Source organism: Cnephaeus nilssonii, assembly GCF_951640355.1.
Source record: "Cnephaeus nilssonii genome assembly, chromosome: 8".
In the NCBI taxonomy this organism is placed as follows: domain Eukaryota; kingdom Metazoa; phylum Chordata; class Mammalia; order Chiroptera; family Vespertilionidae; genus Cnephaeus; species Cnephaeus nilssonii.
The window spans coordinates 7,919,730-8,171,966 of record NC_137079.1 but is presented as its reverse complement, the minus strand read 5'-3'; the positions used below and the strand labels follow the sequence as shown (position 1 = coordinate 8,171,966).

The 252,237-nt window shown below is 50.0% G+C and overlaps 1 protein-coding gene across 5 annotated transcripts; it reads right to left on the bottom strand.

The window, feature by feature from the left end:
• Positions 1-48,153: 48,153 nt before the first annotated feature.
• STOX2 (storkhead box 2) lies at positions 48,154-249,789 on the bottom strand. 5 transcript variants are annotated; one of them, XM_079779216.1, is made up of 5 exons: positions 156,242-156,320; positions 154,331-156,195; positions 70,755-70,907; positions 60,295-62,563; positions 48,154-54,641 (listed from the first exon to the last, which is right to left on the bottom strand). In XM_079779216.1, exons 2-5 carry the CDS (start codon positions 154,494-154,496, stop codon positions 54,446-54,448), a joined length of 2,784 nt encoding a protein of 927 aa, XP_079635342.1. In that variant the 5' UTR covers positions 154,497-156,195; positions 156,242-156,320; the 3' UTR covers positions 48,154-54,445. The 5 variants fall into 5 exon arrangements, with proteins under 5 accessions (XP_079635342.1, XP_079635340.1, XP_079635344.1 ...); XM_079779215.1 differs by lacking the exons at positions 154,331-156,195; positions 156,242-156,320 and adding exons at positions 60,051-60,099; positions 248,538-249,789 and having other exon boundaries at positions 54,502-54,641; XM_079779214.1 differs by lacking the exons at positions 154,331-156,195; positions 156,242-156,320 and adding an exon at positions 248,538-249,789 and having other exon boundaries at positions 48,155-54,641.
• Positions 249,790-252,237: the final 2,448 nt, after the last annotated feature.

The window sequence follows — 252,237 nt, the reverse complement described above, 5'->3', positions numbered from 1 at the left end:
CACCATCAGTTTCAGAACCTTTTTATCAGCCCTCAAAGCAACGCCATGCCCATTAGCTGTCGTTCCCATGTCCTCCCACCACCACCCTGGGCAACCATTCAACTCTGCTCTGTGTCTACAGATTTGCCTCTTCGGGATATTTCATAAAAATGGAACCAAGCAATCTGGTCTTTTGTGGCTGGCATCTTTCACACAGCATAATGTCTTCAAGGTTTTAGCATGAATCAGTGTATTTTTTTATTTCCAAACTAGGGGCCCAGTGCACAAATTCGTGCACCTTGAAAGGAACTGTGGGCCAAGAGGCTGCGGTGGGCACAGGGGTAGGTCTCAGCCCATCCATGCTCCCACCTGACCCCTCCCTGCCATGGCCCCTGGTCCCCTGTCTGCTGGTAACCCCGCTCCCACTGCCACCACTCCCACGCACTGACAGTGCCGGCTCCACTCACGGCGCAGAGGGATTGGGGCTAGCGCCGTCAGCGGGTGCGAGCAGAGTCAGCGGGTGCAAACAGTAGCTGCTGCCCTGATTGCCCCTCAGGAGCAGGGAAAAGTGGAGAAGCCCTCAGGGATGATTGGGGCCAGCAGCCACCGCTCACACCCGTTGATGGTGCCGAGCAATTGGGACCGGTGCCAGGCACTGGCAGCAGGTGCGAGTGGCGGCTGTGGGTGCGAGCAAGGCTGGCACTGGCACGGTGGCTCCAGCGCCAGCAGAGAGTGAGAGTGGGGCCATCACTGGCAGTGGGTGTGAGAGGCAGCTGCTGGCCCCAATCACCCTCAGGAGCAGGGGGAGGTGGAGAAGCCCTAAAGGGTGATCAGGGCCGGCAGCCGCTGCTCGCACCCGCTGATGGCGCCAAGTTATTGGGGCCGGCACCAGGCAATGGCAACGGGTGCGAACAGGGGCTCCGGCATTGGGCGCTGGCAGCAGGTACGAGCGGGGCTGGCACCGGCAGCAGGTGTGAGTGCTGGGTGGGACCGTGGCGTGCAGGAGCAAAGAATTTTCAATAACCACCAGAGGCTTGCCCTGATGACAGCGACTGGCGCCACACCTTGATCTGGCACCCCTGCTCACCTGCTCTACCATCCCACTGTAGCCAATGCCCGCCATGTTCTGCGCTCTGACACCCACCATATTCTGCACTCTGCCGCCTGCCGCCAACGCCTGTTCCATGCACACCCCTGGTGGTCAGCGCACATCATAGTGCAGTTGTTCGGTTGTTCCGCAGCTCGGTCTATGTGCATATTAGGGTTTTATATACATAGATACTATTCCATTATGCAGATATCCTACATTTTATTTATCTCTTCATTAGTTGATAGACACACCTTTTTGGGTATTGTGAATACTGCTGCTCTGAACATTCATGGGTGAGTTTTTGTGGGTATACGCTTTCGTTTCTCTCGGGAATATGCCTGGAGTAGAATCGCTGGGTCTCATGGTAACTCGATGCTAAACTTTTGAGGAACTTGTCAGACTGTTTTCCAAATTGGCTGCCCCACTTTGGAATTTACCAGCAGGCTTCCAGATTTTGCGCATCCTCGCCAACACCTGGGTTTTACATGACAGCCACCCTGGGAGGTGTGATGCGATCTCTCGCTGTGGCTTTCTTTTGCGTTTCCCTCATGACCGATGACGCTGAGAATCTTTCCATGTGCCTGTTGGCCACATGTCTATCTTTGCTGGAGAAATGTACATTCAAGTCCTTTGTCCACATTTTTTACTCAAATGTCTTTTTGAGTTGTAACCGTTCTTTGTATGTTCTGTACACACGTCCTTCAGAGACATGGTTTGCCGATGCCTCTCTTCTCACCACGGGTCCTGCACCTGGAAGGGCTCCGCAGCCCACAGGAAGGGAGGCCACTGGTGCGAAGGGAGGCCACTGGTGCGCCACGTCGGGAGGTTCAAAGACGAACCCCCAGGAGTTTCCGATGCTGCATGCTGAATACCTGCGAGGGCGTTTCTTTCCTGAGCCACCCGGCACGCCCCCCGGGCCAGGACAAGCTCTTGAGGAGCATCACTGTGCTGGTTCCAGGGTCCCCAAGGTGACTTAGGAGGACCCGGCATGGCTTGGTCCACATGAGGCCACATGGGACCACCTATCATCTGGTCCTTGGAAAGGAGCCCCACACAGCTCACTTCCCTATGCCCCTCATCCCCCGCCCCCCCACCCCCGCACCCCTCTTCCTCCTCCAGCCTCCAGCCCTGCTGGCTGCCCTGGTCTCCCTGCTGAGCTCAGGTGCAGGGCACTCTAAATTGGGTTTCACACTTTTTGCCAGAAGCCCCATATATAAGGCGTAATCCTGTGAACTAACGTTCTCCTAATTATGAGTCTTATTTAACTCTAAGCAAAAGAATGATTCGTTTTCTTTCCTCTTAAAGGAAAGAAATTTGTCACGTAATTGCCAACAGTTTGTTATAGTCTCGTCGAGTTGAAAACACAGTCAAACAAATTTAATTGGATCAGGTCAGAGCCCAGGTCTGGCTTATTCATCTCTTTATACCCAGATCCTGGAACAGAGCTGGGCACACAGTAGGCCCTCAAATACTTGAAGTATGGATGCATCTAATTTTTTGAAAGAGCATGCTGACTGTGTGATACAATTATTTGACGTTATGGAGCTGCCTCTGGGGCAACCTGCCCATGTGGAATGAGTCTCTCCAGAGAAGGCTCAGACTGACAGGGAGGGAAGAATAGCACACGCCACACCCTTTGCTATGGGTTGAATGGTTCCTCCCAAAAAGATGTGTCCAGGTCCTGGTCCCTGGACCCTGGGAATGTGACCTTGTTTGGAAACAGAGTTTTGCAGATGTGATCAAGGTAAGATGAGGTCATGCTGTACTCGGGTGGACCCTACGCCAATGACTGGTGTTCTTACAAGGAGAGGGAAATTTGACCCGGAGACACAGGGAGGCAGGCCCCAGGGCGATGGGGGCAGAGCTTGGAGTGAGGCATCTGTAAGGACCTGCGGCAACCACCAGGAGATGAAGAGGTAAGGAGGAGCCTCCCCACAGCCTTCGGACGCCTTGATTTCAGAATCCTGGCTTCCGGGATGGTGGGAAAGCACCTTTCTATTGCTTCAAGCTCCCCGGTTTGTGGGAATTTGCTAGAGCAGCCACAGGACACTAACGCACCTTTCCCATTGCTTTCGCAGTCCGTCTCGTTCAGCCACGATTGCTTGAGCTCCTCCTCCACACCAGGTGCTGCGCTGTGTTCGGGGAACATAGAGAAAGGAAGACCCCGCACCTCCTCACAGAACGTGCTCATTCCATTTCTTCCATTTATGAGCAGAAGTGAACTCTCCTTTCTGTGCCATGAAATGTTCTGGTTGCTCCAGGCAACGCCTGGAGAGAGTTTCAGAAAACCCGAGTCACACGATGAGAGAGGGCGCCCCCTAGAGCAGAGGAGCTGGAGGCAGAAGCTCACCCGCTTGTGCTTCTGATGACACCTCGTCCACCGCCCACCGCCCACCGCCCACCGCCTCCTCTGGGATCTTGCTCTTGGCCATTGGATGCCCGCCCTCTGCTCTCTGCTCTTTTGTATAATTAATTATCTCGCAGTAAAAGCAAAAGTGGTCACGTTACTCTCCTGATTAAAAACCACCCTTGTCTCTCGTTCCTACAGAATTCAATTCCAAATCCTGCCGAGGCCCCTACATATGCCGTTCTCTGCTCTCACGTGGTCCCACGTCCGGGAGCCCCGCCCCACTCTGTCTAGCACACTTTTACTTTCCTGCATAGCCTGGATTCTCTGCGAACCCCTTCATATTCTTTTATTGTTTTGTTTGTTACAAACCAGGTCACAGTGCATTGTTTTTGTTTGTTTGTTTGTTTCATTTTCTTTTTATTGAATTTATTGGGTGACACTGGTTAACAAAATTATGCAGGTTTCAGGTAGGTGCACAATTCTATAACACATCATCTGTACACTGTATTGTGTGTTCCCCAAGTCAAATCTCCAAACTATCCCCCCCCATACTCTCCTCCCCTGCCCCCACCCCTCTCCCCCTGGCATTGCATTGCAATAATTTGTTTTCAAGGATCTCCAACTAGGCTATCAGCAAAACAAGATGCTGCGATTGTGTCTTCTCATTTTTGGAGTCTCCCAACAAAGTCTGGAACAGCAATGACATCTGCCACAAAACAGTTGATAATTATCTGGTGAACAAATGAATGAATGATTGAATGAATGAATGGATGGATGAGTAGATGAATGGATGAATAAAGTGAAAAGATCAGGACACTCTGATCAGAAGAGCTTCCCATGCTAGCGATGGGTTGGAAAACGCTGAAGCAGGAAGCGTTTTTGTGGAACGTAGCAGGATTTGACAAATGACTAGCTGTGTGACATGAGATTCAGGGGGCAAGGGTTTCTCTTCCAGAATTTCAGCAGGCCCCCTCTCCAGCCACGAACCAGAGGAAGTGGAGCAGATGGGCAGACAGGAAGAAAAGATAAATGAGCTCTGTCTTCACCATGTTTAACGTGACTTCCAACAGGCCTTCGCTACCAGCTCGTGCTGTCATTTCCCTGTGGCTTGGAGGAGTTTGGAATCACAGCCGCTGAGTCCGATTTGCCGTTGACCCGGGGAGTTGGTGGCAGGGGGAGGTGGAGAGGAGCTTTTAGCGGGAGGAGTCGCCCTCCTGGAAAAGCCTTGTCTAGCCCCTCCTCTCTCCTCTGCCTTCCTACTACTTCAGAACGTCTGGCCTCAGTGGTGTTGGGGGGACAAGCAGGAACCGAACTTCACCAAAGCCACGCCCCTCCACTCCCACAGCTGGTGGTGAGGGCCATAGGGACGGGGCTGGGGGCGGGGGGCAAGAAGCAGGAGACAGGAGGTGGTTCTGCCTGCTCTTAGAGGAAACCAAACCAACAGAAGGGATTCTGGAAGCTCAGCACTGTCCAGACCACAGTTCAGCTCAACACAGCTAAGAGGGGCTTGGGGTCAATGAGCCACAAACATTCTTTCCCTGGGCACCTCTGGGAGCCTGCATGAAGGGTAGGCGGCTTGTGGAGGCGTTGGCATCCCGGACCCAAGCTGCTCTCTGTGCCTGAGGCCCAAAATTAGCACCGGCCTGGTGCCTGGTATCAGGAAATGCATTGGACACCAAGCGTCTCTTGTTGGTCTCGGGCAACTGAGCAGCCAGTAAATTAAGTGACTTGCCCAAGGTCACACAGCAAGGAACGAGAGGTCCTGGTGAGTGTGACCCTGGGCGTGAAGAGAGGGGTCACAGCCCTGGCTCAACCTGCCGAACCCATCAACCTCCATCAGCACTCCCTCACGCCCCCACCTCCAAAAACGAGCGAGCAAAGTCAAAGCAGGATCTTGCTCTGTGAACGGCTTCAGATATTCTCTTAGCACCCACCCTCCCAACCTGTCAATCACGCCATTTCTGGAGCTGCCGGTGATGACCCCAAAGCCCCATCATGTGATCTCTGTCAGCCGCTAACAAGAAGAAACACACGTATCTATGCACATTGTGTAATAATCTCAACAAATTCCGTTTTAGTTTGGGGCACTGGCTTCCACACCTGGCTGCCCCGAACTGAGTGAGGAAACTAATAGTATTGATGCCCCGGCTCCAACCCTGGGGGTTCTGATTCTAATGGTCTGGAGGGGGCCCGGGTGTTGGTATTTAAAAAAAAGTCTTCCCAGGTTATTCTAATGTTCAACCAGGAATGAAAAAAAAAATTAGTCAAAGAAGAAAAATCTCAGTAGAACCTGGGCCCTTGGAAGAATGCTCAGGGAGCATGCATGGCTTGCATAATTTTAATGTTAGAATTTGTCCAGATTAGGAAATGCGTTGTATTCTGCCATGTTGTGGAAAACACATCTGTCAGGCTGCGGGAAGGTCTTTAGTGCTTTATAATAAACAGCAAAGTAATCAAAAACCAGCCGGAAAAAAACGGTTTCTCTTCCAAATGGACCGCATTGGAGATACACTCACTGCGGTGAGTCACAGCAACTTCCAGCCGCCGCGGACCGCGCGCACGGAATCCCGCTCAGAAACATCTAGCGCCAGCCAGGACCAGCTCCCTCCCTGTGGCCGCAGCAAGCTGGGGGAGATACAGGCAGGAACGCAGCACACCTTGCTCTGGGCCTCAGACGGGAGAGGTCGTGGAGGATGGAATTTAATTTGTCTTTGTGGGAAGTGGTCTCATCTGGTTAACCGTCAGTTTGAACTGAGAAAACCAATCTAGCAATGAAATGAACACGGACGAGGTTAAGGCCGGCAGGGACCAGACAAGGTCCCACCGGGAGAGCCACTGAGAGTCAATAAACCGCTGAGCAAAGGCCCAGTGGACGGCTTTGCATCCGGACGGGTCAGCCCCACCCCTGTACTTACTAAGGAAAGGCCATCCTGGAGCAGCCCCACCGGTTCAGCACCCACAGGCAGCGGGGACCCCGAGGTGGGGGGGGGGGGGGCAGCGGAGCAGAGGACAGAGGTGTCAGATTGAGGAGATTCTTCCCGATTCATTCGCTTCTGAGGCTCACCTCACCCGCGTGCCTGCCCTGATGGGACGTAAGCATCGCGATTGCGATTTCTTTCCCGGCTGCACCATCCCAGCCCCAGGCTGCTACCCACGTGAGTGCAATAATGAAACCCGACTCATTAAACCCTCGGACTCTGATGTGGGTGGTGGGAGGGGAAAGGGGAACTTTTAAAGCTGAAGGACAGTGACGGCAACTATACAGGAAGCTTACAGTATTTGAACGTCTGTGTCAAAAGCTAAGCAAAACCAAGTTCCTTCCCAATCAACAAAAGAACACACTGAAAAGAATTACAGTAAATACGATAAATGGCGAATATCCTCAATCTTTAAAAAACCCATAGGACTCAATAACAAAATCATTTAGACTCCAATAAGCAAATGGATAAAAGGCACATATTGCTATATACTGTACAAATACTTAATGAACAGGTGAGATAATTCTGTAACTTCACAACAGCAGGGACTCTAAGTAGATTAGGAAGACTGCTTGACCCCCATCGCCTTCTACAGTTTAGAAAAGCTACTTTCAAAGAAAAATGTGAAAAGTACTGAAGTCAAATCCTCCACTAAGATACTGTTTTAAAGTGAAAATAAGGAGCAGAGTAACAGTTGGACAATCGATGAAAACCTGCCAGAAAAACACAGTCATGGAACTAATCAAAACCACAGGTGTTTCAAGACGAACTCAAGTACATTAGAGACAATATAAGAATGGAAAAAACATGAATCAAATGATAAAATCTCAGAAAGGGTTAAACTCAAGAAAGAATTAGAAATGAAGGAACAGTTCCAGAAATGAGTTCTCAACTAGATGGAATAAAGTTACTAATCACAACTGATAATGCTTTAGGGGAAATAGAAAGTAAAGTAAAAATAAAAAATCAATTAAGAGAAAGTGACGAATAGTGAAGAGAGGCTAAGAACATCTAACATAGAGTAACAGAAACCCAAGAAGAAGAAAACCAAAGCAAAGAAACAGGACCCATGTGAAAACTAGAATGCAAAGAAACTTTCCCAAAACGGAAAGGAAGAAAGCTGACGCGATGGGCTGAAGGAACGCTTCACATACCTGGGAATGCAAACCAGAACCGCTAATATCAAAGCGAAAATTTATTGGGTTTCATGACAAAGAAAACATCCTTCAGGCATAAGCAAAAAAGAAGTGATTTATCATGAAAAAGACTTTTCAAACACAGCACTTTATGGCAGAAGAAAATGTACTAACATATTTGAGGTCCTAATGGAAAGAAAATGTGAGCCAAGGATTTAATATCCAGCAAAACGGATTTTCAAGTATGAACAGTCCAAACTGTCATCGACATGAAAGAATTTAGGAAATATTGTGCCCAGAAAATATTCCTCTTTTCTGATGAATCTATTAGAGAACAAGCTTCAGACAACCAAACTGACCAGAGAAACACTGGCACACGGCCTAGCGCTGAACAGGAAATAAACAGCTTCGCAGAGCGAGGTGAGAGCGCAGCACGCAGGGGCCGTTAGCGTTGACAACAAACACCTGACATGGCTGGTTTTAAATGGGGGGCAGGGAGGTGGTGGGGGGAGGGAATGTGCCCCAAAATGAACTGTTGTGAGCAATCTGATCAGTGGTGGGAATATTTGTGATGCTATCACGTAACTAATGTGGAAGAAAGCGGATGAGCCGATATGAGCTATCCTATATAATAAAAGGCTAATATGCAAATCGATGGAACGGCGGAACGACCAATTGCTATGATGCGCACTGACCACCAGGGGGCAGACGCTCAACGCAGGAGCTGCCCCGTGGTGGTCAGTGGGCTCCCACAGGGGGAGCGCCCCTCAGCCAGAAGCCAGGCTCATGGCTAGGAGTGCAGCGGTGGTGGCGGCGGGAGCCTCTCCTGCCTCCACGGCAGCACTAAGGAACAGTGAGACGAGTGGTAAGGAGTGAGCAGGTGGGCAGTAAGGAGCGAGGGGTCCCAGACTGTGAGAGGGTGCAGGCCAGGCTGAGGGGACCCCCCCAAGTATACAAATTTCATGCACCGGGCCTCCAGTCCTATATAATAAAAGGCTAATATGCAAATCGACTGAATGGCAGAATGACCAATTGCTATGATGTGCACTGACCACCAGGGGGCAGACGCTCAATGCAGGAGCTACCCCTTAGTGGTCAGTGCACTTCCATAGGGGGAGCACCACTCAGCCAGAAGCCCTGAGCCGGGCTCATGGTTGGTGAGTGCAGCAGCTGTGGCGGGAGCCTCTCCTGCCTCCACAGCAGCATTAAGGATGTCCAACTGGATATCCCCTGAGGGCTCCTGGACTTTGAGAGGGCACAAGTGGGCTGAGGGACCCCCCCCCCCAGGTGCATGAATTTCGTGCACCTGGCCTCTAGTTTTAATTATATAACCCCTGTGCTATTGAGAGCCAGAGTTTCCAGTGTGGAAGAAAGGATATAGACTAGAAGAGGGTCAATAAGACCTCAGGTCCTGAATTTGAATTACAAGTATCAGTAAAAACTCCTAGGAATTTTATCTTTAAACTAGAGGCCCGGTACACGAATTCATGCATGGGTGGGGTCCCTCAGCCTGGCCAGCGATTGGGGCCATCGGGGCAATCCTGGGGGGAGGGACCGTGGGAGGTTGGCTGTGGGAGCACACTGACCACCAGGGGGCAGCTCCTGCATTGAGCGTTTGCCCCCTGGTGGTCAGTGTGCGTCAGAGCAACCAGTCGACCAGTCATTTGGTCAACCTGTCAACAGTTGCTTAGGCTTTTATATGCTAGTGTATAGACTAGACATATACTTTCTAGCTCTGTCCAGTAAAAAAGACTTAGAAACATCACATTCCCAGTAGCATTTCTAGTGTCTAGGTTGTGGTTTTTTAAACAGCAGTTCCCACTGAATGAAACCAGTACTTCTTAAAGAAAATGTTGATTTCATGTCATCTCCAATATGTACCAAAAAAAAGGGGGGGGGGGCAAGAAAAAACTTAAAGAAAATACACCAAAATATTAGCAGGTGTTTCTGGGAAATGTAGGTGTGACTTTAATTTTCTTCTTTATGCATTCAGTATTTTATAAATTTTCTCTATTGAACCTATACATAAAATAATTGACCTCTAAAATAAAAAACAGCGAACTTATGTTATGAAAACACACCTATAAAATAAATGTATTTTTAAAGATTGTTATTGATTTCAGAGAGGAAGGGAGAGGGAGAGATAGAATCACCAGTGATGAGGGAGAATCACTGATGGGCGGCCTCCTGTGCGCCCCCACACTGGGGATGGAGCCTGCAACCCAGGCTTGTGCCCTGACCAGGAACGGTGACCTCCTAGTTCCTAGGTCCATGCTCAACCACTGAGCCACACCAGCTGGGCTAAAGTAAATATATTAAAGTATATCTTTTGAAAGAGCATTACCAGCCAGAAGATAGGAACTGAAAATGGTTTTCAAAGGAGCCCTCCTCTGAGGTCCTTCACACCCGTTTGTCTTTCTTGACAGAAAGGTTCACGTCCGTGGGCGGGAAGGCCGTGGGAGCAGTTACGACACGTGCAGCCCGAGCTGCCTGTGTGAGCCTCAGGCTCTCCCAGGTGCCGCACCCCTGAATCAACAACGCTCTCCGCTGTCCTGGGGAGCGAGAGCGTGTGGACAGGGAGGCCGCCAGCTTTCTTTTCAGATGCTTACCGGTTGGTTCCCGGGAATCGGGGTCCCTGGAGAACTTCTTTCCCGAGACACAGTATTCCAAATAAATATGGAACGGAAGGACGTACCGCCCACCTGAAGCCCCGAGCAGAGGTACAAATACCCCATCTCTTCAGCCGGGCAGGGCAGGGCGTGGGCACACAGCAGCTTCGGTAAAATGTCCTACAGGAGTATGCCCTCGTGAGTTCCCTTTTCAGTGGCCAGAGGGTGGAGGCCAAAGGAGGAGGGATTTAACCGTGGATTTAGACCCGACTGTCTTCACAAACCAATCACCAAACGCCTCGATTTCCGTCCTGCAGAACGAAGGCAAGCTCAGGTGTCGTGCATTTTGCAGGGTGCGGGGACGATGAACGAGAGGCTGTGGGTAAAGGCCCACCGGCCGCTGGGGAAAGTGGTTGTAGAGGCAGAAGGTGCCCCACATGCCGGGCAATCTCGGCGCCCACGAAAGGAGAGGGAGAAGTCCGAAAGGAGAGTGTGAGTCTTAAACAGACACCACAGAGCGGTGTCTCGGTGGTGGGGTCCGAGCAGCCGCCTCTGAGCCTGCTCCGCGCCCTGGGGGAGGTGAGGTCTATGTCGCAGGAAGCCGAGCAAAGGCCCGAGGCAGTGAACCCAGGGTCCCCAGAGAAACCTCTGTGCGCTGCTGGAGGGCCTGTGGTCGTGTTCTCAGGCTTAGGGTGGTGAGGATCACCGGGTGATCCTGATAAAAGGCCGGTTTTCCGGCCTCACCTCCGGAAACTACCATCGGCTCAGCTGGAGCGCTGCCTGGGAATCTGCATTTCATTCGCTGATTCTTACGTGTCGCAAGCTTGGAGAATCCGAGTTCGAAACTTTACAATCTGAGCCGACACGTCCCTCTCCGAAGGCAGGCAGGGGCTGGGCGTATCCGCAGTCCAACCCCAGTTCCCAATGTGCTTCCGAGTGACAGTGGGGAGATCGGGGCAGCAACCCTTTCTGGGACAGAGTCCGCACCGGTCCCGATACAGTCGCTCGTGTGCCCAGAGCAGCTGACTGCCCGGCTAGGTCGGTAGCTGGAATAGGCAGCTAGCCCGTATTGTGCTGGCTGATACGTCACCCACGAGCCACACATGGCTGCTGAACACTTAAAATGTGGCTAGTGGGAACTGAGATTTAATGTAGGTGCAAACTAGATATCAGATCTCAAAGACTTGGTACGAAACAGAACATAGAATATTTAATTCATACCTTTATAGTGATTACATGTTGACATGATAGTATAGAAATAGTGTGTTAAATAAAATACATTATGAAAATTAATGTCACTGGCTTCTTTTTCCTTTTCTAGACGAAGTTACTGGAAAAATCTTAAGTTGCTTACGTCCCTCACATTATATTTCTATTGGACGGTGTTGTTCTAGATCGATTCCCTGCCTGGGTCTTCGTTTACAGGATTCCCCGGGCTTGGCGTGTCTCCTTCCAGATCACACTGGCGTGCCCAGAGCCGCTTCCCCATTTCCGTCTGAGCGGGGGTGGCCACGCTGTACTGGCCCCTCAAGAGAGAGAAGACGGGCCTGACCCAGCTCATTTGTTAGTCCCCAAAGCCTGGCAGACATAAATGCCCCCCCCCCCCCCAATACAGAGAGTCAAAGGGTTTCCATAGATGAGTAATGTAAAAGATAATAAAAAACCCCAACAGTGTCCAATGCTGGTGCCCACTTGAGTGATCTAGAGTAACTCTATCTCCCGGTGGCCGGGGCCTACCTGTTTCCACGGGGAAGGGGGAACTGGGGTGAGGGAGCAGGGTCCCCAGCTCCAGAGAGGGCAAGAGCGAACATGGGCCGTGTCACTTCCTCCAGGAGTCGGCCCTGTAAACGCCCAGCCAGTCCTCTCTGCAGTGACTTTCACATAGATGTTTGAAGAGCGTTTCTTTAACCCAAAGCAAGCCATTGCGCTCCTGTCCAGGCCCCTTCATCACTGGCCCAGATGCCAAGAAAGATACGATTCGAGCACCAGCAACATTCTTTGCCAACGGCAGGACAAGCAGAGATAGCTTTGTAGGTTGTTTGGGAGCAGGACAAGTTTTACGCGCAGAGGAAAGTGTAAGAACAGGAGATCCTCACCTTGTTCACTAAACCAGACGTGCTCTGGCTTCCGGGCTGCTCTGGGGGCGGAGGCACCCCCAAATTCTAAAAGCCTCACCTCTCCCAGCCTCCGCCTTTCGGGAGAGCTCGGACGAGTCCCTCTAGTACCTGTGCCTTCTGTCCCGAGCCGTGGGAGGCGCCCTCCTCGGCCTGGCCCTCTCTCTGCTTGAGTCCCAAGGTGGTGTGGTCCTTCATCCCCAGTCTGGAGTCAGGGGCCCCCCGCCGCTTCGCTGAGTTGCCCAAACCGTAGCTTCTTTATTGACAGGCAAGCGCTGCAATTCACGAGGGAAAACACAACCACAAAACAAAACAAAAACCCATGTTTCCAAATGCAAAGCGGATCGCATCTCGCCAGGCCGTGGGGTCAGGTGGGCTCTCATTGGCCCAGCAGCAGGAGCTGGACCAGGCTAGAAATCACATTAAATCGCAGAGAGGGAGATGGTACCTTTCCTGCCTGAGGCCACCACATGGCGGGATGGCGCGGGAGGGCCCTCGGCGTCCTAGCCTGCTTGCCTGCCTTATACCTTAGCCTGCTTGCCCACCTTATACCTTAGCCTGCTTGCCCGCCTTATACCTTAGCCCAGTGGTTGGCAAACTCATTAGTCGACAGAGCCAAATATCAACAGTACAACAATTGAAATTTCTTTTAAGAGCCAAATTTTTTAAACTTAAACTTCTTCTAATGCCACTTCTTCAAAATAGACTTGCCCAGGCCGTGGTATTTTGTGGAAGAGCCACACTCAAGGGGCCAAAGAGCCGCATGTGGCTTGCGAGCTGCAGTTTGCCGACCACTGTCTCAGCCTGCTTGCCCGCCTTATACCTTAGCCTGCTTGCCCTCGTTACCCTAAATTGAAGGTGGCAACATGCCCCGAGTGGCAATGCGTTACTCTTCAGCCACAGGGGTCAGAGGTCAAAGGCTCTCCCAACTCCACCATTTGTGTTTGACTTGTGGATTTTCTGACAGGAAATGGGAATTTGGTTGATAATTACCAGGCGTACAGATAAGGTTTCCTCATTAAAGTCTCATAAAACCATGAAAATAAATCATTGCAAGTGGAAAGAGAAAGAAAATCTTCTGTTTAGACTTTTCCATGACCATGGAGGCCAATTATTCCTCCTCTCCCAGCCCAGTGACTTGGTTTTCGGCTAGCGCGGGGCCTGCTAATCAGAGGAAAGAATTTCGTCCAGACCTCACAGAACTTTCCTGATTTTAAGTTAATGGCTTGGTATGTCAAGGACAGGCCAAGCCTGGCAGAATAAATTATGAGAGTGCAGCTGAGGAAACACAGTTGAGGAAACCCACGTAATATATGTCTGCAGATATGATAGAAACATAAATAAATACTACCATTTCAAGAAAATCGAAGGGTTCATTTGGCCCGTCTGGGAGATGAAAGCTGTCAGGAGTCACGGGAGCGGGGACAGTCCCAAAGGAGACGCCAGGAGAAATGAGAACAGACCCTCCCCCTCCCCCCATCCCCCTCTGAGGGCGTTCCTTCCTTTTCTGAGCTTCAACGCCAGGCAGGAGGGGCCTGATGCGGCTGAGTTTCTCTCAGGAACTCCGCTTCAGGAATTTCCCCACTCAGCCATAAGCCCAGGAGTTTTCCTTTTTCTGCCATCATCGCTCAGGTCCCAAGTCCCAGCTTTCCCAGCATTTTGCGTTCTCCTGACTTAGACTGGTCAGCCAGTCAGGACAAGGGCATCACTGGAGCCATGGGAGCCAGCCAGGGCCTCCAAGGTTTCACCAGGGTCCCTGAGAAACTCGGACCCTGCCATGGGCGGAGCTGGTGGCCTACAAGAGCGGGGAAAGAAACACCCTTTTGAAGTCAGTTAATAATTCCAGACTAAAAGTAATCCAGATTGTTTAGGCGTAAGTTACAGTAAAATGAAGCTATTCAGGGCCCATGGCTGGGTGGTGGGGTGACTGACCGTCTGGTTTGACAGGGACTGAGGTGGACATCCAGTGCTAGAACCGGACCAAGCTGGAGGCGCTGGTCACCCCACTGGGTGGACCAGAGGCAGAAATTGAACCCCCACACAGTGCTCATGTCGCCCTTCCCTAAGAGACTGCAACATTTCCTAGGCAGTGACGGCAAAGCGCCCCAATATAGGAAGGTTTTGATTGAAGTTGACGAGCCTATTTCCTCGCCTTCAGTGACAGGTACAGCACAGCATGAAGCTCCAGCCGGAGGCTCCATCGGCTCCATCAGTGATGGGAGTTATTGTCTCAGTCTGCTCAGCTGCCAGAAGAAAATACCAGGTTGGGGGACTTAACCAAAATATTTATTTTTTCACCGTTCTGGAGGCTGAAAGCCCAAGACCCAGGTCCCAGCTAATTCTGTTTCTGGTGAGAGCTCTCTTCCTGGCTTGCAGACAGCCACCTTCTTGTTGTGTCCTCATAGGGCTTTTCCTTGGTGAAAGATAAAGAGAGAGAGATAAAGGAAGCTCTCTGTGTCTCTTATTATAAGGACACTAATCCTATCAGTTCAGGGCCCCACCCATATGATCTATCTTGACTTTACTTCCTTAGAGATCACTTCTCCAAAGACAGCCAGCTTAGGGAACACAGGAATTTGGGAGAGACATAAGCATGCAGTCCGTAACAGTTAGGTCACTCCGTCGTAACTGACCAATTTTAAATCCTCATTTGTAAAGATCCATTGAGAACATGGACTTGGCAGCCCGTGGTGGACCAGAATGCCCTGTATGAGTTGATCATACTGTGATGACCAGGGTGCTAATTGGCCATCTGGATGGTGTTCTCTGTCTCCGACTGAAAACACCCACTTCTTCTTGCCCGCCTTTCTGAGTGTATTAACTGTTCAACGGCTTTTGTCTGCTGCTTGTCATTGGTGCCTTCAGATGAGCCCTAAAACTGCCTCCCCCAGACCCATTGCCACAGACACCCTCCCCCTGCCCCCACCGCCGCTGCCCTCCCTCCACCTTCTGGTGCTTTACCCAGAGGCATGGGTCAACGGAGAGAGAAAAGGCAACACTCTGGAGTCCAAAGTCATGACCACACTTCCCTGCTGCTACGTGGCAACACTGCCGCATGCTCCGTCCTGCACATTCGAAGTCCCCAGCGCAGAAAGTTACTTCCCGTATCATTGTATAAAGTCTCCAATTGGTCAGCTAACTTGACCCAATTCCTGCCCTGTCTCATCTGATAAGGAGGGGTGCCCATGTTCCTCTCTTTTCAGACCTTTGTATCAATGGCAAGTTCTATGCTCAAGGAGTTGTCACTGAAGATTCTGGAAGAACCACCGAGTATGGTGAAGGCGGCTGGGCACTGTCTCGCCATCATCTGAATCATTTTTGTGACCTTTTATCTTAAATTGAAAACATCTAAGCAAAAATTTATTCCTAAGTGTAAGTGCCAGGAGCCCAGAGTTAATCCCTCACTTACCCGGATTTTCACGGAGGTCGCAGTGCAACTATGTTCCTAGGTTTTGCAGCTGTTCCTTCTGGGCCTCCGTCACCCGCCGTGTATCGCAGAGGTTCCCTCCCTTGGTTGGGAGCCGTGCGTGACAGGGTGGAGGAGCCATGCTGAGTGTCACCGGCGCCTCATGATCTGGTTGGAGTGCCCTTGCGGGACGTCTGCCTGGGGTCGGGGATGTTTGTTGAATGGCTGCATGACGACTGGATCCTGCTCCCTGCTCCTGCATTCCTGCTCATGTTCATACTGGCTGTGATTTCATGGCGGATCAATCTGGGCATTATTCAATAAGAATTCAGAGAAGAACTGGTGACTGTCCCCAGGAATGCATCTGTCGTTCCAGCAGAACTTTGCTTCTCCTGTTGGGGCGGGGGGGGGTGCCCATTTCTGAGTACACACAGCCCCTGAATGTGTTCGCCTCTGTTTGGGTGCCACACTTCGGAACAAACAGCAAGGCCATTCAGACCCTCAAGGCCGTGTCTGCACAAAGCATCCACTTGGTTACATAAGCGGCTCACGTTAGTCATGGGAACAGATTTTTTTTTTGAAATTTACAAAAGCGTAACTCGGCAGTGGAGAACCCTGACAAACGCTGCTTAAGTGGGGTGACCAAGGTCAAGATCAACAGTCATAAATTATGTTGAAATGTGCCCTTGATATGACGTGATGAAATGGCAGTTTACTTCAGTGACCTTCCTTTCAAATGCCCATAACCCCCCGTCGGATCTTGAGAAAAACATCAGACAGATTCCATCCTACAAAAAACCGGGCCAGTTCTCCTCAAAACGTCAAGGTCATCGCAAACAAGGGCAGTCTGAAACTCAGCCACAGCCCAGGGGAGCCCAAGGACAAGGCATCTAAATGCAACATGGACCCTGGATGGGACCCTGGGACAGAAAAAGGACATGAGGGAAAACCAAGGAATCTGAATAAACCACGGACTTTAGTTAATACGAATGTATCGACATGGGTTCATTAATTGCGACAAAGGTACCATACTAATGTAAGAAGTCAATAAGTGAGAAAAATGTGTGAAGGCATTGGGAGTAGTATATTCCTATACTGGAGCTGTTTTGCAGCTGTTCCTTCTGGGCCTCTCTTAATCTCTGTACTATCTGCTTAATTTTCCAGTAAATCTAAAACTGTTCTACAAGTAAAGCCTATTAACCCTTTGCACTTGCTTGCTTTTTTCTCGATAATACTAATAAAACACATACAAGGCAATGGTACTTAGTAGGTTGCCGAGGTGAAGGGATGTGTCAAGAATAAAGACCATGTTGCCCTGGCCTGACGTTTTTCTCAGTGGTTAGAGCGTCGACCCACGGACTGAAGGGTTGTGGGTTCCATTCCCAGTCAAGGGCACGTCCCTCGGTTGCAGGCTCGATGCCTGGCTCCAGTCCGGGTGGGAACCAGAGGCAACCACTAGGTGAGTCTCTCGCACATCGATGTTTCTCTCTCTCCCACCCCCTCCCTTCTACCCTCTCTAAAAAAGTCAATGGAAAAAAAATCCTCAAGTGAGGATTTCTTAAAAGAAGAATAAATAAAAATGTTTATTTTTAAGTTTATTGAACCACATTGGACCTTCAGGACATGATGCTAAGAGAAATAAGTCAGACAGAGAAAGACAAATACTATATGATCTCACTTATATGTGGAAACTAAAGTCACACACAAGCTCATAGGTCCAGAGAGGAGTTGGGTGGCTGCCAGAGGCAGGGGTTGGGGGGAGGGATGGGCAGAATGGGGGGAGGGAGTCAAAAGGTACAAACTTTCAGTTATAAAATGATGCATACGTTCTGGGTTTTTGTTGTTGTTGTCTTTTAAGAAGAAGAAATAAAATCTCACCACACCCTTGAACATGGAAGTCAGCTAAGGAGAGAACACATAATAATCTTACTAAGTTTTAAGTTTTCTACTTTATCGCCTTCTTAATGGACAAAACATGCTTTGAAACCGTTAATGAAGAAATCAGACACAAAGCTCACATGTTATGTGATTCCAGTCATGGGAAATATCCAAAGTAGGGAAATCTATTGACACAGAAAGCAGGTTAGTGGCTGCCGGGGGCTGGAGGGAGGGAGGAAGGGGGGTGACTGGCAGTGGGGATGGGGTTTCCTTGGGGGTGATGAGAAGACTTTGGAACTAGACAGAGGTGATGATTGCACAACATGTGAATGTACTAAGTGCCACTGAATTGTTCCCTTTAAAAATGGCTTATTTTGTGTTAAGCAAATTTTACCTCCATCAAAAAGAATTCATGATATTAAAATAATTTAAAAATAAAATAATGTAATCCTATATAATAAAGGGCTAATATGCAAATCGACCAAATGGCGAACAACCAGTCACTATGACGTGCACTGACCACCAGGAGGCAGACGCTCAACACAAGAGTTGCCCCTTGGAGGTCAGTGGGCTCCCACAGGGGGAGCGCCACTCAGCCAGAAGCTGAGCTCATGGCTGGCGAGCACAGTGGTGGTGGTGGGAGCGGGCCTAAGCTGGCAGTCAGACATCCCCTGAGGGCTCCCAGACTGCGAGAGGGCACAGGCCGGGCTGAGGAAACCACCCCCGCTCCAGGGCATGAATTTTCATGCAACGGGCCTCTAGTAATGATAATAAAATAGTGATAATAAAAATAAGTAATACTATAAGTACCATGCTTTTGTCTGCCATTTTTTCTTTGTCAGACTTTGAATGTTAACGTAGTGTTATTGTAAAACTGTAAATGACCAAATAAAATAAAAGTCACTTTCATTTGGGAAAAGAAAAAAGTCAGGAAGCAGTTATAAGTCGATAGGGGATCTGACCACAGGACAGCATTTATGTGGCGGACGGCGTGGGCATAAAGGTGGGCGCAGTGGGGAGCCAGTCGGCCCAGAGTTCCCCGGTGTGGGGCTCTCAACTTGAACTCCGGGGTCCTCACTGTCTTTGTTCATAAACCGAGAGGCGGGGGCCAGGGTAAACATGAAAAGACCCTGCCAGGGAGAAATAGCCAAGGGTTTTCAGACAAACCGTTAGAGACTGGCGTGTGTGTGAGCAGCGGGGAGAGCGAGAACGGCCTTGCGCCCACAGCGGGATAACTGGTGGCAGCGCTGATTGCCTTCACGGAACTGGCCGACCGGTGGCCTAGGCCTCCTGTGACCCAGCAGGGGAGCCGGGCGGCAGTGTGTGAGCCTGGAGCTCTGTTTCACCAATCGCTTGAGGCACTTGGGCCATGACAACAGGGTCCAGGGATGTGGCAGATTTCAAAAGGGTGAGCTGGGAGCAGATCTCATCTCGTGCCTGGTTTGGGGGCTGCCTTCCCTCTCCCGCAGCCTCTCCAGACACTGGCAGAGATGAACGTGTGTGCCCTGGGGCTGGGACCCCGCTGTGGCCTGGCCCACACGTCCTGCCTCCGCACACCTGAAGACCAGTGCGCGAAGGGCCTAGGGGCGAGGTGCTGGACGCTCAGAGACGCTGCTGCACTCTCTGCATCTCAGGCCCGTTTCGGGGAGGGGATGCTGAGCGATGATGGCTCCACTTCCCCTCAGAAGGCAGCTTAGCCCTGGGGTGTTGGCTGTCGAATGCCGGCAGGAAGGAGCTCTGGGGTGCTGGTAAGGTCTCTTCACCACACACAGGGCCATGCCAGGGGCAGGAGCTAAGTACTGATACCTGCTCCCTCCTGGGTCCTTGGTCATCTCTCCTTAGGGTTTAAAGTGAGGCCGAGCTTCCCCCCTGATGGCTGGCTGTTCCCTAACTCAGAGCTCCCTCTTCTGTCACCCCAGCTAAGTACCAGATGTGGAATTGGGGTGAGAAAGCCAGCATGTTCAGGTTCAGGTCAAGAAGTTGACATTGAAAATCTTTACTGCCTTCAACAACAACTCAGCATCACAGAAATCATGGCAGAAACCAGGTACATGTTTCCAAAACCGAGCAAAAGGTATTTATAATTCAGCTTCTGAAATGTACCATCAGAAGGCTCCAAAAATAGGGCTAAACGAAACACTGCTGGATACTATTTCAGACTTAAAATGGCAGTAAGTTATGCTATATAATAATATGCCCCAATATGCAAATTGACTGAACAGCGGGACGACGGATCGCTGTGATGCATACTGACCACCAGGGGGCAGACGCTCAATACAGGAGCTGCCCCCTGGTGGTCAGTGCGCTCCCACAGGGGGAGCACTGCTAGCCAAAAGCCAGGCTCATGGAAGTGCTAAGGAGCAGCGAGCTGAGCAGTAAGGAACAGCAAGCAGACAGATGGTAAAGAGTGAGGGGTCCTAGACTGTGAGAGGAATCCCGGACTGCAGAAGGGATGTCCAACTGCCAGCTTAGGCCCGATCCCAAGAGGGATCGGGCCTAAGCTGGCAGGCGGACATCCCCCAAGGAGTCCCAGACTGCGAGAGGGCGCAGGTTGGGCTGAGGGACCCCTCTCCAGTGCACAATTTCTGTGCACCAGGCCTCTAGTAGCCAGATATAATGGAAATAGGAAAATGTCATCCCTTTAAGTTCACCATTAAAAAAACAAAAACAAACCTCAAACACTTAGCATACCTTTCTTCTAATGGAAGACAGTATTATAGGGTGGCATCTTTTATTTTTATTTTATTTTTTTAAATATATTTTTTTTTATTGATTTCAGAGAAGAAGGAAGAGGGAGAGAGAGAGAGAAACATCAATGGTGAGAGAGAATCATTGATTGGCTTCCTCCTGCATGGCCCCCACTGGGGATTGAGCCTGCCACCCGGGTATGTGCCCTTGACCGGAATCGAACCTGGGACCCTTCAGTCCGCAGGCCGACGCTCTATCCACTGAGCCAAACCGGCTAGGGCTAGGGTGGCATCTTTTAGATGTGACTGTTCAGACATTTGTTCATTCATTCATTCAACAAACATGTGTCAAAGGTTTCAGAGGTGCAGGTTAGGAGGGTAGTGGGTCTCCTCACTGCCCAGGCTGATGGGGGCTCTACCATATTGTAGCTGCACCTTCATGAACTAGGAGGAGAAGACTGGAGAGCCACATAAAGGCTCTTATGGCCAAGCCTAGAAGTGACAAACCTTATTTCTACCCACATATCTTTAGTCAGAACTCAGCCACCTAGGCTCAGTCTGACAGCGAGGAAGGCTGGGAAACACTGTTCAGGGGAGCAATGGATTTTCAGGAACACTGAATGTTTCTGCTCTACCTGGACCGTAATGTCGATCAGGTACATAAGGGCAAATGGCAAAGCATTTCACGTCCAGGGGAAAGTGTTAGCACACTACCCAGAGGCATCAGACAGGTGTGTTGCTTTAGGAAATTTAAACTAATCCCCGTATGAAGACAGGGTCGGAAGGAGAAGGCACTAGAGCCAGGGAGACCAGTTAAGAAGAGGTTGTAACAGTCTTGGCATTTGGCAGGAAGAGTGGCCTTCATGTGACAGAGGGGAGTGAAGAGTAGAGATGGACACTACATTTCCTGTAGAAGATTGATGGCATGCAACGTTGGAGTTGGAAATCCTGATTTTGGAGTCAAGAGGAGATACTTGAAACCATGAGAGCCTGCCAAGGGAGAGGGAAGGGAGGTCCACCCGGAGCTCTGCGGCCCCTTGGCCAGAGGGGGCGATGGAGAGCAGGAATCAGTGATCTTAGGATGGAAAATAAAAGGACTGGAAATGAAAGTTAAAGATTTTTTTCTTTCTGTATCAGTTTGGGACTTTCTGTATCCCCCAATTTATCTAAAAGGAAGATGTGTTTCCTTTCTAATCTATAATAATAAAAGCGTAATATGCTAATTAGACCAGACATCTTTCCGGACATCCTTCCAGATGACCTTCCAGACGAAGCTGGGGCTGTGAGGGAAGCCCAAGTCCCGGGTGCCAGAGGGAAGCTGGTGCCAGCAACCAGGGGAAGGAAGGCTTACTCTTGCACAAATTTCGTGCATCGGGACTCTAGTCTATATATATAAAAGTCTAAACGACTGAACGACTGGTCGACTGGTTGCTATGATGTGCACTGACCACCAGGGGGCAGATGCTCAATGCAGGAGCTTCACCCTGGTGGTCAGTGCACTTCCACAGCCAACTTCCCACGGCCGGCCAAACCTCCCATGGCCCCTCCCCCTGCCAGCCAGCTCCAATGACCCCAATCAGAATCTCCCACAGCCCTCCTCCCTCCCCCCGCCCAACCACCCGAGGCCCCAATCAGCCCTGATCGCCAGCCAGGCTGAGGGACCCCACCCATGCACAAATTTGTGCACAGGGCCTCTAGCAAGATTATAATGTTCTGAGTTTAAAAAAGAAGAAAAGAGAAATGTCAAATTAAAGGTAAGTTCCCTTCTCCACCAGCTCTAAAACCAACAATTCTTTCCTAAAAATTGTATGCATTTTAATCCTCCAATGCCTGTCCTGACACACATTTCCTAAGAAGCCAACCCCCAGGGGAACTGGGGTGATGGTTCTGTACGGATGACACAGCACATACGCACAGACAGCACACACAGCACTGTTTCGGGCAACTCAGTGATTCTCGGTCAGTCTTTTTTAAATTGGATTTACTGAGGTAACTTTGGTTAATAATAGTACAGGCAGTCCTCGGGTTACGTCCGACTCGACGTACCTCGTTTCGTGGTTACGTCGCCATCTCCCATTTATTTATAAAAAAAAGTTCCGTCATTTCCATGTATGTACATATGTGCTTTGTTTTTTATTACTTATTTACCACAAGTAAAGGTCAGGAATTGTTACCTTTCTTTTAAATTTTTTTACTGTTTCACTTCATTACTGCTGTGTATGTGCTCCATGTGAGTGACGTAGGTGCTTATGTAGGTGGGCTCCGACTTACGGCGAAAATCACATTATGTCGCCGTAGGAACAGATCTCTGACGTACCTGAGGACCTACTGTGTATCAATTTCAAGTGTACAACATTCATTAGACTGTTATACCTGGTGCTCAGTTGTGTGGTCACCACCAAAGGTCTAGTTTCCTCCCCTTACCATTCTCCGTCAGTCTTTATCAAATCATCCTGTGACCCATAAATGGATGAATAGAAAATATCAGTCACTTGACAATATGAGAAATTTTCCCTTTCTAGTCTTTCCAAACTTTCCCCTCAGGCCACCACCACCCATCTTTATTTAATGAAGCTACTCTTTCAATGCCGAGTATTGCAAAGCGTGAGCAGTTGGGCACAAGTGTAACTCATTCAGAACATAGACGAATAAGCACAATTCTCCTAGTGTCATGAGACTGGCAGAGGTAAGGGACTTGTCTTCATGCACGAAGGATGACACCCGATTAAAAACAGCGTTTTGCCTTCATGTTGGACATTCTCAATCCATGGGTGACTTAGTCGTCTCCTATATCAACACCCGGATATGCATAAGTGATAGAAGGAGACATCTGTAATAATTTCAACAATAAAGAGAACTTAAAAACACACACACACACAACATGCGTGATAGAAAAAGACACCAGAGTAGCCCAGCCAAGGGATAGAAACACTGGCTTTGGATTTAGTCAGAGGGGATGCAGGCCTTGGCTCTGTCACTTTGGGCAAATCACTGAGCCCCCTGTGCCTCTGCTGCCTCACCTGTGACATGCCGGCGACGGCCTCCACCACCCAGGGCTGCTGCAGCGACTGAAAGAGATACGCGTGGGAAGTGCTGTGCCTCCTACTCAGGGACCCCCCACGGATGAGGACCCTCCACGGAAAGCTACCTTACAGATAAGACGGTGAGCCCGGGAGGTTCAGTGGCGGAACAGCTCAGCACAGGCAAAGCCACCCTTCTCCGGCCGCATCCCGAAGCTCCTGGAACTTGCTGGAAGATCAGTTGCCTCGCGCTGTGAGGAGCGGAGCACCGCAGGTTCCCTGGGTCTCGGGAATTTGGGGTGCGGATGCACAGGGCACCAGACAGACCAGGACCCTGTCAGTGGCAGAGAGACAAGACAGCAGCACACGATGAGAGATGCCATCGTGGGGCCCCTGGTGGGTTTGGCCACTGCTCCCTAGACTAGGGCTCTGTCCTTCTGGAGACCCAGCCATTCCAAGGCCACAGCCGAATACCCAAACGCCTCCTCCCGCCTCTACTCACCCAAGGCCCCCACCGCCCGGAGGCTGGAGGCTCCGTCTCTGCCTTTGCTTCTCTGAGCGCCCAGAGGGCCTGTAGGGGCGGCCCAACGGCACCTTCTCTGTGTCTGAAGCTCACTCCTTATCTGAGCATTGCAGTCGTATGTCTCTGTTTACTGGTGGTGGTGTGAGGGCATGGCGAGAATGTTTCTCTTATTTTCTTAAATTTATCTTTATTGTTGAAAGTATTACAGATGTTCCCATTGGTTTTTGTGTGTTTTGTTTTTCTCCCCATTGACCCCCTCCACCCCACACTGGCCCCTCTAGCGGGAATGTTTCTGAAGCTACTGACTTTGAGGGAAGGCAGAGATATTCAGACCTGTACCACAGAAATGCAAAGGATTGTAAAAGACCACTATGAACAATTATATGGCAAAAAAAAGCGGCCAACCTAGAAAAAAAAATGAATTCCTAGAAACATACAAGACTGAATCCTAAAGAAAAACTGAACAGACCAATTCCTAGTGAGGAGATTGAATAAGGAATCAAAACTCTCCCAACAAACAAAAGCCCAGGACCAGATTGCTTCACTGGCGAATTCCATGCCACTTTTAAAAAATAGTATCAATCCTTCTTAAAACCTTCCAAAATATTTTAGAGGAGGGAACATTTGCAAACCCATTTCATATAAAAACCGGATAAGGACACTATGGAAAAAAGAGAAAATTATAGGCTAACATCCCTGATAAACACAGATGCAAAAATCCTCAAAAAAATATTTGCAAACTAAATTCAAAACTCATGGAAAAGGGTCAGTCTAAATTCCAAATGGGAAAGGGCTGGGGTCATGACCATTCTGACCCGTGGAAAGGGACACATTTGGGAAGTCCTGGGAAATGTTAACTGTGAAACAAGGCCAGATCAGGACCCAGAGATCCCCACCTCCCCATTGCCGCTTCTTCCCACACTCCATCCAGAACTGCTGCTGAGTCCGAAACCAGCTCTGAGCTTTGGGTAGCAATGTGTAGGACGACGAGCAACAACACAAAATCTGACTCCGCGTTCCAAACCCTTGTCCTTTGCGCATCCGAGTCCCCCCATAACACAATCTCTCTTAGTCCAATTTGAAAGCTTGGTTTCCATTCCCGTCGCTAGAGCTGTGTGAAATAACCTTTTCTGCTGACGGGGCTGTGTATTCGCTCTGGCTTCCCGGCTTTCTTGATAGAATCGCTCCATTGCCTCCCACCGTGTGGCCGTCTAACCAGCGTGTCCTTCGGGGGACCACCTTGGACAAATGCAGAGTCCCTGGGGGCGAAGGGTAACTCTTAGCAAGTCACTGCTCTGGCCCTAAAACAAAACGAGAATGTTAACTACCTGCTCCTGGCACGGAAAACCACTACAGTCACCCGCACACCGAGGATGTCCAACTGTCCTTTTAACCTGACACCTGCCCGGGAACCGCTCAGAATCCACCACGCTCACAATGAAATGCCTAAGATTGCTAAACGCAAGTTCAGACAGGGCGGATGTAGACATGACTGTCAAGATTCACCGAGGAACAGGCATCATTTGGGAGGGAAAAATAAGTTCAAAATAGCCAAAAGCCCCCCACAGGGACTATATATATACATGGTTTCCCCATTTAGAAACGAAACCGAGAGTCAAAGGCATTCGCTTTATTTAGACTAAAAGTCACAGAGGTGAAAAGATGTGTGATTGAGAAGAATCCGTGGTCGTGAGCTCTTTCCAGAGAAGAGATGCCATTTCTAGGAAGGAAAAGGAGGAAAATCTGAATACCGGACAGCCCTTCTCCCCTATGTTTTCCTAAAGAACGAAGAGTTCACCTCTGACTCGCATTTTGTGTTCAAGTTGACTTTTTGCTTGACACTCATGATGACATCCCCTCCTCAGACCGTAAAACTGAGAGGGAAGTAGTCAAAGACAAGAGTGTCCACCCCGAGAAACCAAGATCTACCCTCAGACATACTCAGACTCTCCAGTAGCCTCAAGTACATCCCAAGCCACCCTTAAAAAAAAGAGCAAAGAAAAGAAATCAGAGAAGCACTTTTTCTATCTTACAAATTGTGGGGCGGCATTTTCTCCTCCATACCTTACCTGGCCCCAGGAAAAACCTGTGCCCTGTTCCCAAGACATCGCCTGAGTCTATTTCCGATATGAGCGCCCAGAATAGAACCGGGGGGAGTATTTTTGAGCGAGGCGTAACCAGGGCGGGAGAAGGGAGACTAACGTGAGAACATGACGTGCAGCGAAATGACAGACTCAAACCTGGCTGAGATCCCGTACAGATCCTCAGGGGAAAAAGGTAAAAACAAACGCTGCGCATTAAACCACAAAGGCGAGCGTTCGGCTCCGTCGCTCCTGTGTGGACGGGGGCAGGCTCAGGCCCATTGGGAAGGTGGGCGCGGTGCCGAGGGAACACGGGCGGAGAGGGGATTAGAACGTGAAACCACTTGGCACCTGCCAGCTAATGACAGCTCCATAAAGACCCAGGGGAGCCGGCCAACGGGCCAGGGGGCCCGTGACAGGGGCGAGAGGCAGCCTCGTTTCCTGGAGTTTCACGCACAAAATCCCACCGCGAGAGAAAGACGGGCCTTCCCTTCAGAGGAGGGGGCCCTGACTCCGGACACAGGGACACACGAGGGCGGGGTCCCGGGAGCCAGGCTGCCTACTTCCTTCTGAAAAAACAAGAAACACAGTAAAATGGAGCTGCCACTTGTTTTCAACATTCCTGTGACCCCTTTAAAGACACCACCCCTCCGTTTCAGTCCTCGGATTACCAGCTCGAATGTCGTGGATGCCGGATGCCGGGCGCCCTGGGGCAGAATCGGCAGGCAGGCGGCCGGTTCTTGGGTGGCCCCAGCTGTCTCCGCCGGAGCTGTTTTCATGATGTGTCTTTCCTGCCCACTGCCCACTGTGCTGGGGTCTGCACGGGACCCCGCCATGGGGTGGGTGACCGCTGATGCCGCTCTGCTCCCTGGTGCTGATGCTGCACCTGTCCGAGCCCAGGCCCCTTCCTGCAGGTAAGGGCGGAGGGCCCGGCCATCCCGGAGGGAGCCCACCTCCCGCATCGGAGCCCGGGATTTGCAAGGAGCGCCTCAGAGAGGACGCTGGCTCTCTGGGCTCCGCTGATGCCCGAGTATGCTCTCCGAAGACAGTCCAGAGCTGGGACTCCAGAACCGGGCCAGGGGACCCGCCGGCGCCCGGTCTGGGAGCTGGACAGCGGGGCACTCAGCCTTGGAGGCCGGGCTGCCGCGCTCACGTGGGCTCTGCTCTCTTTTCCATCGGCTTTGCGATTTGGAACCGTGTTGGCAGGGCCCGGGGGTGTTAAGGGAGCGCGGAGAAGGCAAGGGCGTCTAGGCTCGGGCAAGCACTTCCAAGTATGTTCCACCCCCTCGGGGGGCTAGGGAGAGACGCAGAGCTCCCAGGGGTAAGAGCACCCCCCGCGGAAGGTGGGCCCCTGGGGAGGGAGCCCAGTGTGCCTGGAGGTGCTCCTTCGGCCTACGCGTGGAGTCTGGGTTCCGATTCTTGGTCCTGGATTTTGTTCTGTCTGGATGTTACACGCCAGGCTCTTTGCTGCCCAGGAAAGGAAGTCAGACCTTCTTAACCAGCAAACGTATCCAAGGCTCCCTGCGCACCGAGCTCCAGGAGGAGTTCCGGAGGCTACAACACGGGCTGCACCCCCACCCGGCCTCCCGCGCCTCAGCGCCACCTGCCCTCCCACCCAGCTCATCTCTGGCTGTGAATGGGAACGTTTTACCCGCCGTTGCGGGCCTATCCGATGTCACCAGCAGTGGGGGCCAGTGTTCTGGACCCTCCTCTCCTTGCCAGGCCGAGTGTGGGCACCGATCCCAGCTGACCGCGTTCTCTCTCATTATTCATGGCGGTTCGCTCCTCACCGAGTGACTCGGTCTGTTTGCCTGTGTAATTAACAGGCAGAAACTTGCTGTGCCCCGGCCGCCAGATTTGTAACTGCACTAAGTCAAATTTCCTAACAACTGTTTTAACAATATCTCGTCCACTAACAGATGTACATGGACGTAGAGTACCCCGACAACAGACTCGGGGTAATAAACCTTGTTCAATGACCAGGACTTTCCTAGCCTTTGGTAAGAGAAATATGCTAATCAAGCCTTTTTCTGAAAGGAGTGAAGTTCAAAAGGAATTGTTCCCAGCACTCCCTGGGAAAGGCAACGCCCAGACAGGAAGAGAGCAAAGAGGCAGAACTGGAAAAGAAAGAACACACAAAGGTATCATCACTGTGGGTACAACTTCAGAGACCAGGACGCCCCATCCTCCAGTGAGGAAAGTCCAGACTCCCACGCCTTCTGTTGAGGTGTCTCCACCTGTATCACACCTCCACTTCAGCCTGAGGCTCAGCGCCCAGGTGCTATCTATACTGGTATTTCAGTATTTCTAAAACGCTGAAAAACTCAAAGAAAAATTAACTGCCTTAGAAACACAAAAATAATAATACACAATTAAAATACATTTGGGTTCAATTATATATCTACTAGAGGCCCATTGCATGAAGATTCGTGCAAGAATAGGCCTTCCTTCCCATGGATTTGCTCCCAGCTGCCCGGAGCCTGCAAGTCTTTGCTCCCGACTGGAGCGCTGCTCCTGTAGCTCCCTCCACCCCCCGCCCTCTCCGTCATAGCAGGCGTCCCACCCCACCTGGCCGCTCTGCAACTGTGTATGCAAATTAACCCGCCATCTTTGTTGGGTTAATTTGCATACTCACTCCTGATTGGCTGGTGGGGCGTTGTGGAGGTATGGTCAATTTGCATATTTCCTTTTTATTAGTGTAGACTAGAGGCCCGATGAACAAAATTCATGCAAGAGTAGGCCTTCCTTCCCCCGCTACCGGCGTTGGCTTCCCTCTGGCACTTGGGACCCGCTTCCCTCACAGCCCCAGCCTCGTCCAGAAGGACATCCAGTCTAATTAGCATATTACCCTTTTATTACTATAGATTGCACTAGTTGCTAACACAGCTGGGGGGGAGGGGGAACTTAAACAATAGAAATGCATGTTCTTACAGTTCTGGGGGCTGGAAGTCCAAGATCAAGGTGTTGGCAGGGGTGGTTTCTTCTGAGACCTCCCTCCTTGTGGAAGGCCATCTTCTCCCTGTGTCTTTCCTGCGTGTGTGTCTGTCCTGATCTCTTCTTAGAAGGACAGCGGTTATACTGAATTAAGGCCTCCCATACACCCCCATTCTACCCTAATTACCGCCTTACAGGTTCTATCTCCAAAGAGTCACATTCAAGATACTGGGAGTTAGCACTTCAACAGTGAGTTTTGGGGAGACACAAGTGAGCTCATGCTATCTATAAACTATATTATGTCCACGTGATTCGATTTAGAATTCACAAATGTTTACTTGAAATAGTTTGTAGGTTCAGAGTTCTCACTTTATAAGAATTCCTGGCTGCTCCCAATGATTATTTCAAAAGGTATTCCCCGTCGTAAATGAGATAAATTGCTTGTGGACGGGCATTCACAGAAGCAGTCTCCATTTATGGCCCCACTTCTCTGCCCTGTGGAATCTAACTGCCTGTGTGACTGGGTATGGAAGGCACGGAAGGAACAAACCTCAGACCTGCTTCACCTGCAGTTCCCGCATCGTCCTGGTGGCGGCGCCATCAGTACTCCGGTCAAAAGCCAGGAGTCCCCTTCTGGATCCTGTGTTTCCTCTCAGCCCAAATCTGACATGTGAACAAGTCCCGCCGCTCCAACTTCAAAGGCGTTCGTATCTGCGCACTTCTCACCACCTCTGTCACCCTTATCTCACCTGGTGGCCCCCAAAGCCTCTCTGCTCCCACGCTTGTCCCTCCACGGCCTGCTCTCAACCCTGCAGCCAGAGCCATTCTTGTCAACATGCCAGACCATGGCCAACCCTGTAATTTTCCATTTCACTCCGAGTGAGAGTCAAAGCCCCAAACGGACCTTCAAAACCTGTAAGGGCTGCTGCCTGCTCCCTCTTAGAGCTCCTGCCCGCCCACTCTCCCTGCCCAGCTACATGGGCCTCCTGCTCTTGTCGTGGTAATTCCCTCTGCACAGAGCAGACTTCCTCAGATGGGACAGGTCTAACCCCCTAACCTCCTGCAAGTCTCAGCTCAAATCGAACCTTCTCTAAAAGGCTTATCCAACCTCCATATTGGACACTGTTTCTCCCCCCGCCCGCCCCCCCCCCCCCATCTCTCCTCCACCCTCCCAGGGTATTCCAAACCTCCTGACCTCTGCTCTGTCTGCTAGGCCTCCCTTCCCTGCATGTTGTTTAGTGTTCTCGCTGCCCCACCTGCCACTCCCCGCTCCCGGTGAGCTCAGGGTCTTTTTCACAAAGGTGCTAGCGGGCCCTCACTAGATGTTGTTCAATGAACGGGTAGATGAGTAAATGAAAGCACAGAATTCTTTTCAACACTTCCAACAGTGTATCAAAAAGTGGCATTTAGCCCTGGTTGCGTAGCTCAGTTGGTTGGATTGTCATCCTCACCAAAAAGGTTGTGGGTTCGATCCCACGTCAGGGCAGATATGGGAGGCAACCGGTCCATCTCTCTCTCTCTCTCTCTCTCTCTCTCTCTCTCTCTCTCTCTCTCTCTCTCTCTCCCCCCCCGCCCCCGCCCCAAGCATAGGAGAGATTACTTCAAAAGAGGACAAAAATCAAACTGAACTGAGATTTTTTTTGTATGTTATGTACCAAAATTTTTTAAATGATAATTATAGACATTTTCGATAATATAATTGCGGTATAATAGTTTCATCATCAGTTAGAAAGTTCTTTTTCTTTTGTGAAGGCATCAGAAAAACTACCTTGTACACTCAAGGACTCAGAAAATCTACCATCTCTATGTGTCCTTCTTAAAAATTTATCCAAAGATGCATTACAATAGACTGAAAGAGAATTATAATTCCAGCCCAGCACCAGTAAGTTGTTGGATAAAAGGACTGGCCACTTGTCATTAAAGCCAATTAACAGTGTTACATCTCAAACAATCATTGTCCATAAGAAAGTGCAAGTGAAATTTAGATTTCTCATAGCTGCAGAAGATACATAATGTAAAACAACGTAAGAAACAACAAACTGGGTTTTGTTTTCAGTAGAAAATAAAGTATTTATTAAGAAACTATACACTGAACGCTCCTATACTATACGTTTCTGTGGGAACACAATGCCCCATTGTCATAGCGCAAGGTGAGAACAATGGCAGAATAAAAGATGCTGGGAGGGATGGACCCTGGGAGGCTGGGAGTGAGGTAACGATTATAAAACTTAAAAACATCATCCTCGCCAAAACCGGTTTGGCTCAGTGGATAGAGTGTCGGCCTGTGGACTCAAGGGTCCCAGGTTCGATTCTGGTCAAGGGCATGTACCTTGGTTGCGGGCACATCCCCAGTAGGGGGTGTGCAAGAGGCAACTGATCGATGTTTCTCTCTCATCGATGTTTCTAACTCTCTATCCCTCTCTCTTCCTCTCTGTAAAAAATCAATAAAATATATTTTTAAAAAAATCATCCTCAAGCTTACTCCTTAAAGTCACATTCAGGAGGAGGCCCTGGCCCACGGGCGGGCAGGACACAGTGGGGAACAGCCTGACCTGGGGCAGTAGGAGCAGGATGTGGGGAGCAAGGAGGGGCCAGACAAGCACACACCTCCAGGCCCTGGGGAGACCCCGAATCCCTGTGAGATACTCCCCAGGGTGCCTGGGAGGCCGCCGCAGGTCCTGGGAGGATTTTTATTAACGGTGTCTGGGCAGCTGATGAAATGGTAGAACAGGAAATACAAGCTAATGTCCTCACTTTCTATTGAGGGAATCAGAAGCTCATGCATAATCTCAACTTCGCTAATTTGTGAAAAATAGTTGAAAAGCATAGAAAAACTTAAAGGTGAGCGAAATGAAAAGAGAACATACCTGGGGAGATGGACAGTCGCTGCCCTGAGTGAGACTTGGAGCCAGGAAAAGCTCTCCCGCTGACCAGGGTCCGGAGCTGTGGGTGCTGTTGCTAGAAGCTCATGACTCCGGAAACGCGACGGGGCTGAGAGGACAGGGCACGTCCAGAAGCTGTTCGGAGCCTGTAGAGCAGTGGCTCTCAACCTTCCTACTGCCGCGACCCTTCAATACAGTTCCTCATGTTGTGGTGACCCCCAACCATAAAATCATTTTCGTTGCTACTTCATAACTGTAATTTTGCTACTGTTATGAATTGTAATGTGAATATCTGTGTTTTCCGATGGTCTCAGGTGACCCCTGTGAAAGGGGTCGTGACCCATAGGTTGAGAACCGCTAGCTGGGTCGCCTAAGACCATCGGAAAACACAGATATTTACATTACGATTCATAACAGTAGCAAAATTACAGTTATGACGTAGCAACGAAAATAATTTTATGGTTGGGGGTCACCACAACATGAGGAACTGTATTAAAGGGCCGCGGCATTAGGAAGGTTGAGAACCACTGCAATAGAAGCTTGAAGGGAGCATCAAAAGTGAAGGATCTTAAGGTCTGAAGCGAGGCCTCCAACAAATGCCTCTTCTCCCTCTGTGGGTAACAGCTCCCGGCTTGCCACTGGGTCCTGGAGGAGACCACTGACCACGGCCACCAGGGGACCAGGCACTGCACGCTTGCCATTCATGAACTGGGTGTCGTCTGACCCGCGTGGCCATCAAACTGGAAATTCCACGAGGTGCTCAACCATCACGGAAAGATGATCCATACGGGTCAATGCCCGACACGTCCTGAAGGTCATGTCAGGCCCACAAGCATGTAGTGCACACGCTTCCCGTGGCCACACGGGCAGCCTTGCCTATACCCATGGCCTCATGGCAAATTCTCAATAACCCACTGACTGTAAGGGAAACCATCCAGCGGGTTTAGATGGCTCTGTGCCATATGCCAGTGCCAGCCCAAAGTGGACCACGGCGGTCAGTCATTATAGGCCAACTTCGGGGTAGCCCTGAACACTGGGGGAAGGAAGTCTTCCCAATGGGAAGCACTTAGCCTGAAAGAGAAGGTGGCCTGGGGTAAGGCCCTGCATTGATCCATGGGGTGGCTAACACATGGCCATATGGTCAGAGACAATGTCCTGGTTAAAAACCCTCAACTCTATATGTATGTTAGTCTGACTTTATTTAAAAAAAAATAAAAAAAAAAAATATATATATACAAACACACACACACACACACACACACACACACATATATATATATATACACACATATATATGTATATATATATACACACACACACATATATATAGTTATATACATATATACAGATAGATAGATAGATAGATAGATAGATAGATAGATAGATAGATAGATATATTTTATATGTACATAATTGTAAAATAAAAACTTTGTATGCCATAATGGTAACATTATAAGTCATTTTATTTTCTTTCTATTTTCTTAGATTTTTCCACTGTGTATTACTTTTATAAACAGGAAAAGAGTTAACTATTGTTTTGGAAAGGAACCTCCTTATGGCTCGGCACCGTAGAAACGCGTTCGGCATGCTCTGTGGAGTTCATTTTCCTCTGGAGTTTGTCTTCTGTAAGCAACCTTGTGGTTGGTGAGCCTGTGGACACGGCCCACCATGACCTTGTGTGAGCCTGGTTTGGAAGACAGTGGAATCACGGTCGTTATCACGGACTCGGTGTATAAATAGAATGCAAAATGAGAGGCTTTCTGTCCGTCCCAAATCCTCCAGGCAGCGTGGCATCCCTGAGCGGTCTAGGCTTTGGGGTGGGATTGGCTGATGCTTGATTTCTGACTCTGCTGTTTACCAGACTTTGGACAACACAACTGCCCTCCCAGTCCATGTTTCCCCTTCTGGAGAAATAGAGGATGCCAACCACCTCATCCCATGCTGTCAGATGGGAAACCACAGAATGGAAAGCCGTGTTTACAGGTTTGTAAGATCACAGAGCACGTCTACTCTGGTGAAGGCAGCAGACAAGCCCTCTAGCGTAGCTCTGGCTTTCCTCTCTGTTCTCCACGTTAGTTTGGGAAATGCCTTGACTTGAGAAAAACAGATTCTCACACATCCCAGTTGGATGGATTTGAGAGCAAGAAAAGAAAGCCCTGCCGTTAGGAAAGCATGCTCTGAACTCGGCAGCCATGAGAAAGGCCTGGCACTCATCTCTGTCCCTGTCCCTGTCCCTGTCCTTCCCCAACATCACGACGAGGCTGTGGGACCCGGTGCCACAGGGACACAGGCACGACAGCCCATGACTGAGCCCCCAAGAGCAATCGGGGACATCTCTTCCCAACGCCTCGGGTTCTGTGAATGTGCTGATGCCTGGAACCCGCCGGGCTGGGAGCACTCCGACCGCCAGCCGCCGCACACGTGCTTTGGAGTTAGACAGGTTTGGGTTTGCAGCCTTGGTCCCCAATTTTATTAGCTTTGTGCCATGAGTAAGGACCATGTGCTCTCATGACTCTTAGACCCTTCGTCTCTGAAACCAGGGTGATGAATTCATCTTAAGATCACCATCTCTAGCCTACTTAAGTGCCTAACATAGTAGTGGAGAAATAAGAGAGGCTCAATTATTATTATTATTACTAGAGGCCCGGTGCACGAATTCTTGCACCAGTGGGATCCCTCAGCCTGGCCTGCGGGATTGGGCTGAAACTGGCTCTCTGACATACTCAGAGGGGTCCTGGATTGTGAAAGGGTGCAGCCAGGCTGAGGGACCCCACCAGTGCATGATCAGGCCAGGGAGGGATGTGGGAGGTTGGCCAGCTGGGGAGGGACCGTGGGAGGGCTCCAGGGCATGTCTGGCCCATTTCGCTCAGTCCTGATCAGCCTAACCCCAGCAGCAAGCTAACCTACTGGTCAGAGCGTCTGTGCCCTGCCTGGGTTAGCGCCGTGCTCAGGCCGAGGCCTCGGGGAGGACCGGGCTCCCGGCCGCCTCCTCTCCTCCTGTAAGTAAAGGCCTTTTTCAGGGACAGTCGGCCCAGCTCTGCCTTAGGAGGGAGGTGGGTGTTCGATCTGGGTCTCCCCGGGTTTTTGGAGGTGATGTGATGTGGGAGGGAGACAGGCAGCTTTGGAGCCGGGCAGACCTGCGTTTCCAGCGTTGTCACGTCCCCGAGTTCACTTATAACACCGGGCGCTCACGCTTGCCTGGCAGGAGATCCGTGCTCTTAGAGATCCTGCGTGAGCCCTGGCCAGTTTGCTAAGTGGTTAGAGCATCAGCCCGCAGACCAAGGGGTCATGGGTTCCATTCCCGGTCAAGGGCATGGACCTCGGTGGCAGGTTCGATCCCCAGCCTCGGTCGGGCCACGTGGGAGGCAACCAATTGATGTGTCTCTCTCACATCAGTGCATGTCATAGTGAGCAGTTGAGCAGCCTTAGCATATCATTAGCATATTACACTTTGGTTGAACGGACAACTGGATGACCAGACACTTAGCATTATATAGGATTATATAGTGTTCTCGCTGCCCCACCTGCCACTCCCCGCTTTCATTATAAAGGATTAAGTTCACATTCCCTAAAGCAGCTGAAAACTTTCTGGAATTTTCTAGGGAGCTCTGCTAGCTTTCCCTGTGATTTCAACGCAGCAAGGGATAAAGTATGTAGGAAGGAATCAACCACAGCTCTTATCTCCAAAATAGAATCGCAAGGGGCTCAGCCGTGAGGAAGGCTAGAAATGGCCAGTGGGCCAATGCCCCGAGGTGCTATTCATCCCACAGTCCCCTCCACCTTCCGGTGTGATGTCCAAGTTTGTCACATCCGAAATATCTCCAACCAGCCAAATGCACCAGTGGTAGGGACTGAAGTGTGGGCAAGTTATTCCATAACATAAGGTTATTAGTCAACCTTCAAACCTCTTGAATGTATCAGAAAAGAAATAAAAAGGTGTGTGTGTGTGTGTGTGTGTGTGTGAGAGAGAGAGAGAGAGAGAGAGAGAGAGAGAGAGAGAGAGAGAGAGAGGAGGAGGAGGAGGAGGAGAAGGAGGAGGAGGAGATATGGGAGGAGGAAGAGAGGGGAGGAGGAGAAGGGGGAAGAAAAGAGAGAAGAGGAAAGGGAAGAAAGGGAGGGAGAAAAGAGAAGAGGGAGGGAAGGACGGGAGAAGGAGGAAGGAAAGTGCACAGCTCTTTATTTTGGACTTCCCGAGTAATCTATTATGTCTGGGACGACAGCCTTGGAGAAACATCTGGGACGCAGCCTCTGCCTTCTGCCACACCAGGGAGGCGCTGAGTTCTGGCTATGAATCTAACGCGGGGGCACGCGATAAGTCCGCCAGAGGGAACAGCAGGCTTTCCTCCTTCCTTGTGCCAGAGGAGAGAATTCAGGGGTCTGAGGGAACGTTTTCACTGCAGTGTCAGGCGGGAGTCCTTGGGACGCTCCCCCTCCAGATAAGCAGAAGCCCCAGCTGTTCCAGGGAGACTCGGACGGAAACCCAAGCGCACGCTCCTTCCTCTCTCTGTGCAAGCACTCCCACAGCCACAGGTCAAGGACTTCTGAGACACTGGTCAGCTAGCGGAAGGACACAGTCTCTTTGCCGCCGGGGTTCTCCTCCGTAGACCTGGAGGATTGCTAATCGTTTGAAAAGAGTCGCCCCCAGGGAAGGCTGGCGTTCAGGTCACCTCTCGTGGGGACACGGGGTTCAGCCAGAACACCACAGGCAGGAACCGGCAGGGCCTTGACTGCTGTCGTGGTTGCTCATTCAGAGTCCACTTCAGTCGCAACAGGTCTTGGGGGAACTCTGAAATGATTTCTGTGAGGCCTTGATTTCCTTTTATATGGAAGGAAGCGTCAAGCTCAGGCTGCCTCCAGGACTATGGGTCCTGCACAAGCAGATGGCTGAGAACCAGGACGGACATCAGCATGATCAGCAGGAAGAATAGTGTCTGTTGCCTGTGCACGTGGAAACGATGCGTGTAAGTCGAAAGGCAGCTGAAAGTAGAAGTTATTTCTTTTCTGATGACCTAAGCACATGACATATTTACAGGGTTTTTTAAAAAAGCAATCATTTGCTTGTTGCCAAGAAATTTATTTGCCTGTTATTTTAAATTAGGACAAAAAGGTCTCCAGCTTTTATGTGTTAAAAATTGTAACTGTTTATTATTGGGGGCATGGGACCAAAACCCCTCATTTTATTGAAGCTTTTGACATAGGCTCAGCTATTAACCTTTCACAGTGAAACGAGACCATTCCTTCTAAGTTCTGGAATTCAGTGAGCATCTAAACATTTCCCCCAATATTCTTTTATCACAGACAATGTCCGTTTCCGTGAAAGCGTACCGCATTACAAGGCCTTCCAAACACCAGGGAGAGTTTTTAAACTCTTTATCACCCGATGGGGTTTTGATCTTCTGCTGACTGTTATAACTTGAGAATAGGGGGCCTCCCTCGGGGGGAGGGGGGCCGTCTGCGAATAGTCTGTGACTTGGAGCAGCTGCTCTTCCCCGTAGATCATTCCTTTCTGATCAGCCCATTTGCACAGAAAGCTCCCACTACCGAGGGGTGCATGCCGGGCAAAGCTGCCTTGAGAGAGAGATGTCGAATACAAAGCTCCTCCAGCGCGAAGTATCCTTGAGCTTCTTCATTAAAGGAGCATAAGAGATCAGAAAACCTGTTGCATCTTGGGAGTCTCGTGTCACCAACAGAGAGGAACACCGTCAAGCAGTTTCTAGGCGGCTGTCCCCAGGGGCTGCGATGAAAAACATCTTAGGCGAGAGGCTGCATCCTCAAGCGAGTGAGAGATGCTTTTCTTCGACCCAGACACACCGGCGGACACCATGCGGCTTGTTCTGTGAATGTGTCCCTGCCGAGCGGAAGACCGCATCGTCCTTGCGCTGTGCTTGGGGACTTGAGAATGAGAAGCCGGAAATAAGTGTTTTACTGAATTTACTGGGAGGCGGGTTTCCAGTGTACAACTCAATAAAGCATCGTCTGCCAAAACCGGTTTGGCTCAGTGGATAGAGCGTCGGCCTGCAGACTGAAAGGTCCCAGGTTCAATTCCGGTCAGGGGCATGTACCTTGGTTGCGGGCACATCCCCATGGGGGGTGTGCAGGAGGCAGCTGATCGATGTTTCTCTCTCATCGATGTTTCTAGCTCTCTATCCCTCTCCCTTCCTCTCTGTAAAAAATCAATAAAATATATTTAAAATAAATAAATAAAGCATTGTCTGCGTAAACTCTGAATATGCTGCTCCTGGCCAGGCAGAGGAAAAGGACATAAAAGCGAAAGAGTTACTTTCTCTCGAAATATTGATGGTTAGAAATGGCCGGTTCAAATGGTATACTTCTAGAGGTGCCCTCGATCATAGATGTGTTTTGCTAAAACCGAGTGAGGAAATGTGTGGAACCTCCTCTGCTAAAGAATGTCATGGGTTACACACCAGAATCCGCCCCTTGGACACAGAGCCGAGGACTGGCCACAGTTGCAGAAGCACCAAAGTGAACGTGACCTCTAAACGTGTTAAGAAAGAAACTTCCGAATAACCGCTGGTGGAGTGTCAGTGGGCACCAGCGTTGTGAAGGGTAATTTGACCATCCATTTGAAAAGCCTTGAACACGCAAATAGCTTTTGACCTCAGGATTCTAGTTCCAGGAAACACTCAGATTCTGTAGGGTGGCTCATTGCAGCCCAGAGCGTCAATGTGAGGAAAACGTTTAAAGAAATGACCTACAACGAGGACCAGAAGGCAAACGATTGAAGGAGAGACTGGCCGTGCGGCCACTGAGAGGCACGTGGCAGACGGAGATTTAAAGACGTGACGAACGTTCGTGAGACGATGGGGAACAGGCAGGTGGCAAAAGAGTTGGGGCTGTATGGTCCCGGTTTTGTTTAAAAACTCACAGAAACATTCAAAGGAAAATACATATGTCAAAATAACACCTGTCTTGTTTGCAGGTGTGAACACATATGTGTGTGGTGGACTCTCTCAGGCTGTGAGCACACGGTGGCACACGGCTCAGTAATTCACAGGCGAGGCTAGCGATTGCTCAGGACAGGTTATTCTAACTTTACTCAAGTTATCTTCCAAATCTACAAATACATTCTATCTCAAATACTTTTCAAATATCAGTTGTTTTGTTTAAAATATATTGCTCATGATGCCGCCCTAGGAATACTGATAAAAACACCCCGAGAATCTATGAGTACCACCGCCACAGATTCCACGTAGAAGCTTCTTAAAAGAGGGGACCTCCATCTCATAGGCTCTTCATTTAGCTGTTCAAACTTTGAAACAAAACAGAATCAGCCCTGGCCGGTGTGGCTCAGTGGTAGAGCATCGGCCCGCACACCAAAGGATCGCCGATTCCATTTTCGGTCAAGAACACATACCTGGGTGGCAGATTTCGTCCCCGGCTCTGGTTGGGACACCTGCGGGCGGCAGCCCATCAATGTATCTCTCTCACATCGATGTTTCTCTCTCTCCCTTCCAATCTCTCTAAAAATTAATGGAAAAAATATCCTCAGATGAGGATCAACAGCAACAACACAACAGAATCAAAGGAATGCCAGGTGACCTTGACTGATCTGCGACGTTGTTGAAGGTCCCCCCCACCCCGGTGCCTACATCCCCCCGGCCGCTCTCACACACACATTTCTTCACGCATTTGTTCAGCCGTTCACTCAACGCAGATGCCTGTGTCAGAGCAGAAGACACAAAGATGACACAGCCCCTCCCCTCAACAGCCTCGTTACGGACACTGGGACGGAAAGACACCTCACAGACTCTTCGGAAATTACGCGGAAGGTGATGTCCACTGGCATCCTCCGACTGTAGGCTCTTCTATGAGACGAGCCCCTTTGGAAAAGGAAACTCTTCGAGACAGCGGCTGGCTCTCCTCCAGCGCATGAGAGAAGAGCGGAAGGACCGAGAAGGGAAAAGTGGCTCAAAGACAAACTTAGCTTCTTCCCATGTTCGCCAAGGGGCAGGCAGCCGTGGGGATGGCTCTCTCCTCCGCGGACGGACGTGTGTTTACAGGGTGAGGGGGACACTGCATTGAGAAGCAATGGCTCAGGGGTCGGTGTGGTGGAGAGGATATGCCTGGGGTCAGCATGCTGTGCATATGGAGCAGAGCCTTACCATCTCCATGGAGCCAGGAGAATACCTACGGAGGAGGCTTCCGGTGTAAAGAGGATTCTGTAATCGCAGGAAGGAATTTTTGAGGATGTCTTGTCCTTGGAAAATATGAGCGGTTGTGTACAGCGTCTCGGCTTGACAGTGGCATAACTTCGCGTTTGGCTTGTTAGACCTACGTCTGAGGAGGCAGGAAAGAAAAAGGTGAACATTTCCCGATTCCTGAAGGCCATTTGAAGAAACCACCAGCAAACTTCAAACTACTTCTTTTGAAGGAGGAGGAGGAGGAGGGAGATAGTGAAGGAAACAGGCTCAATCTTAGGGATTTTTTTCCCCAAAAATAGCTAAGCCTGGGCACCACCAGGCTCACCGAATCAGAATCCTGAGTGAGTAAGGTCTCAGTGGTTGAACGTCAACCTATGAACCAGGAGGTCACGGTTTGGTTCCCAGTCAGGGCACAGGCCCAGGTTGCAGGCTCAATCCCCAGTGTGGTGCGTGCAGGAGGCAGCCAATCAACGATTCTCTATCATCATTGGTGTTTCTCTCTCTCTCTCCCTCTCCCTTCTTCTCTGAAATCAATAAAAAAAATATTAAAAAAAAAAGAGTTGGATATGATTCACATATTTGGGCCCTTGAAAGGAGTTAAGCAGAAGAGTAACATGTGGATTTGTATTTTGAGTTCAGATTTGGTATTGAAACATTTCAAATCAAAAGGAAAATAGAGCAAGATCATGGCAACTCACATCAATGATTGCGGGTGGTGTGGTGACTCAGCACAAAACCACAGGTGTTTCCGGAGTCCTGAAGGCTTTTTCTGTAGAGCCGGGTGCAAGCGTATTATGGGTCCTGTTGTGAATGATGCCCTGACACCCCCAAGGGACCCCAAGTGGGTGTGACGGTCGGAATTCGGGGCATGTTAACACGAAGCAGGGAGAACAGCTCACCAGCACCTGCCTGGCCCTGGGAAGTGACGGTGGGGAAGCCTTCCCAACTTCAAGGGCTTCAGAATCCACTGGGGCCCACAGGACGTACCTGGGGAAAGGAAGAACAGCAAAGAACACCCCGGTGCTAAAATGACTGGAGGGGGATGGGCTACAACCGAGGACTTCCTGCTGAAAGTCAGGCTGAAGACAGTAAAGCAAGTGTGTGTGGGGGGTGGAGGGTGGGGGTAGCGGGGGCGGCGATTTGATGGCTCCATCCCCAGACACGGGCATCAGAATGACATGTGACAGTCTTCCAGTGTGTCACACTTTCCGATGACCAGTTTTGATGTTCTGTACCAAAACTGTGTTAGAAAATTTATATGTAATGTTAGCTCCCCTTATCCCCCACACGCACTCACGGCATCCATGAAAGTAAACATTACGTGTAAAGGGTGCATTATGCATGGTGCCTGTCTTCCAAAGGCATCTTTCTCCTGCTTTTAAATCTTTGTCATCAGGGGAGAGATCAACCAAAGGACTTGTATGCATGCATATAAGCCTAATCAATGGACACAGACAATAGGGGGGTGGGGGCATGAATAAGGAGGTGGGGGTAATGGGTGAATAAGGACACATATGTAATACCTTAATCAATAAAGAAATTTAAATAATAAATAAATCTTTGTCATCAATGCCTGGAGCACTCTGAGGCCCCTCGGTCCTTACCTGCTTTGAGGGTCCAGCCTCTGTCCCCGTCGCCTGTAAGAATGCCTCTGCCACAACAGAGCCATGATGGCGCACTGCCCTCTGTCGCCACAGCAGCACCTGCTGGTTCTGTCCCTTACCTGATAGAGCTCGTGCAACCCTCACAGACGTCCCTGTGAAGTAGGGGAGGCAGGACCCATCCCCATATTTGTAACAGGTCCGCATGCTGAGCCTCAGGGGTTGGATGAGTGGGCTGGCAGCCAGCTCCCTCCGTGGGGAGCAGGTGGGAGCGCTCTGGAACGGGGGCCGCACCAGGCAGGTGGCTGTCCCACGCTCTCCTCAGCGTTTCGCACCCTGGTTGCATCGCTACTGGTCCAGGCATGGGGTGACATTCCCTTCGGAAGCCCCTAGAAGACAGCGATTATGACTTTCACTCTGTGTCCCCGGAGCAGACCGGGCTGCCTAGCAGCCAGAAGGAAAGCACTGAGCATTCGCTGCTCAAAATACCCATTGCATCAAATGAATATTCAAATGATAGGACAATACACGCGGGTATATTTGTGTATAATCTTCCTATTGACTTTGGTTCCTTACTCAAACGGTGTTTTATTTATTTCTGAGTTTAGAAAAGCAGTATTCAGGGTACTATCAAATTTAAGCTTCATTTATCTACCTAGCTTTGCAAAACCCCAATCTACACTAACAAGGTCCTGGATTTTAAAAAAATCATCCCCTTTAATGGACTATCTTTTGGGGGTGATGTTTTTTCAAGTCTACGATTTAGATACACTGATTACAAATGATGATAAGGATGAATTAACCACAACATGAACTGACAAGCGTGGGTTCAGGGCCCAGCAGGAAGTATCTGGAGACTCTCCATTAGATTCCGAGGGGAGAGGGGCTGGTTGTGACGAATGGTTTGGGGAGAATGGTTAAGTGCTAAAGTGAAGAATAAGAACAAATCAAGCGCCCGCTTATCCTGGCCACACGTGGTGCATGTCTCCCAGCATGACGGCATTTTCTCGGGGCCTAAAGAAAGAGGCCGTCCTTACCTTCCCCCATGAGTCCCACCTCGTGTGACAAATCGGATTGCACGTCACGGAGTCCAGGAGGACATCTTTGCTCTGGAAAGCAGGGAGCACAGCGATCTGCAACTTCAAAAAATTAATAAGGCTTTTCATGCGCAAGAGAAATCGACGAGCTTTGGGGTTCAGCCCCCAACAGAGGCGAGGCGGCCAGAAGGTGCTCAGAGAAAGGAAGGGCTTAGCTAACCAGAGAGGATTAAAACAGAGGACACACCGAGTCATAATTTGTGGCCTTTCCTCTGTTTATTGTGATTCATAAACTTCCTTTATGAGCGGTGTTCTGAGTTTAAAATAACATCTGCTTCCTGTGACAAAAGGTGGGCACCTGCAGAAAGCTAAGATGAAGAGGGGTCTTTTCGTCGAGGCGAGGCTTTGAAGAGGCGGGAACCAGGAGCCTCTGGCCAGCGCACCTGCCACGCCACGTCCCCCTTTGGGAACTTGACCTTGCGGTCACTCAGTGCACCCTGACCCCCGTCACACCCAGGGCAGGAGTCCAGTCACGGTCTCTGCACCCTGTGCCTCAGAGAACAGCTTCATTCTAGTGCCATGGCTGAATGCCCAATGCCAACAGCACAGGTCAACCGGAGCTGCGAGGGCAACGTGGGGCCTGATGTCCATGGCAACCCGGAGCAAGGCTTTACGTTTTATTTTGTTTTGTTTATTTTGCTTTATTATTTTTAGCTAACCTGGGTATTTGGGAATCATAGCAAGTAGTTGGTTAGAACTCTCTGGTCACATGACAGCGACAAAATGAGTTAGCCACCGCTGGGGACATGGTTGTAGGAAGATATACAGAAAGATTACCACGAAATCAAAACCAAGAACTTGCTTTAAAAGCTTGGGATGGGGTGGGGGGGTGGGGAGGGGAATGAGAACATTAAAATGAAAAATTAGCTGTGGCGTAAATCTCGCAGATGCAAAAGGAGAAGGAGCAGGAGGGTGGGGAAGAAATGACAAGAAACAGAAAGAAAAACATGTGGCTACGGTGCGGGGGAAACTGAAATTGAGAGAGAGAGAGAGAGAAAGTAAAAGTTTTGTTCCACTTTTATGGAAAGTTTGCATAAATAACGGTCAGCTGTCTTTAGCTTTCAGATAAGGTTACAAGGAAACAGATTGTGGGCATGGTCCCAAGTACTAGTACTCCCGCGGCGCCTCGCCGGGTGCTTGGGAGGAACCTGCTCGCAGCCCTGCAGGGCGCCCGCACAGCGCTCTTCCCCGCAAATGAACTCTGCACTCCGCCCTCCAGCTGCCCCCACAGCCCACAGCTTCTCCTGCCGAAGTCTCTGGCTTCTGGCCACCTCCCTGCACCCCTCTTCCATGGAGACTGTCCCTCCGGAGCCCAGCCCAAGGGGCAAAGGCAGGCACTAAGGCTTCCCATCTGCTCTCCCTCTTCTAACAGTTTTGACTTTCCAAAGCCATACCCTGGTCCCTGGCTTCCTCTTGTGACCGGGAAGACACACTTCCAACAGCGCAGTGAGCGCACTTCTCGGCGACTTATGTTAGAAGCAGGCGTGGGCAGAGCTCGCCACCCTTTTGAAATCCCTCCGAAGGCCGCACACCGGGCCCTTTCTCGCACAGCAGGCCTCCGGAAGGTGTGCTGGAGCTTCAGAGCTCACGGGGTCACCGAGAAGCAGTGGCAAGAGGAAGTGCCCCCAGGGAACCCAGGAAATAGCGTAAACGTGGCGTGGATGGTTGAGCTGAGGTCATGGTCTTGGGCAGGAGTCTGAACTCCTGACTTTAAGACAGAAGTGGAGGGTCCCGGGTTGGAAATGATACATGTGAGGGAGGGAAAGAGACCCTGCTTGGCCAGGGCAGGAGAGTGGAAAGGGGTGCTCAGAAGAGCCCTCGGGGAAAGACAGGCATGTGGCTGGACCCTGAAACGTGATTAACATTTAGACATGTGCGATCGGGCCTGGGGGGGGGGGGGGAAGGACACGGGGCTTACCCAACATGAGGTAATTACTGTGATGTCCACACACCACTTTCCAAGCGCTGACAGGGCGACATCAGGGAAGACACACATGACGTAATATTAACATGGCCCCCTTTCCTCTGAACCTTACAGTTCTTTAGGTCAACCTTAGTAGGACGCAATACGTCCATTAATAAGTTTATGGTCTTCACTGTTCTGTCACGCTAGGTAGTCTATTTTTTGAGAAAATGTTCTATTTTTTCACTTCCGTGTTTATCCATATTTACCTCATCAGTTTTATAAAGTGCCATGGATGAAGTACCAAACTCATCTACTGCAAGTGAACAGCTAAGCAGAGCCGGGCCTCTCAGGCTGGAGCAGGGGGTCACAGATAAGCAGGGGACAAGGCTAGAGTGATCTCTGTAGTAACGGATCAGCCTTGGCTCCATCAGTATGAACTCACATGGAGCTCACTAGAGATACAGATGTTACCTGTGGAAGTATTTATGGACACGTACTCACATGTACGAGTATCTCCCTGCTCTATCTCCTTGCTGCCTCAGCCGAAGGGCCTAAAAATGTGGGCTCTCCAGCAGCGGGGGGCTTTCCTAGCACCTCGGTCTTGGTTTCTAATGCCGTCCTCCAAGGGAAGAAGCCAGGGCTCCTCAGAAAGGCGGCGGATCCTATCAGAAAATGCACACGTGAACCAGAGCATCTGAAAGTACCAGAGCCCTGGCTGGTGTGGCTCCGTGGGTGGAGGCATCATCCTGTGTGCCAACAGGCGGTCCGTTCAATTCCCTGACAGGGCACATACCCAGGTTCTGGGTTCGGTCCCCAGTCGGGGGCGTGTGCAGGAGGCAGGCAATCACTGTTTCTCTCCCACATTGATGTTTCTCTCTCTCTCTCCATCTCTCCCTTCCTCTCTCTAAAATAAAATTTTAAAAAACTAAATGAAAATTAAAAATAAAGTACCAGAAAGTTCGGAAGGGCTAAAAAACCAGCGAACACATACCTTCATCACTGTGGTTGGTTGGGAGCCACACTGAACTTTCTTGCACGTCTTTTTGTTTCATTGCTACTTACAGACGATATCAATACAGAGATCTCTGGTCTAATGCAAAAGCTATCTACCCATCCATCTATCTCTGAAAGTTGCCAGTGATTACTCAGGCTTTTGATAGATTTCTATATAAACGCTGAAGAACAAAAGGCTCTTAGCACAAAGATGAGAGAAAATGAGATTGTAGGAAAATAGTGGACTGTGGATACAAAGAGGGAAAGGCAATATAAATATGAAATTTAAAACACTAGCAATCAGTGGTATATATATAAATTATGTTACATATTCCTATGTTATTAATATATTACTATATTAATAAACATTATAGATAATTACATATATATAATGGTGATCAGGAATGAGTCCAAATATTAATAGACAAGATAGCATAACAACAAGCACAAATTATTGGTTTTACGTAGAGAAAAGAGTAAAGTAAAATACACCCTAGGTAACAGCAAAGAAAAATAATGCATGGAACTTTACAACAAAGAGAAGAAAGGAGGACATGAAGGCAGGTGACCTGGGAGGAGCGTGTTCGATGGAATTTGGGGTCACCCATGTAAGTGGTCACCCAGGCAAGCCCAATGCTGGCTCAAGGTGCAGGACGTTCCCTCCATTTGAGCGGCAGACACAGCCCCCAAGTCCTCGCTCTGACTGAGGAGGGAGACTGGCCCCTTCACTGAGCATCTGTTCCATGTCACCCCTTGCATCCCAGACCCACACTGCTGGCCTCTCCTGTCTCATCTAAGGTACCGAACCTCCCTTTCACGCCCAACGTCCTACTTCTAATGCAACTCTTTTAAGACTCACCAGAAACCCTCCCCAGCCTGTCTCGAGAGCAGGTGCCTTGATTTTTCTTGAAACTCCTGTGTGGTGCGTGCAAGGCGCTCTGTGAATATTCATCACACACATGTGTCCCATGATGAACTATTCACTTTACAGGAAAAGTCTGGAGCCATTGAGCTCGAATGTCATTGAATCCACGTATTCCCACAGTAGGGATAAGCTTTCACCATTAAATGAATGATTAAAGTTGGGTGAATGACTTTTTATTATTCAGTGGCTCTTGATTTCATAGCTGGAACAGGGTTGGGGCAAATATGGAGTACTCTGCTTGGGTTGTCTTTATGGGAGGGGAAAAAAATCCCACCACTCTGCATACTTAAAATTAGGTTAAAACCATACCACTTCCTTTGGAAAGAAAAGGTTCTTCTGTACTGTGACCATTCTCTCGAAGGGGTCCGAGTCCCGCCTTGCTTCTTCTCAGGAAGCCGCCACATTGCCTCCGCGTCCAGCTGACTAGCCGAGCTGAGAGACACCCCCGGCCCCGCAGCCCCTGGTCCCGGGTGAAACTCACAATGCGCTCTCAGTGTTCTTGCTCTTCCCAACTTCACTGGTGAAAAATGGAGTGTCTGCCCTGGGGCAGTTTGAAACACAGAGACAAACTCTTTCCACTAAAATAAGGCTTGTCCTTCCAAGTTGTAGCCTTGAGGTCTCACCACGTATCCCCACGACTGCCATTGTCCAAAGCAGTAAGCCTGCTTGGGCGTCGCCTTGACAAGAAAGTCAGGCTCCACTCTGCAGTGCCATCCTGTGTTTCATTAAGAATGCTGGTTCCCCCGGCTGGTGTGGCTCGGAGGTGGAGTGTCGACCCAGGAACCAAGAAGTCACCGGTTCGATTCCTGGTCAAGGCCCATGCCCAGGTTGTGGGCTCGATCCCCAATAGGGGGCGTGCAGCAGGCAGCTGACCGATGATGTGTCTCTCTTATGGATGTTTCTATCATCCCTCTCCCTGCCTCTCTCCCTAAAAATCAACATTAAAGAAAAGAATGTTATGTCCTAGCTTAATGGATTGAACAGATCACTTTTGGGTTGAGAAAAATGAAGTCCAGTCTCCCAGGACAAAGATTTGCCACCACTGCCGAGACCGGTTTGGCTCAGTGGATAGAGCGTCGGCCTGTGGACTCAAGGGTCCCAGGTTCGATTCCGGTCAAGGGCATGTACCTTGGTTGCGGGCACATCCCCAGTAGGGGGTGTGCAAGAGGCAGCTGATCGATGTTTCTCTCTCATCGATGTTTCTAACTCTCTATCCCTCTCTCTTCCTCTCTGTAAAAAATCAATAAAATATATTAAAAAAAAAAAAAGATTTGCCACCACTGAGCAGAGACAAAGGAGCACTGGGCAGATTCTGAAGGCAATCAAGCCTGGAGGCATTCCGAACTTGTGCAAGGACTCATCGGAGGATGCCAGTATCTTCGAATGCTTACTGGGGGTGGGGGGATGGGGGGGGTGTCACGTTTATTTGGGGATAGGAGTTGAGTGCTAACAAAACAACATCCACATCTCTTTATAATTTCCTATAGAAAACTTAATTATATGCATCTCTAAGCCTCCGTCTTTTACATTTGAATAGCTAGTCAAAAATGTGATGTTTTTCAACATTCCTGGAAAAGGATTTTGACCAGAAATTCCTATTTTCAGCTGTTTTACTTCAAAAGCTCTAATCATGATTGTGTAATAAAAACTTGTTATGAAATCATATTAACAGAGCAGGGAAATAAGTTGATCTCATCTATTCTTTCCTGGGTGCCAAAAAAAAATCCACTTAGACATATAACCAAATGTTATTTAATATCTTAAAAAGTAACACAATCCAAAATGGATATTCCACACAACACTACATAAACAACATGAACACAATATTACCATATGGAGGGACTTTCAAATATAGACTTACAAAAATCCCTGTGCTTTTTTTTTCTTTTAAGTTATTATACTAAGCATGACAAGTAATCATCATTTACAATATGGCACACTGACACGATAAAAACCATGTTACAAATGTGCTGTTATAAATCAGTAACATTAGGGAAGACATTTCATGAACTGTAATTATTTCATATGAAATACTATACAATATAAACAGAACATCCATCTTGGATGACCTTTACAGCAACCAGAGACCAAGTAATTTAAAATTTTTTTTTTCAGTGCAAACACATTTTATTCAAGGCAGTCTTGGCTGCAAAACTCCTTCCTAACATACAGTAAATCCCACTTGCACTTCTTAATTCATTTACCCCTAATGCAATAGTCACATTCAGTCACTCAGAGGAGGGTACCTGCAGAATTATGATCCCTTTAAACTGAACGTCGAAATTTAATTCTCTGCTAGGAAGTCGTATCTATGTCAACTACTCTAAGGACCTTAATCTGTAGCTGTCGATACTCACAGGAAGGTGACCTGGGGTTAGCTCCGGTGCTAACCATCATGTGTGCCAATGCCACACACGACTTCGCCCTTCCAATGTGGAAACCGAGGCGGTGTATGGGTATCTAGGTGGGGGGGGTGGGGCGGGCGCGGAGAGGAGGCAGGGAGGACCATGGAAGATAGGAAGGCGAGGAGCTGCTGCGTGTGTGGTTCATGATAAATGTCCTAGAACTGCAGAGGACTGAAATTGGAGATCCCAGATCTCAGATTTGGTACCTCTTTTTGGTGGGAGCAAGGGAATGGGGTGCCAAGGTCAACCTTCGGACAGGGAGGTAGGCAGCGATACGTGGACCAGCCAAGCTTCTAGCCTTCCGTGGGCTCCCAGGGATCACTGCCTCGCGTGGGAAACAGCCCCTTCCCTCGTGGGCAGGGTGTGTGCGTGTGCGTGTGCATGTGTGTGTTCGCATTTGAAGCCAACAGGAGCGATTTAAAGCCCGATAACAGATAATATACAATCATAAGGAGGAGGTTTAGTCCCCCTTGAGCCGTGTAGAATGCTGAACCTTGCAAACCAGCAACTGCAAGTCATAGAAAACACAACTGTGAACACACAGGAGGGTGTGTTAGGGGAGCCATCGCCGGGGAATCCTGGGATGCTGCTGCAAGACGCCGAGATGAGCTCAGCCAGGGAGATGCCGAGGTCTGTTTCAGACACACCAGGAAGTTTAACCATGAATAGTGTGTGTGTGTGTGTGTGTGTGTGTGTGTGTGTGTGTGTGTGTGTAACTTATGAAATGGGGAAATATTGGATGTCGCCTAAATACTGTCAACCCTACTGGGAGAGTGACGGAGTGACAGCTGATTCGGTTACCTGACGTGGCAAAGATCAGACCGATGGTAATCTCTTTCCTGCCCGTATTTTACTGACCCAAAGCAAAACGACGTTCTCCATGGCTGTTGCATTCATGTTTCCTGTGTCCTAGCTTCCCCGAGCCCTACACACGTGCGGGAGAGCCACTCAGGAACAGATGAGAACGGGCCGCCCAGACAACGGGCAGGACAGGCCGGGGGGCCCAGGGGTGGGGGTGCTGGGAGAGGGAAGGGAAGGGCCACTTCTGCGGGTCTGTCACCTGCCAGAACGCGGCCCACGGGTCCTGTGACCCGCCCGTGGCCACAGAGAAGGCCCTCATCAAGGATGTCCTATCTCCTAATTTGAGGGCACTCCCAACTGGACCAGCTCCCTGGTAAACCCAGACTCTCCCGAGCAGGGCTCGCTGAGGGCTGGCGGGCTGTTGCGCTACGAAGCACCGAGACCCTGATACAGCTCTTCATTGAAATTTCCGTCTCAGCACCTTCCACTGCCCGGAGCAGCCGTGCTCCTTGAGAGACGGCGTGTTAGCCCAGGAATCACAGAGCCGATAGGCACCTGGAAACACGGCGTACGCCTAGGTCTACTGCCGATCACAGAGGCTCTGAATGGACCGGACGGACGGCCCCCTTCACCAATCGCTCCCGGGAAGGTGCACGGAGGAGTGACATTCCAAGCGCCCTGGACTTTTTGAATGAAAATGGACAATGGTGGGGAGCTGTGTTCGTTTTCTTCGACTTTATTAGCACACATCAGAAAAAAAGCAGCATTGTGTTGGCTGATTGCTCAGGATGTCTCTCCGACCGATAGGACAAGAGACCACCGACAGCTGCCGCCGTGTCCTGGGTCATCGTGTCACTCCCTCCGTGTGTTCAAGTGCGGGCACGACGGAGGACCTGCGCGGGGAGCCGTCCGTGCGCCCGCGTGCTTTGGGAGCTCTGAGATCCCAAAACGAATGTGCAAAGTCGTTACAGGTCGGGGTGGGCTTTTACTCGAGCTCCAAACACTGCCCAGGGTATACACGGAGCCTCTTCAGAATATCGTCACAACTGAGTTGTGAGCGACAGGCCCACGCTTTGAACCAGAAACTTATTTTCAAGTACACTTTGTGGCGAGGAGTGGTTTTCCCGGGTGGAATCTGAGGAAGCGGTGCCAGCCCAACCCAGGAACGATGCTTCCGTTGTCATCGACGAGGGCTTTTTTCTCCCCGCGGTGACCGCAACAGAACTGGCATCTGCATTTTAGAAATGCTGGCTGGGCTGTGGGGAAGGGAGACTTGGGGACAGCTGGTGCTCGGCTTTGTTACCCCAGGTTCACTTGTTAAAAAATGTCTGCTTCCCGAAGTCAGAGAAGCGGGCATTTATTTTTATTATTTTTATTTTTTGTCATCTTTACCCAGCCAGTCGCCTTTCAGCTCTCCGATCCACTTTCTGTATTTGGTGCACCGCCCCCCCCCCACCTCAGTTAGGTCCCCTGAGATGTACAAATATATAAAATGGAACGCAGCCTATGTGACAGGGGTCCTGGGCACGCAGCACAGCCCTTTTCCTGGGAGGGACGCCGGGCTCCATACGCCAGCATGGGGTGGAGGCAGAGGACCGAAGGGCTCCCCAGTCGGGGTCCACGTGTCTCGTGTGTCTTCGGTTACTGAAAACCTAGAATTCACATCAGATTTTTATGGGAGTAAATCGCTTGCTATGTTATGTTTACCAATTGGCTCTTCGCCAGGGGGAACTTTTAGCAAGAATGGGGGGCGGGGGGAGGACGTGGACGAGGAGGGGAGACAAGAAATTTAAACTTCCTACCAAGGGCGCTTCGGTGGGGAGGAGAGGAGGGACAGGCTGACATCTGAAGGTGAAATAATGCCGTGAAAGAAAAGCATGGCGATGAGGAAGTCATGAGTCCACGGAGGCGATCGCCGAGACACACACACACACACACACACACACACACACACACACGCCATGGCCTCATGGCACGCGAGTTCTGAACTCCGATTTTTCTGACCGATACACATCAACGCACGGCTGCCGCTTCATCAAATTTATGGAGGTAGTTATATGCAAAAATAAAAATTACCATAAAGTAATATGCTGTATCATAATAATACATAAGTGTGCAAAATGCCAACAGATGGGTTGACCCTTGAACGTTGAACGCTACACAGAGATTCAACCGGATTCGATTCTGTAAACCTTTCGGGTGACAAGCTCTTTTTTTTAAAGTGAAGACTCGATAAGCAGCCGTGGGCACAAAGCTACCATTTCCCCGGAGGACACGGGTGTCCTCGAAGCTTGGTCCCCCAGAAGCTCGCCTGTGGACCATCCTGGGTCCCATCTGGAATGTGCTTCCTGCCACCCTCCCCCCCTCTTCAGGAGCCCGGAGAGATCAGACGGGCTGCTTCTACCTGGGACGTCTGCTTACACCGCATCACCTTTAAAGTCCATCATTTCTACGCTCATGGCTGCTGGTCTAAGGGAGGTTTTTTTTTGTTGTTGTTGTTATTGGTTGTTTTTTTTAATCATGTACCCCATCGCATCAGGCAGAAAGTGTACACATTTTATTGGAACAATGTCTTCTGTAAACCGATTTCTTGCAAAATAGTAATAAATTCCTATTTTAAAGCTTCTAAAGGTAGTGATTTCTTTTCCGGGTCATCCAGCATTTGATTCAGATGACGGTGACTTTCAGAGGATCAACCTGAGGCTGGTGGACTGTTTCAATGGTTACGTTATTTATGAACTGAGTGTATGATGAACACTTGAGAGCAGGATTTTTTGCGGGGGGAGTGGGGGTGGGGGAGGATGAATTTAGACAGGAGAATTTAGTAACTGTATGGTATACAACTCCCCAAGGAAACGGACTCGGAATGGAGTCTCTTAGAGACATTATCCTTCCTTCTGGACATAGTTAAGCAGTGAGACAGAGGGCCTCGCTGAGCCATCCGGGCATGCCTCGGAGGAAATAAGGCATGACACGGCACGCCAACTGACGGGAGCCTTTGAGGGGTGTGGGAGCTGAGACCTGTGCTTGGGTTTCACCCTAAGCACAGACAACCTCAGCACAGACAAGGAACCTCTACTGCCCCATGCGTCCGGTTCCCCACGCAACTTCCAAGTATCTGAAGAAGCACGAGGGAGCACCCCAATGTTGCAAGAATCAGTCCGGCCGCGCATGCGACTGCAGTCTCTAAACGGACCTCCAGCGATGAAGCCTGACCCCGGGGCCGGAGCCCTTCACGCACGCTGGGCCTTGGCTGGGTCTGAGACTGATTGCTGGGTATGTATTTTATGGCTCCAAACATCACATGCCCCTGAACTAAATAAACTCTTTTTTTTTTTTTTGTCAGACCGTTTACTTGTGTCATCTGTAACCCCTTTGCGAATGCTTTCCCAGGATCTACATTGATTCCATTGTTCCCATAAAATAAATCGCGGGGCCCCGGGAAGGCTCTTTCCTGGACAGCTGAAGCTTGGCCATTTGTCATCCCTCTGCTGCCGCCCGGCTTTCTCTGCACTCAACGCGGCATTGTAAACCAAAGCCAAATGTGAACAAGCCATCGTGAAACGCGCTGGGCCGATAGCCACGCACCCACCTAAACATGCCTCCTGGAACTGGTTACACAGTCTCTGTAAACATCACTCTGGCACAGTTCATGTATGCATAACGGTTATTCCGGTCAATTGTAAGGGGAGTACAAGTTAGAATTATACCACATTTGCAGAATGAGCACATTCTGTTGTTCATTACATGGGCACCTATATATTTCTGATCAAAAACTACTTTTAATGCTTTCTCTATAGATATCTTCCCAGGAATAAAAGGCCTGAAGTTCAACTCTCCCTAAACCTGCTCTTTTCCTAGAACCACTAAAAATTATCTCCCACAGCCTAATTTAGGCATTCTATTTAAAACTACATAAAATAGATTTATGTCCTTCCATTAGAAAGAATAACATCCCCAGGCCATACTCTTCATTTGTATCACAAAGAACATTTTGCTTTTAAACAAACTAATTATCGTATCTATGATCGTAAGACGGGATCATCATCCCTTTCCCGGACAGGAAATGATCTCCTCACCGATTCCGACTCACACCTTTCCTAAAAGTCCGCGTTACCTCTTCTAGCTGGAGTGCCGAGCCCAGCCAGGCTGGGGGCCCCTTCCCTTCTACCCACTTCAGATCCAAAGGCCTATATTCCTGTTTGTGATGGTGGAAGGTTAAAACTCAGACAAGCATCTTGGACTTAAAAAACAAAATCCTGACCACACACACTCCCAGGATCTCCACCCCGACCCCTTCGGACACACTCCCACGGGCTCCTGCGAAACCGCGCCACGGAAACTCACAGTGAGGACATGACGGTGCCTAAGCGATCCACACGCCGGGGGCCGGGGTCCCTTCTCGGCTGTTTGGCATGGACTCCCCTCCCCGCGGGCCCTGGCACGGGACCTTTTGTGGTGGCTTCGCTGTTTTTGTTTGTTTGTTTGGGAGTGTCGAGCATCAGTTCTGTGGCACCATCTGCCCACAGACTGGGAGCAACACGCACCTGTGGCATTGAAACATGGCGTTGGCAACTGCATGACATTGAAAATGCGTATTACACTTACAGTGTCTAGACTCTCCTATGTGTGCTCAGTTACAATTAGTGAAGCAAAAGTGTACATATCACCCCTACTGCTATTCTGTTGCTACAGAGCCATAAATGGGAAAAAGCAATACTCCGAAAGAAAGACTTGTGTGTCTTGCTCTAGCCTACTTAGCAGCACAGTTTAAGTAAACACCAAAACTGTGGTTGAGATGCTTGTCTTTCCGAAGATGTAAACATCAGTCCCAGTGTCGTAAACTTGGCTGTGTCGAACGAGGCGGAGATCTGAGGCCGGACGACGGTCACACACTCGTCACGGAAGCTTGCAAGCAGTTGGAAGGTTTCTGCAACTTCTCAGCTTCGTTTGTGGGGGGGTCCGTGCTTGCTCGGAAGTTGAAGGCCGGGCCGGCTCCGCCATGGGCCGGGCTCAAGGTAGGGTTCTGGCGACGGTTACTTTCCACAATGCTCGACGTGTTGGAGGCCAGGCTCTCCCGAGTGCTAAAAGAGTAAAAAGGGTTTGTTTTGTTTGGTTTGGAACATAAATGATTACATAGCGAGTTCCAGAGGAGGAGCACACGATGGAGTTAATGGATTTCCTCTGTGGGCTCATAATGTCATCGTCAGACCACCTCCCCCTCATCATTTACACACGCGCCTGCCTGCACGCCTCCGGCAGCGGCACACACGTGTGCAACCAGCAGCCCGAGGCCTGAAGGGTCTTCTACAGCTACGTGCACTTTAAATGCCTTCCCCTCCTGTCCCGTTCGAGGAAGCTCCTTCAAAATTCAATGTGATCTACAGCGATCGCATCGGGTTTTTTTTTAAATATTCATAAATATACACCTGTAATGATCTCATTTCAGGCCGGGAATTCACTGACACAACTGCTCCTCTACCAGCTCAGTAATTGTACCCTCAGGGTTCTGTTTTCATTCTCCACGGGCAGATTCTGACGGTCCTGGACCTCAAGCGTGCCATTGGCTAACCTGCGGCACTGGTGGAAATAAAATCCTTTGTAGACACCTTCACACCTCTGTGTCAAATGTTCACACGTTAGAGAAAATACATTATGTTTTCAGATGAGGCATCTCAGATGTTACTCACTTGTTTGTGAAGTTTACATTTATCCGCGCACCCCGCCCCCGCCCTCAACACACACCTGCACTTTTGGTAGGAGTATTTTATATTTTAAGAGATTCTTAGAGAATAGAGGTGACCTAAAGATGTTAGTATTCTGGTTTCTCTTCATTGTTCTGAGTTAGATACCAGAAGCTAGTTTATTGCTCCAAGAGATTTAGAACATTGGAAGATTTCAAATGTGTGGAGCAACAGCAGGAAAAAGGTTTATGGGCCTGACTGATGGGAACTGAACGGATGCTCAAGGTCCTCAAATGGCAACAAGAAACTTACCAGCTTACAGAGAGACCGAAGAAACCATCACGATGCTCAAAGCACCCATCCCACTGGACAGAGTCCAGGTTTATAAAACATTTGATGAGCGCTGGTCCCAGGACTGAGCGACGCCTGCGGAGGCTAGCCTGCAGGTCAAAGGGCGATGGTGGACAGCCACTCTCCCCGCCTCCTCCAATTTTGCCTGAACCCTAGACCTTGGCAGCCCTTACTAACAGGTCACTTTATCCTAGCCCCTTGTGGCCTTGAGTTTGCTTCTCACCAAGGAGCCAAGAGTTCACTGTTCGAAAGAAACTGTGTTTGTCGACTGCCGAAGAGACCGCTGGGCATTCCTTGACTGCCAAGGGTAGCGCCAGAAGGTTAAGACAGTTACAGAAGTTCTTCCATCGTGCCCTCGGCCACGCTGGGCCTGCCGAGAGGACACGCAACGCGTCCGGACGACAGGGACGGAAAGTGACGGGCTTCCCACTTACCTGGCCCCTTCCCTAGGAAAGCCCCTCGGAGGCTTGCCAGCCCTGCAGCCGAGGCACAGTCAGGGGGAGGGAGGGAGGGAGGGAATATGTCAGCCCCAGAGATTTTGTGGCAGGTTCCTTCAGTTTCATCCTTAATCACGATAATTTTTTCCCTCAGGTACTTAACTTCCTCATTTTTAACATGGGGAGAGTTATGTGATTTACCTACTCACAGAGCGGCCATGAAGAAACAGGCGTCGATGAAGAGTTTGTACGCTGCGAAGCTAGACACGTGGGAGTTATTTCTGTTCTGTATCTAGCATGTCATGCATAAAGTAGCTACCATGTGGGTTGGTGTGGGAATCCATGGGGGTCCTTTTCTATGAGAAAATACATTTAAAGTTCCCCCAAACTCACTTTTAAACCAGCTGTTAAGGCATGGGCTTAACATGTACCTGCTACAGGCCAGGCACTGCAAACACACCTCCCTGAGAGGGACTGCCTACCATCTTGGTAGCTGTCTCTGCTCCACGATGCCTCTCTGCCATGGCCAACACCTCCTCATCGTGATAAATACATACATACCTCCAGTGTGTGGCATTCCTATCGAGGGCTCAGGATACGATGATGAAAAAGTTCATGAAGATGGAGCGCTATCAGTAAAAATATCCCTCAAATTTAAACGTGTTTTTTTTTTGTTTTGTTTTGTTTTTTATAATAAGAGAATTAATGGAGTGCCGCCTTGAGGTCTCCGTGTCTTACAGGCAGAAGACCTGTCCCAGCCGCTCTGTCGTCCGCCCTCCTGGAACACGTGTTTCGTGCGGCCCCCAGCACACGGCACACGGTACATTAGACAGACACATCCCTGGCAGCCTCTGACTTTCATATTATGTTTATCCACCAGTTTGGGGCTCAGATTTGGAACAGCAGACTTTTCATGTCAAAAAATTTCCTTTTCAATATTAGATCTATGACATAGCTTAAGTTTCTATGTTGTTGTTTTTTTTCCTTCTCAATCCCCTTTACGTTTCTAAGAAAAGGGACTGAGGACTTCTGGGAATGTGGCTGAACTTGATTGAAAGCTGAATATGGCAATCACCATTTCTGTGGGGGTTTTTTTTATTTGTGTTTTGGTTTTTTTTTAGTTGAATCTTAGTTGCTTGGTGAATTATTTACTGAAAGACCCAAGTAAATGGCCCACTTAAGATTTCTGTATCTCACAACGCTGGGGAGGTGTCAGTATGATAATGCTATTTGGCTAAAATACTCCTCACGCTCGTGAGCAGAACGCCCTATAACTCAAATATTCTCGTTTGTAGACTCTCCTCACGCGTTCATTAGAAAGGCACCTCCGTGAATTTACCGAGGTGTACAGAAAATACAGTTTAAAAATGGGTACAGAAAGCCAGTTTGTCATCTAGCCTGTAACCAATGCGCATTAAATATGAAAGGGATACAAGAAGAAACCGCTATGGGCTAACTGCATGAAACTTATGGGTGAGCTACATATTCTTACAGAGAAAATTCTACCTAGTAACAGTGGACAGACACAGAGCTAATTTGTGAAGGTTGTCTCCTGTGAACAGCCTTTACCTTCTATCATGACAAAGCACTTAGAGAAATGCAAATAAACTTATTTCAAGACATAATCCCACTCATAAATTCTTGAGTTAGAACCATTAAGCTACCCTCAGCGTCTCCGTTAGTATCTCTGGAGGTCTAACGCTTTCCCTCCGTGGAGGTCCAGGGATCAAGGGGCAACGTGAAGGGTAGGTAACTCCTGTGTGAAAAGCATCAGGTGGGTAGAGTCTTAATAAGAAAGAGTAGAGCATAAGGTACAGGCAAGTAAAGCACACCTTCCATAGGTGATGGTCTTGAACTACCATCCATTACAGACCTTCAATCATGCCTGTATGGTATCCACTGCTAGAAATTCAAGAGGAGAAAAAGGAGTAGAAGAAAGAAATAGAAAGAAAAGGATGTGCAAAATAACTGGTAAATAAGATTTGATTTGGAAAATAGTGAGCAAAGGCTATGACTTAGAAAAGTCACTCAATAGGCCAGTAGTTTTCAGACTGAGTGCCAAGCTCCCTGAGGTCCCTTAGGGCTCTTCAAGGGACGGCAGCAGAGACCTGGGACCCCTGCTCTCTCACCACTTCAACCAGAGTGCCAGCTCTGTGGTCTGTTTAGACACTGGACTTCCACACGGGTTAACTTGGAAAGAAGGTTACATGACAATAATGATGATGATGATGGTGATGAAAGAAGATTACATGACAATGATGATGATGACGATGATGATAATAATCAAGAACTAGTCCTTTAAGAAAAAACAAAGGCTTAATCTGTGACAGATTAACGATTCCCAATTCTAATTTTGGGATGCTCTGTCCCCAAATTACCCAGAGATACAGTGAAATGATCACAACAGGACTAATTATAATTCTTAATAATGAAAATAACCATATCTGGATACTTGTTAAATTTATAAATATTATAAAATCTTGGGAATCACAGTTAGTGAGAAATGTCCATCTCTCATCGTATTTCTGCATCTCAGAGTCACCAATCTGGAGTAGAGTTTAGAAGGAGAATGAGGCCGCCAGTTTCTCTTTGAGGAGAAGGTAGAGTTAAGCAGAAATAAAGGGAAGGTGCGTAGACTCTCTTTTGCTTTCTGAACCCCTGAACCACTTCGATGCACTGGATGTGACCACTGAGCGTTACATACTCTCCACTGCCCAGCCTTCGCCGAGTCACCAGCACCCACTAAAAACAAGGACTGCGACTAGAGGACCCTGGTTGGTTCTGTCAGCTCTACAGGAGGAGGAAGAACCGTGCTGGCACGTGCTTAGATCTAAGAGAGCAGAGCCCCCCAATCTTTCTGCGGGAGGAACAAGGTCCATTTCTCTGTGGACACGTGAGTGGGGAGAGGAAGCTGCATGAGGAAGGTGGAGAGGGCCACCAGGAAGCTGGTTAACATGGCAACAAGCTTCTACATCCACTGGAAAGGTTTTGAGATCTGCTTTTACAGTTGACCCTTGAACAACACAGTGGTTAGGGGTGTTGACCCTCCCTGACCTGCACAGTCAAAAATATGTGTGTAGCTTTTGACTCCACCAAAACTTAACTACTAATAGCTTACTGTTAACTGTAAGCATTACTGGTAACAGTCAGTTAACTCTTATTGGTATGTTATATGTATTACGTGCTGTATTCTTACAATAAAGTCAGCTACAGCCCTGACCGGTTTGGCTCAGTGGATAGAGCATCAGCCTGCGGACTGAAAGGTCCCAGGTTCGATTCCGGTCAAGGGCATGTACCTTGGATGCGGGCACATCCCCAGTGGGAGGTGTGCAGGAGGCAGCTGATCAATGTTTCTCTCTCATCAATGTTTCTAACTCCCCATCCCTCTCCCTTCCTCTCTGTAAAAAAAATCAATAAAATATATTTTAAAAAATCAACTACAGAAAAAAAAATGTCGTCAAGGAAGTCATAAGGAAGAGAAAGTACATTTACGGTATTTATTGAAAAAAAAAATCTACCCTTGTCCAGCCAGTGTGGCTCAGTGGTTGAGCATCAAACCCATGAACCAGGAGGTCACAGTTTGATTCCCGGTCAGGGCACATGCCTGGGTTGCGGGCTCGATCCCCAGTAGGGGTATGTGCAGGAGGCAGCCAATCAATGATTCTCTTTCATCACTGATGTTTCTGTCTCTCTTGCCCTCTCCCTTTCTCTCTGAAATCAATAAAAATATATTTTAAAAAAGAAAAAAGCTGCCCCTAATTGACCCATGCAGTCCAAACCCAGGTTGTTCAAGAGTCAACTGTATATTCTCACTAGAGGGACTCTTGTCCTTGAGCCAATCAATTGATTCCCAGACCCCACTAAGTACTCATTCTGCTCAATCTCTGAAGCACTTAAAAAAACAAAACAAAACACCCTTTCTTTACCAGCATGGGGGCACTGTAAACACTGAAGAAAAAATACTGGGCAATGTTGGTCTTAGATTGGACTGAGGCAAGTGTGAGGGGGCCAGCCAACCCACCAGTCCAGATTGGCGCTCTCTACAGCTGCAGAAACATTGGTTTCAAGTCCTGCAAAAGAAGCCAGAGACAGGCGGTTACCAACACAGCGCACCCAACCCGCACCCTCGTCCACGAGCCGAGCCCGTGAAACCTGCCGCCTTTTTCCAGGTGTTTGCACCCGGCCCCAGGCCCCGGGCGGGTGTGTGTGTGTGTGTGTGTGTGTGTGTGTGTGTGTGTGTGTGTGTGCAGAGCGGCTCTCCCTACCGTGGGGAGTTGAATCCACTGTCCACAGTGATGCTGCTGCTGTCCATGCTGTCCAGGCGGGCCGAGTGGGTGGCTCTCTGGTGGCCGCTGCTGTCCGTGTCTTTGGGGGCGAGGAGGGTGAGGTTCTTCTCGAATTTCCTCTGCAAGTCCCGTTCCTTCTCCCTTTCCAGGAGCCACTGCATGGTGCCCACGTCGTCTCGGTTCTTCTCCTCCTCGGTGGTTTTGTTCGCCCCCTCCTCGGAGTCGTCGTCATCGGAGACGTTGTAATAGTCAAAAGAGGCTTCCTGGGTGCCCCCGGGCTCCTGCTGGCGCTGGAGGGCCGGCAGGACCTGGGCGGCCGCCGTGCCCAGGGACGGCTCCAGCTTCTCGCATCGGCCCGGCAGTGTGTCCGCGGGTGTCTTGGGGTGCGCTTTGAGGAGGGACAGGCTGGGTTTGTGGTAGCTGTTGACGGACAAGGTGCTGTGCAGAGGTTTGAACAGGGTGTCTTTGCTGAAGATCTCTTTCCTCTTGTCCAGGCTGCTGGGCTCGGCGCTGTGATGCTGCACGAGGCGTCCGTTGGCCATCCCTTCCGCCGCCGCGCCCGGAGCAGCCGGGCCCCCGCCGGGCCCTGCGGGCGGCTCCTCCTTGTGTCCTCCAGGCTCCCTGGAGGAAAGCGGGGTCTGCCTGTCTGACAGCGGCAGCTTTTTCACCCCTTCGGCCAGGGCCAGAGGGTCATGGTCCTCTTTATTCTTTCCCAGGGGCGATGGCGCCGTGAGCACCGTCTCGCTGGAGGTGTTGCACTGGAAATAGTCGTCCGTTGCCGTTTTCGCTGGACAGGAATTGAGGTCACCGAAGGACGGCAAACTCTCGGGGGGCTTGCCTGGCTCCAGGAGGCCGCACGCGCTGGACGGCTCCTTGCCGCCGCCGCCTATTTCTGGGATACACACCTCTTTATAGCTTGGGGACAAAAGGTGAGCCCTTTGATGACCGGCCGTCTGGGCAGGCCTTAGGGTGCTGTCGTCGATGTAGGACGACGGGATGGGGGTTTGGTCATCCTGGCTGCAGCCTTCGGCCAGGTCATCGGGCGTCCCCAGCGAGGACGCGCCCAGGGGGCCCTTGGAATTGTCCATGGACCTGGACCGCTCCTTGGCTTTGCTGGGCCTCTCGTTCCTGGACCGCCGGTCCTGGGTATGGCTGTGGCTTCGGTGCACTTTTGAGTGGGAGCTCCCCCGGGAGGGCTCGGGGAAAGGCATCTCAGTCCTCCTTTTGGCCAGCTCCCCCGACACGTCCCACTCGGGCGTCATGGGGAAGTGGGGCTCGAGCACGCTGGCGCTGCCGTGCATGATGAAGTTCTCGCCTTTGTGCTCGATGATGAAGCAGCCCTCCCTGGGCACCCTGGTCAGGGGGTCGCAGAAGTCGTACTCCCGCTCCCCGGGGGCGTCCAGGTGAGAGCCGTCGGACGGGTCTCCTTTGGACACGCGCGTCTTGCTGTGCGAGCGCGACTTGCCGTGAGACTTCCGGTGGGTCCGGCTCTTTTTGCTCCTCCCGCTGTGATGGGCCGAGGACCCCGCTTTGCTCCGGTGCGCCTTCTCCTCCTCGAGCTTCTTCATCAGCGCCGTGTGCCTCATGACGTTCTCCACGGTGAGGTCGGGGTTGATGCGCCGAATGATCTCCATCTCCACTTCCCGGGGGATGGTCGTGGGCGTGTCCTCGTCCCGCAGGGGCCACTCCTCGGGGGGGAACTGGGCGGAGAAGTTGGCCAGCTGCTTGGTCTTGTCCTTTTTGAAACTCAGCCGGAAGAGCTTGAGCCCGAACTTTTTGGACTGCTTTTCCCCGTCCTTGGGCTTGGAGAGCGTCTCCGCCTTGTACGAGAAGTTGACGGTACTCTTGCTCTTCTCGGTGGGGGGCGCCTGGCAGAGGGCCGGGGGGCAGTAGGGGTCTTTGCAGTCCTTGGCAGGCTTCCGCTGCAGGGTGGACGCGTGCGTGCTGTGCATGTCCTCCCGGCAGCAGTGGCAAGAGTCGCAGTGGTTCCTGGGCAATGTCCTCTCCCGGACGCAGCCCGAGGCAGAGGGCGTGATGGTTCCGGGCTGGGGAGAGGTGCACTGGGACCGGTCGGGGATCCTCTCGTCCAGGTGGTACCACTTGCTGTTAGTTCTTATGAGGGAAGGGGTGATGAAGTACGTCTGTGGGGTCACGATGAAGTAGCCGTCGGGGGTCGGGTAGATCTTCCTCTCGCGCACTAGCGTGTTCAGGGTGTGCCGCAGGATCTCTTGGCTGGGGGTGGGGACACCTGAGAGCGAGAGAACACACGCGTGAGAAGGGAGAGGAAACACGCTGTTGATGCCTGATTTTTTTTTTTTATTACTTATTTACTAGAGGCCCGGTGCACGAGATTCAATAAAAGCCCGACCCGCACCCTCTCCAATCCGGAAGCCCCTCAGGGGATGTCTGACTGCCGGTTTAGGCCCAATCCCGCACTGGCAGTCGGACATCCCTCTCGCAATCCAGGACCACTGGCTCCTAACCACTCACCTGCCTGCCTGCCTAATGCCCCTAACTGCTCCCCTGCCAGCCTGGTCGCCCCCAATGTGCATATGACTGGGGTCCCTCAGCCTGGCCTATGCCCTCTTGCAGTCTGGAAGTCCTCGGGGATGTCCTCGGGGGAGCAAGCCTAAGCCAGCAGTCAGACATCCTTAGCTCTGCTACGGAGGCGGGAGAGGCTCCTGCCACCGCTGCTGCGCTTGCCAGCCATGAGTCCAGCTCAGGGCTTCTGGCTGAGCTGCACTCCCCTTGTGGGAGTGCACTGACCACCAGGGGGCAGCTCCTGCATTGAGCGTCTGCCCCCTGGTGATCAGTGTGCGTCATAGCGATTGGTTGTTCCACCATTTGGTCGATTTGCATATTAGCCTTTTATTATATAGGATTTTAAAAATCGTTATTGTTGAAAGTATTACATGTGTTCCCTTTCTTCCCCCATTGACCTTGTCTAGCCCGACCCCACCCCATACCCCAGGCCTTCACCACATTATTGCCTGTGTCCATGGGTTATGCACACATGCATACAAGTTCTTTGGTTGATCTCTTCCCACCCACCCACCCACCCTCCCCACCTTCCCTCTGAGATTCCACAGTCTGTTTCATGCTTCTATGTCTCTGGATTCCGTTCATTAGATTCCCACATATGAGTGAGATCATGTGATACTTCTCTTTCTCTGACTGGCTTATTTCGCTTAGCATAATCCTCTCCAGGCCCATCCATGCTGTGGCAAATGTGATTCCTGATTTTTTTAGTTCTGCTGTGTCCCCCCATGATTCATAGCGTCAAGCCCCAAACCCCAACATGATGGTGTTAGGAGGTGGGGCCTGAGGTTTAGTGAGGTCATGAGCATGAGCCCTCAGGATGTGACATGAGGAGGAGAAGAGACCAGAGCCCTCTCTCTGAAGACGTTCCTCACTAGACAGCAGATGTGTGGGCGCCCTGAACGTGGACTTACTTCCCAGCCTCCAGGACCATGAGAAACAAGTGTCTGTTGTCAAAGCCCCCGAGTCTATGGTCTTTTGTTACAGCAGCCCAAACGGACTGAGACAAAATCCTATTGATTTGGCCACGCTTCAAAGGATCATCATATAGCAGGTAAACAGCTCTCAAAGGTGCTCACTAAGTTTAGTGGGAATCCGTGTTTTCTCTGATGACTCTCCTGAGTATTACCACCGACAGAATGGGAAAATACAAATGAGCTGGAGGGGGTGGGGGAGGAGGCGTTAGATGAGGTTAGGTTGCTCCTGTGGTTACAAAGCTTTATTGAACCGAGTTGTTAAAGGCAGAATATTTCTAAATGAGGGGAGACAAAAAAAATGTTTTACATGATATGATATAAATGAACAAAAGATTTTTTTCAACAAAAGCAACTAGGGGACAGGGATGAAGTAGCCATCTTGGTGTTGAAAAACAAATCTAAACTAGATAGAGGCTCCCCTATATATTTGGAGGTATTCTATACATTTTTCCAAGATTAAGTTTACTTAGTAAACTGAATTTTGTAAATTATATCAAAGGGCAAATGGACCTGACCATTGTTAATTCTGTAGTACTCTCCCATTTCCCAATCATCACCTTCAATCCGGGACGGGATGACAGCCGGGGGGAATTCAGGTCAGAGCCTGCTTCTTGGCATACGTCAGCAGGACGGAGGTGGGTTTCCTACTTCGTAACCAGAGAGCCCTAAGAAGTGCACTCGTGAAAGCTCAGACCTTCTACGTCTGTCTGGTCCCTGGTCCCACGCTGCCACATTTGTTAGAACAGAGATTTCAGAAGGAAAAGAAAGACACTCCTCTGTACAATAACGGATACTGTTTTCAAAGGGTTTTGTGTGCGTTTTTATGTCCAGTCTACCTTACGAGGCAGGATGAGGAGAATACGTACTTAAGAGAGCACACGTTCTCTAGGTTGTAGTGCATTTGCTTTATTTCTCGGCTGTTCTCCACTACGCACTGCCAGGCACACTGAGGGCGATGGTATTTCCAAGACCGACCTTAATGCTGAGCTGTCATGCGTCACTTGGCTACAGGGATACTTTCTGAGAAATGCATTCTCAGGCGGTTTCGCCGTCGTATGAACATCTCCGAGTGCACGTACACAAACCTAGGGGGTACGGCCTACTACACACCTGGGCTGCATGGAGTATGTGGCCTATCGCTCCTAGCTACAAGCCTGTGTAGCATGTTACTGCACTGAATGCTGCAGACAGCTGTAACGTAATGATAGTATGTGTCTATCTAAACACAGAGAAGGCACAGTAAAATGTGGTATAAAAGATTTTAAAAAATGGGGAGGGGGCTCGGAGACTGGGTGGAAGATGGGAGGAAGTTGGGAAAATGGTGAAAAAGGTGAAGGGATGGAGAAGGACGAATTGGGCGTTACAGAACAGCCATGGGGACGTAAAGCACAGCATAGGGCGCACAGTCAGTAACCCTGAAACAGAACTGTGTGTGGGGTCAGGTGGGTACTAAATTGATGGGGGTGGTCACGTCGTCAGTTATATAATGCCCAGTCACTGGGTTATACACCTGAAACTAATACGATATCGTATGTCCACTGTAACTGAGAAATAAAAGGTTCTTTTTTATAAAATGGTGCACCTGCACAGGGCACTTACCGTGAATGGAGCTGGCAGGATTGGACGCTGCTCGGGGTGAGTCAGTGGTGAGTGGATGTGAAGGCCTAGGACAGACTGGACACCACGGTAGCCTCTACAGCACTGTCCCGCGCGCCCTCCCCCTGCTTCCTTCAACAGGGTCAGAAATAGAACACTGACGCTGTTGATGTGCTCCATGCCCAGGGGGGTGGGCCGGGCTGATTGGAAACATGGAGGAGAAGCTGGCTGGGTAGGGCCCAGGTCCCCATAGTGACAGGCAGGAGGGACTGAAAGGTGGCCTGCGGATCAGTCGGAACAGAAATCAGGGACGGTCGTGGCCAGGTGGCTTGGCTAGTGCATGCTGGGGCCGTGGTCAGATTAAGAAACTGTGCGTGTTCGTAAAAAAAGAGGGTGTCTGACATGGAGAGGGCGCAGAACTGAGGACTCAATATGTGGACTCTGGGAATTCGTTTTTGGTTCCGCTGACCCCATCTGGCACAAGAGGCTCGCTCTGGCATTGAACTGATGGAGGAAAGACAACTTGCCTATGCTTTCTATCATTACAACCTGGAAATATTTCCCAAGTCTGGGCACAGGCTGGCCCCACACAACCACAGAGAGCTTTTATGAAGTGGCCGAGGCTCTTCATACCTGTGACGGTAGCCCCCGGGGACCCGTGTCCCTGTACGGGACCTCGGGTCCTTGACAAAGGATGTACAGCAACGTTCTCTGAGGACCGTCTGACTAGGAGTGGAGGGCAGCAGTCCTCTGAATACACGGGGCTCAGGGACCGGCTCCTCTTGCTGAAACAGGTCAGCGGCTCACAGACTGGGATGTAAGCTATGCCCTCAGCATTGAGGTGCTGTGAGCGAGAGGAAATCTGTTGCCAAGCCCCACAGATACTGATCCCGTCAGAGAGAAACATTCCTCCTGAACCACATGTCCTTCCGTTTCCTACAGGAAATTCAGCTCCATTGTAATCTTACGGGACCACCATCCTCTGTACGGTCTGTCGTTGACCAAATATCACATGAGGTACATGATGGTAATCTGGAAGCAGGTCAGGTTGAATCATACTGCCGATATTCAACCGTGTCTATGGGCTCACCGCTTGGGCTGCAGGGCCAGGCTGCTGGATAGAAATCCATCGCCATTCATTGATGCGACTGGTTGAATTATGCCCCCCCACCCTCTGCCATTCATATGCTGCAGTCCTAACTCCCAGGACCTCAGAATGCGACCTTACTTGCAGATGAGGGGGGGTGTCTTTCTAGAGATAATCAAGTTAAAATGAGGTCGCTAGGTGGGCCCTCAGCCAACATGACAGGTATCATCTTTAGAGGAGAAGTCTGGACACAGAGACATGCATAGAGAAGACAATGACAGGAGACCCCAGGAGAAGACAGCTGTCTACGAGCCAAGGACACAGCCCTGGAGCAGATTTGTCCCTCAGCCTTCGGAGGGAGCCAGCCAACTCTACCAACACCCGGGTGTCGGACTTCTAGCCTCCAGAAATGTAAGACAATACGTTTCTGCTGTCTAAGCCACCTGTACCATGTGGTAGCTGCTCTACAAAACCAATACAATTGGTATCTTCTTAGGCAGCTTAACCTCTCTGAGCCTCTATTTATTACCATCCAAATGTGGATCGTAATAGCACCTATGCTCACAGAGTTCACATGAGTTTCATGTATGTACAACAGTGCCCAACATATAGTGAATTCTCGATACATATTAGTTATGAGTAATCTCAACTTTGAGTCAAGTCTCATGGAAACCTAGATTACCTTCAAAGAACACCGTATAGCAACCTAGAACAGCTGGGGAAGGGTAGTCTCCCCCGATCCTTCCACACTGTGGAGGTGGGATACGAAAGCATTAGGTGGCGGCCTGCAGTTCTCAAGGGGAGAGAGGCCATGAACGTGATGTAGCACACACACCTGTTTCGTTACGGCCTTCAGAAGGCATGATGTCATCCTGAGCGAGCAGGTGGGAAAGGGAACAGTGCCTACGAAGAAGGTATTATTTCACAGAATTGTTTCGTTGTTGGCCCACATGCTTACTTTCAATCTAGGCTCTACTCTGGAGAAACGCACACTGGTTTTCACGCAAACGATTCCAAGGCCGGGAAAATCGCAATGTTTCCCCTAAATTTCACGCGTGTTTCTGCACAAAATAAAGACAAATGCCAGTTGAATTAGTGATAGAACCCAAACCTTATCTATGCAATTCTTGAGCGCCAGCATAAAACAAAAGCTGCCTGTACACGAGAAAGCAACTTCAAAGGAGCTGCCACGCCCCATTCTTCACGCAGAATTCAGCTCCTGAGATGAGACCCCACTTACACCGCAGCCTCATGAATGACACCCCAGGAGCTGTGCAGCACAGTCATCCAGACGACAAACCCACATGTAAAACAGAGGTCTCACACGGTAGCACCCACGCAGTAATAGTAAAACAGAAAGAAGTTGCCCTGGCTGGGTAGCTCAGGTGGTTAGAGCATCATCCCAATACTCCAAGGTTGTGGGTTCAATCACCCGTCAAGACACATACATTATCAACCAATGAATTCATTAATAAGTGGAACATCAAACCCTCCCCCCCCACACACACATCTCTCTCTCTCTCTCTCTTTCAAATCAATTAAAATAAAAAATTAAAAGAAAATACAAATAAGTTTTTTAAAAAAAATGGTAAGGTTCATTTTTAAGACTTCACGATTGAGTTTACTCTCCGGTTATATTAAAGGAAATGGCCTAATTCATAAAAATGGCTATTACTACAAAACAAAAATTTAACGTATTCTAGAATTTGCTGATTGAAGGCCTTCCAAGCGATGATCTCAGAACCCTTACAACGCTATACAGAATCGTGAGTACACCGTAATCATTCCTTACCAAGCGTTTCCATAGAGACGTTACATCTAAAGTGTTTATGTTTTGTATCTGGAAGTATATCGATCAAAGAATGTTTAATTAAAAAAAAAACCAAAAAAAAAAAAAACACAACCCTAGAAACATCCTCTGTTCAGTCATTTTCCAGGCTTCTACCTGTGCATTTTCCCTGAAAGCCACGGATATTGATGATGATGATTTTATTTGTAAGCCCCCCAAGTATAATGACTGACATTTTGAATTGCCTATATCCCTGGGGGGCACCTGTCACTGAGAGAGGTATGTCTGTGTTGGATACGGGGAACACCTGCTCGTCCCATCACTTTCCGATTCTACGCCCGAAGTTCATCAGGAATTCAGGTTTTGAGAGCCTCAACAACTAAGACCAGCTTTCCACCCAACCCAACCCCTCTCTCACCTTCCTACCGAAAGGAAACGGATTTGCCTGGAAGTTAACAAGGAGAGACCATCAGACAGGGAAGGACATGCAGAGATCGGAAAACGTTATAAAACTTAAGACAATTCATAGGTTCCAAGGGCGGGTTCCTGTTCGAGTTTTTAAACAATACACATCATTTTCACACACGTTAACGGAGACGCTGAAAGAGGAGAACACATCACCAGGAAAAGTGGGGAGACTCAGTCTGGTCAACCCCTACTTAGTTTGGAAGCAGTCTTTCTGCCCTCCCCCACAGCGATTTCCCACGCCTGGACTTTGAGTTTGGCCAATGACACGTGACTGGGTGTGACGTCACCAAAGGGCTGAAGAGCCCTTGTGCAACTGGCTGGGCTTTCTCGTGCATCTGCCACCCCAATAGACGGAACAGGGCTCTGCTTGAGAGGGTGGGGTGCAGGGGAAGAGGAGCCACCTGGCTGGGACCCGTCGGAACCATCTGACTCCTGGAGCTAAACAAATGTGTACTGCTGTATGCCACTGATGCTCTGTGATGGTTTGTTACCAGCTTTTCTGCAGCAAACACTAACTGATACAACCAACCGCTTATATAGGGTGTCCCCTCAAAAATGTATACACACGTTAACAGCTGACAACTCACTTAATTGTCACGCCTTTTCAGGTGTGATTGATTTGAAATAATGGGTGAAGGCAGACTAAGCTCTGAACAAAGAAAATGTATCCTAACGTGCCTCTAGACTTTATTTTATGGAGACACATAAAAGACCACGTTTATGGTACAAAACCAGCACAGCCGACGAACTGAGGGCACACAAATACCGAACGAAAGGATTCTTGACGCGTGCGATTCCCTTGCTTGGAGTTATCAGCAGTGCCTGGACCAGACGGTCATCAGTTTGAAAACAGGCGCTGACAAGAACATTCTTCATTTCTGTAGATTCTTTTAAATTTTGAAAATGAACTGCATGTTAATGAACACTGACTTTATGAGCATTCAAAGTGCGTATACGTTTCTTGGGGACACCCTGTATTTACTAAGGTCTCTGGTCAGCTGAATGGAAAATATGTGAAGCATCTGTGCTTAACGTCAGTAAGCTCTATTTCCATCGAGGGAGAGGTTGCACCCAAATCAAGCTGACAAACTGATGGCCCAATAATGTGTTTTACTTGGCTTGCGTGCCGTCGGCATACCCAGGGTAAAATCTACATGCACACAATTGCCAATACTTAGGGTGACGTAGAGATGCCACATAAAACTGAATTTCCAGATGCTCTTGAAGAAGGTGGAGATTTGGCAACTCTGGCAGGGCCTTACATTTTGGAGGAGAGGGGATAACACACTGGGGCCAAGAGTGGGCTGCCTCCTGGAGAGGGGGCCCGCCGTCTTTAGCTCCGCCCCATTCCTAAGACCTTCCAGCACGGGGGGCAGCCGAGGCCCTCCACACAGCAGCTGGGCTACTGTCTTCTTCTGATAACAGTTAAGAGAAAACATTTTTTCTTTCATAATGAGTTCTTAACCAATTTGCCAAATACCATATTCTTAAAACTCATCAGGCCATGACGTAAACATGCCAGATACATTTATCTTGACACCTCTCTCTCTCTCTCTCTCTCTCTCTCTCTCTCTCTCTCTCTCTCTCTCTTCTTTCTCTTTAGTTTAATCCCTTAGGACTAAAATTTTCAGTTGTTTCTGACTCACTCCCAGGACTCACGATGTTCATGTATTTAAAGAAGGTTGTGTTGCAAAGGTTGAATGGAATCTCGGGAGTTTTTGCCAGAATTCCTCACGGATCCCAATTTAATTTCTTTTGCTCAGTGCCAATTAAAAAAGTATTACAGCTGAAGAAGGCAAATTATTTTTGAAGTAACACAGGCGCCTTAATGTTTAATTAGAAAGCTAAGGAAAGTTTCTGGTCACTTTTGGCAACGATTTTTTTCCTGCGAGATTCAACCACGAGAGGCCGTGTCCACGCGCCGTCCGGGCGCAGCCAGAGCACGCACGTCCGCGGGGCAAGCGCCCCCTGCTCCTCCCGTTACCTGGGAAGCACGTGGTCAGGTGCTCCATCAGGGCTTCCTGGGTGACGGGTTTCCGTGCCGAGTTCATTGCTGAGATGGCCAAGCAGAGGATCTCCCCGAGTGGAATAAACTGAGACTGACTGATGGGAGACATACTGATGGGCGACACATCACCTGCAGGAAGACAAGGTTCAAGTGAGCAGATCATTGAAAGAGCCAGCCACCTGTCACACGCGCCCCTCACACACACGCCCCTCCCACGGCCACACCGGCCCCTGTGCCATGAGCACGGCCAACGCCAAACCCCGGCGCTGTTCACACACGCGCAGGCCGTCCGCTTGGGTGGAAAGACTCCCACAGAAGAGCGGGAGCTCCAGGCGCCGCCTTTAAACCCGGGCACCGAAAGGCTCGAGGCTCTGAGCAACGCTCTCCGCTTTTATTAACTTGGAGCCGACGTATTTACTAACTGGCATCTACAGCGGGCGATGCCTTTGTGGTAACGAGGACTCATTCATTCAAATGGTGAGTGCCTTTCCGGTCAGGCGTGCTGGGGGCTTGGGAACGTGAAGAAGGCCTCTCCCCCCCACACACCTCTGCCCTCAAGGAGTTTCCATTCAAGTGGAGGAGTCAGATACGTAGACCAAAGTTCAAGGTGCACCAGAGGAAGCTGAACCCCAGCTCTGGAGCAGGGAGGGGAGATGGGGGGTGAGGCTGAGAAGCGGGAAATGGGAGGTTTTATGGGGGACCTGTAGCCTGAACCCAGGGCTGAAGCAGGAGTGTGTCAGTGGCTGGGAGGCGGGGTGCGGAAGCGGGTGGGAGAACCCACCAGCAGGTGTTTCTGGGGAGTAGAGAAGGCCCCAGGGGTGTGGGCTCAGGCGCAGGAAAGAGGGGAGAGCCCAAGGCCTGCATCCTATGGGGGACGGTGAGCCAGAGAGGGAATGTAAGGAGTGACACCAGACGTGACTCAGAAAGATGACTGTTGGCCGGTACCGCACGGGCAGACTACACCCAGGAAGGGCTGTGGCCTCTGCACACGTTTGCTTTGCATCTAAGAGCGGCGGCGGGGAGGCCGACCCCGGGAGCCAGGGGCTACCTGGCCGGGCTCTGGAGGAGGTGACGACAGGCAATGCACGATGCACGCCTTCACTCCCGCATCCCTTCTCTGCGGCACAGGGTAGTCATTTCCCATTCCGCTCCGAGAACTCCTAGCCCCCAACACAGGGAGGGGCTGGGAGAGCGGGGAAGTCTGCTCCGATGCCCAGGCCTCCCATGTCAGACTTTGGATTCTGTAAGGCGTCACTTGAAAAAGGCCCTACAGAAAGAGGGGGGAAGCCATCGGCAGAGTGGAATGTCTGTGCGCTAAGTTTCTTTCCCACGTGCACTTACAGAGCCTCTCCTGTTTCCTAAGCACGCGTTCCCTCTTACTAAGCTCCACGGCCAGCCAGCACCGAGACCCGGGCCAGCCCGTGGCCTTCAGCAACACCCTCCAGGAAGGTGTCCGGGCACACTGCGGGGAGGCAGCCCCCTCGCTGTCAGGCACTGAGAGCTGTGCCCAGCACAACCCCGGGTTTGATGGAGTCCAGAGGCCCTTTGGGAAACAACTCGAACCCGGCTTTGATGGACTGAGTGGGAAAGGATGTGATGGATGACACCAGGCAGCAGGGCCTGGGCATGACAGCCACCAGATGAGGGGCACCAGACACAGCGGCAGGATCCCAGTGTCAAAGGCCTGAACGCCTCCCCGCCCTGCCACCCCCTTCCCCCCCCAGCTCACATCAATGCTCCCCTCTCTCTTGCATCCCTTGGAGCCCCGATCAGCTCTGCTGAGCTGCCATTCTCTGCCAGATGGGGATGAGGAGAGTGTGAGACATTTTCCCCCAAACCGGAGAGAGTGAGGAGAACTCAAATCCAAAACAGGGTCAGGCCAGCAGAGGTCAACACCAGCAGAAGCCAGGAACCCAACGACTTGGGGCCCCTGGGAGGTACGTGTCCCAAAGAGGAGGCCTCGGAGGGAGTCTTGCAAATGCTGGCTGGGGTGGCAGTGGGTGGGAGCTGGAACATGGAGCTCCGGGCTGTGCTGTGGGTGTGAGTGTCACCCGCTGGGTGGTGAGGCTCCGTTCCTATTGGGGATTCAGAAATGACGGAATCCTGTGGCTGGACCACCTCAGTGGGGAAGCGTGCTGCTCCCTCGATGAGTGGATTTAAATATTTAAGAACTTGTTTTACCATTCAATTTAAGCAAAATCTTACTCTACAGCAGGGGTGGGGGACATCTGGCCCACGGGCCGTTTAAGGCCCGCAAAGGCACTAGGGGTGAGTTAATGAAATGTGTGACCAGATACAGCAGGCTGATTTTTAATCTGAGAATTCTGTGTGGCTCGTGAATGATGTGTTAAATATCCAATGGCCCTTGGCAGAAAAAAGGCTCCCCACCCCGCTCTAAAGCCTCCTGGGTAAAAGATGAACTAGTGGCGGCGGCTGGCGCGGCAGATGGACAGGTGGGAGGGAGTTGGGAGCTACACCTGGACAGGTGGGAGGGAGTTGGGAGCTACACCTGTTCCACTCTCCCCTCCCCTCGGGGGCCTGCAGCTCAGCCGCAGCCATGTAGAGATCTCGTCTGGGCTTCCCTCTCTCCCTCCGCCTTGTCCAGGAGAGGACCAGACACCGAGGCCAGGTCGTCCCTTGATGAGTTGCTAGGATGGCCAGGTGGACCCAACGTCGCCTGGAATGACTTTGTGAGTTAGATGGAAGAGAGGCGAGGCCGGCAGGCAAAGGGGGAGATCAGAGCCCGCCCCAGGACCTTTGACCTATGTACCATTTGGAAGGTAACGCCTTCATAATTAAGGACGTCTTGGAAGATCACAAGTACAAATTTACTAAATATGGTTTTTAAAATGCAGGTCTATTTTCTGATTTTGTATAAGTTGCAGGGAACTTGGTCTCTCTGTAGAAAAGAAATAACTTCTAGCAAACTAAACTAGTTTAGGTCCCATTTGCCCTTATGCTTTTAGCTGAAATTATTTGTTTAGTTTAAATGCCATCTTCTACGCAAATGTCTTTGCACTCACTGCAGCCAAATAAATATAAGAGGCAGCATGCTCTAAGTGTCTGGCTTGCATTTGCTTTGAAAAAAACTCAGCCCCACTTTAATAAAGAATATGTGCAATGACTTTTAACTTGGACAAAATGGAATTTGGGGGCTCTAAGTGACTATCTCCACGTCATCTCATCTGTGCACTGCACTCAGATAAATGAATGTGCACTCCCTCCCCACCCCCAGCCCCATCGGCAATCCTCAGTCCCTTCCCTCTCCTCCATCCCTGCTCCAATCGCTGCGTCCCTCGCCCATCCTAACGTCCCTCGCCCATCCTAACGGCTGGTGACCAGCTCTCCCTCCTGCCCCGACGCTCTCTTCTTCACAGAACAACCAGGCCTTCTTAGAAAAGCATAGAGCACACGCCACTTCCCTGCACAAATCCCTACAGTGCCTGCTAACGGCCCCTATAAGACCGGAGCTCCTCGCCAGGCCTACAGAGCCCCCGCGGGCCTGAGCCCGCCAGCCCACCCCTGGGACCACCCCACCGCGCCCCACCTGGGGTCCGAGAATTGCTTGGCAGTGTGGAAAAACCACACACACTGAACTGGAACCAGACTGTTACCCAGCTGCTGTCTTCACTCCGAGCGTGAGTGTGAGTGTGAGTGTGAGTGTGAGTGTGTGTGAGTGTGTGTGAGTGTGTGTGAGTGTGTGTGTGTGAGTGTGAGTGTGTGTGTGTGTGTGAGCGTGTGTGTGTGTGTGTGTGTGTGTGTGTGTGTGTGTCCTGGTGTACTGACTGTCTCTCCCACGAGAACGTAAGCTCCTGGACAGCAGGAAACATGAGCCACGTTCCCACCACATTCCCAGAGCCTAGAATAATGCAGAGCTTACACCAGACACCCCATAAATGTTTGCTGAATGAATGAATATCCATTAATAACATTATAATCCAAGGACTTTCTCAGGATATTTTAAGGATCATGATTTTCTTAACGTATTTTGCTCAATAATTGAAAAACAAACAAAATTTAACAGGTCAAATATACCTAATTTATATGCAATTTCTATGACTCCCCCTATTAATAATACCTCCCCCACAAACAAAGCAGTTACCCCAGAAACATAATAACCCCCCCAAACAGAGCAGTTACCATAGAAACATAATTATATACTAAGTGATGCATTTAGATCTGTATTAAAGAAATCACAGGTATCTCTTAAACAACATAGCACATTATTCCAGTTTACCATGGGTCTTATAGCAGACCTGCTTCATGAGTCAACTAGTCATTGTTAAAATATACTACTAGAACATTCTTCCAACTGCGCCACACTTACGCTCAAAGAAAACAAGGGAATATAAATACATTGCTGAAACATTGTTGGCCACCACCATCTAAAGAAAACTACCATACTGTGCATAAACTATGAATTGCTGCTTGTCTATAACTTCCAGGATACATTTCCCCACGGCCACAATTAGTTCCAAACACGTTCATAAAGACAACTCCTCTAAAAACTCATAGCTACTTTGTGGGCTAACAAATTCTTTCTAAACCGCGATGATGCTGTCCTATTGTTCTAACAAGAAGGGGTAAATAGGTTTTATTCCAGCTTTATTTTCTTACAAACATCCATTTAGGTACCGTCCTCAGGGGACACTTGTCAAATCCGGGATGATTCAGATAAAGCCAAGCGCGGTGCCTTGGACGGAGTAAGCATTCAATAAATTTCATTTAAAATGTGAGAAGACGTGACAATGCTACCATTGAAAGAAAACGCCTTTGCTTGTAAGAGCACTGAACATCAGATTGATGGAACAGACCTCGGTGAGCACGTGGAGACTGCGTTCATCGAAGGTGCTATGAGACACACGGGGACCGGGGGAAATCTGCCCGGTGGTGATGACGGAGTGGAGGACGGAGACCAGAGGGAGGTGGGAGAGCCAAGCAGAGCACGCAGCATGCACAGCCCGGGGGTGCCAGGCGAACTCCGGCACCGCAGGGCAGGCTGGAGGTGAGTGAGAGGAAAGAGAAGCCAGGTCCTGGTTGACCAGAAGGCTTTGGTCTTATTGATGCTAATGAGGAACCGTGCATGCATTCGTACAGAGGAATGACACAACATGCTGTGTGAGAGAACCACGCTTGTGCAACGGTGGAGGACACACCGGTGACCATTACCATCACCCAGGCAACTGACAAGGAGGGTCCGGACGACGGGCACGAATCAGGCACAGGCTGACTTTCGCTGTCTGTGACCGTCTGCAGCTAGTTCCCGTCTCAAAAACAGCTTCCTCACATGCATACATTCTTACTACTTAAACCCCTCTACGCACTCTCCCATGCAACTTTTTGCCAGTTCCTTAGCTGGAATTCTTTTTAAAAAATTCTCTCTCACATAATTCATCCTCTGAAGAAATATATCTGAGTGCTTATCATCAACCCAATACCTTGAGGTACTAAGTTCCCAAACTGTTCCAATCTTGGTTCTATTTGGGGGGTGGGGGGCTCCACACACCATCCTGTAGTAAAGCTCTGTCTTTACGAACCCCATTTTCTCTTTCGGTCATTCATTTGGGTTCTCTGGACCGGACCTCCGCATATGAGGGAGAACAACACGACCCCTAAGGAGATGTGACTTCCAACTCTCATTCATCCCCTCCCGAGAGATGCCCACGCTTTCCAAAAGACCCTTAGTACAAGAGCAAACGTAACTCCATTTTCTTCCATCGAAAGTGACCATCTTCAGACTAATGCGTACGGAACGACGACAGAAGAAACGGCAACCTTCAAGTACTCCGACGTCCATCTTCCAGGTCAGCCTTCTTCAAGTAATCTGGTTTTCCAGGGCCCAGCATCCCCATTTCCCTGCTTATCGCTAAGTACTATTTTCCATCATAAATGCCAACGTGTTCCGGCCTCCGGATCGAACGGTGACCTGTGATCCTAATGAAGTTCATGCTTACCAGCACGGCTCTGAACCTGACCTGATTTGTAACCGGGAGGTTCGGGGGATACCGTGAAAGTGCCCAGTCTCTTAAAACCAAACACAGCGACCGCCCTGGGTCCGGCTCCTCGTCCGTGAGATGACAGTTTAGATGAAATGATTTTTAAAAAAATATATATTTTATTGATTTTTTTTTATAGAGAGGAAGGGAGAGGGATAGTTAGAAACATCGATCAGCTGCCTCCTGCACACCTCCTACTGGGGATGTTCCCGCAACCAAGGTACATGCCCCTTACTGGAATCGAACCTGGGACCCTTCAGTTCATAGGCCGACGCTCTATCCACGGAGCCAAACCGGTCAGGGCGAGATGAAATGATTTCAAACATTCCTTCGGGCTCAAGTGCTCAGGTTCCCCATCGAGGCAGCAGAACCCTGGCCTCAAAGCCCAACGCAGGACTCCCGTCTCCGTCTTGCAGGAGACACGGTGTTCGTGCCCATCCAATCTGAGGGCTTGGATTTTAAGAAGAATAGCAAAACAGAGGGCCGTTCATTTCCCCCTTCTGAGAAAGGCTCCATCACTTACTCTTTCTAATGCAGAGTCTTGCCCCGCCTGGTTCCTCAGGACCAACGTGAGCCTGTTTTTGTTCTCCGAGCTGCCAAAATTAACACTGAAGTCACAATTATAGATGCCCATAAAATTACCACATGGAGCAGATCCTGCGACCCATAAAAACGGTCCAACCTGCTTGTAAAATGTACAGGCGCACGGCGACAATACAACCCTATTCCTTTCAACAAACCAGTCATAGAGCGACTAATGGGCCAGGTTTTCCCTTCAATACCCACGGGCCTGGGAGCCCGTCAGCTCACCGAGGTTAAGCAAACAGCTTCTCTGATGCAAAGCATCGGACAGATCTCGTGTTTTACCACTTAGTTCAATTTATTAACCCCGATTTTACGTATAAATGTGGTTCGGTTTCCTTGAACAGACGGTCTGCGACGGTCATTTTTAGAAGTTGTCCTAAAGAAAACACACTTCCCCTTCCCAGGCCTCTGGCAGGCGGCCAGGCCCTTTTGGGGGGCAGAGCACACGGCGCCCAGGAGCCCAAGGCTGCTACCTCTCCTGTGAAACCAGAGGGCTGTGCCTGACTTCCAAATGTTTGTATTTGAAATTTCAAAGAAAACCGCCGCTGAAAGAAGGCACTTTGTATCACTTTATGGAATGTTTGGTTTAAATGCCACTGACTTCAGAAATCGAAGGCTGAGCCCCCACTGCAACAGTCAATGCAGGGGAAGTCGGCATGAAAAGGAACTTCAGGACATTTAGAAATTCTGTAAGAGCTTCTCTAAAGTTTGTGAATGTTGGATTTCAACATTTGATGGGTCTCTTTAAAGAAGGTCCCATTCCTAAGCTATTATTTGAGTAAATGATTTTAATTCAAAGGACAATGTACATAAGAAGCTCTTGTTAATAATAAGTCAATGGTGGCCATTGTTAGCTCTGACATACTAAGAAACTTCTAATGACAGTAGGGTTACACAAGAGCCAGCGAGGTGACATGCTCGCGTACACACACACACACACACACACACACACACACACACACACGCAAATGGGCTATGCTTTCTGTCTAATGCAGAGAGGTGTCTAATGCAGCCAGGTGAAATGACAAATCAATCAGCTCACTGGTTTACAAAAGAGAGTTTTCTTTAATAAGCAGAGACAGACAAGCCAGCAAAAGTGGAGGATCGGGGAAAGAAGGGCAGCCAATGGGCAGTGAAGGGTGAGACCTCCTGGCCGATCCACCATCCCTAGGATGATAACTGACATCTTCTCTGATACACAGCGCACACTTGGGACCATTCTGCTATTGCAATAGATCTGTAGCTTAAAGGTTACATGCCTCAGCCCTTGCTGGGTGGCTCAGCTGGCTGGAGCATCGTCCCATGCACCAAAAGGTTGCAGGTTGGATTTCCCGGTCAGGGCACATACCTAGGTGGAGGGTCCAATCCCTGGTCAGGACACATATGGGTGGCAACTGATTGATGTTTCCCTCTCACATCAATTTTATTTTCCCTCCCTCCCTCCCTCCCTCCCTCCCTCCCTCCCTCCCTAAATTCAATAAAAACATATCTTCGGCTGAGGATTGAAAAAAAAGGTTACATGCTTCAAACCGTTGCCAAGGTTGCACATTACAACCTGAGTGTGACCTGTGTCTGGCACTATGGAACAAAACCTAGCAGAGTACTAGGCACAGAGCAGGCACTCAAGTTTGTTGAATAAACAGGTACGACATATATAGACAAGGCGAGGCAAGACCTTGCTAACTACCAAGATGTTTTCCATCACCAGCTTCCACCTCGCTCTCTAGTCCTTCATCCAGGACTAAGTTAAACCCATTTACCACCAAGGATGACATCATGATGAAATGCCAGTCCTCGTGGACAACGCTGAACAAGATCTCTCAGATGCCATGCCATTCTGTAAAGCACTGGCTAACAAGTTCCTGTGGAACACAGTGTCTCCCTTTACTTTGTTAAAAGGACACCATGTAGAATGGGACCTCCATTCCTATTTTACTTCTCTTCCACCTCCACTGTATATCAGAACCCAGCCTAACACTAGCGACACAGTAGATGCTCCGATTCCCACGGATGGTGTTTCTCAACGCTCGTGAACAAATCCATCTCGAATCCAGGGTCACCCTTGTCCCCGCTTTATAAGTCAGAATCGCCATCCCCGTTTCTCAAAATTGTGTCCTTTGCCTCATCAGTTTAGGGATCACAATGTTACTATGACTGATTTCTGTAAAATACAATGGGAATAGCACACGAAGGCCTAATTAAATACAGTTCGAATATGTGTATGTTGATGGTCCCCAAATTCCAACAAAATTATACTGAATGGCTGCTGCTGACTCCTCAACAGCTGAACACCCCGCCAGCCCTTCCGACGGCCATGGAGGTTGTTAGGAAAGAACTACACTGTTGTACAGGGATGAACGAGTACAGAGAAAACTCCCAGCGCACTGTATCAAGAAGCAACTTTTCTCTCCAAAATTCAGCATCACGAGACTGCGGCAGAGGCCATGAACTTTGTCATCGAAACCTTAGGTTCAGAGCCCACTTCTGCTCCTCAGTTTGTGTGAGTTATGGCAAATGAATTTTTTGAGCCTTGATTTCTTCTTTTATAAAGTATACACAGTGATGTTTATTTCATAGAGTCATTGAGGGGATTCAATGACATAATGGCTGGGAATGCCTACACTGTCCTTGAGACCTAATAAATATTTCGTAAGTGGTAGTTAGTATTAAAACTGTCTTCCCCAAGCCTATCTGAATTTATTCAATATACTCTTATATGGTGTTTGAATTTCTACGAATAGGGAAACCATCTGGTCTTAAAAAAAGAACACCCTGTTGTTTTTTAAAAAGCAGACACTTCTGTGGGAAGGCTAAGAGGGCAATGGTCTTTCTTACACTAGAATTAATTCATTTAGTCAGATTGCTCACCTCTTGATTCTTATCTGTGAGCATGTGCACCGAGTGAATGGAATATTTTGACTGGGAGACAGAAAAGTTAATATTTATAATATATATAAACATACAGCATTTGGGATGTATTAATGGGTCGGGAGAAAATGGTCTTAAAGCAAATGAGAAACATTCATTGCATAGGGACTTTGGAGAGAGAAGGGCACTATGGGATGGGGAAAATATGAATAAAGAGTTATAAGAATATAAAAAAATATCAAAGAAAGTTGGTCTCTTTCAAAATTTTGGCTGGGCCAATCTTTTACCTAAAAATGAAAAAGGAAACTCAGCATTTAAGTAAGCACTCCAGACCAATGCACTAGGAATTAAGTAATTTCGGAAGCAACCTGAGATGCTAATAGTCACGTTGGTTCTCTCTTCTAAGGAAAATGTCTTGTAGGATTAAAGAAAACTCTCCCACACCAACTTTCAGAATTATGCATACTCCTTACTTCAGGGTGGCTTGTCCAGTGATATTATTCTTCCTAATTAAGGAAACCATAATCGACGTTCACAGGTCAGGGCTCACCTTTACCTTTTTCTTAAAATAGCAATCCTCAACGAGCAGCGTGAGGCACTGTCTGCACCCCCATCTCAGGAAGAACAAGCGTCCCTCCCACATCACATGCAGAACTCCCGAGGCCGACCCTGCACGCCTCTACGCCACCAGGACTCTTCGTGTGAACAAAACAGACCACTCCCACCCTCCGTGACAAATTAACTGCATCAGCTATTTACTGAGTGGTTTCCATGTGCAGGGAACTCTAGGAGATGTGAATTGTGGACAAAAGCATAAATCTCGATCCCTGCCTTCAATGAGCTTACCACTTAGGTGGGGAAACAGGATATAAATGTGTGAGAATATAAGCAATTGTAACGTGTTCCATATACTGTTTAAAACACCCTTAGAAGATAGATAACAAGAATAGACATGAATGACCAGTAAATCAATTGTCATATAAATTTATTAATATTTAACTATATATGTGTGTGTGTGTGTATATATATATATGGTCCCCAAAATGTATACACATATTTTGAATAATTATAAAGGCAGTGTTTATTAAAATACATTTCATTTTCAAAATTGAGCTATCAGCTGTTACAGTGTATATACATTTCTGGGGAAATAAATATGTATGTACACACACACACACACACACACACACACACACAGAAACACAGAAATGAATGCCATACGAAGACTGAAAAGAGACCTCCAGTTGGAGTAACCAAGGAGAGCTCTGTGTGGAAGAGACGGTCTACTATGATAATTTTTTCTAACGAAAACACACTTTTCCTTCCTATGCCTCTCACAGATAGCAAGGCCCTTTTGGGGGGCAGAGCATACAATTATGAGTAGAATCGATGCGTGTGGGGCCATTGCATAATCACTAGAGGCCCAGTGCACAGAATATGTGCACCTGCGGGGGGGAGGGGGGTCCCTCAGCCCGGCCACGCCCTCTTGCAGGAGCCCCAGGCTTCTGACTGAGCGGCGCTCCCCCTGTGGAGTGCACTGACCACCAGGGGGCAGCTCTTGCACTGAGTGTCTGCTCCCTGGCAGTCAGTGCGCATCATAGCGACCGGTCGCTATGCATATTAGCCTTTTATTATATAGGATATTCTCAACATATTATGCTTGTAATTTTCCTGACCAAACATCCTTTGAAACATCCAACATCCTCAGCATGCTTCAAAGATGCCCACAAGTGCTACCCAAAGAAGAGCCGTCATGGACCATGAGGGAGGACGGTGCTTCCCTGCCTCCCGGGAGAGGGTGAGTTATGGGATGGACATGAGAGCAAAGAGGAGAGCGGTATTCAAGGAGCCCAGCCAATACACAGCTTGCCTTCTTTTCCAATGTTATAAACTAGAGGCCTGGTGCGTGAATTCATGCATGGGGGGGGGGCATCCAGCCAACCCACCCCAATAGGGGCTGATTGGGCTGGGCTGGGGGGTGGGGGTGGGGGTGGTAGGGGAAGGAGACGTGGGAGGTTGGCCGGCCCCTCCCCTGATCAGGGTGGGGGGTGGGTGACGGGTGGGGGGGCTGGCCAAGAGGAGGGGCCGTGGGCAGTTGTCCGGCTGGCCCTGCCCCCTGGTCGAACGAACTCCCAGTCGAACTCCTGGGTAGAGGGGACAATCTGCATATTAGGCTTTTATTGTATAGGATTACATGAGGGATTTGACACTCTCAGAAACGTCTTTAATAAAAAAGTATTAACTGGATGGGGCGGTAAAGCCCATGCTTCTGGATGTGCGAGTTTCACTTTGGAAGTGGGGCCTGTCATCCACTTTTGAGGACCCAATCTCAGGGTCTCACTATTTGGAAAAAAAAAATTAAAAATGAAAAAGCCTGTGTGTGAAAAGCCCACGGATATTGTAAGAAAACAGCCTGCCGCAATCGGAGGAAGTCGCCTCCTTCCCTCCTGGGTAGCAGCAGCCTCCGTGAGATGGGAGTGAGGTCGGGTTTGTCTCCGCAGAGAGATCAGGCTCTCTGGGAGTTCAGTGCGATGGGAGTAGGTTAACAGGCCAACGGACGCATCGCAACTCAGAGGCCAGATTAATGGAGAAGAAAACATTTCAAATAACATTTCCTGAAGGCCTCCATCGGAGGAGTGCAGAGAGATGACGGCTGATGGGAATCCGAAGCAGTTTAATCATTTCCTGTGTGAATATCCCGGCGCTGCCCGACTCCCCGGTTCTGAGCTGATGCTCTGGAAACACCACGCTGGCGAGGTCACCCCTGGAGGGCAGCCTCCGGGGCATCGGGCATCGGGATGGCTGGAGACTGAGGCTGCGGGGACTGTGACAGCGAGTGAGACCGCTCCTCAGAGGACAGGGCGCCCGCCGCGAAGGGGCGGCAGGCAGGCATCTGACCGCATTTCTGCGCACACAGCCTCTCTCGGAAGAAAAGCAGGGCGACCCCCCTGGCCCTTTCTGGACTGGCTCCCTCCCCCGGCAGCGTTGGCGTTAACGCCGGGCGCATGCTAGGCTAGGGGTTTGCGTCCGGGCACAAGGAGGAGCCAGTGACAGAAACGGACGTCCTAGAATCTGGAATAAGAAGAAAGAGTGAACTTGCGAGTCACAACATCCACAATGAGCGTTTCAGCCTGGCTGCCGAGGGCACGGCGGGAGCGGGCACTTTACCTTCGCGGGTCTACGGTACAACACCTACACCACCGGCTCCAGACCTCGCAGCTCTTCGCAAGAGTCAGGGCTCGAGGTACGGGCACCCGTTCAGTTCAAAGCACCTGGCCAAGGCCTTGCCCACGGACTCGGCTGGTGACCACGTTAGGGGGCAATCCTCTGTCCTTTTATCCTATTTGCCTGGCCCGGCGGGAGGCTGCCCCGAGCCTGTGCCACAGGCCACGGCCACGCGCACGGAGCCAGCGTCCCCCTGCAGGGCCTCGGGAACCTGCAGTCACTCCTCTCCCGCCTGGTTCTCTGCAAAGTGAAGCCACAGGGATGGGTCAGCCAGCCTGCCTGCTCGCCGCCCGCCCAGAGTCCTTTGTGAGCCGTGGGAGTCAGCGCTCCGCTCCGAGAACAGGCCGGCCCTGTGTGCGGCTCCTTGGTCTGGGCACCGGGGACACGGGCTGGGGAAGGACCCCCGGCCAGGCTGCCGGGCACGGCCTCCTCTCCACGGGGCCCAGACGCCTCGCATGCATTAGCACCAACTCTTATTATTTTTTTTAATCATTAAAACAGGAAAAAGGGCACATACCTCCGGACGCTTGAAGGAAAACACACACATTAAAACTGATCTAGCGTCATATACTCACCAGTCTGTAATTATAAATCTGACACATTCTCTCTCCTCTCTCCTCTCTCTCTCCCTCTCCCCCTCTCCCTCTCTCTCTCTCTCTCCTGGCTTTTCATTGTCATGAAGGGCGGGTCTCCCTCCTGTGTGTGCCAGGCCATTCTCCTGTGCCCTGGATCAAAGTTTGGCTGCAGCGAGCCCTTTGCCATAAATTCCAGCTGCGTGCAAGTCCTTGCAAGCCTGGGTCTCACCGGCGGCCCAGCCGGCAGCCCCGCAGCAGAGGCCGCAGCCGCCGGAAGGCAGCGCCGGGAATGAGGTCACTGTGTCAGGGACTGGCTCTCAGCGTGAGGCTCTCCTGAGCTCACAACACAACGGAAATCCACGGTGGTGTGATTCATAGGATTTTTTTTTTACATCGCCGCTTCATCTGCCTTCAAAAAAGGTCTACGTCTGAGATCAGTAAGGCAAAAAATAAAAAAATAAAACCCATCACACATCTGAATAAAAACCTCCCTGGCTGCACTGCTTGCACCCCGCTCACTACTCGCTCCACGCTGAGTAACCCCCGCCCAGGCACGTGTACACATTGTATTGACACACACACACCTAGACACACGGGCACACAGAGGAACTTATGTCGGCAGAACCACGGAGAACACGGTCGGTCTCCATTCGGAGAACAAGAAATAACACAGACCTCTCGGAGGAGAAGGGGGGTGGGGGTCGGGGGAGAGGAGAGAATGATAGAGATGTTGGCAATCGCATCAAAACCAGAGAAAAATGGAGTCCGAGAGGAAAAGAGCGATCCAGACAGAAACGAGTTCCGTTGTGTCAGCAACAGCACGGCCCACACTCCCCCAAGCAGAACAGGCACCTCTCACAGTCTCCATTCCGGAACCAAAGAGAGGCGGCAAGCTAGCCCACCCTCAGAAACAAACAGACGTGGGGAGCAGATGATATTCGTACAGCAGGTTCTCCCACAGCCTCGCGGATACATCGCTAAGGTACGATGAAAACCAAGTGCAGGGCAGAATCCGAGCTGCTAGGAAGAGCAAAAATATAACAGGTTCTCGGCGAGACTCTCCCAAACCTCCCCCAGGCTAAAACCCCACCAGAAGCTTATCCTCTCTGAACCCCTGGGACTTAGCCCGTCTCCCGGCACCTCCTCCCAGCAGCCCTGGTCTCACCCGAGCCAGTGCACATCTCTGGTGTAACCCTACACGGTGGGCCCCACCCCATCCTTGGGAAGCCCAGAAAATGTAGAACCCCCCCCTCTGCCTGATAACTCACCCAATACCTACAAATAGCAGCCCAGTCCCCGTGTTCCCAGTCATCTCTTCCAGTTGCGCACACTCTGGGACATGGAGAAGGAAGCATGCGCTCTCTATGTTCACTCGTCGATCCTTTGGTACGCGTGGTCCCAGCATCATTCAGTAAAGCTTCGCCAGCTCCTGCAGCCCTCGGACACTTTCAGATCCTCTGCCCCCGTCCTTTCCAGGGACGGCTCCCCCTCTGGTGTCATCAACGTCCCTCTTGGAATGTTTGTATGAAGAAGCGGGTACACCCCAGCTGAGCCCCACCCATGGCCCTGTCCCCTTCCTGGTTCTGGACTCCAGAGCCACATGGTCTAAGACGCCAGCAGGTTATTGGCTGCTGTGTCAGATTTCTTCACATGAACTATGACCTCAGGTCCTATGCAGGCACTTAAGAAGAAAAACTTCATCCAGGATGCCTCGTCTGTTTTATCGGCAATGGTTTGTTCTTGAGGTTCCCTTCCAGGGTATGACGGTCTCTCATGTGCTCTGTCACCTAGGTCCCCATCCACTCGGCAGACGGAGCCGGTGGCCCAGCACCCGGGCCTCCTACCCGGGCGTCTCAGCTTTACTCAGCTGTCTGTGAGTTGGGTTGTGTCGTTAGTTATAAATCCACCTACATCCACCTCGCTCAGCCCATTCCTGCCAGGCACGGTGGGACAGCCATCAGGTCAGAAAGTGCGCCTGCCACACACCTGCACCTGAAGAATGCAGTGACGTAACTGCAGAACAGGTGGGTCCAAAGGAACATCTCAACAGGTATCTTTGGCTCTGGCAATGTAAGAGCCTGTGGGAGCACTTCTGGATCGCTAAAAACTCAAGTTTCCTCTACGATATAGGGAAGATTAAACAAGTAGATAAAGAAAAAACGAAGAAAACAAAATACTCAAAGAAAAGGGATGGAAAAATACAAAGAAAAATGGATCCAAACTTTCTAATATCCAAACATGTATGCTTCCGTCTATTTATAGGCCTACTATGCCCATATACAGAAAGTCATCTAAATTTTACAAGGTAAGAACCATTATCGTCCCCATTTTAAAAAGAGATTAGCCGCCTTCCTCAGCTCCCACAGCTGGTAGGTGGCTGAGGCAGGATTTGAACCTGGGGCAGGAGGTCCCGGAGTCTCTAATTTTAATCACCACACGTACTGCCTCTCAACTACTATAATAAAATAACCATGAGAAACCATTTTTAAAAACCCCACAGCTCATTTTTAAGTTTAAATGGAAGCCCATTCGCTTTGTTAGCACGGGAGGCCAGTGAGGTCAGGATCACGGGCTCTGGCCCCTTGGTGGCCATGTTTGCCCGGGTCTACAGCGCCCAATGGACTGACCTCCAGCCTCAATCCACAGACGACGACTACAGGACCAGGCAAATGAGCGTAATTGATCAGGCAAAACCATAACCATAAGCTCATGGTCTGGTCCTCCCAACAGCAAGATGGGTTTTATGAATGGACACCTATGAGCCTCCACACAGAAATAGAGGCAGGAAAGACTCCGATGTTTTAGATGGCAGTCTGCGACGGAGAGATAAGCTCGAGAATCAACTACAGACACAAGCAGCAGCCCTCCTCCTCGCCCTGGTGCCTCATGCTCCTTTTAATAACAGCGTCAGAGTTGCAGCGAAGATTTACGGACCTCATACAGCATGTCGCAGAGGTGGTGTGCTCAGTCGGGGAGGTGTGGGCAGAGGCTGTGCTTGGCACTGGACTGGTAACCGGGCAAAAGATCAAATAGTAGCACCACACAGTGACACGGTCATCCAGGCTCTTAGAAAATTGTTTTGAGGACTAATGCTGTAGCACTAATCTTAGAACTACTGTACCTGATAAAGCAGAAAGCAACAGATACCCTTGAACCAACTAAAAATATTCATTGGGTGCTTAATCGCCAATGTGTGAGACAGTTTAGACAACGAGGAGCATGTCTATGGGTACATGCAAACTTTTTCATTAGCCAATGCCATGGTCTCTCCTTTCATGAAGCTGATAATGCAATTGAGGAGATAAGATATTCACACATAAAAAGTACAAAGAATACAAGACAGTGTTTGTCAAAAGGGAGAAGAGGTACCGGCACACCTAAGAGCTCAGGAGAAAGAACCTGGGCTGAGCCCTAGCCGGTTTGGCTCAGTGGATAGAGCGTTGGCCTATGGACTGAAGGATCCCGGGTTCGATTCCGGTCAAGGGCACATGCCCCGGTTGTGGGCTCGATCCCCAGTAGGGAGCATGCAGGAGGCAACCGATCAATGGTTCTCTCTCATCATTGATGTTTCTATCTCTCCCCCTTTCCCTTCCTCTCTGAAATCAGTCAGTCAATGTGTACACATATGAACCTGGGCTGAAACAGTGACCTAGAACCTGGACAGCTGAGAGCAAAGAGAAAGGGCATCGCTGGTTAGAACGTGCGCTCCGTGAAGAGAGGGGTTTTTGTGTGCTTCGTGTTTATAGATGTATTCCAGAAAAGTGCCTCGTCACTGGGAGGTACTAGAGAAATCTGTACCGAATGAATTAATGAACGGATGGATGAATGATCTAGACAAAGAAACCAATTGAGGGTATTGATGGGAAGGAGGTGAGGAAACATGAGGTGGGTCTGCCTGGGGCTGAGGTTCCTACTGGGAAGTTGAGGGAGAGGAGGCAAGAAGGGTGGCCCAACAGCAGATGAAGACCAGCCTTGAATGGGTCAGAAAATGACCCGCCTTATATTTACCATGCACTTCACTTGGCATCAGTTATAGCCATTAGTAAGTCTCCTCCCTAAAAAGCACTACCCCTACAGGAACGCCGAGTTCTCAACAAACAAGTATTTCTAAGCTTATGCAGCCCATGCTGGCTGCATGCTCCGATGTTGCTTCTCCCAGGGACTTCTCTGCGTACCCCCATCGCCAGGCAGAAGTCTGCGATGCCAAGACTCTCTCCCCTTTGCAAAAAAGGTACCAATACTAGAGGAAAACACCCTAATCTGTTGCAGTATTATATTAAACCTCCCCGAGTTCAATGTGGTTCAAGTCAACACACATGTACTAACGACAACGTGTAAGACACGCTGCTTGTTGCTGAGGTGAGAATGAAGATGAGGCAGTTACAGCATCAAGCCTCAGTTTTGCATCAATATCTGAGTCATTCTGACTCATTCCGGGAAAGAGCACCATCAGAACAACAGCCACAAAAAAAGATGGTTATTTCTCATGGAAGAGAGAGATTGTGAGGAAACGTGGAGGAATGGCTGGCTCTTCGGGAAGGTCACGGCAGCTGAGGTGGGCTCCAAAGGTGAACAAGTAAAGGGGAGGGAGAGAAAAGGCAGGGATGTCTGTCCAGGCGGCGAAGCCGGGTGCACAGAGACCACGCGGGTTACAGAGCTCAGACGTCCTGGAGAACGGCGGGTGGTCACCGAGCGTGGCTAGCATGGAAGGACACATGAGGGAGACAGGTAGAGGGTAAGCCAAAGTGTCCGTCAGGCTGACTTAAGATTTTGAAGGTGAGATTGTAGGAGAAAGGCATTCAGAGTTTTTACAGGGGAGTGATGCTACTGAGGCGAAAAGTTTAGGCTCCTCTGGCAACGGGGTATAGGATGCATCCAAAGAGAGAAGACAATTATTGGGACAAGGAAAGAGCCTGTTGTGAGTCCCTAAACAAGATGCGGAGACCCTGAACGCTTCAACCAGGAGCGGAGAGGAGCACAGAGAGAGGAAGTCCGTTTCTGTTTCGCAGAGGAACTGTCCAAAATTTCCAGCATGCACTATTAGGATGCCAGCAGAAGTTCACTTCCAGAAGTACTTGCCCATACTCTACCCCAAGCCTGTCGGTGGTGCCAGGGGGAGAGTCTGGCATTCAGAGTAGTGCCCAGGGTAGAGTAGTAGTTCAGGGTGAGGAATAAGGGGAGGAGGAGAAATCCTCTGAACAGAACCCTGGGCACCAATAACAGATCAGACTTCCCTGGTTGCATGCGAGCTGATAAAAAGGCACACATTAAAAATTCAGCGAAAGTGGTTTTAATAAAAACAGAAAGTTCCAAAGTTCTCAAGGCCTTTATCGCCCAGGATTTACTCAGTTAAGTGCATTTCTGTTACGGAGGAAGAAATCATTGCAATTAAAGTTGAATTAGATGCAACAGGTATAGACGGGGAAACTAAGTATGTAAAGACCAACTACACTTGGTTTCCCTACAAGGATCGGAGAGCATCTGTATGAATACAGAGTGAAGAACAGGGCGGTTCTGGGTTACTCACTAAAATTCTCAAAAGTCTCCGGATCAGATCAATCCTCGTAGGACTGGGAACACAGAATAATGACATTTTAGAGCTGCAGGAGATACTGAAAGTCATCCTATAGAATAAAGAGCTAATATGTTAATTAGACCAGACAGCGGAATGACCTTCCGGAAAGACCAGTGGGCGGGGCCGCGAGGCAGCCGGTGCCGCGAGGGCCACGCCCCTCGCACGAATTTCGTACATGAGGCCTCTAGTCTAGTACATTATGATTTGACTGAGGGTAAGCCTAGGGGTCAATGGGGGAGCTGACTTGCCCAAGGTTGCAAGAGCTGGTCCCAGAGCCAGAACCAGCACCCAGGTGTCCTGATTCTCGGGGCAGACGTGGTCCCATTGCTCCACAAGGCCTTGCAGAACTCACTAGAAGAAAATTAAACTCTAACGCTTCTCTGGATGCACTTCGGGTCAGATATTACCAATGAAGCAGGCAGATGTCCACCCTTCTACACGGCACTCACTACGGTATAAACCACTTTTCTATCCTTCGTTCTTCTAATCAATGCCCACAGAAGACAAGGAAGAAAACGGGGAAAGTAAAGTGAGTAAAACTTGAGAACCTGTGAGTTTTCGGCTAAAAAGACAGATTTTAAATGTGAAGTTTTGATATTAAACTGCAAGGAAACTATGGGAAAGCATGGGAGAATGAGGCGTCACCCTTCTCCATTATAATTTCACCACAATAGCACTGGGATGTGTGGGCTCTTCATTTCTGACCTCCCGGGTAAAAACACAGCTGAGCGTATCTCAGACATTTGTACACAGTATTTCCACTATGTACATGGTATGTTCAAGGGAGCCCATGATATGCAGGGGGAAAGATCCTGTTTTCAAGTGTCCCTGAAATCCATGCAGCTATATATTATACTCTGTAATACGGTGCTTTTTGTCTTAATAGCAAAATTTAAAAAAAAACAAAAACCTGTTTCCATTGAACATCACTCAGCATTACTTTCCAAATTTTACACGTGAACCGACCCTCAGCAGACGGTCCACGGTGATTGCAAGGCTACATAAACCTGTGGTGTGAACCCCAGCCCCTAGAGGCAAATCTGCCCCCAATTTGAGAAGCAACAACGACAGCTGAAAACACCCCTGAAAGTGGCATTTCCCAATTAGTTTTGAAAGCTATCCTCAGCACTGCTGTGCTTCAGAGCTGTGCCATTACTGAGTCCGAAGAGCTCTTTTAGCGGGAATTAGTTAGAAGGTGAGAGCGGACAAACTGAACTACTTTGTCACCAGCTTATTTAATTACGGCCAAGGTATCCTCTCTGTGGGTTGCATTCCAACTCTGCAAGATGAGATCGGGGGGTTGGGGGGGGGAGGGGGAGAACTATGGAAGATGCCAAGGCTGCCATATTTTTAAAAAGGAGACATATCTATAGAACTAACCTCTGACCTCAAGGTGCTTCCAATTAACTGAGGAATGAAAAGTAAACACACATAAGAAGGCATCACAATATTTCCCCCAAAAACTATGAACAAGATGGGAAAACTTACTGCAAACTAAGTCCAGACAGAGTGTCAGGGTAAGAAATACTGGCCAGCCCGACCAGCACGGCTCAGTGGCTGAGCGTAGACCTATGAACCAGGTCTGGGTTTGATCCCTGCCAGGGCACATGCCCAGGTTGAGGTTGCAGGTTGGATCCCCAGTAGGGGGCGTGCAGGAGGCAGCCAATCAATGATTCTCTCCTATTGATGTTTCTATTTCTCATCCCTTCTCCCTTCCTCTCTGAAATCAATAAAAACGAAGAAGAGGGAGGAGGAGGGGGAGGAGGAGGCGGGGGAGAGGAGGAGGAGGAGAAGGAGGAGGAGGCGGCGGAGGAGGAAGACGAGGAGGAGGAGGAGGAGGAGGAGGAGGAGGAGGAGGAGGAGGAGGAAGACGAGGAGGAGGAGGAGGAGGAGGAGGAGGAGAAGAAAAAATAATACTGGCCAAACATTTCCAGCCCCGCTCTGCCCTCGGGGCACCTGGGCTGCCAGTGTTTCCCACAGGCTTCAGTGGAGCCCGTCAGGCAGGACAAGCCCCTCACCCAGCACACGCTCAGGGAAGTGGGGGGACCTTCTGTGGGCTGCTTCTCTGACATTTCAATAGGCCCTAGACCAAGCATGTCAAACTCGAGGCCCGTGGGCCGCATGCCTCGTTTACTTGGCCCGTGTTAGCCTTTGAGTTTGACACGCTTGCCCTAGACCCGTGGTCGGCAAACTGCGGCTCGCGAGCCACATGCGGCTCTTTGGCTCCTTCAGTGTGGCTCTTCCACAAAATACCACGGCCTGGGCGAGTCTATTTTGAAGAAGTGGCGTTAGAAGAAGTTTAAGTTTAAAAAATTTGGCTCTCAAAAGAAATTTCAATCATTGTACTGTTGGTATTTGGCTCTGTTGACTAATGAGTTTGCCGACCACTGGCCTAGACTGACTCCTCGTGTCTACTGTTTCCATTTCCGCTGACAAGCAAGTGAACAGGATTCAGGCTATATTTTCAGTACCCAAAAGAGGGGCTGGAAACAGTGGTTTCAGCACTTAAAACGGTCAAATAATTGTCCACGACAAAAATCACATGATTTGGGCTTTAATTTCCTTTACCCATTCCTTATCACCAACTTCATCCACTAACGTCAGGCCAATCCTCAGCGTCATCACCGTACATCATCTCATGGAAGTTAGATCATCTTATTAATAAAGTGTTTATAAAACTAGGGGGTGGGGATCATAATATCCTGATGTTAAAAAATACAAACCAGTCATATTCTCTTTTGTCTCTCTATAATGAATGGATGAAAAATGATCTTTCTTTGCTGTGTAGGATCACAATGATTATGCAACCACCTGTGTTTGCTCTGTCCAATACAGTAGCTATTAGCCATGCATGGCTACTTAACTTGAATCACTAAATCAAATTAAAAATTTAGTTCCTCTGTTTCAAGTGCTCAGTGGCTACATGGGTGTTTACCATATTGGGCACAGCATACATAGATAAGATATTCAACATATAGTATTCGCCAGTAGCTACATGGGCTCATATTCATTGGGCATAGCCTTTACAAGGTGGGGCAAAAGTAGGTTTGCAGTTGCTCATGTGGAAAATAATACAATAATCTACACTAATAAAAGAGTAACATGATAACTGACCATACCTTTGTGACGCCCACCAGCCAGTCAGGAGTGAGTATGCAAATTAACCCAACAAAGATGGAGGGTTAATTTGCATACACAGGCGCTGAGCAGCTGGGGGCAGGGCAGGACGCTTGCATCGTGGTGACAACGTAGGCGTTCCGCACCACCCCAGCCGCTCCGGGCCTCTGGGCAGTGTGGGAAGGTGGTGCCGGCAGCCAGGGGAAGGAAGGCCCATTCTTGCATGAATCTTCGTGCATCGGGCCTCTAGTTAATAAATAATAATACAAGAATAAACTGTTTCACTTACGACTGTAAAACCTACTTTTGTCCCACCTTGTATAGAACATTTCCATCCCCTCAGAAAGTTCTACTGGACAGAACCAACCTAGTTAATCAGTAAGCAAAGGCCTTTCTTGATGTACAAGTTCTATGAGTTTTAACACATGCAGATTTGTGCCACCACCATCCAATCAGGATGGAGTCAGATAGGACAGTTCCATCGCCCCCAAAACGCTTGATGCTCCTAACTTGCCCCTAATCCCTGGAAACAACTGATACGTTCCTTGTCCCTATTGTTTTGTTTTCTCCGGAATGTCATATAAATAGAATCAGACAGTATTTACCCTTCGGAGACTAGCTTCTTTCACTGAGCACAATGCTACTGAAACTCATCGTGGTGCACACACTTGGAGCAGGATTTCGGGGTCGTATGGTCAGGGTGGGTTTACCTTTATAAGAGACCACCAAACCCCTGTCCAGATTGGCTATACGATTTTTCAATTCAACCACCAATGTAGTTCTGGGAGCATTTTGGTTTATTTCTTGGGATTCTCTATGTAGTTAACCATGTTGTCTACAAATAGGGACAATTTATTCCAATTTGGAAGTCTTTTAGTTCTTTTTTAAGGAATTCCAATATGATGTTGAATAGGAATGGTAAAGTGGATGTCCTTGCCTTGTTCCTAATCAAGGAAAGAGTATTCAGTCTTATTAAGTACTAGAGGCCCATTGCATGAAGATTCATGCAATAGGCCTTCCTTCCCCTGGTTGCCGGCACTGGTTTTCTTCTGGCACCCGGGACCCAGGCCTTGGCTCTGGCCTCTGCTTCCGTCTTCTCTCCGGCTGGAGTCTTTGCTCCAGCCAGAGCCTTTAGTCTTCTCCACTCTGGCCGGAGCGCCGCTCCTGTAGTTCCCACAGCCCTCCGTCCCCACCCCCCCCGCCCCCACCCTCACATAGCAGGCATCCCGCCCCGCCCAGCCGCTCCATGCCTGCATATGCAAATTGACCTGCCATCCTTGTTGGGTTAATTTGCATACTCACTCCTAATTGGCCGGTGGGCATCTCGGAGGTATGTTCAATTTGCATATTTCTCTTTTATTAGTGTAGATGATGCTAGCTGTAGAGTTTTGTAGATGTTCTTTACCCTACAAGGGAGTGGTCTTCTATTCCTAGATAAAGAGGTGTGTGTATTTTTTTTTTTATTATAAATGTATGTTGAATTTTATCAATTGCTTTTTCTGAATCAATTGATATTATTCTGTGATTTTTCTTCTTTAGTATGTTAATATGGTGGATTCCATCAATTGATTCTCAAATGCTGAATTAGCTTTGCATTCCAGGCCCAATCCCCACTTGATCATGGTTTATTATTTTTTTATATATTGCTGGATTCAATTTGCTAATATTTTGGGGGAGATTTTTGCATCTACTAGTATGTTTATGAGGAACTTTGGTCTGTAGTTTTGTGTGTTTTTTTATTGTACTATCTGTCTGGTTTGGACATAGGGGTAATGCTGGTTTCATAAAATGAGTTGGGAAGTGTTGTCTCCTCTTCTAGTTTCTAGAAAAGATCATGTCGAATTGGTGGTATTTCTTCCTAAACATTTGGTAGAATTCTTCAGTGAAACTATCTAAACCTGGAGTTTTGGGGTTTGGGTTTCTTGGGGTAAAAAATTTTAACTATAAGTTAAATGTATTTAAAGGATATAGGACTCTTCAGGTAATCTATTGCTTCTTGAGGAGTTTTGATAGGATGTTCTTCCTAGGATTTGGTCCATTTCATCTAAATTGTTGGATTTATGTGCATAGAGCTATTTGTGGCATTCGCTTATTATATTTTCAACGTTTGTGGAGTCTGTAGTGGTATGCCCTCTTTCACACCTAATATTCCTACTTTTTATTTCTTATTTCCTTGTATGAATTTTCTTGCTCTTTTTAAAGGATCAGCTTTTAATTTCACTGGTTTTCTCCATTAATTTTGTTTTCAAATTCATTAATATCTACTCACTATTTCTTTCCTTCTGCTTGCTTTGGATTTATTTTGCTCTTCTTTTTTTAGTTTCTTTAGGTGAAGGCTTAGACTGTTCACTACAGATCTCTTTTTTTCTTCCCTAACAGAAGCATTTAATCTATGTATTTCTCTTTAAGCTGCTTTTTCTGCTTCATATGAATTGTGGTATGTTCTATTTTCATTTCTGTTCATCTCAAAATACTTTCTACTTTCCCTGAAACTTCCTCTTTGATCCATGGATTACTTAGAAGCATGCTGTTTAATTTCCTAGTATTTGGGGATTTATCTGTTATCTTTCTGTTGTTGACTTCTAGTTAAATTCCATTGTGGTAAGATAACATACTTTGAATTATTTCAATTCTTTTAACTGCTTTTAGGTTTGTTATATGTCTCAATAGCTCATCTATCTTTGTGAATGTTCTCTGAGAACTTAAATGTATATTCTGCTATTTTGAAGATGAATATTTTATAAAGGTCAATGTATACTATATGATCTTGGTGACCAATGTCACCCCAATAAATTTAATTAATAATAATAAATACATTTTTTAAAACTTTAAAAATAAAAGGTCAATTGGATCTAGTTGGTTGAGAATGTTGTTCAGTTTTCCCATATTTTTATGGTTTTCTACCTATTTGTTTTATCACTTACTTACTAAGACTTGTTGAAGTCCCCAACTATAATCACCCATTTCTCCTTTCAGTTCTATTTTGCCTCATACTTTGAAGCTTTGTTGTTAAGCACATATACTTTTAATATACTCTTTTTTGAAAATAATCTATAATAATAAAAGCACAATATGCTAATTAGACTGGACGTCCTTCGGGATGAAGCCGGGGCTGTGAGGGAAGCCCAGGTCCCGGGTGCCAGAAAGAAGCCAGTCCCAGTAGCGGGGGAAGGAAGGCCTACTCTTGCACGAATTTCATGCATCGGGCCTCTAGTTATTTTTATAAGAACACGTAACATGAGGTCTATCCTCTTAACAGATTTTTAAGTGTAGAATAAATACCGTATTGTTATCTACAGGTACAGTGTTGTATTATCAAAGCTCTGGAACTTATTCATCTTGTATGACTGAACGTTTATGCTTGTTGATTAGCAACTGATTTCCCCACCCCACAGTCCCTGGCAACCACCATTCTATTCTTTGCCTCTATGAGTTTGACCTTTTACATATCTCAAAGGTGGAATCCTGCAGTATTCCTCCTTGTGTGACTGGCTTATTTCACTTAGCAGAATATCCTCAAGATTCATTCACATTGTTGCATATTGCAAGATTTCTTTCTTTTTTAAGGCTCACTGTATTTCATTGTACGTATATACCGTATTTTCTTCATCCATTCATACATCACGGACTATTGTGAACAGCACAGCAAGGAACATGGGAGTGCTGATATCTCTTCAAGATCCTGCTTCCAATTTGTTTGGAAAATTCTCAGAAGTGGGATTTCTGCCATATAGTAGCTCTATTTTTAATATTTTGAGCAATCTTTATACTGTTTTCCATAGCAGCTGCACCATTTTGCATTCCCACCAACAGTGCACTACAGTTTCCAATTCTCCACATCCTTGCCAACACTTGTCATCTTTTTCTTATTTATTTATTTATTTATTTATTTATTTATTTATTTATTTATTGGTAATAGCTATCCTAACAGGTCTGAGGTGTTATCTCATCGTGATTTTCATTTGCATTTCCTTGATGATTAATGATGTTGAGCAACTTTGCATATACCGTATTTTCCGGCGTATAAGACGACTGGGTGTATAGAAGATTTTCCTGGGTTAAAAAGTCGTCTTATACGCCAGAAAATACGGTACCTATTGACCATTTGTCTATCTTCTTTGGAGAAATCTCTATTCACACCAGCCCATTTTTAAATCAGGTTATTAATTTTGGAGGTTTTGTTTTATTGTATTTTTGCTATTGAGTTACAGGAATTCCTTGTATGTTCTAGAAATTAACCTTTTACCAGGTATATGGTTTGCATATATTCTCTCCCTTTCTATGGGTTGTATTTTTACTGTTGGTTGTTTCCTTTGCTGTGCAAAAGCTTTTCAGTTTGATGCAGTCCTGCTTGTCTAATGTTGCTATTGTTGCCTGTACTTTTGGTGTCATACCCAGTGACAACCCCTGAAATCATTGCCAAGACCAGCGTCATGAAGCTTTTTGTCTACATTTTCTTCTAAGAGTTTTATAGTTTTGGGTCTTAGGTTTACATCTTAAATTCCACTTTGAGTCCATTTCTGTATACAGTGTAAGAGGTACATACATTTTTTAATGTCATCTTAGTGAGCTTATCCATTTGTTTTATCAAAGATCCTCTTTATCCCTAGGAATTTTTCTTTCTCTGAAGGCTACCTTTTCTGACATTGACATGGCCCCTCAAGCTTTCTTCTAATTAGTGTTGGCGTGGAATGTCTTTTTACCTTTTATACTTACAGCCTATGCATTTCACCATATTTAAAATGTATTATTTGTAGAAAACATATCCTTTTGTTATTAAAAAAATCCATTCTGATCATTGTTTTTTGGTATGTTTAGATATCTTATATTCAATGTAGTTTTTTAAATGTTGGGCTTTAAATCTACCATTTTATTATTATTTTTTAATGTTTCTACCATCATTTTGTTCCTGTTTTCCTTTTCCTACTGTCACTTGGATTAACTGGATATTTTTTAGTATTCAATTTTTATTGATCTATTGAGCTTTTAACATATTTCTTTGTATAGTGTTTTTAGGTGCTGTTTTAAGCATTTTGGTATTCATACTTAAATTTTCAGTCTACTTAGAATTAACATTTTACTACCTCAAGTGATAAACCTTACACCAGGGGTCCTCAAACTTTTTAAACAGGGGGCCAGTTCACTGTCCCTCAGACCGTTGGAGGGCCGGACTATAGTTTAAAAAAAAACTATGAACAAATTCCTATGCACACTGCACATATCTTATTTTGAAGTAAAAAAACAAAACGGCAAAAACACCCACATGTGGCCTGCGGGCCGTAGTTTGAGGACGCCTGCCTTACACAATATTGGTCCCTTTACCCTCCTCTCTTTATCTTATAGTTGTCATATGTATTACATCTATATACACTGAAACTCCATTATGTTATATTTGTTTTCCATCATTATACAAAGAGAAGAATAGTTAATTACATTTATCTAAATATTTACCACTCTTGCTTTTCTTTCATTCCTGATGCTCCAAGTTTTCCTCTGGTTGATTTCTGTCCATCAGCATTTCTTTTAGAGTAGAACTTCTGGCAGTCAACTATTTTTGTTTTATTTTATTTGAAAATGACATTATTTCCCCTTCTTATCTGAAAGATATGTTCACTAGATACTTTCAAAATATTGTTCCACTTCATACTGGTTTTCATGGTGTTTAATTAAAAATCTTCAGTCATTCAACTTGTTCTTCTACTATATGTTATATATCATTTTTCTCTGACTGCTTTCAGGATTTCTCTCCTTTTAGTTTTCAGCAGTTTATGATGTGTCTGAGTATGGATTTCTTTATTATCCTGTTTAGGATTTGTTGGGCTTCTTGGATCTGGAAGTTTACATCATTTACTAAATTGAGGAAGTTTCAGCCATTATTTCTTCATACTTTTTCAAATCACACCAGAGTTTTGATGACACAAATGTTAGATATCTTTGGCGTTGGCCCATATACCCTGAGGCTCTGTTTACTTTTTTTTCAATCTTTTATTCTCTGTTGTTGAGACTGGACCATTTCTATTAATCTGTCTTCAAGTCCACGGACTCTTCATTTCTCTCCATTCTGTTATTGAGCACATCCATATATTTTTATATTAAATATTTCAGTTCTAAAATCCCCACGTGGTTCTACATTATATTATCTTCTATTCCTTTCCACTCTACTTTCCCACTGTTTTCACTAGTGTTTGAGCACACTTCTTGGGCCATATTATAATAGCTGATTTAAAGGGTTTGTCTAATAATTCTAACATGGGACACCTTTCCTATACAAACTGAGATTAGCCTGGTTCTTTACTAGTATATGCTGAGTAATTTTGCATAATGTTGATTATTATGTTATGAAAATCTGAGGTTTAGATCCTAAGGAACATGTTGGTGTCTTTTTTTCTTTTGAAGGAGGCGATCAATTTGGTTAAGTTCAGGCTGCAGTTTCCAAATCACCTTCTATCAGGTGCGACGGAAAAGTCACGGTGCTCAAAGCCTTGGCAATGCTATCGAGAGCTGCCCCGAGTGTGTACCATTTGATGGTCCATCTGAGCCTCTGTGGTGGCCTAGTCCCGTGGTCGGCAAACTGCGGCTCGCGAGCCACATGCGGCTCTTTGGCCCCTTGAGTGTGGCTCTTCCACAAAATACCACGGCCTGGGCGAGTCTATTTTGAAGAAGTGGCATTAGAAGAAGTTTAAGTTTAAAAAATTTGGCTCTCAGAAGAAATTTCAGTCGTTGTCCTGTTGGTATTTGGCCCTGTTACTAATGAGTTTGCCGACACTGGCCTAGTTCATAGTCTGAAAATGCCCCTTGGGGTCAGAGGCCTGTGAGCCCAGCTCAGAAGTGTGACCTCTCTCTTGAGCTCCCTCCCTCTGTGATCAGCACCTCGCAGTTCCCTGGGGCCCCTCTTTCATGGTCCTTCTGCCAGAAGGCTGAGGCTTTAGTTTCCTTGCTCAGCCACGTGCTCCCAGCAACCGTCTCAGTCTGGTGCCAAGTGGGAGGAGAGAGGGAAGCCACCCGATACTCTTGGGAGCACAGCTACTCTCCTCAGAGAGGAGGGTTCCCCACCTTCCCAGTCAGATGACCGCCAGACCCCACTGCTACTGCGCCCATGCGGCTCTGAGTACGGGCTGGATGGGAAAGAATGAAAAAAGGAAGAAAAGGAAGAGTGATTTCCCCACGCACTGTGAATGCCAGAGTCCCTTTTCCTGCTCCTCGGGGGGCGAGAAAGTGAGAAATTATCTTAATAATGACTCCGTGCTTTCTGACGCCGAGCTGGCTCAGTGGTTGAGTGTTGACCTATGAACCAGGAGGTCCAGGTTCGATTCCAGGTCAGGGCACATGCCCAGGTTGCGGGCTCAATCCCCAGTGTGGGGTGTGCAGGAGGCAGCCGATCAATGATTCTCTCTCATCATTGATGTCTCTATTTCTCTCTCCTTCTCCTTTCTTCTCTGAAATCAATAAAAAATATATTTTTTAAAAGAGATCTTTCTGTCCATACCAGTATGCCCTGTTGGGCTCTGGGTCTATGCCAGGTGATGCCAGAGGGGGGAGAAACAGGAAAGTCACAACCAGAGTCGTGGTACTTTGATTTCTGGTCTCCTTCCCCCATCTGCCTGCTGCCATCTCCTTTCCAGAGTCCTTGGACAGCTGCTCCGTGCTTTCTGTCCAGGGTTCAAGCTCTGTTCTGGGGGAGAGACGGGGCGGACTGTGCTCGCTCCATCTCGCTCAGAAGTGGAATCTTCTACTTATTGTAATTACTTTCTACTGTTTAAATAACCTCAATAATAATCCTCTCTAATAAAATGGTAATATGCAAATTAACCATCACTCCGCTACATAAGACACGCCCACCAGCCAATCAGGGCGAGTATGCAAATCAACCCCATTCAAGATGGCTACAGCCACAGAGAGCAAGGTTTCCCAGGTAACAGAGGAAGCCAAGCTTTCCAATAGCCGTTGCAGGCCTAAGCCTCCACTCAAGCTACAAAGTTTCAATTATAGAAGGTAAACAAATTCAAACAAATGGCGGCAGAATGGAGCTTGAGAGAGCAGGCCAGGGTTGCCGCCGGCAACAGGGGAAGCAAAGCTTTCCGCACACCCTGACCGGGCTCACCCGCTTAAGGCTACAAAGTTTCAATTGTAGAAGGTGAATTAACTGCCACAGAAATGGCTGCCGCCCCAGAAATGGCTGCCGCCCCAGGCTACAAAGTTTCAATTGTAGAAGGTGAATTAACTGCCACAGAGATGGCTGCCGCCCCGGAGGGAGCAGCAGGCTTGGCTCCGCTCCAGGCTACAAAGTTTCAATTGTAGAAGGAAAATAAATTCCAGATACCAGGGCCTCTGCTTGGGTTGCCAGGGGGCGTGGCCAGCCTGCAAACCACCACAGGCCTCTCGCTCAGGCCGCCCCACGCCCCAAGGGAACCCCACCCTGATCAGGGACACCTTTCAGGGCAAACCAGCTGGCCCCCACCCCTGTACCAGGCCTCTATCCTATCTAATAAAAGAGTAATATGCAGATTGATCATCACTGCAACACACAATATAGCTGCCCCCATGTGGTCAAAGATCCTGCCCCCATGTGGACACAAGATGGCCACCACAAGATGGCCAGCAGGAGAGGGCAGTTGGGAGGCACCCGGCCTGCAAGGGAGGGCAGTTGTGAGGGACCAGGCTTGCAAGGGAGGGCAGTTGGAGGTGATCAACCCTGCAGGAGAGGGCAGTTAGGGGTGACCAGGCTGGCAGAGGAGGGAAATTGGGGGCAAACAGGCTGGCAGGGGAGCAGTTAAGCATCAACCAGGCTGGCAGTGGAGTGGTTAGGGGGTGATCAGGCTGGCAGGCAGAAGCGGTTAAGGGCAATCAGGAAGGCAGGCAGGCAAGCAGTTGGGAGCCAGCAGTCCTGGACTGTGAGAGGGCAGTCGGACATCCCTCCAGGAGTTCTAGATTGGAGAGGGTACAGGCTGGGCTGAGGGACAACCCCCTGCCGTGCACGAATTTCGTGCACTGGGCTTCTAGTATTTAATAATGAAGTACCTTTGATAATAGAAGTAAATATATTAGCTTTGTTCTTTGTTTTCCTTTTATAAAGACTTTTATTTTAGGGAGTATTTAATTGAGATTAATATATTTTTTTTAAATTTTAGTCTCAAAATGATATAATTTCAGTTCATCCATTTCCCACATACCAAACCCCTCCCGCTATACACCTCTGTGATAATGGTGGTAAGACACAGTCAACTAGAATTTACTTCCTTTTTTTGTGGTCCTGGCCTCTTTGGCACAACATATTCTTGGGACTTGCTAATGAGAAGCTGAAGTGATTGACACGGTGCTGCTATCTCATTCCCCCAGCCGACCCTCTGGCACAAGCACTAATGAGTTTTCTCACCGGCAGGAGATGAGCCGGGAGAAAGGAGGCGCCCACGGCACCCCACACCAGATCACCGGCGCCACGTGTAATCACGGCGCTCAGGGCTCCCTCTCCTGACCCTCTCTCTGTTATCCACACTCCACGTGCGCCGAGGGCCCCTCTGAGGCTCGGCTGAGGCCCGGACAACTGAGAGGAGAAACAAGTGTGGCCGAGACGCGTGTGTTCACTCCTCCTCCTCCTCCTTCACACGGCTGGCACCTGCGGTCCCCAGAGGGGCGTCACTCAGATCTGTTCAGTGTCTGAGCATGACTAGCTTCTGCACTGTAACAACTCAAAAAATGCCACCAAAAGCAAAACTCTCAAACATTACATCCCAACAACGATGCTCGCATCCAGAAATAACGGGACCCCCAAATTCCTCCGATCCCCCGGTGACATGGTAAAGAGCTCTGTGAAGACAACGTCTCCATCGCACGCACCATTCGGCAGGACGGAGCGAGGGCGGTTTCGTGGAGGGACGCACAGGCCCGGGGAGCGGTCCTGAGTGGTCGGCACGTGGGTGGCGGGTGAGTGCACACAGCTACCCTACGGCAAAGTACAACCTGGAAGCCACAGGGCGGCACGAGGGGCGGGGGCAGGGGGGAGGGGGGCAAAGGGGGGGAAATGGGGAACATCTGTAATAAGAGTCAACAATAAAAAACACAAACAACCAATAAAAGTTTAAAAGCACATTATACATAAAAAATGAAACAACACAAAACAACTTGCATCCAGTCCAAATGAGGGTGTAAATTCTGGCTGCTGGCAGCAGCACTTTGGGGGGGCCGGGTGAGAGGAAGGCCGCTCAGCTCAAACTGATTCAGGGGGTGCCCCCCTGCTGTTAGTGGGGAGTCACCCAAACATGTTCCCTGAGCACAGGGAGTGGCCTCCCTTCCTTCTGCATGATCCCCCCATGACACGGGAGGGGTACACTTAGGCCAGGATCTGGTGGGGGACCGGGACGTGGCCTGGCCAGGGAAGGGGCCCCAAAGGGCTTCCCCGCTCAGAGTGACACGCTGTGCTTGGTCTGCCCTGTGCAGTGGGCCACCCCGAGGGGCTCCCCCGCAACCGAGGAGCCCCCCACCCAACCGATGAGCCCCCCACCCAACCGAGGAGCCCCCCCAACCGAGGAGCTCCCCCCGCAACCGAGGAGCCCCCGCCAACCGAGGAGCCCCCCCAACCGAGGAGCACCCCCCAACCGAGGAGCTTCCCCCAACTGAGGAGCCCCCCACCCAACCGAGGAGCCCCCCGCAACCGAGGAGCCCCCGCCAACCGAGGAGCCCCCCCAACCGAGGAGCACCCCCGCAACCGAGGAGCCCCCCCCAACTGAGGAGCCCCCCACCCAACCGAGGAGCCCCCCGCAACCGAGGAGCCCCCGCCAACCGAGGAGCCCCCCCAACCGAGGAGCACCCCCGCAACCGAGGAGCCCCCCCCAACTGAGGAGCCCCCCACCCAACCGAGGAGCCCCCCCCAACTGAGGAGCCCCCCACCCAACCGAGGAGCCCCCCCCCCAACCGAGGCAGCACGGCTCTCCCGTCCGCCCTGCGGCTGGGCAGCCAAGTACACGGCATCCCGGTGTGGACACCTCTGGTCGGTACTCGGAGGGCAAAGGCCACAGGAGATGTCTGAAATATCACACGCAACACCATGGTTTTTTAAAACAACGAGAAATTATGAAATGAAGGAAATCTGATTTCTAACTGAAATTCAGGACAGGGAATTCAAATGAAACACACACACACACACACACACACACACACACACACACACACACACACAGTTACACAGGGAGACCGAGAGAGCTGACAAGGTGGTGTAGTGTTCTCATGCCTGGGCACAGAACAACTACACGGTTCCACAGCGGCACCTGCTACACGGCGGGCGGGTGACTGATCAGCCCCTTTACACTTTGTTTTGTTGGATCTGTAGTCCTAGATCCGTGGTCGGCAAACTGCGGCTCGCGAACCACACGCGGCTCTTTGGCCCCTTGAGTGTGGCTCTTCCACAAAATACCACGGCCTGGGCGAGTCTATGTTGAAGAAGTGGCGTTAGAAGAAGTTTAAGTTTTAAAAATTGGGCTCTCAAAAGACATTTCAATCGTACTGTTGATATTTGGCTCTGTGGACTAATGAGTTTGCCGACCACTGGCCCAGACCAACAGTTTCCACAACACCAGACACAGAAACTTATCCCCTAAACCCTGCCCTGGCTGGTGTGGCTCAGTTGTTTGGAGCTTCATCCCGTACAATAAAGGTCACGGGTTCGATTCCTGGGTCAAGGCACATACCCAAGATGCGGGTTCCATTCCTGGTTGGGGCACCTGTGGGAGGCAGCCCATCGATGTCTCACTCTCACATCCATGTTTCTCTCTCTCTTCCTCTCCCTTCCCTTCTTTCTAAAATCAACATAAGCATGTCCTTGGGTGAGAAAACCAACAAACCAACCAACAAACAGATAAATCTGCAGGCCCTGCAAGTTGTAAAACCAGAGTTAATATGCTAGGAATGAGTTCAGATAAAACTAATCTTAAAATGTAAATGTTTCTGAATATTAAGCTGTTAATATAAAATAGTTCTAAATTTATAAAATTTATCAACCAGTTATTTGTCAGCTCCATTATAATAAAAATACCATGATGTATTTTTTCCACATTTTAACTTTTCTCCTTGTCCTTACTGACAAACCACTGCCCAGTTTTTACGTTTCACCATCTTTTTTTTTCTTCTCCTGTATTTTTTAAGAAACACATACATTGATAAAGGAGACTGTACTCTTAATGATCTGTTCAGATTAGTAATTTTTTCTGTTAACTTAAAAAAAAATCAGTATGTGTACCATGTTCATATTTTAAATAATGAAGTCATTCTCAGAAGAACAGCAGAACTGTCCCCTTTAAAGTCCCACGCCCCGTAAAATGCTTAGCTTAAGACCAAACGACTGACGAAGGAAGACATCATACCCACTGTGATACTGTACACTATCACTTTACGCTGGAGTCTAACATTCTTGCCCAAGTAGCCGTGAGTCCTCTGCACTAAATCGCCGTCAGTATTTGAAAGGTCACCGGCTTGGGCTGTACGATTCACCTTTTATCCCTCCTGCCCTCTCCCCTCCCCAACCCAACCTGGTCTCCAGGAAGAAAAACACTGCCTGGCAACAAAGATCCTTTTGCTAAGTCGGCTTGGGGCACACAGTGGTCCCGAGAAGTGTTAGTCTCCCCAGCCCCGCATCTGTGGCACAAGTGGCAGGAGTTCTGTCTCCCCAGCTGTCCTGGGTGGTCACCTGGGAGCCAGGAAGATGACAGCTGGACCAGTCCTTTCCAAAGTCTGGTCTTACATCTTCTGTAGACAAGGGTTTCAACCGGCCATGCTAGACTGATCGATTCTAGCATAAAGGGACACCGAGAAAATTTTTCACAAAGGTAACTTTACTTGATTAAAAAACTGTTTTTTTACTTATGTTCTTTGTGTGTGGGGGGGTGGGGGGGTGTTTAAAATGGCCCTGCTGTTAATGTTAATAGTCCCCTCTTTTATGGTAACAGGTATTATTTTTTAAAAGATTTTTAAATTGGTTTATAGAGAGAAAGAAAAGGAGAGGGGAGAGAGAAACACCGATGTGAGAGCAGAAAATCGATTGACTGCCCCCTGCACACCCCCACCTGGGATCGAGCCCACAACCTGGGCAGGTGCCTTGAAAAGGAATAGAACCAGCAACCTTGCAGGCCACGGGATGCTGCCCTACCAACCGAGCCACACCAGCCAGGGCATCATATTTTTTAAAGGCTTCGCGTGCTGGCACTAAACGCTGGTGATCTTACACTTCGCTGAAATGTTTCAGTCTGTGCAGACCCAAGGTCTGAGAAGGCCTGGACTGGATTTCGGATGGGCGGCAGGGGGAGGGCAGAGGTATGTGAAGTCCCAACAGGCACCCAGCAAGCACCCCCACACCCTCGTGTCGTCCAGGGTTTTGCAAGCCAAGTGTTACTGACCCCGATATCTTCTTGATTAATGAAAGGCATTGTTTTCAGCTCTTTCATTCGTGTGTGCTAATCAATTTATTTTTTAACTGGATCGCCTCATTATTTTTCCTTAAGCTGTATCTTCTTTATTTTGGCTTCTCTGCTTTAAAATAAAATGGATTTTCATATTTTAATTTCCAAGATTAACGTTACGAAGTCACTGTTTAATAAAGTTTCCGTTGTTCATACTTTTTTAGCAATGGATCCTAGATAACCCAAAGTTGATGATCTCTTTAATCCAAAACAGGGTCCTAACTACCTGCCTTCTTCGTATCTCCATTTCACCATACCCTACCATCCAACGTTGTCTGATTTCAGCAAACTAAAAGGACACAGACAAGCCAATCAGAGCACAGGGAAACAAACGATCTAGGTTAGGTACCTCTTGGGTCCCAACATCCAAAGTCAGGGGTGGCCACCCCCTCTGAGCCCTTTACTTTTCTGATGATGCCACCGTCAGCATGTCCCTGTGTGCACCCCTCCCATTATCTTAGCCACTCTTCTCTCCCAGTGTCTACCCCGGACCTCAGAAACCTCTCCCCGCCCTCTTCCTGTTCACAACAACGCCTGCACCTGCTGGAGTGCCCGTGGGGACGGGGCAGGGGCAGGGCGTCCTTAGCCATGCCACTTCCCTCACTCGCCGTCTGAAATGGATTCTACCATCTCCATAGTGCGGGTGGGATCAGGAGAGTTAGGCGATGTGCCCAAGGTCACAGTTAATAAACGGCTTTAATGACAGAATCGTAAGTAACCATGATACCCACAGAGTTACACTGAGGCGGAGAAGTTTTGAAGCAACATTCATCCAAGTAAAGAACAATGTGCTTGATTTAACAGCTCTCAGACGTAGTTAGAGGACTACGTCGCCATTGCCAGGAGTCCTAGGCCATTCCCCCTCATTAAAAGCGTGTCCCTCTGAAGATGGATAACAGCTTTTCACGCTACGTTTCTGTTGAGAGTTCAGTACCTTCTATTTTCCACAGCCACCTGCAGCGCTCTCACCAAAGGCAGACCTACTGTGTGGTGTGGCCTGAGTGCACAGCCGCCCTGGGCACAGCCTCTGCTGCGGAAAGCGCGTTTTTTGTCACTGGGAAGGTGTGCTGTCTCCGAGACCCACCAGCCTGTCCATCAAATACAGGTGGGCGGGACTAGACGGCTGTCCATCAAATACAGGTGGGCGGGACTAGACTGCTGTCAATCAAATGCAGGTGGGCGGAATTAGATGGCTGTGACGTTTTCCAGCGCTGGCTTTCCAGTTGCAAACAGTAAACTTACCCATGCCTTTGGGGAAACCAGGCATGTGGAAACCATTAAAAGGAAGCCTGGGGTCTAAATTCACACGGAGGCTCTGCGTTTCCTTCACGAAGGGGTTTCGTACCAGTCTCCATCCCAGTTACTGCATTCTGATGACTGTGCTATGGATTTGTAAGGTTTTATTTTTATCATATTAGAAATAACATAACATTAAAAAAATTTTTGTTAATCCTCACCTGAGGATAATTTTTCCATTGATTTTTAGAGAGTGGAAGGGAGGGGAAGAGAGAGAGAGAGACAGAGAGAGAGAGAGAGAGAGAGAGAGAGAGAGAGAGAGAGAAACACCAATTTGAGAGAGAGACACATCGATTGGTTGCCTCCCACACGAGCCCTCATGGGGGCCAGGGATCATGTCTGCAACTGAGGTACGTGCCCTTGACCGGAATCAAACCCAAGACCTTCCAGTGCACGGGCCGACACTAACCACTGCGCCCAGTCAGCTAGTGCAACATTACATTTTTAAATGGATGAAATCAACCTGTAGCATTGAGTTCCCTAGTCCAAAAAGGCTGACATCTGAAACCTAAAGCCCTAAAGGGACGCGGTGTTTACAGATGCAAAGATCTGGACACGCTGACGGCTGTCTGTGAAGCAGATACATCGAGAGGAACGTCCCCTGAATACAGACCGAGCTGTGTACACCGGTCCCCTCACTCCCACCGAGAGGCAGTGACTTCTGTGACTGGTGACTAGGGGTGGAAGGCTCCCCTTAGAGAGGGTCAGTGACCAAAGTTACAGGGAAGGAACGTGGAACAGTCAGGGCTTTGTCCGATTCCAAGGCCTTAACTAACGCCTGGGATAGTCTACCTTTCACAGCCCCTCATTTCATTCTCCTTCTAAAGTTTTGCTTCTCCTGCAAAAACTTTTGCCCCTGCTGCTCAATAAACCCCATTTTATAAGTGTGGTGGGCCTGTGACTTGTTTGTAACGGGTGAATTTTTAAAGAAAGCATGTATCTTTAAGTTGCTTTAATCCCTCAATCGAAAAGCATGTTTTCCCCCCTCTAGACTTCTCCAAAGGGTCACATTTTTGAAAACTTGACAAACCATCAAGTATTACCAATTGCACGTTCTTACAGAGCAAAGCCCTTTGCTAAGCTACTAGCTTCACTTGATCCTATCGGTGATGAAAGCGAGGCGATGCAATCCCGTGTCTGCCATTAATCTCTGCGCGCATCAACCAGAAGCCATTGGCTGGGGAGCCTGTCACAGCACATCGTGACTCATGCTAGTTGGGACTTGCAGTTTCTCCTCGCCGAGAGGGCTTTTGAACTAGGGAAAGCTTATGAAACAGTCAATGCAACAGAAACTCTGTACTTTCCATTTTACTTAATCTTCAGCATGTTCATGTGGCGTGTGTAAAATGCTCCAAAATGACTTAATAACGAAGATTTGGGGAGATAACCTGATCCACAGAGACATAGTGAACCACCTCAATAAAAGATGAGAACTTTTTTACTTGATTAAAGGAAAACAAGTTAGCTTATCGTGACACAAAATACAGCTGCCTTCCTCTAAGGATTAATACATACGATTCCTAAATTTTAAAGTCAGGGTCTTTCACGGCTTGCAAGATGACAAAGGCAGCGGATCCCGCCGGTCACAAGCGGACAGTTCTACAGAGCATCCGATCTTAGGAAAATGGAATCATGAATGAGCCTGAAAACCGTGGAAATTAACACAGCACGCCTAAGATGGGAAACCACGCCATTCATTTCTCCCCAGAGAAATGGAGGTGACAGAACATCCAGTTTTCCATGGAGAAAAAGTGCCTATCTTTTCAACAGGTGGATTTTTCTTGCCTTGGTCACGGGGTCGCTGCACCCCGCTTCGTTTCAGACAAAGGACTCTCCTCCGGGGCCTCCCCATTCAGGGAGGAAGTGCAGCCAGGCGGCCGGCTCTGTCATTGACGCCACGAGACAGGACCGACGTGGTAGTGGAAAGTCACAACCCAAGGTCCTATTGGTGCCACCAGCATTCAGAACCGACGGCAGCATTTAAAACCTAGACGTACTGTCACACCTATCAACCCCCGGTCAAGCCTCCCTTTACAGACTGACACATGGAAAGCACACAGCTGGGTCAAATCAGAGCAGGCTTTCCATTCGTTAAGAGGATAAAGAAGGTGTGGTTTGCAGCGAGACTGGGTCCTCACTCCATGGCCTTGTATTTCGTGAACTGGGATGGTTTCAACCACACGCCCGTGGCCTGACCTCCCGGAAAGCAAGGGAGCTGGCAGGTTCGCCGGACCAGGCCGCCGCCGCCGCCGAAACCATCCGTTATTGTTGGAGGTGTTTTTATTCTTTGTTTATCCGTTTAAAGGCTTATAAATTTTTATGAGCTCTCTGCGAGGTGCACACAACAGGGTGGCAAGATGACAGCTCGACCAGCTCCAGCCAAAACCCGGCTCCCCGGCCTCCCCTTTCGGACACGATGACCCAGGCCAGCCACTCGCTTCCCCCTCCGTGATCCCCACAGCCCCGGGAGCTGCTGCCGCTGATGCATGTGCTGAAGCATCCTCTCCCCGCCCGCCACGGCCCCGGAGAGCAGCCACGTCACCGCCTCGGCGCCGAGCGCGGGCGCGGGCTGGAGCTCGTGCCTCCGTCACACGGCATTTGGATGCATTTGCTTCTCAAACAGCCCGTCCACATTCCCACATCTTTGCATCTGTCAGTACCTGCCCCTCCGGGGCTTTACGTTTCCACTGTCAAACCCATGATTTAGTAGATCATTTTGGAGCGGTCGAATATTCTATTCAATTGGTGATAAACCATCTATGATCAATATTGGGATATAAACCGGCCAACTTCAAGGAACCTAAAATTGAACTAAAGCTCCTGACCAAGCAAATCCGACACATGCTGCACAGCCGCCTTCCCATCTATGAGAAGACATCATAAAATAAAAGACTTTAGAAAGTAATCAATGCCCAAATATCCTCCCCAAAAAACGAACAAGTTTGCTTACCCAACCAAAATGCACTGTAACATAGCATTTATCCATCAACAGCTATGGTCACTGACGCCAGCAATCAAAAGAAATGTTGACGCTCAGCAGGATGACTAATATGGAGGGTTATCTCTTTTTTTTTTTTAGAATACGCTCGAGACTCTATAGGCAACACACACACGTGTTCAGTTCTCTATCACATACACATGCACGTATGGAAGCATGAAGAAACGCAGCTGTAGAACTTCCTCACACGTTCCCGTCAGTAATGAATGCACGTAGGAACGAGCACACTCCGGGCTGCAGTCTTCTGGAGGCAGGAGCTCATAATCCCCGAAGACTCAGAAGCATTACCTCATTGCATCCTTGAGACAAGCTGAGCATTCACTCTAGGTCTTACCCAGCATCCCCCGGTTCACACAAAGACAACAGAGGCGTGACCAATCACATTGTGGCTAGCAGGCGCCGTTTCAAAGCCCTCTCCCAGCACTACCCATTGACATGCTCGCTGGCAGCCTGCTGAACTTGTCGTCATGGCAACACATCCCAGCTGCTCACCCAGGCTTGGTATATTACTTTTCCTTTTCACCACTCACTTAGCTAATTAAAAATTTAGGACCATGTTTTGCATGTTGGACGCAAACCGAAACAACGCAGGGTCCTTTTTCTCTTGTCTTTCCGCCCCCCACCCCCACCCCCCTCCCACCCCACCCCCAATGGAGCTTTAAAAAATGCTGGGAAAAGGGATGTGAAGGACACTCCCATGAAGCCCCAATATAACCAATCAATAGAGAGACTGCATGGAGCTCCAGCCAGATGGAATTTGTCGCTAAACCTAATCTGCAGCAAAGCCAAACCGAACCAGGGACGTCGCTCAAGATGTCCTTCCTGGTTTGAAAAAATCTAAGCCAATCAGCAGAGGTGATTTATGTTGACATGTTCGCATTCTTCCCGGTCAAAATGTTCTTTTTAAATATTTTTATTTAACACGATTCTGATTTAAAGCAGCTTTACCCACAATTCCACAGTGCAAGCAGCGTAAATAAATAAATAAGTAAAGCCCGGGGTGGGCGGGGGGGGGGGGGGGGGGAGATCCCATAAAATCCGCCAGGATGGCAAGTGCTAAAAGCGGTTCCAGCGAGAAGCCGGTCGGTGGGCCCGCCATATGTTTCAGATTTGACCACCAACAGGGACCCCTGCTCGGGCAGCTCCGCAGAGGACAACCCACGGGAGGACACGCCAGCCTTTGTTTGCCCGAGCTCAGAGGCGTCCATGAAAACCTGCCCACCTTTTCCAGAGGTGCTGCCTCCCATATATCACCTTAAAAACACACACAACACACCCTTGTGTCCCTCATTATACCTACAACCGGAATGGATACCAAAGGCACTCTCAGGGTCCTAAGGTAAAAATGTCTCTTGTTTTTCATTTTCTTTTCAGCTTCCCACTCACCCTCTTTCATAGAGCAGGATGAAAACTGAAATTTAAAACTATATTCATTGTGAGTGAGCAGAGAGAACAGGCATCAGCGTGGTTTTGAACATCCAAGGGGAACAGTTTCTGGGGAACGCCTGCGCTCATTTCAAGTGGGAAAACCAAGATGTCAAAACCCGATCGGAGAGGCTTGGCCTCGCCTCCTCCAGGCAGGCCTCCTACGTCTCCTCTCTGAAGTCATCGGGGCGGGGTGGCGCGGCGCCCAGTCTATCGTGAGGCGGATGGGCCAGCGTCCCCAGTGCTGCCCACATCCCCGAACTGTCAGGTCTGTCACCAAACTCCCCTGAGGAGAAGCCCCACCCCTGAGGGGGTTAGAAGTAGAACTGCCAAGGAAGTGGAAGGAACTCGAATTTGCCCGGAGGCTACAGGAGAGGCCTGCGGACTGCGGACTGCGGCCTGCGGACTGCGGCCTGCGGCCTGCGGCCTGCGGACTGCGGACTGCGGCCTGCGGACTGCGGCCTGCGGCCTGCGGACTGCGGCCTGCGGCCTGCGGACTGCGGCCTGCGGCCTGCGGACTGCGGCCTGCGGACTGCGGCCTGCGGACTGCGGCCTGCGGACTGCGGACTGCGGCCTGCGGCCTGCGGACTGCGGCCTGCGGACTGCGGACTGCGGACTGCGGCCTGCGGACTGCGGACTGCGGCCTGCGGAGGTCAGGGGAGGGCCCAGGCAGGGCGAGTTGAGGTGCTGCAGGTAAACATGTTTGCTCTCTCGCTGTCTTCTCACTTCAAGTCAAGTCACCCACAGGTGGAGCGCCCACGGTGAGGCGCCCGGTGAGACGGGCAGGTTGTGAACAGCACCTCCCGACTCCCGCGGCAATGACAGTACGAGGAAGAGAAGGAGGGAAAAGACGAGAGCAGATGAACCACCCAACGATCCTGGGAGCTGGAACAGCAGATGGAGGGAGGGGGCTGAGTGCGGAGAGGGAAGGAAGTGTAAACAGACACCGGGAGGAGAAGCAGCCTTGAGGGGGGTGTGGGTGGGTGAGTCTGAAACACTGTGTGTACAGTGCGCCTGAGGAAGTGAGTAAACACGCATGTGGGAGAAGGGACACACGGAGACGTGGCGGGGACAGGAGAGGGGCCTGGATTCACAGGCCTCCTGGCTGCCCGCGCTGACCAGACGGCGCTCTGCAGCCATGCTCCGCCGTGCAATGAGCCCACACGGCGTCCGTGGTCCGGGCTCTGAATACTAGCCCCCACGGAAAGCAAAGGACTCCTCAGAGAAGTTACTGCTTCCAGGCCCGACGCGGGGAAAGCACACGTTTTGTGCCAGAAAGCAAGAACACGCTCAAAACCTGATGGGACGCCTCAAAAGACTCAGGGACCAGACTGATGGGCTCCCCGTGTGTGCAAAACACTGTAAGACACGGACTGAGTCCACGAGCCCACTGTGACACAAAACCAGACCGAAATCCGGGGGATGCAGGAGAGGATGGGGCTCTCATTTCACACAAATGAACGCCAACTTACACCTTCAGAAGAAATTACAGAACTAGAATTTGCACTTGTAACCACCATTGCAACAAGTGTTCAAGCAAGAATTACTGAAGTATGATAAAACTGAGGGTAAAAGGTTGTTGGAGAACAAGCTATGCATACAGCTTCAGAATAGCAACATATTCATACAGTCTCAGAATAGCAACAAGTAAATTACTATCTATCTATCTATCTATCTATCTATCTATGGCTAATATGCAAAGTGTCCCCTCAGGAGTTCCACCAGGAGACCGGGAGTTCGATCGCTTGTTATGACATGTGCTGACCACTAGGGGGCGGCACGGAACGAAGGAAGGCCCCAGCCGCCAGCCAGCAGCCAGCAGCCAGGGAAGGCAGGCCCTAGCCAGCAGGCGGCAGCCGGGAAAGGGAGGCCCTAGCCGGCAGCTGGAAGGCCCCAATCAGCCCTGATCGCTGGCCAGGCCTAGGGACCCTACCTGTGCACAAAATTCATGCACCGGGCCTCTAGTTTAATTACAAAGGGGGAAAGACAGTGGTACGCCACCATACCCCAATGACCAAACTTAGCCTCATCAGTGAGCCAAGAGCCAGCCTGTGCCTCCTAATGCCCTGCACTGAAAAGAAAGCAACATCACCCGTGAGCATCCCCTGCCAAGGGCTGCATCTAAGCCTAATCCTGAAGAAGTCAACAGCCCCACTTCCAGCTGAGGAATCTTCTGCAAAACACCTGGCCTGTAATGTTCAAGGTTAACCGCACAGGCGACAGGAGGGAGCTGGGAACCGTTCTGCCTTAAAGGAGATGAAGGACACACAACGCGTGATGCTGACTAGAGCCTGGGATTGAAAAATAAGAGTTAAAAATGAGAAAAGAGGGCATTAGTGGCATATTTATATGGGGCGTTATTGGGATAACCGAAAAATGTAAATATGAACTGTCCGCCAGGTAACAGCAGTATAGCAACATTCAACTTCCTGATTTTGGTGATTCGCGTTTCATTATGTGAAAGAACATCCTGTTCATGGGAAATGTACCCTTAAAGGTGAAGTGTCGTGATTTGCACCTGCTCTCAAATGGTACAGAAGACAGACACACGGTGGATGGATGGATGGATGGATGGATGGATGGATGGACGGACGATGGATGGACGGATAGAAGGAACAAATGTAGCAAAATGTTATGTATCTAGGGGAAGGGTACACTGGTGTCCATTTCATTCATTTTACAATTTTTACGTTAGACGAAGTAAATTAAAAGCTGGAGGGGGGGAGAAATCTGGAAAGTCACTGGAATGCAGTTATTGCTCAAGATGAGGAGTGGGACAGCCTGAAAGAGGACTCCTGTTTGGAGAACTTCATGAGGAGACGTGGGCACTGGGTCCCTCCCCTCTATCTAAGGGAGCTACCTCTCAGCCGAGGCAGACGGCAGAAACGTTCCTTTCTGGAGAGGTGAAACCAGACAGCTTTGTAACGGAGGGGCCCAAGCACAGCGAGGGCAGCTGATGAGGTTCTGAATACAATGGGGTCACGTGAAAAGTGGCGTGCTGCTCCTCAGCTTCTAGAACGCTTGCAGCCAGTGCGGAGTCTGCCACACGCTCCGGGGAATCTGACTGGCGGAGGAGAAAGACCCTAGGCGGCAGCCGCTCAGCCCTCCGTGCAGGAGGCCGGCCAGAGGACCACCCTGCCCCACACAGAGCTCCCGCCCACACCTCAGGCCTCCGGAGATCAAAACAAAACAAAGGCCGAGGAGGGATTTGAAAGAAACAGAGACGAGGCACAGAGCAGAAGGACCCTCCCCAAAACCTTCACAATATTCCCAGGAAGCTATTGGAGATGTGACCCAGCAAAACAAGGGCATAAACCAGGAATGTGAAGACGTGGAGCCTAGGACACAGGGGGTCCAACGGAGGAGCGGTGAGGAGACCCCCGAGAACAGCTACCAGCCAGCCCAGGAAGCACTCAGCCAGATCCCAGGAGGCCAGGTGCTCCCCAAGGAAATTCTCCAGGAAAACGGGAAAATGGACCAACTATCTGAAATACTAGACCACTCTCCACACAATAAACACTGGTGAGCACAGGGCCCATCTGATGGAGAAAAATATTAAAGACAGACATAGAAAAGTCAGTAAAAAAAGACAATCCTTAACTCCAGGTGAAGTAAATGGCTGTAAATGTTCTCATAGTATAATACTTGGTATTTTAAAAAATAAAAGTGATATGCACATCATAATACGAACACTGATTTTTGATTTGTTTTTAAATTCTTATATAACTACATTGAGAGAATACGGGAAGGGGAAGTGAGTATATTAGGAAAGCAAAATGTTCATTTACCTTACCAGAAAAAAAAGGTAAAATCCAAAATTAATAAATCAAGATACAGCAGCATAGGCAAATTATTTAGAAACTAAATAAATACCAAAGAAACACCTAAACGTGTCTTAGAGGATTGCCCCTGGGAAGTGGGAATCAGAAATGGTGGGAGATGGAGGTGACAGGTAACTGGTATTTTTCACTGTACTCAATAGGAGAGAGAGAGAGAGAGAGAGAGAGAGAGTGTGTGTGTGTGTGTGTGTGTACTTACTATAATATTTGTATTATTTGACTTCCTAAGGTATATACACTGAGTGGCCAGATTATTGTGATCTCTAAACACATAATAATCTGGCCACTCAGTGTATATCCTATATAACAAAAGGCTAATAAGCAAATTGTCTCTTGACCAGGAGTTCGACCAGCAGGCAGGCCGGCCAACCGCCCATGTCCCCTCCCCCTGGCCAGGCTGGCCGACCCCACCCATGCACAAATTCATGCACAGGGCCTCTAATGCGCGCGCGCGCGCACACACACACACACACACACACACACACACACAGAGTGGCCAGATTATTATGCGTTCAGAGATCATAATAATCTGGCCACTCCGTGTACATAATTATCTTTGCAAAAGCGAACATTAACTTATAAAAACAAAACTATGATGAATAGCACAGGCGTAGGTAGAGCAGAAATCAGTCCATTAGCCATACCTTTATGGAGCACCTCTTATGGGCCACCACTTACTAGCTTGTGACTTAGGGCAAGTTTTTAACATCCTAGTGTCTTAGTTTTCTCCTAATGGGGTATGATAACAGCACATACCACATTAATAGCACGCGGCACAGAAAAAACGCTCCATCCAGCACAGTGTTCAAACTATTACAGGTAGGGCCCTGGGCTGGCCACTGAGGAACAACACGAACAAGAGACAGCCCCTGCCCCCAGGACGCCCGGGGGAGGTGGCTCACAACACAAGGCCATAAAGGCACAAAGGCCCCCGGGGCTGGGAGACACCTCACAGACCCCACCTCCACTCAGGGGCTGGGAGACACACTCACAGACCCCACCTCCGCTCAGGGGCTGGGAGACACCTCACAGACCCCACCTCCACTCAGGGGCTGGGAGACACACTCACAGACCCCACCTCCGCTCAGGGGCTGGGAGACACCTCACAGACCCCACCTCCACTCAGGGGCTGGGAGACACACTCACAGACCCCACCTCCGCTCAGCACCCTGGCAGGAAAGATCAGCATTTCCAAAGTAAACTTCGGAAAACACGATTCCCAGTAAACGTTTCTTAGAAAACAGTTTTGTGGTCAAATCAGCCTGGGAAACTATTAGTTATACATCCTTAGGGAGAGTGAGCACTCGTATTGCCGTATTTATAGCTCCACGCTGCCTACAGTCCAGAAAAATGGTTTAACTTTGTTTAATCCAGGCTTTCCCCCAAAACTGTGACCACAGAGCCCTTTGTCACTCCAGACCCAGTGCCACAGAGCTGGTCCTCCACTAACCCGTCCCGGGAGCCACGGCCATAGATCGTAAAAGTGCGTATTTCTCAGCCTTTCCAATTCCCTTGTCACCCATCCCAGTTATTGTGGCCATTTGAAAAGTTTCCATATTTTTAAAGCAGCAAAGAGATTATATAACAGAAACTCCCCTAAATTACTTTTGTGAAAAGGAATCTAATGTGTTGATGAGATCTGTTGATAAACTTTTGAAAATGATCATATGGTTGATTTCAAATCATTCAGAACCAAGGAAAAGCTCCAAAGAAGTTTCTAGAATAAAGGTAACATCAGTACTCAATGCTTTACCCTCATGTTTAGAAGAACAGTTTGATTCGTGGGTAATTTGTGAACTGGGACGTGGTGTGGCTTTTAGAGTACATGTAATGACTAGAGGCCCGATGCACGAAATTCATGCAAGAGTAGGCCTTCCTTCCCCCGGCTGCCGGCACCGGCTTCCCTCTGGCACCTGGGACCCGGGCTTCCCTCGCAGCCCCGGCTTCGTCCGGAAGGTCGTCCGGAGGGATGTCCCGTCTAATTAGCATATTGCACTTTTATTATTATAGCCGTTGTATCATAAGACCTCTGTTAAAACACCTTTTAGAAAAGAAAGCAGCACGTGGCTTCTGCAGCAATGTTCCCGTTTTGAAATATGCACGGCTTGGGTTACCTCACATGCATGTGCTTCTCATGCCTCTTGAGGGCACTCAGTCCTGAAGTTTTCTGAGGAAGAGCAGCCGGAGATCCCGTGCTATTTACCTCCCTGGGAACAAACTGCTTAATGTTGTCAAAGAGCGAGTTCTGTCAGAGGCCCTGCACCGTGAACACAGCCAATCACCGAACATATACATTGATTTCAGAGAGGAAGGGAAAGGGAGCGAGAGAGAGACGTCAATGATGAGAGAGTCATTGATCCGCTGCCTCCTGCACGCCCTACGCCCTCACCTTCCACCTCAGCGGCGCCCGCGTTATCTCCATTTTCAGAAGGAAGCACTAGAGAGCTCACCGCTTGTCCAGAGCCACGAGGTCCCTAGAGCAACAGCCCAGAGCACCTGGGTCCCTGCCCACTCACCACTCCCCAAACTGTGTGCTGAACCCACTACTAACTAACGTAACCCTAAAACTGGAAAACACATACCCTGGCCATTTTGAAATGCTCCCTATGCGTTTCAGGACAAATAATACACGTGCAACCTAAGAACAGTCTATGTATCGCCTTCTAGTTTTGAAAGGAAATAACCCCCCCCCCCAAGATGGTTAAACCTCACTCCCTACACACCCTGAAATGTGAGCTTGTTACAGCAGCACCTTGTTAAACAACTTAGGGCAGCACAGAGTCAAGTCAAGAGCCAACTCAGGATATGACAACAGGCCAGTTGCTCTAGGGTTAGTAGGTACTAGTATGCACCACGTGGGACTGAGACACGCAGGAGGGAACACTGGAACTCTGCGCCGAAGAACCCTTAACACACGCCACAGAGTAGTCCCAACCAAGGCGTCTTCGGGAAGGAGTCAAGGGAAAAGGCATTTCAAGCGAAGCGTGTGTGTGAAACAGAAACGGAGCGAGGCAACGGTCACTTGATTTCATCCGCAGGACGAGCCAAAGAGGTGGTACTATTATTTATTCACTTTTCACAGAGTGGGACATAGAAGCGCAAAGAAATTACATAAATCATACGGCAAGTGGACGTCGGAGTGCTGTGTATCACCAAAGGGCGCAGACAAGAGCGCATATTTTGGGATGTGTATTGTATGAGAGGCAAAAGACAGGCCTGCACACTAAGTGGGTAACTAACCGCACTGAGTGCTGAGACCGACAGGGAAGTCTGAGTCATCACGGTCTTGCCCTGTGCTTGGCGCTTTTCACACAATCCCACTTAATCCGCACCACCACGATCATCTCTGGAGGAGCTATTCTGACGACTGGTTATTTTACAACTAGAGGCCCAGTGCAGGAAATTCGTGCATGGGTAGGGTCCCTAGAGGCTGCCGGCCAGGGCCTCCCTTCGATCCGCACCACCCCCTGGTGGTCAGTGCACGTCATAGCGAGGATTGAACTCCAGGTCTCCCAGTTGAACTCCCGAGGGGACACTCTGCATATTAGGCTTTTATACAGAGAGATGAGGAAGTGAAGGCATGACATTTGCCCGAGGTCACACAGCAAATAAATGCGGGATTCAGTCAGACTGAGATCAAGTCAGTCTGACTAGTAAGCCCAGGATTTTAGCCGCTAGGTGATCCTGCTATCTCATGAACCACCGAGAGGGCATTGCATACAATTAAAAAGGGTTTGTTACCTCGAATTCAGCCTAGACCTCGTATTTGTTTTGGAAAAGGACCAGCTACACTTAGGAAATAGGACTGCTTCCGTACCAAAACCATCTACCTGGCCTGCCCATTTACACAGAAAATATTTTAGATTGTTCCATTAAAAAAACAACAACCGTAGTCCTAAAGGAGCTATGCAGTTACATTCAAAATGTATTCTTCAGATTGAGAACATGAAGCATTTCATGACTGACGTTTTTAAAGAGCCCGAAGAAACGTTCTACGAGAGGACAAGGTGGCTGTGGGAATGGGAATGATGTGTCCCACAAAACAAACGGAGATAAAAGAATGTATTCCTGGGTGAGGGTCAGACCCAAGTCTTAGGACCCACAGTACTGTGTCCGTTCGCCCCCGCTAAAGCGGTGTGCTTTGACTCAGGGATGTAAAACAACTTCGCTGTCCCATGTCACAGGGTTCCCCTCAATCCTCTGCAACACTCATAACCCCCAAGGAAACCGAACCTTCTTCGTTTTCACAAAACGTTTGCTCCCCAGAAATGCAACGGGTTCCATTTGGAATGCAGGCCTGGCGGCACACATAGGACCTCGCGCCCATTCGAAGGAACTTGAGCCCAGCTAACCTTTGCTCAAAACACAGATGAAACCTGGAAACGATCTATCAAATCTAAAGATAAAAGTACTTATTGTTCTAAATAAACAAACAGTCATAGCCAATAAATAGCAAGTCACGTTGCTTTTGCTTTCTCACCAAGGAATGGCTGTGCGGTCACAGCTGTCTCCTCAGCTAAAGCGAATTCTGTCTCTCCTGCTCTCCATCCCCCAAATTCTGCCAATAAGATTCTCTTGCGTTTTCCCCTTTTGGAAATATAAAATTAAGTATTTTTTTTTTTACATAAGAAAAAATAAAAATACAAGAGAAAATTTAAAAAATAGCAAATATCTGGATAGTCACCACCCCAAACTGACAATTGTTGGAAATTGTATCATAATCTTTTCTATGGAAGGAATGGAAACTTTTAGGTAAAGGTGATGCATTCACCGTCTCCATACCCAGAGGAAATCATGCTCATGGACTTGACGTCAATCTTTCCGGTACATTTAAAACACTTTCTCATAAGTGAATGGATGCATAAATGATGTGTGTGGGGTTTTTAGGTGCAAAATAAAAAATTAAAGTGCATTGTATCATATTGTGTGTCGTTCGGCAGCCGTGTCTGTCTTCTCTGTTGATGTGGCCAGTCTCTAGTAGGAGGTCTGGACGTGGTAGATATCAGATAAATATTTGTTGAATGAATGAGATGGGTTTATAATAGGGCAGCTCCATTGTTTGCTGAGTACACAGGTTCTTCCAAACATTTTTGACGAGCAGACATCTTGGTGCTCAAATGCAAACAGAGAATTTATACTTAAATGACTTGTCCGCCCATTTTCAATGCATGCTCAAGGTGCTCAACATCGCTAATCATCAGGGAAATGCAGATCAAAACCACGAGGAGGTATCACTTCACACCTGTCAGAACGTGGAGACGAGCGATAACAAGTGCTGGCAGGGATGTGGTGAAAGGGGGCCCTGTGCCGGCTGTTGGGAATGTGAACTGGTGCAGCCACCACGGAACGCAGCGTCGAGCTTCCTCAAAAAATTAAAGACAGAGCCACCATTTGATCTAGCAATTCCACTTCTGAGTATTTATCTGAAGGAAACGAACACACGCCTTAAACAGAGATACCTGTACCCCATATTTATTGCAGCATTATTTACAAGAGCCAAGATATGAAAACAATCTACCTAAGTGGCCCATCAATGAATGAATGAATGAATGAATGAAGAAAATGTAATATGCATGGATTGTTTGGCCATCGAAAATAATTAAATATTGCCATTCATGACAACATTGGATGGACCTTGAGGACATTATGCTAAGGGAAGTAAGTCACAGAGAAAGACAAATACGGTATGATCTCACTCATATGCAAAATCGGAAAAACAAAACAAACAAAACCAAGCTGAAAGACACTAATAGGCAGAGGATTAGGGGTGGACACAATGGATGAAGCCGTCAAACCTCCCGCTATAAAATAAGTCAGTCCTGGGGATGGAGTGTACAGAGTGGTGACTATCTGTATTGCATATTTGAAAGTTACCGAGAGAGTAAATCTTCAAAGTTCTCACGATAAGGGAAAAACTGTAACAATGTGTGGTGATGGATGTTAACTGGACTTACTGTGGTGATCATTTTGCAACATAGGCAGGTGTCAAATCCATGTTGTACACCTGAAACGTACATCATGTTAATGTCAACTAGACCTCGATATAAATACCTTTAAAAATTAGAAAAAACAAAAGCATCTTCAATAACTACCTGAGGAGGAACGAGATCGTCTTAGTTGAGTGTTCACTAGAGTTTGGAGGACTCATAGGTCAGTACCGCGTGCACTAGCCCAGCTGTGCACCGGTGCTGGGCAGCCTGTCTGTGGAGGGGCAGGGAGCGCCTGTCTTCCTTATGCACAACCCGGCCACGACTGGGCAGCAGGGACGAACTAACAATGCCTACTGCTTTTCTCTCGTTTAGTATCGTCAACTATTCTTGGATGTCTCCCCCAGCTTCCGAGGAAGGTTTAGTTCTCTCCTTCTCCCTCTTGGTGTTGTGGTGATCATTTTGCAACATAGGCAGGTGTCAAATCATGTTGTACACCTGAAACGTACATCATGTTAATGTCAACTAGACCTCAATATAAATACGTTTAAAAATTAGAAAAAACAAAAGCATCTTCAATGACTACCTGAGGGGGAACGAGATCGTCTTGGTTGAGTGTTCACTAGAGTTTGGAGGACTCACAGTGAACAACATGTACAACATGATTTGACACCTGCCTATGTTGCAAAATGATCACCACAATACATGTCTGTCTTCTGTCCACCACACCGTGGGTTTCTATGAATCCAGATCCTTAGCTCAATGCTAAAGAGTAGCTACAGTGGCGTGAATCTCCTGGCTAGATGTTTACAGAATCATAAAACTCGAGGATGATCCTGCGCTTCCATTTCTCCTCCTGTGTTTTAAATTCTTGATCCCTTTATTTCTCTACATGCTTATTTTAGAAACATGTGTAACATGAAGAATTCCAAATATTCAAAAGCTGGAAGAACAGGACATGAACACCCCTGTACCTACCACCCAGTGTAATGAACACACTCCATCCCTCTTCAATGAACTGACGCCGGAATCAGAGATGATCCAGTACAGCTATGATTTAATCCAGAAAAACTACACAAACTCACATGCAAAGAGGAGTCCCTGGCCCGACACCAAGAAGGGGTTTTCATTTAAAAGAAAGTATTTTAAATATATATATTTTTAAAGACTCCCTGCGTCAGCTAAGTTATCAATTGAACAACTAGCTACTGGTCCTATTCACGATGAGAGTTCCCGGATCACCAACTTTGCAAACACAGGGCCTTGCCCCATATGCCCCATACCAACGATTAGTGCGAGTTAAGGGGTTAAATACATTTCATAATGAAGGGTCACCCCTCTCTTCCAGCCTACACTTTCATCTGGAAGAATGAGCCCTATGAAATTCGGAAAATCTCCGTCTCTCCTTATGCCATTCTGCAAGCTGATTGCATCACAGATGTTTTCCTAGAAGTTCTTCCTAAAAGTCCTACCTCACGCCTGCCAGGATTGGGATTCAAAGCCCCAGATGAGCTGATAAGTAATTGCTTATCCAAATACAAAGGAAGAGGCCTATTTCTTTATGAAATGAAAACATACGACGAGAACAGTAAGAATGACTCATTTCAGGTCCACAAGAACTGCTTTTGAAAGTTAACTATTTAAAAGTGGTGTTTTTTTTAAAAAACCACACGATAGGGAAAATCCATGTAAATGTCACGTCTCAACATTGCACTAGCCCTGCGGTTCTGCGAGGTCCTGGCTGCCGTTTTTCTCGGGTTGAAACAGTAGTTGGCCCGTATTTTACAAACAAGAACTTTTTGTGGCGTGCCTAAAAAGCCCATTTACAAATGGAAATTATGCAATATCGATTTCTTTAAGAAAAGGAGAATTATAATTAAAGCGGAATAGAGACCCAGAGGGGTGTGTAAACAGGTTAGAAAAATGAAGAGTGAAGGGTTATCTCACAGGTATGCGCTCAGGGTACCAGAACCTCTTAGTGATCCGTCCTAGGACCTAACCATCTGAATCCGGTCCCACGGAGTGAGTCCTGAGTGGTCTACATCTACTAAATATCTTCTCCGTTGTTTTTTAAAGCAGGAAGCTTTGCACATATGCGTATCACAAAGAGGTGAGAAATGTGCTTGACAGCTGCCTAAACTAAAAGGAAATTAGAGGGCTGATCAATCAACAGTAAATCGGATTGTGCCTCTGTTGACACGCCTCCTCCCGGTGTCAAAGTTGATTTAACTGCTGGCTGCTGATCTGTGAACATCAGAATTACATTGATGGAGCCAAAACCAGCGTCCTCTGCTGTTTACACATTAGGCACGAAGGCTAATGACTTCCTAATCCTTGAGGGGTTTTACCACTTTTGATGTATTAGCTATCCCTCAGGACTATACATATTTTTCAATGGGTCGAGGGCAGATCCTTCAACACATGTGCAACCTAATCACTGAAGAGCAAGAGGTGGCCAGGCATGACGCTCAGACAAATGTCAACAAGGGAGTCATTGTCTCGTCAGAGAGAAGTCCAGCTTTCTCTCTCTAGCCAAAGTTTGCAATAAAATATTCACGATCTATTGATTTACCGTTCATCCTTCTGGTGGAGCTCTTTTTAAAAACACATGTTTATTGATTTTTAGAGAGAGGGAAAGAGAGAGAAACATCAACTGGTTTCCTCCCGTATGCAACCCAACCAGGGATCGAACCCACAAACTTTCGGTGCATGGGACGACGTTCAACCAACTGAACCACACCGGCCAGGGCAGGTGGGGCTTTTTAATGCATCAAGCATAAACTTAGTATTAATTCCATCTGCTGATGACTTCCTATGTGCCTGGCACTGTGCTAAGTACTTTAAGCACGTCATGTGATACCGTCTTTCCTATCACCATCTGCTTGGTACTCATTCGGTAGGCGCAGGTCCCCTAGACCAGTGGTCGGCAAACCGTGGCTCGTGAGCCACATGCGGCTCTTTGGCCCCTTGAGTGTGGCTCTTCCACAAAATACCACGGCCTGGGCGAGTCTATTTTGAAGAAGTGGCGTTCGAAGAAGTTTAAGTTTAAAAAATGTGGCTCTCAAAAGAAATTTCAATCACTGTACTGTTGATATTGGGCTCTGTTGACTAATGAGTTTGCCGACCACGGCCCTATACACAAACACCGAGGTGCTCCAGAAATATTTTTTGAATCCACAAAAAAACTGAAGAGAACCAGAAGACTGGGTGAGAAGGAATATTATGAACAAACGCATATGACTAAAGTCTCTATCTGTGCATTGAATCCATCGATCAGTACAGTCATCTCAGAAAGGAGTTGGTTTGGTTCATGAGATCAACTAAGGGCTTTTTCACTGACTCCGCATCCTCTGGCCTATGTATGCAACGGACTGGGTCAGAGCTGGTGGCGTAAAGAGTGGAAGCCACAAGCTGCATAAAGAGTGGAAGCCACAAGCTGCATGGATCCGAGTGCTTCCTCTGTTCGCCCGAATGAAAGGTCGTTTGTGGGACGGGGTACCCGCCAGCACGCATTCACGGAGCAGGTATCGGACGCAGGAATTATGAAACAAAACCTGCGGGCGTTAAATCAATGGGGTTGGAGATGTAGGAGAAGCAATGAGTTTAGAGTAAGATGTAAAACATACATCAGCAAGGGGAATGAGGACCGGGGCATGTGAAGGGAGAGAGCCAGGCTTTTCCGGGGCTGATTGGGGGTAAATGTAGTCTGACCGAATTAGAAAACAACACTTGACCCGTCGGGCACCACGTCGGCACCGGCGTGGGTTATCTCAGCTTCAGATGAGACTGCGCTGCCTTCCCGGTGATGGAGCCTCGCGGGGCCGCCGCCGGCCCTGTGGGGGTCGCTGGGTAAAAACCGGCGTGGAGCACGAGTGGGGGGGCGCCTCCCAGCCTCCTTCCCAGGACTGGGGAGCTGGCAGGGCCCAGCCCGTGCACCCATCTCCGTAGGAACTGGAGTTACTGCAGAACAAAGTACTTTCCAAATTGCTCCTGAGGTTTTAGGACATCGTTTAAATACCATTTGGACCTAACTACCTAGCAAACAGAACAACATGAGGTTTGCGGGGAGGGGTGCTGGTGATGTGTTTGTTGTTGTTATTATTATTATTATTGCCTTAGGAGTGCCCTGAAAAACTTACGGAAGCATGAAAGAGACCCTGAACCCACAAAGTCAGGGAACCAGTGATTGATCGCAAGGGGCACCCTGATTTCAGAAATGATAAAAAATGTCCATCTCTAATTAAGGGAATGCTGTAATGATGATGTCTCTGGACGCATCTATCATGTTTGGGATTTTTAGGCGTGTGATGCTCTTCACCCCGTCATTTTGCCTGTGAGGAAGTTGAGACGCAGAGCAATTAAGAGACATGGCCCAGGAGAACACTCGAACCTGACCTCCAGCCCAGGACCGTGGACTCCCAAGTCGGCCGTCTGCACCCTACCCCCGCTCACACTCCTCCAGCAGCCCCTGTCCCATCAGATACAACACTCGCGAGATGCTCAGGAATTACCGAAAAGATCTGTTACCACGTGCGGGGGATTGAGTGGTGGCCCCTAAAATGATATGTCTAAGCCCAGTGACTGGGACCTTATTTAGAAAAGGGTCTCCGTAGATGAAGGATCTTGAGATGAGAAGATCATCCTGGATTAGCTGTGTGAGGCTACACCCCATGACAAGGGTCCCGGAAGGAAGACACAGAGAAGAGAAGACACCCGGAGAGGAGGAGGCAGCCCTGAGGAGACAGGCAGAGACTGGAGTGATGCAGCCACCAGCCAAGGCATGCCGGGGCCACCAGGAGCTGGGAGCGGCAGGAAGGACTCACCAGCCTTCGGAGGGAGCATGAGCCTGCTGACTCCTAGATTTCGGACTTCTGACTTCCAGAACTCTAAGAGAAGAGACTTCTGTTGTAAGCCGCCAGGTTTATGGTACTTTCTTACAGCAGCCCTAGGAAACTAATACCCCATCCTAAGGTCCAGTCACCAAGCAGTTAAGTTTGTTAAACCACTTAAAAACCCGTGTTTCCCAGTTACTAATGCACCATCCTAAGGTCCAGGTCACCAAGCAGTTAAGTTTGTTAAACCACTTAAAAACCCATGTTTCCCAGTTACTAATACCCCATCCTAAGGTCCAGGTCACCAAGCAGTTAAGTTTGTTAAACCACTTAAAAACCCATGTTTCCCAGTTACTAATACCCCATCCTAAGGTCCAGGTCACCAAGCAGTTAAGTTTGTTAAACCACTTAAAAACCCATGTTTCCCAGTTACTAATACCCCATCCTAAGGTCCAGGTCACCAAGCAGTTAAGTTTGTTAAACCACTTAAAAATCCATATTTCCCAGTTACTAATACACCATCCTAAGGTCCAGTCACCAAGCAGTTAAGTTTGTTAAACCACTTAAAAATCCATATTTCCCAGTTACTAATACCCCATCCTAAGGTCCAGGTCACCAAGCAGTTAAGTTTGTTAAACCACTTAAAAATCCATATTACCACCCTAGCTGGTTTGGCTCAGTCGATAAGAGTGTCGGCTGGTGGACTGAAAGGTCCCAGGTTCGATTCCAGTCAAGGGCACATGCCCAGGTTGCAGGCTCGATCCCCAGTGGGGGGCGTGCAGGAGGCAGCCAACCAATGATTCTCTCATCATTGATGTTTCTATCTCTCTCTCTTCCTCTCCATTCCTCTCTGAAATCAATAAAAAATATATATATATTTTTAAAAATCCGTATTACCCAGTTACTAATACCCCATCCTTAGGTCCAGGTCACCAAGCAGTTAAGTTTGTTATAAAGCACGTAAAAATCCATATCACCTGATGAACTACTGATAGATTTTACAAGTCCAAAATCTGAAGACAGACCTCTACCCAGTATACACCAAGGAGCTGACTCTATTCACCAATTTTATCTTACAGTTCTCATTTTAAAAATAATTCCTTTATGCCCAGCCGGTGTCGCTCAGTGGTTGAGCCCCGACCTATGAATCAGGAAGTTATGATATGTATAATTAGTAGTCTATTAGATCAGCACTTTTAATCAGAGTTGGTATAATGTAATGAGTGATATTACAAGTTGAAGGCTTGGATTTCTAAAATGCATTTCAAAACCAACATCCTAAAATTAGGCAGGATGTTGTCTCCACGGTGACAGTGAGCTATGGAAATCAAAGTCACCATCCGGGAGCCGTGGCATTTGAAAGAACAAACTCTGTGAATAAAATAGACTCTTACTGTAAACAAACTGACGGAAAAATAACTTGGAAAAAACTATCATTGAAAAAGAACAGAAAAGATGGTGAAGACCCGATAAGGCACAGGCACAGGCACTAAAAACTCACAGAAAAAGGAACGCTTATAAGATGAGATATAGCCAATAATCTATAATAATAAAAGCGTAATCTGCTAATTTGACTGGCCGTCTGGAAGCCAGGGCTGAGAGTCGACCGGGTCCCGGGTGCCGGCAGCCGGGGAAAGGAAGGCCTACTCCTGCACGGTTTTCATGCATCGGGCCTCTAGTACTGTCATAACTATGTAATAGTTGGGAACTACTCTTCTCGGGGGGATCATTTCATACGGTATATAAATGTGTACCCACTATGCTGTACACCCGAAGCTAATAAAATACTGAATGTCAACTGTAAACTGAAAAAAACCCTAAGTGCTTATAAACCAAATGGCCCCTTATTCCTTCAACTGCCGATGGATTGTGGTACGAGTGCTTCGCAAACTACCTATGGCAAAGGATACTTTTGTAAAATACAATAAAAATGAATTACTGGGGGGAAATGAAAAACAAAAAAAGCAAACCTACACTTTTTCATTTTTCCAAATTTTTATTTATTATATTGCAGCGATAAAATTGCATTTCAATATATACAATCAGAACAAATAAAACACAGGGGGGAAAAAAAGACAAATATTAGAAAGTGTGTCCATAAAGGACTCATCTAGAGAAATGTTGTTATACTCATAATTCTTTGTCATTTTGTAATTTAGAGAGAAATAGTAATCCTATATTAAATATCTATGCTCACACCCTGAACAAACTAAGTATATCAGTGAAGTTTTTAATGTGACAAATGAGTTTGCTTCCTGCTTGTTAATTTACTGATCTAACCTGGTTGGACAGCGATGCTATTTGCAGGGATAATGTATATCTAAAACGCTCCGGTGTTTTGTTTTAATAAGTCATACCTGAGAAACCCGTCTCACACAAGGAATGTTAATGGCGATGGGAGAAGATGTTACGGCCATTTCAGCAAGCTTGCAATATTTTTTCTAACTGTTACTCAAAATAGAGCCAGGGGTACTGGATTTTCAAAACTCACCTTTAATCTTTCATCAGTAGTCAGTGCCAACAACTCGCCCAGGGAACTGAGCTTAAAGCATCCACTGATGGAATAAAAGGCTTCCGATCCCATGGCCTGTGGGGCTACAGAAACTCCTCCTAAAGTGGGGCGTGCGATAATGACTTCCTACCAGCTCCGCTCACACACCACGCCTGGACCCAGTGGGACAGTCCACTAACAACGTGCTTAGACACTGCTCAAACGTCAAGTTGCGATCAGCTGGTAGGTGCCTGCTTTCAATTTTTAAATATTTCAAACGACTTTATTGAGGGATGACTGACATACAAAAGGCTGCACACCCTTGATGACTTGGGCGATAAGTATATACCCATGGAACCGCGTAATATCTATAGTTAACAACACTGTATTGTATACTTAAAATTCTGCCAAGAGGATAAAGCCTACGTTGTGTTCTTAACACACACACACACACACACACACACACACACACACACACACACAATAAAGAGGACAGGAGGTGATGGATATTTTTATATTTTTTACAACTTTGATTTCAAGTCTATAGGCATGTAAACTCACAAACTAAGGAGTAAAAACGTACGTATATGGCAAGAGACTAGATTATGTTTAGATGACCTTCACACAATTCCTAGCTCTCCCTTCAAAGGAAGGCTATTTCTTTTCATTTTGTTTCAGCTTTATTGCAGTGTAATTGACAAACACTCGGCTTTCTAATGTAAGTCCTCATGGGCCTGCCCAACAGCCCCACTCACTCTGAGTAGGTCTCAACCCCATGCTGACACCCCTAGCAGGGGCCTGGCCTCACATCAGGGGGAGGGGCTCCGGGAGGGGCAGAGTGTACTGGAAGTGACACAAGAAGACTCTTCCCTCCATCGGACACTCTCTCCTTCACGTCAGATAAAGAACTGGTTACGGCCTTTCGAGCAAACGATGTCTAAATGGAGAACTGACTAACTAGAATTCTGGGTTAATAATTTTTTTAATGACAGGTTTTTATCTCAACTGAAGTATCACACAGGTTACATAGTTCAAGGTGTTTGGGATCTTCCTTGCATGTGCTGACCTTTCTCTTAGGCAGGGCATGATTCAGAGAAGAAAAAGGCCAATGAAGGCCCATCAGATGGGATGGAGATCATCACAGTCCCCACCAAGGACGCTTTAACGGCATCAAAGACACCCATGCACCACTCTGAGTACACAGAGATCTGTGCACGTGGACATTCAAGATGCCGTCAGGATTCCTCCCCTCCTGGCTTACAATGCCTGTTTCTAAGTTTGTTAATATTAATAAGTTAATGCCTCTGTAAAGAAAACTCACCTCTATATGTAAAAGGCTAATATGCTAAGTGTCCTTCCCACTGTCTGACCGGTCGCTATGATGCGCACTGACCACCAGGGGGCAGATGCTCAACACAGGAGCTGCGGTGACGCACACTTGCCATTTACAAAGAAACAGCAGTGTGGACCTGACCGACAAAGCAACACTCAGCTTCCCCCAAGTGGGACACAGGCCCCGCCACCACCCCGGAGTGACACCCCACCAAATTGCAGCTGACACTGCAGAGACCCCACGGCGCAAAATGCGACCCACAGCCCAGCCCAGCCCAGCCCAGAAACGGTCTCTGTGGGCACCAGGTAATGACATCACATAGCAACGCCCAGCTTCCTAGTAACCAGCCTCCTTGCAGTTTCTTCAGCCCAGGAACATGACTTGCTTTATACCCAGGTGCAAACATTTTACACTTTAACCAAATGTCTGTGAAGCATTTCCCATGCCTCATCTCACCTGATCCTCACAGAAATCCTGTAGTAGGTACATAGGAGACTAGATGGAATCGTATTTTCTTTTCATTAGCTGGAATGCCGCGGAGATTTAGAAAGCTTAGAAACTTGACCTGACTGAAAATATTTCTTCTAATTAATTTCCTTTCAATGTGCACAAATTCGTGCACCAGGCCACTGCTAATACATAAAAGCCTCTATCCTTTGGCCACAACATTACATCTCCAATGCTTTAAGAATTGCTCATTCTTGAAAACTTTTTCCAGTCATTAGTTATTGATGGAAATAGGTGACACAGCATTTACAAGACTGATCAGTGGTTATGAGAGAGAATACTGCATGAAGTTATGGAATAAGACAAACTGTCCACAGCCCACAGCTGTTCACACCGTATGGGAATATAAGCAGGCTGGCAACTCTAAATGTTAAGGACTTCCACACACCTGTATTTCTTTTCAGTAAACTTACTTCTGATTAAGTGTCTAAAAAAGTCCTTAGTTTCTCATAAAACAGGTTTTCCATTCATGGGTCTTCACACACAGTTCTGCCTATAGAACATCACGTGTAATCACAATTTCAATGTTTTGGTCCAGATTTTCCAATTCTGAGCAACTTTCTTATACCAAAAATAAAATAAAATGAAATAAAAATCGTTAAGTCCTTAAAATAAAATTAATTTATTACAATAAATCAGAATCTTGCATTCCACAAATTCATGATCCACTGTGAAAGAAAAAAGAAATGCCAAACCCTCTCAGGAGAAAGATAAAGTGACGCGCAGTGGTCACAGCCCAGCGGACAAAGAGGAGCCGTGCTGGGTCGAGCTGCATGCGCAGCCCCGGTGGGCCTGTTACCCGGGGCTTCCGCAGGACACAGGAGGGAGGGTCCGGGACAGTGCGGAGGCTCCGGACGGAGAAGCCTCTGCCCGGGCCAGGGGAGAGGGCAGGAGTGCTGAAGCTAAAATCCACCAGCAGCTGGCTACTCTTAGCAAGCTGGGCTGGATTGGCAAGGATTTCACATTTAATTTTATTTACAAGTGCGGTGTTTGAAATTCCTACAGCAGAAGATTTCTTTTGTCACTTTAAAAAAAATAACTTTTTTCCCCTCCATTGAATCTTTTGAAATGTAAAATCCAAATCTGGAATGCAGAGAGTTCATTTCAATGAAAATGCAGGATGCTGCAGGGCACATAATGCAGCATACATCAGGGTTTCTACCTTAAAAATTAATTAAGAACCTAGAAAAAAGTTCACCTAATGGCTAGTCTTACATCCCCTCCTGGCAATGCAACACCCTGGCTATAAACTTCTGCCCGAGAGGGGCAGGGAAGCCGGCAGCTCTGAAGGGCAGTTCTGAAGGACGTCGGGTTCAGGCACAATGCCAGTCCCTTTAATATGTTATCACCCCATTCATGCGCACAACCACCTTCTAAAGGAGGCCTCAGTAGTTGTGCTACAGGTAAGGAAAGATACTCAGAATTTTTAAAAGATGTTTCTGGATTCAGTTTGGTCTGATTTCCCTGAAGCTACCAACGCTCTGCCCTTGAGCCCAGCCTAGGACCCCTCACCCCACTTTTCATCCCTCTCACCTCAGTTTCCCTTCCATTTTTTTTCTGGAACAGGGAGACAGACCCATTGACCCTTATCGTGCTCTAAGGAGCTGATCCCCAAATGCTATGGTCCCGGCCTAAGGGAAAGACTACCCTAACAATGAACTTGAAATTGCTTCTTTTCATCTTCCTTTTCTTCTCTGTCAGCAGGGTGGCACGGATTAGAGAAGTTTTGAACACCTGTGAGAAGGTGCCATTGTCTCCAGGGGTTAAGTTTCCGGGGGCGCGCTGGAAGTTCCGCAGTGCCCGGGGTGGACCCCAGAATGCGTGTCCCTGCTTCCCGGTGTCCCAGTGAACATCCACTTTGTGAAGTATTTATTGGTAATTACTCTCACTGAGGACGGAACTCCATTGGACACAGGAACACACAGCTGTTTTTGCCCAGCTTTCATAACACTGCATTTTCGAGGGTCATAGCTGGACGGGGAACACACTTGGCTTTGTTGGAATGGTGCCTTGAGTGACTGCTCATTTCAGAAAACTGTGTCACCCGTGGGGACGGCGATCCTGTTGGGGCCACCCAGGCGGCTCGGCTGGATCAGCTGTGTCTGCACTTCGTGGTGAGGCCCCGACAGGTGCTGGCCGCTGACAGCGCCTAGCTTCTCGTGAAGCCCGAGCCTCGCATTCGAATATTAAAACGCACATTCTTTTATTATGAATTACGTTCTTCTTGTCTCCCACTTCTTTTACAATCAGGTAACACGTGGATTTTTTTTTTTTTGAAATTAGGTGTGTTAGTGAGATTATGTTTCTGGATAGGAAAAGAGGCATTACCCAAGTATTTGTCCTAAAAAAAAAAGGAAAAAAGGTCTGTTGAGGCCCAGAGGGTTGAAAAGTCCTGCATAAATCAAGGGATTGTGGGATAAAAGAATTTGGATACAGTATTTGTTTTCATTCACTGTCACTATGTGCTGTATACCCACATAAGTCAATAAAGGAGACAGAAATAAAAGACAGGTTAAATCAAAATAAAAGGTAACTATATACGTAAATCAAGGTGACTGAATAAGTCTTTTTTTAAAAGATATATTTAATTGATTTTTTACAGAGAGGAAGGGAGAGGGGTAGAGAGCCAGAAACATCGATGAGAGAGAAACAACGATCAGCTGCCTCCTGCACACCCCCTACTGGGGATGTGCCCGCAACCAAGGTACATGCCCTTGGCCGGAATCAAACCTGGGACCTTTCAGTCCGCAGGCCGACGCTCTATCCACTGAGCCAAACTGGCTAGGGTTAAAGTCATTCAGGAGAGAGGAGAGGAGATTATTCAGTTAAATAGCATATTTATATTCTTATCTTTAGTAGGTTGCAATGCAGTTTGAATTTCTTGTTGCTTCCAGCACTATATCCTTTTCCTGAATTCTTAAACCAGGAATTCTTAAACCCACCTTTCTTCCTTTTATTCTCCCTTTGTCCACTTTTCCATTTATTTAATTTTAAAAACATACTATATTTAAGTATCTACCTAATCTATCTCAAATCCTTTGGGGGGGGGGGGAGGAGGGAGGATGCGGTACAGTATAAGTAAATGATAAATGATTTTCCAAACATAAGATACTGCAATTTTAAGCAGAGTATCCCCAAAAATGGAAATCATTATAATGCCCACGTTGGACACCCTGTGTTATGACCCAGAACTCCCTTGCTGTTGTTTTTTGTATAGATTTTTATGTAATCACTTTAATTTCAATATGATTAAATACTTAAGAAAAGCCGTTCCCAATTATGTCTTTGGCAAAACCTGCACTATCAAATTTAAAATTAACTACTATCATTTAAAACACATTGGGGAAAGCTCTGATACTTGTATCTGTCCACAAATTCAAATAAATGTTTCTGGACGTAATCCAGATAATCTGCTTCTGAAATCACCCAGGAGCTTCAGGAGAAACCTAAACTGATGCACCTTAAAAATTTAAATATCAAAGCAATGTAAACAGGAACCAGTAAAGCATTCAGAAAGCATTGTCATATTGATTACTATTATTGTCATGGCCATTTAGAATGTGGATATACCTCTTGCCAACTTCATTTGCATATTCCAGGAATATATGGGACAACATAGGCAAGCTCTTGAGAATGAAACTTTGTAAACACTCGGTGTTTCTGAAGCCGTATTCTGCAAGGGGCTGGGAACACTGGTCCGATGAGGAGCTCTCCTGCCGGGCATGCCTGCAGCTCTCCGGCTGCAGAAACAGCCGCACCGTCCACCGCTCTGCGGGGCGGGGGCGGGAGGAAGCTGGGTTCCCCATTTCACAGCCACGTTCAAGTTGCTTCGAGAGGAGCAGCCATAACAGCACTTTTCTCAAGGCTCAAAACAGTAACCAGATCACTCAAGACCCACAGGATCCTTGCGTGAAACAAAGCAAATCTCTGCTCTTAGGATCTTCGTGGGAGCTGAAGCCAGAAGCAGCAATGCCAGGACCGTACTATGCAGGCTGGTGTTCAGGTTAACACCGAAGGGGAAAACTGTCCCTCAAATATCTCTACGCGTCCAGCTGCATAAATACCTCCAACGCAACATATCCAAAATGGAAGTCACCATCGCCTCCCCGCCCCGCCCCGCCCCCGCCCCCCAAACCTTGTCCTCCCCAGGCATTGCCACCTCAGTCAGTGACGCCACTCAATCCCTTCCGGCTTGTCCACTGTATCTGCCGGGTCAGTTGGGTCTCCACACACAGCTCAGGTCTCCCCCACTCTGCCTCTCCCCTGTCATCCCTCCTGGCCAGCTCCCCCTCAGGCCCGGGCCCCGGAACAGCACTTACATGGTCTCCGTGCCTCCCCTGCTGCTTGCCACAAGGCAAAGTTTTATCACATCACTTGCTAGATTGAAACACTTTGCCCGGCTCCTTGTTCATCTCCTCCTGAATGACACGCCAATTCCTTACCCCTGGAAGCAGGGTACCCCGGTGTCTCAGTCCGTCTGGGACAGCTGGGGTCTCTGACCGCGCTGCTGGTGTACTTACAACATGTCCCTCACTGGCCCCGGTGTTCCAGTTTGGGTGGCGAACTGCATGGCCGCCTGCTAGCAAAGGCCCTCCTGCTCCCCTTACTCTCCACACTCAGTTGGGCTTCTCCTTCCCCTGCACGCTGCCTCCCAGGCAGACTGAGTCGCTCTCAGTTCCTGTCTTCCCCAACGGTCTGCAACGCCGTGAGACCAGGTGCTTTTCCTGCCCCAGACTCCGGGCACGAACACCTCGCCTGCATCTAGAAGCGAGGTGTCACCGAAGGAGCCAGCAGAAGAGAACACCAGAAACATGGCAATATAACCAATATATGTGACCGATGGTAAGTGAAGACCTCTTGAGAGATTTAAAGAAAAAAGTTACTCTCGCAAGCTAGAATTTGGGTTTAATACCACCATTTCAACAACAAATCCTAGTTTCCAGAGGAATATTTTTAAGGGCTATTTTGACACTAATCAAGACACTGCCATTATCCCCAATAGAATCGCCTAGTGTGGGTTAGGACGGAAGCCACAGACATCGCCGGGAATATTATGCAAGAAAAAAGGGAACACTGTAGATCTGAATCGGTCTGGAACCAGGTTTTCAAAAACACCGAGGGATGGCATAAAAAGGAAAGATGGCTCTTCCTCAAAAAAAAAAAAAAAAAAGGAAAGAAATATAGCTTTCCAATATTATATTAAGCTTTAAAACTTTATGAAATCCAACTTCCTTGTTAAAAAACAAAAGCTATGGCTGGCTGGCGTGGCTCAGTGGTTGAGCGACCACCTACGAACCAGGAGGTCACAGTTCCATTCCCTGTCAGGGCACATTCCCCAGGGCTGCAGACTTGATCCCCAGTTTGGGGCGTGCAGGAGGCAGCCGATCAATGATTCTCTCTCATCATTGGTGTTTCTCTCTCTCTCCCCCTCTCCCTTCCTTTCCGAAATCAATAAAAATCAATCAAAATATTTTTTTAAGGACAGCTATGTAGCTGGGATACCTAGCTGTGCGTGGGTGTGCAAAGGCAATCGGGCAGCAGTGAACGTGTGCCTGCCCAGCTGCTGCACCCAGACACGCATTTAACTACGGCTCGGCAGTGCCCCAGCCTCCACCACTCGGGGCTGCTCAGCGGTCTCTGTGGGGGCACGTGTGGGGGTGGGGTGAGAAGTGAGAGTTCTGAACCCTTAGCAAGAGTCTCTCTGTGCTTTTAGTTCTAATGTTTACAAAAGGCTCAGAAGAAGCTGGTGTGATCTGTGGCCAGGGAGTCCGTCACCTTCTCAGTCTCGTTCAGAATACCGGAAGTACGCCCAGCAGGTCGCGGGTTATTGGTATAGACTATGTCTCAATACTGCACTCAGGTAGGCAATGACCCACCGTATTTCCACTTAACGTGGTGCAAGGAGCAAAGGCATACTTCTTCTAAACCCACCACGCTTTTCCCTGAATTCCTGCAGCATCGGCATCTAAGGTATGTACAGCGTTATCCCGGGGAAGGTCAATGTCACCACAGAATCAAAGTATAGCACAAAGCCCTTGACTTACTCACAGCTGGTGACCTGGTACACAGGGCACAGCCTATATTCTTTTGGTCTCGCCCTCTATGCCGTACAAAAGAAACTAGTCATTAGTCATGGATGGGTCCCCTGACTTCAACAAATCTCTGCATTTTCAAATAGGGTGATATTCCACGTAATCTTCCCAATACCTAAAAATTTGAAGTTACCTCTTTACAGATTGTGTGTATGAAACCCAAGACAGCAATTCACATGTATTCGGGGTACATTCTCAGCACGGTTCCAGGGGGTGCTTTTTCGGGGCTTGAGTTATACCCCAGGCCCAAACCATCACCCAGGTCTGTATGTCACACGTTACCCAAACTTCTTTTTCTCTGGAGAAAAGGTGGCTTTGTCAGACATCTCCATTTCCTCTAAATTCCTGGCACCCAACGTAGGACCATTTCCCCAAGGACACCACGTCTGTAACCCCCTCCTGTCTCAGGAGCTGTGAGGACAGACCCACAGAGCCCCGCCAGCCCGAACGCCGGTGCCAGGCTCGGCCCACGCACTGGGCGAGGGCCCCCACCCACCGTGGCAGGACACACGAGGAAAATGCCTGCCTCCGCAGAATTACAAGTTTGTTCTGGAGCCACTTCCCGACCACCCACTAGTCACTGAAGCCTCTCAAGCCCTGAAGGCCAGGGCCCTCCTCTCTCCCGCCTTCCCTCCGCAGCCCTCCCTCCACGGGAATACACATTTCTCCAGCCTTGAGAGGGCGAAACCCAAGCTCCTCCCGCACGGACGCAGCCTCATGCGCATGCGTTCTGCTGTTGCTGTTACCCCAAGAGTTGTCCTTTGGCAAAGAAAGGCAGGGACCGGGGCTGTGGGCATGCAGTGGGCGGGGAAGACGCGGCGACGAACAGGAGGGCAATGCCCGATCGAAAACCATCTCATGGTTCGAGCTGCTCCCCTCCTCCCCCAGGCCACAGGAACAAGGGCACCGAGGACAGGCAGGCGGCCCTGGCTGGAGGCCTCTCTGTTAGGAAGTGGCTGCCACTACGCTGGGAAGCCAGCAATGCAGAACGGAGCCGGGCCCTCCGTCCCGCTGGGAACAGGTGCAGTCCTGTCCTCTCTGTGGAGGACCACGACCCCACGCCGGTCCCGGCACATCCTCCGCAAGACAATCCGCACAGGGCCGGGGGCGTTTCTGGGGCACAGGTGGGAGCTGTGCCTGCCGAGGGTCTGCGCACTGACCTGCACACAGAGAGGAGGAGACAGGCAGGCTGACGGCAGAGCCCCCCAGAGGCGGGGCACCGGGTGAAGCCCCCGAAAGGGCCAAATGCGGCCATAATTAGGACGTCACCCCAGCACACACGCACACGCCTACCTCCTATCAGAAACGTCAGCTGGCGACATTATGACTATTTCGTCCTCATTGCTCCTTCCAGATCAGCAGCACGCGGCCTGAAGAAGTACCATGTCTATTCCACAAAACCAGCCTATTCTAAACACGCTATTAAAACTGCCCCCTGTAGGTCAGGGGGTTGTAATTACTGGCAGTTAAACCTTTCCTACCTCTAAGAAAAAGGGGGGGCGGTAATAAGAAATACATGACCCCTTTTTGGAGACCCAAAGCTGCTTATTCCCATACTCAGACCAAAAGCTTATTATTAATAAGTAATCACTGTTACTGAGCACAAATTATGTGCCGGGCACTATTCTCAGGGTTTTACATTTATTAAGGCATTTAATCCTCAGAACAACCCCACGAGGAGGGCGATCATTATTCCCATGTATGCCCGGGACACAGAGAGGCCAGGCCACACGCTGCCTCTCCCAAACCTGGGCCTGGAGTCACTTGTTGGCGTTGACTTTTTCTTCAGCCGAAAACCAATGGAAAAGTCTGTGTGTGCAAAGAATGGATAACGGTCTTGGAAAAAGACCCGGGTCCATGACTGCCACTCATCAAGACGGGCTGTTCTGATCCTCAGAATATGCTGCCATTTCTGTACTAACACCACTCTTTTCTTTCTGTTAATAGTCTGTTGATCCTTTGCTCGCTGCCCAGTTTCCATCTCCTAATTCTTTTATGGGTCTGCTTAAAAACACCATTTGCTTGACTGTAATTCTAAAGTGGAGGGTGAAATACTAAAGGTTTTTACTAAGAAAACTCAGATCTGGATTTGAATCTTAACTCTATATGAAGTTCAAGCTCAGATTCCTCATCAGCAAACTGGTATATTCACAGTGCCAACCTCCTAGGATGGGTGGTTGAATTAAGTGAGAGAATATAACTGGCATCTTACAGGCCCTCAGTTAAGTGAGGTGCATTATTACCACACATTCTAAAATATTCTTTGGAGAAAACATTGTGTTTATTATTTATCTCTTCTGGGATATTTATCATTTTGGATGTTCATCTTGAATGGTACACTTATTTTTAATTTTTATCATTTATTTATTTTTATCTTGAACATCATCTTTCTCCACTTTACCTTTTAAGTTTATCTTGAATAATTTATCCTCAATATCTGTTTATGTATTATGCATTTGTGTATTATGATTTCTTAATGTATTGTTTGTGAGTTTTAAAGACACATCTGTTCTCATAATGACAGCATTATTCCTTTCTTTTAAAAAAGAAAGATGAAGACTCGCGATGTCTTTAAGGAAGTAGAATGAGCTCATCCTCCCATCTAACACAATTGCATTTTCATTTGAAATCTACCAACTTGGACTTTGGGGATTATGAGATGGGACGAGGCTGAAGGTCGTCTTCAGTGAGCACGCAGAAGTGGCATAAACAAGGTTTCCGGGGACCACATCAATAATTGAAGAAGGAAAAAATAACCTATTTTCAAATACTAAAGGAGCAGTCTCTGATATGGCAACAATTGATATGCTAATAATAAATAATTTATCCATTCCTCAGATTGCCTAAGGACATGAAAGTAATGACTCCATTTCATTAAACCTTCTATAAAATTTAAATCTTACTTATTTAGAGAAATCTTCCTCCTAATTATCCCAAATTAGTGTAATTCCAGACCTGGTTATAGTTATTACATTGTCTAGTGCAGGCGTCCTCAAACTACAGCCCGCGGGCCACATGCGGGTGTTTTTGCCGTTTCGTTTTTTTACTTCAAAATAAGATATGTGCAGTGTGCATAGGAATTTGTTCATAGTTTTTTTAAAACTATAGTCCGGCCCTCCAACGGTCTGAGGGACAGTGAACTGGCCCCCTGTTTAAAAAGTTTGAGGACCCCTGGTCTAGTGGAACATTAGACGCATAGCAAGTCCCCCCCGACAACGGCCTTGTTAGATGATCAATTTTTCTTGACTAGAGCCAGAGAAGAACATGGGTGGTCCATCAGAAAAAGGTCTTATGACACTGTACTCAGACTGCAATTACTCTTCAGACCACTTCAAAAGTGAGTTTTGGGTAACTTTGAGAAAGAGATTCCAATTTTTGCCTACTGCATTTCTTTCCCACTGAGATTCGCCGTTTCGGTGTCCGGATTACCATCACCAGGGAACCAGCCAGAAGATGAAGCCGAACCCACGATCCCCTCATTCCCGGCACCGGCGCGTCCACAGACCACAGCCCCGGTGAGGTGACCAGCGCTGGCTCCACGCCCAGGTCACACGGGGAGACGGGGTGACCGCTCTGATCCTGCCTGGCTAACTGCCAACCCCAGAAACATTCGAGCGTCTGGTTTCCCTGCCTCTGCATTTCAGACTCAGCGCACCAGTTATGAAATCATTCCACCAAATTAAATGTAAAAGGAAATGCCACCGCAAACGCGTGGCGTCAGCCTCCCCTCCCACGGGCAGGAGCAGCACGTACATGGAGACCACGCTTTCCTGTGAGTCACCCTCACCACGTTGCCATGGGTTACAGGACTCATCCTCCTTGACCGCGGAAAAGCTGGGAGAGACTGCTAAGAATTGTCTCAGCGACCCTCCTCCGGGGAACTGCAAGGACACTTTTCTCTTTCTCCGCCAAACTGAAGGTTTTTTAATGTCCCCCTGATGTGCTCTGAACCGTAACTGATTCTTAGCAAAGGTACAGTCCCACTTACCCACTTGTAACCATCTACATTTTTGTCGTCTTCATCAAAATGCCCAGCTTATTAATTTCTTGATGACCTTGGACTGAATCCTATTTTACATCATTCAGACCCATAAAACCCCTCCCTCTTCGCCCCGGCACCATTATTTTAAATTACTGGGCTGGGTATATTGTCACATTCAGTTCTTTGGATGCTGGCCTATTGTTATACTCGGAATAATGTTCAGTCTACACTCTCCCAAAAACAGATGGTAAAAGATAGATTGCACTGAATCCAGGGTTTCTTCAGCAGATTTTCGTAAGTTAAGAAGAGTACAAGAGAAAATGAGTCAGCAGGAGAAAATGGTTTACAAGTGAATGAAATTATGTTTGGGGGGGAGGGGGGAGGGACTTCTTTGCATTTGAAGTTTCAAAGCTGTTGTCAGCTACCTTTGTGCCAAACAAGTTCAGTCCTAGGAATTGAGCAACCCCAACGATTTCAACCCCGCCAGGATCGGGACTGCCCACTGCATGACTGACAGCCCGTGGAGACCGCTGAGGGGCTCACCATGGAAGGAGAAGAACCCCACTCCGAAGAGAAGGTAAGAAACAGCGACCGGGAAATATTCAGCTATAACCTTACCCCCACCCCCACCCTCTGTCCCCGCTCCGGGAGAGGGCAAGGCCCGGTATTCCCAGAATTCCAGCTGGCAGGGTAGAGATCACTTTCATGGAAGGTACACCAATACTGGAGGTCAGAGCCTTAGAGTAAGCAGGAACTCGAACGTCTTTCCTCTCCGCACAACAGCGGCCTCTCAGACGGGGGCCCTAGAGAACCCCTGGGGTAGTGAGAGACAATATTTCATAACTGCTTACAAATCAGAAGTTAATTTTACTAACCGTTAACATATACACGTTGGATACATACATGATTTAAAGTGTGTGTGTGTGTGTGTGAATAAGATCTCTGTTTTGTCATCTGTGCTGCCTCAAACACGCCTTAGCGGCTGCCCCTGGGACTGCTCTGAGACTAAAGGAGGCCATTCTGACGCGCTGGCGGGCACCAAGTACTTGCTCAATAAAAAGGGTTCCCTTCCGTGGGGCAAGGGGCAGCGGTCAAAGGCTCCCTCTGGACAGCGGCCCTTCAGGAGCTCTCGGGAGCTCTGCTGCTGTGTCAGGAAGCCCACGCTCAGGCCCGGAGGAAGCCTGTGCCTCGGCCCCAGGCCCTCTGACCTCTGGCTTCCCACCACCACGCTGAGCAGAAGCCTGGCAGGACCTGCGTACACGACAGACAGATAGACAGATGGACGGACAGACACTGAGTAGCCATGAACCACGCCTCCTGGGAGCCCCAGGCTCAGTCCCGGCCTAAGACGCGCTGCAGGGCTGCGCTGGAGGGAACGTGCTGCATTCTCCCCTCCGTCTGCACTGGACAACGGAAACCTTCCCTCTGGCCCTTAAGATGAGGACGACAGGGTGATACCACCCCCTACCAGGCCCTCTGCCTCCCACACGCATGTCCTCTGACATCCTCCACACGTGTCCACCACCCAGGCCCAGCAGGGCACAGCACCGCACACAGGACCACAAGGTCTGGAGCCTCCCAAAGCTGGGCTTTCACCAACCGAAGCCAGTGCCTGGACCGCAGTTTGGAATCCTCATGAGAGGAGGCCTGTGACGTTCAGTGAGTTAGCGACAGCCATGTGCATACAGCAGGCTGCTCAGCACCCTGTCCTTCTTTAGGTGCTTCCCCTCGGGCTTTGAGGGAGGGACACTGGGGGGCAGGGGATGGGGAGGGCAGAGCGGTGAACACGAACAGGGGAAGTGGACGCTCAGGAGCGGATACAGGAGGAGTGGGAGGCTGGGAAGCAGGGGGAGGTGGATGGAGGTGGTGGGGCTCAGGCCCCTCTCGCCCGCTGCTCATGCAGTCCTCCTCGAAACCGGGGCCCTCGGTCCCCAGCTGCATAGGGGACACCTGGCCTGAGGGGCGGGGCGGGCACTGCAGAGGAGGACAACGCCCTCGGTTTGGGGAGAGGCCGCTGAGCTTCACTTTCCAGGCGGACCTTGAAACATGGACCTGCTCTCCCGGCCCGTGTTTCCCACACTGAGTCCCGGGGACATGCTTTTATTGCACACGCAGGCACACCCACACACGGCTCCACCCTCGGCTCCAAGGGGCTATTTTTCCTTTACCTTCACTGAAACGCCAACAGGAAAACCTCGGATTAACCGTGTCTGACGACACACATGGAGCATCTTTCCCTGGTGTTAGGGGAAGCCAAGTTCGCTGAGATTTCTCTCTCCCGGGAATATTAAATACATGACGATTCTCTACCATTTTTCCTAAGTTGGAAATCCAAGGACAAGCAAGCCCACTTAGGTAAGCGAATAATTCCGGAGATTTTTAGGAGATCCCACACTCAAATCAGTAAGGAATGGAACAGTTGGTTTCCGATGAAATGAGCCCCAAGCCTAAGAATCGGACTGAAATCTACTTTAGTTGCCTGTCATCCCCCTTCTTTTTTTAAAAAAAAATATTTTTTTATTGATTTCAGAGAGGAAGGAAGAGGGAGAGAGAGATAGAAACATCAATGATGAGCGGGAATCATCAATCGGCTGCCTCCTGCACGCCCCACTCTGGAGATCGAGCCCACAACCGGGGCATGTGCCCGGCCCGGGAGCCTAACCGTGACCTCCTGGTTCACAGGCCGACGCTCAATCACTGAGCCACGCCGGCCGGGCTTGTCCGCTTCTTCCGCACCCTGGGGTGTAAAACATTTACCAGCAGAAACGAGTCGATCCTGCAGAGTTATGTCCCTAAAGAAAGAATAATACAGTAGCAAAAATGGACTAGGTTCTTCCTGTGTTGAGCACGATGCTATTTTGCATATATTTGCTCACTTAATCCACATAACAACTATAAATCAGGTGTCATTTGATCCTCATTTTACAGACCAGAAACAGGATACGCTGATCATGTAAGAGGCCGAGACTGCACAGGCGGCGAGTGGGTGCGGGCCCAGGGCCTCGGACTGCAGGCCTATGTCACACGCTCTGCTGTCTGACGTCACTCGCGGACCTCCGACGGAAGCCCGCATCGCCAAGGCAGGAAGCACACCGGCACCGCGACCTCACTCGCGGTTCGACTCTTCTGGGCATGCTCTCTCCCCGGCTAAGCACACCTCTTCAAAGCATTTTTTAAAAAGGGTATCAACAGCTACTCATTGTCTTGGTTACAAATCACCAGTGGGCCAGTGTGGAGAAAAAAAAAAGTCTAAATACTCTTTTCAATTTAAAGCCACTCAGGGTGAAACTTCAAATGCGTTTCCTCGGTTTCTTGTCCCATTATAACGTAAGCAGCAGCACCTAGTCTAACGGGAGGTTTTATCTTAGAAGTTCAGTGGATTCACGAAAGCTACAGTGTTTCATAATTTCACCAAAGACCCATGCGGCATTTTTAAAATCCCAGGACAGGCGCCTGCGTACGTACCGCGGGTGGATAGCTAACCTGCTGCTCACTCCCCCGGCCCAGTGTGAATGGACCAAGACTACCGATCAGCCCCCAGTGACCCTGCAGGCCTCCGTCTTAGCATCAACCTCGGGGCACCCACTCAGACTGCGGTTCAAGAAAGAAGTGGAGCACAGAGGTCCCGATGTCACTGTTCCTGCCGGGAATGCTAGCAGGGCAACGGGGCCCCTACGACCTACCGGCTCCGTACCTGGCACCTGCTACAACACAGCCAGGCGAGACAGGAGCCACGTCCTCAAAGAGTTTACGTCTGGAGGGCGGGCCCGACGGGAAAATGACAAGTGCCATGCCCATGACCTCAGATGTACACAGGAGGGGCTCTGACACCCCATCAGGCCACGCGATTCCTCCGGGGGGAACAGGTGAGCTGAGTTTGAAACGCGAGGAGGTAGCCGGATGCCAAGGACAGGGGAACTGGCATTCGTGGGGAGGGCCCTGGGATGAAGGGCCCTGGGAGATTGTTACAAAATGACGGCGACAGGGTTGCAGAGTAAGATTCAACCACACTTCCTTACGCAGCCTACACGCACTTTCCTCCTCACGTCAGACTTAGAAGGGACCACTACCAAGATTCTACGTGTTCTCTGGGGCCTCAGTTACATGTGAGAGAACCAGTGCTGGCTCTTTTAATAATACCAATGACAGGTAACACAGATATAATGTTCGCTATGTGCCAAGCTTATTTCTAAGTGCTTTACCTACACTAATCCACCAAAACCTAATGCTATGCACCATTCTTACTCCCATTTCGCAGGTGAGGAAACCGAGGCCCTGAGGAAATAGGCAACCTGTCCAAGACCCCCCAGTCAGTAACGGAGAGGCTGGGTCATGACGCGACCGGCCTGTATTTCTGCTCTCCATCCTGGCCTTCTGTTTACAGAAGTGTGTTGGGTCACGCAGAGGGCTGCAGGGAGGCGTGGGACGGCGAGGGCTCTCGGGCAGCCAGGAGCAAGCACAGGCCCTGTGGCTGGCACCACTCGGGACGCCCCCTGCAGCTGTCCCACTGCCATGGAGTGCCATCTTCCTGCAACACCACCGCCACCCACGGCCCTGCCCCACAGCGCCAGACTCAAGGTCTGGAAGGCAGAGTGTCACTGGTGAGGCCAAGGTCACGCATGAGGTCGCAGGTCTGCTGAAACCAAACACCACGGCTGGGTGGCTGGAAACAAGCCAAACGCACCCCCTCCCGTCTGGAGGCTGAGGGCAGAAGCAGGCGCATTTCCCCCCGCCGAGGTCCTGAGGGAGAATCCGCCCCTGGCCCCTGTCCTGGCTTCTGCTGGTGACCAGCACTCGCTGGTGGACACGGCACTGTCTCTGCCTCCTTCCTCACCTGGCCTCCCCCTGCAGCTGTGTCTCTTTTCTTCCTGTAAGGACACGTCCTGTTGGACTTAGGGCCCATCCTACTCCGGTATGATTGCATCTTAGCTTCCCCTGCAAAGACCCTATTTCCAAGTCCGGTCACAGTCACAGGTACCAGAAGTGAGGACTTGAACATCTCCTTTGGGAGGACACACTCGCCTCATAACAGTAGGAAACCACACAGGAAGGGGGTTCAAATGACGGGCAGCCAAAAAAATGACAGGTATCCAATGTACCTCCATCGCTAGGAGGGCCTTCATTTCATCTCACAATGAAATGATTTCAAAGCAGAAGCTGGATATGCCCAAAGCAAGAAAAGGTAGGTCTACGAGCTGTCTTAAGGGAACCAGCTAGCTAGGAACTGGAGTCGGGTTGCACTGGGGGTGAACTGGGAGCTAGGTGGTGCCTCCCTCTCTAACCACACCCATCAGAAAGACAGGCCTTCTCCCCCAAGCCCGGCAGGCAGCTGCCAGACAGCTCTCTTTTATCTTCAGAAAGAGAAGACTTGGCCTGGAGGGGCCATCGTGGATTGAAGCAGAAAAGATAAATGGAGATTTGAACTGTGAATATGAGTTACCTGAGCCATAATTTTTCAACTGAATAGGTATAAGACAGATGTTTAAAATATACGTTATTTACAGAGCTGGTCTGGTCTTTTGTGCTGCTACTTGTATGGCTCTAACTTTTTCCAAACCCTGACTATAAATATCACAAGCATATCCCTTTCATCAACAATTCAATAGCTTCTGAATGAACGCAAACACTAATAAAACAAGTCCTAGAATTAAAAAGTACTTTGTTTTTAGAGACAGGAGAGCAGTCGGTCTCCAAGAAATCCTAACCTCAACGGCCCAGGCTTTCAGAAATGCAAGTAGGACTCCAAGTTACTGGAATCCAACCGATCCTCCATCTGCCGGAAAATAAATCAGTCATCGGCCCCCTTTAGGATGCGGAACATGAAGTACAAAAAGCTAAGCTAGCCTGGCTGGTGTGGCTCAGTGGTTGAGCATCAACCTATGAACCAGGAGGTCATGGTCTAAATCCCAGCACGTGCCGGGGTTGGGGGCTCAATCCCCAGTAGGGAGTGTGCAGGAGGCAGCCAATCAATGATTCGCTCTCATCGTTGATGTTTCTATCTCTCTCTCCCTCTCCCTTCCTCTCTGAAATCAACAAAAATGTATCTATATCCGAAACCGGTTTGGCTCAGTGGATAGAGCGTCGGCCTGCGGACTGAAAGGTCCCAGGTTCGATTCCGGTCAAGGGCATGAACCTTGGTTGCGGGCACATCCCCAGTAGGGGGTGTGCAGGAGGCAGCTGATCGATGTTTCTCTCTCATCGATGTTTCTAACTCTCTATCCCTCTCTCTTCCTCTCTGTAAAAAATCAATAAAATATATATATTTTAAATGTATCTATAATAATAAAAGCATAATATGCTAATTAGACCTGACGACCTTCTGGACGAAGCCGGGGCTGCGAGGGAAGCCTGGGTTCTGGGTGCCAGAGGGAAGCTGGTGCCAGCAGCCGGGGGAAGGAAGGCCTACTCTTGCACGAATTTCGTGCATTGGGCCTCTAGTTTAAAAATAAAAAGCTAAGCTATTCTCAAGTTCCCAACTAACGTGGCTAAGCGGGTGACCTCCAAATACACCCCTAACCCTTACTGTTCACCTGTGTGCCTAAAGGACCTCTCTGCTTGGACGATCAACCCACATGTCCCAAATGGAACTCAGCGCCTGCTCCATTTCCCCCTGCTTCCTGGCCAATCACTGCATTCTTCCAGCCAAAATCTCGGATTCACCTTTGATTTTCTTTCCCCTCTGAAATCGAGTCCGTTACGGTGAACGGTCAGTTCTTGCTCTCCCGATTCTCCCTTCCCTCTTCACGGCCCATCCCTCCTCCCGTGGCTGCTACAGGTTTCCCACCACGTGGCAGGAGGGCCACCCGGGTACGGGAGGTCACCTTAGGTGAGTGTGTTTTACTGGAAGAGCAGCGTATTCGTTCCAATGGGGATTGGAAAAGTATAATTATCAAATGAAACTTTTACTTTCACATAAAATATAACCTTTTCTTTTTAATTCATTTAAATTGAGAGGTAGGTCAAGTTAATGGAAAATACGACGTAGAGAACAGTACAGGTGGTATACAGACATGGGTAGGAGAACCTGGGGTGGGGGGGGGGGGTGCTGATGCCTAGCAGCACTGGAAAACCCTGCTCTGGGGGGGGGGGGTGTCCCCCATCACCTACTACTTGGCCACATCGCCCCTCCACCGCCTCCCGGCCTCCTGGCCTCCAGACTCTCCTCACGTGTCCTGCAAACCACAGCCAGACACCTCTTCCAAAAACACCCCTCTCATCCCTTCTCTCCCAAACTCACCAACCTGTGAGCCACCCCATCAACTCCGAATTCCACCCACGTTTCAGATCCCACCCGGCCTAGCTCCACATTATTTCCAGTTACTCCCAGCATGGCCAGTCTCACACAGACATTTTCACCCCCGGCTTCATGCCGGGGTTCATGCTGCCTCCACAACCTCCCCCACCCCCATCTTTCTCCTTCTCCGTCTCTTGGAATCCCACCCAGTCCTTCACGGCACAAGCAAGTCCTCCCTCCAGGCGGCCTTTTCGAATCTGACGTTCCTCTCCTCTCTGACCTTTTATTCCACTTACGCCAACCGTTATCAACCACCCCGCGGGGCTCTTGGTTATATGCTCTTATCTACTGCGTCCTAACGGTCGGTGCATTGAGAGCTGGTCCCGTCTACCACGACAGAAGGAGGCTCCTGGTCTACCACTACAGTAACAGGTCCTTGGAGAGTAGAATCTTCTATCGTTACAGACACTTATGTATGTGAATGTATATTTATTCCGTAGTTATGAAAGGATGACTCACATTAGGAGCTCAAACCATCGCTTCATCCAACTTTTTAGGAGAAGCCGTGTTTTATTCATTCGTCCAATACACATTGACTGGGTGCCTGCTCTGTGCCAAGCTCTGTGGTTGGTGGCAAAACAGAGATGTGCATAAGACACGTATGGCCACCGAGGAACTTGCCAGCTAGCACGGGAGACACACACATGAACTCCTGATGCCACGCGATGCGACCAAGTCGCCATAACACAAGTAGCTAACAAATGCCTGGAGAGGGATTCCTCTAGGAAGGACTGGAGGGAGACTTAGGGAGAAGGGGTGTGTGTGTGGCTCTGGAAGGGGGAGGGGTTCTGGAGCCTGGAGCACAGGGTAGAGGGGGGAGGAAGAGAAGAAGCGCTTGGGAAGGTGGACTGGTCACGCCAGGAAGAGCCCTAGCCCAGACCCTCATCCCCAGGCAGGAGGGAGACAGTAAAAGGAGATGTAACACGACCAGCTTTGCTTTAGGGGAGGTTTAAAAAAATAAAACCCCCTCTGGGCACACGTGGGGGGGGGGGGATTGGACTGGAAGCCAGGTCAGTTTGGAAGACATTGTGACGGAAGAGAAGATTTAAACAACAGACTGTAAAAACATCTAGGAGGCAGAAATCATTAGGATTTTCTGACCAACGGGGTATGCATTCCACTGTCAAATAAAAAGAGTCTAGGGATGAACTACTGAAGGGAAAGTTTATCATCCACTTACAAAATTACCCATGTCACCTCCTTCTTGCGTGGCTGTGACTGAGGTTAATTAAGAGTTTACTATAGTCGACAGTCTTACAAACTACAAGAACCTGTACTTTATACCGTATAGATTAGGCACACACACACGTGTCTAGGACTGATCTACGAAAGCCTGTCCTAAATTCACGCGTCAGCCAATGGTCCCAGCAGCGAGGATCTAACCGGATGTTGCTTCTGGATTACACCTGCACGAAGCATAAGCGATCTTGTACCAAAGAACATACCATTGTCTGAACTGTCCCGGCTCTCCAGGGTACAGGGGATTTAAACCAGAATTGCTCTGGAGGTGTAAAAATGCTAAGGGTTTTATACAATATATTCATATTCCTTTTGTCGAATAAAAACGTTCACAAGAGTGTAAAAGGTATTGAAACACCCAGGGAGGTGACCTTTGGTAAGCACAGTGTTCTCCTGGGAAATAAAGAATCAAGTCATTCACCACCGAGTGTAATATCCCTCACGTCCACTTGCCCGGCGAAAGCAGTCAACCCAGGTCGTTTCAAATTAAAACCCGGTCGGGGCGGCGAGGCTGAAAACGGATCTCTGCAAAGAGGGGGCGAAGGCAGCAGGATGCTGTTTATTGAAACCTGTGTACGATTATCACTTGCCAGGTGTCTATCCATCATGCCCCCACACCATCCCTCCGGTCCCCTGGACAAGCCCTAAGGTGCGGACAGTGATGGAAACGTGTGGGGATGACAGGAATTAGGCTTCTCTGCAAAAGGAGCACTTTCCCCACCTGCCCCCACGGGCGGAGGCACATGACTCCAATAAGGAGAAAGGGCAGAGGTCATTGCTAACGTTTTCTGTGTGCGTGCTCGGAAACCCTGCGCTGGCTCATTCCAGAGCCCCTGCCCCGCCGGTTCTGTGACGGGGGTTCTGTAACGGGAGCGTGGACCTGGAGGACCTGAACAGACGGGCGGGGGTCAGGAGCACAGCGGGTTCGTGGCAGGCCCAGATCAGAACCTCGCTGTCGGCTCTCTGCTCTCAGAAAACTCCCCCATCTCTTAAAATAACGGGACACGAGGAACTGGGACACAATCAGCGGTGCCCCAGTACTTGTTTCTATAAAATGAAAACTAATAAACTAATGAAGGCGGTGTGCTGCCCAGTCCTCCCTCTGTTTATAGCAGATCAGCAGGGAAAAAAAAATAAAAAGGATTTACATTTTATTAGATGTCAGTTTGGAGGCTTTTGTTTCATCTTTCTCTTCAAATCCTTTAAAACGGTATTATGAAAAGTGCTTCATTGCGCTTTAAAGTGGTAAATATCAAACGAAAAGTGCCATGATTTGGGGGGGGGGGGGGTCTCCTTCATAAGCAACACCTTTAATGAACAGGCTCTGTAGAACTTTATGGTGGAAAACCACTTTCCGATCTTGACTAACAGAATGCCCAAACCTGGTGACATTACATGAGGGGTGTCAAGGAGCACCCAGCCTCAGGGCTAGGGAAGAGGACCGTGAATGCAATTAAAAGCTAATAGCATCGTTTGTGCCAAGAGGTCATAGTTCACACAGTTCTAACAGAGGAGGCTCCAACAGCTTCCTCAGCAAAAGGCTCCGGGCCGTGAAAACATTCCATGGACGCACACGAGCATGTTCTCATCTGTGAGGCACCGAGGACCACAGACAGTTCCCTCTGGGTGGGAGTTTTCCTTTTACCTCTCGTTTTAGCAAATGAGGAAGAATGACCCCATTTGTTCTACCCCCTTCTCTTCTTCAGATAATGCAGGCACTTCTGATTATTCATCTTGATCTGAACAAAAGGCCAGACTCCCCACCCGCCCCCTACCCCCTTCTACCCAGAAACTCTCATTGGGAAATTAATCTTCAAGATGAACAATGAACTCATCTCGTGGCCTGTGAACTTGCTGGTTGCCAGGAGGCCTGTGAATGCTTAGGATTATTGTAGATTTGGCAGCATCAATCGGGGGCTTTCACAGTCATATAAGGCATGAACGTTTCGGAATTCTCTAATTGTCCTTTTGCAGGATATTTTTAAGTTTTAAAGGTGTCTGCTCTAACCTCTAGAGCTTGAGCGTAATTTATCCTGAAGGTGTACAAAACAACAACAACAACAACAAAAACCCAGGCTAAATGTCAAGGGTATTGCTGTAAATCACATTTCAAACTGGTCATTACTTATTAGTGGAGAAAAGACTGCTTAAAAGGGTGCTGTCCCATTGGAAAGCTATTATGGAATGCCTGCCATTTTGCCTTAATCAACAGAGTAAAACTTGACATACCTACTCCGTGATAGGGACGCCAGACCACAAGAACAACTATCAATAAAATTTCCAAGGCTCGCTCTCTTTCCCTAAAGTTTTAAAAAAACAAAACAAAACAACAACACGTTTCCCCCCCCCCCCAATGGTTTTGTAGGAATATCTGTTGGGGGGGGGGGCATTTCTAAAAATAGTCTCAATGAAGTTATTTAATTTAGTATATTTCTGATGAGGCTTGTCTTATCCTTTGATCCCTACAACAAAAAGTTCTTTTTAGTTACAGCGAAGTATAATGATACCAGCAGTTATCACGCTAAATGGCTGGACAAACAGGAAGGAGAAATAGGAAAAGCCTCGTGTGTTCCTAAGCTGCTCCATTCTCCGTTTCATTTCATGGGACAAAGGTTCTGTTTGTATCGAGAGTCACGAACCTGACCCAAGTGGACTTGCTCCGCATGTCCTAAGAGAAAGAGGCCTAGCGGGAAGTGATCTCAAAGTGTGCCCAGGCCCCATCCATTCCCACCAACACTCAGACTTGGAAAGGAGCCATGTTTGAAAAGGAAATTGATAAGGTCCTCCCCTCCCCCAACAACAACAACAACAACAACAACAAAGATGCGTATAAAAAAGGTTCCACCTAGTCTTCCAGGGTTCATTGCTGGTGTCTGAACATTTACAATTCCCTGCCACTGGCAATCACAGCTTTTCTTACTCGTATCAGCTAACATTTAAAATAAAGAATAAATAACAGCCCTTCCTCCCTGGACAAAGCCAGATGATAAGCCATCCCGTAGCCCCAGAAGAATCTAGCAAGGCTCTGGGGGGGGGGGGGGGGGGGGCGGGCACATCCAGAAAATGTTGAATGAATGACACAGCTCCTCTTCCCCCACCTTTTGGGTTTCTTTTCTCAGAAGCAACCTAACATTGAAGCTGCACAGAGAACCACCAACCAGCCTGAAACGGCGTCTCCTTCAACATCCCCCCAAGACGTGCTCACCATGTGCAGGGCAGGAAATGAAACGAGGAAAGAGAACCAAATGAACATGCCTGGCACAACGGGCCATGGCAGAGAAGTTCTTGAGGGAAGAACGCAAATGGGATCGTAATGAAGCTATGCCCAGGTAACCAAAAACAGGCTCCACACAAATGTGCCCGAACTCATTCAAAGCGTCTTGCAGGTTTGTTGAAGAAATGACGGCCACCTGCCCTCCTGTAGCTTCACACTTGGTCTGAGCACGGACCAGGGGCACCAAGAAAGGCACTCGCCTATTCCGTGTGGAATGAAGCCTTTCAGACCCTTCAGCACACAAAACCTGGGTTACCTGCACACGCCGTGCCCACATGGGTGTATGTACACATGCGTTCTGAGGTTAGATTTAGGTGTATTTCAAAATTTACTCGTACCAGTCGGAAGAATATAGCAACCACAGCTGCGATCGACTTAAGTTACTGAAGTATAAAGCGTAGTTGTCGCTTCGTTTACAGATTTGGCTGTTCATGAAAGAAAACCCAGCGCCAACATCCTTATGTCGCCAGGTTTGGCATTAAAAAAAAGATGGTTATTTTATTTAGGTTTTATATTCATGGAAATGTGGTCACAGGACATTTCTACAGCATGAGATACTGCCCCAGTGTTTTAAAACTTGCTGTTTTAGAAGCAAGACAGTGGGGTTAGACTCTCAAGTACCAACCACAAGCTTAAAGCCATCTTCCCAGTTAAGACCGGACTTGCAATGATTGGGTTTCCATGTACTTTCATTACTCGGTGTTTAGAAGAAAATTAATCCTTCTGGGATGAAAAAACAAACAAGAAATTGATGTCTTACACATGATTGCATACAAATGGTCAACCGCACGTCAGGAGAAAGCCAGGAAAGCCTCTCCTTCCTTCAGCCTCTCCTCCGGGGTTTTACCCGGGCTCCCAAGTCCCACACCACAGCCATCCCGCGGGATTTCCCAGGGAACCTGCCTCCCTCGGAAACGCCTGGCCGGCTCTGCATTCTAAGATGCAACCCTTTTCCCAGCCTTCGGTCTCCGTTTACCGTTTTGTTTGTCCTTCCCGTCTGACATGCAAATACCCAAGACAGCCTCCATTCTTTCCATACAACCGAACCCAAAGCAACATATGTTCAGTCCACGCAGAATCGTGTGAGCGTTCCATCCGCATACACACCAGTGCCCCCCAGAATGCATTCAATGAGCTCCAGCAGAGTTGGCGGCGAGCACCCACGGCCGAGCCGGGGACGTATGCGGGCTCTTCCCCGACTCAAACCATTCAGACCTGTGCGCGCAACCTGTTCCCTTTCCCGAAAAGGGGGGGCTGTGTCAATGCCCCAGGGGATGGCCGGCCACAATGCAGGCGCCAGCAAGCCCGGGACTGCGGGGCGACCCTGGGCGCGGGCTCCCCCGCAGAGCTCCCGGGGCCCGCTGCCCGCGGCTGGCGGGCGTTCATCTCCCCGCAGCCCCAAGGCCCGGCGCGGCCCCCTCCCTATTTCACCTAACGCATCGCTCTCCAACCCCATATTGAGAGGGCCTGCTGTGGATCTTGCGGAGGTACAAAATGGTGGATGGGAGCTAATTTTTTCCCCCTGCTTTCCCCATAACTTATCGCATCCATCAGCGCCCGGCCTCCCCGGCCAGCACCCCGGGAGGGAGCGGCGCGGGGAGCCCGCCCCGCGGCCGCCAGCCAACGCGGTCACCCACCTGATGTCATGTAGCCCCGCGAAGCCTGGGGCGCGAAGGCCGCGGGGAAGCGCTTGTGCAGGCGGTAGTCCTTCTCGCTGCGGGACCTCATGCGGTCCGAGGCCCGGTCCGAGAAATCCGCGCTAGGCCAGGCTCGCCGCAAGGTTGTGCTGCGGGTCTTCTTCATGGTGCGGAGGGGCGACCTGCTGCCCCGATCCTGGGGCGGGGGGGGGGGGGGGGGGCGGCCTCAGTGCCGGGGCGCAGCGTGCGGCTTCATCCGTCTACGGCGGGCACGACCCGGGCGCACACGGCGCGCATTTTCCCAGCCCCTCCTCGTCGGTGTCTACACCGCCGGCAGCGGGTCCGGCCCTCCCCACGCCCCCACACCCCCCCACGGCGAAGGCTCCGCTTCTACACACGTCCCACAATGCATTACACTTCATTTGCAATCCGCCCGGCTTATAGCTTCCAGATTCCTGGGGGAAAGGCACGTTAGGAGGCTCCCCGGCCAGGAGGAGGCGGGCAGGGGGCGGGCGGGGTGGGGGCGCCGAGACTTTGCAGCGTGAAAGCGATGGGAGCGCAGACAATGGCCCGATTCAGCGCAGGAGTGCTCAGCCGACTGGGAGCCCGGCACAAAAGACCCAAACAAACAAGGGAGCCCCAGCCTCCGGGGCTGCCCCGGGATCGGGCTCCCCCCCCCCCCCCCCTCACCGGGCAGCCGGAGGGGCGGCTCAGCGCGAGGCGTGGGGATGACAGTGTCCAAGCCCGGTCCCCCTGGGCCTACCCGCCGCGCGGCCCGCAGTCCCGGGTGCGGGCGGGCGCAGCCTCCCCTGCAGTCCTCGGGGGGCCGTCTTCATCCCAGAGGCTGGCGCGGGCGGCGCGGGTGCATCGGGATCCGGGCGAGCTGTGCAGGCGGCGGCGGCGGCCGGTGGGCTCCGCCGGGTCCAGGAAGCGCAGGAGTCGTCCTCGCGGCCGCAGCGTCTCGGCCACCGCGCTCCTTCCCGGGCCCGGGGTGCTGTGCGTGCCTGTGCGCGTGTGTGTGCGCGCGCGCGCGCGTGGGCCCCGACACGCATGTGCCCCCTACACATGCATGCTCCTACTCACTGGCCAGGGCGGCGGCGGAGCCATGGCTGCCGAGGATGCGGAGCGAGCCGACCAGACACCCGCACGGCGGCACCGCTGCTCGGGTTCGAGCGCGCAAAACACGGCTCCCGAAGGGCAGGAAGCAGGGCGGACGCCCGGTCTCACGCTCATCACCCAGCTGCCTTGAGTCAGAGCGCGGATCCGGGCAGGCTTCTCGTTTCCATGCGAAACACCCCGCGGAGGAGGCGCCGGGCCTGGACTGGCGCCCGGGCTGGGAGACCAGGCTGGGATATTTACATCCGCTCAGGAGGGGCCTCCCCGCCGCAGGCAGGGCGAGACACCGCCCGGTGGGAACGGAGATCGGCGGAGCCCAGCGCAGCCCACCTGCGCCCACCCCGAAGTCAGCCGGAGCCGGGGAGGCGGGGGCCCCACCGCGAGCTCCTCCAACCGCCGCACACGCCGGGCGCCCGCTCTCCGCCGCCTGGGAAACGCAGTGGAGGCGGCTCGGCTCGTCCTCTCTCCGGGAGCCCCCGCGGGAGCCTCCGCCAGCCCGCCGACCTGCCTCCAGCCCCGCAGCTCCGGCCCCCAGCCCGGCTCCGCACAGCGGCTGCGGGTCCAACCGCCAATCGCTAACGGACAACAGTGCGCGGCGCGGAGGGGAGGCGGGGGCGCTGCGCCGCCCCAGCCCGGGCATCCGGCCCGGGAGGCGCGGGGACGCGGAGGTCACCGGAGTTAAAGGCGAGCCGCCCCTCGGCCGCGAGTCCCCGCGATGCTGCACTGCTACAGGATCTGCAAAAACACCCCTCTCCCTGTTGGGGTTTCCAAAAACGCTTTGGTGTGATAAACAACAAAAAGCAGCCCCAGTTTCCTTTTGCGACGTCGTGTTTGATGTGGCATCTTTGAGCGGTTTCCCCATTTGTGACGATGCACCGTCCAACATCGTTTTCCTTACGCTGTGGTTTCATAACCACAGGTGCCATGGTGCAGAGACAGGTTATAATCAGGGACTATGATCTTAAGCTGATGGGGGGGGGGGGGGGGAGCCAGCGGGTTCTAAATGGTTCAGATTCAGTTCTAGCATAATTCAGTGCCATTCCAAGGCTTGAATTCTTTGGGGGGGGGGGCAGCAAGGTTTTTGGAAAATCGTTTGCAAAGCGGGACGGGGTTTCAGCCACAAGCATTACAGAATCCAGAACTAGAGCCCTCATTCCATCTCTCAAGACTGCCCTTTGTAACCTGAGGCTAATGTAACTAATCTCTCTTTTAGGATACCCGGGGTATAAAACAAACAAAACCCATTAAGTGTCATATGGAACTTATATTTACACTAATCTAAGTTTATGAAGCTATAGAAGACTAAATGTGTAAAGAAACAGAAAAGTAATAAACAACATTGCATTGATGAATGCAGAAGATATTAGCATTTAGGTATCTTAATTCAATTCAAAAAAAAAACAACAATTACTCAGGACCTCCCAGGAGCCGAAAGCGGTTATATGAATGATTACAGTAGTAATGACTGACGGCTAATGGTGATTGCTGTGGCAACGGTGATCTTCATTCATTCAGCACGTAATTACGGACTGTCTAGTATAGGCCTGCACTGGGATGGGTGTTGAGCAAACAGAATGCCACCTGGTCCCATGCAGCTTCTGGTCTAAGTAGTAAGCAAATAAATGCACGGACTGAGTGCATTCCACAAAGCAGAACCGCCTCTCTGGGAAAAGGACGGTTCACCTGAAACCTACAGGGTGAGGAGTCATCCCAGCAAAGAGTGGGGAAAACGATGTTACAGAAAGTGGGCACAGCACATACAAAGGCCCTGGGGTGGGAAGGAATCTTGGCTTCTGTTGGGAGAAGAGAAGGAAGGCCCGTGTGACCGGAATTGGAGCATAAGAAAAAGGTGTGTGATGAGGTCATGGAGGAAGGCGAGAGCCAGATCATGCAGCAACTTGCAGGCCATGTTAAGGGTTTTGTATTCTATTCCAAGTGCAGTGTGAGCCGCTGAAGAGCTGTAAGCAGCAAAAAAAAAAAAAAAAGCAATGTTTTAGGATTTCTATGAAGAAGGGCTTGAGGAGGAAATCTGTTTGAAGGGAAGTGGTCAGCCCAGAATTTTCTGGAAAGTAAGTTTGAACTGCAGTTAACTTAAACCAGAAAATATTCATTGTTCATATGAAAGAACGGGGAGGGGTAGTGTGATAGATATTGTGGAAAGAAGTCTAACCCTCCATTCAGGCACCTCTGAATGCGGGCCTAGCAGAGGAGTGACATCATCGCGTGCCCATACTTTCAGCAGATGCCCCTGGAGCCACGGCCACAAAGCTGGGCACAGAAGATGCGGGCAGAAAACAGGCTGAGGTGGCTGAATCAGAGCAGAGAGGAAGGGCCGTTAAGCAATTTATCCATTCAGGTCACGTGACAACATCAACCGAGGTCAGGAAGGTAAGGCTTGAATCTAGCAAACAGCATATTGTGAGACCAATCCTACCTGAAGAAGGTGGATGTGAAGTTCCAATTGTTATAGCCACTGTTAAAATCACACTCCACGTGTGCACCTGTCCCATGGGAAGACTCACGGGTCCCATGAAAGCCCTGTGTCCCTAGTCCTGATTTCAAATCTGTGGACCTACTAACGACAATCTGGGTTATGAACTGTCCGTCAAGTAAGCTCAGGTGAATAGACCCAGTACCTAATCGGAAAGTTTAGAATTCAATAGGGAAATGACAAGGCAAATCAGTTTTACAGTATTAGTATTTTTAAAATTCAGGCTTAAGAAGAATTTGTACATTTGGTATTGCCATATCAGATAATTAGAGACACTAATTAGACACATTTGCATTGTGATTCTAGTTCAAATGTATAATTGATTTTAGACTGGCAGTTTTGAGTTGAAAAGTATGAGAATTTTGACTTTGAAACTTTCCTCATTTAAAACATCAGGTTATTAGATTTGCAAGAGCTGAATGGATTGAAGAGCTATGAGAATGCAGACTCCATGAGGTCAGGAGTTTTGTGCATTGTCATTCGTTGTTCTCCTTTGTTGGGAGATGTATCTCCGGTGGCCAGCGATGCCGGCATGTATTTGATAACGAATGAATCTGGTTGAGTCCTCTGGAAGACGTGGTTCGAAACCTGCCCAACCACACATGCTAAGTGCTTTTTACATTTTAAATATACTATGTTTACAAATGCAATGCAAGTTAAGGAAATACACTTCACTGTGTTTCTAAATGAGTCTTCAGTTTGAGTTGACAGATGTTTTTGAAAGTGTTTAGTTGATTATTTAAACATTACCAAATTTACAAAGAGAACAAATTGAATTCAAGACTCAAGGACAATTTGACTTTCGATTGTTATCTCTAGTAAAGGGAATCTTGATTTTTTTTAATTTGTACCCTTAGGATATTGAACCTTAATTAAAGGCCTGAGTATCTGTAACCGGTCTTCGCTGTGTACAGAAAGCCCCCCTCGGACACTGAAGAGCCCATACCGACTGTATGGACTGAGGAGATGAAGCAGTTCCGAGAAACCGAACCACTGAAGTGAGAAGAGGGAAGACTGATAGGAGTGGAAAATAACTAAGAGGTAACGGGCCTGAGTCTTGACCTTGTAGCCTGGAGAAGAGGAATTCCAATCCAGGACCTCCTAGGCCCACAATACCCTGGGGTACAGGGACACCCACTGATATGATACTGGCAATGCCAGCAGTATACCAGACTCTTCAAACTCAGGAGCGTTCTACTGAACGACGACCACAGTTGCCCACAGCCTCCTTTTGTCTGCCAAAGTGCGACTCTGGTGCAGCCAGAGACCTGAAAACGCAGGAAAGAAACAGGTGTCTCTGTATGGATGGATGGGTGGATACATACAGAAAACTTCGTGATTAAAGTATTTGTTAAATAAAAATCGGAATTCTAAGTCTGACAGTAATGTATCTTTCTACTTCTTCCTGAAATAGGATGTGCGAAAGATAGTAATAGTTTAATTCTACTAAATGTGTTGTTTAATCAAATAAAAAATACACATCTATCTACACCCCTTGAAATTGGGTGGCTGTGTGGCCCAGGTCATGGAGCTCCACGCAATCTGGAAGAGATTGCTTCCCAGAGGAAGAGGGCTTTCAGAGGCCTGCAAGGTGGAGAATTGGGGCAGGTTCTTATGTGTCGCACATCTACATATGGTCATACATATGTATATACACTGAGTGGCCAGATTATTATGATCTCTGAACGCATAATGATCTGGCCACTCAGTGTGTGTCTGTGTGTGTGTATGTATGTACACACTAGAGGCCCGTTGCAGGAAGATTCCTGCAGGAATAGGGCTTCCTGCGGCCTGAGTGAAGCAGAGGAGGGAGCGAAGCCCGCACAGGTGGGCTTCTCTCCTGCTGCTGCCGCCGCCCAGCGCTTTCCCTCCTGCAGCCGCCCCCTGCACTTTCCCTCCCGCAGCTGCCACCTCACCCGCGCTTTCCCTCCCGCTGCCGCCCTGCGCTTTCCCTCCTGTAGCCGCCGCCCCCCCGCACTTTCCCTTCCACAGCCAGTCCCCCGCCCCCGCACTTTCCCTCCTGCAGCCGCCACCCCGCTTTCAGCTTTCCCTCCCTCTTCCTTCTATGCTGTCTTCAGTCTTCACTCCGAGCCTGCATATGCAAATTAACTGCCATCTTTGTTGGGTTAATTTGCATACTCACTCTGATTGGCTGGTGGGCGTAGCGGAATGATGGTCAATTTGCGTGTTTCTCTTTTATTAGTGTGTGTGTATATATATATATACATATATATGTATATTATGTATATTATATTATGTATATTATGTATATATACATATATTAGTGTGTGTGTGTGTATATATATATATATATATATATATATACACTAGAAGCCCAGTGCACGAAATTCGTGCACAGCGGGGGTTTGTCCCTCAGCCCAGCCTGCACCCTCTTCAATCTGGGACTCTTGGAGGGATGTCCGACTGCCCGTTTAGGCCCGATCCCACCAGGATCGGGCCTAAACGGGCAGTCGGACATCCCTCTCACAATTCAGGACTGCTGGCTCCCAACTGCTTGCCTGCCTGCCTTCCTGATTGCCCCTAACCGCTTCTGCCTGCCAGCCTGATCACCCCCTAACCACTCCACTGCCAGCCTGGTTGATGCTTAACTGCTCCCCTGCCAGCCTGTTTGCCCCCAACTTCCCTCCTCTGCCAGCCTGGTCACCCCTAACTGCCCTCTCCTGCAGGGTTGATCACCTCCAACTGCCCTCCCTTGCAAGCCTGGTCCCTCTCAACTGCCCTCCCTTGCAGGCCGGGTGCCTCCCAACTGCCCTCTCCTGCTGGCCATCTTGTAGTGGCCATCTTGTGTCCACATAGGGGCAGGATCTTTGACCAGATGGGGGCAGCTATATTGTGTGTTGCAGTGATGATCAATCTGTATATTACTTTTATTAGATAGGATAGAGGCCTGGTGCACGGGTGGGGGCCAGCTGGTTTGCCCTGAAGGGTGTCCAGGATCAGGGTGAGGTTCCCTTGGGGCGTGGGGCGGCCTGAGCGAGGGGTCTGTGGTGGTTTGCAGGCTGGCCACGCCCCCTGGCAACCCAAGCGGAGGCCTGGTATCTGGAATTTATTTTCCTTCTACAATTGAAACTTTGTAGCCTGGAGCGGAGCCAAGCCTGCTGCTCCCTCCGGGGCGGCAGCCATTTCTGTGGCAGTTAATTCACCTTCTACAATTGAAACTTTGTAGCCTTAAGCGGGTGGGCCCGGCCAGGGTGTGCAGAAAGCTTTGCTTCCCCTGTTGCCGCCGGCAACCCTGGCCTGCTCTCTCAAGCTCCATTCTGCCGCCATTTGTTTGAATTTGTTTACCTTCTATAATTGAAACTTTGTAGCTTGAGTGGAGGCTTAGGCCTGCAACGGCTATGGGAAAGCTTGGCTTGCTCTGTTACCTGGGTAACCTTGCTCTCTGTGGCTGTAGCCATCTTGGATGGGGGTTAATTTGCATAGTCGCCCTGATTGGCTGGTGGGCGTGGCTTGGCTGGTGGGTGTGGCTTATGTGGCGGAGTGATGGTTAATTTGCATATTACCATTTTATTAGAGAGGATATATATATATATATATATATATATATATATATATGTATATATATATATATATATATATATATATATATGTATATTAGAGGCCCGGTGCATGAATTCGTACATGGGTGGGGTCCAGCCAGTCTGGCCAGGGGGAGGGGACATGGGCGGTTGGCCGGCCAGCCTGCTGGTCGAACTCCTGGTGGAAGGGACAATTTGCATATTAGCCTTTTATTATATAGGATATACACTGAGTAGCCAGATTATTATGTGTTCAGAGATCATAATAACCTGGCCACTCAGTATATACATACACACACACACACACACACACACACACACACACATCTATATCTATATCTATATATACTGTATATACTAGTATTTGCACACCCAAGTGGCCTAGGGTATTTCCGCCTCCAAAAGCAGCTAACTGAGGTAGCCAGCTGACCAACGCTTTGTCCCTAGGGCACTGTGGGAAATACATTTTGTCTTCCTTAACTCAGGCTCCAAACTGTCAGCTGCAATTGTACCCGAAAGCCCCAGCACCGAGGGTCTTCCTTAGAAGATGCTCTGTCCTATGCCGCCCCGCCGCGTGTGCCTTGGTGGTGGTCACACGGCCAGCATTCGGCTCTGCCACTCCCCATGAGGCGATCTGAACAAACGTGACGGGAGAAGAGGGCTCCACTGTGAAGCAAGTTTAGAAAACGTGTTACCGTTAAAACAGGCCCGCTGGGCCTCTTAGAGCCTTTAATGTGCTAATGCCCCTTGTCAATCACCAAAAAGTTCTCAGGAAGCACTCATCATAGGACCACTTGTTGCCGGAGCACATTTCGGGAGACAGATCTAGACAGGTGGCATGTGAAACACCCTGGGAAGGGAGCAATCCTAAGGGTAGCACATGGCTAAGAGAACCGCTAAGCATGATAGGAATGCATAGCTGGTGCATTCGTACAAAAGCCGAGTTGGATTCCTCTTAGTCTCTTCCTTTAGGTAGGTGGTCGCCTATAGGCCACTCCTGACACGGCTAGAATGAATAGTGGTCGTCAGTGCTTTCTACTCCCAAAAAAAGCAATGTTTGGGGATGGAGGGGCTCACCAAGGAGAAGTAACTCAAGAGGGGCCGGGGTCTCTTGGAGGCCTGTTGATGGGGTAAGTGGGCACAGTCCCAGGCCATCTCAGGCCAGACTAATCGCAGTCAGAGCAGCAGAAGGCAGAGAGGTGGGTGATGCCAAGGAGACTGCCATTTCATTACTTCGTTGGGGGCCTGGGAAAAGTTTTTGAGCGCCTTTTTTTCCCCATTGTGATGGTAATACTATCTCTCTTAAAGAGCTGCAGTGAACATCCTATATAATAAAGAGGTAATATGCAAATTGACCATCACTCCAACACACAAGATGGCTGCCCCCATGTGGACACAAGATGGCCACCACAAGATGGCCTGCAGGGGAGGGCAGTTGGGGTGACCGTGCCAGCAAAGAGGACAGTTGGGAGTGACCAGGCCTGCAGGGGAAGTCAGATGGGGGGGACCAGGCCTGCAGGGGATGGCAGTTGGGGGCAATCGGGCTGGCAGGGGAGGGCAGTGAGGGGCAACCAGGCCTGCAGGGGAGGGCAGTTGGGGGGGACCAGGCCTGCAGGAGAGGGCATTTGGGAGGGACAAGGCCTGCAGGGGAGGGCAGTTGGGGGAGACCAGGCCTGCAGGGGAGGGCAGTTGGGGGGCACCAGGCCTGCAGGGGAGGGCAGTTGGGGGCAACCAGGCCTGCAGGGGATGGCAGTTAGGGGCAATCGGGCCAGCAGGGGAGTAGTTAGGCATCGATCAGGCTGGCAGGTCAGTGGTTAGGGGGTGATCAGGCTGGCAGGCAGAAGTGATTAGGGGCAATCAGGCAGGCAGGCAGGCGAGTGGTTGGGAGCCAGCAGTCCTGGATTGTGAGAGAGATGTCCCAGATTGGAGAGGGTGCAGGCTGGGCTGAGGAACACCTGCCCCCCCGTGCACGAATTTCGTGCACCGGGCCTCTAGTCTGAGATAAACATAAGTGTCCCAGTTCACTGCTGGCAAGTAGAAGCACCAATAAAAAAAAATAGCCAATCCTAGTATTACTATCGATCACTATGGAGGGAAACTATTTCAAAAACCTGAATCCTGCCGAAACCTATTTGGCTCAGTGGATAGAGCGTCGGCCTGTGGACTCAAGGGTCCCAGGTTCGATTCCAGTCAAGGGCATGTACCTTGGTTGCGGGCACATCCCCAGTGGGGGGTGTGCAAGAGGCAGCTGATCGATGTTTCTAACTCTCTATCCCTCTCTCTTCCTCTCTGTAAAAAATCAATAAAATATATATTTTTTTAAAAAAACCTGAATCCTTGCTAGGTCCTTTTGTTTTATGAACTCTGCTTTGCATCAAATAACAAAACAGTCTGAACGGGGCCAAGGATGCTATAGGTGGTAACAGCGGCACCGTAGGCGCTGTTCCGTTGGGTAAAGTACACCAACTGGGTTTAGACAACAGAAAGGCAGCCACACCCAGCCCAGCGAGCGTGTACACGGAGGCCGTGGCACTCAGCAGTGCCCCGCACACCTGGGTCCAGGTGGAGAGGTCCCTGCAAGCAAGAACAGAACCCAGAGAGGGTGGGAAACAATCGACGTGTCCATCAACAAAGGGATACCCAAAATGTGGTCTGTACGTACTGCGGGATGTTAATCAGCCTGGAAAAGGAAGGGCACTCTGACATGTGCTGTCACATGGATGGACCTTGAAGACATTAAGCCAAGCGATATAAGCCAGATACACAAAAGGACAGACACGGAAGGACCCCACCTAGTGAGGTACTAGCATAGTCAAACCCATAGAATCCGAAGTAGAACCAAGGTTGTTGGGGCCTAACGGGGAGGGGGAGAAAGAGGAGTCAGTGTTCAGTGGGCACAGAGTCTCAGTTTGGGAAGATGAACAAGTTCTGGAGATGACAGTGGTGAGGGCTGTACAACAATAGGAATGTACTTAATGCCACTGAACTGTGCACTCAGAAATAATAAAAATGGAAAATTTTATATATACACACACATATATATCCATCCTACATAATAAAGATGTAATATGCAAATGGTCGTTACCCTGTGAAGCATAACGACTGATCGACCGTGTAATGACCAGATAACCGGTCAGCAAGAGGGTGGGGCAGTGAGCTATAAGTGGGCGGAAAGCTACAGGAGCAGGCAGGGCAGCAAGCTATGGGGAGGGGGAGGGGAGAGGGGAGACGGGGGATCTACAGGAGGGCAGCAGTGAGCTACTGGCAAGCTACTGGTGCACAGATTTGTGTGCAGGGCTACTAGTATATATAATCAAAATTTAGAAAATTTAGAAGAATAGAGAGCAAGGAACAAAGTCCCAGCCGAGAAGTGGCCTTGTGTGTGCAGCGTGGAGGGCCAAGGCCTGTGAACCGGTCCTCCTACCTGCTCACCCTGGGCACACGCGACCTCCCTTTATTATCTCCGAAGACAGAGACTCCGTCAGGCAGACCGTAAACACAAAACAAGCTCCAAAGTAAACTGAAAGGGTCAGGTCTCACCCATTTATTACTGGGAAATGGGTCTTTCAATAATGTATTTGAATTTGTAAAGATCTAGAGGGAAAAAATATTTGTTTTTGTTTATAGACTCTGAAGTTTTTGCTCTTGAAAATTCATGTGAACAAACACTCCATTTGGGCCCTGGCTGTGGGGGGTCAGGTGGTTGGAGCATCATCCCAATACGCCAAGGTTGCAGGTTCGATCCCTGGTTAGGGCACATATAAGCAGCCAGTGAATGCATAAATAAGTGGAACGACAAATCGATGTCTCTCTCTCTCTCTCTCTCTCTCTCTCTCTCTCTCTCTCTCTCTCTCTCTCTCTTTCTCTTCCTCTTTCTAAAACCAATCAATAAATATAGATACTAGTATACGTAAATCTGGTCATTTGCAAAGCCAGGAGCAACCAGGCACGCTCTCACAGAGAACAGGCATCCTTTATGAAGACCTAATGTTTCTCTGAAACCCAAATAAATGAATAGTAGGTGTTCTCACATGAAATCCATTAAGGTTCAGATTAACTATAGTTGCTTCGAGTCGCTGTCCTCCACAAGTTGAGGGAGAGAAGGCAGAGATGTAATGGCCTGATTTACATGAGTGACAGTGTGAGCAATTCATTGAGTCATCCTTTCCCTTTACCGGGTGCCTCTCGGGCTCAGCCTGTGTACACAACAGTGAGTAACTCCCGCCTGGACTGCCGGGCTCCTCTGGGCAGAGGAGTTCCCTGCTGGACCACCCAAGACTTCGGCCACAACTTCACACCGTGTCCAGGGAACTCCTTTGTTCAGCTCAGAACTGACTAACCACAAAGGCCTCGCTGAAATCCCAGCGGGTCCCTCCCACTGCAGGGCATCCTATCAACCTCACTGTATTCAGAAAAGGCCAGCAAAATTGTAGCTCCATCGCTTTATAAAGAAAAATGCATACCTGAACTTTACATTGAACAGTCCTGAAAGGACTTTGCTACAAGATAACCAGTGGACGCTTATGCGGTAGAAAATATTTTCATAGTTACTCATCACGTGACAAAACCATGAAGATCACGTGAGCTGAAAGCCCACTTGACTGAGCACAGAGACACTGCAATAGGGAGTCACACCCTAAGTAACACACCGCACAGGGCCACCCAGAAACAGCCTCCACCAGGGGGGCTCACAGATATCCTCGGGTGACGCAGGGCCCTGCCACACCCCAGTGCATCGTCTGGCCCAAGGAGTCACCTGGGGCTCTCATTGCAATATACACTGAGTGGCCAGATTATTCTGATCTCTGAACGCATAATGATCTGGCCACTCAGTGTATATCCTATATAATAAAAGGCTAATATGCAAATTGTCCCCTCGACCAGGAGTTCGACCAGCAGGCAGGCCGGCCAACCACCCATGTCCCCTCCCCCTGGCCAGGCTGGCTGAACCCCATCCATGCACGAATTCATGCACCAGGCCTCTAATATATATATAATATACATATACACACACACACACACACTGAGTGGCCAGATTATTATGAGTTCAGGTATCATAATAATCTGGCCACTCAGTGTACGTAACATACCGGACTCCATCCGCTTCTCAACAACGTCATTTCCATCTCCAGGTATTCTGGGAAGCTGCCCTGTTCGCCCCACATGCCTATCATCTCCCATCCTCCGGGAAAACTCTCACTCATCCTTCAAGTTCAAATGCCAGTCAGTTCCCCTACCAGCTGCCCGCCTTCTCCCCCAGCCTTTGGGCTCCCATCCTCCTGCAGCATCCGAAGCCCTTGCTCTGTCTGTGTAACAACAGGTGCCTCTCGACTACAGGGCTCGCCCACTGGAGAACATTACAACTCTGTACGGAGTCACCCAGTGCTTCCCCGGCCTGTGCTCCCTGAGGCCAAATGTTCACTGAGCACTTGCTCTGTGCTAGTAACGGCGATGAGTTCAGGGACACAAACGTTTAAAAACAAAACCAAATAACAGCAATAAGGACAGAGCCTTCTGTCACTGAGGAGTCTACAGGCCAATGAATGGGAGAAAACAGCAACCCATCTAAATCAGGACATTGTACAGAAGAGGAAATAAGGGTAAATATGATGGAAGAAAAGAACTCCGGGGAGGAAGACGGAGACTGGAGGTTTGCGATGTAAAAAGGGGTGGCCGGGCAATATTCCGTTGTATATATGTTCCAGATTTCCTTTATCCCACTCTCTGCTGATGGGCACCTGGATTGCTTTCCTATCTTGGCTATTGTAAATAACGCTGCAATAAGCACAGGAATGCGTAGACCTTTTCAAATGCATGCTTTGGATTTCTTCAGATATGTACCCGGACGTGGAATTGCTGGGTTGGGAGGTAGTTCTATTTTTATCGTTCTGAGGAACCTCCTTGTTGTTTTCCATAGTGGCTGGACCAGTTTGCCAGGGGTGTACCAGATGTATCAGGAGGGTCACGTATTAAACGATATAAATGCCTGCACACTACGCTGTACACCTGAAACTAATAAAAGCAGATTGAATGTCAGCTGTAATTGAAAAATAAAATAAAATAGTAAATCAATCAATGGGGTGGCCGGGGAAGACTGCACCTTATTCATCATCGGATGCCCGAGTCTTTCCAAAGCCAGGCTCTCGGCACCCCTGTGTGCATGCTCATGTTAGGCCCCCGCCCTCTGTGTGTCCAGCGGAAAGGCAACCAATGACCCTGGATTTATAAAGTGGATTTGGGATCGTCAAGGAACTAATATTATACCTACTTCCTTTTCCCTCTGATCTGCCTGCAGCTAAGAAATAATAAGTAATGCCTTACGTTTGCCCCTAGGACGTGATTATTTACTGAGTCTCATCAGGTCCGAGGCCAGCAAGGTAGGGGTTATCATAATTAAAGATGAAAAAAAATGGCCCTGGCCGGCAGGGCTCAGTGGTTAGAGCATCAGCTTGTGGACTGAAGGGTCGTGGGTTCGATTCCAGTCAAGGGAACAATCAGGGTTTCAGGTTCATTTCCCAGCCGGGTCAGGACACATGCAGGAGGCAACCAGTCGCTGTGTCTCTTTCACATTGATATTTCTTTATATATATATATATATATATATATATATCTCCCTCCTACCTCCCTCCCTTCCATGCTTTCTAAAAAAAATCAATGGAAAAAATATCCTTGGATGAGGATTAAAAAAATTTTTTTTAAAAAAAAAGATGAAACAAATGAAGGCTCAAAGGCTGTGATTTGCCCAGGGTCACGGTCCAGGGTGTTTTTCTGCCCCACCCCTCTGCCTCTGTAATGACTGATGTCAGCAGATTTAGGGTTATTTGTTCAGTGCTTTTTGTGTAGAATGAATAGTTTATCTAAATCTTTATATTGCTAGAATGACCCCCAAATTTCTAAGTTATCTTATGCGGGTTTTTATGTGTGCCGGGGGGCGGGGGGACCTTTTTTCTGCCAAGGGCCATTTGGACATTTATCACATCATTCGCAGGCCATACAAAATTATCAACGTAAAAATTAGCCTGCTATTTTTGGTCAAACATTTCATTAACTCACCCCTAAGGCCTTGGCAGGGCCAGACCCAATGACTTCACGCCCCTTCCACGGCCCCCTGGCCGGCGTTCCCCACCCCTGAATAGGTGCCTGTAAAATAGAGGACAAATCTCTCCCCGTGACTCAGCTGGCCCCTCAGTGGGTTTCTACGGATGGTGCCTGCGACTGGAGGTAAGCCCTTCGGACTCATCAACTTGAAGGTTTCCTTTCTCAGTTCTGCCTGCAGGTCACCACCGACGGGCTTCCCCGGCGGAGAAAACCGCCCTGTGACACAGACGGATATGCAACGGTGGGTCTTCCTCCCAACACGTGGCTTCCTGCACCGTAAGGGAATGCTATACACGAACAATTAAACTCATGTATCAAAAAAGAAGCAAGTTTTTTGATAGTTTCCTATTCCATCACATTATAATATTTAAATTCCAGACTCTATTTAAAAATAACCACTTTGAGTCCCAGTGAGTGATAGGACGTCCATGTGATGTCATTTAATCATTACTCACAGTATTTTTAACTTTAAAGTAGAATGCAAAACACACAGATGTAATTATTTAATAATTTCTGCTAAGTCCATCTGAAAGATTTTTTTTAACTTTGAATGTTTAGCAGTAGTTAGGCTAATAGGTAATCATCTTCAATCTTCCTATTCGTTTGGTATATTAAAGGTGCTGTGAATTTTTATTTCAAACACAGAGGGATTAGCTGTCACCTATGCATCATTCCAGTAGCTTTTATTAGGGTTACTGTATTATTTATTATTCAAGTAGGACACATTTTAAAGTTTAAAAAGATGCTGTTGATTATTGTAGCACCTAATGCTTCAAGCAGTACCCTCCTGGGCAAATGGGGACATAGAGTTACCCTATTACCTTCCAGAACCCTCTAGGTCCACTCTGTCATCTGGGCCCCTGTCTTTGGGGCCAGGAAGTCCACGCCCCTGGCCAGCAGTCTCAGGGACGGGCTGAGACACAGGACACTGGAACTCGTAAAGAACGTCTCCAGGTGAACACTGTTATGAAGGGGCTGTGGCTCCCCTTTGCTGGGAACGCGATTGGTCTGGGCCAGTGGTCAGCAAACTGACCACTCATTAGTCAACAGAGCCAAATATCAACAGCACAACGATTGAAATTTCTTTTGAGAGCCACATTTTTTAAACGTAAACTTCTAACACCACTTCTTCAAAATAGACTCGCCCAGGCCGTGGTATTTTGTGGAAGAGCCACACTCAAGGGGCCAAAGAGCCGCATGTGGCTCGCGAGCCGCAGTTTGCCGACCACGGGTCTGGGCTGTTGGGTGCTGGCCAGTTGTACTAAATGCACTTTCAGGAACTATGCAACTTTAAAGGAGGGCCTCCTACAAATGCCAGGGCAGAGAGTTAGCCTCCAGCGGGTTTAAGGGCAGGCCTGTGGCTAGCGGCCGGTCAGTGGGCCGCGGGCTCTCCCCACCCACCAGCGGTGTCCGCACTGCTCAGCTCCCAGAGCCGAGGTGTTCCCTCTGCCTCCCAGCACCACGGACAGAGCAGACAGGAGCCCCCCAGCGGAGAAGCCTCGTTTGTCTCCTCACAGGGGAACAGAGGCGCCATAGCTCACACTCGGCAAGGAGGCGCAGACAGGAGGCCACGGTCACCGAAGCTGGCCTTTGGGGAGCCGAGGGCCAACCCTCGTCACAGCACAGCTTACGGTCACAAAGCCTCCCTCTTTTCTTTCTTTTTGAAACCCTTCTGCGTCTTAAACCGGCCAAGACCAATGGCAGAGGGTAAAGGTAAAACAAACACAATAACAGCAACCAACATACAACCACCCACACACAACAACCAACGCACAGGAACCAACATCCAGCAATAACTACAACAACCAAGATACAACAACACCCAACAGCAACTAACATACAACAACCAATACACAACAACAACCAACATATAACAACCATAACCAACATATAACACCCAACACCAACATACAGTAACAACCAACATACAACAACCAGTACACAACAACAACCAACATATAACAACCAAGGTACAACAACCAACATATAACAACTATAACCAACATATAACACCCAACACCAACATACAGTAACAACCAACATACAACCACCCACACACAACAACCAACGTACAGCAACCAACATACAGCAATAACTACAACAACCAAGATACAACAACACCCAACAGCAACCAACATACAACAACCAATACACAACAACAACCAACATATAACAACCAAGGTACAACAACCAACATATAACAACCATAACCAACATATAACACCCAACACCAACATACAGTAACAACCAACATACAACAACCTGCATGTATCAAACTACATACAACAACAGCCAGCACAAGAACAAGTACAACCAACAGACAACAAAAACCAACAGACAACAACAAGCACTAATTGAAAGGTGAGGAAGAAGGACTTTTTCCAAATTCGGACAGGTCGCGGGGAGACGACTAATGCCTTGGATGGGGGAGTGGGAGAAAAAATCTTAAGCAAACCCCAAGATCTGCCTGTTGCCCGGTGGCCACTGGCTCTGTGATGCCCCGGAAGCCAATCTGATCCAGAGAGAGCAAGCCTTGAGCCAGTTTCAGACCACACTTCTCTCCACTGCGAGGCCCCGGATGTGATGACGGGACACGGTACCCACGCATGAGGGCATGTTCCTTTCCTACCCGCTGGCTTACGCCCTGGGGGGGGTCACTTCAATGACTGCTGCTTCCAGGAAAACCCTGCTTCCCGCTTCTTACTCCCAGGGCCCAGCTCTCCCTAGCTTTTCTCAGGAAGGAAACGTCTCCAGGGAACATTTCTGGGTGTAGCCAGCTTGACAAAATGCACAGCATCTCCTCACAGCAGACAAGCAAGGAGGACATTTTTGTTTTGTCCTCTGTGTCCTGCGACATGAAGTTCCATGCCAATCTGACGTATTGAGGTGTAAGTCGTTGAAAACCTGCTCTTGGCTTCTATCACTAAAGAAACTGAAAATGAGCCCAGCGGCGTGGCTCAGTGATTGAGCATCGACCTATGAACCGGGAGGTCACCGGTTCAATTCCCAGTCAGGGCACATGCCCGGGTTGCAGGCTCATCCCCAGTGCAGGAAACAGCCAATCAATGATTCTTTCTCATCATTGATGTTTCCACCTCTCTCTCCCTCTCTTTTCCTTAAAAAAATAAAAAAGAAATTAAAACTGAGAAGCTGAAGAAATATATGCATTATCAACCCTGTCCCCCAAAAGAATCAACCCTTCTCCCCTAAAATGCTTTTCCTGGAATATGACCGATGGTGAGCAGAACATGTCTCCAACCATAAAATACCTCATATCCCGTGCTGGAAACTAGAGCGCCGGGAGCTCAGGGTATTCACAGCTGCTGACACGAAGGAAAAATCAGTTCCAGACCCGCCACCAAAAATAGCCACGACGCCCTCCTTCTCCGTGGTGACACTGACACTTAAGGGGACACAAAATAAAACAGCTGCAACGTCTTTGGAAAACATCGTGCAAAAATGCACTCGTTTAGGTAGAAAGGAGAACGAAAACACTCCAAACACTGAGTACCTAGGCAATGCCTCGGCGGCTGTCAGTTGGGCACGTTTCGTCAGCGACCCCCAGTCCTTCCCAGCCCTCTCTTCCCACTGACCCACAACACCCACCGCTCTTAACAGAGTTTGTTTCTCCCTTGGGGGTGGGGGGGGGGGAATATGTGAAAATAAAATGGTCATATAATATTTACTATAATCGATTTTTGAAAAGACTATAGGACATTTGGCAAGATTATGGAATTATGCTAATTTACTTAGGTTAATAGTATCCTACTTGCGTTTTTAAAAAGCGTCTTAATCTATTGGAGAGAAGTACTGAAATATGTATGGGTGAAATAATAATGATGTCTGGGTTTGCTTCAAGATAATCTGGGCTTGGAGAGGAAGTAGAGAGGCAGATGAAACAAGGTGGACCATAAACTCATCATTGTTGAAGCTGGCTGTTGGCTTTATGTGTCTATTCTCGCCCCTTCTGTACACGTTAGAAATTGTGCATAATAATAATTTTTAAAAAAGGAACGGCTATGTAAAATTGTCTACGTGTTTTTTTAAGTTTTCAATTACAGCTGACATTCAATATTTTATTACTTTCAGGTGTACAGCATAGTGGTTAGACATTTCTATAACTTACAAAGTGATCTCCCCCTCTCCATACCCACCCCCCATAAGTCTAATGCTAAAATGGACTGAATTTTAAATCTCCAACAATAACGTGCATTCCTTGAGAAATGTTCCTCCTGACTCTGGACAGGGATGAAAAATATCACGAACTTCTATTCAGAAATAAGTCACCAAAAACACTGGAGCAGTGGGTAGGAAGCCAGGGTTCAGGTCCCGGCTTGGTCACCTGCTGGCTTTGTGACCGTAAGCAAGTCTCTTGACCTCTGTGGGCCTCGTGGCTTCATTTCTCAAACCACTGGGTCCCAAGGCCTCTTCCAGCTGTAAGGTTCTATGAAATGTGAAGCCTACCTAACAATTAGCAGCAAAACATGTCAGACGAGCAGTTTCAAGGGCACCCCCGGCACAGTGAACCCTGACAGCTGCTAAAACTCTGCCATCCGTTTGTTCAGCCACCAAAACTGAGCATTCAACCTCAATGTCGGAAGAAAGATGTTTTTCTGACATCGACCAAAGTCTTGGCTTTGTTCCTCTTTATGCAGCCAGGGGCAGACTCCAGACTGGGATAGTGAAGGGATAGAATTTAATTGAAATCGGTTTCACAGAACTCGCTATATCCCGGGATTAACTGACCCCCTGGGAAATGAGAGTTTCATGTCTGGGAAATGCCCTGTTTTCTCTTTTATAATTGCTTTAAAAAATGGGAACCCAACACTGAGGAACCCATAAAGACCAGCGTGTGTGCAGCGTAAAGGGTCAATGAACAGAAAACTATGCACAGAAAAACAAAGGCGGATCTAAGGGAATGCGGGAATGGCATTTCATCGCTGGGATTCGGTTCCCCAAATTCCATTTCGGAGTCCTCGTAAAGAGAGATCAGGCTGGGGTTTGTTTTAGAACCAACATTCCCACTGCAATTTCCCAGAACAGCGAGAGGGGTATTTATGTGCGTTAGACTTGAGGTCCTAATACCCGTCACTTGCCCACACGTCTCATATAGCGCTGTTGGTCGTAAAACATATTACCGAATGGTACGTGAGCTGGAGCCCTCGTTACATGTAATTAATTAAGTTCTAGGTCAGTTCAAGTTCAACCCAGTTAAAACTAGTTATTTTAAAAGTTGCTTGTTCACATGAAGTTCCACCTCCAGAATGAAGGATGCCAAAATTGTCTCAATCTATAATACGTCCGATCAGTATGTCAGTGTTACAAAGCAACGAGTTTGCTGGCTCACGTGCCATAGAGAGAATGGAATCAGATGGAAATTTTATTTATTTTTATTTTTATCACCTGAGGATACTTTCCCATTGATTTTTGAAGAAAGTGGGAGGGAGAAGGAGAGACAGAGAGAAACATCGATGTGAGAGAGACACATCGATGGGTTGCCTCTTGCACGCGCCCCGAGCAGGGCTGGGGACCGAGCCTGCAACCGAGGTACGTGCCCTTGACTGGAATCCAACCCGGGACCCTTCAGTCCGTAGGACAACACTCTATCCACTGAGCCAAACCGGCTAGGGTCAGATGGAAATTTTAAATTGCTGTATGAAGTAGGCTTGAGAAGGGACGCGAATAGCATATAGTTAAACATTAAAAATTATTCTTTCTATGCATTTCGGCCTAAAAATCATCTTGCACAGAAATTTCAATATTTTAATGAGGTTTTTCTATACACCCTGGGTGCATAATTCACGTTGAATTCTAGTTTTCCAAACAACAACAATTTTATGTAGTTATTCAATGAATACTTAGCCTAAACTGTGCTGCAATGATGTCCTTTCAATTCACAGACAAGTCTTTTCTTGTTCTCCACGAGGGGGCCTAAGATTTTCTCTCCCCCTTGATGCCTGAGGTTGCACTTCTTTCCTGGACCATCTCGGGACCCATGGGTAACTTCAGCTGCCCTCGGAGCGCAGAGAAGACAATTTACTTTCTTTTTTAAAAAAAATATTTTATTGATTTTAGAGAGGATAGGAGAGGGAGAGAGAGAGAGAGAGAGAAACATCAATGATGAGAGAGAATCACTGATAGGCTGCCTCCTGCATGCCCCCAACTGGGGAACAAGCCAGCAACCCAGGCATGTGCCCTTGGCCGGAATCGAATCCGGGACCCCTCAGTCCACAGGCCGACCCTCTATCCATTGAGCCAAACCAGCTAGGACAAGACAATTCACTTTCGTCCCACTGAAGGCAGAGAGGCTCTGAGAGAGGCCTGCACCCTCCACAGCGCCGTCCACTGTTTGGAGAGCGCGTTCGCCCTCGTTCTTTCACTTAGTATCTGAGGCACGAATAACCCAGCCCATGAGGCAAAGCTAACTCAGACATAGCGTGGTCCACATTTCAAATATCCAACGAGAACATGTTTTCCTTGGAAAAATTCCTTCCTAACAGTCTGTACCCAATCGGGGGAAGAGGAGGGGGAAAAGTCACTAAATCCTATTTAGAAAAAAGTTGCCGAACAGCCAACATTTTTACCCTACTGGTCGGAGGCAAGATGCTGAAAGTTCACACCCCGGCAGCTCCGATGTTTAACTAAGTGGAAACTAACGCACAGAGATCTTGTCAGATCTTTCTGTTGTCTCTCTCACACCTTCCCTGTTCTCCTCCTCTCTCCCCTCTAACAGGCATGGGCCGCAAGTTCGTTCTAACCTCACGTTTGAGCCTCGCCTTTTCCATTTTCCTGTTCTCCGAACATACATTTCCTGGTCATATTTAATGTAGATGACAAAATTATCTTTGTCCCTGATCTGGCCACGACACTCTCACAGTCTCACCCTGGCTGGTGTGGCTCAGCTGGTTGAGCATCCTCCCATGCACCAAGAGGTCGCTGGCTCGATTCCGGGTCAGGGCACGTGCCTGGGTTGCAGGCTCAATCCCCAGTAGGGGGCGTGCAGGAGGCAGCCAATGTTTCTCTCCCCCTCTCTTGCTCTAAAAAAATCAATTTAAAAACGGTATTTTAAAATGCTCACGTTATCTTTCAATTCCTCTGCAAAATGAGCACAAGGTTTACCCTCCACGTTAAGACTTCTGGCTGCTTTGTTGTTGGCTGGTTGAGTGGGTGACTGGTTTATGCCTGGATCCATTACTTTAGAAGCTAATAGTCTGATGGCTGAAAGGGAAGACTAGTAAAGCTGCCTGCTTCTGCACTAGATGGTTGAAGAAACTGAGGCACCGCATGACTTTACCAAGGCCACCTAGCTGGTTGGCAGCACACAGTGGCCTAGACGCCAGGTCTCTGATATGGTCAGTGCCATCTGTACCATATCGTGCCGTTAGGTTCCACAGCCCTCATTCCCGTGCCCTCCAAGCTTCTCTGTACAATGGTCCCTGTGCTCTCTGTCACCTGCCCCATCCCCTGAGCCTCCTGCGAAGCCGGTCATACACCTCAACTGGTGCCCACTAACCTCTCCATCCGCTCAGCAGCAGCTAACCAGCAATGCCGCCTCCACTTCTGAAACTGCCCAGGTTTCTCCGAGAAGACAACCTAGGCAGCTGGCCACGGGAAACGGCGGGAAGTGCCTCACAGATGCCGGGATAAAGGGGGCAGAGGCCACGTCGCACGCCTTGACTCATGCCTACACAACCCCTGCTGACATTCGTGACGCTAGAAAACGACTAAGTGCATCCCGCTGTCCAGCCATATTCCCAACTCACCGAAGTTGTACAAGAGCTTGTGAAACCACCCAAGCTCTGAGGGAGGTCTGTGGTTTCCTCCATAGTACATTTGTGGGGTGTTTTTATTCTGTGGGGACATCGCGTTTGATGTCTTGATTGAGAGTAGAAAAGTGTGTGAGTGGTGTGTGCAGGATCCATGGAGGGGACAGATGGGATGGTCAGGAAGTGGGGTCCAATGGGATGGTCAGGAAGTGGGGACCAATGGGATGGTCAGGAAGTGGGGACAATGGGATGGACAGAGAGTGGGGATCAATGGGATGGTCAGGAAGTGGGGACCAATGGGATGGACAGAGAGTGGGGACCCATGGGATGGACAGAGAGTGGGGACAATGGGATGGACAAGGAGTGGGGTCCGATGGGATGGTCAGGAAGTGGGGACCAATGGGATGGACAGGGAGTGGGGACCAATGGGATGGACAGGAAGTGGGGACCCATGGGATGGACAGGGAGTGGGGATCAATGGGATGGACAGGAAGTGGGGACCAATGGGATGGACAGGGAGTGGGGACCCATGGGATGGACAGGGAGTGGGGATCAATGGGATGGACAGGAAGTGGGGACCAATGGGATGGACAGGAAGTGGGGACCAATGGGATGGACAGGGAGTGGGGACCCATGGGATGGACAGGGAGTGGGGATCAATGGGATGGACAGGAAGTGGGGACCAATGGGATGGACAGGAAGTGGGGACCCATGGGATGGACAGGGAGTGGGGATCAATGGGATGGACAGGGAGTGGGGACCAATGGGATGGACAGGAAGTGGGGACCCATGGGATGGACAGGGAGTGGGGATCAATGGGATGGACAGGAAGTGGGGACAATGGGATGGACAGGAAGTGGGGACCCATGGGATGGACAGGGAGTGGGGACCAATGGGATGGACAGGGAGTGGGGACCCATGGGATGGACAGGGAGTGGGGATCAATGGGATGGACAGGGAGTGGGGACCAATGGGATGGACAGGGACTGGGGATCAATGGGATGGACAGGGACTGGGGACCAATGGGATGGACAGGGAGTGGGGACCAATGGGATGGACAGGGAGTGGGGACCAATGGGATGGTCAGGGACTGGGGACCCATGGGATGGACAGGGAGTGGGGACCAATGGGATGGACAGGGACTGGGGACCAATGGGATGGACAGGGAGTGGGGACCAATGGGATGGTCAGGGACTGGGACCAATGGGATGGACAGGGAGTGGGGACCAATGGGATGGACAGGGACTGGGGACCCACGGGACGGGCAGGGACTGAGGAGAGCAGCTGCTACCCATGGGTCCCTTGGGCAAAGCATCAGTGGAGGCTGGGCTGAGGCAGCTTGAGACCCCACAGCTAATTTACACCACCACCCCTCCCCCCAACACACACATGCCCCTCCAGCACTACACTAATGCCCCGTGTACGGTAGTTTGAGGAGGATTTCTGGCCCCTCATCTTCTACACATAGGCCTGCACACCACGGCTGATCGGTGCGTGCCCTCTGATTGCTCCCGCGATTATTTTCATGAGGGACTCCACCATTGTGCAGGTTTCATCTTAGTTTAGAGCAAAAAAAACGAAATCCATCAATGAGTACAGAACAATGCCAGAGAGTGGAGCTTTCTTTGTAACTCTTCGGAGAAAAGGAAAACAAAGCAAAAAAGAAAAAAGAGAGAGAAATTCGGCTTACCCCTGATGAGCTATCCTTTCTATTCTTAATCTCAACACAAAGGTTAGGATTAGAAGCACTGGCATGGAAACAGCCTGCAGTTTGGGCTTTGAAGTCTAATGATGACAACAGCTAAAACCTTGGGCAACTTTTGAGAAGGCAGCGTCCCTCACAACCCTTTGAAATGTTAACTATAAACTGAAGAGGTCGTTAAGGGGGAAATTTTTCATAGGAGGGGCACAATGAGCTTGCTTTTTAAATTCACACGCGGTCAATTTTCTCCCAACACCACGACTGCATGTATGTTCCCCATTTGCTATTGTCTGCGACTCTAATTCCAAACCAAAATCAGGAACCAGCTTCCTGGATTCAGCGCCGGGAACAACGGTCGCAGCAGAATAATTGGTCCTTATGAAGTGACACACACTTCTCATTCTGGAGCTGCTCTCATTGTTTTTTTTAATTGGGCAAACACACCCGTGCAGATCTAAGAAACAGTCTTTCCCCCAAACAACCCAAAATTACAACAAAATGAATACATTTGAAGCAGCATTAGAAGGCCTGCACCTTGGTCCTCCTCCGTCCTGGAAGGCCGCAGTGAAGTTACAGAAAAGTTGCAGCTTGACCTGGACAGGGATCTGGGGACCCAGCTCTCCTGGGCGCAAATCTCAGCGCTTTCTCCTACAGCGAGTGGCCGTGCGTGGTTCCTAAGCTTCTGCACCTGTTTTCTCACCTCAAACATTCACGTGCTCATTCTTACCTGAGAATACTGTTGTGGGGATTCCGCAAGGCCAATTGTGTAAAAGTATTAACCACAGTGCGACACCGGGGGCTTAGGACTTTTTAAAGTTTGAAAAAAACACCTTTATCTTCCACCAGAAACTCCAAGCTTCCGTGTGGCCGACTAAGCCACCAGGGAAGGTTGACCAAAATCGCAACCAGGCCGCCGGGCCGGCGTGGCTCTGTGGTTGAGCATCATCCTCTGAACCAGGAGGTCACGGTTCAATTCCCGGTCAGGGCACAGGCCCAGGTTGCAGGTTCAATTCCCAGTAGGGGTGTGCAGGAGGCAGCCAATCAACGATTCTCTCTCATCACTGATGTTTCCATCTCTCTCTCTCCCTTCTTCTCTGATATCAATACAAATACATATTTTTTAAAATTACAACCAGTCATCGGCCTCAGTTTCTCCTTTCATCAATACTAACCTTCACATGCTTTGCCCTCGTCCTTCTTTGGGTCAGTGAATTAGTCTAGAAACCGAGTCGTGCGGACACAGTAGTGAGTGTTCACATTGCCCTACTTCCAAATGCTTGGTCAGTACGTCTGCTGAAGGGACGCAGTCTAGCGCTTCTCCACTACTGCTTGGGCTCCTGTGAAAAAGCAGGTCCTGCAGGTCTGGGTGCGATCGGAGAGTATTCATTTCTCTCGAGCTCCCAGGGGAGGCTGATGTGCGTGTCCACAGACCGAACTTTGAGTAGCAGGGTTCTAGTTTAGGGGCAACAAAAATCAAAGACCCAGCCCTGAACGGTTTTGTTCAGTGGATAGAGCGTTGGCCTGCGGACTGAAGGGTCCCAGGTTCGATTCCCGTCAGGGGCATGTACCTTGGTTGTGGGCACATCCCCAGTGGGGGGTGTGCAGGAGGCAGCTGATTAATGTTTCTAACTCTGTAGCCCTCTCCCTTCCTCTCTGTAAAAAAATCAATAATATATATATATATATATATATATATATATATATATATATATTTTTTTTTTTTTTTTAAAACCAAAGACCCTTAGAGCTTAGAGCTAAAAGAGAACTTAGAAATTGTGGGGGATATAGTGTGTGTGTGTGTGTGTGTGTGTGTGTGTGTGTGTGTGTGTATTGACTTCAGAGAGAGAGAAAGGGAGAAGGATAGAGAGACAGAAACCTCTATTGGCTGCCTCCTGCATGCTCCTACTGGGAATCAAGCCGGCAACCAGGGCAGGTGCCCTGACCAGAAATAGAACCGGAAACCTCATGGTTCGTCGGTCGTCACTCAACCACTGAGCCACACCAGCCAGGCAGAGATTGATTTTTATCACAAAGATGGTCAAATTCAGCTCACACATAGTTGTTTTGTTTTTAATTTTTGATCCTCATTGTGTTTTTAGAAATTGGGAAATGTGTGCTGATTTACAGCATCAAAAAAAAGAAAATCTGAAGCCATCACAGCACAGGGCCTCTATTCCTGAACAGCAGTGAACGCGGGAGCTGAGCGTGACTCTGCGGGTGGACCGCACAGCTCCGTGGTCCTCCCCAGCACAAAGGCCAAGGTCACGGCCTGTGTATCGTGGCGCAGGCCCTGTGGTGAGCGCTTCTCATACTAGAGATCTAGTTCTCAACTCCCACGTCCCCACGGCACTCAGAGGGGCACAGCCTTCGAGATAAACGAGAATGTCCATGTGGCCACTGCGCTTGTTTACATTACCCACCTGGCAACCCCCGATCCGCCCCCCTCACGCTGAAGACAAGAAAGTGGGGGGGCAAGCAATTAAGCAACTTGGCTCAGGCCCCAGCTGGCGGGCGGAGAGAAGGGGAGGTCCCGGGTGCCTGCGGGAGCTGACAATCACTCACAGCTGGGCAGCCGCCCCAGGGGAGGGGCGGCCTGTGCGGGGGCGGGGCCTGTTGGCACCTCTCAAATCACCAAGTTGGCAACCTCTCCCCCTGGTCCAGGCTTAACGTGACTACTTTCAGTTTTAAAAACCTCCTCTCTGGTGGATCCCCATTTCTGGCTCTTAATACCACAAATGAGGGCTACCAAGAAGCCTGCGTGTCACCTCTTCGCTGGTCAGAGCCACCAGGCAGGCTGCTGAGCCAAAGCGGGCGCTTCCCACAAAGGAATTGAAGCTCACACTTCCAGCCCCCGCACAGGGGATGAGGGGGGGAGAAGGGGGAGGACTCATGCTACCCTGCAGGCTCGCTTGGGAGGCAGCCAAGAGCTTGGGGCCCGGCCAAGTCAGGGGTAATGACTGGGGCTGCCTGGAGTCGCCCTCCGTGCTCAGATACAGACAAGGGCTCTGTCAAAGGCACGTGGGGGTCGGGGACAGGGCTCTGGTGTCTCCAAGAAGCAGAGCTTGAGCCAACAGGAGGTCTCCGCCTCTAGGGCAGGGCTCGGAGCTCAAGGTGAGCATCTGCCGAACGTGCCCGTGACATTCTCGCCGTCCGGGGGGGGGGTCTCCGGTAGACGCTAGAGTATTGACGCAACCGTCAGATAAGCAAAACTCCCTCCGTCTCAAGAGCTGGGTTTAAGGTGACCCTCCTCAACATCCCTCTTCTGACAAAACTCCCCCTGTCACGCAAGTTTCTCAGAGGGCTTTGCAAAGCGGCACCAACTGCTGCTGCGACATGCAGGGAGCTCCCAGCACACCCTGGGGCACACAAACCCCCCGCCCCCCGCCCCCCAAAGGAGCCCAGCTCGGGACAAGCGCAGGGCCGCCCTCTAAAAGCCGTCCAGCCTCGAAGCTCCACCCACAGGGGAAAGCAGGACCACAACTCCGCTTCCTCGGCCCAGCTTCTAAAACCCTGACCGCGGGCCCACCTCCACCTGTGAGCGAAGCCTGTAGAGAGTGGAGGGAAGAGAGACAGGAGGAACTTGGTGGTTTTATTTTATTATCATTTTTTGTTGTTGCTAATCCTCACCCGAGGATAGTTTTCCATTGATTTTTAAAGAGCGTGGAAGGGAGGGGAGAGACAGAGAGAGAAACATCTATGTGACACAGACGCATCGATTGGTTGCCTCCCGCATGCGCCCCGAGGAGAGATGGGATAGAGCCCGCAACCAAGGTACATGCCCTTGACCGGCATCGAACCCGGGACACTTCAGTCTGCAGGCCGACACTCTATCCACTGAGCCAAACCAACTAGGGCAGAACTTAGTGTGGTTTTCTTTTTATTGTTGTTGTTGTTTTTAAATATATTTTTATTGATTTCAGGGAGGAAGGGAGAGGGAGAGAGAGAGATAGAAACATCCATGATGAGAGAATCATGGATTAGCTGCCTCCTGCAAGTCCCCCACTGGGGATGGAGCCCACAACCTGGGCATGTGCCCTTGACCGGAATCGAACCTGGGACCTTTCAGTTCGCAGGCCGATGCTCTAGCCACTGAGCCAAGCCAACTAGGGCAGAACTTGGTGTTTTTAAAGAGAGGAAGAACCACAAGCAGAATGGAAGCTCGGTGTCTCCATAACCCCGGTCATCTCGAGCCCACCGCAGGCCTCGCTGAAGACGGCTGGGGCAGGGTAAAGTGCCGGAGCCGGAGAGCTGCTCGGGCTGAGGGGGCCCTGGGAGTGTGTGGGACCCGCTCCGGAGCAGGCACAGGACCCAGCGCGGCCGCAGCACGCGGTCCCACCACCCTGTGACACGGCCAGAGAGGCGTGTCCTCGCTGCCTCTGGGCGAGCGGTTCTGCCGCTCAGGAAAAACGCCATCCGAAAGAGCTCCGAGCAGTCGCTTAAAACAAGCGCACTTTACAGCACTCGGCCGAGGGATGAAGGCTCCGAAGATTCATAATCTCCCGTCCTCCTGAGACAGAGTTTGCCAGGAGTCAGCCCGCGAGTGCAGAGTTCTGGACACCTAGGCCCGGGCCGCCTGGCTCTCCCTGCTCGACGGGACAGTCAATACAGAGAGACTGTCTCACCCGGTCCCCACCGCGGGAGGCCGGGTGGAAGAGAGAAGAGGAGAACACTCGGGGACACTAAAGAAAACACTGACAGAGGTCCCCTTGCCCAGGGGATGAGACGCTCCCACATTGTCACTGACCAGGGGACCTGCCCCTGGAGCTGCGGCTGCCGCGTGGGCCGGACGCACCCCCTTGCCTGTCTTGCTTTCCCTGCACGTCTCTGCAGCCATCGGCGAGGGGGTTGGTACAACCACGGCCGATCAGAACACCCTTCTCTAAGAAAGATGGACGGGTGTCCCCTCCCCGTCGACTTAACAGGAGCCACAAGCAAACTACCTCAGAGGCCCAGCCCACGTGGGAGGCACGGTGGGCGCCTGCGCAGCCAAAGGCAAAAGCCTGGGTTCTGGAAGGGGACTGCGTCCGGAGGACAGAGGTCACCCACACGCTCCAGTCTGAGCAGATGCCGTTCAAACCCCACCGGCGTTCCAAGGCGGGGAGCGAAGCCGTGTCTACGCCGGGCAGGATTTCGGTGGAGCATCCCTGGCCGGTGTTTAGGGGCAGCACCAACGATAATGGTGATGGAACTAATTAGATGCCTGACTTAACTAGCTCTCCTCCGAGGAACTCCCCCCACTCTGTCCGCGTGCACCGGCTCGCTCCTCCTGTGGGCGCGCCTGTGGGATAGAAAGGGGGTTACCCTCCCGCGGCCTCTGGAGACCATCCCACACCACGCGTTCCGGAAGAAAGACCGCACGCCGTGGGTGCTGCTCGCGCGTCACCGTTCAGTGGGTGTCAAGCGCCTTCGACACCCTCCTGGAACCCCAGAGCAGAGCACCCCACAAAAAATAAACCGACGCCCCGAGTTTTTCCGTGCGCGCGCAACACACATTGCCCAGGCAGGTCGGAAGGCGCCAGCAGGATGGAGCATGTAGAGAGGAGACGCACGCCGCCCTTCCTGCTAAAGACAAAAAGGCGGCTTCTGGGGAAAAAACAGGTGGCCCTTTAAAGGCCTGAGAAGTAGCATTGCCACGTCTCAGAAAGTGACTTCCGGGAAATGTGCAAACACACGTGTCACACACACAGACCCAGCAGACACACCGTGTCACACACAGACACGGCAGACACACCGTGTCACACACACAGACCCGGCAGACACACCATGTCACACACACACACACACACACACACACACACACACAGACCCGGCAGACACACCGTGTCACACACACAGACCCGGCAGACACACCGTGTCACACACACAGACCCGGCAGACACACCGTGTCACACACACAGACCCGGCAGACACACGGTGTCACACACACAGACCCGGCAGACACACGGTGTCACACACACAGACCCGGCAGACACACCGTGTCACACACACAGACCCGGCAGACACACCGTGTCACACACACAGACCCGGCAGACACACCGTGTCACACACACAGACCCGGCAGACACACCGTGTCACACACACAGACCCGGCAGACACACCGTGTCACACACACAGACCCGGCAGACACACGGTGTCACACACACAGACCCGGCAGACACACGGTGTCACACACACAGACCCGGCAGACACACCGTGTCACACACACGACCCGGCAGACACACCGTGTCACACACACAGACCCGGCAGACGCACCGTGTCACACACACAGACCCGGCAGACACACCGTGTCACACACACAGACCCGGCAGACACACGGTGTCACACACACACACGGCAGACACACGGTGTCACACACACACACACACACACACACAGACCCGGCAGACACACCGTGTCACACACACAGACCCGGCAGACACACGGTGTCACACACACAGACCCGGCAGACACACGGTGTCACACACACAGACCCGGCAGACACACGGTGTCACACACACAGACCCGGCAGACACACCGTGTCACACACACGACCCGGCAGACACACCGTGTCACACACACAGACCCGGCAGACGCACCGTGTCACACACACAGACCCGGCAGACACACCGTGTCACACACACAGACCCGGCAGACACACGGTGTCACACACACACACGGCAGACACACGGTGTCACACACACACACACACACACACAGACCCGGCAGACACACGGTGTCACACACACAGACCCGGCAGACACACGGTGTCACACACACAGACCCGGCAGACACACGGTGTCACACACACAGACCCGGCAGACACACCGTGTCACACACACGACCCGGCAGACACACCGTGTCACACACACAGACCCGGCAGACGCACCGTGTCACACACACAGACCCGGCAGACACACGGTGTCACACACACAGACCCGGCAGACACACGGTGTCACACACACAGACCCGGCAGACACACGGTGTCACACACACAGACCCGGCAGACACACGGTGTCACACACACAGACCCGGCAGACACACGGTGTCACACACACAGACCCGGCAGACACACGGTGTCACACACACAGACCCGGCAGACACACGGTGTCACACACACAGACCCGGCAGACACACCGTGTCACACACACGACCCGGCAGACGCACCGTGTCACACACACAGACCCGGCAGACGCACCGTGTCACACACACAGACCCGGCAGACGCACCGTGTCACACACACAGACCCGGCAGACACACGGTGTCACACACACACACGACAGACACACGGTGTCACACACACAGACCCGGCAGACACACGGTGTCACACACACAGACCCGGCAGACACACGGTGTCACACACACACACACGGCAGACACACGGTGTCACACACACAGACCCGGCAGACACACCGTGTCACACACACACACACACACACACACACACACACACGGCAGACACACGGTGTCACACACACACACACACACGGCAGACACACGGTGTCACACACACACACACACGGCAGACACACGGTGTCACACACACACACACACACGGCAGACACACGGTGTCACACACACAGACCCGGCAGACACACGGTGTCACACACACAGACCCGGCAGACACACCGTGTCACACACACAGACCCGGCAGACACACCGTGTCACACACACACACACACACACACGGCAGACACACGGTGTCACACACACAGACCCGGCAGGGGGAGAAAACACAGGATTCCAAAGAAGGAACAGACGGCCGGTGCGTGCCGAGGGCCGGGGCCACCCATCGATGCGGGGTGACCCTGCTTGCGTATGGAGCTGGTGGCAGCAGTACCTCGCCTACCTGTCCTCTGAGTCTCCGGCTACCCCAGACCCGGCTTCTCCCCCTAAAAACCTCCGCTGCACAGCCTGCAAGAACCCCTCGCTCTGATAGGGAGTACGCTCTTTCCAGCCTCTCACACAGAGCCTCTGTATGTCCCCCTTATATTTAAATTGTCCACCCACCTGTGTTTGCTTAAAGTACCTGTAATGTTTATCTAACTCTTCCTTCACAGGGTGCTGAGCTGGAGATATTTCTAATAAATACGTCACCTTGAACAAGATCCAAATGCCCACCCTCCCCCACCCCATGCCATGAGGTCCCGGTACAAGTTAGAGTTTATCCATAGGATGGTGGGTGTGTTGTTGTTTTTTTTTTAATCCTGCAACACTTCATAATACACTATTACATTAATATATGAGGTACAAATTTTCATCCTTACCGAAGTAACTCACTGGGATCCCTAAGACCCACTATCTTCCTATTAGAAACCCATATTTCTGCGGTGACTTACAGCTGCACGTTCTCCCCCTATTGAATGTTTCATAAGAAGAGCTCACGGTCTGTCAGAGAAATTTTCCAAAACGATAACTTATTACATAAGGAATTCATTTTTTTCCCCCCTAAAAAGAACGGTGCCTGAGGTGGTAGTTACAAGGCAGAATAATCACAAGCAGATGTAAAAATACTTGCACGCGGTAAAAAAAAAAAAAAAAAAAAAAAGATAGAATAGTAAAATAAACTTTGTACAGTTTGCTCCTTTACAGAAACGTCAGCTCCGGCAGGCGGTACGCCGGCCCCTGATTGTCATTAATTGCCATTATTATGTGCTGCTGATGGCTCCTAATGGCGCTATTTTCCCGAGCGATGGTTTTATATTATTTTTCTGGCACGAACGCGTGTTCCCAGGCATCACAGTGTTCTCGTATCAAAACTAAAGTGACGGGGAGATTAAAAGTGGTTCGTGTCGTTTTACTCACTGGCATTGGCACTGAAACAGGTCAGGGTACCTATTTCTGGAGGTTCAAAAGCTTCTTCAGGTTTAACGTGGGATTTGAAAACAGAACAGGAAACGCCGATCAGAGGCACTGAAAGAAGACATGCCCTGTGAAGGGCGGCCAAGGCGAGAGCAAGGCCTTCTCACTCCCCGAAGAGGGTGCACAGTTGTCAGAGGAAGAAAGACGGTTGAAAAATAAAAACCAAACCCCCAAAACCGTGGGCACCGCTGGCACGGCAGACCTGACTCCAAGGTTTAACGACTGTGTTTTCCGCGCAAGAACGCCCGCTCGTACACCCAGCCGGGCGTGGTGCCCGCTCCCGGGAGGAGGATGAAGGCGGTCCCATGTTAGTTAGAGCAGATACGGGAAGCGAAGAACTAAAAAGCTCAGACACCGTTAGGCAACCATCCGTGAGCCACGCGTAACCAGTATCTGCATGATTCCTCGGTTTCTTAAGTTTCTCAGGACAAAATCACGTAAGGTTTCCAGCAATGACCCCTTTCCATTTAGTCAACCGTAGGAATGTGGGCTCGCTAGGGGAAGGGCAGCTGGAATTCACGGAAACGGTGAAACTAAGGATGAAGTGCTGTCCGCAGACAAGACTCTAGTAACCAGCACTTTCCCCTTCAACATGGTCATCAATGAACATCTCAGCGCCCTGCTCAGCGTAATGACTGAGACACATAATGACGACGAGCAAGGCCTTCTCACGGTGGAAACGCCATGGGAACCGCTGAGGTGCTGGCTAGGGCTTCTGATCATTAAACCGAGTGTGCTCTCATTCTCGGCTTTCGGACATGGACACAGGTGCTCCTTGACTTAAACCATGTATAAACCACAACCCACGGTAGAACACATTGTCCCAAGAGACAATCCTATCTAATAAAGAGGGAATATGCTAATTGACTGTCGCTCCCTCACAAGATGGCGGCGCCCACAGCCAATAAGGAGGGAATATGCTAATTGACTGTCACACCCTCAAAGATGGTGGCACCCACAGCCACAAGATGGCGGTGCCCAATCTCCTCAGCCCCACCGGGGCAGCAGGCGCGCAGCACAGCCGGGCCTGCCCCCAGGCGGGTCTGGCTGCTCCGCACGCCTGCCTCTGGAGCCCCCAGTCTCCTCAGCCCCCCAGCAGCCCAGGGCCGTCCGAGGCTCAGGTAACCAGGGCCGGCCGAGGCTTGTGCTGCCAGCAGTGGCAGCAGCAGAGGTGTGATGGGGCGTTGCCTTCCCCTGATCGCCGGGTCGCCTCCCACCCTTGAGGGCTCCTGGACTGTGAGAGGGGGCAGGCCGGGCTGAGGGACCCCCCCCCCCCCCGCCCTCCAGTGCATGACTTTTCATGCACCGGGCCTCTAGTATTATTATAAGTGGTAATCCACATCACAGTGCAGAGTACAAAAAGCCAACCCAATCCCTACTGTAGATGAAACAGCTACTCAAAGCCATTGGATTCACGCTGTGGTTCTAGTCCCACCAGGCAGTCTCGGGGTTCCAGCTCAGAGATACCAGCACTGTGACATCACAGCTACGTCGGGAATGACACGGGCATTGATAGGCGCATCTAACACGTATTCACTGCTTTAAATGACTCTTTTCCTTTGGAAATACCAGTTCGGAACGGACCCAAAGCAACTCCTGAACAAATTTCGGGAAACATCCATGCGCCACCTTGTGAACGGCCCGTCCATAACAGAGCCCGGAACGAAGACATCGCCAAGAGGCAGCACGCAAAAGCAAACCCTCGCAGGGTCGGTTGCCTCAGCCGGGCCGGGATGACTTGTAAACAGCGTGTCCGTGGTTTCGATGCCGGTGAACTTCCAGAGGAGGGCTCTGCGGCAGCTCCCGACAGTCACGGATCATGTCTGTTTACGCGGTGATCTACCTCCCAAGCCGTTCACACAGCCGCCAAGGGAAGCCGCGTCCGACTTTCACCCAGATAATCACCACATGTACCATGAGTGAGACCAAAGTTAATAAAAGGTACATTAGGTGTCAGTAAGTTAATGGTGTGAGGGAAGCCTACTCTGGACATCTGACAGCGATGCCCCACCCACCTTTACCCAGGAAGGAACACGGTCGGCTTTTCAAACCGTGTCATCACGTGGCCGACAGAGAGATGAACACCCATCACCTCCAACGATGAAAATATAACCGAGCCGGCTGAAAAGGTGATGCATGCGCGTCTCTAACCTCTTTGTGGAATCCCTCTGGCCAGAAGAGAGCCCAGAAAAGCCTGGAGAACATGTGTTTCCACCCATCCACCCGCACGGCCCGCTGACGGCAGGCCGGACTCCCCGCAGCTTCACGGGAGGCCAGATTCCAGCCACAGCGGACCACGTGGCGGTGGCTTCTGTTTTCTTCGCTGTCTGTTTTCCTGCCTCTGGTGGCCAAGCTGTGGAGTCACAGGACAGAGCTCGCTCCGCAGGTTCGTCGTGTGCACTGAGAACAGCCTGCCTCCTGCTGGCCCAGTGAACTCGAATGTCACTAACCAGAACCCCCGGGCAGCAAAGGAATACACCTTCAGGGTTCCTTTCATCGATCCCAGTTGCAGGAGATACTCTCGATGGACAAGACCTGCATTCTCACGTCTGACCACAACCTCAGCACCCAAGTCAAATGAACCGGGAGAAATCCGCAGCCACCAAATCAACCCAGCAAGTGTTAGGGTGCCCACTGTGCTGTAAGGAAGACATATTTTCATGGGCAAGAGCAGAGACGGGGGAAAGGGTTTATTTTTAACATAAGCATGTACTCTTTCTTAAAATAAAAGGATTTACTTTTTTTTTTTTAAACAGGTTAAACTGGTTTAAACAGGTCCTACAAATGGAGGCGCAGGCTTACTTTGTACCTAGGCCGTAATCATTATTATGCTGCTCTTTTGCCCTTAGATTTGTGATTCTCAGGCTTTTTTTTTCCTTTTCATTTTTAAATATATTTTTATTGTTGATAGTATTACAGATATCTCCCATCCCCCCCCCACTTTCCTCCCTCCTCCCAGCCCCTACCTACCCCCCACCCAGGTCTTCACTACCCTATTGCCCATGCCCATGGGCTATGCCTATCCTATATAATAAAGAGGTAATATGCAAATTGACCATCACTCCAACACAAATATGGCCGCCCCCATGTGGACAAAAGATGGCCGCCACAAGATGGCCGGCATGGGAGGACAGATATGGGTGACCAGACCTGCAGGGGAGGGCAGTTGGGGGCAACCAGGCCTGCAGGGGAGGGCAGTTGGGAGGGACCAGGCCTGCAGGGGAGGGCAGTTGGGGGCGACCAAGCTTGCAGGGGAGGGAAGTTGCGGGGGGACCAGGCCAGAAGGGGAGGGCAGTTGGGGGTGACCAGGCCTGCAGGGGAGGGCAGTTAGGGGTGACCAGGCTGGCAGGGGAGGGCAGTCAGGGGTGACCAGGCCAGCAGGGGAGGGCAGTTAGGGGCAATCGGGCTGGCAGGGGAGCAGTTAGGCATCAATCAGGCTGGCAGGGGAGTGGTTAGGGGGGATCAGGCTGGCAGGCAGGCAAGCGGTTGGGAGCTAGCAGTCCTGAATTGTGAGAGGGATGTTCAACTGCCCATTTAGGCCCGATCCCGGTGGGGTGCAGGGGTCCCAGATTGGAGAGGGTGCAGGCTGGGCTGAGGGACACACACACACCCCATGCACGAATTTCATGCACCAGGCCTCTAGTAAGTATATAAGTTCTTTGGTTTCAATAAACCAGAAGATTCAGCTAAGCCAAGCACCTGTTTCTGGCTCACTTTAGGTTTTGCTACATCCTATAGGTATTGGATTGTTCAGGAGCAGAGCTGGGCCGGCAGGCGGGATCTGGGCACTGCTGTGCCACGCCCTTCATTCATGAGGCTTCTCATAGACCCCTGGGCAGCCTTCCCCTCAGCGAGGACCTGACCTCGGGGGTTCTGCCACCTCCCCAGCCGACCTCCTGAGACTCAGATAGGCCTTCCCTTAGCCAACCTGCAGGTATAGGAAGAGCTTAAAGAAACCATCGCCCATGGCTCTCTGAGATCCTAGTGTCTTCTTTAAAAATACCATGATGCTTTGTTAGCAACATCATTCCTGCGATTGACTGGCCTGATTTCCAGATGGTTTCCTAACATTTCACCTCAGATGCCACTGAGAGGCTGCGGTCCTGGTGATACACTGAAGAGAGACGTTTCGGTAAATAGAAATTCGCTGAACAAGGGCTCAGATCCTAGACCTCAGACCCGCTCCAACGAACCAAAGACGTCAGCTAGCACAATGCAGTAATTCAATTCCGCGTCATACAAGTTCCGAGAGTAAAAAGCTGAAGGAGTTCTGACTCAGCCAAGGAGACCTCCTCCCTCTGCGTGCCCGGGCTCCGCGGGGTTCACTCCAGCTTGGCCCTGGGACCACGCTGCCATCTGCTTCCCTCCGCGGGCAGCCAAGGGCAACTAGGGGAGGCTGCCGCACCCCCTGAGCCCAGCACAGAGCCTGGGCCAGCCCAGGGCTCACTGGACATCCACTGAGTAATTGCACAGGCCGAGAATGAACTGCATGGGACAGGAGCCTGGGCGGGACACGCTCTCAGTCATCAAAGGAAACCCCTTCTCGGGATGACAAAGGAGAGAGAGCCGCCGGTCCCACCAGGACGCAGGGTCATGGTTGGTTGGGCCGCTGCCCGGAGTGACGATGACATTTTAAAATATATATTTTCACTGATTTCAGAGAGGAAGAGAGAGGGAGAGAGAGAGAGAAACATCAATGAGGAGAGAGGATCATAGATCAGCTGCCTCCTGCACGCCCCCTACTGGGGATCCAGCCCACAACCCGGCATGTGCCCTGACCAGGAATGGAACTGGGACCTCCTGGTTCCTAAGTCAATGTTCAACCACGGAGCCAGGCCAGCTGGGAATCACTACCTGTTTACGTGTGCCTAAACTTTACTCTAGTCCCAGATTTTTCAAGAAATATTATTAGAGAGAAATTAAGCTTAGAGCAATAAGAAGGGGTCCCAAAGAAGGTGGAAGTGCCATACAACGAAATGTGTCTTTTTTTAGTGCAAATATATACCTCCCTCCTCTCTGCCTGCCACGCTTCTAGTTCCTCTGAGCGAGTCGGCCTCGATCACTAGCTCCTCTTTGATAACCCTTTTTCTTTACATCCCATGTTTTTCTGTATGGAAACATGTTTCAATCAACAATACTGTGAGAAGCCAGAAAGAAACCTTACCGATCAGACATTAAACTTAAGAGTGCGAATCACCAACAACGTGCTTCAAACGTCTGATACCGTGGCCGTGACCACCATGGTCACCAGTCAAACCTGACGTGTTGACGAGATGTGGGGCTCACGTGTAACCTGATTCATCAACAAAGCCGACAGCGGAGGGGACTGTGAACCCCTTCCACCTTTGTTCCTTCTGCTAGTGATCGCTGTGCCTGTGCTAACAGGAAAGAGGGACAAAATGCTAGACAGTAGTGATTCATAACCTTAAAAAAACGTGACTCTCCAAAAATGACACATAGCATGCCAGAGCAACACCAGACATTAGCGCACCATGAATCTCAGCGGAGGGTTCTGTTTCTCCGGGAGACCCTCGCCCCGTCCTGCTCGGCCTCGTTCCATGCCTTCCAACCAAGGTCTGCGCGGTCCGGTCCTCAAAAGAAGTAGCCCTGATTCTGCGTCTTTCCCAGACCGTTCTCTCTACGCCCCGCCTTCCCGGAGCCTTAGCACTGAAACCCCTTTAACACAGCGAACAGGGTCTGAACACCTAAGGAGCCCGCACCAGGTCCCAAATCCGGGTCGCTGCGAAAACGGACACTCACGGCTTCTGGCTTTCAAGGTTCTCCCCCACTGATCTATCGCGTCCTAAACACCAAGCCCAAAGGGGACTGTCTGTAGGGAGCGGCTATAGGGTTAAGCCTCGGACTAACCAGTTGGCAAAGCCACAAACAAGTCCCAGCTTAGAGGGCACAGCCCTCTTTGCATAATTAAGCTTGACCTTATGAAGCTCCCTAGATCCTTCCTGGGCAGCTAATGGGCTGTGGGAGGCGCAGCAAGTGCTGCCAAAACAAGTGAAACTCACAAGAACACTGTCACTATGGTGACCAGTACCTTGTTTACCTCTGGCTATAAAATAAAGGCTCAGCTTGTAGTCTGGATCTTTCTCTGTGGCCTCAGCCAGGCACAGGAGATCCACCTAGACCCAGCTTATTCTCTTTGTCTGTCTTTTCTTCATCCTTCGCCGCCCCCTCCCCCACCCCCCACTCAGGCTCGCCAAACCCTTGGCTGTGTTGGCACGGCACAACTGTCTGAGAAGGAAAGGGATCCGCTTAGTGGGAAAGGCATCATTCCTATGGAACATCAGTGAACACACATGGATTTCTTTTAGAAAAATGGCGCTAGCAGCATCTTTCTACACGGCAGCAAGCACGACAATGACCCGAGGAAAAGGGAACATGGTGCAAAGTTTATGTGCACGGACTGTGGAGCCCAGACCTGACCAGACGCCTGGGTCCAGATCCCGGCGGCTCCACCCCTATTATCTAGAACTCCCTCTCTCCCAGGTCCCTGACCATGGACCTGAGGATGGTGATGGTAACACCGGCATCCAGGTCAGCGGGTTCCTAGGAGAATTAGGTGAGTTTGGGTGTGTCTACATGGAGAGCAGGTCCTTGACCGTGGTGGGGTGCTATAAAACAGTTAACTATCTTTACCACGCAGGGAAGTGCTACTTGCATAAAATAAATACTGCCGGGAAAACTCCGTAATTTTATGCAAAACGAAAAAGTCTGAGAGTTCCCAAAATACAGACAGTCGCTGTTTTAGAAACAATAATGAGGGGCTTTGAAACTTTCAGCTAAAGAGCAGCGTAAAGAAAAACAACCATGACATCAAATAATGCAAACACATCTCTGCCTGGGCCTCTGGCACGGACACATAGTCCTGATCTAATTAGGAGGATATCATATATTCCGGCTCCCTCCCCCCAGCCCTCTCTTCTCCATAAATCACACAAAATGCTGATCCAAACAGATGGCTCTTCCCTCGTGCCCCGAAGGCCTGAAGCCTGAACCATCCCACTCACACACAGGAGCGGCAGGACAGCTTCTCCACAGAGAACATCCCCTCCCCGCCTGCGGTGATGGGTGCCTTGGAGGCTGCGGGTTAGGAGAACCTGGAGAGGGACCGCGAGGGAAATGAGCCGTCGGGTCTTCAGAGGGAACCACATGCTCGGGGCCGCGTGTCTTCTCCGCTGGGCTGAGCGCGTGCTGCCAGGGAGCAGGCGGCGGTGTGGCCCCGACGGTGGACAGCCAGAGCCTCAGGCCCCTGCCTGCCGCCCGCACCGGCACCGAAGGACCGAAACCCCCCGCGGAAAGGACATGCGCATCCTTCTCCCTCCCCACCCACCCCAGCAGGCCAGGGGCATTCTCTGTCCTCACACTCAGGTCCGCTGGGGACAGGAAGACAACGGGGCCGGTGCCATCTCGGGCGGACCCTCGTGTTCTCCCCCGGGGTCAGCTCCCTCTTCGGTTATCCCCAAAGTGTGCGCTGGGTCACGTCCCTCGCCGGCTTCACATGTGCTGTCACGGCCACGCCACCGCCGAGCTGGTTAAAAGCCTCCACCGTCTGACCCCAGAATCCCACCTCTGCCTCCACGGTGCTGCCCCACACGGCCCTGCAAGGCTCGGCGCCTTCTCACCTTCGCTGATGCTGTCTCTCCCGTGCTTGGGGTCTCCCTCCCTCCTCTCTGCCCGCCACGCTTCTAGTTCCTCTGAGCGAGTCGGCCTCGATCGCTAGCTCCTTTTTGGTGACCCTTTTTCTTTACATCCCTTAACTCCTCTGCCCTCCTCACCGGCATTACCCATCCTCCATTCTGTATCCCTACAGCGATTTCAGTGCGACCAGCATCGGTGTTACATTGTCCATCTCCCCCCACAGGCGGTAAGCTCGTTCAGGGAAAATAACGGTGCTCTTTATTCACAAAGCCTGGCGCCCCTCTGCACTTCACATGTCCGTTTGCTGCAGTCTCTAGTTCAGGCGTCCTCAAACTATGGCCCGCGGGCCACAGGCGGGTGTTTTCGCCGTTTTGTTTTTTTACTTCAAAATAAGATATGTGCAGTGTGCATAGGAATTTATTTGTTCATAGTTTTTTTTAAACTATAGTCCGGCCCTCCAATGGTCTGAGGGACAGTGAACTGGCCCCCTGTTTAAAAAGTTTGAGGACCCCAGCTCTAGAGCAAATGTTCACTCCTCTCCTATGGCCTCTGTCCACCTCGTGGACCAAGAGGTAGGCAAGCCAACAGCCCCTACCACCACCACTCCGAGGACCCAGGGAGAGGGCATGAGCCTCTGGCACTGACACATAGTCCTGATCTAATTAGGAGGATATCATATATTCCAGCTCCCTCTCCCCCAGCCCCCAACGAAAGATAAACTGGCCTTTCCCTTCCATGGAGTGTCCGCTGTGTGTGGTGCTCAACTGGAGACGGAACGCACCCAGGCCCCGCCGCAGAGGGTGAGCCTCCGGGGACCCGAAGAGCAGACCGTGACGGGGGAGCAGGCAGCAAACACTCGGAGTCCAGCACGAACCTAAAGGGCGGTGCGTCCGGCCACGCTCCGAGAGAGCCTCGGTGGGCTGTGCCGGTCAGGAGAGTCTGCCCGAGGGATCCGGGATCTGCAGGCCTGGGAGCCCGCGTGCAGGTGCGGGAGGGAAACAACGCCTCCCGGTTTGCTAGGAAACACCGCGGGGTCCACAGAGACAGCCGGGAGCAGCTCAGGGAGAGGCCAAACGTGGGGAAATGCCAAGTGTGCCAGGAGGTTATAAAACAATCCGTTTTGTCCGGACAGATAACCAACGCGGTGATGGGCATAACGCTGGGGGGTGGTTAAGGAGATGCAGGTCGAGAGGTTTGGGTCCGATCAACAACAGCGTTCTCCAAAACGGGACTCACAGAGTGACATTCCTACACGTGGCTGCTGGAGGGGCTGAGGCAGAGGTCCGTTAGTGCGGTAGCTACGTAAGGGTGGGAAATACTCTCTTCTGGCTCCCTTCTGGAGATTAACACTGCACATTAGAATAGTAAAGGCACTGAGAAGTCCTGCAGTAAAGGGCCCCATTTCACCTCTGGGTTTCCTCAGACTGCAAAGACTTTCAGAACCTAACTTAAGAAACGTTAACCTCCAAGCACTGCAGGTACTAAAATAAAGTAACTTCACCTTCGCATCACACACAGCAGACACGGTCTAGGCAGGTACAAAGGCAGTCAGCCGGCAGCAAGGACGCTGACCGCCCCGGAGCAGCAGCGGGGGCCTGCCGAGGTCATGGGGTGGCCACTCTCACCTGGGGAGGCTTTGGGCTCCCAGAATGGGTGGCTTCTTCTCCGACCTGGGGCCTCCTGTCTGCTCCTGCGTTTGAAAGCTGCCCACGTCCCGGTATTGTCCCGTCACGCAGGACTTCCTTGGGACAAACAGCCTCCTGGTGTGGAGAGATCCGGGCCAATAAGCCGGCGTGGCGAGAAAACAGGCTTTGAGTCCCTTCCCCCGAATGAGGACGTGCATCGCTGGGTCTGTGTGCGACCACCACGGAGAGGGGTTTGTTTCTGCAAAGAGCAGGTCGCCTTGCAGTGATTCCGGGGCTGCCAACACGCAGTCCCCTTGCCAGCGACTAACGGTGGCACCAGCAGGACGAAGCTTGGCGGGGGGACGCTCACCGAGGTGGAGCGGGCATCGTTTGCTTTTCCTCCCATGTGTCCGAGACCCCCCCAGTTTCCCTGGGGCTCACTACCAAGGGGTCAGACTCTATCAGAAACCTGACGGCAGCCACACGTTATCAACTAAATAGAGAGAACCCGTCCTTATCCCCTCTGTGAAGTTTTCTTAAGTTCGGCTGAAGAGCATCTCCCCCTGCCAAGTTTCCTGCCTCTCGCGTAACGGGAGACTTCCTAATTAGCATATCACAAATGCTCCCCATCTTCCTAGCAAGTCCGAATACATTTTTAAATGTTTCTTTTAAAGGGCATCAGGATTTCTGCACGCTGTAAGGAGACAGGAGAATTCAAGCAGTGTATCGACTGGATGCTCAATTTTTTTTCTTTTTTTAAAAAAATCTTTATTGTTGAAACTATTCCATGTGTCCCCCTCCCCCCCACTGACCCCTTCTAGCCCCCGCCGCCCCCGCCTCAGGCCTTCACCATGCTATTGTCCGTGTCCACGGGTTATGCCTCTTCTCTTTCTTCACTAGGGCAGCGGCCAGGGAGGGCGGAGCGGTCCCAGGACTGGCGGCCAGAAGCCCTGGGTTCGGTTTCGGAGGAGCTGCTCATCAGCTGTGTCACTTCAGGCAAACTGCATGCAGCTTGGGTCATTTCTTTTCTCCTTATTAAACACACACACAGCCGAAACCGGTTTGGCTCAGTGGATAGAGCGTCGGCCTGCGGACTCAAGGGTCCCAGGTTCGATTCCGGTCAAGGGCATGTACCTTGGTTGCGGGCACACCCCTGTAGGGGGTGTGCAAGAGGCAGCTGATCAATGTTTCTCTCTCATCGATGTTTCTAACTCTCTATCCCTCTCTGTAATAAATTAATAAAATATATTTTAAAAATAAATAAATAAATAAATACACACACACACACACACACACACACACACACACGACAGGAGCCAGTTATGTTCTTGATTTAAAAATTCACAGCGAACTAAACACAAAAACAGATATAGACACTAGCAAAAAGGGACGTGACTTGAAAGGGACCCAGGTATTGTATTGCAGAATTCTGTATTTTTCCCGAGAAGACTACTTAGCAGTAGCATATAAATACACTGAAATGGCCTGAAGAATGCAGTACCAATTACTATTGCAAATAATCATATTTATAGATGTGGAAAAGTAATCAGATAGGTCAGGTACCCAAAAAGTGGCTACAAAACAATGGAGATAATGAAGTCACAATTTGTAAGCTATTTTTCTGTATGAGAATGTTTAGATACGTAGATATGTAGCCATGCAGAGAAAAGTTTAGGAGGATAAATATCAGAGCATTAACAGGGATGCTATCTAAGAGTTGAAATATGTGATTTTTTTCCCCTTCTTTCTCTTTAACTGTATTTTCTAATTTTTTTCTACCACGCACACAAACCACTTGGGTAATTTTTAAACATCTCCCCTGAATAAGTAAACAGCCCCTTTATAAATATTAACGCGCACAGCCGAGGTGGTGAGGATCTGGCCGCGGGCAGTGGCAATGGGAATAGAGCGCAGGAGGCGGCGTTGGGAGCAATTATGGAGCCGGAGCTGTCAGAGTGTGTGGCTGCCGGGGCACGGATGTCCGGGAACCCAGAAATCCCGGGCCAGGCCCACATTTCACTCCGACAGAGAGGGCAGTCCGGAGGGGCGGGCAGGGGCTTGGAGAAAAGGTCATCTCCCCTGAGCCATGGCTGTCCGAGGGGCTGACGGGTCATTGGAGAGAGACCCACGTTCGGAGAGGTGAGGCGGGGTGGTGTGGGTTTAGGAGTCACCCCACCCGGTCAGGCCGGTGCCCTCCAGGGGCTCCCACGGGAGCCGTGCTCCTTCCTGTGGGGCGGCTCTCAGCCTGTGCAGAGGTGGCCTGCTTACCAGTCTCCGGGAGGCAGGGACCCCCCTGCCTGACCTCACCTGCCCTCCGCACCTGGACGGGTGCCTGGTGCGTGGTAGGTGCTCAGTGACCACCTGGAAGTGGGTGGCTGAGTCCTCTGAGGGCCGGCTGACACGGGGAGAGGGACAGTAAGGAGCGGGGGGTGGGGGGGGAATCGGGGGAAAAGGGAGGGGAGAGGTGAGGTGCGGGGGGGGGGGGGGGTGACTGACACTGGGCCCTGCGGAGGCCGGGAGGGAGCGGTCCAGGCAGAAGGCGATGCGGATCAGGGCCGTGCATCTTCCCAGAAACCAAGCAGGGAGGCCAGGAGCAGGACGAGGCGGGCTGAAGCGGCCCTCATGACAAGGACACGGTGACTCGGTGACTCGGTGACTCGGGGAGAACAACTGCAGGAGGCAGACATGAATGAAAGCAGACGGTGAAGGCACAGCTCCTGATGGGACCGGGCCAGGCACGGCTTCAGAATCAGAGAGGCAGCGGGCAGGGCTGGAGGGGGCAGGCTATAGGAGGGGGTAGGCTATAGGAGGGGGCAGGCTAGGAGGGGGCAGGCTATAGGAGGGGGCAGGCTATAGGAGGGAGCAGGCTATAGGAGGGGGCAGGCTAGGAGGGGGCAGGCTATAGGAGGGGGCAGGCTATAGGAGGGGGCAGGCTAGGAGGGGGCAGGCTATAGGAGGGGCAGGCTATAGGAGGGGGCAGGCTAGGAGGGGGCAGGCTGGGAGGGGGCAGGCTAGGAGGGGGCAGGCTGGGAGGGGGCAGGCTGGGAGGGGGCAGGTTCGGAGGGGGGAGGGGTAATCTTGGAGAGGGAGGGGGGCAGGCTCGGAGGGGGCAGGCTCGGAGGGGGCAGTGTGGGATTGGAGGATCTCCTGTGAGAGGCAGAGGGAGGCCTGTGGGACCTCCCTGTCCCCTGACCCCGCAGCACGCCCAGCCCACACTCCCCTTTCCGCTCCAATTACACGCTCACTCATTCCCTGCTGCTTCGTCCTCTCCCCTCATTAGATGCCACCGACCGAACCTTCGGGACCTTCCACGGCACATTCTCCACACGAGTTGGCAGTTGTCTAAACCCCACGGGACATGTGCCACAGAGAATGCAGCTGCGGACAGAGCGCACATGCAGAACTTTAAACAGACACTGCGGCCGAAAAGACTGTTTGTCAAGTAGCACCTCCACCTCTTCCTCCTCTTTCCCCGGCAGCAAAACACCCCATTCTACCTGGGCAAGGGGGTATCTCCCCCAGGGTCTGTGCCAGCGCACTGCAAGGTCACGGTTGTGGGGACGACCCCCCCCCCCCCCCCCCCGCCATCAGCTGCGAGTCAGCGGAGGACGGGGGAGGACTGGGGAGGACAGTGGCTGTCGGACAAGGCCCGTGCAGGCAGGTCCCCGGGCTCCCTTCGGTTTGGATGGAGGCTGGCCTGTGACTGGCCTGGCCGGGACCCCAGGGTGCACACTTAGGGCGTTTCTGTGGGAAGTACCTCCCTGCAGCAGGACTACCCCCAAATTCTCAGGGAGCCCCCAGCCGGAACAAAACCCTCGACGGGAAGCTGACTCCGCACAGACCTGCCCAGGCAGCTGCAGACCCAGGTGAAGATGCCCGGCCCCCGACCCTCACTGGCAGCTGGGACCAGGGCATCCTCAGACTGCGTGGTGGACTTGAGACCCCTAGCGGGTGGGCACCGCCAGGCAGCGAAAATGCCAGGTGCCGCCTACCGGTTTGGCTCAGTGGATAGAGCGTCGGCCTGCAGACTCAAGGGTCCCAGGTTCGATTCCGGTCAAGGGCATGTACCTTGGTTGCGGGCACATCCCCAGTAGGGGGTGTGCAGGAGGCAGCTGATCGATGTTTCTAACTCTCTATTCCTCTCCCTTCCTCTCTATAAAAATCAATAAAATATATAATAAAATAAAATAAATAAAATGCCAGGTGTCGCTTCCAGAAGAAGGGATGGAGGTGCAGGGCCCGCATTCACCCCCCACTGGCACACCTCCTCAGCACGTCACTCCCCCATCCTTCTGCGGAATAAAACCTGGTCGCTGCCTCACAGGCATCCTGCAATAGGAGAATCAACTCTGCCTCCTCAGCCCCTTTTCCCTTACACGTTAAGATACTCACGTAAACATTTTAAAAAAGTATACTAGAAACACGTTCATAATAAACTTTACCAAGGATTTTCCCACACAGAGATATTTTCCAAATGTATGCTAACCATGCGACCATTAGTTCTCCTTCAATAATGAGCTCGGATTTCCAACTACGCCTGCCACAAGGTACCCTGCCCAGCAAGCAGGGAGCATGTGACAATTATAGGAACATTTTTAGGACTCTGGGGTCCCTTTAACATTCTGAAGCAATAATCTATCAAATAGGACTCAAGTCCAGAAAGCCTCATGGCCCCTTTCCGTGTGTAAGTTACTCCCCTAAGACCGGTCTGAGAACCCAGCCTCCGCGGCGTTCAGAGAAGTGAAGGGGGTATGAGTGTGAGAGAGCGCCCCCTGCGGCAGGAGAGACCGAATGCAGGTCTAATGACAAAGGGAACAGTCCGGTGAGTCGTTTTCAGAATTAAACCCTTAAACTAATAGCATGTGTGATTCAACTTCCTTGCTCACCTGAAGTTCTACAGGTATGGGAATTCATCCGGTTGTTCCCACTCTCCCCCATTTTAACACGGACAAATGGTCCATATTGGGATGTTCGGAGAATTTTAGGTTAAAAAAAAGAATGGGGCAAAGAGTTTCTTGTTAGACATGAAGATTGTAGGGCTTGCAAGGAAAGAACAAACCTACCCATGAACATTCCACACCCAGGAGACCAGTCTAAGTGTCAAAGATCTAGGATTTTGATGTTGCCCAACCAGCCAAGATTTGCCAAGGTTGATCCGATGTGCATATGCACATTTAACCAATACTCCCTGTTTGCCAACAATCTCCCATAAGCGTTGGGTAGGAAAGCAGTAAGTGACAATTCATTGGCCGACTCCTGCAATCTGTCATCAATTGCTATTTTCAAGTTAAAATCATCCCATTGCATCTTCTTTTCTGTGCTCTAGACCAGACCCATTAATGAGAACGTTTCTATTTCTCAATGAGAATTCAAACACTGTTCCTAAGGGTCCCACATACTCTTTTTATGTAAACATTTCAGATAAATGGGCCTCCCCTTCTCTTATGCTATTTCAAAACATGCTTTCGCTTTTGTATTTTTAAAAATCTCTGTCATCTACCCCCTTCCCACCCACCCTCTAGGTCCCCAATAAATTTAGGGCCAGAATTAATAATTTTAGGTGCAAGAGCTCTGAACAAATATATGCCCTGATTCAAGTACACACATGTGTGCACACACAACCTAAAACTTAAAAAAAAAAAGGCATTTCCTGTGGGCTCATCTGCAAGTACCTTGTTTTAGACAATAAAGAGAAACTAAGTCATCGATGACAGTGAAGAACCAATTCATTATTCAAAACACCTACACGTGTTCTAGGATGACCCTCCCACAAGTTTCCAGAGAGAACCCAGAAACACGCTGTCTAAGAACAGGCAGAAACTGGAGAGCAATTTACAAATAATTCTGCATTTACAGAGACCTCAAGAAAGTAGGAAGGCCTGGACTAGGGAAGGTTTATGGGGCAGGTATTTCCCACACGAGGCACACAAACACCTCCTCCGGATGTTCCAGATTTTAGACAAATGAACTATTAGTACCACTGTCGCCAGAAAAAGGGAAAAAAAAGCTGTCAGGTTTCATGAAGTATCGCATTTAAAACTCCAGACGTGTTTCTCCTGTCTAACAACACACCAACACACCCCCGAGTTCAATGACTTACTGTCCAGCCGGCCCGGCTTCCTGGTTCTGCAAGGGGCAGGGACAGTGCGTCCTCACCGCTCTATCCTGCGTCCCCTCGAGCCAAAGATGCGTCCCCTCCCAGCGTGACCGCGCCGTGAGCGAACTGCCGTGGCGTCTACTGCACTTGGCACCCCAGGTTCCTGAGCGCTCCCTCCAGAACTACAGATCGCCGCGCTCGCTGCGCTTTCCCACCTTCTGTTTCTCGTTTCCCTCCCCGCGCAGCAGGGAGAGGGAGAGCTGGACGTGTCCTGGCTGCATTCAAACAAGCACCCTCACAGCTCTGCCGACTTCAGACGCATCCTCCCTCCTGGCTGCTCACTTTCCCACGCTCCCTGGAATGGGCAGGGCTTGTCTGGGCAGGTGAGAGGACACGTGGGCGAGACATTAAAACCCACACTGCAGTCATTAAGTAGCTGCAGGGCCGGCCCTGACTCCGTTCAGCCCGTCTCCCAACCCCTTCGCTGGACTTGAAAAGCCACCAGAAGAGCCGAGCGCGGAGGACCCGCTCATTCTGCTCCTTGGGACCACCTGTATTTTCTAGAACAAAACAGCACGGCAGCGAGGGGCCAGCGCCTGGAGGAAATGCCTTCCTCCCAGTTGCATCTCACCTGGGACGGTGGGACCCAGAGCCCTACCGAGGCCCACATGAAGGCAACATGGGTCCCAGCTAACATGGGTCCCAGCTAACATGTGTCCCAGCTAACATGGGTCCCAGCTAACATGGGTCCCAGCTAACATGGGTCCCAGCTAACATGTGTCCCAGCTAACATGGGTCCCAGCTAACATGTGTCCCAGCTAACATCGGTCCCAGCTAACATGGGTCCCAGCTAACATCGGTCCCAGCTAACATCGGTCCCAGCTAACATGGGTCCCAGCTAACATGGGTCCCAGCTCGCCAGGAGCGGCCCAGCGTGTGATTCTCCCAACACTGCCTTCCGCTCTCAAAAGGGTCCTGGTTTCTCCAGCACTTGGCTGCCTTACCTACAGCTCTGACCTCAGTTCTGGAAACTTCTTTACATGGCCCGTGTGTGTTCCAAAAACTAGGTGGCACCTCTACCCCCCAAATCACAGGTTCCAATAACTATCTTTCCATTCTGTTAAGAACTGAACACCTAAGTGTTACTTACACTTACAGACTCTTACACCAACTTATGAAATTATAAATTTTATGAGAGAGGTTTTTGTTTGTTTGCTCAATCCTCACCCGAGGATATTTTTCCACTGAAGTGAGAGGGAAAGAGAGAAACATCCATGTGAGAGAAACACATCGATTGGTTGCCTCCTGCATGAGCCCCAACCAGGGCCAAGGTCGGGGAGGAGCCTGCAACCGAGGGGCATGCCCTTGACCGGAATCGAATCCGGGAGCCTTCGTTCTGCAGGCCGACCCTCTATCCACTGAGCCAAACCAGCTAGGGCAAGAGAGGGATTTTAAGGAGTTTTCTTTTTCCTTAATATAAATTTTTTAAAAACCCATCTCTAATTTAATACAGAAAAAAAGAATCCTTCCTGGTGCAAAGGAGTGCTCCTTTGAAGGCGAAGGGTGTGGTCTGTTCTGTTCAACCCAGAACAGTTTCGAGGTGGGTGTGATAAGGCAGCATCGGCCTTGATCTCATTTGCTGCCAGATTACAGAACGAAGGAGAGAATTGCAACACCTTCTTTTGGCATTAAAATAAAAAACACCTCATAAAAGAATATTGTGGATTATCCATAAACAACAATCACTGTCCACGGAAATCATGGAGAACAAGAAACAGGAAGCCATATCCGGGGCCTGGGGGGGATGGAGCTCTTCGTTCTGTTTGGTTTTGTCCTTGAATAATCTGCACAGACCTCTGAGGCATCAGAAAACGCAGGATGGAGCAAAGTGGGTACAAGGGAAAGCCTTAGGGGAGAAGAGTCAACCCGGAGATGAGGGACCTGAGAAGGGAATTCCTGGGGAAATGAAGCGAACAGGAAACAGACACAACCCCTGCGGGCAGGGCTTCTGCTCCGTGGCAGAGAACCGCGCTGGCTCCCTCTCCAGGCCTCCCCCACCCCACCTCAGCCCATCCTCGTCCTGACGCCCACGCCCAGCCAGGATTTCGAGCTGCACTCTCTCCCCCAAGCCCAGCCGCATCGCCAGTCACGAACACCCCTACCTACATGTCCAGTGGACAGCTCCGACGCCAGGGATTCTAGCTCACACAGGAGTGCTGCTTCGCCTCCCTGCGTCTGATAAGGCAGCCACCAAGTCCTGTAATGGCTCTCTCCAAAATATTGCTTGTATCCATGCCCTAGGACAGTGGTCGGCAAACTCATTCGTCAACAGAGCCAAATACCAACAGGACAACGATTGAAATTTCTTTGGAGAGCCAAATTTTTTAAACTTAAACTTCTTCGAACGCCACTTCTTCAAAATAGACTCGCCCAGGCCGTGGCATTTTGTGGAAGAGCCACACTCAAGGGGCCAAAGAGCCGCATGTGGCTCGAGAGCCGCAGTTTGCCGACCACGGCCCTAGGAGGCCACATCCTTTCTTCTCCCTCCCCAACCGGGGCCGCCTGATCCCATCAGTAATGGGCTCAGCCTCATCCTCAATTCCCCTGACCCAGCCCTCTGAGACGGAGACCTTGCATTTCACCCAAGCCAGCTGCACGCTGGGGTCCTACCTCAGGCAGCGCTGACGGCTAGCCCCTCCCTAAAGTCCCAATTTTCATCCGAGAGCTCCCAGTTCCCTGACCCCTGCCTGCCCCCCACCCTCAAATAACAGGGCTTCCCCTCTGTGCCTGGTTCCCAAGCTCCCGCCTCGGTAACGGCGCAGGAAATGAGGCTCCTCCTAGGCCTGCGTGCGACTCTTGCCGGCTTCCCAACTTGGCCCTGAAAAACGCTTGGAACTGCTAGCCCCCGCCACACTGCCTTCAGACCCACAGCTAACTGGTGGTCTAGGGACGGGAGGTGGCCACACCCCTCAGAAACCAGCAACGTGAACTCCCACCAGGCGAGCCCCAGGGCCGGAAACCAAGCCCTCAGCAGAATTCTATCGGCTCCCTCCAGGCCCCGGAGTGGGCGCTGGGCTCCCGGGCCAGCCGTGGACACCCTACAGGCTCCGGCCTACTGTGGCTCTGAGCTGACACGTCTGGTTTCCCCCCGTTATAGGACTAGACGTTCTGTATTTCTGACCCTCATTTTAAAAAATATATATATTTTTATGGATTTCAGAGAGGAAGGGAGAGGGAGAGAGAGAAACATCAATGAGAATCATTGATCTGCTGCCTCCTGCACGCCCCCTACTGGGGATCAAGCTCGAAACCTGGTCATGTGCCCTTGACCTGAATTGAACCTGAGACCCTTTAGTCTGCAGGTCGACGCTCTATCCACTGAGCTAAACCGGCGAGGGCCTGACCCTCATTTTTAACTCCCCTCTTCTCCAATAACATTGATAGCTCGCTCCAATTTGGGCCTGGTTTGGGGCACAGCAGCAGGCTGCTATCCTTCCCAGCAGCCACCTCCACCCTCATCTGCCATCTCTCCTGGTTTCTGCCTGTGGCCGCCACTGTCCATGGCCCGCCTAAGAGCTGTCCTACTCTATTTTCTTGGCTTACAGAACCCTGACCCTTTGACCTCTTGAAGGACAGGCCCCTGCTCAGCCCAAAGAAAGGAATCACCACGTGCCATAGTCAATCTCATTTCCTTTCGGTCCGTGACTGATGTAAGTGGGCACGTGACCTCTTCATGGCTCATTAACTGTAAGAAGTCTTCTGAGAAGCATTTTCTGTCCCAACTTAAAAAACAGCAACAGTATGAAAATGCCTTGTGCCAATTCTCTGCCTGGGATGCACAGGCGGTGCCTGGCGCTGCAGCAGCCACCTTGAGATCCAAAGGCAACAACAGAGGATGTGGGAGCCACTACTGCAAAGACAGTGAAAGAGAAAGGCAGACGGGCCTGAGCTCCTGGCATCCTCACCGGGACATTTCCCTAGCCCTTGCCAGCCCATCGCGGGCTTTCTCGTTGAGTCAAACTGGCAGCTGTTCAAACCAGTGATAGTCGTTTTATGTTACAGGCAAACAAGCCCTGTCCCCCTTATGGAAAAGACCCATGAACCACGTTACTTTCAAGGAAGGCTGGACTGTGTTTTGGTGCCTCAAGTCGCGAAGCTCGATAGCCCTCCATTTCCTACCACCTTCATAGTCAACCTCTCTCTCGTCTGATTGCCTTATGCGAACAGCAGTAAGGTAGCACTCTGCATGTAGCGCACACATGTTTTCTTTTACATATACAATGTCCTTAAAGCACGTGTGCACAGCGTGGTCTCAGTAAAAATAGTGGAAGAGGGAATTCCGTGGGCCAGTCCCTCCACAAAACAACCAATAAACTGCAAAAAAAACTGTCGGTATCAACTCTATCTGAAATCTGGCAACTTGTTAAAGGTTTACAGCAACCAGGTGAACACATAATCCTGAAAAAAGGCTACTAAAGATCAATGGGCGGTACTTGTAGCATTTTTTCTTTCTCTGGCCCCACGTCCCCTCCCCCTCTGCCCAGCTCAGCGGTGGTGGTGAAGATGGCAACCGGCTTCCCTGTGCGGGTTCCTGGTACGGCAGGAAATAGAGCAGACCTCCTTTTCAAATAAGTGTGGTTATTTGTTTTGACCATCCTGGTGGCTGGTTCCCTGAAGGCCAGGTGCAAAGGGCTTGTCTTTCTACCACCTAATTCAGATCTCTCCTTGGGTGAAGAGGTAAGTACTTAAGAGGCATTTGTCAAAAATGTTTAAAGGCTAATGGATTATCTGCTGTCATTTAGGGCAAGGATACTGTTTGAGGCGAACAACAGACATACCAAAAAGCCTGGGGGGAAAGGTTAGCAGTGGGATCCTCTGGGAAATAAGGACTTAGAACAGCTCCCTCATATTCCTGGGAATCTGGAAGCTCATATGCATGCCCAGAGTAGGATATGTGTGCAGAAAAGACCTGAGAAGGCTCTCATCTCTTACTTGCAGGCTCTGCACAAGCGGAAGTGAAGACTAAGGCAGAGCTGTAAACTGCATGGTAAGTGTGGAAGCCATGCTCCACATAGCCAACTGGGTCTCTGGTTTTATTTTTATGTTTTCCTTCATCTTCCCCATCCTCTCCTTCCCCTCCTCCTCTTCCTCCTTCTTCTTTTTGTCGAGATGTTCAAAGAAATATCTGTCAATCACTAGCTGATCATTAAGCTAAACAAACAAAGACTTCAGTGGCCATATATGACAAGGAATACCGACTTCACAAAATTAGATCAGGAAACTCATTAAACAGACTAACAAGAGTAAACACAAAAAGCAGGAACAAGCCCTGGGAAAGAGGGGAAATCTGACTTTCAGAGTAGCCACATTACAGTACTCAAAACATTCCGTTTCCAACAAAAATTTTTAAGACATGCAAAGATACCAGAAAATATGGCCCATACACTGGAATTAAAAAAAAAAGCGAATAGAAACTGTCTCTGAGGAGGCCAAGGTACTGCACTTACTAGGCAAAGACTTTAAACCAACTACTTAAAATATGCTCAAAACCTGAAGGAAACCATGTACAAAGAACTAAAGAAAACATCAAAATAATGCCTCACCAAATAAATCATATCAATAAACAAAAACTGTAGAAAGAACCACCCCCAAACAACACACCCTCTGGAGTTGAGGAGTATAATAACTGAACTGAGTGGTTCCACAGCAGATTTAAGCAGACAGAAGAAAGAAACAGTGAACTTAAAGATAGGTCCATTGAGATTACCCAATCTTAGCAGAAGAAAGAAAAAAGAACGCAGAAAAATGAGCAGAACCTAAGAGAACTATGGGACACCACTGAGCATACCAACGTATGCTTACCGGGTGTCCCAGAAAGAGAAGTGAGAAAGGGGTAGAAAGAACCCATGAAGAAATAAGAGCTGAAACACTGACCTACATATCTAAGAAGCTCAATAAAATTCAAGTATGATAAACTCAAAGAGGTCCACATTGGGTCACAGTAATCAGAGTATTGAGAAACAAAGGGAGAGTCATGAAACCAGCAAGAGAGAAGAGACTTGTCACATACTGTAAGCTTAACCATAAGATTAACAGCCGACTTCTCATCAGAAACCAGGGGAGGCCAGAAGGCAGTGGATTTCATTCTAAGTGCTAAAAGGAAAAACAAAAACAAAACAAACAAAAAACAACCAAGTAAGACTTTTACATTCAGCAAAAATTATCTTTCAAAAATAAAAGAGAAACTCAGACACTTACAGATCAACAAACACTGGGAATGCCTGTTACTTGGAACCTGCCCTAGGAGAAAAGCTACAGGGAGTCCTTCACGCTAAAGGAAAGGGCACTAGCAATGGCTTGATCCACATGAAGAAGTAAACACACGGGCAAAGGTAATACACAGTAAATATAAAAGTCAGTATTCACGTATATTTATTTCTTTTTCTATAGAATTTAAAAGACAACTATATAGAACAATAATTATAACTCTGTGCTGATGGGCACCCATGTGCAATAAAGCACGTGTGCAGAAGAGAACAATAAATCTGCAGTAGGGTGAGAGGTCACACTCCCACAGCGCTGAATGGCAATCATCCCCTGGAGAAGACACCCTCTCTCTTTGCCACATGCTCCCCATTTCACTCTTACCTGCTTGGTCTCTGCAGACATTTGGGGTTTCAACTCCTGTGTTGAACACTGCTGCCAAAGTCATCACACTTCTGCTTAGGAACCTCAAATGGTTCTTGATTTCCTAGCACATAATATTCAGACTTCTTGGTCTGGCATCAAAGACATGTAGTGTGCCCCTTTTCCATCATTTGGGCCTCATCTCTAATAATTCCATGTGGAATGTTCCACACTCAAGATAAATTATTAATGATTCCTAGTTCCAATTTCCACGCCCATTTCCCACCTGACTGGGGCTTTACTGAAGCTCTCCAAGGTCCGGATGGAAGGGCTGTCTCAGTTCTGTACACGTAAAGTCCCTCCAGCCCATTCCAGGGACATCCCTTATCCATCCCCCTCCCAGAGGCCATCTCTCCCTCTCTGGACTCCTGGACCACTTTAGCTGTACTGCTCTGATTGTGTGCATTGCTTTCCATTTTGTATTTAGCCGTGGTGGACGTTTCTATCTGCTTCATGAAATTCTGGTGATAACTGAATGGTGTTATTTGTAATCTGTAAGATTCTATGCACTGTGAAGTAACATTTCAGCTTGGGGTTAGAGTCCGTATTTAGTCACATTTATGTGTCTCACAAAACACTCAACACATAGTAGGTGGGGTGCCCAATAAATGGAATTGACATGCTAACTCTGTGGTGAGATGAAGTTGAATAATTTAAAACAATTTACAAGCATTTCTATTAAGGATCATAGCATCTCATCCACAATTTCTACCAGAGGTAAGCAATACAAGAATTTTTTAATGGATGCAATCAAATGACTCACCGCTAGTTTTAACACAGCAAGGGCTTATTTTACTACTTGCATCTTTTTTGGTGTCCCTCAACGTAAAAATCCTCTGAACTTGGGGCTATTTTTTCACAATGCCATAATCCAACTGTCAAATAAAAATGAGATAAGGAAAACAGACTGCATCATGGATAGCAAAAGTATATCCAGTTTTTAAAAATTTATATCTTTTCAATACAAAAAAGATTGTTCGAATAAAACTGCTGATTTAATAATAGAATGAAGCAATTGCTCACTGTGGTTTCACTCACCTACAAATGTCAGGCAACCTAAAGAGGGAAGTGAGCTCACAGATTCATTTTTCTGGAAATCAGTTCTTGCTTTCCTGAGGACATTTCTCAGCATGGAAATATTCAACTGAACCGTGGAAACTCCCCATGACAGTGCTGAGAGTCTGAGCAAAACAGTGAGTGTCATCCTAACACCTACTTGTGATGGTGTGTGTGTTTCTTTTTCAGAGATTTATATTTCAGGATATCAACAAATACAAGTTTACCAAATGGAATCATGTAGAATTTTTAGATTAGAAATTCGAACTGAGTATAGATGAGATGAAAGAACTAAACAATTCTCAAAATGTGATACCTACACTATTTAAAGTTGAGTATATACAAAGGCATTAATTGAGCAAAAACAAAAGTACAGAACTTTGGGTCAACTATAATTACAATTACTTCAAATGCATGGCATATGAAGAAAGAATGTGGAACCCATGGATTATGGAATTATTGGTGAGTTTTTTTTTCCTTTTTGACATTTTTTCTCATATTATCATTATAGTAATAAAAACTCAAAGGAGACAAGAAAATCTAGGGTTTTTTGTTTTGTTTTGTTAAAACCAGAAGAAAACAAAAAAACTTTAAGACTCAATGTAATACCTTCTGTCCTCACTTTTGAATACAAATAATATTTGCAAGAAAATTACTTTAGGAAAATTACTTTTACTCTGCTAACATTATTAATAGCTCTGACCTTTTTATTTTTCTTGCACTGTTCTTCTGTACATTGTTTCTACAATTCCCATTTAAGACGTGAAAAGAATTGACAGATCGTGTTCTGTATTTTTTAATTTGGAACAGAAAAATTCCTTAGGCCCAAGTTTGGAAACAACCAAGAATTCTTGGTTTGAAGTAAAACTCCAAATAAAACACTGGGTAATTAATCTTTCCTTTTCCCTCTAATACTGGCGCTTTCCTTTTTAAGGAAATGGTTATAAATTTGTTCTTTTTTAAATAGCCCTCTCTACGCAGCATTTTCTTTTTATAAATAAAAGAGAAGCATGTGAGCTGATTATTTTGACATGTTTACTTGAGTTCCAGGTCCGCAATCCTGACGCGACACTCACTAAACATCTTTCCTCTCATTTCTATGTGCTCCCTCCCTACCCTCAAGAAATCAGAAAAGTATGTATATTCAGTCACTGGACCACATTAATGTTCTGCAATATTTCTGTGTCACTTATGTTTAGTGGTTTCAGATACATCCTTACTTGAATAGCTAAACCTAAAAAAATTGGCTAAAATAATACTCGCAGATATTATTTTTTAAATCTGAAAGCCATCCAAGACCTTTCTCGTCTATGAATGATATACTTCTCATCACCGATATTTATATACTTTTCTCACTTACTTGGCTTTCACTGTTCGCTGTCAAATTCTATTTATTTTCCACGTGGAATGTGATCGTTTAAAAATCTGTTCATAATTCTGAAAGAACTCTCTTGGAATATTAAGACAGAGAGAGAAAGTTCTATGATGCTACTAAATAGTGGACAGCTGTGGGTATTAATATGTTGAGCTGGAATTCACTTTATAGCTACCTTTCCTTTTTTAAAAAAAAAATCTTTACATTCCCCAAATTTAAATTTTTAAAAATTCACCCAGACTTCAGCCAAGAGAGTTGATTATGCATTTTAGGACTGTGGAACAACACTGGGCGTATGACACAATAATCTATGTCCCACGAGGGCAAGAACTTTTGCAATCCTGCTCCCTGCTGCATCCCCACCTCACAGGATAGAGCGGAGCATACAGTTGGCACTCAATAAATGTTTGTCACATATTTGTTGAATTGGTGGAACTGAGTCACATAAAGATTTTCTAGTCAAAGAACTGCAAATAGAAATGTCATCAATTTTGCTGTCAATGACAAAGAATTATTTCTCATGATTCCTTTCTAAAGTTGAGCCTCTTGAGCACGGAGGCTCTTCTCTAAAGAGCCAAAAGGAGCATCATTCATCAGCGTGGGATAGTTCGCCTGGCTGGCCGACGGCGGTCAGTGAGCAGGACAACTCTTGTAGGTGGTAGGATCCGTCTAGTAACTTGTCATTTAACTACACCCAATGACCACCTGTCACCCATGGGCACAGGGGCCTCTCCAAGAGGTGAACATAGCTCTCTGCGGCGGGCAGAAATAGTCTCAGTACATTTTTTAAATATATATTTTATTGATTTCAGAGAGGAAGGCAGAGGGAGAGAAAGATAGAAACATCAATGATGAGAGAGAATCATTGATCGGCTGCTTCCTGCATGTCCCACACTGGGATCGAGCCCACAACCGAAGCATGTGCCCTGACTGGTAATCGAACTGTGACCACCTGGTTCATAGGTCAACGTTCAACCACTGAGCCATGCCGGACAGGCCATTTGAGCCTTTTAACAGCCTTCCTATTTATAATTAAAATTAAGATTACCCGCAGCATTCACACCATCACAGGGTCATTAGATGCTATCAATGTAAACGCATCTCCCTGTCTGTCTTCTTCGTCTCTGCACTCATTCTTTGAACTCCCATTTCAAACAGTCCTGACACGTGTGTGCGGAGTCCTAAGGTCTCCAGGCGGCCTAAGGAATGGCACCACCTGGTATAGACCTCCCCTCACCCCAGTGGGCCACCGACGTCACTTACCTTCCTGTCCCTTGAAGGATTTTCCAGGGCTGACCTGGCTATCCAAAGGCAAACAGCTGGTGTCTCTTTGCCTGGAAATGCCCAGACTCACACACAGGGGACATGTGCTTCTGTGGCAGGTGTCCTGCCCAGGGGGTGACCCCGCCCGGGCCCAGCACAAATCCAGCAGCTCCTCAGAAGGCAGGACAGAGAGGCAGGGACTCGGTTGCCCCGGTCCTTGACCCCACACTCCTGGCTCACTGGTCAGTTCCGAGCCTGGGGGCGTCCTTTGTCCCCAAGGGCCGCTTATCCTGGCACCGCGTGGAAGGAGGTGGTGAGAAGGAAGGAGGAGGCGAGCTGCCTTTCATGGAACAGCTGCTGTGTGCCAGCAGCTGCACACAGTGACGTGTTAGAAATGTGTAAACTGTTCTCATCGATCCTCACGTTTTTGTCAGCTTCCAGCATCCTTGTTTCACTCACAAGGAAACTTAAGATTCCAGAGGCGAAGGGGCTGTGAGTGCCAGGACTGAGATGGAACCCAGGCGAGGGGCCGGGCCTGGGGCTGCCCCAGGAGTCCCTCCTTCAGGAAGGTAAAGCAACGCTTGGAGACCCATGTCAACCCTTTTGGTGGACCTACAACCCTAGAAGAATGGACAGCCAGACAGCTTCCCAGGTGATGGAGACCCGGACACCACATCCGCCCCCGTCTTGCCCCGCAGCGACCCCAGCTGCAGGAGCCGGCCGGCCGCCAGGGTTCCCACACCTGAATCCCAAGCTTTGATGAGCTAAACACACTCGGCTCCACCGAAGGAGTTCTCAGACCAATTCCCAAACTGCAGACCCTGTAAGCAGCCACGGCCTCGTAAAGCGGTTCTGCTTCACACACGTGACGGTGTTCTTAAGACACGAGCCGTCAAAGAGCAGTGCATGCGTGTCCTGACTACTTACTGTCGTTAGAAAACCACGTGCTCACTCCCTGCTTCTTTAGATTGTTTTCCTACCAGCCACCTTGGTTTGTTACTCTCCTACGCAAGTTTCTGTCTCATGCCGCCTTTTAAGAAAGCAAAATTTAAATGTTAAACTCTTTTAAACACGTCGGTCCGGTGTACCAAAGAATCAGCTTCATGTCCTAACCACTATGAGCTTGTCCCTAACCCCTGGACAACTTAGCGTGAAATGACTGCGACAGGATGGTGACACTTCCCTGGGAATAGGAAAAAGGATTTGCTCCCCCAAATTTCCCCCACACTCAGACTGAGCCACGAAATAGCAAGAAGATCAAATATGACAGAGCTGGCAGGACTTGGGAGCTGAAACAGGAAACGGTTGTCCAGCCTCAGAGATAGGGTTCAGACAAGAGCTTCTAGCTGCCTGGAGGGTGTCGGAAGGAGCTGGGTGTCAGAGTACAATCTCCACCCTGCCACTAACTCGTGATGGGATCTCCGGCAAGTCTGCCCAAACCCCAACTTCTGGTCCTGACCAAGTGACTTGACAGGGTTGCTGTGAATAGCAGATAACATAGCAATTCTCTCTCTCTGTCTCTCTGTCTCTCTCTCTCTCTCTCTCTCTCTCACACACACACACACACACACACACACACTATACACTGAGTGGCCAGATTATTATGCATTCAGAGATCATAATAATCTGGCCACTCAGTGTATCTATAGTAATAAAAGGGTAACATGCTAATTAGACCAGACGTCCTTCCAGATGAAGCCAGGGCCGGAGGGAAGCAGCCCGAGTCCCAGGTGCCTGCCGGTGGCCAGAGGGAAGCCCGGGTCCTGGGTGCCAGAGGGAAGCCAATGCTGGCAGCCCGGGGGAAGGAAGGCCTACTCTTGCATGAATTTTCATGCATGGGGCCTCTAGTATATATATATAACTGCCAAAGTCATTACCATTCTACAGCACTGTCTGCATGGTCAGGTAGGTGGAGTGCAAGGCAGGTCATAAGACGCAGAATTCTGCTGGGCACCTACTGACCCGAGTAAATTTCAGTCCGCACGTTAGCAGCTGCGCTCTCTCCGTGCTGCGTCTCCTTCTCAACCCTCTTCCAGCCTGTAAGCCCACTGCGCAGCCCAAGCACAGACGCCTGGGATCTGACTTCGTGGTGACATGATGTGGCGTGTTGGCGAGAGCGATTACAGGAACTCACTGACCCTCTGGGAGTGTTCATTTCAGTTTCGCTCTTCTTATGAAAACGGCAGTACGGAGATCAGGGAGTGTTGTGCACTGAATGTTTGTTTCACACACACCCCCAAAAATGCATGTGTTGAAGCCCTCCCCCTCCGTGTGATGGTATTTGGCCATAGGGACTTTGGGAGGTAATTAGGTTCAGATGTGGCCAGGAGGGTGGGGCCCCATGTTGGGATTAGTGTCCTCACAGGAAGAGGAGGAGAGACCAGGCTCACTCCTTCGGGCCACGTGAGGCCCCAGCGAGATGCTGGACGTCCGCAAGCAGGAAGAGCAGCCTCGCCAGGAATGGAAGGGCCGGCATTTGGCCTTGGGCTTCTCGCCTCCAGAACTGTGAGAGTGTCTGTTGTTCAAGCCAACAAGTCTACGGTACTGTGTTACATGACAGCCTGAGCAGACCGAGAGAGAGATGATGCAGAAAATAGAAGGAGAAATGATTGTTTTCAAGCTTTACCGTGGCCATCATTAACAGGGAAGGCTCAGAGGGGAGGTGTGGCATGTGTCAGCAGCCCACGACACGCCGTGTGCTCTCCCTGCCCTCCATCCGCCAATCAGTGAGCACTTATCCAGGGCATTGCCAAGACCGTCCCATGTGGCCCCCACAGCTCTTCTACGAAGTAGCCTGATTTTCTCCACTGGACAGTGGGGGAAGCTGGGTTCAGGGGAGAGGTCAGAGTCCTGCCAGCGTGAAGATAGGAGATCCAGCCCCCCTCTGCCTGGGGGAGGGCAGGGTGAAATGTCCACCCCAGGCTGGCGTCTTTGCAACCCTCACGAAGCTCAGCAGGTGGGTCCCTGCTCTGCATCCACTTCACAGACAGAGCTGGTGAGTGGCAGGACTGCCTGGGACCTCAGAACCTCCGACTTCCAGGGCAATGCTCCCTCCAAAGCCACGCTGCCGACACCTGGAGGAGAGACAGCCAGGCCCCTGCAGACCAGCTCCTCTTCCTCCCTCTTCACTTTCACCTGCCGCCCGAGCCTCCCGTCTCTCTCCAAGTCCTGTCACCAGGCACTCCCTCCTCCCACCCACAGCCCCTTCCTAACGCAGGCCTGGGTGACGGACGGATGCAGCCTCCTCACTTTCCCGCCTCCTGGGTTTGTAACCCGTCTTCTAAGAACAACAGAATCCGCTTCCTGAATGACCTACTCCCTCAGGTCACTGCCATGCTCAAGAGCCGGCCGGGGCTCCCATGTGTCCATCACTCCCATGTCCAAGTCCAAGGCCGCCGACCCCCATCCTCGTCCCCTTAGCCTGACACTGTCCATCTGTCCAGGTTCTGCCGGCAACAACCCGTGTCTCATCTGGAGGCCACCCGGGGTCACCGAGTCCTCCTCTGTCTATACTGCGTGCTCTCCACACGACTCTTCCCTAGAGCAGTGGTCGGCAAACCGCGGCTTGGGAGCCACATGTGGCTCTTGGGCCCCTTGAGTGTGGCTCTTGCACAAAATCCCACGTGCGGGCGCGCACGTACAGTGCGATGGAAACTTCGTGGCCCATGCGCAGAAGGCGGTTTTCAGCTCTCCAAAGAAATGTCAATCGTTGTACTGTTGATATTTGGCTCTGTTGACTAATGCGTTTGCCGACCACTGGCCTAGAGAAAGCCCTTGAAGGGGGTGGGGGAGGGAGACGCGGGAGCTGGGTCATCCATGGATCAGATCGTCTGCTCCGAGTCCTGGACCACCTGCCTCCCACCCTCCGCCAGGGCAGGGCTCCCGGCCGGCGGGGGCGGGAGGGGCAGGCGGGAGAGGCCTGACAGCTCCCTCACGGACACACTGACACACGGGCCGGCTTACTGCTGTGTTCCCTTCTCACGCACTTCATTGTTAACCACAGGGTGTCCCCCCAAAATGTACACACACTTTCACAGCTGACAGCTGTTAAGTGAAAATGAAATATATCCTAATAAACTCTGCCTTTATAATAATTCAGAGCGTGGATACATTTTGGGGCGACACCCTGAATATCTCCTTCTCGTCACACTTCATCTCTTACTCTGGTCTTGAAAGGAGTGGGCGCGGCCCGGGAGAGAAACCAACGAGGCCAGCACCCACGTTTCTCTCATCCGGGTTTTGCCATCTATTCCTGAGGAAAAGTCCATTAGGAAGGAACCATAAGGCGCTGGGGAGAAATCAAATATTTCACCGAAAGGAATGGCTTTCTAACGCTGCACAGAGCGGCTCAGCCGGCCGGGAGCCCGGGTCTGTCGCCCCGTCTATATTTAACTGTCTCTTAGCACGGCGCACGCCAGAGAACATTGTTCCAGAATTAGCAGCCTCTGCGACACCAAGCGGACAGGCAGTCTCTGAGAAAAGGAGGTTGCAGAGAAGTGGCAATAAGCGACAAACGCCCGATCTGAACTTCAGCTCAACACTCACCTTTTTTTTTTTTTTTTTTTTTAACGTAATCGCTGTACAATGACTAAAGCAGGAATCAGCGAGGTCTGGCCCAGCCAAATTCACCTCGCAGCACTGTGGCCCACGAGCCAAGAACTGTTTGTCCATTTTTAAACAGTTGAAAAAAATCAAAACAATAATATTACATCACATGTGAGAAGTATGTGACATTCAAGTTGTGGTGTCCATAAATAGATTTTTTTGGAACCCACCCACACTCCTGCATTTGCACGTGTCTAGGCAGAGCTGAGTAGCTATGACAGAGACCCTCCGACCCATAAAGCAGAAAACATTTACTCTCTTGCCCTTTCTAGAGAAAGTTGGCCAATCCGGTCTAAAGCTCAGTCCCCGTGGAGGCGCATGGTGCTTCTGTACATGTGTGCGGCTGAACAAGCATATAAGTGAGTGGAAAACATATAGCACGCAGCCCGAGCCTTTTGGCTCAGTGGATAGAGCGTCAGCTTGCGGACTGGAGGGCTCTGGGTTCGATTCCACGGGCCTCCGTTACAGGCTCAATCACCGGCCCTGGTTGAGGTGTAGGCGGGAGATAACCAACCGAGGTGTCTCTCACATCGATGTGTTTCTCTCTGTGTCTCCCCCTCCCTTCCACTCCCTCTAAAAACTAAAATCAATGGAAAAACACCCTTGGGTGAGGATTAACACACACAAAAAAAATAGCGGACAGCACTTAAATATAGAAACCACTTCCTCTTCCGTTCCAGTGTTTTCACACTGCATTCTGAGGAGCCCCACAGGCCAGGCCAGGCCCCTGTGGGAGACAGCTGGGCCATCCTCTGAGAGTCTCACCCCTCCTCTCAAAAGCGGGAGTTTTGCTTTCATCCTAACCTACTGTGTGTCATTTTATTTGAAAAAGGGTTGTTGTTTTTTTTGTTTTGTTTTAGTTTTGTTTTGTGTTTTTTTTGTTTTCTTCCCAAAAAAGTGAGAGGTGTTTGAAACTCATGGTGACCTGTGTCATCTATGAGAGATGACTGCAAACGCGAGCCCATGTCAGAGGCCGTGGAAAGACAGAACCGCTGCGTGTGCCCGAAACCCGCACCCCGGGACCGCACACCGGCAGCCCTGCCCGCTGAGCAGGTGGCGGGCAGCCACGCGGAGGCCGGCCGGGTCTAAGGAGAATGAAACACGTTGCTCCCTCCTCTGCACACAGCCCCGCAGGACACTGTATTAAATGTATAAAGTTACAAAGCAGTCTGATTCACATGCCCGCCTTACGGCCGCACATCCATGGGCAGCCCAATCAAAAACTTGAAGGAAACTACAAGCAGGGTTGCTGAGTCCCCATAATTTATTTTTATAAGTAATAAGTCATTAACAGGTACTTCAGGAGGTAATTAAAGGGAAATTGATAGGCGCTGACTGGAAGGCTGGGAATGCTCGTGTTTGCTTTTTTTAGGAAAGCCATCGTCTTCTAAACTCCACTCAAAGCTTCTGAGAAATTAGTTGAGTCGTGTGGTGTGGAGCCGGTAAACTGATAGGGGCTAGGTTCCACCTAAAAAGGCGGCTGTAATAGATTCATAAGGAGACGGAGTCGTGCCGGGTGCAAGGCTGGCTTCTCACATAGGCGCGTCAACAACGGCTGCGAGAGAGACCAAGGAAAGAGGGAACTACCTGTGCGCTGTCTCTGAATGAATGTGTGTTGTCATGAGCATGCGAAGACCAAGTGGCTTCGTGATCCATCTAATTCTGCGCAGGGATTAGATGTGAAAATTGATTGCCCCAGCCGCACACCCGTGGGTGAGAATGAGAGCAATGCCAGCATTCATAATGCCACAGCCCATGTTTTTCCGTGTGAATGACTCTCTGAAACTGTATGACGCCGTGGGAAGATAAAATTCCCAATAAAAGTATTTCTCGTATCCATTATCGTTCCACATCTTGATTAATGCAGAGTCAACTCGGTTTATCATCCTTCACCCGGCAATAAATCCTGAAAACGGGGCTGTACTCTGCCATCGCCTGGTAGGTATTTTGAAATGCCTTGCTCAATTCGTTGTTTATTTTTTCCTGCCCCTATTGTCCAAACGCCTTACCTGTTCTAAAAAGATGTTCTCTACGTTTCGCACTCTACGTCGGTCGGGTCCTTATGCCGCGCACCTTAAACTTGTACCGTGTGGCCTGTCGACTACATCTCCACAAAACTGAAAATAAGTAAATAAACAAACAAGAAAACCAAGTTTCTCCAAATGTTCTAAACTAGTGAGCGAGGCAACTTCCAAAAAAAAAACCTCGCTTTCCAACATGAAGCTGCTTGGCCAATCAGAGACTGCAGAGGGACCAGCGTGCTCCACCGGGTTCTGATGGTTTCACGGTATCGTGCTGGAAATTCTCCACCGGTCTCTGAATGCAACGTGTCTGAGAACATACTGTCACCACCCTCCTATGCATCTCAAATAAACAGACCGAGACCACATCTCCGGGCGTGGGAGAGGGGCTCCGGCAAGTCTGAAATGTGCACAGGAGACAAGCCCAACAAAACTGCTACCTGTGTTATCACCATTTTTATAGAATTTCTAAGCGGCGGAGTGGAAAACCTGGCCATTTTACACAATCAAAATACAGCAAATAGCGCCCCCTGCTGTCCTCTGCCGCTCACACTCACACACGGAACCTCTGGCTGCAGATGTGCGGGGAAGGCCTCGCTGCATTGCGTTGGCAGGGACGCAAGGTCACGCCTCACGTCACAGGGATGCTGCTGTTCTTCGCTCGCCCCCTGGTGGGGAGACTGACCCTGAGCCAACCAGCTAAAGGGGGACAGAAACAGCCAACAGAAGTCATTCTTCAGATAGCAAGAGCTGGCTGTGAGCCGCACAAAGACAAAAGATGTTTAAATAAAACAGAATTTTCCAGATAGGTTAGGAATCATTATTGTCAGTCACCCATCCATTCTCAAAACATTCAGCCTGACGTACACTTTGCCTGCTTCTAATAAGGTATTAGTAGGGCATTCCAATCTAGGCACAAAAGACTTGATTCCAAAAAGGGCAATTACATTTTGGCGTGTCCCTTTCCTCAACCACCCCCAACACCCCCCTCCTTCCCCCGCCCACGGGAGGAAGGAATCTTTGCCTGCTGTCTCCACGGTCCACAAAACAAAACACAGTGCCCTTATGGTGTTCATCAAAACTAGTGTGGAGCCGAAACTGGTTTGGCTCAGTGGATAGAGCGTCGGCCTGCGGACTGAAACATCCCAGGTTCGATTCCCGTCAAGGGCATGTACCTTGGTTGCGGGCACATCCACAGAAGGGGGTGTGCAGGAGGCAGCTGGTCGATGTTTCTCCCTCATCGATGTTTCTAGCTCTCTATCCCTCTCCCTTCCTCTCTGTAAAAATCAATAAAATATATTAAAAAAAAAAAAACTAGTGTGGAGCCACTACAGACACAAAGTGGGTATTCTGAAAATTGATCATTTCATAATTCATACTTCAAAGGTCTATTCTTTACTCATGCAATCAGAATAATATATAGATGCCACATTAGCATATACATTTTATAAGAACCAAAGTAATTCATATATATTGCAAATCATTCATATTTAATTTGTTAATTACTATGTAAGGAATATAATTGTTATATGAGTATTAATTAAAATAATTATTATTACATAATTAACAAAAATTATTAGAATGCCCTAAAATGGGAAGAGGATGCCCTGCACAGTCAAAAAGCCACAGTTCTGCCTCTAGCCTCTGCCAGCACTCTGGGCTGTCCCTTTGCCTGCAGACTTCTCACCGTGAAGGTAACTCCCTCAGCTGCAAACCTCGGACTTGAAGGGGGAAGCCCAGGGGTCCCTGCGGTGCTGATGCTGGTGGTTCCCAGACCGGCTTCCATCTTCCTTGTTCATGGCGCCCTCTCGTGGCTCCCGGGAAAAACTAAGTACCTTGAATTTTATTTTTGCCTACATGTAGGAGGAGGTTAAACTCAGTGGCACCCGAACTTTTTAGATCAGTGTGATGGTTTATGTTATGTGACTACGTGGCTAAGCCACAGTACCCCGATAGTTGGTCAAATACCAGCCTCCATGTCTCTGAAAGTATTTTTTAGATTAACATTTAGTCAGTGACCTTGAATAAAGGGCATTACCCTCCGTAATGCGGGTGGCCTGTTCCATCAGTGGAAGGCTTTTGGAGAAAAAGACTGAGGTCCCCCAGGAAGAAGGAATTCTGCCTCCATACTGCCTTCGGACGCAAGACGGCAACCCAACTCTTCCCCGGGCCTCCAGCCTGCTGGCCTGCCCTGCAGATTCCAACCTGCCGGCCCACACAGCAGTGCGAGCCCATTTCTAACATTAAATATGTTTTTCATGCATGTATACATACATATGCATGCATGTACACATATATACATGTATGTAAACATGTGTGTGTATATGCATGCACCTATCTATATATATAAAAAGCCAGCAACTAGAACACCATAACAACCTGAATGATCGGTCGCTATGATGCCCATTGTGGGCAGCAAACCGGCCCGATTGGGGGAGTGGCACCAGCTGGCCAACCTCCTGTGGCCCCACCCCTGATCGGCCTCTCCCACCCCGATGGGCCCACAGCCCCACCCCCAGCTGGCCCCGCCCCTGATTGCCCACACACACCCCAATAGGGGGTGGGGCCAGCCAGCCAAACTCCTGCAGCCCCTCCTTCCACCTGGCCCCACCCCAGATCAATCTCCCCATCCCAATCAGAGGCAGGGCCGGTTGGCCAACCCCCTGCGGCCCCTCCCCCCAGCTGGCCCACCCCTGATGGTCCCCCACCACCCCAATCAGCTTGCGGACCCTCCCTACAGTGAGCTCCACCCCAATTGGCCCCCCCACTTTGATCAGGGGTGGAGCCAGCTGGCCCACCACCCACAACCCCTCCCCATGGCTGACCCCACCTCCAATCAGCCCCCCCACCCCAATTAGGGGTAGGGCCCGCTGGCCAATCACCCTTGGCCCCTCCCCCCAGCCAGCCTGGCCCTGATCCGGTCCCAATCAGGGTGGGCTGGCCAACTTCCCACCATCTCCTCCTCCTGACAGGGCTGGCTCTGATCCACCCCGATTGGGGCCAGGCTGGACCCCACCCATGCACAAATTTGTGCACTGGGCCTCTAGTCTATAATAATAAAAGGGTAATATGCTAATTAGACCGGACATATTCTGGACGTCATTCTGGATGTCCTTCCTGATCAAGCCAGGGCCAGAGGGAAGCCAGCCCAGGTCCCGGGTGCCTGCGGGCGGCTGGAGGAGGGAAGTCCCGGTCCCAGGTGCCGGAGGGAAACCGGGTGCCGGCAGCAGGGGAAGGAAGGCCTACTCTTGCAACAATTTTCGTGCATTGGCTTCTAGTCCTACATAATAAAAGCCCAGCGAACGAACGGCGGAACAACCAGAACAACCAGTCAACTAGTCACTATGACGCGCACTGACCACCAGGGGGCAGACGCTCAATGCAGGAGCTGCCCCCCTGGTGGTCAGTGCGCTCCCACAGCGGGCGGATCCCCACAGGCCTCGCCCCCCACCAGTGAACAAATCCCGTGCCCCGGGCCTCTAGTATATACATATACATACCCACACATCCTACTGGTTCTGACTCTGGAGAACCCTGACTAGTACAACCAGAGACTCCCAAGTGCCTCCCAGAAAAACTCACATTTCTCTGTCTCCAACCTGAAGCTCCTGCAATGAGACAGGGAGGATGGGGGTTGGGGGGGTGACTCACGTGAAGGATGGAGCAGAACGAAGGCTGACAGCACTCTCATGACAGGTCCACGGGAGCCTGTCCCCGCCCCTTACCTGCCAGTCTCCACCTGTCACCTGCAGGCGGTCCCAAGCGGGGGCCGCACGCAATAGAGGCCCAACTTCTGCCGCTGTCGGCACAGTTTTGAGCAGGAGTGGCACCGCCCTGGCCTTGAAGGAGAGGTCGCTCCCTACTCTGCCGCGGCCGTGGGGAGCGCCCGAGAGCAGTCAGGCCATTAGTAAAGCTCCTGGAAATGGCCACATCTTCGGTGCAGTCATTTCGTTTCTAAGGAACAGGCTTATCGGCAAAGATTCACTAGTATACAGATATAGTCATCTCAATGTAATTTATATTAAATCTCAAAATGATCCAAACCAATGAAATAAACAGGCACGCCCACAAAATGATCCTTTCTAGTCATTAAAATACTTTAAATAATTCTAGTGGTCACTAAATAATGTTCAAAGAAAAAAGCATGATACAAAATGTAAGATACCATTTTTTAATGTAAAAATATCACTAACTGTAAAAAAAACAAAAAAAAGGTGACTAAAGGTATTTCTGAGCAATGCCATTATGAACGATTATAATTCTAATTGTCTTCACTTTCTAAATGACCCACAGCAACTGTTATCTCATAATTTAGCATAAAATGTTTTTTAAAAGCGAATGCCACTCAAACAGATATTTGCACACCCCTATTCACAGCAGCATTCGCCATGACAGCCAAAAAGTAGGAACCAGTATCCCTCAACAGATGAATGGATAAAATCTGGTGTAGACATAAAACGGAATACTATTCAGCCAATAAAACGAATGGCGTTCTAACCCTTGCTACAATATGGATGAACCTTAAAAACACCGCTCAGTGAAATAATACAGACACCAAAGGACCCCCTTACAGGAGGTACCCGGAAGAGGTGAATTCGTAGACAAAAAGTAGAATAGGGGTCCCCAGGGGCTGAGGGAGGGGCAGTGGTGAGTTAGTATTTAGTAACAAGTACAAATTTCAGCAGAGGATTATGAAAAGTTGCAGGTATACAGAGCGGTGATGGTGAAACAATACTGTCCATGTGTTAAAATGATAAATACGATGCCATGTATATTTTATCACAATAAAAATCAAGTGAACTCCCTGGCGACCTTTGTTCCCTCCCTGGGGCACCTCCAGGGCCTCCTTCCCTCCTGCCACGAACGCACAAACACCCGGCATTCCTACTTGTCTCTGTGTTTATCTCCACGTTTTTTCCCTGAGTCCTAACAGACTGGGATGAGCTCTAACGAATCCCCGCGTCTCCAGGACACGGCAGAGCACCTGGCGCACAGTAGGTGCGCACAGTAGGTGCTCGGAGAAGCATGTTCCAGAAATGATCCTATGAGAGGCAGAACAGGCAGCTCCCTCAAAGCTTTGGTGAACCTGCTTCGTCAGTTTAGAAACTCATTCCACAGAGAAAGAGGGCCAGAGAACGGGGTTAGCAACATCTTTTCCCGTACAGCCCAGTTTTTATGTGATGGCAGATTAATGTCCACTGTGCCACACAACTCCAACACCTAACACAACATTTCCACACCATCCTTTTGCCCGTAATTTAAGTCTGATACTCACAAAACAGGACACGTGTCTAAATTTTCCATCGGGGTCGTTAAAACCTAATGTTCACGAGCCACACCATTATCCGCGTTTTCAGAAACTGTCTAACCACCTGTTTCCTGAGCGGGGCGGCCATGTGGCGGGGACCGTAAAGGAAGATGCCGAGTTCAAGGCCGAACCGGGGGCAGCGATGAATGCCGGCCAGAGAGCCCAGCGTCTTTCCGGCCAAACTTTTCCCTGCAGTTCTGCGGGCGTGGTCTGTGCAGGACAACCTTTTAGCCCTCTGCATCCTGCCCCTCACATCCTCCCGTCCTGTGGACCTCCAGCAGCAAACAGCTCCCCCTGAAATCCGCCGTCCCCCCTGCCCGCCCCCACCCCGCCCCCACCAGAAAGCAAGCCACCCTCCCCCGGCCGCTCAGGCCTGAAGGTCAGCCAAAGTCCTCGGACATCTCCCCGGAGAGGGCCTGGCCCAGGGCCCTGAGGCTCCTCGGCCGGCCTGGGAATGACTGAACCACCAGAGGGCACAGCTTCAGAGCGGAGACTCCACGCAGCTAACAACAACAAGAAATTACTTCCTAAAAACGCAGCCCCACCTGCTACGACGACCTATCAAAAACGTTTTGCAAAGCATCAGCCCATACCTCCACTAGCGTGACTTTCCCAGGCGTGCTGACGGGGGATCAGATGACACCAAAACCATAACGAACTTCCTGTTCTTGCAAGAGGACCCTAAAGTATTGCTTCCCAGTGTTGAGTGAAGCACAGGACTCATTTCTTTTCAATGAGCTGCGGGCTAATTCCCAACAGATTAACCCCACATCTCCCCAAATCCCCGCATCTACCCTCCGCATGAGGAATGACCAGCAGCCAGGCCAGACGAGCCGGCACAGGGTCCAAGGTGAAGCCGGTTCCGAGGCCAGAGGGCAGGCACCATCATCACCGTGTCTCCCTCCCCTGGCCTTCACCGGACACCCTCCTTTCTCCCCAGGGAAGGAGGACACACCGGGAGCCACATTTCCCCGCCTGTGGAGTTCAGAAAACAGGATCGCCACCAAAGCAGTAACCTCTCGGTGCACCTAGTATGTACCTCGGCCAACTGAGAATTCAATAAACCGCATCTGCTTGCATTCGGCCAATGGGAGGAAACTGTTTTCCTTTTAGTCAGGACATTAAGTTACATTTGGCCCAATTTTCTAACGTGTGCAGGGCGGGGGGGAGGGGGAGTTGGCATAAAAGCAAATGAGAATGTACCAGGTGGTCCTACCTACTCTATCAGGGACAGAGGTGAGACTAGTTCTTCTCACACAGACACTGGACACAGCACTGCTCCCCTGCCCACCTCACCCCCCAAGGCCTTGTGCCCAGAACCCGCTAAAAATTCAGCCACAGCCCAGAAACAGCCACAGTCAGCTTAATCCCAGCAGCAATGGGGAAAGCGATACACAGGACCTGCAGCCCCGCCCGCAGCGCTCATGATCGCATGAACAAATGCACATCAAGTGTGCAAGTCAGCAGGCACTGTGCCTGACACACAGCAGGTGCTCAATAATTGTTCACTTTTCATCCTGTCTCTTTGGGAGTATGAACCCCTTGGCCCAGAGAGGAGAACTGCTCTGTTCCAGTAAGAGACACAAGAAGATGGGTTTACACCGTTCGTTGCGGCTAGGACTAGTTAGGTGCTTTTGATGGCAAGTAACAGAAACCCCACGGCAAGCGGGCTGTTCCAGCAACTTAGAGGTGGGGCTGGAATCAGGATGAGCGTGGCCAGCGGCTCAGACCATGTGACCAGATACCCATTTCCATATGCAATTTAAAATGTGTGCTGTTACTCACCCTAGGGATTTACAGTTTAATACAAAAGCGCAAGAAAATGAGAAGCAATAATCTTCTTCTTTACAAAAATTGCCAAGTTACATGTAAGTTTCTAGTCAGATACAGCTCTAGGGGTTGGAAAGACCCATACGAGTGAGACGCACAGGCAATAGAAGGACAATGGACTGAAAGTCTGAACAGAAATGTAACGCAAACAGGCTTTTGCCACGTTTTCCCTTTTCTCTCTGCTGCTACTGTAACTCACAGTCCCACAGCAGTCTATCTTTATTAATTTACTAGAGGCCCGTTGCACGAAGATTCATGCAATAGGCCTTCCTTCCCCTGGCTGCCTGCACTGGTTTTCCTCCGGCACCTGGGACCCAGGCCTTCACTCTGGCCACTGCCTTCCGTCTTTGTTCCGGCCAGAGCACCGCTCCTATAGCTCCCTCTGCCCCCTGCCCTCCCCCTCATAGCAGGCATCCTGCTCCGCCCGGCCACTCCACGCCTGCATACGCAAATTAACCCTCCATCTTTGTTGGGTTAATTTGCATACTCACTCCTGATTGGCTGGTGGTTGTCACGGAGGTACAGTCAATTTGCTTATTTCTCTTTTATTAGTGTAGCTTTTTAATTATAATTGACATACATGAGTTTCAGGTGTACAGCATTGTGATTCAACGTTTACGTAGTGATCACCACAGTAAGTCTAGCAGCCATCTGCTGTCTTTAAGGCCACGGCAGTCTTAAAGAACATGGAATGCAGAGATTAATATGTTTTAATATTTCAAACAAGAACGTGTATGCCTACAGTTAAACTCAAAGCACAGCAGAGTAACTAAATGTGTCACCAAAGAAAACCTCATCGTTCCACAATTCAGTTTTGAAAATACCTTTTCAGGAGTATAAAAAAATGATTCAGACATAAATCAAACATAATTCTACAGCCCAAGACAAAGATGACAGATTTTTAACACCTGAAAACTACCCCCTTTGAATAGGGAAACAGTAAACGTTTATTTCTAAGATCTCTTTCTTAATGTCAGTTGGCAAAATATCTGTGGAAGAAATTAGTCAGCCTTATTAAGGCTGCTAATAAAACAGCCGAAATAAGCAAATTGCTATTCTAACCTCCTGGTTGGCACCCAGGCCGAATGCTTGCTTCCTGGTGCCTGTCCCAACGCCGGCCGACCTGATGGGACTCATGTCTGAGGCAGCAGGTCTCAGCAGCGATTTTCAGTGCCCACATGACTTACCCGTCTTGTCTTAAAGGGCCATCTTGGTTAAATACAGGAAAAAAAGTTCATCAAACACAAGGCAAGTCAGGACACTTTCCTTTGAAGTTAGCAAGGTCCCCCAAACAAAGGGGTGAATTCCTTCAAAGCCAACAGAACCATTTCACAGACCTGCACGCGTCCAGGCCCCTGAACGCTTACTCGTTTGACAAGACATTTTCCAGTGCGTGAGAGCCAAGGCTAAACAAGAAAAGCTTGTATCTTACAACTCACATCTTTCACCACGAGGATTATGCCGCTAACGTGCATGCATTTACCCCAACACGCTTATTTTCTTTACTCCAAGACTCATCACTAAGAACATCCAAATTTCTATCAATTTTTAAGGGGGGAGGGGGGGGAAGCCAACATAAGGACGTTCAATCATTGACGAAGAATCAAGTGGAGAGGCAGAGATGAAGAATGGAATGCAGAACACACCCGCTGTGATGTACGGACCCATCACATCTTCCTGGACTGCTTCTTCCTTCCACCTTCCCTGTCTCACTCAAGAGCTCTACCCCTGCCCTAACCGGTTTGGCTCAGTGGATAGAGCGTCGGCCTGCAAACTCAAGGGTCCCAGGTTCGACTCCGGTCAAGGGCATGTACCTTGGTTGCGAGCACATCCCCAGTAGGAGGTGTGCAGGAGGCAGCTGATCGATGTTTCTCTCTCATTGATGCTTCTAACTCTCTCTCCCTCTCCCTTCCTCTCTGTAAAAAAATCAATAAAATACATTAAAAAAAAAAAAAAAAAAAAGAGCTCTATCCCTGTGTCACTCAGACCAGGTTCCAGCCTCGGAGGCAAAATGGGCCACTACCCTGGACCGTTGTCTACACCCAGCCAGTCCCCACGGCCAGTGGGCACCTCCTTGGAAATACCTTTCACCGTCCCCGCACGGCGCCTTGCACAACGCCGACGTGTGATAAACGTTTACCGAGCGAAGTTCAGTACGCGCACGTGCTCGGGTCCTTCGCTTTAAAAATCCCTATTGAAAACAGGCTATCTTTTGTGTGGGCCCTGCTTTGAACAAAGGGACGGTGAGAAATGTTTGTGCCGCCATCAGAGACATTTAAACACAAACTGGAGAGCTGATATTAAGGAACAACCGGTAATGTTTTTAAGTGGGATCAGGGCGTTGCGAGCATGTATTTTTTAAAGCCACCACTTAGAGGTAATACAGAAGAGAACGATTCACACGGGAAGTACACGATGCCTGCGACTTGCTTCCAAACCGCCCGGAGTGGAGGGGAAGGCACGGGAGGTGGCGCAGAGGAATCAGGACGGACCCCGGGCCCATCGCCAGCGAAGCCGCCCCAACGGGAATTCTTGCCGTCGGTCCCTCTGTCTCTGTGCCTGGGCCACACCGTGCAAACTGGCAGCGGGGGCTGTTGTCTTATCTAAGGGCTAACGGAGTTCAAAGGTGGCAGCCGGACGTCCTGAGTTCACACACTGGCTCTGCAGCAGGGCCGCTGGGTGACCCTGGGCAAGTTACTCGGCCACTCTGTGGACTTGTATGCATGCATGTAAGCACAACCAATGGACACAAGACACTGGGGGGGTGGGATGAGGGCATGCGACAGGGGGTGAGGGAAGCTGGGGGAAGGTCAATGGGGGGGGGGGGGGGAAGAGATATATGTACTACTATATGTAATACTTTAAACAATTAAAAAAAAGGATATATGAAATAAATAAATAAGTAAGTGTCTACTCCTGCACTTCATGTGGGACGCGGAGCGACTTTACAAGGCGTGTGGCCCTGTGCGTCTGTGGCCCTGTGCGTCTGCGGGCGGGAGAGCGAGACCGGGGCTGCGTGGGAAGGACAAGGCCGTGCTGTTGGCACCCCCTTTTTAAGGTGCGGTGTACGCCACCCGTTACAACAGTCAGGCTGCGCCCGGGAACAAAATCTCTGCCCGAGCATTTCCAGTCCAGAGGCACAGACGGCGGGGGCCACGGGAACCCGGGAACATTGTGCCGTCGCTGGGATGGAGAGGCCTGCCCGCCGGCGGGCTCTCGGCGGCTGAAGCTGTCCGCCGACGGCCCGGGGCAGTCCCTCCTGCCCGGCACTGCTGGCTCCGGCGGGAGACTGAGTGCAGGCTGTGTCGCAGCCTCTCGTGGACGAACGGCTGGCGACGTGACTGGGAAGGAGAGGCCGGGGCAGCGCATCCCGCATCCGCCCCGCCCCGGGCCTCGGGGACTACGGAAGAGCAGGGGCTGGCGGGAAGGAAGGCCTTAGTGCACGGCTGCCTTTGACAATGGCCTTCCGGGCAGCCCTGGCCTCGGACAGCCCTGTGGTAAAAGGAACAAGGGCTTTGATTAGAGGACTGTGGCGAAACTTCTATTGAAGGAAGAACCTGATGAGATAAACTTGGAGGAGCACCTGGAGGTCCCAGCAGAACCACAGGGCACTGGACAGAGCAGGGAGGAGGGAGAGGACACAGGCCCGGCTTTGGGGGGGACGGATGTGGGGGGACGGGAGAGCTCGCCGCGCAAACGCGATGTGATGTCTCAGCACCCCACACTTTACCTGACGTCGGGCAAGACACTCGGGCTCGGAGTTTCTTGTCACATGGAGAGAAGAACCCACGAGGTTTCTATGAAGGTGAACTAGGATCATGTCTACAAATGGGCTACTTCCGAATCTAACGCAAGGCGTCTGGTTAATGAGGGCTTTTCCCAAGCTCGTCCTTAAGCGCCCGGGCCTGCCGCCTCCCCGAGGGCACAGGGACCCCGGGGACTCGCTGTGCGGGGCTGGCCCGCCCGGGCCTTTGCTGGAAAAGCCACTTCACCACCACCTCGAGGTGACAGACACCCCAGGGCAGAGCCTGCACGGCCAGCGGACAGGCAGGGAAGGGATCTGAGGACCGTGGCACCCTGGAGGGCAGAGCCGCAAGTCCCCGCTGCCCCCGTCCCAGCCTGGGTTCCAGGACCCACGGGCTGTGGGATCCCACACAAATCCGCACCTCAGGTCCTGTGGGGGAAGGGTGGGGGCAGGCAGGGGTGAGACTCTGAGCCCAAGGTCCTGTCTGGACGGAATAGCCTCAGTTCCCACTCTGTAACCTAGACCCCGCCGCCCCCACTGACTCGCCCACAGACCCCCGAGGCACGAGTGGGGTCAGCCGGACAGGGACGGGGGGGGGGGGAGGGCTCAGCAGACTGTCCCCCTTCCCTCCAGTTGGGGCTGGATGGGGCCTGAGAGGGCGTGGGGGCTGGCGAACCGGCCCCTTGCCGTTGGGGGTAGACTCTGACAAACCTCACATCTAGGCCTTCGAGCCTCCCAGCCTCCCTGAGGGGCCCCGGGCCCAAGCCCTGTGACCTCAAAGCAAAGGACACAGAAATGTGTGAAGCTGTGACCCCTGACCTTTAAAGCGAGGGAGCATCACCTTCAGGTCTCTTCAGAGTCAGAGGTGGAAATACCCAGAAGGTGGGAGGAAGAGAATTACAGTGTTCTGCTCCAGCTGGATAACGCGGGGCAGGGCTTCCGTGCACACTTACCCTGCCTGCCGCTACAGGTCCCCACCTTCTCCCCAGACGGGAAAATGAAGCCATTATCTGCATTCCAGTCCCATACGGTCCTCACGGGCTCCCAGCCAGCCAGGGCCCTCGCCCAGCCTCCGGGCACAATTCGTTACACTGCATCGGATTGGCATCAGGAAGGGGGGCCAGGACGCCAGGGGGACCGGGGCAGAAAACAACGCTGCAGCTTCACTTCTTTTATCATCCAGTTTCAGGGTTCCTTCGAGAATCCCCAAAGCCACCACTGGACTTCGCCAACTTCTACTCTACCCACAGCCTGTCCTCAGCCAGCGTACTTCCAAGGCAAGTAGGGAAAATTCGGTCCTTTGCAAGATGCATCCGAAGCGAACAATACACTGTGTTGGGTGAATAAGCAAGCCCAAAAGGTAAGGGTACATGGGTACATTTGTATTTTTCACTTCCGTTACTCCCCCAATAGAGCAAGCCACTTGTCAGGCCCACAGCTGGAGATCCGAGCACAGGTGGGCATCGGGTCCGCCCAGGGGTTCTGACAGGGCACCTGCTCATCATCTGACAGAGGTGGCGTGAACTTGCCGGCCGCGGAGCCCAGCGACCCCCCTGGTACCGAAGCCCTGCCACCGAGGACAGAACAGGCTGCTGAGCCGAGGGACGGGTCCGCCCTCCTCACCAGGTGAGACCCCAACAGCAGGGAGGAGCAGCCAAAAACACAGCGAGCGGCGTGAGCACAGCAGGTTATCAGCCCCAAGGACGGAGAACATCATCTTCGTCAGGCAAGAAAAATCACCTGGCGTTTCCGGGTTTTATTAACCGTGCAACCGGCACACACCTCGGAACAGAGAAACGAGGGGACGACGCAAAACCGTGCCTTCCCCACTCACCGGTATCCGTGGGGTTTTCCTTCCATTCTGATGCCTTTCATGCACTCGCTCTCCCCATTCTCTGAGCACTTCAAATCTCAACGGCATCGCAACACTCTTTTCCAGAACATTCGATTACCCTGTTTCAGAGCGTAACCCTGCCACCTTCTCTTCCAGGGGCAGTTCCAATGGGAAAAAATGAAGCCACAGCCCTCAGGTGAGCACGTCGAACGGAGGAACTTTATTTTCCTACTTGTGATTACTCTGGCAGTATTTTTCAAGCCTTCTCAACTCACGCCTCCTTCCGGTAAACACGGAAGTCTCTATCAACACAATGATATTTTCAAAAATACCTGTTTCTAGGAACCTTGAAATATTTTTTCTTCCTCACACAACATATTTGAAGAAGGCTGAGGATGCTCGCTCACCACAGGTACAGTGAGAGTCACTGTGAGATCGAGGGTTCTCTGCTTGTTTTTTTGTTTGTTTTTTATATCCTCGGGTGAGAAGAAGTAAGAGAATACCTGGAGGAGCATGTTTGTCTATTTCAATGCAAGTGATCTGTAAGGGACGCCTGACACCTGAATCAAGTCCCTTTTCCCAGCTGCTCTTGGAGTTCTTTCCACCAACACGGGTGAGAGGGGTCTCTCCTCAGAAGCTCACAGGTGCAACTCTCCACCAGCATCCAGCACAGATGCCTGGCCTCATCCGACAGACTGATGTGATGGAACTTCCAAAAAATCACTCACAGGGCACCTTGAGAGGGCCATCAAGTCAAAAAAAAAAAATAAGTTTTAACATGTTTTAAATTGGCTATAAATGTATGGACTGTACTGATGGTTCCTAATCTCTTGGTGCAGTGGTCGGCAAACTCATTAGTCCACAGAGCCAAACACCAACAGGACAACGATTGACATTTCTTTTGAGAGCCACATTTTTTAAACTTAAACTTCTTCTAACGCCACTTCTTCAAAATAGACTCGCCCAGGCCGTGGTATTTTGTGGAAGAGCCACACTCAAGGGGCCAAAGAGCCGCAGGTGGCTCACGAGCCGCAGTTTGCCAACCACTGCCTTGGAGTATCCATTTCAGTGTGTTCAGGGTTTCAGATTTTACCACCAAAGATGCAATGCTCCAACTAAACACTGTTCCTAAATGCAAAGAAGGCGGTCTTTTCCCTGCGCTCCCCAAAGCAGGCTGCTCCATCCCTTCACTCGCCGATCTGCACGCAGTCACCTCCCTCAGCCCCCGGGGGATGAGCCCTGGAATCCGCACTCAGTGGCTGACAGACCAAGGAGCACCCCCAGGTGCTGGGCCCACCCTTGGGCTGCCACGAGCCACCTCATTGGGAAGGACCGGGGTCTTCTCCCGGATTCCTCAGTCGATTTGGAAACCAGTGTTTTCTAACTCAGCCCCAAAACAGTTAGAGGGTTTCTTTTCCCCTTGTTGGATCCAATCCACTAGCTTCTAAGAATGCCGACACCATTTCAAAGCTTTAGCGGTGGTCTCCCTTGAGAAAACGGTGCATCCGTTTTCCGTCTACCGGGACCTCAGGTATGGACCGCAACCAGACCAGGGGAACCCAAGTTCACCATCACCGCCAACAGCAAACATGGTGCCTGCTCTATGGCTGCATGGGAAACGCAACAGCGTTAACTCAGAGTCAACTCAGGAACTCAGCACTTGCCTTGGAGTGACTGACTGGAATTTCTTCTCCACTTCCTCTCCAAAGACATCTTGACAGGTGTAAAACATAGGTCAACACTCAAGAGGTTGAGTGTTGACCTATGAACCAGGAGGTCATGGTTCGATTGCCGGTCAGGGCACATGCCTGGGTTGTGCCCTCGATCCCTAGTGGGGGGTATGCAGGAGGCAGCTGATCAATGATTCTCTCTCATCGCTGATGTTTCTCTCTCTCTTTCCCTCTCAATAAATCAATAAAAATACTTTTTAAAATAATGCTGGTTTTATGAGAATACCTCTAATAAGGAGTTTTTCCTATTCAGTTAAAGTATTCATATAAAACGTTCACAGCTTTTGTGGATTTCTGGTAATGTGTTCCAGTTCCATCCGATCTCACGTGTAGAAGAAAAGTAAAATTGTTCGGAGAAAAAAATGAAACTTCGCCGGTTTTTAAGTAGGGTTTGCAGGAGTCTTTGCTAAATGATGTCATTCCTTGGCTCTTGATAATACATTTGCTATGTATCTTACTCTTTACAGTATACATTTATGAACCCATACATGACACACGCATCATAAAATTACTTATCCTCCTGCACTGGTCCAGGGACTCTGGAGCTTGCTGGCCAGCCCCGAAGAAGATGCTGAAGCTGGCTTCACTCATGGAAGCAGGCTTTTGGGTCATCTCATGTATCTATCCTAATTTATACAAAAACGTAAGTATACATTTCTTAACATTTTCTTTTCAGGATATGTACATATAACTTGTCTAAATTGTTTTAAATATTTCTTTTATTAATTTCAGAGAGGGAGAGAGAGAGAGAAACTTCAATGATGAGTAAGACGCATTGATCGGCTGCCTCCTGCACGCCCCCTCCTGGGGATGGAGCCCACAACCCAGGCATGTGCCCTTGACCTGCAGTCAAACTGTGACCTCCTGGTTCATAGGTCGATGCTCAACCACCGAGCCACACCAGCCAGGTTAACATGTGTAATGTTGGCATCTTCCTCTGCCCTCCTAAAAAAGAAACAGAAACTCTCCAGCAATGCTTTTACTTTATTTAAGGCACCACATTGCTCTCGCAGCCGCGGGGCGGCCCAGCGTGGCAGCGCGCACGGTGGCAGAGATCTGGTTAAAAGGCCCTGTGTTCCCCTCCCTGCACGGGTGTCACGTGGCGGAGCAGGAACAGTGAAGTCCATTATTTCCTGTAATTATGGTCTCACCTCACACCCTTTCCTCTCGGGTATGAGAAAGAGAACCCTTTTCCCCTTCCCTGACAACGAGAGAAGCCTGTGATCAGTCTCCTCGCGCGCTCATCGAAAAGCTCAACAGACCCGTTTCTCCACGGCCTCTCTTCAGCACCCAGTCTATTTACTTAAGTTCCCACTGGAATATCATTAGCATACCAGCGCACTGATTTTTTTTCTTTGGTCTAAGCCTTATTTCCAAGGCAGTGCTGTACCTCAAAGACACTTAATCCGTGCCGTGAACTGCACGCATCACGGGGCTGATCCCTTTTGTAACATTTTGCCAAGTTGGTGCCTCTGCTGGATGTCGTTGCATTTCCCCCACTTGGCACCCTCAGCCAAGTCACCAGCCTCCAACTTGGGTGACTTGAGGAGGCAGTATCTTGCCTGAAGTGCTTGGGCAATCTTTTCTTTTCTTTTTTTTAAATATATTTTATTGCTTTTTTACAGAGAGGAAGGGAGAGGGATAGAGTTAGAAACATCAATGAGAGAGAAACATTGATCAGCTGCCTCCTGCACACCCCCCACTGGGGATGTGCCCGCAACCCAGGTACATGCCCTTGACCGGAATCAAACCTGGGACCCTTCAGTCCGCAGGCCGCCGCTCTATCCACTGAGCCAAACCAGTCAGGGCATGCTTGGGCAATCTTATTGGCAGGAAGACAAAGGCAGCACAACGGCCTACCTGCCTGGAAAATTAAATATGTTAGCCATTCACAAAGGACCACGTTCACTCATTCCGAGTCCACACGCTTCATCACAGAACTCCTGAGTACAGAGCGTCGGGGCTGAGGGAAAACGGATCACTTTCTCTCTCTTGCCACACCCGCACAAGCTCTAACTCCCTCTCCTTGGGAGTAAAAGCCGTTTTTGAACAGCTCAGACTCGGTTTTGTAGGTGAGACCTTTTATTTTTTTTTTAATATGTTTTTATTGATTTTACAGAGAGAGGAAGGGAATGGGATAGAGAGAAACATCAATGAGAGAGAATCATCATTGATAGGCAGCGCCCTGCACACCTCCTACTGAGGATCCAGCCTGCAACCCAGGTATGTGCCCTGACCAGGAATCGAACCAGTGACCTCCTGGTTCATGGATCCACGCTCAACCACTAGGCCACACCGGCCAGGCAAACAGCTTATACTCCTGACCTTCAGATTGGCCAGTTCAGATTTACCTAGTAAAGAGGAGTCAGTCTTACAAATCGTCATTGAAAGTACGTGGACCCACAAATTCATGTCCAACTGCTCGTTAGAAATAACTTCCATTTACATTCTGCTAGCACGTGACTGACCCCTCTCGTCTGCTAATAAATTTCCAGAAATTTTAATGAGAGAGGAAGAGAGAGAAAAAAATCATTTTTTTAAAAAAAAAAGGAATACTTATTTCAGCACAGCATGTTTATACAGATCTAAAGTCATTTAAATAGTTGAGGCAAATTAAAAGGTATTATGCCCAATGTGATTTTATCAACTAATCGTCACTTTATGAGTACATACCCATATAAAATACAGTTTATCCAAATTGCATGTCCATTTGCTGGCTAAATTTCCCTTTACATTTTCACTACAAACATTACCATATACCGCTGGGCTTTCTTACTTCTGGCCACTTTGTAAGGAGTGGTATGTTGTGATATTATTTTAAGAGAACAAAGAAACTGGGGGGGGGGGGGAGAATGTCGGGGGGGGGGATTCTGAGCTTGTTTCTTCCATTGGGTCAAAAAGATATAGAAGGCGTTCATTTTTAAAAGAAGAGAAGACAAAATTCATCACATTAAAGTTTCCTCCCACAGAAAACCTTTGATAACTAATTGGCCTGGTATCCTGAGCTGACACCACCAGCAGTTTCCATCCGACGTTGCCTCCATGGACTTCGTCCCACTGAAGCTCTGCCTCTGTTACGACAAGTTTCTCTCCTCCTCTCTGTCTTTACTTCTTGGTTTGGCACGAGCAGTTTCCAATATAAATCAATCTCTCCCTCCCACCAATGTCTCCAGAACCGGTTTGCTTCAAATAAATAAAAACCAGCCCTAAGGTGCACTGAGCAGCCAAAGTCCACACAATCGGAGTGCGTCCTGCTGTTTACTGGGGTTCAGGTGGCGAAATAGCACGCTCAGCACCACCACTGGAAAACAACGATTCAGAGCCATCAGCGCCCCGTCTCCCCCCAACCCCTACCCTCGCCTCCCTGCCTCCCCCCACCGCCTCCCAAGGTCACCGCGGCCTACAGGGCGTCTTTTGTAAAACCCTGAGCTCCAGGTTAGAAAACAAGCCTTTCTTGCCTTTCTCCACAGTTTGGGGCCTTTCGTGCTTCGAACATCGATTTTAATGTTTCCAAAGTGTCACCCGCATCCTCTCCCCTGAGAAAGAAGCCCAGTCCCAGTATACAGCACTGTCTATTGGGGGGGGGGGGGCCTGTCCCAACCCCACAGCCACCTGCTCCTGTGAGCAAGCGGACATGCAGAAGAACCACCCTCTTTAAGGTGACAGAACATAGTGAACGGTCGCTTTACGAGGAAGTGTCAACGGCAGGCGCAGAAGAGGACACCTGAAGCCAAGCAGCTCCTGGATGAGCCCGAGAAGCCATGGTCCCGCCAGGCTGACAGGGGCTCCACGTCGGCAGGTCCCGGAGGACACGGGGTGGGGGCAGGTGCGAACAGAAAGCCTCCAGAAAACTCCTCCAAGACCACGGGGATTCCTGCAATGGAGAGGAGTTGTCAGGTCTGCTCCAGCCACGAAGACAAGAGGAGAAACGGTCCAGAGATGGAGGACGCGGACGACGCCTTGCCACGCTAGCAGCTGTGCGTCGACGCAGGTTGCCCAGGACCAAACCAGAGAGGGTGGGACCTGCATTGCCACTATCTGTCCGTCATCCAGGTATCACTGCTGACATGTACACATAAGGAACTACTTGACATTGAAACTGGGTCTCAGAACTGTTGGACATTGAAATTGGGACTCAAACATTAAAAAAAAAAAAAAAAACAGAAAGCCTCCAGAGATGGAGGGCCTGCTTTCTGGGGCCTTCCAGGACCAAGCAGCCGCGGAGCCCAGGCTAAGGGCGCTGGCTCGCTGCAGGACGTGGGGGCAGCAGTTGCCTGCCCCTCTGTCCCTGCACCTGCCCCTGCTCCTCTGAGCACTAACCACCGGCTCCTTTCAGTCTCTCATGCTTTCCCCTCGCTCCGGGCTCCATGGCAAACCCCTCAGGACGCGGCTGTCTGTGCCTCGGGGCCATGCCCAGCTGGGCAGCACCCACCGCTGCCCCGCTCGGGGCCCAGCCACAGGGCTGGCCGCAGTGCGGCTCCCGTGTTTGAGTGGATGATGCTCTCCAAAGCTTCTGTGCGCACCACCCTGCACTCTCAGCCACAGACCCTCCTCCTGTAAAGGAAAATGTATATCGCCATGCCCCTTCCCACCCCATCCCCAGCCCGGGCTCTCCAGCTGGAGTGAGCCAGGACGAGGAGCCGCAGTGCCGTCGGCGAGGAGCTTCCCTCAGCAAGGCCGCCCTCCCGGGGCAGGTCTCCGCCTCCTGCTTCAGAGGCGCCTGGCTTGGGGGCTGAAAGCCCAGCTGCCTCCCTGGAAATCTCCTGGGCTGGTGGCAGGCCATCTGCACTGTGGTTGTTTTAAACACGTGTTTATTGAGTTCAGAGCGAGAGCGCGGGAGAGAGGGATGGAGACATCAATGGTGACAGAGAGTCATCGACCAGCTGCCTCCTGCATGCCCTCCACTGGGGACCGAGCCCATAACCCCTACATGTGCTCTGACCAGGAATCAAACCGTGACCTCCTGGCTCATAGGTGGACTCAACTACTGAGCCACACCAGACAGGCAGGATATCTGTGTTTTCAATAAGCCTGTCCCCTCCCCCAATTTGTAGGCCACCAACATCTATGAGCCTCTAGAGCAGTGGTTCTCAACCTTCCTAATGCCACGACCCTTTAATACAGGTCCTCATGTCGTGGTGACCCCCATAAAATTATTTTCGTTGCTACTTCATAACTGTAATTTTGCTACTGTTATGAATCGTAATGTAAATATCTGTGTTTTCCGATGGTCTTAGGCAACCCTGCTAGCGGTTCTCAACCTGTGGGAGGTTTGTGACCCACAGGTTGAGAACCGCTGCTGTAGAGCCTAAGACCATCGGAAAACACAGATATTTACATTACGATTCATAACAGTAGCAAAATTACAGTTATGAAGTAGCAATGAAAATAATTTTATGGTTGGGGGTCACCACGACATGAGGAACTGTATTAAAGGGTCGCGGCATTAGGAAGGTTGAGAACCACTGCTCTAGGGGGAGGGAGGGAGGGAGGGAGGAAGGAAACTGGATTTTAAGTCGGCCTGCTGGCAGCACTATAACCCCGTGCATGTGTCTCTGGGCTCAAAGGACAGGACGGGAGAAGGTCAGGGCTGAGCACGGAAGGGCTATGTCTCGTCCGAGGTCACGACAGTGCAGTGCGTCGGGTGCCGTCTCACCCAGTCGGTCAGTCTGGCATTCTCTCGCATGTAGGGCTACACAGCACGCCAACGTCATAGCTTTAACACTCTATTCATGAGCAGTCACACATGTGCTGTCTGAACCCTACTATCCAACATTCCCAGAAGCTGCATCTCACGTTGTTAATTTTTAGAAGAAAAACTTCCCTGGCACCGTAACCAACGTAATTGAAGCACACTTCATCACACCAAATTAAATGTTATGTTGGGAAAACCCAAGAGGAATAATCCCTTCAGACCCAAGACTCTTAGTGTAACTTTCTATGCAGAAAACGAAAATAGCCGGCTGGGGAAATAACAGCCCCGACGAGGAGACGCAATGCCTTTCATTAGACGAGAAAGAGCTGATGGCCTGCTTCCTCGCAGAATGGAAACACAGAGGCGGCAGCTCGGACTCTGGAGTCAGAGAGAGCTCTTCTTGCCCATACAAGGGTCCTCCCTGGCCCCCGTTTCCTCTTCTATCAGACGGAAACGCAGTACATTCTCACGTTGTCACAGGTCCTGTGACTTTAAGGGAAACGGTGCATGACGAAGCCAATGTTACCGCAGGCTACCTGATGGGAACCAGGTACAGCCCGCGGCGCTGGGCACCGAGGGCCTGCTGTCCCGTCAGCTGCACCTCCGTAAGGACTCGAGGAGGCCACAGGTTAACGTGAAAGAACATGCCTGACCTGTCGCAACATTAATGAAAGTTTCTGCTCCTTCTCCACTCACCCCTTTCTCCACTCACCCCTTTCTCCAAACTGAAGTGGAGCCGGGAAACACTTAACACCGTGAACGAGCACGGGGCACAGCCCGCCTCTGGGATGCTGCTTCCTCGGGAAACAGGAAGGCGTGGAGGGCAGATGCTGCGGGGCCGCCTTCACCGGGAGCATTCGGAGACGGGAGCACTGGGAGACGGGGGCACTGGGAGACGGGGGCACTGGGAGACGGGGGCACTGGGAGACGGGGGCACTGGGAGACGGGGGCACTCGGAGACGGGGGCACTGGGAGACGGGGGCACTGGGAGACGGGGGCACTGGGAGACGGGGCGGGCAGCTGGGGCAACAGGTGGCTTCGAACTGCAGGACTGGCCCCAGAGAAGAAAGCAGCCTGACGGAGGCCGCAGCCCAAGGTGCAGGGACATCTGTAAATACCAGCCTGTTGTCAACATCATTTCTGGGAGGTGTCCCCTCTGGGAACCAAATACACAGGTTTTCCCCTCGTCTTCGTGCTGAAGATGTCAGGAAACTATCTTGGACTCTCCCAAGGGTGAAGGTCACTGCCAAGGGTGGAAGGGTAATGATGGGGGGAGTAGCCTGAAATCTCCGAAGATAACCTTCCCTCGAAGAGCAGGTGCTGAGTGAGTTCTATTGTCCTGACACATAAGGAGACCTCTAGTTTCCAGAAAATTCTAGTGGGGGGGGGGGAGGTAGCTTAGAAGTAGAAAGTCAGAGTTGTTATCCTAACCTTTTGTTGCAAAGGTTTAAAAGGAAAAATTGCCCCAAACCTGGAGGGAAAGTGGGGGGAGGGAGGAAGGTGTGAAGATGCAGCAACGTTCCCCCAGGAAGGAAGTGGAGGACCCCTGCATCTCAGCCTCCTGGGAGCCAGCATCCTCCCAGTATCCTCCCAGCATCCTCCCAGCATCTTCCCAGCATCCTCCAGCAGCCTCCTAGCAGCCTCCCACCAGCCTCCTAGCAGCCTCCCAGCATCTTCCCAGCATCTTCCCAGCATCCTCCCAGCATCCTCTCACCAGCCTCCCAGCATCCTCCCAGCATCTTCCCAGCAGCCTCTAGCAGCCTCCCAGCATCCTCTCACCATCCTCCCAGCATCCTCCAGCATCCTCCCAGCATCCTCCAGCATCCTCCCAGCATCCTCCCACCAGCCTCCACCATCCTCCCAGAATCTCCCCAGCATCCTCCCATCAGCCTCCAGCATCCTCCAGCATCCTCCTAGCAGCCTCCCAGCAGCCTCCCAGCATCTTCCCAGCATCCTCCAGCATCCTCCCAGCATCCTCCAGCATCCTCCCAGCATCCTCCAGCATCCTCCCAGCATCCTCCAGCATCCTCCCAGCATCCTCCCACCAGCCTCCACCATCCTCCCAGAATCTCCCCAGCATCCTCCCATCAGCCTCCAGCATCCTCCAGCATCCTCCTAGCAGCCTCCCAGCAGCCTCCCAGCATCTTCCCAGCATCCTCCAGCATCCTCCCAGCATCCTCCAGCATCCTCCCAGCATCCTCCAGCATCCTCCCAGCATCCTCCAGCATCCTCCCAGCATCCTCCCACCAGCCTCCACCATCCTCCCAGAATCTCCCCAGCATCCTCCCATCAGCCTCCAGCATCCTCCCAGCATCTTCCCAGCATCCTTCCACCAGCTCCAGCAGCCTCTCAGCAGCCTCCAGCACCCGATTCACTGTGAGGACAGAAGCTACGTCGTCCGGGCTAGGAAGACGGAACCACCAGACTGGATTCCACCCGCTGAAGACACTGGCAAGCCTTCAGGGCGCCCTGGATTTACGAAAAGGGGGTATTTTGGACGAACCACTAATCAGCCAGCATCCTCACAGACCGAGGGACTGTCTACACTCCGCACGTGATCAGCATTTGGGAGGGAGAAGTGACATCCTGGCTTTGGAGACAAGTCATTCGATGTTGACAGATGGGCTGTCGTTTAGAGTAAAACCAACAGCACAGGGGTGAGCTCTCAGACTGTTAGGGCTCACGACCTGGCGTCTGCCCCGTGTGGCGTCCACACCACCGGTGGACTTTCTTCTTTGCTGGGTCTGCCCTCCCAGGAGGGTTTGCCCTCATCTTCACACCCCAACACTCGGATGAATCCTTTTGCCTCTTTATCTCGGTCATTTCTCAGATTCTTCAAAGGGAGACCTCTGGTTCTGGCCCTGGCGGTGTCCAAATTCACTGTCCTCCGTAAGAGAGATTGATCGCTACCCAAATATCAAGAGTGGCTTTAAGCATCCTCTGATGTCCCTGGTTTCAGTGTGTTGAAAAGCTCTTGGCGTATGACCTTCTCAAAGATAAACTTACATTATACATAGACTATACACAGGTTATATACTAATAGATTATATTTACAGCCTGTACTTGACCAGAACATCTATTTAACCTCCTCGCTGAGATAAACTACAAGCCAGATAATTAGTTACCCCAAATTAGGAAGCGCCTGCGATTACGTTACGTGTTCAGCGACTTACAGCATGGAAGGGCTGAAAGCTTGTTTTACCAACGAGTAAGGCGAGTCGGGCAATAACACAAGCACAATCTCCGAACTCTGAGAGACGATGCCAAAGCCCAGGCATATACCGAAATCCTATTTTTAAAAGCGGTCACACATCCCGCTGTGAGGTATTTTATGCAGAATGAAATGCTTCAAATTTTTTGTAGCAAGTGGTTTGTACCTAACAAACCTCTGTGAGTTTTTTACCCCAAAATATGGGCTCCACCTCAGGACGAAAGCACCCAAGTGTTTTCACTGCAGCACGAGATGCAGACAGCTGCCCTTCCGGTGTCACGCCCCTTTAAGAAGAACCTGGGGACACCCAGCAATTTCACCTCCGAATGGAGAGGGAGACAAGCATCATTAGGATTAAGGCGTCGGAGGTGAAAGGGACAAATCCCTGCAAAGCCTCGGCGTTACCCCAGCGAGGCCTCAGGTCCGGAAGTTCATCCTAAATGCTTTACTGCGATGAAGCCGACACGCCTCTCCTGGAAAGCTCTTTGAGCCGGAGTGAGGTCATTCATAAAAACATTTTTACGGCCACCTGGAAATTAATAAAACTTGAAATGCATCATTGTTCACTGCGTAGACTTAACCCTGAGATTTTGATAAATGTATTTTTTTAACTTTTTGTTTGTTTTGTTCATCCTCACCCGAGGATATTTTTCAATTGGTTTTTAGAGAGTGGAAGAGAGAGGGAGAGACAGAGAGAAACACATGGATTGGTTGCTTCCTGCATGCGCCCGACCAGATCCCGGGTCGGGGAGGAGCCTGCAACCAAGGTACATGGCCCTTGACCAGAATTGAACCTGGGACCCTTTGATCCCCAGGCCAACGCTCTATCCACTGAGCCAAACCAGCGAGGGCAGCCCTGAGATTTTCATATGAGAGGGAAGCTTCCTTAACCTTTTGCACAACGGATAACATCGGTAGCAAGAATCGAGAAAAAAGCAAGCGAGTGCAAAGGGTTAAGAGTAGGGTCCACGTCTGAGACTTTTCTGGACATTCTACAGACCCCACCCCAATGCTCTACGTATACTGGCTGGTCGTTACCTCGCTGGCCTTGCTGCCGCTGAATAAAATCCCATGAGGCCCCACATGACCCGGAGTCGGCCAGCCCCTCTGAGCTCTGGTCCCATCACCCCTTCCATTCCATTGTGGTTCTCAAGCCCCAGGCCCCCGGCTTTCTTTTCGGTTCCTCCAAGGAGTCAGGCTCATTTCCATCTGCCCCTCCTTCGTACACCCAAGGCTCCTGAGAGGAAGCATCACAGAGCAGGCACGCAAAGCCCCGGCTCTCCCACCCCGCTTCCTGGGTCCACCCGGGCCCTGTCGCCTACCAACTAGGTGTCCTTGAAGACGTCTTTCTGTTCCCCACTCTTTTCACTGGGTAAAATAATGACACCTGAACAGTACAGGTGTCTTAACGATGAGCTAAGAAAAACAAAGCACTTAGAAAACAGTAAATGATCCACAAAGGTTGGCTCTGATCTCGTTCCTCCCCTCCACTCTATTCTGTCACCGGCTTCATTTTTACAGCATGATAACTACCTGCAATTCTTATTTCTTGGTTTAATTTTTGAAATGTCTGCTGCCCCACTGGAATGAACCTCCAAGTGTACAAGCACATTTGTTATCCATGTTGGTTCCCAGAACAAATCCCCCAGAAAATGGGAGGTGACCCAGTTGCGGAATGAACCACTATCTCTAATTCAAAAAGCTTGGTAACACTCGTTCAGCAATCCCAGCCATCACCTAGGAAAGTCACTCCCTTTGAAGTTGATGTCACTAAAACCAACTTTTGGGGGGCGTGCGCACTAAATATTTTGGAGTATACATTCTGAAAAATAAACACAATTCTGCGTCTTAAAATTTTACTACTTGGAGAAACCACTATAAGAGAGCAACTCTTTCTGAGAAAACCAACAGAGATACTGGAATGGAATATTGAAATAAAATCTTGATGCTCGTATGTTCTAGGCCAGTGGTCGGCAAACTCATTAGTCAACAGAGCCAAATATCAACAGGACAACGATTGAAATTTCTTTTGAGAGCCAAATTTTTTAAACTTAAACTTCTTCCAACGCCACTTCTTCAAAATAGACTCGCCCAGGCCGTGGCATTTTGTGGAAGAGCCACACTCAAGGGGCCAAAGAGCCGCATGTGGCTCGCGAGCCGCGGTTTGCCGACCACTGTTCTAGGCAATTGGATAATGTAAAACCTAAGTTCTGATTTAAAGCTGAAAGAGCGCATTGGGTCCCAACTATTTAACTATCAAAGGAGAAGCTGGGAAAGTGTAAAGAACCGTGGAGGGTCGGGGGTCAGGGACACTCCCCCAGGCTCCCTGTGACCTGAAGTTCGGGGAACCTACAGCTGGCGGGTCCTAAAGTCTCATGAGCCCCAGGAGAGGGGAGCACCCGGGCTCATACAAAGGCCTACGGGTTCACCCGGCGGCAGTGGCATCTCCCTCGGCGATGGGAATGGACCCACCGTCAGAGAGCACGTCCTCCAACACAGCGCTCTTCATCCCTCCCCACAGCTGTTCCCACAGCTGGCGCGCCTGCATCTAATCCCCTCCCGTCCCACCCAGCACCCTCCCTGGCCCCAGATTCTCATTATACGGAAGATCAAATCATGTCACTCCCTCCCTAATTAAAAGCCACCAGTGGCTTCTAACTCTTCACACCAAGCCCTAGCCACCCTTCCCATTGTCTTTGCACCCCGTTCTCTCACACCACCACCCCCAAAACCAGCCGGTTCCCAAACATGGCAGGACCCCCCGGCTCATGCTCTTGCTCTCCTGCTCTGAGTGAACCCCTCGTACCCCACATCTGCACAAGGCCCAGCTCAGAGCCTCCTCGCTGGCCAAGCTCTCCACCCGCTCAGGAGGCAGAAGTGACGGCTCCTTGCTCACTGTCCTCGAAGCCCTTGCCACCCTCTTCGCTCTTGTCAGTGTCCCAAAGCAGGCGCCCGCCTCACCCGCCTGCCTCCCCTGCCTCTGGAATCTCAGGGTGGCACGCGTAGGCACTCGCTAAACATGTGTGGGGTTTAACTGAATGTAATTTGCTGGAAATGTCCAGCACAGCTTTGAAACGTTACTCGTTTCCTGCGCGCACACATCCCCTTGGTCAGTCCTGGAAACCAAGTCTGAGCTTTTCCCCACATGCCCGAGTAGGTTACTGCCAAGTCGTGAACTGGATATTCCATATGAAAACGGCTTTTCCTTTGTGAGCTGCTGAACTCCCTGCTTCCTGCCGAACCCGGTAATCATCTCCTCCTCGTCCGACCCCACCTGGAAGTTAACAGTTGCTTGGAACCTCCTACTTCTGGGATTACAGGCGCAGGAATGCACGCCACTTCAATGCAAATGTTTCCAGTTACCCAACCAAATGCTAGCTCGCCATCCGTCCTGCTGTGGGCTGTGGGCTCTCCACTCCCCAGCAGCTGGGCACAGACCTCTCTCCACTCGGAGGTGCTGGTGCGCACACCCTGGGGTGGAGCAGGGGGTGGAAGGGCGGGGGGTATGGGGGGAGGGCAGGATGGGAGCGGAGCCCCAAGCCTTCCTCTCCTTCCTCACTGCGAGGATCTAACGGAGCAATTTTATTACCACTCTCTAAGAGACCACCTGGAAAACAATCAGATTGCGTAAATAATAATTTACCACACGAACAATAACATGTACACAGGCATTTGCCTACCAGTTGTTTAAGAGGACGCCTGGAGACTAATGAATTTACGCACGTTCGAGGAGTGGGAATATAATGCCTTCAGTAATGCTCACCTGTGTGTCTGTTTTCCTGGCTGTTCCACACGGACGGAATAGTTAGCCAAGATCACAAAACCACACCAAAGTCCCTGAGAGTGATGCAGACGGTACAGTCGGGGGGGGGGGGGGGGGGGGGGTCCGTTGAAAATTATGCTGCAAGAAACTGTGTTACTAACCAAGCATCAAAGCTAGTGGTTCCTGCTTGTGAGAAGAAACTGGTCAGATTCAGGGATCTTCCCACAGAACGTCACTCCCTCTTCAGAGTGCAGCCAGAGCCCGGCTCCCTCTGCGGACATCCTGGGGTGGGGTTTTGTTCTTTGGTGTGGGGATGGGGGTGGGGAGGGGGGGAGTCGTGGTTTTTGTTTGTTTGTTTTTGAGCCTATGAACTTGTCAACATGGCTACTGTGGCTCAAAATGAAAGGCTGGAGCCAGTCACCAGTGACTCCCAGACTTTGGAATTTCAAAGCTCAATTAAATAGATAGATAGATAGATAGATAGATAGATAGAGATAGATAGATAGATAGATTTCAACAAAAAATTAGGAAACCTTTGCAGCAGACACTGCAGTTTCCTTAGAGAATTTTCATAGTGGGTAAACTCCCTCAAACAATTCGTTTGTTTTCCCGTCATTACTGAAGCAGAATTCCAGGTGAGATGCTGCGCCCCCACACGTTCAAAAGAAAGTTCCCACTTGGGCAGCAGCAGGCACCGTCCCTGCTGGGTACCGGATGCCTCCGTTTTCCCAGGGAGTGAAGGGCTGATATTGTTGGGTTATATTTTTGTGTTTGAAATTTGCCAAGATAAAAAGTCAAAGACCACACGGAACATCAAGAAAGAAAACTCTTAAAATGGCAATGACCCCATATACTCTCCCTCCCTCCCGTGTGTCGCCCTCCAGCACGAGGCAGATCGGGCCTCAGAGGCCTTCATCTTGGCCCCTGTCCTAAAGCCGCTTAATGCCAGGGGCGTCATGGAGGTTTCTGCTCAAGTCAGTAAAGGAGGAAACTGAGGCACCTTTTGAACTTGGGCACAGGTTTCAGAACAAACAAGATGCAAGCCTTACCAGGTTTCTGTCTATTCAATCCCGGGGAAGCTCTGTCCAGATCTCAGCTCCGCGAGCACAGACCAAGCACAAGAAAACGTGTGAAACGCTGCCACGTGCTGGGGGGAGGCCGCGGGGAGTGACAGCGGGTCCCTGGGGGGAGGCAGCGCGGCCAGGGGGCGGCTGGGGAGGCGCCCGTACCGTCGCGTCGCTTCTGAACTTTGGACCTCCTCCCAAAGTGTCACGAAAGAATCTCCAAACCTTGGCACCAGAAAGAAGGCTTTCTTTCTTGGCATCGTTTCAGAGAAGAAACACGATTCTTGGCTCTACACACGCGTTCAGCCGCCATGCCCACGGCACGACACTAAAAAGGGGGATGCGAACGGGATGCAGAGAAGTGCATCAAGTGCGCAGTAAAACGCAGCCCCTCCGACACCACGTGCGCGGCGAGTGTCCCCGACGGGGCTCTCTGTTGGCTCTGCTGTTGAGGACCGGACTCCCCGGTCCTCCTCGAGTCCCTTCCTTCCTGCAACACACCAACGACCTGGAGAAGATGCCGGCGGGACACGGAAGACGACAGCTGCAGCTCGGCCTCGCGCAGAAATGCCGGCGAGGAGAGGCCACCAGCTCCGGCGCGGCCGGCGCATCCCCGGGAAGGACGTGCCCGGCGGCCGCGCACCGGAGCCGCCCGCCGCCCGCCCGCGGTGGAGCCCGCGCACCTGAGGCCACCGGCGTCCTCTCCCGATTCTCTCCGACTCGCGCTCGCTCCCCGGCCCGATCCGAAGGTGCGCCTCGCAGCCCCCGAGCGGCCGCGGACCCGCCGAGCCTCCGGCGCCGCCGCCACCGCCTACCTGGCTGGCCGTCCCCACCGGGCCAGCCCCACCGGGCCAGCCCCCGGCACCGCCCCGCCGCCGGGGAGGCTCCGCGGGCGGCCGGGAGGCGGGCGGGAAAGGCACAAATCCCGGCTTAGGTGCCAGCGCTCCCCAATCCCGCGCGCGCAGAGGCGCCGGCCCCTCCCCCGACCAGGCGCAGGGGGTGGGGGGAGCGCGCGGGGCCCGGGAGAGGCGGGGGCTTCCCGGGTGCGCGCTGCGGGCTCGGCGGGGCGGGCGGGGGCCCCGCGGCCGGACTCACCGAGGCAGCGGATGTGGAAGCCGGCGGGCGGCCGCAGCGCCCGGCGCGCCCAGCCCTCGCGCAGCGCCTCCAGGTGCTCCTCCTTGCCCTGGACCAGCAGGACCTGCTCGTCGATCCAGCCCAGGAAGAAGGTCTCCGCCACGGCGGCCGTGACCTTCCTGTTCCAGAAGTGCTGCATGTTCTCGGCTTTGAAGTCGGCGAAGATCTCGTAGCCGATGTGGTGCCGGGCGAGCTGCCGCGGCTGGGCCGGGGGCGCGGGCGGGACGGCCCGGGACCTCTCCCCCGGCGGACCCTCGGCCGGGCCCAGCACGATGGCCAGGGAGTGCGGCGCGATCTGCAGAAACTTCTCCATCTTCGGGGGCATGGGCGCCGCCGCGGGACCCGGCTCAGCGCGGCCACCGCCTCCCGGGGACCGGGACCGCCGCCGCGCGCCCAGCCGGGAGCGTCCGTGCCCCGGGCCGGCCGGCCTCGCCCGCCAGGTCGCCCCGCGCAGCCCGCTCCAGCCGCCGGGCTCCGGCGCGTTACCTGCGGCTCCGGGCCACCCTCCGGGCGCCGCTCACGTTCCGGCGGCGGCTCCCTCGCCTCCCTCGGCGCCCGGCGGCCCGGCGGGGGGCGGAGACGCGGGAGGAGGCGGGCCGCTGGCGCCGAGTCCGGGAGCCCTCGGCTGGACTCGCCCGAGGAATCCGCACGGTCCGACGTGGGAGGTGGTCGGCGCGGCGCGGAGGGCCGGGGGGGGAGGGGTGTGTTTAGGTGGCGGAGCTCAGGGGAGACCGGGAGGCCCCAGGGGACACCCCGCGACCCGGGGCAGACCTGGGTTCCTCCCGGAGCTGAACTAGTCGCTCCTCCCCACGCTCCACCCCCGCCCCCACCTCCCACCTCCTGCTGGAACAAGTGGATTCACTTGCTGGTGGATGTGCCCTTGGAAGTGGCTTTTTAAAACTTAATTCAACCAGGAAAAGTTGCCAGCAGTTCCTAATCCCAAACTGGGGTTCTCCTCTCCCACCTGCCACCTCCTGCGGGCCTACTGGGAGGAACCCCAGTGATCCCCATGCCCTCCGCACAACTCCCCTCCCCGGGGGTGCAGAACTTGACCAGGAAAGGTACGACTGTGCTTTAAAAAAAAGAAGACTTCATTAACCGTGTTTCTGTACAGAGATCCTGTTTTGCTTATTTTTCATTGAGAAGGACTATCCAGGCATACCTTGGAGATATTGTGCGGTCGGTCCCAGACCTCCCCGATAAAGTCACACGAATTGTTTGTGATAGTTACACTACACGGTAGCATATTCGATGTTCAGCATTATGTCTGTTTTAAAAATGTACATACCTTAATGTTTATAAGGAACCATGCAAATGTTCCATTATTAAGATGTTTGCAATAAAGTATAAAATTAAAAGAGCAACTTTTAATACAAATGCTCTCACATACAGATAGCAAGTTCTTCACACACACACACACACACACACACACGAAAACGTATTGAACCTGTGAACAGGGAGGGCCATCCTAGGGTCGGTGCAATGAGAACTCAGTGGAATTAAGAGAAGGAGTTCCTTTATGGAGTCCTACCGCTGTCATCTGCATATCGACCTCATTAACATCGTCGTCGCCCTTTAATGACGACTCACTCAACGCCAGGCAGTGCGTGAAGAGCGTTTTATATGAGGTGCTATCTCTCTAATGCCGCTTTTGATGGTCCGCGCGGCAGGACATGAGCTCACTGCCCCAGAGGCCCCTTTTGTGCCGCAGCACAGCCATGGCACAGACGCTGAGCTCCAGCCGCCGCTGGCAACGTGAGCTCAGCGACCCGCCGGCCCAATCGGCCACCCCGGCCACCCCGAGTCCCGCCCCCCCCCGCGCCTCCTGGCCAATCGAGGGCATAGCGAAGTTATGGTCAATTTGCATATTTGTCTATTATTAGGTAGGAGATATATATATATATATATATATATATATATATATATGCACACACAGTAAAGAGGACATGTTTTAATAGAAAACATGTTTATTATCAAGAAAAAGCGCACTTGGGCCTTCCATTTCTAGCAATAGAGCACACCAGATATCCTAGAAATCGCTCGGTACAAGCACTTAAAACGATTTAAGTAAAAATGACCACCTCTAGCCCTGACCTTGTGCTTCTAGGTAGGATGGAGCGGTGTTTGTCAGGCCAGCGATTCTGCCAGGAACTACTAGACAAGCTAGATAAAATATAAACAATGTTTGTGCAAAGGCATCACATAGGTGCTGAAGCAATAAGGAAAAAGAGCAATAAAATTTCAGAGGGGAGATCCATGATGCAGCCACTTTTCCCTACATATTGTTCCTTCTTATTTATATAAAATATCCAGAAAAAGCAAATTGCAAATTTATGGAGACAAACAGTGGGCGAGAGGTTGCCGAGGGCTGGGGTGGAAACGGGGAGTTGACTTCTAATGGGCAAGTGGCTTCCTTAGAGGGTCATGAAAATGTCTTAAATCAGGTCACGGTATTGATGGTACAACTCTGTCAATATACTGAAATTCTTTTAATTATATACGTAAAAGGCGAAGGTTATGCTCTGTAAACTGCTAGTATATCTCAAGAATGCAGTTAAAAGCAAAGATAAAATAAAAATAATGAAATAAAGTGTGTCCTGAGGACATACTTTAATAGTTTCTTAGCTTGATTTAAACTGTGGAATACTGCCGAAACCGGTTTGGCTCAGTGGATAGAGCATCGGCCTGCGGACTCAAGGGTCCCAGGTTCGATTCCAGTCAAGGGCATGTACCTTGGTTGCAGGCACATCCCCAGTAGGGGTTGTGCAAGAGGCAGCTGATCGATGTTTCTCTCTCATCGATGTTTCTAACTCTCTATCCCTCTATATTTAAAAATAAATAAATAAACTGTGGAATACTAAGCGCGTGGTGTGCGGGTCTCCATTTGTGCTGGGGCAGCCAGTCTGTCACTGTCACTCGTGGGACCTCCCACAGGAACCAGCACTGTGTGAGGACTTGGCGGGTGTGAGGACCCCTGCCAAGACAGAGGGGGCAACACACGGGTTCGCAAATGTTCAAATCTCACTGACCAGGCTGCATGTGCTGCGCTCGCAGCAGCCAAGGGCTGGGGCAACTGCCCCTCAGGGGCCTGGAACTCACTGCACAGCTGCACACAGGCCCCCGCTGAGGACACGTGCAATCATCTCCTCCCCTGCTGCCTCCGAACGCTCCTGTCACCTGGGTCCCTCCCCCAACCCAGGCTTGACTCGCCTCCTTCAAGAGGATCCCAGACAAGTGCTCCTCCAGCCGCAGCTGGGAGGATGCGTTCTGTGGGCGCCCTGCTGACCCCCGGCTCCTGGGGCTCAGCCATAGAGATCCGTGGTCCCTTTTATAAATCACCAACCCCTGTAAGTCTATCCTAACCAGGTCCACGGGTAACACTAAAAAAAAAACAACTTCCAATAGAGTGGAAGTAAAACAAGCTGACTTGATCCTAGTTTGGGTAGAATTCAGCAGCTACACAGAGCTGTCTAGTAGCTATGCTGTTAGAGAAGCTGGGGAAGGCGTTACAGCCCCACAAGGCAGTGCCGTGGCTCTGAGTAGGGTCAGGCCGGCCCCAGCACTGCGAACCCCAAAAGGGAAGTGCTGCCCTGTGGCATCACGCCTTAATTAAGAGCTAAGTGCTCCTTTGTAAATCTTTGCCTGGTGGCCCCAGAATGCC

Coding starts and splice junctions, on each gene's coding strand:
- STOX2 (XM_079779214.1), bottom strand. CDS start 248,901: ATGCCCCCGAAGATGGAGAAGTTTCTGCAGATCGCGCCGCACTCCCTG. Junction 62,564..70,754: donor CCTGACCACGTGCTTCCCAG/GTAACGGGAGGA, acceptor TCTCGCTCTCAG/GTGTCCCCACCCCCAGCCAA. Junction 54,642..60,294: donor AGTGGATTCAACTCCCCACG/GTAGGGAGAGCC, acceptor TTACTCTTTTAG/CACTCGGGAGAGCCTGGCCT.